Source organism: Pipra filicauda, unplaced genomic scaffold (assembly GCF_003945595.2).
Source record: "Pipra filicauda isolate LSUMZ 115617 unplaced genomic scaffold, ASM394559v2 scaffold561_size491250_pilon, whole genome shotgun sequence".
In the NCBI taxonomy this organism is placed as follows: domain Eukaryota; kingdom Metazoa; phylum Chordata; class Aves; order Passeriformes; family Pipridae; genus Pipra; species Pipra filicauda.
The window spans coordinates 196,414-479,718 of NW_024104711.1; the positions used below are offsets into that span (position 1 = coordinate 196,414).

A 283,305-nucleotide genomic window follows, 5' to 3' on the forward strand; every position below is an offset into this window, starting at 1 on the left:
GATACCTTGGCCTGGAAACATTGATCATACTTAACTCATCTTACAGGGATCTGGTGTTCACAGCCTCACAATTCATGAAGGCTGTTTCTTCTTTTAGGCAATATGGTTTTTTTATTAGCAAAACAGCTAGGGCCCTCTGCTCTCCGAGACAGTGCAATATCTTTACCACACTCTCAGAGGCTGTTCAGTCACTTCATATTCACCTCCTGCTGGCCCTTTTGGTGTATTGATAACAGGCATTGTGACTGGTGGGCTTGATCTCCCATGTACATGTCACAGAGTGACCCACTTGTATTTGTGAAGGAGAACCTCCTTGTGCTATTGCACCAGGTACCAATAGCAGAAGTTTTCCTTGGCCCGTGACTGCTTGAACTGTGAAAGTCTCTGAAAAAGTCACCGCAAAGTTCCCACGAAAGAGGCTTTTCCCTTAGCTGCTTCATTGTTCCCCTTGGGGATTTCTCTCCCCCTCCCTGAGTGACTGGTGTTGACAGTGCCCATGTTCACTGGCACTCCCTGGCTCTTCTGAAGAGGTGGACTCCGGTCTGGCAGCTTCACTCCTGTGTGCAGTCTCAGAGCTGTCGTGCCTGGTAATTGAACCACCTTTCACCCAGCTTTCCTGTCCAGCAGTGGGGATCTCTGCTCCCAGGAGTGTCCTTGATGTCAGCAGGTGTGTGACCCTACTCCAATGGAGAGGTTCTGACTTCATGGTGGTTTCTTTGCTCTGCATTTTGATGCCCTGCTGCTGTGTGACTTCGTGCAGGTCAGGACAGAGCTGCCAGCCCATGAGTCGGACTGACCTGGGATGTCATCCCAGTGTGTCCTCTGCATCCTTGAGTGCCTCCATCTAACCTTCTTTGGCCTCAAGAGAGACGGAATCTCAGTGCAGAATAACATCCCAAGAGTTCGAGCTGCAGCAGCCAAGCGATGATGTTCAGGTTCTCCAGTGAGGCTGCCGAAGGTGTTGGTGGAAAACAGCCTACCTGTTATCATTAACCCCTGAAATATGCAAAATAAAATGGGAACATTGCAGAAAAAAAATACTACTTGTCTGGCCTCTCTTGCAGCCAACTTTACACTTATTGTGTCAGGTCTCTCACTTTGGGGATCCCCTGAAGCTGGGGCCCCTGCAATCTCCCATGTCCCCAGCTCTTATTTTCAGCCTGTCCAAAGTCTCTTTCTAGCACAGTGATGTCAATCAGGCTGTTAAAATTCTTATACACCAGGTCTGTAGCAGCAGGAGCCCTTGAACAGAGACTGTCAGGCTACTTATAAGCATTTTCCCAGTATCACTGTTTCCCTGAGGACAGGTATAGCCTGTATTGGCAAAGACGAGTAATCTCTGCACCTCCACAAGGAGAGCTGCCAATTTGACCACAGTAGAGCCAGACCAGCAAATTTTTGTTTCCAACGCAGACCTGGCTTAACTCACCCCTTCATTTCCTGCCAGCCTGTGCCTCAGTCCCTGAGCTTTGCAGCCTCCCCTGCCTGCTGTCCCGCAGCACCTCGGGCATGTCCAGCAGCTTCCCAGCCCCCGCTGGCCCCGCTCAGGGACCCCCCCCGTAAGCAAGTGCAGCTGTGAGACCAGCCCCGAGCGCAGCGGCCATGATCTCACTGTCTCTCTATTTGTTATTTAAAAGTGCAGTGGGACTTGCACGGGAATGTCTTCAGATTAAGTTACCCTCAAGTTTTCAGAAGTGCCAAAATGCCATGTGCAAACGAGTGCAGTGTTGCTCTGTGTGGAACCCCGGCCATCGGCTTGCCCAGGGTCATTAATAAGCTGAACAGACTCATTTCTGACTGTAGCAGACATTTGCTGCATGGTGTGAAATGGGCCAAAAATCACTCTGTTAGTGGCAAAATCCACCAAATATCTGTCAAGTCTTGGCCCCTAGTTAGAGGGTCTAAGGCATCCGGGCAGCTCAAACCCCAGGATTTACCTCTGTATGGGTTTGTTCCTCTTCTAGAAGCATAGGAGCTTGGGAGCAGTGCCACATTGCAGCAGTTACTGAGATAGCAGGGGCTCTGCCATGCCACCGTGCCAAGTGACATTCTCCAAACCGGTGCCTGACAGAAGCTGATCTAGCAGGGCTGACCTTTAGTGCATAGCTTGTTCATTCAGACTCCTCACGCTGGCCGAGGAGCAGGGCTCTGCTTGTTCCTGAGGCCTCTGAACCTACACTATTTGTACCTTGCCAGTCCATCTGTGCATGTGCTGGGGACACACTTGGTGTTCCTGCACAGCTCTGGCCAGTCTACTGTGTGCTCAGGACACAGAGGAAGACAGAAAATCTACAATATCTGCCCAGACAAAATTGCTGGGGCAAAAAAGAGAACACTGGGCAAACCCAGAGCATGGCAACCCTACAACTCAGACTGAGCAAAGGTTTGGTACTCTCACACCTGAAAGCAGGGACAGCCCAGTAGGCAGCATAGGCAAAGACGCTTTCTTCTCTCGATGCTCCAGGCTGGTTCTGCCGCTTTCCATCCACGCTCTTGGAGGGTGCCGTGAGTAGCAGAGGGCAGAGCATGACCAGTGACGCCCCGTGTGCCTCGGGCGGGGGGAGGCAGCGCCGGGGGCCGCGGTTCCCCGATCCAGCAGCGAGCACAGGCTGTTCCTGGGGCCGCCCCAACACCGCTCCCCAAGGGTCCCCGAGGGGGGCAGCGTGTCAGCCCCTGACCGCGGGTCTCCTCACGCGACGGGTCACGACCGCCGACTGTCGCCATTGACCTGTAGCTCAAATAACACTCGAGCGGCTCCAAAACTGAGCCCCGGCTCCGCTCCCCGTCTCCTTGTTTCCATCCCCCGAGGCTCGGTCGGGCTCCGCCGCCGCCGCCAGGGGCTGCCCTCGAACCGCGGCCCCGCCGCTGCCGCCCGGCCCGCCCGGCCCCGCCCCGGCCCGGCGCGGCGGCCCCCGGCAGAGGGACCCGGGGAGCGGCCGGGGGTCCCGGGCCGGGCCGGGCCGCGCCGCCCCCGGGCGGGGCCGAGATCGGGTTTCACATCCTGCCCCGCTCGATGGCACAGCGGCCATGGCGGAGAGGTGAGTGCGGCCGCGCACCTGTTGAACGGCGGCAGCGGGCGGGAGGCCCCGCCGCTGCCCGGGCAGGGGCCGGGGGCACCCCCGGATCGGGGGCCGGGGCGGCGCGGGGCCGGGCGAGCCGCGGCCGCAGGTGAGAGCCGGCAGGGCCGAGCCGAGCCGGGCCGGGCCGGGCTGAGCCGAGCTGGGGCGAACCGAGCCGAGCCGGGCTGACCCGAGCCGAGCTGAGCCGAGCCGAGCTGAGCCGAGCCGGGCTGACCCGAGCCGAGCCGGGCCGGGCTGAGCCGAGCCGTGCCGGGCTGAGCCGACCGAGCCGAGCCGAGCCGAGCGGGCCTGGCTGAGCAGAGCAGAACCGGGCCGGGCTGAGCCGAGCCGCGGCCGCTGACCCCGAGCCGAGCCGGGCTGACCCGAGCCGAGCCGGGCCGAGCCGGGCCGGGCCGAACCGAGCCGAGCCGAGCCGCCAAACTCATGCGGGCGGTGGTCCCGGGCCGCCTCCCGCCGTCCCGGGCTGTCCGCGGGGGAAACTCCCTCCCGCACCGTCCCAGCTCCCGCCGGGACCGGGCTGTTTGCGGGCTCCGAGCTCGGCTGAACTGAGCTGGCCCGGCCCCGGGCCAGAGCCCCCCGTCCTGCCCGGCCCCCCGGTGGGTCGGAGCCCCGCCGGTGCCCCCGCACCGCCGGGCACGGGCGGCTCGTCGGGAGCTCACCCGGGTCCTGTGCCCGGCCCGGGCTCCTGGCGCTGCGCTGGGCGCACACGGGGGTTGTCCCCTTGCTTAAAAAGAAGCACTTTTACAGAATGACAGTGAGAACACTGTCGGGCGCAGGAGTGGCTGTTGCACTTGGTTTGCTGGAGAACTGTGACCAGGAGAGGGTTCTCTCGTCACCTGGCAGCGGGTGGGCAGCCAGGATCACCTGTTGGCAGTGAAAATGGAGGGCCAGGTAGCTAGGCCAGTTTCCCAGGCTGCATCCGGCTTCCGACAAACGCAGGCGGATTTTATGGCTCCTCTGAATAACCCCATTCAAGGAGAATTCCTCCTGGTCTCTGTGCCTCGGCTCGTCGGCCAGAAGTGGTTGAATTAAGTTTGGCTCTGCCGGGAGGAAGGTGCAGAGCCTGGCAGAGGCACCGTCCTTCCCATCGCCAATGCCAGTTGTTGTTGTGCTGTTTTGCCAGCATTTTTTTCGTCCTAGATTAAAAGCTCGGCCGATTTAACATTCCTGCAGCACGGCTCTCCCCAGAGGCACCAGATTTCAGCTGGCTTCTCACATTCTCGTTGTCTGGGGGAGAGGAGGGAGGGCTGTGCTGGCGTTTTGCCCAGTGCCTCGGTGACAGTGCAAGGTGTTTGGAATAATTTTTTATTTTTCTTGCATTTGAAGTTGGTTTATTTTCTTCCCCTTCTCTCTCTTGCATCTTCTCCAGCAGAACATGGTTTGAGTTAGTCTGTAAGGAGCATCTTGGGAAGGGATAGCAAATCCCCTTGAGGGTGGCTGAAGAGTACCAGAATTCATCCAGAGCAAAATGATGAGCACAGCAGCATGCTCTTGCTCTTCCAGCAGCAGCAACTCAGAATCTGCTTCTGCCTCCCTGCTTGTGACAGCCAGGGGTGCTGTCAAGGTGGGGATCAAGGTGGTGGGTTGCTCATTTCAGGGTGAACTGGGAAACCTGACAAACCACGTAGGTTGGAGGCTATCGCTGCACTAGCCAGTGCAGGGCTTCTCACACTGGATTTCAGCGTGTTATCCCAGCATATCCCAGCTGGCTGTCTCTGGTGCTTTTTGAGCTCGGTTTTTGCTGGGTTGATGAGACAGCTCTTTCCTATCAGTTGGATGGAGGCTATTTGGAGTGTTGCTGAGATCACAGTGGATTATAGGAATGCAGGTTTTGAAGCCAGGTTTTTGGTCAGATAGTTCACATGCCTTCTGTATTCACAACAGGTTTGCTTAGCTGAAACAGATGTCTTGGCCTTTGCTGGGTTCACATAAGCTACAGTGAGATCTCAGTACACTGGCCTGGTACATTTTGTAACAGAGAATTTTGTGGTCACCCTTGTGATGCAGGAGGCTGCCTTCAGCCTGACCCTCACTGGATCTGCAGTGGAAATCCTTGTGAGAGATGTGCACGTGTAACATGCGGAATGGGTCTCACTGAGGCTGCCCTGCTCTAGGGACACAAAAGGCAAATGCTTCCCATTCAACTGATTTACTTGATCTCTAGAAAAATGTAATGTGCTGTGGTGCAAAGATGAAAGGAGAGCCCTAGATTCCTGTAGTGAGCTGCCTAAGGGGTAAGAGTATTGCAGATTTCATTGTATTGGTGTCTGAGCTTTGAGGCTTTTTTTAAATCCATCTTGCCATTCTTTTGGGGCTGACTTTACAGGATTGGGGTAACTGCCTGCTTGCAACCGGGTAAAGTTTTGTAAACCAGGGAGCAGGGGTTCTTTTAGAGCCACAGAGGAAGAGTTATTAGCATTGCTGAGGTACTGTGGGAAAGACTGTTACATGCATAGAATAAGCTTTAATGGAATTACTTCTGTATTTAAAGATAACAAAGCATGAACTGCTGTAGGATTCTGGCCCATGAGGGTGGGTTGTTTTTTTCCCTTGGCAGTGCCATTTAATAAATATTCATCTTCATGAACCCTTTCTTTGAAGTAATAAAAGAACATGTCGTATCTATATTTCCTGACAGGTAAATGCTTCAGTAAGAATACTACTTGGTTGCTATTTACCTCTAGAGAAGAAAGCTTTTCAGTTTGGCCCTGCTGTTTTAGCAGCATGGTTTTGGCTGTTTGAATTAAACAGCGTTGGGATGTGCGTGGAGGGAGATCTTCCAGCCTGCACAGAAATACTGGGGTTGCTGAAGTCCTGTTAACTGGGTGGGAGGACTGGGAATGTTACTGAGTGTGCTTGTTCAGCAGGAAACCTGCTAGTCTGGCTGGCCATTTTAATTTGATTAATACAAAATGTAAAGGATTTGTGTGCTTTATTGTGATTACAATGAAGGCTCTTAATTTTGTTATTGAATCTTGCATTTTTTGAGTATAAGTTTGTTGTGTTTAGTTAATTCAGATTAATTCAGGCTTTAATTTGCCTTTGCATGAACACTAGTTTCTGTTTTTTAGAAGCTTTAAGTTAGGAATGAGTGAAAGCTTTGACACTTCATCAGCCTGCCCTGGAGTTGCTGATGGGCTCTTTGTGTCTGAGCTCAGCTGTGGCTTTGCAGCATAGGGTCTACTGGTTTTGGCAGGGCATCCAAACCTCCTGCTGTTGTGCAGTGCAGAGCCTTCCACGTCCTCTGAACTGGGTCTATGTGCCCTGTTCTGGTTTACCCTCTTCTTAACTGGCTTAAATAAGCCCATGAATAAGCACCCTCTCTGTAGGTGCCTGTGACCACAGGACAAGCCCCTATCCCCCAGCAGGTTGTCCTGCTCTTGTCTTTTCCTGGATGAGTGTTGTGGTAGTTCACTTGGTAGTAAATGAGCTGGTGTAGCAAACGCCCCTATTAGCTCTCTAAAATCAGTGGAGATAAGTGCAGGTGGGAGAGGTTGTCAGCAAGCCTGGTATCTGCCACGCACTCCTGTCATCCCTGCTCCTCTGAACATGCTGCTGGAGCTGTTGGTGAGCTTGCCAGGGCAGTTCCCTTGGGATGAAGTGGTTTAGGGGTGAAAGACTGACTGGCTTTAAGTGAAGCCAGGAGTCTGTTGTGCCTTCAGTACCAGTGTTTGACTCTATGTAGATAAAGCCTGGTCCATGGGAAACGCCTTCAGACACACCAGAGTCTTCTAATGGAAACTAATCAGAAGTTCAAAGGAAAGAAGGAGTGTTTCCTCCTTCCCTGTGGTCTCCTTTCCCAGTGTTTCCATTCCTGTTGTACTACCCAAAAGGCTTTCTCGGTGGATGATGCAATTAGGAGGAGATGCTTGCAAGCTTTCAGCAAATAAATACGTCAGAATTTGAAGTGCTCCATTTAGGCTCCCTCAGTCCTTCCCAGGTGGAGCGCAATTATTTGTGCCTTGTTGTGACACGTATATGCTCGTGTTTCTTTGAAAAGTCCTCTGGGCAGATTCAAATAGTTCATGCAGTGCCTCTTATTTGTAATAAAAATAAATTCCACATCTCAGGGCAGGCGCTGAGATGTGGTGATAGCTGGATTCACAGAGGGTTTCTGAGTTCTGCTGTCATTACTTACACTTTTGGTGTTAGTTCCTGCCTTTGCCAAGGTGCACAGGAAGGCCTTTCCCTTGTAGGAAAGACAGCTTTAATGAGCAAGCAATTTCTTGTGCTTTTTAATAGCTCAATCATGAGTGTCTACTGCAGCAAGCTGTCTGTTTGATGGGTTTTATACTTTTCATGAGGAAGAGTAGTCTTCTGCTTTGGATAGTTTCTTAAAGTAGTCAGTTTTTGGAGTAGCAGGAAAGTATTAACTAAAGCAGCAGCCATGAGGTCCATCTGGCTCATGCATCTGGAACAACACACTTTAGGTCAAGAGAAAATTTTTTTGCACTTCGTCTTGTCTCATGGGAGAACGGAAATACCATTATTTGGGATATATTCTCTCATCCTAATTACTGTTCTGAGGGTTTGAGGTTAGTGCTGTAAGGATTAAGTCCTTTATATTTCTAGTTGAGTGTTGCCCAGTGAATTCCAGTGTTGCTGGTGTCGACCATCTTCCAGCTACTCTCCCAAGCATTTTTCTTTGTGTGTTGTGAGCTGCCATTTTTTTGGTTATGTAATGCACACAGCCAAAAGAGATTTGGAAATGAGAGTGCTGAAGATCCAGATTGTTTGCTTGCAGTGAAGCATGGGAGAGGGAAAAGACTCCGTGTTCCCTAGGGGAGTGTTGGTATGGTTTATGTAGCAGCTCAAGGAGACATGGCCTCCCACTACTACATGCTTCAGGCAAAAAGAAGGGACTTGGGCTGGATAATATCAACTTTAGAAAAATTCCCCCTGAAAAAAACACCCTGGAAGGCAAAAGAACTGGAGATGCTGAGATAATGTTTTTCAGGCTCTTTTGTCTCTCTGGACTTAAGGTCTTGTATGAAATTCCACTGAAGGCTTTATGCTGCAGAGTGCTGGGGAACTTCTGAAATAGAGAGGTTTGAATAAAATGATTCGTTGGCACCTTCATCAACCACCAGAGGCAAATAGAAGGCTGGTTCTACACAGAGGGTGTATTTTCTTACCCCTCTTGTATTGTGCTTGTGCCCAGCTCCCTGATCCAAGCTCTTGCTGCACTTTGCCTTCCTCAGTGGTGACCACTCTGACACGGGATGAAGGTGATGGGGAGCACCCTGTGCTCCCTAGACTTGCTGTGTGTTCCTGTCTCAGCCTGAAGCAGAGCAGTCCTGGGCCCCTCTAAACCAACCTTTTTCTTAGCTGCAGGGTTTGTACCAAAAAACCAGGGTTTCTACCAAAAGCAAACAAGCCAAGCAGGAAGAGTCCCCCCCAGACCTGTGCTGGGCTCACTGGTGTGTGTGTGACTTTGCAACTGTGGGATGCTGCCATAAAGCACTTGGCTTTGACAGATGGGGCTGATTCCTACCTGGGCAAACAAGGTTGCTGCTTTTTGGCTGGAAACCTGTTACAGAGGCAGAAAAGACTTAATGTTGTGGGATTTTGTGTCATCGTGGACATCACGAACTGGTTGCCCAGGGCCAGGTGCTCTGTAGCAGGGATAACCTATTTGTTCTGTAGGTCTGGTTTTTCTGTTTGCTTTTGCTCGTGCTTCTGGGGAAAAAATAAACAAAGAGGCTTACTGTCTTCATCAACAGTGATACCAAGAAAAGCCCTGCACAATACTGCCTGATGAACTGAGACTGAGCTCAGCAAATCCCCTTCGACCACATGGAGTTCAGCTGTCTTGGGTTTTTGACTGTGAAGCAGTGCAATGTATTGTGCGTGAGTTTTCAAGTGTAGGAGTAGCCAGTGCTCAGGTTAGAAGGATGAATTGGTGTAAAATATTTTCAGTAACAAAGTCAAGTCAGATAAAGTTATCATAAGAGATTTTACAGCTGAATAATTACATACAGTCCCAGGGGATGCAGTGGGTGAGCTGTGCTGTGTAGTCTTGCCTGGAAAGAAAGGTGCTGAGTCTTCCTTGTAAGTGCTTAAACAGTAACTCAAGGTCCGCTTTGTTGTAAAACTGCAAATGCCATATTTGGTCCTCTTCTGGTCCGGCACCTGTTTCCTCCTTGTGTCCATTGTAGTTCTTTGATAGTCCTTTGATAGCTACAAGTATCCAGCTGTGTATCAGCCACACCGTTTAGCTTTTCTTTGCTCCCCAGCTCCAGTAGTTACGTTTGGGAGGTTTTTTATTAGACTTTCCAAGATAAGAGGAGAAGCTCCAAGTGTTTTCTGAATTCTTGATCATTACCAGTCAACATCAAGTGAAGCAAAGAGGGATGAAAGGGCTGTGGCTGAGGTGCAGAGCCTGGAGTGCAGCCGGCATGAGGAGTGTTTAATGTAGGCCTGAGGACAGATGCTAAGCATGTTGTAATTTGGAGATACATTTTTGTAGCAGTTTATACCCTTGTAATACCATGAATAGCCTGGCTGGGATATGGCTGAGTTGTATTTAATCAGCACAGTAAAATGAGTGTGAAGAAAGTAGGGTTGTGGCAGTTGGGTTGGTGCTGCCCTTGGGCTCTCATCTGCAGTCCTGAGTAAGTGCACAAATGGTAGAAGAGTTGCAGTTTTGGTTTGGAAACTCCTTAGAGAGCTTGCCCTGAAACAAACTACTTTAATTTTCATTAAATTAGTTTTAAAATCACTGAAAATGAGGGTGAAAAGCAATCGCCATGCTCCTTTCTGTACAGTGGGTTTAGAAGCTGCTTAGGAAATGCCTGGTGAGTAGACTGACAATCCAGTCTACATTCACTATGGCTATAATGTGAAATTAGTCTAAACCAGAGGTTTGAGGTTCTGGAGACTGAAGACTCTTCCAGAGCAGAAGTCTGTTTTGGGATGGCAACAAGCACAAAAGATAAGAAAGGCAGTGATGATCTGGAGGTGAAGCTATGCACTGCCATTCTTTTTTTCTTCTGGCCTTGGGTCCCATGACCGGAATGGTCGAGTTCACTCAAGCAAGAGAAAACCATCTGCTCTTACTTAGCAAGCTGAATTAGCTCAGTGCGGGATTTGGGGAGCTCCACTGTCCTTGTGTGACGAGTGCTGGGGATGGGAAAGAGTGAGACAGGGCCATGGAGGGGATCCCCTCCTTCCAGCAGCAGCACATCATCGAATCCTACACTCTGATTTTAGTGTGGCATGATCTTATCATCCCATTCCCTCTCCCATTCTCCATCAGGCCAGCTTTGGGTACTGTGCTGCAGGGGGGACTTTGGCCTTGAATTCCAAACCACGCTGCAAGAGGGAGGCTGGCAGAGAGGTGCTGTGGGCAGAGCTTCCTTTAGTAGGGATGCTTCTTTGGGTTGATCTTGTTCTTGAAACAGGGAGGGCTAGATGAGTCAGGCAGAGAGGGCCATGTCAGTGATTTCAGCCTCTCTGACTCCCCATAACTCTTCCCCAGCGAGGCAGCCTCCCGGGGTGCGATGGCAGCACAGCAGCAGCCACCCAGCGCTGCCTCTGAACGGCTGAGCACTTGTGTGCTTAAACCTCATTTGGCCATGGAGGGATGAAATCACTCACTTTTGTCTCTGTTTGGATAAGGAAAGCTGCTGCTGAGCTGTGAGAGCTGTTTGTGAGGGGAAAGCCCTTTGGTAGCCCAGAGTGTGGTGCAAGGTGTGCTCGCTGTGAAGTGCTTGCTTCACCTTGGGCTGCTTTGTCCACCCCGCTGTCTCTGGAGCAGGAAGCACAGACTGCAGGTGGAAAAGGGTGAACAGCGTGGTGATCACCAAATGGCTCAGTGAAACAACCCAGACATCAGCTCAAAATGTGAAAATGAGCATCTTCCAGTGTTTTGACGTGCTTGTCCCTGCCTGGCCTGGGTGCTTAGGGAGGTGAGCTGAGCTTGGAACATGTTGATTTTGGGCTGCAGCGGAGGCTCTTTGGGGAAGAGCACAGTTTCCTATTCCAGAGCGTCTCCTGATACAACGTACATCTTGTACTCTGGGTGTGAAATAAAATAGCCACTGCAGCTGCTATGAGGGCTCTGTTACCCTGGTCCTGGCAGCGCATGTGGCGCCTGCCCAAAGCGGAGCTGGGCCCCCAGGAATGGCACGGGCAGGCCCTTGGCTCAGGCGGAGGAGGGCACGCAGTTCATTCTTATTGTCCTGCTCAAGCCACTGCTATTCACAGCAGTAGCCATTTCTTCAAGCAAATGTGTGGGGGTGGTCAGAGAACAAACAGATTTGTCATGGAGCTGCCAGCGGTGCTGCTGTCTTGCCCTTCATGTCCCAGCTGGACCTGGGTTAAACCCAGAGGTTTCATGGACTGCAGAGATTTGAGGGACTTTACATGAATTGAGAGTATTCCCCTGAAATTACCATTTGGGGTCTGTTTCCTGGCATTTGCCCATAGTCCTGTAGCTGTAAAGCCTCCTAATGGTGTGGCTTTTTGCCCTGGGCAAGGCAAATGCCGTCTGTGAGCATAAACAGTTTGAACAGCGAGATGTGTCCGTGCTGGAGCTTGGACTGCTCCATGTGTCCTCTGGGAAGCACAGCCTGTCGTCAGGGCAGGCAGTTTGTGGGCCCATGGGCAGAGAGCAATGTTTAACTGAGAACTGGGTGCTCTTGGGGGGTGTTCAGCCAGCCCCTCCTTGTCACAGCAGAGCTGTCTGTGCTGCTCGAGGTGCGGGAGAGTATCGGGCTTCATCTTTCAACTTCACACCTGCTAAGCTGTGACAGCAGATGAGAAGGGGAATGAACAGCTGGGAGATGCAATCCTCATTTTTACTGTGCTTCAGGCAAGAATTGATCCATGAATTTTTTTATTTTTTTAGGTTCAAACCTGTTGGTGACTAAACCTTTTTGGCAGTTTGGTGGCCGCTGGGCCCAGCCTCTTGTCCCTTGCACAGCTTCTGCCAAGGTCCTGCTGGTCCTGACCTTGGCTGCAGCTCTATGCACTCAGCAGTGCCAAAAATAAACAAGGGAGAAGGTCCAAGCTGTGGCAGTCCCCTGGAAGGGAGATGTTGCTACAGGGCGCTGCTCTCTTGGAATCTTGCCTGCCCTTCGATGTGGTCCTGTATTCCCCCTGGGAAGGTGGAGCCTTGACCCCTCTGCCTTTCATCTGGTGGGTGCCTCAGGAGGTGCTTTGGTTGTGTAACATGTTTCCAGCTGGAAACACATCTTAGTTTGGACATCTGGAAACTGAGAATATGCAGTTACCTGTGAAACTCAGTACATAGGTGCCCAGGAACAGTCATGGTAACTCTGAGCGTGGGGTTATGATGGGTTCTTTATGGCTGGCAGCATAAAAATAAAGTTAAGGAGACTTGTCTGCCCTGCCACAGAGCTGGTGTTTACTCCTGAGTCTGCTAAAAGAGGGCTGTCTGTTGTCATGTTAGAGCCTTGAGATCTGTCTCTCTGCTAAAGAGTAGCTGATAGGAACAGAGGTGGCATGGAAGTTATTTGGTCATGACAGTAGCAACTCAGAAGGAATGCATACCTCCACCAAGAACAGATCAGACTTTTTTTCTCCTCCTTTTAAACAAAGACAAAAATCAAAAGGAAATGTGCAGGGAAAGGAAGGATGATGGAATGAGAGAGAGGTTGACCAAAAAGGGGAAGCTGTATCCAAACAAGAAGACCAAAAAACCTATATATTTCAATAGATTAAAATCAAAATAGGGCAGGCCAGAGTAAGACTTTTGAAGAGTGAATTTGCCAGCTATGATTAACTTTCAAATGCATCAGAAGTCTTTTGGAAACTGGCAGCAGAAGAGATCGAGGTGTGAAAGGCACAGAAGATAAAGCCATCGCAAAAAAATCTAAACCATGTTTTGGCCAACTTGACTCCTGTGGAGGAGCTTTGTAAACTACAATCTTGCTACAGAAGAGCTGCCTGAGAAGTTCTTGCATTGATCCTCAGTAGAAATAACTTTAGAGCAAACAGAGGAACTGATAAGAAACTGAAAGGACCAGATAGCGCTTAGTCAAGAGTGCCATAGGATCTTAAAACTGAAATTGCTGAAATACTTTCATGTGTATCCTGCTGCTAAAGTGCCCTTGGTATCACAGAAAGTGGTGGTGCCAAATGCAGTGGCATTTTTAAAAGTGGGGAATCTTGAGGAAATCGGGGAAGTGACAACAGGTGACTCAGTGTCTGTCCCGGGTGCACTGCTAGGGAAGGGCTGTGGGGGGGATTCAGGGCTCCATGGACTGTTGGGTCTGACCCCTGTGTCCAGGCCTCTGCAATGAAGAACAAGGTCACTAAAGGCATCGCCAGGCACAGCTGCTTGTTAGCAGTAATGTAAAGGCAAGCCCTGCCTCACAGACCTGCTGGAGGTTGGTGAGCAGGGCCAGTAGGCTTCATGTATCTTTGTTTTCAAACAAAGGTTCTCTGCCAAAGGCTTTTAAGAGACAAAGTTGCCGTGAGCATGGAGGCAAAGTCTTGTTCTGGACTGAGAGCTGGTGAAAGCATAGACTGCAAAGGGTAGGGCTGCCTGGATAAGAATCAGCAGTGAGGCCCAAGAGACTGGTGCTGGGACTGGTTTGCATCCTGTGGGTGCCCTCAGGCATCCAGGGGTGCAGTGAACTTCCCAGGTTTGCAGAGGATCCTCAGCTTCTGCATGTGGCTGGATACCTCACTGAAGGTGAGGAAATCCAGAAGGGCCTCACAGAACCAAGCAAGTGGACCAATATGTGACAGGTAAGCTTCAGTGTCGGAAAATGTGTTGAAGCCACAGAGGAAAAATGATCTGTACTGGGCCTGTTTGATGCTCAACCTGGAACTAGTGGTTACAGCTCAGCAAGGAGCTCAGAGTCGTCATTGATGGTTGTCTGAAATCATCAGTTCTGTCTCCGGTGTTGGTCAAAGAAGCCAGTCAATTTTGGGAGTTAATAACAAAGCAGAGAGTCAAAGCATTTTGACCCTCTCTAACACCTTGTTCATGTCTTGGAGGCTGAGTGCAGTTCTGATTTCTGCATCATGAGAAGGACAGTGGGGTTGGAGAGACTGCAGTGAAGACAATTAAAATTACTAAGGGACAGAGCAGCTACCTTATGAGGAGAGAGCATAAAAGTTGTGACTCCTTGGTTTGCAAAAGTCTGACATAGCATATGATCAAGGTATGCAAAGTCATGAAGGTGATAGAATCTTAGAATGGTTTAGGTTGGAAGGGACCTTAAAGATCATCTTGTTCCAAACCCTTGCCATGAGCAGGGACACCTTCCACTAGACTAGGTTGCTCAGAGCTCTATCCAGCTTGGCCTTAAACACTTCCAAGACAGGGGCAGCCACAGCTTCTCTGGGCAACTTGTGCCAGGGCCTCACCACCCTCACAGGCAAAGAACTTCCTCCTAAAATCTAATCTAAACCTACTCTCTTTCAGTTTGAATCCATTCCTCCTTGTCCTGTCACTACATCTCTTGTAAAACGTCCCTCTCCATCTTTCTTGTAAATCTCCTTCAGGTACAGGAAGGCCACAATTATGTCACCCCAAAGCCTTCTCCTCTCCAGGCTGAACAAACCCAACTCTCTCAGCCTTTCCTCACAGCTGCTCTATCCCTCTGATCATCCTGGTGGCCTCCTCTGGAGTCGCTCCAACAGCTCCATGTCCTTCCTGTGGTGGAAGCAGCACTGCAGGGGGAGGTCTCACCAGAGCAGAGTAGAGGTGCAGAATCCCCCTCTCTCCCTGCTGCCCACACTGCTGGAGATGAGCCCAGTGCCCATGGCCAGGGCATGTCCAGCCTCTCACCCACCAGCACCCCCAAGTCCTCCCCAGGGCTGCTCTCAGTCAGTTCATCCCCCAGCCTGGATTGGTACCAGGGCTGACCCAGGTGCAGCCCCAGCACTTTGTTATACCTCATGAGATTCCCATGGGCAACTTGTTGAGCTTGTCCATGTCCCTCTGGGTGGCCCTGTCCTTCAGGTGTGTGACCTACACCCTCAGCTTGGTGTCATCTGCAAATTTGCTGAGGGTGCACTTGATCCCTTCATCTGTGTCATTAATGAAGATATTAAACAACACTGGTCCCAATACAGACCCCTGAGGGACACCACTGGTCGATGATGCCCACTGGGACTCTGAGCCGTTGACCACAACCCTCTGGATGTGACCGTCCAACCACTTTCTTCTCCAACAGTCTACTCATCAAATCCATCACTCTCCAGTTTGGAGAGAAAAGGATGTTGTGGGGGTCTGTGTCCAAGGCTTTACGGAAGTCCAGATAAATGACATCCATAATTTAGTGACAGTGACCCTTCCCTTGCCCACTGCTGGAGTTACCCCCTCATAGAAAGCCACTGGGTTGATCAGGCAGGACTCACCCTTGGTGAAGCTGTGCTGGCTGTCCCAAATCACCTCCCTGTCCTCCATGCCTCAGCAGAGCTTCTGGGAGGCTCTGTTCATGATGTTCTGAGGTGCAAAGGTGAGGCTGACAGGGCAGTTCCCAGGGCCCTCCTTTCCACCCTTTTTAAAGATGGGTACAATGTTTTCCCTTTTTATGATTAAGTTGAATTTTTTTCTACCAGGTCTTGTGGCCCTAGAATGGCATCGATGAAACCTAAAGGAGATTGGTTTAGAGCAGGTAGGGGGAAGGCCGTTTATTTTACACAATGTGTGATGAACTTCTGAATTCGTTGTTCTTGGGGGTTTTGAATGCAAAAGGCATCAGCAGGTTGAAAAAGTGTTTGGGTAAACTTATGGGCAGCCAGTCTGAAACAGTTATTAGGATAACAGCCAGTGGTGTGCCTTTAGCATCTGTAATACATGCGTGGATTCTGGAGGAATGAGGGAGAATATGGAGAAAGGGCATGACTGGGCTCACATGCTCTGCCTAGCAAACTTCTCCTCGTGTCTCCCCTGTAGACAGAATGGAGGGACAGTTGGTTTCACCAAAGATATGTGTCTTACATTTTTGAAAGTTTCCAGAAACCAACATTAAGTGGGAATGTATATAGGTGTGAAATGCTGGAGAAGAGCCAGTATGGCTTTTGTAGACCAAAACTGAGCCACGTGACTCCAGTGGTGTTTGGAAGATGTTTGCAAGCACATGGCAGGGGTGATCAAGTGGAGTGGTCTAGTGAACCTCTCTGAAAGGTTTCAGCATGGGGTATCAAGGAAAAGTGCATCCTGGGATGTGTGGGTGAATAAATAGTTAATGAAGATAAGGAGTAGATTGTCAGACTTCGCAGTGGAGGGAAGTTCTGGGGGAGCCAGGCTGGGATCTCTGCTACTTGCAGGGTTTGTACCTGACCTAGAAATGGGGATGAAAGCAATGGCTGGGGAAGAGTGTGCGGTGTCGATGAGTGCAGTGATGTGCTCTGAGCAAACGAGGGAAGAAATTCTGAGCACTGAAATTCAGGAATGAATTGAGGGTAGCAGGTGTTTCTGGAAAGTATCAGCTGGTGCTCGGCAGCGCTGCAGGAAGGGAAGAGGAGGCTGGGAACAGCCAAGAGGGGAGCAAAGGACAGAATGAGAGTGTCACGACACCATTGTGGTCTGCTGCCACATGGGATATTGAATGTCAGGTCTTCCCATCTTGGAAGAGTCCTTACTTTAAGTGCCTGTGCAGATTTTTGCTCTTTTTTTTTTTTTTTTTATCTGTGGCAAATACTGTGTACTGGAGGCAGACAAAGACTGTCTAGGTGGACATCAGATAAAAAGTGAAGTTGAATGTGGTCCAGATCTCTGCCCCAATCCATCAGCCCTGCCATTGCTGAAGGACAGGGAGAGCGCTGCCTGCTTTGCTGTCTTCCTGAATCTGCCCTTTTCTTGCTGTCTTCCTTGCCACTGCTGAAAGTGAAAAGCTCAGTTTTGGACTGAATGCAAGCTAATAAACGCTTGGGGTTTTGGTGAAAGAAAACAAAAGCAACTTGTTATGGGCACCAAATCAAAAAGTGAATTGTTCTCACCCCAGTGTTCACTGTTACCATGTATAGCAATTACTGCCATGGCAACAGATATTTTCATGATCCAGCCAAGATCTTCCAGGGCTGCAACATAACTTCTGATACTTGCTCATTGTGATGCTATTAATAACTGTGTTTCCCCCCATCGTAGCCAGGAAGTTTCTTCTTCCTCGTGTACCAAGTGCAAGGATAAGCTCATTTAAAATCAATTGTGGGGAGAAGTGACACTGCGGATTTCCTGGATTTTTTTTTGTTCAGGAGATCCTGTCTAGTGCTGCCAGCTCTGCAGCCACCTCCTGAGCTGAGCTGTCTCCCATGTGCTATTTATAAGAAAACCCAGTCTGAATTTTTTTTTTATCCCTTTTCTTTTTTTTACTCCCCCCTTCCCTTAAACCAGGACAAACGGATGACACATATTCAGTGTTCCAGCTACTCACAGAAGCTTAAGTGTTGATTTCAGGCTGACTTGGTCAAGGGGAGAACTTGGTGCAAACTTAACATTATCTGGGCCAGGCTCTGATCTGCAGTTGTCCGCTTTCATCCCTCCAGAGGAAGGAGTTGTTTTGCCAGGCCAGTCTTCTCTCCTTCAGGGAGTTCGCTTTTCTTCTATAGAAGTGTAGCTATTAACTGTAAAACCCTCCCTCCCTCCCTTTCCTCACCAATTTGAAAGTCTTCTTGGCACTCTCAAAACTCGCAGCTGCTGATGTCACTGTCTTTGACATCACACTTCCCCAGATCTCCCTGACCTGCTGGATTGATAGCCTACTGTCATTAACTGAGAGAAAAAGAACATGGAATTCTTTATGCTACCAAACTCCTTGGAGAGGCTGAAGAAATGAGCATATGCCCTGCAAAAGCTTGGTCCAAGGCAAGAAGTAATTGTGATGCCCCCAAGGAGTGACTGCATCCTTCTTTCATTGCTGCTCTCCCCATTTCTCAGGAGGGTCTGTTGGCAGTGATACCTCTGGAGGTGCTACCAAGGGCCGTGTCTGCCTCAGGAGGCAGCAGATGCCATGTGGGACAGTACCAGCTCCTGCAGCCCAGCTGGTTTTTCTCCTGAACATCCCCAAGAAACAACTGAGACCCCTTTTTAAGAGCCTTTGGTGACTGAGACAGTTATTGAACACTAACTGGCTTCTTGGTGATTCTTGAGAATCATAGAATCATAGAATATGCTGAGTTGGAAGGGACCCATCAGGATCATTGAGTCCAACTCCTGGCCCTGTGCAGACACCCCCCTAATCACACCATGTGCCTGAGAGCATTGTCCAAACGCTTCTTGACCTCAGACAAGTTTGGTGCCATGGCCACTTCCCTGGGGAGCCTGTTCCAGTGCTCAGCCACCCTGCGGGTGAAAAACTTCTTCCTGATTTCCAACCTGAACCTCCCCAACTCAGCTTCGTTTGTTTCCTTGAGTCCTGTCACTGGTCATGAGAAGGAAGAGTTCAGTACTTGCCCCTCTGCCTCCGCTCGTGAGCGTGTTGAAGACTGCGATGGTCTCCCCTGGTTAATCCCAGCTTTATTTACACTGCAAAGGCTCTCCCCTGTCATATAAATAAAGCTGGGATTAACCACGGGAGACCATTTTTGGCTTTAACTTTGCTCAATGCAAGAATGCAGAGATGTTCAGTTTTAAAAAGGCTGTGAGTGAGTTTTAAGACAAGGTTAAGCGCCTCAGTCTTTGTTTCTCATTAAATCAAGCCAGATCTTGTTAATGACAAAGCACTGGAACTGTACATAACTAGTGCTTTTGTTTACTTGGAGTTCGAAGGTGTTACTATAGTCACTGCTAATCTTGCAGACACAATCGTGTAGCAGACAAAGCAGAGGTTGAAATATAGCTCACGGGATGTGATTCCTACCCACACCGTGACGTTTTGGAGACAGTCAGGAAAAAGAATGTCAGTTTGGGGCAACACTTACACACGCCTTTCCTTTAGGAGGAAGGTTTTTTCGCGGTTTATTACATCAGAATAAAAAACAATGGAAAAAATCAAACATGGGCTGTGTTTTTCATCCCAAACTGCAAATTCATTCCTGGGTAGGTGAGCTTTCCAGAGCTGGAGCTGTGCAGGGAGCAGGGGCCCATGAGCTGCCCTGGGGAGGCTCCAGGCTGCAGGAGGGACCAATGCTGTGGGTCCAGTGCCTTGGCTTTGCAAAACCCTGACAGTTGTGTCCAATGTGCTTGTTGTTCAGCAATTCCTGCAGGCAAAACAAATGTAAGAATCTCTTTTCCATGAGAAATTAATTTTTCTTGCTTATTGTTTTATAAAAGGTTTATGAACTCTGTGGCTGAGGTTTTCGGCTATTTACTTACCGCCTGTGTTTCTTTGCCAGAGGAAATTGGTGTGCTTTGGGCTGGAGAAAATGAAGACACTGAGGCAGCTCCTCTGCAGAGTCCTGTCAGGATGAGCTTCCTGATCACAGCTTGCAGCACAAGGGAGAGTTGTTTGTTTGCCGACTCTGTTATTCCTGTTGCTTTTGACTTGCTGCCAAATTCCTCTGCCATCCTGGCATTGTAGTGGTTAACTTGAGTCACGCTTAACAAGCTTGGACAGCTAATACTTTCAAGAGCTTCACTGCATTTGTTCTTAGTTTTTCCAGCAGAGACAGCTGCAGCCGGGCTGATTTGCTGAAGAACGAAACAGCCTAAAAAAGTTGTGATGAAACACTGTTATATTTGTTTTGTGCTTTCAGTCCACAGTGTTTTGTGGACTCTGCTAGACGAGAAATAACCTGGTCCCTTGCTGTCCATGGCTGTGTTGTGCACGAATTTTCAAGGGACTCTGTGTTTTAGCTTATAAATGACTGGCAGCCCTTTAAATGAAGAGAGACAGAGGGCCATTATTTTGTTAATGTCAGACGTTTAGGAATGTAGCTGCTTCAGATATGTAGCTTTGCAGAGTGGTGCTTGAAAGCACTAGGCTCTGTGCTCTGGCTGTTTGTAGGGCACCCACAGCTGGCACCTGGGGTGACACGGGCCGGCTGTGTGTGGCCTGGCTGGGCAGGTGCTCCACCCTGTAATTACAGCCTCAGTCTCCTCCTGTTCCCTGCCACTGCTGGCTCCTGTGCCGCCTTTGGAAAAGCTAAAGCTGTGATGTTTTTTTTATTGTCCGGTGGAATTAGTTTAGACCAGAGGTGGGTGTCTTGAGAGGTCCTTCAAGTCCCCATCCCTGCATGCTCTCACTGTGCTGGCTGTTCTGTCCTGAGGTCCTGACTGATGGGTTTCCCTTTGCTGGTTTTGGAAGTTCCTTTTCTGTTCCTGTCTTCCCAGCCTTCACTCCTTGACGCTGTTCAGAAACCTCTGTAAATGTTTTTTCCTGGTTGCTCAGTGTTCCCTTGTGCAGCAAACAAACATCCCTGTGCCTGGTGTCAATGAGCCTCTGGGACCCGGCTGTTCAATTTGCTCTGTCCTGGCTGCTATAGGCTGTCTCTTCCCTTCAGTGAAGATGGGACAAAAATGGTTATTCTTTTCCCCTAATGTATGGGGAAACTCCTCTGCACTGCAAGTGTGGTTGTGGCTGTGCGATGCCTGGCACCCCGTCACTGTGCCCAGGAGGATCCGTGCACAGAAATGATGAACATCACTTTCTGCAGTCATGTTCCTTGCGCAGTGTGAGTGATGTGGGCTGCTGCCGGGGTACTGGAGCAGTTGCTGGTTTTACGTGGTGCTGCAGCTTTTCTAGAACAGCTTCTGATTGTGGAGCCTGCTGTTCTCAGGCTGCTCTCCTTGGCATCAGCCATCTGAGGCAGCAGCTGCAGGGCCCCTGACTGCAAGGGCTTCGTGGCAATGCTGGGAGGAATCCCTGAAAACATCAGCGGTGATACAGCAGGCCAGGGAGAGTAAAGCTCAGTCCTGAAGCAGCTGGGCAGCAAGCTAGATAAGACCTTTGTCAGTAATTCCTAGAATGACAGAGAGGGCAGCGGGTGCTGCTGTGTCCTTGAAATAGCAGGGATATCATCTGTGTGACATTACTTGCTTTGGCACAGGGACAGCACTTGATGTATGCTGCTTCTCCAGGGCTCTGGGCTTTTGCCCTTTATGCTTTGGGCGGGTGTATCTTCCCCACCTCGTTCCTGCAGCTCTATCAGCATGATGCTCTTGGCCCCGCATGCAGCCTTGTCGGTGTTGGGAAATGTCACCCTGCCTAGGTCTGATTTACTTCTGTTCAGCAGCTGGCAAGAGGTGTGGGGGTCTTAGAGCTCTGTGGAGCCGTGTTCAGCTCTCCGGTCACTGACTGGGGTTTCAATCAGCGGGTAGTGCTAGTGGGTGCTGGGGCTCATCGAGACTCATGCAGGGTTCCATCTCCATCCCTTCCTCTTGTTTGTATCCACCCCCCTGATAAAAACAGGAACTGCCCAGGGCATTCATGCTAGAAGGCTCTTAGGTGCTTTGATTGCCATCGTGGGCAGGTCCTGTGTGACTCGGTGCCTGCGCACACTTTGAGATGGATGAAGCCCAGGTTGGTTCCAACTGGAATCATTTGTCTTAGCTTGGTGTGTCCCAAGAAGTCATGAAGAGAAAGCAGATCTATGACTTTGGGTACCTCCCTGCAGAGATGTGCACTCCTGGAAGGGTCTGGCGATGACCTGACATGAGTCCTGCTGCCCCCTTGGGTGAGACCCCATGGAGGGGGATGACTGCGGTGATGCCCATCGAGCTGTGCTTACAGTGTCTCTGCTAATCCTCCCTGAAACCAGGGCCATTGCCTTGGAGGTGATGGGAAGGCATCAGGCTGCTGCCCTGGGGCTGAGCCCAGCATGCCTGGGGCAGCACCAGGGATGGAAGGGAGGCAGGATGCATCCCAACCGTGGTTGTCAGTTGTTGCTGTACTGGCAGGTTGTCCCTTAATGCCTTCATGTAAGCGACTCTGAAGTATTTCCTCTCTAGGTTATTGCTAAAATTGAAATTTTCCCATGGAAATCCTGTCTGTTGGGGACAAATCTGGTTATGAGCATGCTGAGGTGGGATGCAGTCACTGTCAAAGTGCGGTGGTGCTGGTATCGGTCCCAATCCCACGTGTGCTGGGATTGATGCTGTGGTGGGATTGATGCAGCCCGAGGCTGTGCAGGCGGGAGGGCCAGCAACGAGCTGTGCCAGGCTCAGCTCCCCCCAGAGCACCCCCTGTCCCCTGAGCAGGGACCATCCAGCTGGCACCAAGCCTCCCCCACAGCTGCCTCCCCTCCAGCAGCTGGGATTTGGATGTGGCTGTGGATCCGTGCAGATCGTTTTTGAAGGAGAGAGAGGGGATGAAAACTGCCAGTTTTTTTTTTCTTTTGCAACTCATTCTCAAATGCTCAGCCCTTAAAAGGAAAAACGACTCAGCTGAAGCCTCCACTGAGCTTAGGAGGTGCCACTGCGTCTGGGGCAAAGCAGAGCTTTGGGGAGGCTGTTTAAGGATTGGGGGTTTGGGCTTGTGCTCTCACGTGCAAAATGAAATCTCCAGCCATGGTGGCAGGAATGACCCAGGGTGTGCTGTGGCAGCAGCTCGCGGGCCGGGTTATCCAGGCAGGCCTCGCAGCCCAGGGAAGCTGGCTCACTTCTCTGCTGTGGTCTGGGGCTCCAGCTCTGCGAGCAATTGTGCTCCCCAGTCCTGTAAGACCCCTGGGCTGGCTGGGACAGAGAGGCTGGAGAGGCCACCTGCCAGAGCTGTGTCCTGGGCCAGCCTGGGGACCCTGGCAAAGAACAGCAGGAAGCACCTGTAACCTTTTTGACACTGAATGCTTTTTGACATGTCTTTTGCCTTCTGCCCAGGCTGCAGTGGCCACAGCTGATCTGTATTCATAACAGAGTCCAAGGTGCTCACCCTCAACCACAGTTTGGGGACAGAGAGAAGCGAGAGGCCTGTGGCCTCCACGGGAGCAGCAGGTCCTTTCCCCAGACGCAGCAGCCAGCCCTGTGCGCCTCTGACAGAGGAGCTGCTGTAGGAGCCTGCACTTCTCTGGCTGTCAGGTGCAGTCAGAGCTGAGACCCATCTGCGTGGCTGAGATTTTTTTAATGGGAGTGGATTTTACTGTTCCTTCTGCCCTCAGGTGCAGTTTCCTTTAGCGTTGGTTTGAGTGGTGCCTGTGACTGTGTCTCCAGTACCAGGACTCCTCCTGCTCAGAGTGCCCATCCAGCAGGTGCTTTATGCTCTGTCCCAAAGCCGTGAAAACAGGGGTGTTTCCTGCCCCTTGCTCTTCCCTCTGTTGCAGAACCCCCAGTCCTATGGTGGGGGGAATGAGGGATGGGATGGGATGGGATGGGATGGGATGGGATGGGATGGGGGCAAGCAGCGCTTCAAGTCCCTCTGTCTTCCCCTGCCCAGGAAGTCCTCTCTGTGTGACTCCGGGGCTGGGCTGGGAGTGATTTCAGGACCAGGTCAGTCCAACCCTGGTGGGCAGCACTCAGCATGGAGTGGATGATGGAGAAACGTGAAGGTTGGCGTGGTGGGAGTTTCTGTGCTTCCCTCCCTTCTCCCTGCTGACATATGGGATCTAAGATACCTGTGCATCCATCTCACCCAAGGTTCAGGTACGGGTCTTGGGCTGTAGGTGTCTGTCTTCCCTTAGAGAGGTTTTCCCCTCTGTTCCCCCTCTCTCCTCTTATAGAGACACCAGGAAATCTCATCTGTGTCCTGGAAGTCCTTGTTTCTTACTTCTTTCTCTCCAAGACAGGATTTCGGAGGAATCTGCTGTTAATTTTGGTGCTGCCCCAACCTGCTGCCATGGAATGAGCTGCCCCTTTGCTGTCTGTTCTGCTCTGAAGCCAGGGTGAATCAAGGGGCTAACAGCAGCAGCATGGGAGCCAGCAGTGCTGGCACCTGGGCTGGGGGAAAGTTTGGGAATGGCCAGGAAAGAGGCGAGAGCCAACAGAGTCCAAGCAACCAAAAGACTACCAAGTTTCTCATCTGACATCTCTGTCTTTGAAAATATCACCTAGCAGAAGGCTTGGGGCTCTGCTGGTGTTTGTCTTTCATTTTGGTTTTGTTTTTTTTTTTTAATTAAAAACACCAAAGCAATGAGATGCTTTATGTGATAGGACCTTTTCCAGGTTCTCTCATACCCCTAACCCACCCAAGCCGTGGTGCTGTTCTCTCTCCTCTCTGCAATGTGTTGCCAGGCTGGGCTCTGCTTTCAGAGGCCTGCCCCTGTTCTGCTCTTGCTGGAGCTAAGCATATGTGCTCAGGCTTTGAGCAATCACAGCCATTTGTTCTGTATTTTCACAGTCTGGTCTGTCTCCTGCAAAGCAGAGGCTGGTTTGTTTGCATAGCACTTATTTTCAGAAGCCAGGAGAGTTTTAGGAACAGGCTGACATTATTTTAGTTCCTCTGTAATTTTTGTTAGAAGGAGGCGTGTGTATTAAAAGAAGTTCATATATATATATATGTATGTATGTATGGGGGAGAGGGTTGTTTTGGATACTTTTTTTGTCCTAAGATGTAAATTACAGCTTTTCTGGACTTGGCTGAGAGAAGGCAGTGAATAAAGCCTGGATTGACTGAGTCAGCTGGTGGTGGAGGGTCACCGTAAGGAGCTGGTCCTAGAGACCTTCTTGGGGGCTCTGCAGCTTCAGGATACAGATGAGTTTTACGGCTTTGATATGCAAATGGCAGTGACTCAAGCCACCTGGAGGTTGCACTTTGGTACTCAGTGTCTGCACTGAGAAGTTTTTCTAAGAGGTGGCTTTGCCTGTTGTGCAGAAGGTGAAGGGGCAAGCATGATCCTCTTAAAAAAAATCTGTAGTGATGTTGGAGGGTTTGAACACAGCCCAGGCTGCTCTTCAGCCAGCCAGGAGCCTGGACTTGCAGAGGATCAGCAATGTCAGCAGCTGCGGTGCCTCTGGGATGGTACCCACTCCCCATTCCTGAACTGGTTTGCCTTGTTCTGCTGCTGGGGCCTCCCTTTAGAGCACCCGGGATTGTGAACGTGGCTCCGTTCTCCACGAGGCTCCTTCTGCTCTTTTCATGGGCCCCTTGTCCTGCTCTGTTAGCCACACACGAAGCAGGCTCCGAACTCCTCATCTCTGTAGGGCAGATCATTCCAGATGCTCATCCCCATCACTCTGCCTGTTCTCTGCAGGGAGTAGCCCTGGACCCTACACATCCCCCCTGCCTTCAGCCACTGTCACACCATGGCTGGGAGTTGTACTTCACTCTCCATGTATGATGGCCTAACTCCATTCCTCCTCCTCCTCAAGGAGGACCTGTTAACAAGGCACTTAATCTCTGCAGTGGCACATCCTCACTTGGATGGCCTCTGATGATGGGAACAATGGACATCTTTGTCTTGGGGCCAGCTTTGAGTATGCTGCAGGCCTCCTTTGAGGGCATAAGTCTTCAGAAATCCTGCTTGTTACGGAGCCATGTTTGGCCAAGAAGGGCTTAGTATTGCTCCAGCTCTCTGCAGGGCTCATCCCAAAGAAGGGAGGTGGGGAAACGAGGTGGGATCTTGGCACGGAAGATAAATCCAGAAATTAGAAAGCATGGAAGATAAATGGGGGATCAAGTTCTAGGAGCTCTCCTTGTAGCCATGCACAGGGGTTTGCTGGCAGCCTGGTGTGAAGCTCCCTTAGGCAGAAGTTTCCCAGAGCTTTCCTTGATGCTCTATTGCCTTTGGTGTCCTTTGTCTCCTTGAGTTGGTGCTGAGCAGCATCCGCAGGTAATGAGTGGGGAGAAGGCTTCATGCAGAGGGTTGGAGGTCTCTTAGCTGACAGTTCCAGCTAAGAAAATATTTCTCTCCTATTCTTACCTTTGCGTGGCCTTGCAAGCAGCTTGCGGTGTCCATGGACTGGCTACCTGGGCTGTGTTGTCACTTGGGGCATGGTGGCAGGAAAATCAGCTCTTCCATGGAGGAGTTGCTGTTTAACTTCTTGGGGTTTCTCAGCTCTTCCTGCAAGTGACTCTTCCCCTGTACCTGGACCCTTCCATTTCTGGTCCTGCTACATTTTCTCTAGTTAAAAAAAAAAAATTATTCTTTCCTGGACCTCATACTAAACATTTACAGTCTTTGTGAGAAGATCTAATCAGGAGATGCTCACAGGAAGCCCTTTGAGGCTGAAATACCCATTTTAAAAATTATCATTATTATTTTTTATTCCTAGGCTTTGCCAAGCAGGAATGGCAGCCAGGAGGGACTCAAGCTGTTTTTGAAGGAGCAAAGCTTGCACATGTCCATCCTCCGTGTCCTTGAGGCTGCAGGACAGAGCGCAGCAGCCTGGCTCTTCCCTGCACTGTAGTGCAACCCTTCATAAAAAACCAGCTGCTGCTCTGTGAAGGCGAAGCCTTCGAATGGGACCAAACCTGTCTGCCCACGTGAGATGTGGCAGAGCACAAAGGGCCCTACTCTTCCTCCTGCTTTTTGCATGCCTGGTGCACCATCCCGCTCACAGCACCTCACTGCTTGGGGGCCAACACCTCCCATGGCCTTGCCACCCTCCAGAACATCAGTGTGCCCGAGGCACCTCCCTTCACAGCCAGGGGGCTCAGGCTGCTGGGGCGAGCAGCTGGAGCTGTGTCCTGGTTCCCAGCTACGAGGTGTGGAGAGTATTTATGCGTTTGCTCAGGACACAGAGGAAGCTCCTGGAATCTGGGACAATAGAGGAGGATGCACGTTGGGAATGTGGGTTTGTTTTTGGAAGCAAGTGGGGATTTTGTTGAAATCCCTGTGCGTTGCAGCTCTGGTGGCTGTGACAGTTCCCCGGAGCCAATGCCAGCAGGCTGCCTGTCCCCACACTTGGGCCACAGAGGGAGTTTGGGCTGGGACTGCAAATGGGACCTGAAGGGAAGTCCTGTCCTGGGGACACCGAGTCCCAGGAGCTGAGACAGACCCAAGCTCCTGCTGGTGGGAGCAGCGCTGTGGTGCCTGCAGGAGTGGGCACACACTCTGCGGCTGCTGCATCCCTCAGCACTTGGAGCTGAAAGGACAGGGAAAAGCATTATTTAAACCGTTCCCAGGAAACTTCTTTAACCCCATGAAGTGGAATGGGAATTAATATTTTTTTTATGTCCAAGTTATGGCCTTATCTCTCTGCAATCCGGAGTTTATCACATCTTTCCAGAGTTCCTGATGTTATGTTTGAGGCTTGTATGGCAGCCTGGGGCTGGCCCTGCTCCAAGAATGTGCTCCTTGCTTTTCCTTTTCTTTCTTTGCATGAGTGTGATTGTACCAAACTCTTTAGTATTTCAATGTGTTCTGTGCAGATTTTTTTCCTGGTTAAACTCTACCTCAGTCATCCTCAGCCCCTCAATTAAGGGGAGCAAAGAGGTCACCCGCCCAAGTCACCCACTTACGTGTCTTTGCACACAAAGATAAATGTAAGCTTGTTAAAACGGAAGACTATAGTTAGCAACACACACTCGGTCGTGGCCAAGTGCCATGAGAAGAATTCGTTATTTTCAATAGCTTGCAGTTAACAGAAAATAGCTGACCTCTCCTCTCTGCTGAGGAGCAGCAGTGCGGGTGCAGCCATCAGTGTTCCAAAGCTTTGCTAACCCAGCTGCTGGATAAACAGATCAAACACAGTGTGCTCTTCAACATTGAAAAGATTGGTGGCTCAACTGCCTCTCAGTCGCTCAGCTGGGTCTGAGTTTTGCATTTTTTCTTCCTTGCCAAACAAATCCTCTAGAACTGCCTCCTGTCTTACTCCCAGGCTCATCCCCATGTGCGTTTCGCTGCTGCTTCGGCGGGGATCCTGCTGCGCCTGCTTTCCTCTTCCAGCCCTTCCAACACCACCTCTCCTCCTCCCAGCCCCTCCCCAGTGTGGCAGGCCGTGCCCCCCACCTTTGGGTGAAGCCCCCCCTACATTCCAGCACTGACAGCAGCCTCTCCCCGAAGCTGCCACTGGGCCACCTGGGTCTGAGTCCCCTTCTCAGTCCTCTGTGCCCCTTTTCCTGTTGTCTACCTGTCCTCATGAACAGTTACGGTGCTTTTCAAGGTTACTGCTCCTCTTGTGTCGCCTCTGAGCTGTCCCTTGGACCCTCCTTGCCAGTCCCTTGTCCTACCTGCACTTCTTAGTTGCTCTCTCCATGGACATGCTCATCTTGCTCTGCTCCCGGTGCTGCTGGGCTCTGCTGCTGCTCTCAGTTCTCCCTTTTATGCCCTGTTTATGGATGACACCTCTCTGCAGTTGCTGATGCCCTTGGTGATGACAGTGACTTGCGATTTTATCCCTGTGCTTATGGTTTGACATTGCAACTGCTTGGGAAGAACAGGGCTGCTTCTGTGGTTCCCAACCTGAGCCAGGGCGTGGGATCCTGATATGGCTGTTCGTGTTGCGCCTTAAATCAAATAGAGAAACTGATGTTGTTTTGATCAGAAAATACCAAACAACAAACCATATGTTTTCTGAACACAGGGTTTTCTAAGGATCCATTTGCAGGCACGCTCTTGGCAGTGGCCTGCCATGCTCTGGTGATGGTGGGAGAGCAGCAGGAACGGGTGCCATGGGCAAAGGTGGTGTGCTCTGCTCCCAGCTGCTTCTTGGGTCAGTGTGAACTGCTGTATGGTGATAGTCTGGGCTGGATGAGCAGATCTGCCTGAAAACTGACCTATGCCACAAAAAAAGTGGCTTTCACCCAGATCAGCTTCCCCAGCCAGCCTGTCTGGGGACAGCCAGCCTGAGACTGCATGGAGGTTGGCATCACATGGTAGATGTGGCAGGGGAATTGCACCTTTTCAGAGGCAGTTCACATTTATTTTGGGTTGAATTGACATTGTCCCTAGCAATTTTGAATCCTCAGAGAGTTTGAGGAGCAGTCTGCTTTTTAGGGCTGCATGCCAGACTGCTCAGCACTGAATACACCCACGGTTTTCCTAGCAAGGAGGTGCAGTGTGCAATTAAACACACCCCCGGACTTGCCTGGTGATAGGAGACGTTCTGACCTTCCTCAGAAAGCCGGGGCAGAGCCAAAGGCTGGTCTGCCCTGCCAGGAGCCGCCTCCTGTCCCATGACCATGCTAGCAGGGCTGGGCACTGGAGGCCATGCTGCCATTTTGGGCGCTGCAGTGCTGCCACCATCACCTCTGATCCTTCCAAGGACCCCAGAGGGAGGCAGTGGGATCTCCCTTCTCCTGCTTCTCCTGTGGTAATGGCTTCTGCTGTCATGCCCTTGCTGGGAAGCAGCTGGAGGTTGTGCCAGAGTGAGCTCCTGGAGGCCTTGGACCTGTCCTCTTCGTATGGCTTTTATTAATAACAAAAGTACCTTGGGCCTCCTTCCTGCGGCCTCCACAGACACAGGGTGGGGGGCCGTGATCTGGGGGGTGTGAGCAGAGTTGGGAGGCGTGTGTAGTTTTTATCTTGGTTTTCGGTTTCATGCTGAACATACTGGGGACAGGGTCACTTTGGTGGCAGCATCTCTCCTTTGCAGAAGGAGACCTTGTTGGGGTTTGAACCCCCTTCTGTTTATCTGGACGATCCAAAATGGTTTTGGCTTTGCTGAGCTCCTTTGCTTTCACTGGGGCCAGCTCTTTGGGGTTGGTGTGTCAGTGATAGAGGTCAACGTGCAGCCCAACACCTCTGCATCAAAGCCATCACACTGATCTGCCTGAAAAGCAGTCCTACAGCACTGGAAAACCAGTCCTACAGCACTGCCTGCCTTGCTCTCACTGAGCCCTGGGCTGGGCCGGTATGGGTGCTGCTGAAGGGATCCTGAGGCTCAAGGGGCTCTTTGGGGCTGCAGAAGGATTGTGGATCAACAGCGGGGCCTGTCCATTGGGTCACCTTACACCCTACTGCGGGCTCTGTCCTGTCAGCCGGGGGAGAGGGGGAAGAGCCTGCAGTGGAGATGGTCTCATCCACCAGTCACTCCTCACATTTATCTTTTGGACAGGTAATTGTGGGCTTTGAGCAGGGTCTGTGAGACCCAGAGGTCTGCAGGCAGGCACTCACATGGGGCAGGCTGCCCACACTGTTGGGAAACAGGGCTTTGGTCTCCTGAGGTGGAGCGTGCAGCTCCCAAAAGGAGCAGATCCTGCTCTGCAGATCCTCGCTCCTCTTGAAAGCAAGTTCTTGTGCTAATCTCCCAGGCAGCAGCACTCTTGTGACTGTGCCAGCTCTTGATGTGAGTTATCCCAGCATCAGCAGACGTGCTTGCCTGCCCTTGGGCTTGTTGGGTCCAGGCTGGTGGAGGTGACCTCCCGTTCCCTGTGCCAAAGAGCTGCTCTTTTGTCTCAGCCCCATCTCAAACCCTTCCCCTGGCTTCTCCTGAACTCATTGGATTGCTGAACGGCCCCGAGCAATGCTTTGATCTGCAGTCGGGCTGCCTGGCCCAGTGGCAGCAGCTCTGTAGGACTCCCAGACAACCCGTTTGCCTTGAGCCTCTGGCCCAGACTAACGCGGCTCTTGTGTTCCTGCAGCTCGGACTGGGTGGAGATCATCGAGCCCCGCTCCCAGGAGCGGATGTATGTCAACCTGACCACCGGGGAGTGCGGCTGGGAGCCCCCCCCCAACCTGAAGGTGCGCCAGTCGGACCAGAAGCAGTGGTGGGAGCTCTTCGACCAGAACAACAACCGCTTCTACTACTACAATGCCATCACGCAGCAGACCGTGTGGCACCGGCCCCAGGGCTGCGACATCGTGCCCCTGGCACAGCTCCAGGCCATGAAGCGCAGCTCCCAGCCCGGCCGGCAGCACCGCGGCAGCACCGGCAGCGACGGCCGGAGCACCCCCGTCCACGTGGCCCTCCTGCAGGAGATGGAGAAGGGCAAGTGGGACTGTGCGGGGGAGAAGAGGAAAGACCCTTCTGGCAGGTAAGGAGAGCGTCAGCCTTCTCTGTTTATATCTGAAGAGTGGCTTGAGCTGCCAGGCAGGCCCTGTCAGGCAGGGTGGCAGGCTGTGCTGCCCCAGGAGGCTGCAGCGCTGGGGCAAAGTGCTGCCAGGCCCCCGATCACTGCTGCGTGCCCTCCTCCTCCCAGGATACAGCTGTCTGCTTTCACCACTGTGGGACTGCTTGAATATCCCTGGCTTGGGCTGGGCCCTGTTTGTGTGAGACACCATAAAAACACACATCAAAAGATAATCATCACTCTTTGTGCTAAACAGAAAGAGAGGGGACAGGCAGGAGCATTGTGCAGTGACAAGAGCTCTGTCAAAATCTCGTGACAGGGTTTGTTGGGACGGTTCAGCTGCTGTGTGAGGGGTCAGGCTGCTGTGGGGTGTGAGTGAGCCTGGCTGCTCTGGCTCCTTCCTTCCCCACTCGCTGGCTGCTGGCATGCTCTTGCAGCTTCAGCCAGAGCAGGAGGTGGGATTGCAAGGACAGAGCTTCTGGACGCAGTTATTTGGTCACACCAAGCCTGAAATGAAAGAACAATAACGTGGTGCTATTTTGTTTAGCTAAGAGATTTTTTTACACTCAAATTAGTCTGACAGCAATCGGGGCTTTTTTATTGTATTGAAACCATGCCAGCTTCAGGTGCACAAAAGCATCGGCTCCCCAGTCTCTGTCAGGGTAGTCCCTCCACCTGGGACACTGTCTGGGGCTGCCCTGCCTCCCTCCTGCCCTGGGCACCATCCTGCCCTGAAGAATGTGGTACTGACAGCTGGGGAGGCCGTGCAGCAAGCAGAGTTGGGTCATGCTCAAAAGTGACTCATCCAAGGGTGAGAGCAGTGCCAGGGTGAGCCTGACTGTCCTGCCATCTGTGCCATGGTGCCTTGTCCTGGTTCTGGGCGGTGCAGCAGGTGAGGCTGCTTTAGCAGCTTGGTTTTGGGGTCGAAGCTGCCTCTCTGTGTGCCTGGTGCAGGCAAGGAGAGAAGAAAAAAGCCAAGATGATGAAAACCACTTAGGATGGCAGTTCTGGAAAGTTTATGCACCCTGAAGTGAGGTTTATCACTTGTCTTCTGCTCCTTGCAAAACACTCCTGTATTCAGTGCTGATCTTAGTGGCTGGGAGACACTGGTGATGCACATACAGTGCACCAGAAAGAGCCCAGAGCTTTACTGGTGCCTCTAATGCTCCCAATGCCTCCTGCCTCTCTGAGCTTGAGAGTCATCCAGAGAATGATTCCTGCCCTACCAGGAGAAGTCCAGTAAAAAATGCCTTAAGCTGAACCTGAGTAGCTCCCAGGTCCCTCAGGTCACTCCCAGTGTCCACAGGTGAGTCACAGGCACATGGGATTTGCCATGAGGCAACTGGCTTCCCTTCCTTGTCCCTCTGCAGCCTGGCACTCTGGGGCAGCCAGGACAGGCACTGCCAAAACTACATATTTCCAGGGGAGTCAGTGCAAGAGCCCTGATAGAGGGTGTAAGATATCCTGAGCTCCACAGAGTCCAAAGTATTCCTGACTCATTCTCTCAGGAGGGAATGTGGCCGCCTCTGCCTTAGTACGGGGAGTTGCTTTGCCTCAAGGGAGAAGAGATGCCAGCTGTGACCCACCTCTCAGCTCTCCAGCCCTCTCAGCAAGGAAGACCCCACACATGTCCCCTCATATAGGACGACAGGGGTGATGCAATATGAGCAGGGGTTTGTTTTACCTTTCCTTGCCAGCCAGGCAGTGTCACCGTCACCACTGGTTCTCCTGCAAGGAAGGGGAGTGGGAAGGAGTCCTCCCTTACTCCATCCTTAGCTCAGGTTTCTGCAGCAACCCTGGGGCACTTTGAGCCTGAAACGAACTCTAAAGGCAAGTACTGGGAAAGGCACGAGTGGCAGCTCGCTTGGGAGCTGACAGGCTGCTTGGACATGCAAGGCTCTTCCAGATTCCCACACCAGTGAGTGTTTGTGGAAGCTACTTTCTTGGAAGCAGGAGGCTGTGCTTGTTTCCGTGCACATCTATCCAGTGTCATCTCTGCTGTGTGAGCAGGGGCTGCATATCTGGTTACCCAAGTCTGACACTCGAGGAGAGATTTCTTGCCTTTTGCAAGCTCATTAAAGGGGGAGCAAAAGCTGAGCCACAAGCAAGTACTCCCAGGGGATCTAATGCCCTTGCTGAGATATCTGGTGTACTGACAGCATAAGCACACTGAGCCTCTTAGTTCTGTTGTCTGTGTTGCTCTCCAAAGACAAACTCAAGCACGTCCTCTTCCTCCCCTCGGAGGGATGCAGCTGCATAAACACAGGGTGAGCACGTTGAGTGCTGTTGGTAGCATTTGACATCTTTATAGGTACCTGCACCCCAGACGGTTTCGCTTTTGTCTCTTAATGCCAGCACAAAAGATGCTGTTTTTCTTTCCTTCGTGTTTGTCATCTTGTGATAGATGGAGAGGGAAGAGACCAGTGTAGTCCCCAAGAGGGGCCCCCTGCAAGCACATGCCACAGAGGTCTGGGGGAAGGGATTTTGTCCTTTTTTTAGTAATACTTTTTGGTTGAGGTTTTTCATTTTAGTAGACTGTTCTTTACCACCTTTCCTCTCTTGAGCCTTCTATCAGTACTGCTGAATTTGCTGTGCCTGCTGCCACATCTCAGTGCTACCAAGCCCTCTGTGTGCTCTCAGCAGCTCAAGCAGAACAGAGATGCTCCCCAGACAGGTGGACTCTGTGCTCACACCTTGCTGCCCATTCCCTCTGTCTCCATGCCCATCCCACCCCTCACTCACTGCCCCACCACTTGCTGCTGCTCTTCCAGCTCTCTAAAGCTCAAAGCTGCCTTCTCTAGACATTGGCCTTTGACTCCCCAAGGTGACACAGGGGGTCAGTCCCACCCCCACAGGGAAATGGCAGCTGCTGCCGTGGGGGAGTCACTGCTGCCTTTGGCCATCCCTGAAGCCTCCTGGGGAAGCTCCTCTGCCTGTGCTCTTGTTCCCATGTTGGTTTTCAGCTGCCCAGCCCAGCACTGTCTCTCCTTTCTCCCTTGCCCGACAAGGATAGCAGGCAGCACTTGCCTCACAGCTCCAGACCCTTCCTGAGCTCTTGGAATCCTAGCAGGAAGGAAGATGGGCTCTCTTTGGGGAAGGTGATAGCCAAATTATCCTTTCACACACTGGAGAGCTCTGCAAAGGATGGACATGTTCCCTTGCGGACCGTGAGACCAGCCTGGAAGTGTCCTCTGAGCCACTGCAGCTGTGCTGAGGTTTGCTGGAACTCCTCAAGGCAGCAGGACAGAAAGGGCTGAGCATGGCAGAGGGCCAAGTCCTGAAGAAGACAGTCTGGCTGGGAGTGGAGCCTGTGTGCTGGTCTGCAGCATTTTGGCACACTGCTGGTCAGGGCTGTGAGTGGGCTCTGCCGTCCCATCCCCGCTGTCCAAGTGGACCAGCTCCTTTCCTCCTCTTCCTCTGGTTCTCCCAGCATCAGGACATGTTTGAGAGTGCTGTTTCCGAGGTTCTCCTTGTGATAACAGTGCAACTTAAAATCCTCCATATAAAAATCCACCTTCCCTAGGAACATCCTATCCCCCAGAAGAGGAAGGTGAGGGTCTCTTCTGTGTGGGCAGCAGGTTGTGCTGCTCATCCCTTCCTGGCCCACCTTTCCAACAGCTCAATATCCTGGGCTGGGAGGGAGCGAGGGCTTGGTCTTACAGTGCCAGGAAGATGTGTTGCAAAAGGGTGTGACGAGAAGGCGGCTGTGACAGTACCTCTGCCTCTTAGTCTGGTTTGCCTTTTCATGGGCTCATGTTTCTCAGGGCATAGCATAAGTAGTGCCAGTATTAAGTTCTTTATAACCAGACAAGAAACACTATCAGAATCCTTAATACAGGTTTGTTTCCTTCTTGTGCCACCAGCCTTGGGGGGGTAGGGTGTGCAAACACACTGTGCTCTGCACATGTCTGCAGCACTGTCCTCAGAAGGGTGCAGGCCTGGGTTTGGGTGGGTCACACCCCTGCCCCCCCATGGGCGCTGGAGACGGGGCAGCGGCGCCGCCGAAATCCCAACATCCCTGTCCACTCACCTCTGGCACAGCACCAGGAAAACCACTGCTAGAAAGGGCAGAGCTGAGGTGTGGGGTCTTTTCTCCAGGCTTCTGGGAGGGAAAAAGCAAACAATGGAGCTCTGGAGCCTGAGAAGAGCTGCCGGATACGCTGGGCCTGCTGGAGCTGGGTGCGGGCTGGGAAAACCAGCGCCAGGTTGGGGTGTTTATGTTGGAGCTACTTGAAAGCATTCCTCACAGGGAACAGTCTCAGGGGACTCTCAGGGTCTGCTGCTGGTGGCTGAAGAGCACAGCTGAGAGACTGTGTTGGGATACTTCTCCTCCACTGGCTTTGCTTTCTGTCAGGACTTTCACTGTTCAGAAGGACAAGGCTGAACCTTTCTCCATGCTGGGAAGAGAGGAAGTCCCTGTTCTCTGCTTTGTCTTTTCAGCAGCCTGGGGATGGGGTTGAAGGAAGCTGTATCCAGACATGGCCCCAAGAGATTGTTCATGGCTGTGGAAATGATTCTATCAAAAAAGTCTTGTCCTCTCTATGATGGTGCCTCTTTCCTCTCATCTCTGGCGGCCAAAGAGGCTGGAAATGGCACAGTGTGTCCGAGATGAGACTGACAGGCAAGGTGGGGTACAGCGCATGTGTAGAAGTTTCCCTATTCCGTCACATTTATTTACAAACCTCCTGGTCAGTGTGGTGGCCCTCGGTGACACACGAGTGGCACAGCTTCCCTGTCTCCTCTGACTCCACTCCGACGCTCCTCCACTGGATATCTCAGCAGAACCCTGCAAGGACACTACTGTGGCACAAGTGGTCTGAGTCCTGAATGCAAAGCTCCTGGGTGCAGTACCCTCTCCTTGAAGTCAAAATGGGCAGACAATGGGCATTGAGGTGCCCTGGGGAGGTACCAATACCCACTGGGTGCCTGGATTGGTCTTCACATCTTGAATCGCAGCCAGGGAGGAGCGGTGGCACAGTGGACTTGCTTGCTTTCTGTTCCTTGCCTCTGGCTGCACCTTTGCCCCTCGTCCTGCATGAGCTGCAACAGGTCCCAGGGCTGTTGTCCTACAGCCCTCTGGAGCCAAGCCCCCTTGATGTCTGGCCCCTGGCCCCAGCACGGGGCACGTGGGTGCTTTGCTTCTTGCCAGTGCCCATGACAGAAGAGCTGTCACAGTCCCAGGTGTTTGTGCTGTTCCTTGAGAAGGGCAGTGTCAGAGGGTGCCCTGGGTGCTGAGCTCTGCTGGCTCCAGGGCTCTGCAGTGCTCCAGGGCAGGCTTGGTCCCAGTGTGCAGTTTGCCCTTGGCCTGAAGGAGGGAACATGTTGGGGCGTGGACTGAAGTGCCAAAATCCTGCTGCTTGTGGCAGAACTGCTTACTCACCACCTGCTGTGGCTGACTGTCCAGCTCATCTTGCTGTCCTGCCAGCTGGGCTCGGGGCAGCTGCAGGGACAGCCCTGTGCCAGCGCGGAGTTCCTGCCGCTCTCCACCACCTTCCACCCATGTGGCCAAGTCTGTGCTGAGGCCACGTCCTACCATCTTGGGCCCAAGGCAAGGGACAACTTCCTCTCAGCCTGATGAAGCGACTCTGGGCAGTGAGGAGCTGTCATGCTTCGGTGTGCCTGTTGCCCTTCGGCTGGCACAGGGTCACAGGTAGACAGCTTGCCTCTGTGGGAGGCCATGAGCACAGCATCCCCTTTTCTTTTTCAGATCAAATCCCTCATCGCTCATCTGAGGGCTAAAATCTGGGCTTTGCTCTATTTTAGAGAGCAGGGGCAGAGGTTGTTGCCAGTTGGGATCCCACGGGACCCTAAAGTCATAATGCCATGCTGGAGCAGGAGCCTGTCTCTTGTGGCCAGGCTGGTGTGCTGTGCAGATGCCCAGCCCCACACCTGAGCGAGGACGGTTGGGATGTGCCAGGGCTGCTGTGTGGGTGTGAACTGGGACAGGAGATGGTGCCAGTGCCTGCTGTGCGGGCAGGGAGAGGCTCCTCCCTGTGGCTCAGAGCTGATCGAGGAGGTGGCACAGCTTCGGGCAGAGGTGCTGCTGCTCCGGGTCACCTGGGGTTGGTGGGCACTGGAGCAGCCACTGCCAGTGCCAGGCAGTACCAGCACATGATGAGCCTGCACAGGGTGACAGGTCTGGCCATACCAGGGGTGGGTCTGCCAAGCCTTGGCCAAGTGGATGTCTCAGCTGCTCAGAGCTGGTTGGACGTGCAGTGCTGCAAGTCAGGGAGAGGAAAAACCTCAGGAAGTGGGATGTGGGGTCCAGAGCCTTCCCACAGAGTGCAGGTTTGTTTTCCAGCCCTGCCGTAGCTGGAGTCTTGCAAGGCAGGGGGACACACCTGCAGCTCAGGGCTACGGCCCTGCTATCCTGTGACCCAACAACTGCACAGTGCTGTTCCAGGCACAGTGCTGCTCTGGCTGTAGGGTTGAGCTACAATCCCTCCCAGTCTCTCACTCTTGGCCTGCCTGCTGAGTCAGGAGCCCGTGGGTGGCTCTGTCCTGCTTCCTCTTTGACAGTCTGTCTTCTGTGCTGCTGGTTCAGCCGTGGGGGTGTCAAAAATACTCACTTGAAAGCCTACCAAGTGTGGCTGCTCTGGTTCTTCCTGTTAGTCCAGGAGCTCTTCGAGGAACGGCCAGGTCTTCAGCAGTGCTTGTGTTTGGGGTTGGGGCTTGGCAGGACAGACGCACTGGTGTGAGCAGCAGGCCCTGTGTCCCGCGGGGAGGGATGCCTGGTGGGTTTTGGGGCTGCATGTCCTCACAAATGCCACCCCATCCTGCCGTCAGCACCTTTAGAATAAAACCCTTTGTGCCTTAGTGGGAGATGCTCAGGAGGTCCCAGAGCAAGGGGGACCCCAGGGTGCGAAGCAGAGAGTGGCAGCCCTTTCTCAGCCTTCTCTGCTTACCCTGGGTAGTTGCACAAGAGAGCTGTAAGGGCTCTGCTGTGGGAAGGGAGCCAGCCCTTCAAAGGGGAGGTGCAGCCAGAGGGTGGTGAGGCCTTTGGACCCTGGCCAGGGGTCAGCACTGCGCCCGTGGCAGGGCAGTGCCAGCCGCACCCACACCTCTCCCGGTGCCGCTGTGCCAGGGCGGGATTTGCAGTGACACAGTGCCATCGGAGAGCATGGATTGCCAAAAACACAGTAAGCAGTGGATGGGGAAGGGGCACATCACCCCCTTAAGAGGGCAATGACTGGGAGCAGATGTGGGACATTGGGTGTGGGGTAGACAATGTGGAGCAAGTAACTGGGGCGGAGCAGGTGAAATAGGACACCCACACAGACGCACTGGTGGGATGGCCACGGAGGGAAGAAAAGGAACAGCATCTGAGGGAAGCTGTGCTGGGACCCAGCCAGGTGAAAGGGCTATGGAGAGCAGGAGAAAGGGGCAAGAGGGTTGGGGTGTCTGGGTACCTTGGGGCTTGGCAGGGCAGGCACAGGAGGGGCTCACATTGGCGGGAAGCAGCTCTGGATGTGCAGCAGAGGTGGGTCTGTCTGCCAGCACAGGGCCCACAGAGGACAGTGTGGAGAGAGGACCAAGCTCAAGGTTCAAACAGAGCAAAATGGCTGTGAAGGTGTGAGGGGAACATCTCCTGCCACAGACAGGACACGTGCAGTGTGCCCTCAGGCCTTACCCGGTGATGGCTGGTTGCAGATATGTGGAGGTAGGGAACGAAATGGGGCCAGGTTCAAGGAGACCTTCCTGGGGACCGTGGTACCTTGGAAAACCTGGAAGCTCGGGCTGGTTTAGCAGCTTTTCCCTTCTCCTCAGAGCTCACAAACACAGACTGGCTGTGGCTGTGCCCTGACAGCACGTTGTTGTTCTGCTGCAGAAAGTGCCCTTGGAACTGGGGTGTTGCAGTGGGCACGTTGGGTTGTGATCCTGAGTACCACCACGGGTCAGAGGAGGGTTTCACAGCCATGAGAGCTGAGCAGGGCCAGTTGGTTTGGCCAAGGGAACCAGATCTAGTGCATCAGGATTGGGAGGAGGCTTGGCATGTTGTGTGGGGCTGTAACACGTCCTATGAGCTGAGGATGGCTGCCCCCATTCACTTCCCATAGACCTCATAGGTTTTTCTGCAAAATAAACATGCATTTGGAAACTTAAATCAACAAAATAGCGTGGTCTGGAAGGACTGTCATCATAATTGGCTAATCCAAAGACAGATACTTGGGATTACTTTCCAATTTAATGCTTGAGTGGTCCAGAAGAAGTTGCTAATCTCCAGCTGGTTGTTCTGGGTGCCATGCTGGTGGCTGAGTTTTAAAGTGTAGGTTGTGTCCTATCTCAGTGCTGCTGATACCAGACAGGTTATAATATCATGAACTCATTTCATCTCGTTCTGCTGTTCACGACTCAGAAATTTATCACGTGTGTAACAACAATGATGTTCTGTTTCAGGAAGGGGGATCTCCAGGAAAAAATAACATGCTGATGTAACTGGTTGGGGAATCTTCAGGCACTTTGAGAGGAACTATGTGGTATTTGTGTAGATGTAGAGGGTACTCCAGTTAATACCATCCTTCAGTAATCGCTTGTATTTGTATCTTTCTTCTTTTAGGGAGACTCCTACCCAGTGGCAGCCTCTGCCAGGCACAAAAGCAGCCATGTTGGTCAAAGTGAACAGTTTGAGGCAGATACAGAGCTTTTCAAACAGTTCGCTTCAGCTGCAGAGCGCTCCAGAGCCCAACAGCCCAAAATCTCTTCCAAAACCAGCTATATATGCTCAGCCTCAATCCAGGTCCCAGAGCCCTGGAGCGACGAAGCAAACAGGAGACACAAAGCAGTCTATGCAGATCAAAAAGACGGAGAACGGTGGGTTTTGCCTGGTGCTGATGAATGGCCCAACTTCTCAAACACCTCCCAGGAGCCGGACAGGAACCCCCCAGCCTGCATCCCCCAAGTATGCCTCCCCTGCACCCATATACGATGAGCCATCGCTAGAGTCACCAATTTACGATGAGCCACCAGTCGATATGGACACAGAAAGCGTTGCTGTGAGTGGCATGTCTCCACCGAGGTCACCAAGCAATAGCTTAAAAAAGCAGCTGCAACCGACCAAATTATTGCAGCATCCCAGTATGCAACAGCAACAAGCTGCAAAGAAGCATGCAAGAAATCCCTCTTCCACTGAATACAGCCCAGCTGGCAGGGAATACATAAAACATATGGTCAATGTTGACCAATCTGCCAAACTCTCCCACTCTTCTCCTGCAACAGCTGATGCTTCCACTAAACTGCCTGGTCAGCTTGCTTCGAAGGACAGTTTCAAGCAGTCTTGGAGGATCTTGGAAGCCAACGTCCTCAAGAACATGGAACTCCACCACAGTCGTCAGAACAGCCTGCAGACTCAGGAGTACCCAGCTGGTATAAGCCACCAGGATTCTGGTTATTCGACCGGCCCTTCTCCAAGCTTGAGAAAAAGGAAAGGAAGGAGGCAAGGAACAGGTCAAGTAAGACCTGGCTCTGTGGGCAGCAGCAGTGAGCTCACAGCTCTGAACGATAAAGTGATCGCTGAGATGCGCGCAGTGGTGGGCAGGTCAGCAGCTTGCAGGGGAAGCAAAGCCAGCCTGGATGCTGAGAGCCTGGAGAGTGGTGTCCCAGCAGAGAGCAGCAAGGTCAGGTTTCAGTCTGACCACTTGAAAAAATGCATCAGCCGGAGCTCCAGGGACGACGTCTCGGCCAGCAACAGGTCTCTGTACAGGCAGGGCCTGGACATGAGGGAGGGCTTTCCCAGCGATGCAGCTGCTCTGCAGGACACAATGAGGCAGAAGAGGACTTTTGAGAAAATAGATTCTTTAGAAAAGAACGTGACCAGCCAGACAAGCTTAGCTTCATCAGATGCCACACGCCTCTCCTCACAGGTACCGCGCGGCGGGGAATCAGGGGCCTTGGCTGGACTGTCGTGGTGCAGAACTGCTCCCGAGGGGGGGTTGGTTCAAAACACGTCTGGGCCTGCAAAATAGGAAACTGGTCACAAAGCTTCACAGCTTTGCGGGTGGAGACCTCATTTCAGGCCAGTGGTGTGAGAGGAGGAGGAGTTGCAGGGACTAAGGGCTCATGCCCAGCATGACCTCAGCACTGCTCTGTTGTTTGGGTAAATCTGCTGCCCCATCAATTTACTGTCACTCGTGTCTTTGTTGGGATCCCTTACCCCTCATATGTCCTTCCTTTGCTGGGATGATCTGAGTCAGTGGGGTGCGGGACACGGGCGTCAGGATTTACGTGGCCATGAGACAGCAGTTCCTCTTTCTCTCTTCTTTTTCTGATGGTTCCTCATATGCTCTTCTCCCTCCCAATTCCCGAGCATCAAATGGAAACATTTAGAAAACCAGTGTTAATTATTTTAAAGCCCATTAGTGTGCCTGCACAAGGCGAGTAGTTTTTCTCTATTACACAGCACTTCTGCAGAATTTAGTTTGCCAAGTACCTTGCTGTCACCTGAAATCTCTTGGAAAACTGATGTCATGTTCCTGCATTTCCCATTTTTCAGGCACAGAGCCAGATCAAGTTTATACAATCTACTGTTAATAGTTCAGGAATTTCATTTCACAGCCTCTTTAGACTTGGTGGAAAACTGCTCTCTGGTCTTCCAGCTGTGTTACACCTCATTGCATTGACAGGGAGAGCTGAGACTTGATGTCTTGATTATCCACAAGAGATGATGGTTTGGGAATAGGCTGTTGGCCCTGAAAATGAAGAATAGTTCATGTGTCATAATATGGGGAAGGAGAATACAGTGGAAGATGTAAGGAGATGAATGTTGTGGTAAAGGCAAAGAGTCAGTAAATAAAGAAATATTCACAGAAGTACTCAGAAATGTAAGAGTCCAAGTAAGGAGAGGAGGAAGTTGCAGAGAACATGGCAGCAAAATCGCTGCCTTAGCTGAAAATGGCAGTGAGTGGCTTGAGTCATCAGCGATGTCCTGTGCTGCGCCTGTGAGATGGAGAGGAGAACGAGGAGACAAGGACTCTCATTATCTGAGGAATGTGGGCAGAGGTTCTGAGACAGGCTGAGCACAGGTGGCTGTGTGCTGTCAGTACAAAGATAACAACTGGGGAGCTGTGTGAATGAGATGTGAGAGATAAACTTCAGAGAGAGCAGAGAACCCAGAGCCTGCTGAACCTTGAGAGAGTACGAGGAGGTGGCTTCTCAGAAGAAAGATGCTGAAGGAGCAGGTAAGGTGATAGGAGGAAAACCAACCCTGGGCAGGGAAGGTGAATTGAAGGAGACTGAGGATGTGGAGATGGCAGAGAACTGCAGGCAGGGATTTTTAGTCAGTGTGTTGAGTGAATTCAGAGAGGGTGAGGAAGTAGAGGAGTAACTCAAAGGATACAAAGCACAATGTAGAAAAAGGGGAGAATTGATTGTGCCCCCGGCTGGCAATAAGAGGTGGAATGTGATGTGTGCTAATCCCATCATCCACGTGTAGGGACATGTTGGGTGTAAGATAGGGAAAGGTTGGACTGCATGAGCCTCTTTCATGAGTTCAGCAGTTCCTCTATACGAAGAAGAAAATACTGACTTGCCCTAAACTTCTAAGAACTGCTGTGCGGTTTGGGGTTGACTGTAGACCGTGACCAGAGCAGAGTGTGGCATGCAAGTTAAAGGTGGTCTGCAAAGAAGGAAAATACATGTTTGATTTCACTATTTCCACTTCAAAACCAAAATTTACTGCATGTGTTTTTTGTCTTCCTTTAAAAAGCAAAAAGCTCTAGATTATCTTGTTTGGCTTTTTCCGCTTGCTAGCGATCTCCTTGGAGAACACAGGGTGAAATGTGGGCTCTTTAGCTCTTGGCTGCTCCATGTGGGAATTTCAAGTCTAACAAAAAAGTCCATTTCCTAAAACAATTTTTTGGGTGCTTGGGTTCAATATGTGTCCCAGGCTGCCACTTTCATTCAATACTAAGAATTCTGGATGGGCAAAAGAAGTATCTTTTCTCTCAAATAATCATTGCTCATGTTTTCTTGGGACCAGTACTACCAAAGCTCTAATGATGTAGTTATCTGTAGTGATTGCTGGGAAACAAGGATGGCCTACACGTAAAAAGTACAGACAGAGTCTGGGAGGAAGGAAGGTCTCTGTCTGTGCTGCTGATCTCTGTGAACCTCTGATCAGTGGACTTGTCCCTGGAGCAGATGAGTTTGATCACTGCAGGCTGTGGGTGGGAGCAGCTGTCCCCACTTCTCTGAGCAGAGAACTTCTCTGAGAACTCAGTACTGTGAGCAATTCTGATTTAATTTGGGGAAGGTTGTGCCAATGGGGAGCGTGTTGCAGAGGTGTCCCTGAGTCCTTTGCAGCAGGACTTGCAGAAGCCCCGGTCTGTAGCCACAGCTGGTGCCTTCCCTGTAGCTGCTGAGGAGCTGGGCCGGTTTGGCAGGAGGCCGTGGTGGGTCTGTGGGATCTGGCAGCACTGGAGATGGCAGCTGACTCACACAGGTACCTGATCTCCTCACTTCACCAACTCAAACATGATCTATCCTACCTGGGTGACAGCCTTGCCATCAAAATACCCGTGCCCGTTCTCCTGTGTGCCTCTCAGCTGTTCCTGTCCTGTTTGTGTGTCTCATTAGTCTTTCCAGTAGGAAGGTCATGGTGTAATTGAGATACGTGATTTCAACACCTCTAGTGCAGAGACTGTCCAGGCACAGGCAGCTCCGGAGGGTTGCTGGCTGTGTTGATTTGGTTTTGTTTGGTTGGGGTTTTTTTGCTAGAACTTGGAAAAACAGTGAAGGTAGGAACCAGGTATGGGATTGTAGGGGCCACAATGGGTAAGGCTGAGAAGGAAACTGCTCATATTGCTGTGGCTGGTCTATAGTCTCTGCTACCTCCTGGTGTCCCCGCCTGCCTCCTGGAGCTCCACAGGAACTGAGAGGTGCAGAGTGGGGAGGTGCTCGGCTCCCCAGTGCTTGGTTGCTGTGGGAGTTGGCCCAGCTCCTGCCTGGGCTGTCCCCATGAGCTCTGGGACAACTTGGACACTCAGCCCTGTTGCTCCATGTCCCAGCGCTTCCCTTTGGGACTGCAGCAGTGTGTGGCTGTGCCAGCCAGGCTCTTGCAGAACTATAGGTGTCAGCCACAGATTCTGCACCAAGTCATGTTTGCACAGACTCAGCACTATGCAGTTCCTGGTAGCTTCATGACTCACCATGGGTAATTTTCCTAGCAGGGTAAGGAGTCACCTAAGCTGCTTTTGACACTTCTGTTCTTCACAGCCTGGGACCATAGAGCTGGACCCCAAGCAGGAGGGCAGTGGCCAGCGCGGGGGCTGCGTGGGATGCCACTTCCCCTACAACACCCTACGGAAGCCCATCTCCCAGAGCAGCATGGCAGACTGGGCCTCCAAAAACCTGAACATGCACACGCAGGGCATCTTCCGCCGCAGGATCTCCATCTCCAACATGCTGTCCTGGAACGGCGGCTCCATCAAAAAGCCCATGCTCATCACCAGCAACCGCACCATCAAAAAAGAGGCGTGTGAGATGTTCAAGCTGGTGCAGAGCTACATGGGAGACCGCCAGACTCGCCTGGACCGCAACCACGTGGCCTTGGTGACGGTCACCAAGTGCTGGAGCATGCAGGGGCTGCGGGACGAGCTCTACATACAGCTGATCCGGCAGACCACAGACAACATGTGCTACCGGAGCCTGGCGTGGGGCTGGGAACTGATGGCCATCAGTCTGGCCTTTTTCTCCCCGTCACCCAAATTTCAGTCTTACCTGGAAGGTTACATTTATCGCCACCTTGACAGTGATGAAAACAGTAAGTGCCTCATGCACCTCCTCTGTACCCAGCAGCATCCTGGTAGGTTGTTCCACTCCGGGTTTTAAAAGTACAGGTAGTCCCCAGCCAGTGCTGTGGGCTCTGTCAGTGAAAGCACAATGTATTGGGCGAGTTCTTCCTTCCTTAGTGGGATGAAGCTGCCACCAGCTCATCCCCTTCTAGTTCTCACTTGTGTCTGACAAAGAAAAGCCAGGCCCAGAGCGTGCTCACCTCATCCATCAGCATTGAAATGAGCTGATTTTGACCCACCAATGGCAGAGTTTCTTTGGGTTCTCTGAAGACATTTATTTTTAAGTCAGTAAATGAGTAGTAAAAAAGTACAGTCTGAAGACTTTACTTCTAAGTTCCTTAAAGCTGAAAAAAAAAAAAAAGGATGATTGTTAATACCTAACTTTTGAAGGGAGACATTGCCAACACTGGGAACAGGCCTTGGCTTGGCACAGTCAAGGGACCCTGAAGAATGCAGGCTTTCAGTGCAATTTCTCTGTCTTTCAAAAGTCTGGGGACCAGCCCAGCAGGTATTCCCCAATTTTAATGTGGAGGAAAAACAACAACAGCGCTCACCATGTCCTGTCCAGTCTCAGGTCAGAAACCAGAGCACATATTTCCCCTTGGTCTGTGAGGGCTTCTCCCTGTGTTTGAAGCCCCCCAGGTGTGTGGGGTGGGTGCAGCTCTGCCCCAGCACCGCAGCAGAGGTGGGACCGGGGCAGCAGTGCTGAAACGTCAACCCTTGCCTCCTGGTTTTGTGCTTGTAGCCTTAATGTGGGATTCCTTCACTGAACTGTCAGGTGTGCAGCACTAGTTTGGGTTTTATGAGGATCCTCTGCCCTTGTCACTTCTCCCCAAACCATTCCCTCCAGCTGTGCTTGGCCCGGAGTGCAGGCAGCAAGGAGGAGCACTCTGAGCTGTCTGAGCAGATTGTTCTTTCTGCTGGTATTTAGGCAGCAAGTTTATTTAGGCTTCTCAACTGTTTGGCCATTTGGAGAAGCTGAGTGATGTTCTGGGCCCCTCACTCGGGTGCACTGGGAGCTGGCTGTGCTGCAGGACCTTTCCCCAGACTCCTCTCATTCTGGAGTCAGGCTGGCTGCCACAGCCAGGGGCACTTCCAGGCTTTGGTATTTTAATATATCACATTATTAATCCAGATCCTCTTTTGATTCTTCAGTTGCCCAGCGCATCAAGGAGCTTGTGGATCTGAAAAACAAGAAGAACTCGAAATCCAGGAAAAAGAGGAAACAAAACACAGAGGATGAAGGTAAGGGGAGGCACAGGGAGCCAAGAGGGGGGTCTGCACTGATCTCAGGCAGGCAGGGATTCTGAGCTCTGCTGAAAATCAGACTATTTTTTTAAGTGCACAGACTTGGGAAAAATTCCCTGGTGGGCGGCTGGTCCGTGAGCTTTGACCAGAGCATGGATCAGCAGTGTGGGTGGCAGCTGGGCTGCATGTGGGACACGTGGGGGGCCTTTCAGTCAAACTAGTGTGAGAAAAGGGATTTTAATTTGGATGCAGACCTGGGTCTGTAGTTCAGCTGGTTTGTGAATGCCATGGAGTTTCTATAGCATGTTCCAGTGCTAAAAGCCACATGAACCAGTGCATTGAGAAGATCCTGTCTTAGTCATGTAAATGGATTTTGTAAACCACTGCCTGAGGTCCTTCGGGGAGGATGGTGTACCTGGGGAAGGACACGACCTTCTCTCCAGTATTGGCTTCCCTTTCTGAGCTCTGACAGCCCAGGGCCTGCACTGGAGTCTCTGCTGAGAGAACAAGAGCTCACACATTCCTCCAGACTCAGTTCAACTGCTGGTTGCAGGAAAACACTTTATCTGGCTAAAGTCTTACTGAACAAAAAGTCCATTCAGTATTTTTCTGTATTGCTTTCAGGAAACTTGAGTCAGCCCTGTGAATTCCTATCAGGCAGCAGTTTCTATCAAGTGGCATTGGTGTTTGTAATCTGTGAGAGCTGGAGTCCAGCTCCTGCATTCCTGAGCCCTACCTGACACCAGCAGGCAGCTGTGCTCCCTTTGGTGGCTTCCCTGTGTCACTGCTGTGTCACCCTGTGTCACGAGGCAGCTGCAAGGGAGGTGGCTGGGGAGGGCCCTGGGTTGGAGCCCCTGCACTTCAGAGGGTTCATTGTTTCTCTGTCTCTGCTGGGATTTGGAGCAGAGACCTGAAATTGCACAGAAGTATTATATTTCTGGTAGGAATATGTGTTTTTCCTTTCCTGTTCATGCCCAGGAGAGTTCAGCCCATTCTGAGCCTTTGAAAATTCATTTTTCTTGTGCTCAGAGGGACTTAGGCATCTTTATGGGAGAACTCCATGGGAGAACCCTGTGCAGGGTGTGCTGCCTGTGGGCTGAGCAGGCTGTTCTGTGCAATTGTATGTCTATATTGCATGTGCTGGAGGTGTGCTTAGGAAGATAGGGGTAGTTTTTACCTAAGAACAAACAATAAATTTAAAATAAAAAAATAGAACACCAGCATTTGAACTCAATGATCTTTGTGGGTCTCTTCCAACTCAGGATATTCTGTTTTGCTTCTATCATATATATTTATAAATATATATAAGTATATGAAACGTTATGCAAAAGGCATGCTAGGATAACTTCATAAAGTTTCCAGAATGAAGCACTTGAGAGTCAGCCGTGCGTGTGTGGGCTCAGCTGGGCTCTGGTGACAGGTCACACACACTGTTCCCTTTCATGGAATCACAGATTCATTAAGGTTGGAAAAGCCCTCTAAGGTCATCGAGTCCAACTGTTCCCCCAGCACTGCCAAGGCCACCACTAACCATGTCCCCAAGTGCCACATCCACGTGGTTTTTTAACACTTCCAGGGGTGGAGATTGTACCCCTGCCCTGGGCAGCCTGTTCCAGTGCCTCATTACCCTTGCAGTGAAGAAGTTTTCCCTTATATCCAGTCTAAATCTCCCCCGGCACAGCTTGAGGCTGTTCCCTCCTGCCCTTCCCTGGGCCCTGTGTGCTCTCTGGCCCAGGAGGCTGCTCTGGCAGTGGCTGGGATGGATGAGCTGCTCTGCAGGGGCTCAGCAGAGGAGGCAGCAGGGCTGGCAGCTCACTCAAACCAGCTTTTTCACAGGTGACTGAGAACTCTGAGGACTTTTTCTGGGGCCTGACCTCAGAGTTGCACCTGAAGTAAGGGGGAATCCTGCAGGACCACGCCAGGTTCTATCTGCTGCTGACTGGAAAGGTCAGGCTGTTCCCTGGAACACCTGGTTCTGTTCCACCAGCCCCATTTGCCAGACGTGTGAGGGGTGGTGGGATCCCTGAAGCTGCAAGGCTGTTGTGAGAAGCTCATTAGTGGCTCTGAAATGTGAAGATGCTTATGGATGATGTAGCAGCAATTTAGCAGAGAAATCCATAAGGAAATGAAATGTACTGTCTTCAGTCAGAACTGAGTAGGAGATAAGCAGGCATCTATGTAAATCTTTCAGTGAAAAATGGAGTTGAAGCAGTGATTTCACACACACACACTCCCTTCAGTGCAGAGGCTTATAAACACTTAGGTGAGTAAACATTTACCATCTGACATACACCCAAAGAAAGAATTTTGAAGTTTCCCACACTTACCACTGCAGTCTTCATCTTCTAGTGTAATTTTCTGCTAGTAAATGAAATATGAAGGTGGTGTGAGATCTTTTCATGCATCAATAACCCATTGAAAGGCAGAAGAATAACAGGTAGAAATAAATGCTGTGTTTTCAGAAGGAGGATTGTCTGCTGATCCTGCAGGAATGTAAGCTGGGCTTTGGGTTTATACAAGGAGACAAATCATGAGCTGGCAACTCAGTGTTGATACAAAATTATTCAGGACTGTAGAAGTGAAAGGTGCAGAGGGATCTGGTGAGGGTGAGTAACAGAGCCATCAAGCAGCAGAGAAAATTGTGTCACCAGAAACAGGGTTTTACGTGGGGCAGAGGTCCCTGAGTGCACGTGCAGCAGCAGCAGGCCCCGCTGGAGCCCTTCAGAGGAGGGAAGGACATTTTGCAGCTCATATATGAATTTCCAGAAACACATGCACAGTGCTGGGAAGAGGTCAGAGACCAAACAGAGGATCTTGTAGGAAAGGGACAGAGAACAAAGCAGCCCTCAACTGTGTTGTGCTGTGCCCACCCTGCATGTGCTGCCCAGGGTCCCTCTGAGGCTCATGAGTGTGGCAGGAAGTGACACAGGAGGTGTCACCTGGAGGAGGGAAGAGGGGAGAAGGTCGATGGGCTGAAAGAAACTTTAGGTCACCTGGGGAAAGCAAGAAGAAAATTTCTCACTGTTTTTGGAAGCAGCAGAGCTGGAGGCTGCCTGGTTTTGGTGTTGGGCAGCAGGGTCCAGAGCACACTGTCCTGAAGCACAGAATGAAATCGTGAAGGGTCAGCAAAGCAGGGGGTGGTGCAGTTTGGGAGCATAAAGAGGCTTAGGAAGAAATGGGACAAATTCTAAGAAGGGAAGTCTGTCTGCTGCTGGTTAATGGTCCAGATGCAGCATTGCCTCAGGGTATTGCCCACCTGCTGTTAGCCAGGAGACTTTGGAAGGGGAAGACTCATTTTTCAGACATCCTGTATCTGTTTTTTATCCTGGTGACAGGTGCAGGCTGCTGGCTCATCCGGCCCTTTGGGCTGCTGAATATGGCATTTCCCACATAAGGAATGGTGATGGAGGAGCATTGCTGGGATGCAGAAGGAGGCACTGGTGGTGTGAGGAAAAGCAGCTAAAACAGTGCTGTAAAAGGGGGGTGCCTGGGCAGATCTCAGCCAGGAGAGCAGCACTGCTGGTGCCAAGCCCAGCTGAGCTGCTTGGGGGCACCTCCCCCTGTGCTAAAGAGCACAGTAAGACAGGATCCTGGTCTCAGACCCTGCCTCTGGCTGAGGTCCAGAAGGCCGTGATAGATCAGAAAAATATCCAGACAACAGCTTCTTCCTGTGCTAAAATACATGTCCCATAGGCAGGTCCTGTTTGATGCATTTTTAAGACATTTTTTGGCAGGAAAGCATTCCAGTCTGTTCCAGAAGGTATGTTCCTGCATGTGTTGGGATTTTAACTTGTTGTAAAAGGAGAGATTCTTTAAGATGCTCTTCACATGTGTTTTTAGGCTGGCACGTGGAAAAATATTTTCCCTTGAAAACTGTTTTTCACTGTGTGGGCCGTTAGTAGTTTTCTGTTCCTGAGCTCCTGAGGCTACTGTGGTACCACACGAAATAACAGATCATCTTTGATTTCTCAGATTCATGATGTGCTCACAGAAGTGGAACTGCCTTCAGGATTAGCCCCTTCCAGGTGGTGCAGACAAAGCTGCCTGGCCCTGCACCATGGGGCATGAGCTGGGGCGTTGGGGGGTACCTGACCCATGTGTTGGGACACCGGGCTGTGTGTGAAGAGCTCAGTGCCAGGAGCTGGGCACTGGCTGCGCATTCCAAAAGCACCAGATGGTTGGGGCAGGTTGCTGGTTTGGAAAAGCTGAGGCTAAGTTCTGCTCCTCTCCCACATGTTCCTGTCAGCGGCTCACTGTATGCCTCCTGGCCTCTCCACGTCTCCGCTGTCCATCCCACCCTGCACGTTCCCCGGAGCCGGGAACGCTGCGCCGGGGCAGGTGGCTCCTGCCCTGGGGCAGGGAGGCCTCATGGCCTCTGTGCTCACCAGGGCCAGTGCTGCTCACCCTGTTCCTCAGGGCTCTGCTGCTTTCTTGGCCATTCAGCTCTGTGGGCAGTGTCTCCTCCGGCCTCTTGCGCACACAGCAAGTCTGTTTTTCAGTTGCCTCACACTTGGTTGGCCTCACGTGTGGCCTCAACAGGCCCCTTTGGGTCAGAGGCTGCAGCTCGGTCGTCACGTTGAGCAGGAGGCCTCGCTGCAGAAAGTGCTGGATGTTTTAGGCTGTTCCCAGGACCAGGGAGCTTCCTGGGAAAGTATGAAACAGGCTTCAAGCAAACATGTCTGCTGCCCACGCATCAGGCTCTGCAAGACACCAGTTCCTCTGCAAACCTTGTTAAGCTTTTGGGGTGATTATGGGTTTCATGGTCTAATTACAGTGTGAGAAAACATTTCCTATTATTAGTTTTGAATGTGCTGCCTCCTGCATAATTGCTGGGATGCAGAGACAGAGTCCAGCCTTTTTCCCATCCCCTCTGTAAAGGGTGACACCTCGCTTCAGGGTGTGTCTCACATCCGACAGCAGCAGCTGTAACCTGGGATGGTGAAGCACCACAGAGCAGCTCATTGGGATTGTTTGCTTTAGTCCTTAGACATTCCCAGTGTAAATCATGCCTGGGATTAGTAAGATTTTTGCTTACAGTGAATATTTTGCTTTAGATATTCCTGAGAGAGAAATTCTTAAAGCTGGCTTTCCTTCCCATTGCCTGTGGGAGATGGGAGTGCTGTTGTACCTCCTCTGGCATGGCTCCAGCAGTGGGGAGAGGCTGCTCCAGCTGTGAGGCAGATTGGTGGAGGCAGGGGGTGCTTGTTTCATCATGAGGAGCCAAGGACTGTGGCTTGTCTGATGGCTGAGAGGAGAATGAGGGACAACATATCTCTCACCTTTGGGAATTGTTGCTCTGCTTGGGAAGAGCTTGTCCTCCTTCTGCATTGAGGGGTTTTGAGGACCTCCAAGTTCCCAACCAGCTTACCTAAGCCTTAGGGTGTGTGAAAGGCTGATCTGAAACACGCAGCATCTGACCAGAATGTAGATTTTCAAAGCCACAAGTATTTTGAACTCTGCTGCAAGCTTTGGGCCTGGCAGGGGATCAAATAGGGCAGATCTATTCACTGCTTTCAGCAGAGCAGTTTGGGTTTTACTTGAACAAGAACAAAAGGCCAATGGTTTTGGAAAAACTCTCCCAGCAATCAGTGCTCTGTCATTGCAAACATTTCTCTTGGTGTCACGGGGGGATTAGCTCTGTGAATCCTGCCTGCGCTCGCCCTCAGAGTTCACTGAATCAAGCACAGCCAGAGCAGGCACTCTTGTGGAGGACAGCAGTTTGGAGGTGCAGTTCTCAGGCTCTGGTGGGTCCCATTTTCCCCATCTCGCAGAGCACCCCTGAGCCCCACAGGACAAGGGTTCGAGGAGGCTGCAGGCAGGAGCATGAGGAAGCCTTCTGAATGTCCTGGGTATGCTGACACCCTGCCATCTCCCCACACCTCTCCCTGTGTCCTGAGGTCACTCTAGGTAGTGGTGCTGCCTCTCTGGCCGCACACAGCTTTCTCTGCTGCTCCTCTCCCACTAGCCAAGGAACTGAACTTCTTGGATCATAAGCAATTGGTTTAAAACACTTTATAACCTCCCCTGGCAGAAGGCTGACTGTGTGCTCTGTGGCTTTGGTCTGGGAGGAGGTAATTACCTGGCCCTGTGTCTGTGAGGCACTTGCCCTGGCTGTGCCAGTGGGCAGGACTCAGGCGTGTGTGTGCCCAGGCTGTGGACGCTGAGGGGCAGCCGTGCCCTGAGTCAGGACTGGCTCCTGTGAGGGAGGTGGAGATCTGCAGGAGTGGGGCTGGGAGGGGCAGAGCTACGAGCCTTGACCAAGGAGGCCCAAACCCCGGCTGGCACTGACCCTGCCTGCCATGGGGCTGGGAGGCTTCGGGGCGCTCAGTGCGAGGTTCCAGCAGCCCTGCCCTGCCACACATGGAGAGGGCTGCTTGTGCCAGTCTGAGCTGCTGTGCTGGAGCTCTCTGGAGGGCTCTGGGGTGGTGGGTACATGGTGCTGTGGGCTGACCACTCGTTCCTCTTTCCCTCCAGGTCTGCCCATTAGCACCTATGCCAAGTACTGCTACCGGAAACTCCAGAAAGTGGCCGTCACTGGAGGCAAAAAGGTGAGCAGGGCCCGGGGGCTGCCCGGGGCACTCTGCTGCCCGGGTCCCTGAGCACTCACTCCAGGACTCAGGAGGTCACCACTGACCCGGTGCTGGGAGATGCAGACAGAGCGAGTGGGGGAGGTTTGCTCAGGGTGCATCTCCCCATGCACGTCTGGGAGAAGGCTGTGCCCAGGTCCCATCATCCTCCTGGCAGGCAGTGCCTGCCATGCTGGCAGCTGCATGGCTGGGTGCTCCCTGGCCTTGGGGACAGAGACAAACCCAACATGTACTTGTCTCCAGGGTAAGAGGAACTGTCTGTGCAAAGGACGCCCATCACTTGGTTTCTTCAGGTGAGGGAAGATTCTCCCTTTGCCACTGAGAGCTTGCACAGGCTGGGTCTTCCAGCTGGTTTACTGCAGAGTTATTCATTCCCAGTTCAAACAGTCACACAGCAGAGATGTCTGATGTGAATGGGAGCCTCTGTGCTCTGTGTTATCTGAAAATCCTCCTCCCTTCCCTCTGCACGATTCTCTGTGTGGCTGTGAAAGCTGGCAGGTGGCCTCAGCCTGCCCGTTCTAGGTCCCTGAGCCAGATCTGGTCATCTTTTATTTCTGCAAATCCCTCTGGGGCCTCCCTGCCATCTGGACTTCGTGTACAGCGAGCAAATAGCTGAAATATCTGGGGAGGGGTGAAGGCTCCTGGTGTCCTGGCAGGGGCAGGACAGGAAGCCTCCAGACACACAGGGCACACAACTGCAGCCCTGGCCACTGCTTCCCCCGAGGGCTTGGTGGGAACTTCCCCCTGTTGTGCCTCCCTCTTGGCTGCAGGGTCACTGCCAAAGGCCATCGTGCTGGGCAGCCTGCCCCCTGTGCCAGCTCTGTCCCCCTGTGCCAGCTCTGTCCCCCTGTGCCAGCTCTGTCCCCCTGTGCCAGCTCTGCCCCCTGTGCCAGCTCTGCCCCCTGTGCCAGCTCTGTCCCCCTGTGCCAGCTCTGCACTCCTCCGAACTGCTGCCACCGGAGATTCAAAGCCCCTCTCAAGTGTTGGTGTCTGCCAGAAGGGACAGGTACCACTGCCTGCTTTTCAAAAAGTTTTAGCACTCTGAGAGCAAAGCTTTTGCTGGAGTTGGAAATACCTGGAATTCCCTTCTCCCAAGGGCTGTTTTTCAGCTGTCCCTTGGCCAGGCACTCGTCAGATCACAGATGCCCTCTCCTACCTCCCTGCGGCCAGAGGTAGGCCAGGCTCCATCCTGCCTCCCACAGCAGGTGGAGCAGTCCCCTCACTCTGTGAAACACAGCAACAGAATCCCTGCAGAACCACCCAGAACTCTCCAAAGTGGTCTCCTCTGCTCCTCTTGGGCCTGATGAGTAGAGCAACTCTTGATGTTAGGAAGTGGAGGCTGTAGAACGAGAACCGTGCTGCCAGGAGGCTGGCAAGGTGACCACGTGTGGGCATTCTTCTCTGTCCTGGTCGCTCCCCCTCTCTAGGTCCCTGATTCCCTGTGTCTGGCTGTGCCACAGCTGCTCTGAGCTCTTCTCTGTCCTCAGGGCCTCCGCAAACCCACGGTGGAGGAGATCACGCACGCCAGGAACGCCATCCTGACCCCGTCGCTCTTCGGCAGCTCCCTGGAGGAGATCATGCTGCGCCAGCAGGACATGTACCCAGGGAACAAGCTGCCCTGGGTGCAGACACAGCTGTCACAGCAGGTCCTGGCCCTGGGAGGGGAACAGACGGAGGGGATCTTCAGGTGAGCTTCTGGGGCACTGTGTTACTTTTGAGCCACCCACATGTCAGTCCTCAAAACCAAGGAATCAAGATTGACCTCCACGTGCTTCCTCTTCCCTGAGAACAGCACTTTGCTGTGGATTGGACAAAATCCAACCTTCCCCAGGTTCAGGAATCACCTCTTGAAGTAGCATTAGCCTGTTTGCATGTGTTAACAGAGGGAACACCTCACCCAAAGGCAGGGCAGTGAGTTCTCATCAGATGCAGCAGTGGTGGTTGGCCGGCTCAGGGGAGGGAGGAGCTCTGGGGTCCCGACAGAACACCTCATCCAGTGCAGCACATCAGCCCTGGTGTTGCACAAGACAGGAGGAGTCGAGAGAGACACAGAATCTGTGTGGTGAACACGGGGCATTCTGCTTGGAGTTTGGTATTTGTTTGGGGTTTTTTGTGTGTGGTTTTGATTTGTGTCTAAGATTTGTATTAGTTTTTCAGTAGCTAAACATGGTTTAAGGTAGGCAGCAAAAGGCTCAACTTTGCCTTATAAGGATTTCTAATGTCTTGGTATATTTAGCCAGAGATGCTGCTCATCTTTGGTCTGAACATGCTGCAGAGAGGCCTGGTAACAGACAGCAATCCCTCATGAGGACAACGAGAGTTGATTCTGACCTAGTGGGAAGGAGACAAGTGTTGCTTCTACCCCGACTTTAAGACTGTGTGTAAAAGCAGGCACCCCCTTCTCTCTGAGGAACTGCTGCTGTAGCTGCTGCTGGTGCCTGGTCCCTTCTCCCCAAGGCCCCAGGAGCAGCCTGGGAGCCACACCTGGGCAGCTGCCACACCGAGCACATTGCCCGGCTCGCTCTCAAAAGCACCTTTGCTGTGTCTCTGTTTGCAGGATACCTGGTGACATAGATGAAGTGAATGCATTGAAATTGCAGGTGGATCAGTGGAGGATCCCGAGCAGTCTGAGTGACCCCAACATCCCAGGTACAGCAGTGTGGCAGGAGTGTTCTGTCATGGCCGTGGCTGTGGAGGGGCAGGGGCAGGAGCAGGGGGTGTGCTGCTGCTTGGGGCTGTGTACACAGGCTGGCTGTACTGACTGGGATTTCATGTTGGGCCCTTTCACTGCCTTTCCAAACACTGCCCATAGAGGAAACAGTGGGAATGGGGAAGAACCTCTGGCTCTGGTGCAGTCAGGCTGTGCAAGCTGGGCAGAGCAGTGGGAGTCCTTCAGGTCTCATTGTCCTCTCCTTTAGGCAGCCCCAGAGCTGCTTCCTGGAGGAGCAGGCAGGTAGAAGCCAGTGTTTCCCAATAACTGGCTAGTTTGGCTGTCTGAATGTTTCAAAGCCAAGACTGAAATAAGGTGAAGCATCACAAGCACAAAATCCCATCTCTGCTCTCTGTCTCACTGCCAAGTTTGCCCCCAAAGGGGGCGAGGAAGTGACCAGAGCTGTTCTAATGCACCTTCTTTCTGCCCAGCCTCTCTCCTCAAGCTCTGGTATCGGGAGCTGGAGGAGCCTGTGATTCCCCAGCAGTTCTACAAAGAGTGTATCAGCAACTACGAGAACCCCGACGCTGCCGTGGCCGTGGTGCAGCTTTTGCCAGAGCTCAACAGGCTGGTGCTGTGTTACCTCATTCACTTCCTGCAGGTAGGCAGCCCCCACAGCCCTGCTGGCCAGGGATCTGGGGCAGCTGTGCTGGGCCATTGTCAGGGTTTTAGGACCTCCTATCTGTATTTAAGGTGGGCTTCAGGGGAGGAGCCCTGCTGGCCTTGTCCCTTATGGGAGCAATAAACCCTGCTCCTGATGCTGTAGAGCCCGGGGCCCGTTCCCTGCCTGCCAAGGCTGTCAGCTGTGTCAGAGCACAGTGCTCTCCCCCGGGCATGCGTGGCTGTTGGGGCACTGTCCTTAAGGCAGGCCCCATCTCTGCTCTCCTTGCTCCTTCGCGTGCCTGTTTGGACTTTGTTGCCCTTTTCTCTTGTTCCAGCTGAATGTCTTCTTGCTCTCTGCAGATCTTTGCTCAGCCATCAAACGTGGGCAGAACAAAAATGGATGTGAATAACCTGGCCATGGTGATGGCCCCCAACTGCCTGCGCTGCCAGTCCGACGACCCCCGCGTCATCTTCGAGAACACGCGCAAGGAAATGTCCTTCCTCCGCATGCTCATCGTGCACTTGGACACGAGCTTCATCAAAGGGCTGGTCTGAGCCGCTGGCCCCTGGTCCACACATTGCTCTGGGGAGTTGCTGGGTACCCTAAATCTTCTCCCCTCCACGTAGTTTTCTTCCATTGTCCTTGCTGTTGTCACGCCCTGGGTTAGCCCTTGAGCATCTCCCGGCATACGACCACAAGGACTGGACATTCCTGGAAGGCTCGGTTCTGTCAGCACCAGGAAGTCCTTGGACATGCCAGGTCAGGGTCAGCGGTTCCTGGCCTTCCAGTGTGTGTCAGAGAGGGGCAACCCTCCTCCTGGGAGCCACAAGACTGGTTGCTCAGTGAAAAGGCTGTGACATCTGTGAGGGACTGCTACACGGGGCAATGAGACTCTCCATTTCCCTTCTGGAGGCACAGTTGGCTTCAGGTAGGAGGGCATCACTCCTGTGCTGTGGCATGAGCTGGTCCTGGGGGAGATGCTGCCTCACTGGGGATAATCCTCCTGCTATGGGGGCAGCCTGGTTCACCTCTGCAGACTGTCGGCTGGAGGGCTGTGGAGGTGCAGGGGATTTGCTGAGGCAGAAAAGTCCCTCGGGCTGTCGTGGTCAGTGGAAGCACACTGCAGCCCAGGGAGAGGAGGTCTTTGAGCTGCTGCTGCTGGGGGCTGGATGGTCAGACATTCTCTACTTGGGAGCTCTGGCAGGCCAGATCCACAGCATCCCCCTCACCTTCAGAGAGCTGCAGAGGTGTGCAGCAGCACGTGGGACCAGCGCTGTGCTGAGCACCCACCCACACCACAGGGCTGGGCACAAAGAGAAGGCCATGCACCGCTGTGGCATCCTCCTCACAAGGGCCATATCCCCTGCAGGGGTGACCCCAGCAGCCTTGCAGCTCCTTTTTGCTAAGGACAGCATGAGCTGACACCAGCTTTACTGAGAGCATCAGAGCCCACGCTAGAGCAGCGTCTGTGGCTCCAGCACCCCCTTCCTGATAGCACATCCTTCCCAGACTGCTCTGCTGGGGACTGAATACCAGTTTGGTCCCCCTCCTGGTTCAGCCCAGGTCTGAAGAAAGCTGGGAAGACTCCAAAAGTCAGAAGTGCTCCTGTTCTCTGAGAGCAGCAGCAATGCTGTGTGCTTGTGAAATGCTGGTACTGCCTGTAGTCAGCTGTGGCACTTGTGCTCTTCCCACTGAATTCCCACAGGCATTGCAGAGGGGTTGGGAAGGGAAGGGGAAGGAAAGAGGCAGGTTGAGCAGCTGAGATGTGGTGGAGCCTGAGTGGAGGTAGCATCAGGCAGCAGCTCAGCGTTCTCACAGCTGCTGTTGAACCCATGTGGCTTTCTGTGTGCCACCAGAGGTGAGGCACAGCAAAGACACTGTCCTCTGGAGGCAGCACATGGATCTCTCCGCAGCCTCCAGATGCTATTATATGTTCCTTACCAAACAGCAGATCCTAATTCTGTGGCATCCCAGTGTTACTCTTCCTTTGAGGTGTTTTTCTTGCTGGAGGCTGGTCTGCCACAAAAAGCCGAGTTTTGGGATTACTGGTGCAGTGCTAAGGCTGCCAGGAGTATCCAAGGTTGCATTTGTGTTTCTGCATCCCTCTCCCTTTCCAGTGGGGACCTGGGATCATCCTCTCCAGACTGCAGTGGGGAGCCGAGCCCTGCCAACAGTGAGGTTTAGGGCTGATGCCTGAATGGGTACCCAGTGTGGGCAAGAGGTGCCACATGCAGAGTGCCCCAAGCCTGCTGGCTTGCCTGGGGCTCTGTGTGAGAGGGTTCCCAGAGCCTGTATTCAGATGAGTTTGGATGAACTCCACAGCAGGAATTCAGTTTGTGCCCAGCTGAACAAAGGTCATGGTTCCTCTCCATCTACCAGATGCCTCTGTGGTCCTGTGGGCCAGGAAATCCTGCTGCCTTGTCAGGATTAGCTCTTTCAAACATGCCCCCGAAATGTGCCGGCGTGTTTCCCACCCCGGTCCCACGCTCCGACACCGCGGGGCTTGTCTGGCCCTCCTGCAGTGCTGGACAGTGTGTTCCCCAGGGCTGGAGCTTCTGCCCCAGAGGTGCAGACATGAGCAGAGGTTACCAGCTGTGCCACTGTCCCGAGGTCTGTCCTGCCCTGGCCGTGTGGCCTTGCCCTTCTCATGGGGCTGCAGAGCCTGTCCCTGGGCCGGGCCCTGTGGGTGACCCCCGTTGTTCCTTGCACTTCGCTGTAGCAGTCAATCAAACCATAGGCATTTGCTGCTATTACAAATGAATGCTTCTTGCCAGGGCTGTAAAATAGGCTAATAAAGGACACTGGATATTATTTTCTTTGCCAACAGATTTGTAAATACCAATCAGTAAAGTAGCCTCTTCTCTGTTCTAATAGTAATAAATAAAATCTCCATGGTTGTTCTTTTTGTGCACTGGATTTTTTTGTGAATTTCTGAAGCATGATTACATCTGCCTGGAGCTGCATATTTCAGCCTGGATGTCAGTGTCCATGAATAAGATTTTGGAATCAGCATGAAGCAAACACTTGGAAACCATGCCGTGGGCTGGTTCTGTTGTTCTTAACTCTCAGACAGCTACTAAGGGACACTCAATGAAGCTTGGAAGAGACTGGGTTTAAACAGATGAAAGAAAATACTGCTTTACATAGGATCTTCAGGAGCCTTACAGGGTCATAAAGGTATGAGAGAAGTTTTTGGGCAGTTGGAGCTAAGATGTTCTGCTCATGTCCCTCCTCCAGCAGCTGGGAGTGCTGCAGGTGGGCTGTGGGATGTGACCACACAGGCATCCTCCCCTGCATGGTCTCTGCTGCTGGAGATGGGGTTAGTTGGACTCTTGGGCTGACCTGATGGGGACATTTTTATGTCTGAACTGGAGGATTCTCTCGTTCCTCCATCCGTGCTCCAGGGAGCCGCAGGGAGCAGTCTGTTGGTGCTCCAGACTGGTGCTGGTTCCCACTGCAGTGGGGCTGCGGCACAGGCCTGGCCGTGCTGCTGCAGCCACATGGGGATGAGTTCCTGCCCTGGATCCAGCTGGTGCTCTGGAGGTGGTCACTGTCCTGTCAGACTGGGAAAAGCTGGTGCACTTCAGGCAAAACCAGCAAGGGCTGCTCTGTCACAGCAGTAGTTTAAGATCACCTGTGCTGGCCAAATCACTGGGTCTTCCCGAGGTCTGGCTGGCAGAGGGTGGTGGGCGGCCTGTAGGACAAATGAGAGCAGAAGGAAGACCAGGAGCATCACAACCTCACACAGCCCTTCCCTATGTACATCTGCTGCCCAATTTCTGAGTGTTCCCCAAAGCTTTGCTTTGAAATGAACTGATTTTGGCCAAATCAGAAAAGCCCACAAACCAAGTGCTTCAGCTCATGCTCTGAGACTCAGGCTTACTCGTGCAGTCCCCTTGGCCTGATACCTGGATCACTTAAAAAAGCGATGGCCAGAGCAGCAGCTGGGCTTGGAACATGCCTGTGATTTGTTCTGGGCTTCCACCAGCAGTGCAGTTGGACCCTGTGCCAGAGGGTGGCTGGGACACAGCTCACTTGTCTGGCTGTGAGAGGAGGCAACTGCGGCTTGTCCATGACCTGCTGCCAGTGCTGGAAGGGTGATGTGTCCCAAAGGGGCACCACGCCTGCAGCACTGGCTTTCTGTGGCCAGGTTTTGGTAGCATGGGGGGCTACAGGGGTGGCTTCTGTTAGAAGCTGCCAGAAACTTCCCCCATGTCGCCAATGCCAGCTGGCTCCAGGACAGACCCACCGCTGGCCAAGGCCAAGCCCATCAGGAATGACAGTAATGCCTCTGGGGTAACATATTTAAGAAGAGAAAGAAGGTTACTGTGCAGAGGAAAAATTGCAACACGAGAACAACGGAGTGAGAATGTGAACAACTCTGCAGACGCTGAGGTCATTGCAGAAGGAGGGGCAGGAGGTGCTCCAGGCACCGGAGCTGAGGTTCCCTGCAGCCTGTGCTGCTGCCCACGGTGAGGCAAGCTGTGCCCCTGCAGCCCTAGAGGAGCATCGGCGTGCTGAGACCCCCCTGCAGCCCTGGAGGAGCGCTCACTGGAGCAGGTGGATGCCCAAAGGAGGCTGTGACCCCGTGGGAGGCCCGTGCTGGAGCAGGGTCCTGGCAGGGGCCAGGCAGAGACAGGAGGGTCCTTGTCCCGCCGCTGCCCCAGCGCTGGTTCGATGATCTGTGGGTGCAGCAGGTTCGGCACAAGCAGCTCGTGGAGGCAGCACCGAGCGGGGTCTGCGCCGGGCAGGGCTCTGGCTCTGGCACACCCGGGGACTGTCTGCAGGACACTCACCAGCAGGAAGATGGGGAAAGCTGATTTAGCTGCTCAGCGTTGCTGCTTTTAGAGCTCCTGTTTTCCCACAGCATTTGTCAGCCATGGTTAACAGGGGAGAGAACTGGGTGTGGATGCAACTGGGGAAACGAGCTCAGGCAGGATGAGGGGATGGGGAAAAGCATGGGCATTCAGAGTGAGGTGGACCACAGAGGGACCCTGCCAGCATTGACTGCTTACAGGTGGCCATGCAGAAAAGCTTTTGGGACACATGGAGTCACTTTTCATTTCTACTGTGCCTTCCAAAGGAGGGGGGACACCAGCTGAGGACTCTGCCCAGGCCACGAAGGTTTGAACCTGCATATCCTGCCCAGGCCTCTGCCTGGACCTTCCGCTGTGTCACCGAGTAAGTGATCCCATGTTGTCTGAAGTGTTTAGTGTTTACTCCCATAAAGGGAGCTTGTGTCTGAGGGCTGGAGGACTGCGTGACCTCAGCTGCAGGGGATGGGGGCTGGCAGGAATTGGGGCCCAAGGCCACGGTGTTCAGAAGCTCAGCACTGGTCTGCAAAGCTATGACTTCTCCCAAAGGAGAACTAGTGGGTTATGTCATCTCATCTCCACTTGCAGCCCCATTTCCTCCATCCCTTCTGTGCCATGTCTGGTCCTTTGTTCAGATCACAGGGAAGCGGGGAGACTGGGTAGGTGGTGAGGAAAGTGGAGGGCATGGAGTGGAGGGGGAGCAGGACCCTCTCCTTTGAGGGCAGTGAGCTACTGGATTGCCTCAGCTGTGAGGTTCAGCTTCCCTGAAATGACCTTCCTGCTGGGGAAGACAAGGACACTGCAATTGCAAATGGGAAACACTGGGCTGGGTGTCCCCCAGTGGGTGCTATCTCCCCGCTCTCAGGGCAGTTTAGCCAGACTCTAAAGCCCCAGGGACCACAGGAAGGCCTGTAGAGCAGGATCTCAGTCATCTGCAAGTAGACAGCCCCATAAAGGACGGGGATGTGAAGGCTCTACAGCCTGCCCCCTTCTCCCAGCTGAATCAGCAGGGATGTCTGGGTGCACTGATGTAGAAGGCCCTGCCTGTTTGTGTGTCTCTCCCAGCCACTCCATGGATGGGGCTGTGCCTGCTCTGGCCAAGGGCACAGACTGAGGGTGGACACTCTTCCCTGGAAACCTGCAGCTGGTTCCCAGCCTCTGGTCTGGGGTGCTCTGGTTGGCAGAGAAGGGGGTGAGAAACTGTCTCAAGGTAGAAAGTCGCCAGATGTGGAGTGCTGCTGTGATGCTGGCATGCTGGCAAGGTGAGTCACTCACCTCCCACCCTGGGAGCAGCCTGGAGGTCAGGCAGACCTGTGGGACCCCCAGCAGCCTCTGACAAGAACAGGTACAAGCAGGATGAAGCACGATGGAGAGCGCTGGACACAGAAAACTCATGCCTGGCCTGCTGCACGTCGGTGTGGAGGGCAGGGACTCTGCCCAGAGGAATGTGTAACCCCCGTGCGCGGTGCCGGCCCGCATCTCCTCCCCCAGGGCTGTTCTCAGCAGAGCAGGCTGCACAGGCTGCAGTGACCCCGCGTGGGCTGCGCGGAGGCAGCCGAGGGCTCCCGCCTCTGGCAGAGGCCCTTGGGCAGGGAAGACAAACCCTGCGGGCACAGAGCCCCCTCCTGTCCCCTGCCACGAGGGCCCAGGGTGGCCGGGCAGGGAGGAGCGGGGGGGGGCTCGGGCAGAAATTGCTCCCCCGGGTGCTCGCCGGGGCTGCTCCTCGGGGCATTGCCCCTCACGGGAGTGACTGTCTGTGCTGGGCCGTGGGCCAGGGCAGCACGGGCAGTGCCAGCAGAGCTGCTGAGCTCGGGGCCAGCTCTCCCACAGCACTGCTGCACTGAGGCCCTTGAAGGGAGGGAGCTGTAGGACACCCCAGTGGGAACTTCCTCCCTCTTCCTCAGGAATGTCACCTGATCACAGAGCCTGCCCTTGGGCCTCTGCCTGAGCTGGGTCAGCTGTTTCTGTGATGATGGGGACCCTGATCCCAGCCTGTGCACTGACCTCCTCCCCTGACCTGCCTCATCCCTGTGGGATTTTCCAGTGCTCATCTGATCACTGTCACCGTCCCTGCTCTGCTCCCATTTACCGCTGGTCTGGCCTGTGCTGGTCAGGGCAGTGCCCTGCCTGTCCCACTGCCAGCTGTCCTGGCACAGCTCCTGCTGACAGCAAATCCTGTGGGGTGCACAACACTGCCTGTGCTGAGCATAAATGAAAACTTTACAGATGAGGCCTGAACAGATTCCCAGAGAAGGCAGAGAAGGCCCCAACCCATTCCTCAACTTGCCTGACAGCAAAGCTTGCCAAGCAAGCCAAAAATGCTGGCTACTCCTTGCCTCCCTACCTCTGATTTCCTGTGAAGTTGTGTCTCAGTGAGACCAAGGCTGCAGAAGAAGATGGGACAGGTTTCAACATGAAAAACCCCCATACACAGTTTGGCCTGGCTCGAAGGAAGCACAAGCAAGCCCTTGGCAGCAAACTCTTTATTGACAAAACAAGGATGTGGGTCTGTGTTTGCTGTTCGGGGGCTCTTCACCTCTCCTGCCACACACCTCGCTCTCCTCAGATGGGCTGTGGGTGCACAGCTCTGTGCCGTGCTCCAGCCCGGGCAGGGGGCTTCGGCCCCGCCGGAGGGACGGGCTGGCGGGAAATCCGGGGGTTTGCCACAGGCCCTTTGCAATCCTGTTGGGTGGTCAGTGCAGCCTCAGGCTCATTCATCCGCTCTAACACCGAGTCAACAATCCGATCTGCCATGGACCTTATATCCAAAGAGTCAGCTAAGGCGGTTGACTCCAGATTCATTTTTTTCTCCAAGTTCTCCTCCACTGTTGCAAGATCCTCAGGCTCCACAGTTTTGGCACGGCCGGTCCCTTTTACACGCTGCTGTGGTTCTAAGGCAGGCAACTTCACTCCTGTGCTTGCTTCCAGGTTCTGCTGTTCAGATGCTCCTGGCTGCAGCTCTCTGTTGGAGTCGTTTCCCCCGGGAAGCTCCAGAATTTCAGTGTGCTCACAAGTAGAGTCTTGTTCAAACTGAGAAGCTACAAAGGATTGCAAGGTGCAGTGAACACTCTCAACAACTTCTCTGGTGAGTTTGTCAAGGGAAGACTGTGCAGATGCTATGTCCAAAGTGGCTATTTCATTTTCCTTGGATTCGCCTGCTTGGGTGGCTCCTCCATCAACAGGCTGCTCCTTCTGCCTGGCTGCTGCCCCTGGCTCAGGAGCTTTGGACGTGCTGGATGCCAGACGCTCCCCCAAGATCTCCAGCACAGTTGCTACAAGCTCTTTGGCCACCGCTTCCATTTCCTCACGGTGATCTACAGAAGAATCCGAAAGCTCTACTCTCATGCAGCTGCCAAAAAATCTTCCTCTGATCGCCTGCGCAATCCTCCTTAGACAGCTGACACGCTTATCCCCGGTAACCTTCAACCTCTCCAACACTTTTTGCACCACAGTCTCAGCCAGCTCTTCAAGCTTCTGGGCTTCTGTTGATTGCTCAAACAGGCCACTGGCAGCAGCGTCTGGCTTCCTCTGGGATTGAGCACGAGTGCTCTTCTTGGCACCTTCCTGGCCCAGCCCAGCTCTGGAGTAGATTTGGCCCGATTTGAGGGGAGTCGTCCTGTTCTTGGGCTGAGGTGGGCAAGATGGCTTTTGAGCCTTCAGCCGCTGCTCCGCCTGGAGGGAAGTGTTGGTGGTTCTGGGCCCTTTGGGGCCATGCTTTGATTTGGCCGGGGGTGGCCGAGTCCTTCCCTGAAAGGTGACACCAGGTTGTGGCCGCTGTTGCCTGGACAAGCGCTGAGGCTCCCCACAGGTCCAGGACAGCACTCTGCTTCAGCCAGGCAACGAGGGCAGGAGAGAAGGGCTTCCCTCAGGACTCCATGTGCTTGCACATGGCCCTCGTGCCCGTGCCCACCCCAGCACCCCGCGCTGCCTCAGCCCCGAGCTGCACAGTCCTTTCCTCGCCACAAGGCCCGGCCCTCAGCACAGCCCTCACCTCTTGTGCACTGAGCACCTCCCCTGCAAGGAAAGCCCCAGCCCTCGGCACCACCCTGTGCCCATGAACACAATGCTTTGCCCACCTCTTTCCGCATCAACATCTGCTCTGACCGGTCCCTGTGCCTGGTCAGATACTGCCTGTACTCATTGAACTCCTTCAGAGTGCAAACCACCTATGGAGGGATGAGGGCAGAACCCCCCAGGCACTGTCAAGCCATGCAGAACTGCCCTCCCCAGTGGGAGGGGAGCTGCTCCTCTGCTCACCATTGCCCCCACTGCCCCTGGTGTCAGAGCCCCCGATTCCCCCCGGCCAGGGCTCCTCGCCCCGGCTCCAGGCCTCGCCCCGGCTGCCTCCTCAGCACACGGGCAGCGCGGGGCAGCCTGAGAGGAGCAGGGCTGGGACTTCCCAGGGGGATGTTGGCACCATTTCTGCTCCCAGGGAAACCAGCCCACAGCCCTGCCCTCTGCCCACAGCAGGCGGCTGCAGCGAGTGCTCTGGGAACCCGCTTGGAGAGGGCTGTTCTTGATCAGCCTGACACCCAAACCTACATTATTGTCACGGGTGACAAAGCCCTGTCTCCTCAGCAACTTCAGGACATCCTTGCGATGGTGGTAGTCCCGCAGGAGGGGGTCATGCAGGCAGTTGTATTGTATAGTGAGGTGGTGGTTGTAGGGATCATCCAGGGTGAAATAAGGAAATGGCCGATGAAGCTGTAAGAGAGATTTTCCAGAGTATGAAGGAGTCAGGAGAGAGCAGCAAAGATGTGACACATGGTACTTGTGAAAAGGTAAAGGTTGAAGACCAAGTCTTCTCCATCTTTCTGAAGGCACAGAGACCCACAGAGCCAAACTGCGGGGCCAGGCTGGGCTGTGATAGGCTGGGGGAGAGAAGACAAACCCCACCAGCAACCCAGCAGCAAATAGGCAGGTGGAAGAGCTGCAGACCCATCCACAAATGAGCCTTCAAAGGTCAAGCCCAGCATTCAAATACAGCCAATGGAGAATGCAGGAAAGAGTCTCCTGGGCTTAGGCAGGCCCAAGGGCTGTCCCGACTGACGCCGCCACCGGGAAGTCTCTGCCCTGGGAATGAGCAGCACAGGCTGCAGGAGGAGGACAGTGTGTGCATTCCCCAAGAAGGGAAGGCAAAGCTGCTCCAAATACACCAACGGGGCAAGCAGGAGAAGGCTGGAGTCCCCCTCAGAGGTGCCCCAGAGCCCAGCTCGACACTGCTGGGTGAGCGGAAGGGCGCATTGCCCCGGAACCCCGACACAAAGTCACCTGCTGCAGGTGTGGGCCCTGCCACACACGTGCACCGAGCCAGAAACCAGTGCAGAGAACTGACAAGTCCTTTTTCTCTGCGTTCCAGGGAGCTTGAGCTTCCCTCCACTGCCCAGCCCTGTCCGACTGAAGGGCTGCAGCTCCTGCAGAGCAGGTGGGCACAGGAACTCCTCTACCTGATGGGGACCCCACCAAAGAGGAGAGCTGATCTACTCCTTTCTACTTGCTTTACCTTTTCCCCCAGTTTTGCCCTGCACAAGACAGGCTTGGATCCAGGAAACACAGGGATCTTGACTGCGAGTGGGAGATCCAGCAGTTTAGGGTCCATTTCACAGGTTCTCCCAGGTGTGGTGTTCTGGGGCCAAGCTGGGAACACACAGACACTTGCACAGCACTTGCAAGAGAGGACAGGTCCTGAGGCCCTAGAGCAGCCCCTGTGTCCCAGCTCCCCAACTGAGCCCTGTCTGTCGCCCAGGGCTCCCCTCCCCCCCCTATATCCCAATACACTCAGCAGTGCCTCTGCCTTTCAGCAGGACACCAGCAATGAGATGGTGCTCCACGGGTTCTTCCAAGAGCTTTCATGGTGTTACGATCCTGCACTAACTCCAGATGGGTCTTGCTCCAGAGGCACAACAGCTGGTCTCAATATACCCATGGGGCATTGTGAGATCATAGTGATGTCACATCACTGCATTGTCACACCACTGTGATGACATCCTGTCACACAGAAAGTGTCCACCAAACCCGTGGGTGGGGACCCCCTGGAGGCCCCTGTGGGCCTCCCATTATGTGTGACCCAGCTGAGAGAGCTCATGTCCCCAGGCCCCTGCTCTGTTCTGTCAGTCTGGGAGGCAAAGCAGGTGTCCTCGCCAAAAGAAGAAATGCGAGGAACTGCCACGCCAAAGATGCCTGGTTTGGGCTTCACTTTGCCTTTTCTCCCTTTTTAGACCTTCTTCCCTGCCACGGCCAAGCAGCTGCAACTCAGGCAATTGCACCAAACTGGATATTTGGCCCATCCCTGTCAACATCTAATTCCTGATTCACATCTTGAGAAACAGAAGAGAAACACAGGCCGAGGAAAATCCCTGCCTTCCCCTTTACTCAGGCTCCCCCTCAGCCCAGACACCTCTCTGCTGCCTTCCCAGTCTCCTCTGCCCTCGTTTCTGCTGCTCTCACTTCCTACCCCTTTTTGGCTGGATTTGGTGATTTGCTCATCAAACAAAGGCAAGAGACAGGCACAGCAATCTGTTGGCTGTGCAACAATCACCACAGGTGCCTTGAGAAACAGCGAGAGGCACAGCCCAGGGATGGTGTTCCTCTCCTTCCAAAGCAGTTTCTGGCACATGCTCCAGCTGCAGCTCTTCTCCTGTTCAGCAAGTGGAGGAGCAGCACCAGCCACAAGGGCCACAAGCCCCACACTGCATTCAGTTGGCATAGCCTGTCACGGGTTGAGCATGGTGATGTCCCTGCAAGGAAATCCACTGAAGTTTACAGCACAGAACCGCGGGAGCTCGGCAAGAGCAGGAGAAAGGAGGGCTCTGCCCAAAGTCTTGGCAGGGGCTGAGGAAAGCAGTGCTCCTCCAACCAGTTTGGGCCCCTTCCTGGGCTGCAAAACTTAGTTTGTCCACGTTTACTGCTTTCCTTGATGTGTTGGACAACACTGGATCCAAACGGATCCCGCTGATCCAAGCAGGATCTGCCTGTGACCTGGCTCGGAACAGGCAAAGCCAGGCCAGGTGTCTGTGTCAGAGCACTGACACCTGGGAAGGGCTGCTGCTCCATGGCCAGGCAGAACCGGCAGGTATGGCTGATGTCTGAGTGCTCCCGGTCATTTTGACCAGGGATGCTTGCACTGGATAGAGACAGTGCACAAGGAGAAATGCCACCAACTGGCACAGGCACATCCGTGAACTGCCAAAAGCCATGTGCTCTCAGTGGGAACAGCAGAAAAAGCGATTCCAGTGCGATCTAGGAAGACCCATTTCTGAGGAGAAGGAAGTGGTTTCTGACATGTCATCTCAGGGCAGGTGTGTAAGAGTCTGTGGGCTTTTTTAAGTGGTGAAACTCCATAATGAAATACAGTGCTGTCAAAAAAGGCATTACACAGACACTATGGTGATGCTTTGGTAAAATAAAATAAATATCTATTTCCCTCAAAATGTTGGAATTATTCTTTAGCTACTTTTATTTTAATTTGTTCTCCAATTTTTTTTCTCTTCTGGAAACCTGCAACGTTAAAACCCTATGTGAGATTTCAAGGTTCAAACATAAATCCAAACTGATAACTATATTTTCAATCCCTTTTTTTTCCCTGTCGCAGTATTTTTAGCAAGCCACTCTGCTCCCACAGATTCCCGGCACACAGCTCACAGGCTCTGTCAAACCACTCGCACCCGCTGCCGTGCAGCAGTGGGGACACTGGGCTGAGGTTGATGTCACAGGAACAGCCACGTTTGTGCAGCGCCAGCAGTTCCTGCGGCTGCAGGAGGAGGACGGGAGGGAAAAGCTCTTGGATCGGCCGGGCAGCCCCGGCCACGCCGGCACGGCAGTGACTCTGCCACTCACGAACCTGACAGGCAGCAAAGCTCTGCTGGTCTGTGGGCCCTGAGCACGAATTCATTAATTATTCCAGGAAACCTACGTGATTTTATCCACCCACAGTGACAAACACTGCAATATTTGCCATTAGGAACTCCAGCCTGCAAAGAGTTTTGCTCTTCTGTATCAGTGCGGTTTTGGCTTTAAACTAGCGTAAAACTAAAAAGAAAGAAAAAGGAAAAAAAAAAAAAAAAGAACAGCTCCGTTATCTACAGAAGGACCCGCAGTTCTCTGGCTGTACCGGAGGGTGAACAGGGCTGAGGGGCAGTGACGGCCTCCTCGGGTGGGCACTGTTCAGGGACACGGGACGGTACCTGAGGGTACCGAGCCAGCCGGCGGCTGCGGCATCCGGGGCCGGGTGTGCGGAGGAGCCTCATGGCTGTCCCCAGGGGCCAGGCCGCCTGTTTTCCCCGGTGTTCGGCCCGTGCCGGCCCCGCTCCCGGCCCCGCTCCCGGCCCCGCTCCCGGCCCCGCTCCCGGCCCCGCTCCCGGCCCCGCTCCCGGCCCCGCTCCCGCGGGGTGCCCGCGCGCACCGCCCTCACACGGGCCCGGCCCCGCCCCCGAACCTCGCGCCTGCCGTCCGGAGTGGGCGTGGCTGCTCCGGCCCCGCCCCCCGGCGCCGCATCGCGGCGGCCATTTTGTGCGGCTGCGGTGGGTGCGCGGGGCTCGGGTGCCGCGGGCCCGGGCGGGGCGGCTCCGTTCTAACCCTTTTTCCCGTACAGATCCCTCGGTAAGAGCGCGGCGGCGCCCGGGCGAGCCGGGCCGGGCCGCCTGCCCTGCCCCGCGCTGCGGGCCCGCAGTGCGGCGGGGAGGCGCGGGGAGGGAGACCGGGCGGGCGCGTCCCCGCGCACAAAGGGCCGGGTCGGGTCGGGCCGGGCCGGGAGGCGCCTCCTCCCGCCCGTGGGCCCGGGGCGCCGAGCGGGGCCTCTCCCGCCTGGCCGCGGCCCGGCCGAGGCCCCACGGCTCGGCTGAGGCCCCGCGGCCCGGGCCGGCCCCCGCCCGCCGCCCCCTGGCCGTGTCCGGCCCGGCCGGCGGAGCTGCGCGGGCAGGTGAGTCCGTGCGGGCCGAGCGCGGGCCCGGGCGGCGGGGGCGGCCGAGTGACCTTGCGGCGGGGCCGGGGCCGGGGCCGGCCGGTGGGGGCTGTGTCGGGGCCCGAGGCGGGATCGGAGGGGCCCCGAACGGCGGGAGCGGGAGGGGCGCGGGGCCCCGGCGGGGCCGGTCCCGGGGGCGCCTCGCCCGGTCCCGGGGGACGGGAACCCGCGTGGAGCAGGTACCGGCCCCGCCAGGGGTTCGCCACGGCCGGGGGAGGCTTCCGTGGGCGGTACCGCCGGCTGGAGGCTTCGCGCCCTTCTGTGTCCTGCGAAGTCAGGAGCACTTCTCCATCCCGCTGGGTTTTGTCCCTTTAAAATGTTTTAAAGAAACAGAAATGGTTGTGGATCCCTGCGCTGGCGCCTCATGGTGTACAGTTGTGAGGCCCCGTGGCGTTCTTCCTGGCAGGCCTGGCTTTAGATACGGCTTATTGCCGCCGAAGTGGGGTTTTGTGTCAGTGGGCTTGGTGTGGATGCTCAGTCTGTAGCCATACCAGGACTTGGTTAATCGAAACAGGTTGTCAGTACAATTTTAGAAAACAGTTGTATCTCCTTGACTTATTGAAAATCTTTTGGGTACCAGAGATGTTTCTGTGATCCCATGCTATTGTTTGTAGCCTAAATGCTTGAAAATATGTCAAGAGGGATATCTGAATATTGATAAGCCCAAGTTGGATAAAAGAAATACCATCTTTCTGAGTACAGAAATTGGTGTTGTATGCAGTAGGAGAATTAAACCAAGTGTTAAAAACAATGACGACTTGAATTAACCTTTTGTCAGTATATGTACAGCAGCTTGTAATTGAGCATTTCTGTAGCAGAGATGCTTTTGAACCTGGGTTCATTTAATTTTCTGTAATGAGTAAAGATCCTTTCACGGGACCAGTTTCCAAAAAAAAAGCCAAATGAGAAGACTTCAGCAAAGATCAGTCATAATATAGTTCTCTCTTTAATTTTTGTGTGACTTTTAATAGCTTCTTGATGGAAGGTGGCTTCGGTGAATGCACTTCGTTTGACCTGAGTTAGCCTGTGGAAGAGTTCAGTTTAGATTCTTGCAGATAAATCTGTGGATGTCTCCTCTATGGAAATAAAATCTTACTTGAGCGGGCTGAGAGTAAAATCTCTTTGCCTGTAATCCAGAGGAATTAATTAAGGTCAAGTTGGGAATGTGGCTAGAGTGGTAATTGCTCATAACAGTGCTGCCTTGACTGAAATGTAAGAAGCATGTAATTAATTCTTACCTTTAATTGGCTAAGTTCTCTGTAGCACTTTCTTTTGCTCTTGTAGTTCCTGGATGACCTAGGCAAGATATTGACCTAAATTCTCCCCCTTGGCCAGGAAAGGAAAGTGCCATCCCTAATTTAATTGTAGGTGGTGATCAATTCTCTGTAACTGCACATTTTATTTGTAAAATACCTGTAGAAGCCAGGTATTGTGTGTAGCTGTAATTTGTCAGACTTTGGCAGGAGCTGACACTGGCTGTCCCAGCATTTGTCCCCTCTGTCCTGCCTGTGTGGCACTGTCCTGCACACATGTGGGCAACTGCCTTGTGAACTGAGCTAAAGAATGTACACAGGGCAGGGGGAGGATTTGTTGCTCAGCCCTACCTGTGGTTGTTGTCAGTATTTATACTGCAGTCTTGATGGTTGTCTGGCCCTACTGGTGCATCATATGAAGAAGTCTTGTGAAGTGCTTATGAGAGTTCATTGAACTGCTGAGCAAGTATACCCCTTCATACTTCTGTTCCTTGCTTGCCTACAGGTTTGCTTTGACTCCTTGTGCTTCCTCTGCAAGAAAATACTTTTTTTCAGGTAAGAAATGGTGACTTAGAGCTTTTGGTTTGTCTTTGCTGTCAGAATGCCAGTAGCTACATGGGCTGTATATTTCTGAAAACCTTTTTGGAACCAGTGGCTTTTCAGGTTTTTTGTGACTGCAAGCACCAGGCTAAGTGATGATGTGTGACCATGTGAGTGTATACTGTGTCCATGCTGACTGACTGCAGGTAATAATGCTTACTGGAATATAAACACTCCTTTATGAGGCATGTTAGTTTGTTGACATGCCTTTGTGTTTTACAGGGCTTAAGAACTTCCAGCCAGCCTTGTTTAAGTGTAGCCAGCTGCAGTCTGCCTCATTTTTTTATAAACCTATCTGAAATGGAATCATTAAAATTGCTTAAAAAGGAAAACTCTCCATCTGTTCTGCCTTTAGCTTGGTAGCCTGTCTGAATGGAAAGAGAGGAAGCACTAGTGCTTAGTGTGGGGTGGTGGGGGGTGTTTTTTTGCTATGAATTTAACACCAAAGAGCTTTCCTGATTCCCAAGGAAATGGAGAATATCCTCTTATTGCACAGAGTCCTTGAGTCAGGAAACTCTCTGGAACATCTGTAGTGCTCTAGATGTGGAGCTGAGCATCCTTAGGCTAGACCTGTATGTCAGTGGTGCAAAGACAGTGCTATTGGTCGGGTCTGAGTTAGGGTTTTAGTTAGGCTTAAAAGCATGTGTTGGCATAGCAGAGGTTGTGAGTACACCAGGCCTGCATCGCTTCCTCCCTGTCCTGTAGTTTGCTAATGGCTTTTGTATTCCATGATCCCCTGTATTTGTATCAGTCCAGTGCCTGTGCTGCAGCTGTCTTCTCTGTATTACTGTTATCAGTCTTACAAAAAAATGCACTGATTTTTTTGTTTGTTAGTTTTTCCTGCTGTACTTTCATCTCAGAGCTGGGAGACAAGTCTATAAGCAGCCATGAAGTGCACCCCTTTCTTTCCTTCTTATAATAAAATGGGGGAGTCACATCCTTTTTGCACTGTGGCACATGCACAGATGATGTATCTGCTTAATGAGTTATCTTCAGTAAAGGCAGGTTTTCATCAAAGCTCATGGCAGTGTAACTTGGAACATTTCCTTTTATTTGACTATCATGAAAATATCCTTTATCGACAAGTAGGGTAGATTTAGTCCTGTCCAGGCAGGAAGCAGTGGAATAAAACTGAGAATGCCATGTCTAGGTGTCAGAACACTGTATACTGACTGGGTGGACACAGTGCCTTTCAGTGGCCAATATTGCAGGTGGTATAAATTATCTCTGAAAAAATGTTTCTCAGACTTTTTTTTATGGATGTTTTTACAGGTAGACTTCTTCCAGGAGTTTTAAGTCCAAGCCCAGTTGCTGCTGCAGGTATTGTAACCAGATAATTTTTGTACTTTCTGACTTGCTCCCTCCATTTTCAGTCATAACATTTTCATCTGATAGCTTCATGTTGATTCTTGTTGATGCTTGCTGATAAGAAAAATCTTAGGTTTAGCATCCTGCTGTAAGTGTGTACTGTGCTACTGGAACACCCAGAGCAACCTCAGAGCCAGTGGCAGGACATCAAAGCTGAAGAACTAATTGGTCAGATTACTGACCACACATAGTCTGAAGTGTTAAATTTCTGTCTGAAGTGTGGGTTTCTGTACAATACTGAGGTATTGTTTTCAGAAGGGATATAGGTGGTAGTGCTTCAGTACTTTGGCGTTGTAGTCAAGCAGACTGTATGTAAGCAAATGGAAGTTGTATTCTTGGACTCGGTTCATTTCTTAAAGCTGTCTTCCTTTAAGAAGATACCTGCTGTCTTGGTAAAATAGTGACATTGAGCCCACATGTGGTTCTTGTCCTGATTTGTCATGCAAGGCTGCCCTGACGGCACTTGGTCTGGGGTTCCGTAGGTTCAACCTTAGGCTGCTGCAGCACCACCCTAGACCAAATATTTAAATATAGTCCCACTTGAAGTCAGTTTGTCCAAGGAGTTTTGTAGGGTTGTTGTTGGTTTTGCTTCTGAGGGAGTGTAGAAAGGCAATGAGAAGCAGTCCACTTTTTTTCCTTTTCCACATTTAATTTTTATTTGTCAAAGGCACTTTGAGCCCACAGGTACCCATTAGGCAGGGCAATAAGGTCTTTTTTGGGGATGGTTAGACTCAGTGCATTCAGCATCCTGAAGTGGTTTGCCAGGACAGGGTTAATTTTTGCAGTAGCCAGGAGGAGGCAGGGGCTGGGCCCAGCTGGTCTCTGCTGTTGGGCTCTGCCCGTAGTGGTGAATCACACCTGAATCCATCGCTCACCTCTCCTGTACACTTCTGTTATGAATGTTGTTACCTTGGGTGCTACCTTTGGGAGTCTGTTAATAATCACATCCAGTCTGTGGGGGCAAGAGGGAAGGATGATTTTCCCCAGCTTTTCAACCCCTTTTTCTGCTTCAGGCATGTTACAACACCTTTTGTGAATTTTGAATTCCCTTTGGATGTTAAGGAGAGCGTGTTCTTGTCGCTAAGTCTGTCAGGTCTCCTCAGTGTGGTCCACGCCACAGTTAGAATTAAGAAAGATATTTCTAGGGAGGTCTTGCAGAGATATGCACTGAGGGTGGATAGTCATGAGTGGCACAGATTGTGGGAGAGCACGGGCCAGTATTTGGAGGACTTCTCTCTTTTGACAGTTTGGAAGTTCACCTCTGAACATCTACAGAACCCTGATAAAGTGATAAAATATGTGGAAGAAAAATGCTGTGGCAGTTGCAGAGAGGTACAAAGTTTATGCAACCTGCTAGGTGGCAAAATGCCAGGGAAAAAGGTGTCCAGTGCCTGAGAGAATTAGCTGTGTTGCAGGTAATCCATAGGGATTCAAATGAAAAGCAGTCCCCTGGCCATCCAGAGGAGGTAGAGTGCACACAGTCCACGTGGCAGAAGTTTGTACAGAGCGTGCTGTCGTCGTACACCAACTCATTGGCATTGATGTCAATGAAAGGAGGAGGACAAACAGGGCTTCAGGGGACAACCTGACTCTGGCAACAGGAAGATCATCTTTTTTCCTCCCTACTGACCTGCACCTCTGCTGTGGACAGACTGTCCAAGACTGTGGACAGACTTGAAAGGCTCGAACAAATCAGAGAGGAAATGTCCCATACCCTGCTGGTACAGACCAGAGTCCCTGCTGTTGGGATAAGTGCCACCCAGCTCGAGAGAGAGGGGACACACCATGAGGTAACCTGTGGGTTTGCATGACCATGCATGACCATGGAGAGGATATGATGAAGTGGGATGGAAAACCCACCTCTGCCCCAGCAGCACAGGTATTGTGTGAGTTGAGAGGGAGAACAGCCACCACAGGAAATTCTTCAAGGGTAAATGCTGCTCTAGTTTCCTGACAGAACAGGAGGGCTGATGTTACTTCCCATCCTCCTGAAGGGACCTGCAGTTCCTATTTACAACAAGTGAGCAATGAGTGCTATGACCAGAATTAGAGGTGCCCTGTCTCCAGCCAGGTGAACAACTGGATCTACTGGACCGTGTGGATGCACATCAGACCCACAGGAGCGTAAGGCTTTAGTTGACACTGGTGCACAGTGTGCCCCAATGCTATCAAGATACGTAGGGGCAGAATCCATCTCTATTTCTAGGGTCACAGGGGGATCCCAACAGCTGACTGTACTGGAAGTTGGAGTGAGTCTGACTGGGAATGTGTTGTAAAAACACCCCCTTGTGACTGCCCCCGAGGCCCCATCTGTCCCCAAAAGGGCATTGCTGGGCTTTTGGGATAGCTGCTGTGGAGACAGAGGAAATTAGGCAGTTGTATACCTTGCCTGGTCTTTGAGAGGACCCCTCTGCTGTGGGACTGCTGAGGGTTGAAGAACAACAGTTACCAATTGCTACCACAGCAGTGCAACGTCGGCAGCACCGGGACTCTGTGACCCCCCAGCCAGGACATGATCCGTGAACTGGAGAGCCAGGGAGTGGTCAGGAAGACTTTCTCCCCCTTTAACAGTCCTGTATGGCCAGTGTGTAAGTCCAGTGGAGACTGACAGTGGACTGTCACGGCCTGAATGAAGTCACACCACCACTGAGCACCGCTGTGCAGACATACTGGAACTTCAGTACGAGCTGGAGTCCGAGGCAGTCCAGTGGTGCCACTATCGACATTGCTAATGGGTTCTTCTTCATTCCTTTGGCAGCAGAGTGCAGGCCACAGTTTGCTTTTACTCGGAGGGGTGTGCAGTACACCTGGAACCAACTGCCCCGGGGCTGGAAACACGGTCCCACTGTTTGCCATGGACTGATCCAGACTGCACTGGAAAAGGGTGAGGCTCCAGAAACTTAGAGTACATTGATGACATCATCACGTGGGGCAACATGGCAGAGGCAGTTTTGGAGAAAGGGGAGAAGATAATCCAAATCCTTCTGAAGGCCAGTTTTACCATAAAGTAAAGTCAAGGAACCATAAAGTAAAGTCAATTCATAAAGAATTTCCTGCCCAGGAAGTTCAGTTTTTAGGAGTAAAATGGCAAGATGGACTTTGTCAGATGACAGTGGATGTGGTCATCAAAATAGCAGTTGTGTCCCTACCAACCAGCAAGGAGGAAACACAGGCTTTCCTGGGCTCTGTGGGTTTTTGGAGGATGCATATTCCAGATTACAGTCAGATTGTCAGCCCTCTCTATCTAGTGACCTAGAAGAAGAAGGATTTTAGATGGGGTCCCGAACAACAGCAAGCTTTTGAACAAATTAAACAGGAGGTTGCTCATGCAGTAGCCCTTGGGTCAGTCAGGACAGGGCAAGATATGAAAAATGTGCTCTACACTGCAACTGGGAAGGATGGTCTTTCCTGGAGTGTCTGACAAAAAGTACCTGAGGACACTCAAGGATGACCCTCGGGGTTCTGGAGTCAGAGATACAAGTGATCTGAGGCCTGCTACACCCCAACTGAAAAAGAGATCCTGGCAGCTTCTGAAGGGGATTTTGCTGTTTCCCAAGTGATTGGCACTGAAGCACAGCTCCTTCTGGCATCCTGAGGGCCAGTGCTGGGCTGGGTGTTCAGAGGGAAAGTCCCCTTGGTTGCTGAATGGCACTGCCACTGTGTGCCATAACTCCCATGGACAATGAGGATGGACTGCTCCAGGTACATCAGCTGTGAGCTCCTACTGCAGCCTGACCCAGCCAACAGCACCCCAGCCCTCCTGCCCTGGAAGACATCTAGGAGGTGTAGACCTCACCATTGTGGGCTGAACGAACTCAACAGACATCTTGGAGGGACTGCCATTGACTGTGGAAATGCTGCCCATGCTTGTATGTGTATGTATATATATATATTTAGAAGGTGTAGGATTTGTGCATGATGTAGATGGTATAGAATAAGGGATGGATAATGTCCTGGTTCTGGCCAGGACAGGGTTAATTTCTGCAGTAGCCAGGAAGTGGCATGGCCAGGACCTGGAGGTGTATCTGTACCACCTGCTGTTATTTTTCTGGGTTGGCATGGCTGGGAAGGGAACATTCACATGTGAATTGCTCACCTCTCGTGTACACTTGTGTTATGAATATTGTTGCTGTTACTGTTTGTTTTCTTATTTCATTGCTGTTTCCAGTAAATTGTTCTTACCTCAACCTGTGGTCTTAACCTTTTGTGCCTCTGACTCTGTCCAGCCGCTGCAGGGGATGGGGAGCAGGAGGGGTGAATGAGTGAGTGCCACATGGTTTGGAGTGGTTTCAGTGGGAACACTAACTTGGACAATATCATTCCTAAACCATGACAGGTTCTCTACAACTTCAGTTAGGTAGAAACCAGGAGAAATGGCATTGGAGTGCCCAATCTGCAGCCTAAATTGGGCTTCTGGGAACAATTCAGGTGGCTGTTTGTGCCACTCCTGCGGTGTGAGGAAGCCTGTGTGTATTGACAGGAATTGGATTTATGGATGAAGAAACTGTTCTGGAGAAACTTTTGGTTTGTTTCTTGTATGAGCAAAACACGGCTCCTTCTGCCACAGGATGAATGTAGTTTATCCAGCTGAGGTTGTCTTTGTTACCAGGAGAGGACTGCTTAGTTAATGGGTAGTTAGTTACTACTGCAGTACCTGGTGCACCAGAGTAGGAGTAATGGTAAAGTTACTGATGACTTTTATTTGAAAAAGGGTAAATAAATGATGGAGAAATTTGATGTGGGTGTGCACAGGGAGTATCTGTGTGTCTGTAAGGGTCTCTTGAGTTTCTCTCTAATCTGGATCACAGCAGCCTCCTGACCTGTAATGAAATACTTCCACATTAAATTCATGTTTTAGAGGTGTTATTCTGTTATTGGGATATTGTTGACTATAGAGAAAATATTTTTCTTAACTATGAACTACTTTTAGTCTCAGAAATCACATGACTTATTTTTCCTTCCCTTTAGTTGTACATCAGTGTTTGGAATGTTTGTGGCCACATAAACAAGTTTCTTCTAGGTGAGTATAAGCATAGATCCTTGGTTTTGTTAATTGTAGCTTTTCTTTAAGCCTTTGAAGTTTTGCTTTAACACTGAGGTCTTTCGTAATTCTTGCAGAGGTGCTGTGGGTAATATTTATCTACATTAAATTCTTACAGTCTTAAAGACTGCGCATATTCGGTTGGAGGAAAAATGGGAGTCTCTTTAAAGTAGGTTTCCATTAGTGTTGCTTTATTTAAGGAAAAACTTGCTTTATTTCATGTGACTCAAACCTTTTTCCAAAATGTTTTTGCTTGTTTGGTGTTTAGGAATGTTTGTCTTTTACCTTTAGTGTGTTACAGGGAAAAAAAGGGGAAACCAGGACAACTAAATAGGACATGATCAAATGACTGAAAAGAATTGTTTTCAGTAATTAGTATTTATTTCTTTAATTGCACTTGGTAATTCAAATCGATTTTATTATAGGAAATATTTTTTTTCTGTTCTGCTAAATTGCTCATATTCATAATTTCTGCTTCCATTTTGGTCTGTTGCAGTTTTCACAACCAATTTGAACTGAGCACAGTTACATGAAATGTTGCTGAGGGCATGAAAATTACATTCTCTGTAGGGAGAGTGTGAGATCTTGCTCTGGGGAGGGTCAGTCATGTAACACCTTTTCAGTTTTGTCACTGAACACTTTGAGACAGTCTTGGTTTCTGCCTGAGGAGGAGAGCAAATGTAGATTTTTACTGGTGTCAGTTCTGTTAACCTGCATGTATAAACTAGAGGAAAAGTAGGACTCTGAAATCCAGTCTGTTTTACGCTTTCAGGGAATGTTTCAGTGTTGTACAGCATTCTTATTGTGGAAATACTAAGTGTCAGTTCAGGAGCCAGTGTCAGTGTTGAGTGGCTCAGAGTTTGCCTGTGTAGTTGTAAATTGAATCTGGGAATCTTTTAAAGCAAGAAATGAGTGCTGGTGAAGATCTAGTTGAGGATCTTACATTGTGCAAATAAGAACTGCATATACTCCAGCGTCGTGTTTGAAATGTGTCTTTTGAATAGGAAAAGGGAAGTGATTCCTTGGAATTTGTTCCAGTGTCAGAAGGTCTTCCTGCCCAGTTTGAATCTTTCTTATTTCTTCTCCCCTTGCATTAAAAAACAAACAAACAAACAAAAAAAACCCAACAAAAAACCAACCCCAAAACCAAAAACTTGACTAGAGATCTGAGGCATTGTGGTTTGAAACAGTGTGAAGGACATCATCTGACGTCCTGAAACAGTCACCTGGCTGTGAAATGGTACCCAAACAGAATGGGCAGGAACAGAGACATCCTTGAATGGATAGCTACCCCAAGCTGTTCTTGGGGTAATGCTTTTAACAGGTTTAATACCTGTTTTTGTGTGTAGGGTCAAATACAGTGAGGCATACTTCATGGTAGCAGTGCTGCAGTAGTCGAAACCTGGTAAGCAGAGGTTGTTTTGTCTGCAGGCAATAAAGGCTGTTGCAATCAGCTTCCCAAGTCAGTGCCAATACCATTTGTGGTGTTTAAGTGTTTGTGAGACTTGCACTTAGTCTTCCTAAGATGCCATGAGGATTGTATAATATAAATGGTGTCTGTAGATCCTGTTTTGCAGTCTGACATCATGGCTTTTCTCCTGTAGGTGTGTGGGTTCAGCACAGCACGGCTGTGGCCATCCACCTGCAGGGTGTTCTGACTGCAGTGCAGACCATGCACTGCTCTGGAGTCCATTCCCCCGGGGGGTGGGCATATTGTAGGGGTAAGGCTTTGTTTTACCACTGATGGAGGTGTGAGACTGGTGTCATGTGTGCAGATGATATGAGTAAAAGGTCAAAACTGACTATTGCAGAGCAAAAAAAGCTCTGATGTGCAAAATGTGAATGGACTTAGTCCTAGGCAGTTTCATACGGGGCATGTGGGTATGCCAGCAGATTTGGAACACTGGGTAATGGATGGCAGAGTCAACTTAGGCTTTGTGGGAATCAACTGCGAATGTGTTTTGTCCTAGAAGGAATCAAAACAAGCTTGTGTTGCTTGTGTAGGAAGGGCAGTGCTGCCTGCAGTACCCAGGGCAGTTCCACGTGTGCTGCATCTCCAGGGAACACAGGACAATCTCTGGCTAGTTGCTTTTACTCCCTGGTTTTGCTACTGCTTTTCATTACTGTCCTACCAGGTAGTCCTGCTGAATCACCACTGAGGTGCTGAGTGCCTCATAGGAACTGGAGCTTACCATCCAGAATAAGACTGAAAATTTCGATGCAAAGTAGTTCTATATTTATGCAAACTGTCAAAGTTTACTGTTCTCCTTTATCAAGTTTGAGAACTATGTTTGTTTTTTCATGGAGTTCCTCTTTTTTTCTCTCTATTGTATCCTTATGACAGAGGGAGGGAAATCCCTGGGTTTGATGTGGATGCACAAAAGAATGAAGGCGATAAGAGGCTGAACTGGGGGAGGGAACTGCATTTCTTCTGAGCTGCTTATGAAGCGTTGGATTGAGACCATACAAAATTTGAAAGTGGGACTGATTTCAAGGCAGGGCTTTTGGTGTGATACTACGTAAGGAATGTTTTAATCACTCAGCAGGCATTTGGAAAACAGTCTTTGCCAAGGTAGGTGTGGTTTGGAAAAGGCTGCAGTGATTCTGCAGTTTCCAGAGAGAAAACAGTAAAGGCTGTTATTAGTGAGAGTTTGCCATAACTGCCTGGGTTTGCTCTATATGATAATACGAAACATTTCTTCAGTTTCCAGAGGAACCCTCTTCTATTGGAATTTGGTGATTTGTCAGGTTTGGGGCTTGGCACTGACAGCCTGAAGCTGGAGAGAGTAAGAACAGCTACAGGTGTGCGGGACCTGCACTGTTAGCAGAGCAGAAAGCTTGTTTTAGAAGTCAAAAATTGTGACCCCCGAAGGGATCAATATTAATGTAAGCGTATTCTCTTCTGCATTGCCCTGAGATAAACATGCTGTCTGACTGGTACCTCGAAGTATCTGAATACTTGACTAGCCTTCAGAAGTTAAATTCCCTCATGGTGACTTTTTGATGGGGAAGAAAAGACTTACCCTTGTAGATTTAGAAACATTTGTGTTGGATGTAGTGACTTGTCTAAACCCTCAAGTGTTTTTTCCTGAAACAGATCTAATCTTTATAGTGAAATAAGTTTTGGAGAAAAGCCATACAGTTCTCAGGGTAGGCTGAGTGACTACCCCTTGTTTTAATCATGGTCTTGAGTACACAAGAAAAATGTATTCTCAGAGTTACCAGAGCGGAGAGCCTGCTTGTGTCCCATTTTAGGTACCAAGTCAGTACAAATTGATTTTCTGATGAAGAAAATTTTAGAAGAGATGTTTTGGTGAAGTGTTCTTATTTCCAAGTTGTAGCTATGGCTGTGTCTGATCTGTGTGGGGTTGTTGTTAACCTCTTTTAACATGGTTTCAGGTTTTTAAGTAGGCCTTGCAGGAGAGGACAGAGGCTGAAACATAACATCTCCAAGTAGAGGCAAGTCCCTGTGTTCAGTGCTGGCTCCCTGAGCAGTGAGGTTCTGCACGTGGTCGGGGTCGTGCTGCTGAGGTGCCGGTTGGTGTTGCCTCTTGCTCTGGTTTGTGCAGAGCCATGGGATGGCTCCCAGGGAAGGTCGGATCTCCTGCTTTCAGTCTTGCCCTAAGGCCATGTGTTTCAGGGTGAAATGGTTCACATCCTCCAATGAGTAATTTCTCTCATGTGATGTTCTACCAAGTATGTGTCTGGTTGAGGAAGCTGTTCCTGACACGGGCTGCCAGTGGAAAAGCCAGCCTGCTTTCATGGCACGCTCGTCACGAGGACTGCTGGGTCGTAGTGCACACCAGTGGTAGGATGTGAGAGAGAACCCAAAGCAGCCCAAGTTTCCTAACTTGGGAGGGGAGAGGAAAGAAGACTTTGGAGGAGGGGGTAGTCATATGAGATTTTTGACCGTAGAGGTTTTTCCTCTCTTTCAGCTTTGTGGTCAGCTGCCATGTAACAAGCTTGTCCAGGTTGGTGAAGTGCAGTATGTGTGTGCTGTGGCTAATGCTGGTCAATGTTAGCTGACTCCTAGCTGTGTTAAGATTTTTTTCATGGAATCTGTAGCTTCTGTAAATATGATTAAATGGCATTGGCTGTTTTATCAGATTTTCTTTTAATTGTGATACTTGTATTTTTTAAAATATTTGACTGAAACTATAGTAAGACCTTCCTCACCAAACTTGATGTGTTTATATAGGCCCTATTGTGTAAGATCCTGTTTCTGAAGTCAGGAGAGGTGTGTGCTCCTCTCCAGCTCCATGTAGGTGAGCTGAGCTGAGTCCCCTGTGTCCAGGTGGCAGCTCTTACCAAAGGGGACCACTGCCATTGCTTCTGGGAGTACGTTGGCTTGCCATGTCCCTCCTTAGTTAAAAGAAAAGTATAGGAAAGAATCATCTTGCAGATGTCACTTCTTCCACAAGTGTTAAGCAAAATGTGTCTGCTCCACGTTTGGAGGCACAAAGTTCCATCGCTAGCCTAAGAAAGGGGTATTTTTATGATGTAAATCTGCAGAAAAAATAGTGGATGTTTGAGTTGTGGGTGGATAAAACACTTAAAAATAAAATGTAGCTTTGCACATGCTGCTTAGATTTCCTTTTTGTTTTAATTATTACATTCTAATGCAAAATAAACTGTAAAATCCCAACCATCCTAACTTTTTCTTGATTACCTTTCCCAAATAAAAGTTACGGACTCCCACTCCAACCTATAGAAGACTGGGCTGATTCAGATCCATGCTGTGTGAACTCAGTCTGTTATCAGATGCTCCAGAAAAGTAACTTTCAGTTCCTAGGTGGCTAGAACGTTTTGTCTTTTGGTGTGAATTAAGCTTACAGGCAATAGCATTTTTTTCCCATCCCCTTGCAGGCTGCTTTAACAGAGGTGAGGATCAGTCTAAAAGCAGTGCTTTAGAGGAAGGCAACAGAGGAGCTTTTGGTGGAGAGGTTTCTTTGCAGGGTGGTGGTTGTATGGAGGTGGTTGGGCTGCCTCTGTGGCCAGGCCTTGGCAAATGGCCTGGCTTACAAAGTGTGGTGAAGGAGTAGCTTTTCCCTACCATAGAAACTTTATGACCTTCCTAAATATCTTTGGTTTCTGAACCACACTTGAACTTAGAGTAGTTCTTCACAATGTCAGTCCTTTCATAGATGCAGCTCAGTTGAGACCATTGCTGTTTATGCCCTGTGTGAGCCAGAATGCTGCTGCTTATTTGTGTGCATGTTCCTTGTTCTTGTAGTGTAAGACCGGATGGTTTCTTATTTTAACTTGCATCCGTTTTGTCCATCTTTAATGGAATCTTGAAGATACAGCCTTACTGTAAGGATGATGCTACTGAATAAAACTTACTTGTGATTTTTTGAATCTTGTGAGCTTGAAGACTGCAGGAATGGATGATGATTTGTATCTTATAATTGTGGGGAATGACTGACAAAAATTCAGGAAAAATAACACCTGAGGAGGCTTTCCACTAAATGTACTTTGAAAGAAATTACTTTGGCAAGATTTCTTAAACTTTTATATTAACTGTTGGAAACATCTTAATGAAGACTATTTATATTTTCTGGTTAAAATGGTGGAGGAGTCGGATGAAAGCAATGCAAATATGGAAGCAGCATAGACAGTCTTCTAAAATTGGTTAAAGAAATGACGTATTTCTGATGTCTTTGAACTCTATTGCACTTGTAGTGATGAAGTGACCCAGTGTTCTGGAGTGTTTCACTGTTGTGGTAGCTGTTGAAAGATTGTCATTGTGTTTGTTTTTGCCCACTTCCTGTTTACTGGATTCCTTGTTTTCATCAAAACCGGGAGGGGGGAGAGAATATTGCAAAACTTCTCAGTTATGAATAAACATTGGGTTGCATGGTTCTTAATTGACCTGGAACTTGGACTGATGGACAGAGGTTGAGCTCCACTCTTTCATGGTCCAGTAGCTGCCATTTTGAACACATTTTTGGAATGATTCTGCACACTGTCACTTGGAAACCCTTGTTTAAGAGATAATTGCCCCCATTACTTTCTGCAAACCAAAATTACAGCAGTCCCTTAACATCTAGCTTCTGGGGATTATAGTGCATAAGCTTATTTTGTATATGTCTTGATTAGTGATTGATATTTAATTGCATTTTTCAGGGGAATAAAATCAGCAGTGTTGATATTACAAAATGACAAAACATCCTCCGAATAGAAGAGGGATCAACTTTGAGGTGGGAGCCCAGTTGGAAGCCCGTGACAGATTAAAAAACTGGTATTTTTTTAAAACCATTCATATTATATTAACTTTAAGTCTTTAATATCTTAAACATTTTGTATTGGTAAAATATTAGAGTCCTAGTCATTGGTTTGTAGGAAAGTAGTTAATTTATAAAAGTTTGTATACCAGTGGTTGAAATGGGCGATAGATGTTGCTGTGTTGTGCTGGCCCTTGAGAAGTGTCTGGTGCTGTGTCTGGGAGTAGGGCTGCTCCAAAATCTAGTTGGACTTCACACTCTCCTTCTCCTGAATTCACCCTTCAAGTTCTGTGCTGTACACAGACTGCAGAGCAGATGTTATAGAAGAATAAGTTCTTTGCAGTAAAAAATACCCAAGGCAGTTCCTCACTGCTTCCTTTCCCAGTGCTGTTGTGAATTCATAGGCTTTAAAGTCTGATTGAATGTAGTGACCTGTGCTCCTGTGAGGGTGGGTGGTGGGGAAACATATTCTACTCTAACAAAGTCTGCTCTGGAGCCTGTCTTGCAACCCTCATCTGTGAGAAAAACCTTGACTAACCACCACAGTTAGGAAGATGGAAAAGGGCCTAAAAGCTACTTGGGCTGACTTTGAACTTTGTAACTGTCCATTTCTGGTAGTCAGCTCAAAACTTGTCATTTAATAATTCTCAGTGAATGAGGCATGCAATGAAAATTGTTAGAGTCAAAAGACCTCCTACAAGAAATAATTTGGCTTTAGCTCCTGTAGATAACTTGTCTTCCCAGAAATCAGTTATAGTTGACCTTTATTGAGGAGTCTGTGTGAGACATGACTGTACTTAAGGCTCTGGGACCTGCCAATAGGCTAAGTGTGCAAAGCCAGTGTTGAAAACCATGTGGACATCTCAGAAGGATGGAGCACTGCCTTAGACATAGGGAATTTGTTCCAAAATATTCTGGTTGCATGCAGAGTATTTCTCTATTTTACAGGTACAGGGGGATTGGCGTTGTGAAAATGAGTAAACGTAGCTCCTTCCATAAAGAACATGAGTATGAACACTAAATCATATTTACATGTTAATTTGGCTTACCTGTGTAACCCAGAGTTGCATAGGTAAGCACTGATCTGAATTTGCCTGCATCTTTGGTATTCTTGAATTTTGTTTATACAGCAAAAAACAAGCAGTCAGGCCTACAAAAATGAGATCTCTTAGCCTGTCTCTGCTGTAGGCTTATTAAAGATGCAGTTTGGTATAGCTGGTGTTTGAGGAAGGCTAATAACTCGTGTCCGTGACTGTTATCCTTCTGACATGTTTGCACAGCCACTGTCTGAGTATGGGTGTACACAGCTCTTGCATGGGAAAACTTTTGGGGGGAATTCAACAACTTGCTGTACTTTCCACATAACCCTTGGCCTAAATTTGAATTTTGGATATGCTGAATGTCCAAAACCAAACCATGTTCTTTGGGGTTTGGAAACATTTGATTTTAAATGGCTTGTCTTACACACAGTGCTTTGCAGCTCTGATGTTACAGCTTAGCTGTGAACTCTCCAGTTGTGAAAGCTTTCATTTGCTTGCTAAGCTTTGAAACCTGGGTTGTGTGTATTTCTGTTTCCAGGGTTTCTGAACTAATTTGTAAGAGCTGGGGGCTTATTTTCTCTGAGCAAAAATATCAGTGGTGTCAGGCTGACACAACTCCTTGGTGTGGATTTGTAGAGGACAGCAGACTGCTCTTTCCCCTGCCGTGTTCACCTGCCCCTGTGTGACCACAACCACCCCATGGTGTGGTTACAGAACTTACAGAACTTTGTTTGCTGACACTTACTTTTCCCAGTACTAGACCTTTGGAGGTTTAATTCTCCTGTTTGGTCAGAGGGCTTTGATTTCTGTGCTCAGTACCAAACACATCCATCAGTTCATGGGCCACCACTGCTGCTCAAATGGCAGTGGTGCTTTGGGAAGTACTTCATTTCAGAGCCCGATGTACCTCCCTTTCGTGGCAGTGACTTGTGCCCTGAATTGCTAGGACTTGGAGGTGTTTGGATGTGATGCCAACCCTACTGAAGAAGAGCAGATTGCGTGTGTGCCAGCAGAGTAGTCAGTGCGGGGTCTGCTCCTTGCCAGAGTGCAAAGTGAGTGTTGCGGCTGTAGAGCTCATATTGGAGGTTGCTGTGCTGTATTTGGAATTATAGCATATTGGAAGTGCACTTCACTCCCTGGTGCAGTTGCCTGTCACCTCCTATACTCAAACTCCAGGGAGTACAGTGAGTACTTTTGATGCTTGGCTTAGTTCTTAGGGCTTGGGTTGATGCATCAAAGTTGTCATGAAAGACTCGTGACAGTGTCTGTTGACCTCGAGGTGCTAAAGGAGGAGAGCTCTGGCCATATGGAGGTGCCCCTGTGCATGCTGAAAGGTCTCCTAGTACACAGTGCTGGAGTTAAGAGGGTGGAGGAGTGGGACTGCTCCAGTAGGACAGTCCTGCATGGACAGATCCCAGAGGGGGTTGCTGTAGTGATGGACATGGACACGCTGTCCTGGCTGAATTGATTTCCTGAGACCTTTTACATGGGATCATTTAAACTCTTCAGTGCTGGCTGGCTGCATCCTCTCTTACTAAGAAGACAACTGCACTGGTTACCTGTACCAGGCAAATAATGGCATCTCTTGTGTTACCTTATTCTAATGACACCTCCCAAGTTTTTGTCTGTTGTCTGAGTAAAATGGATGTGAAGAGACTTTTGATTCTGGTTAGGGCTCTTGAGTGTTGAAACCAGATTAGTATTGTGAGAGTGTGATGTACCCTGTTAAGATTTAGATTGTCAGTCCCATGAGTTTAATTGTTCATGCTGTCAGGAATTGGTCTCGGTACTTGAAATGATGAACCCCCATGGCTGTTGTCCTTCTCAGTACTGGTTCTTCCTTTCCTCTCTGTGTTGCTTTGGCTGCACTAAACTTGTCACTTCCCAGCTCCAAGGGAGTGGGAGTTAATAGCAATCCTGTTTTGGTGTGTAGGAAAGAAGGATGGAGATAAACTGGTCCAGGGAATTTCCAGATATTTACCTCTTCCCAGAAGGGGGTTGTTTTACATTTGTGTCTGCCATAAACGCATTTTCATACTGTTTGCTGTGCTTTGACAGCCGTGGTCTGAAGTGGCCAGTCATTGTTGACTGTGATCTCTTGAGAGTTACGCTCTTTGATTGTCACTTGGGTTCTTACAAAGCTAATGCCAGCAATTTGGGCATCTTAAAGGTTTTCCCTTATTGTTTAGCCAGTTCCTAAGGCCTTGAAAGGTAGAGCTCACCAATCCTTTCAAATTGAACTGGAAAACTGCTGGTTTTGCCCTCCAGTAAATTGCAAGAAGTTGTCTCTGATTTCAGCTTGTTTTTCACAGTGTTTTAGATAAATATTCAAATCAGTACCAGTTGGGGATTTCTTACCCAGGATCAGTTAGCTGCCTTGAATACCCATTGAGTCAACTGAATGCTTCCTTTGTGATTTGGGGGAGGATGTATTGGGCCGCCCTGGACACATGGCTTGTACTCTCTTTTAGGCCTTAGCCAGGCTTCAGCTATTGGCCTTTCACTCTGTGTGTCCTCCCAGAGTACGTTGTTTTTGATAAACAGGCCTGAATTTAAGTTACCTCTACCCCTTGACATGTTCACAGGCCTTTTGGAGGATGTGTATGGATGTGCTCTGTTACTCTTCTGTAGAGATGAGGGAACACTTGTGCCTCCTGACACGGTGTGCTTGCTCAGTGCTGTGAAGGGGTGCAGGTGTGGGAAGAAGGAAACTTGCACTGTCAGTGTGTGGTGCTCAGGGCTGTTGGGAACCTGTGAACCTTTCTGCTTTGTTTTGAAGCTGCCAGTGCTGTCATCTGAAAGGAAGGTGGTATTGGGGAGGGGGCTGTCAGAGTTCATGGACAGATCTAGCACAGGTTCTAGCAGGTTACTATTCCAATCGAGAGCACTGAACAGACATTAGTTGATGTTCATTGCTTCAGAAAGAGAAGATTTGTTGAGGCTTTGCAGCTCTAGTTCAACCACACTAACTCAGCCAAGCTGAAGTTTGGTCTCACTGTCAGGTATGTTTTTCTTGATGGTCTGGACTCCCATCAGGGAGTCTTTAGAAGGTGAGGTGGGATAAGTGCAGATGGCACTGGTGTGTGGTTCTGGGATGATGGTTCTGGAGGAGAAGGTTCTCCTTTTTACCGCAGTCTTGCACCATGGACTTAGTTGGCTCTTGTCACTTGGGCTTGTCTCTCCTCAGTGGGAGACAGTGAATTGTGTTTACCAGAGATAGTTATTTGCATGAAAGGGGTTATCTTGATACTGAGTCAGTACTCTGTCACTTCTATCAGCTTCCCTCTTCATCTTTGAGAACTAGACAAGTCCCAGGCCCACTGCAGTCCCGATGGCTACTCTCTTATTGAGAGGACCTGAGATTTCCTACCTGGTTTTGCTGCACTCAGATTGTAGGGAATGGGATACTGATTTTTGTCATTACCTGTACTTAGTGATATTCAAAAACAACCTATGTTTAGTAGAACTACTTTGTGACTCTGACTATTGCCCCCTCGTGAACTTGTGCAGGGCAGTGCTTGAGGTCACCTAAATATGAAACACCTTGACTGTCACCTGAAGGAAGTTGCTTCTTTTCTAGGAACCCGGTAGTGAGTTAGAGATGTCTCTGCCATGAGTATCTTCCATTGGACTTCCTCTCCTCCACAGCCTTTGCTGCATGTGTTTTGGCAATACACTGGGATGAACTAATGGCATGGTTTGAGGCATGTGGCACTGAGTGTTAAGCGGGGCCTTAGTCTGTGGTTGCGGTGTAAGTGTCTAGTGTGGCTTATTTGTATCTCTTTCTAAACAAATCATGACTGGATGTGTCTCACATCTGCTGGAGGATTTCAGTTGTAGATAGCTTTGCTTTTCCTGTGTGTAGGTAGGGTTGTAAAATGGTAACCTGGGTTGCATTTAAGTCTTAATTCTGAAGTGTCTGGGCTTTATTGTGTAGTATCAGTCTCCTTTTGAGATGCCACTTCTTTCTACCACTTGTTTTAAGTGTGGTTTACCAGGTAAAGAATACTTGTGGATTTGGGTTTTGTCTTCAGCCCTTTGTTCACAGTTCACTGAGGCCTTGCCTTTCTTTCAAAATAGTGAAAACACCAACAAGTGGAAATTTCCTCCTGGTGTTATTGTGGAGAGGAAAACATTGGTACTTGGGATGTTACCTTCAGCTGGGGTAGTGAAATATGCTGTGATTCCGAAATACTTGTTGAAGTTACAAATTACCAATGCAATTCAAAGAAATACAGAGTTTACAAAGTCTTCCTGATCAGAAACATTTGAATTTGACTCGTCTCAGTTTTCTCTACTTCTGAGAGATTTATATTTAAAATCCCAGGACTTTGCAGATGAAATTTAACTTTGAGAATTTAAAACTTAGATTAGGTTTAGCGTGCCTGCTGGGCTTTTGCTGTTGCACTGGGAAGATGATTCATGATGCCTGTTCATGGATATCTGGGAGAAGTGAGTGCATTGACCCCCAGGTGTTATTCTTGATAAGAATGAGCTAAAGCTATTGGTTTTGTAAAATGTGAAATATCTAGGTGTAGGGAATGTTTTTCTGACTTTTGGATCTCTAGTTACATTTCTTTTTCCACCCCAGACTAAGAACTCCTTAGTTGTCTCCTTTTGCTGCAGCCAACGTTTGCCTTTGCTGTTCAGTTTTGGGGTTTGTTCTGTGCTTTGTTCAGTCATTCTGTAGCATCTTTATTGCTTATACAATTGACACATCAAATTAATAATAAGACTGGAGAAGCTAAACCAAGCTCTATTTGTATGAAGTGTCTGACACAGCTTACCTTACTCTTAATTAAAGTATTTTAATCTACCTTTGACCAGGTATCCAGCTCACATTGAAGAAATTGATTATGAGGAGGGAAAAGTACTTATCCATTTCAAACGCTGGAACCATAGATATGATGAATGGTTTTGCTGGGACAGTCCTTATTTGCGTCCCTTAGAGAAAATACAGTTAAGAAAAGAAGGATTGCATGAGGAAGAAGGTTGTGCAGTAAGTAGAACTTCCAGGACATTTGAGTATGTAGCAGTTTAATGTGCGGTTTCTTTTAAATATTGGAAGGCTGATAATTGTAATGTTTTAATGAAGTTATATGTTTCAGTAACTCTCAGATGAAGACACTTTTGACTCCTGTCTTGCAGGGGTTTCACATCAATGACCAGGTGTTGGCGTGCTGGTCTGACTGTCGCTTCTATCCGGCCAAAGTTACTTCTGTAAACAAAGATGGTAAGGACTTGTTTCTGGTTTTGTGATGGTTGTTAGTAATGTATTTCTAATTGTGTTGGGACCTCTTTGCTTAGGTGGAAAGGTAGTACAGCAGACAGAAGACAACTGTGGGAAATTGTATTTTCAGTTGTGTATTCGTCTGCCATCAACTTTTTCAGCCTCTTATCCTGTCCGTGAGATAAAACCTTTCTGCTGGGATATCCAGGCAGTAATTTTTTTAAGTATATATTTGAGAAAAATTATTCCTTAAGTTTGTTGTCAAGAGATGCATGTAACTGCAATAAAACTAGTGTCAGAGCTGCAAAAGCCCTTTAAAAACCAGAGGCGATGTGGAAGGGAACCATGAAGGACTTTTTCTAGTGCTGGGCTTACTTTAGGTTGACTGTGTTGTAAGATCAAGGAGAAAAAGGCTGTGTAATTATGTATCAGAATATTCCACCAAGAAAATTTTGGAATTTTTTGAGTAAAGTGCATCTAAGGAGCAACTCTCTAAAGATTAGACATTCACCTTTATTCTGACCAGAGTTACTTTGGGTGACTTTGCTGAGTCTCCCTTACTTGGCCTGTGATGGGAGCTCTGCTGTTGAGGGTTCTAATGACATAGATAAAGCACCTTTTGTCTAGAGCTAAGTATTCATCTGGAGTATTGGAGCTGGTAGGAAATGCTCTGTTAACTTCTGATCTTTGAACTCATGCTTTATTTTCAAATTTTAGGTACTTACACTGTGAAGTTTTATGATGGTGTAGTTCAGACAGTCAAGAACATTCATGTCAAAGCTTTTTCCAAAGATCAGGTAGGTATTGTGCTTGTGCTGCTAGTGTATTCGAAGATGAACAGTTCAGGTGGCTGGATTTGATGAATTATAAAACATGAAATGAATGAAACACCCTTATTGCTAAAACACCGTATGTCTGAAATGAAGTGTCTTAAAACGAAGAGGTTATGTGAATCTTTGTGGTGTGATTTCCAAAGCTCTTGGGTTCAGGTTCTTTAAGTGCACCTCTTGAACTAAAGAAGTCATTGAGATTAGTTTATGTATGCCTTAAAAATAAAGGGATGAAAACTGTGGAGGGGGCAGAAACTGTTCTTTCCCAAAGTAACTACTCAATTGTCCTGAGGCTTTTAAGGAACATGGCTATTAATCTTTCACCTCACAACTTTGACAAAATAAGCTTTTTTAACTATTCCTTGTTCTACTTCTGTGGTTTGACTGTTCTACCAACCTTCACCTGCTCGGTGGTGGGTTCAGCCTTCAGCTCATGATGGAAAGTAGTAGTAAATCATTATATCAAAAAAAAAAAAATGTGTCCTGCTTGTGAGAAGGAAGAAATACTGCTTTGTACATTGATTTTCATGTGTGAGCACTCTGTAGGAAAGGCTGACAAGTTCTAGTCTTGAGTAACTTGGTCAAAGCTTCCTAAGTACCCGTTTCAGAATAATTTTCATTACAGGGAGGGTTTAAAAGTTTTAGATCTTTCATCAGCTGTAACCTGTGGTTTTTTGTCATGCCCTCTGCTTTTAGTTTTCTGAAACTTGTTTGAGCAAAGGAATCGACTCTGTCTCCCCAGCACAAGTGTTAAATACAGATTCCAGGAGTGAATTATCAGCAATACAATTTGAATCTGTCACTGTTGTGAGGAAGTGTGCCATTCCTTGGAGGTCTCCAGATTTCTGTATCTGCTAGGCTGAGAGGGAAAACTATTTCAGATTTGCCACAAAGTGCCCTTAGTAGCTTTTAAATGGTTATTTTGGTGCCTAGTTGAAGGTTGACTAATACTCACAAGGGAACTACCTGCACAATCTTCATTGCCATGAGAAATGTTTCCACCATATTTAGCATTGAATAGATGAAGTTGAACAATCTGAAGAAAGATTCTGCATAAGAAAGCCAAAATATTTTGTGTCTCCTTCGGGGAGTTTCATGTTTCTGCATAGCTCTGGAAAGTTTTTGAAAGGAGCTGAAGGGTTGGGTTTTTTTCTCCTTTTAACCATTGACCCGATTTCTCAGTCTAAGAGAATCTCTTTAAGTTATGCTAGAACATTTTTTCTGTCCTTTAGCATAAAGCAGTATAAAGTGAGAGTTTCCTAGTGAGCTCTGTTTACACAACCAGGAGTAAAGTTTAAAAAAAAATCCTTGAGCTGCTGGAGAGCTCAGGATTTGGATCCAAGTGTGAGTTAGGTGAGTGTAGATTCAGGTACAGCAGCGTGTTGGACATGGAGGGGAAGGTGTCTCGCTCTGTTCTTCAGGAGGAGAGGCTGGAGCCACGAAGGCACACATGGCTCATATCTTAGTAGTTGTTAAGGGAGAAAAGAGGCTCCAAACCCACCTGATTCCTGAAGGGAGCAACGTAAGCTGATCAGAATTTCTTTAATGAGAGTGTAGAGGGTGTAACAGGCTATACTGAGCAGCGATAGTAAAATGCTAATGACCTGAAACAGTGGGAATGTGCCTTTGCAAAGACATGCAGCTTTTGAGAGATCAGTGACATCAGGAGGTGATTCAGACATACTGTATTCATGATTCAGTTTCCTGAGAATATTTTGACTAAGATGGCTTATGAGAGTTCCAGTAGCACAGACTTGATTCAAATCAGCTGGTTCTGTGAGCAGCACAAGTGCTGAAACATAGTGCCTGAGGGTTGTTTTTTGAGTTGGTTTTGGTTGGTTGTTTTTTTTTAATAATGAAGCTTCTCCCATAGCTGTGGCACTTAAAGAGTTTACAGAAGACAGATTATTGTGATGTCTGGTAAAGGGGATGCTCAGACATCTAAAAAAGGTGAAAGGCTTTCTTCCCATTTGCCTAGTTGTTTTCATGAAATACATGGCAGTTTGATTTCACACTTTTGAACAGTAATTTATTTTTGTTTTTAATCAAGTCTGTCCCAAGTATGGTTGAAATAATATAGAGGGTGAAGCAGATTGCATGTTCACCATTTTATTGCATCAATGTTATTTCTTAGGGCTGTGGTCTGAAAATACCTCTAAAGGTATAACTTCATGTAAGCCACGTATAGACAGGAAGATTGGGGTGGGAAGAAGCAAGATGTAGTTGCAGTACAAGGAGATCGTGAGTTTTAAGTGTATTCTCTGAATTTTTTATAGCTCAAATCAGCTGTCTCGCTTTCTTTCCCCAAAGAAGTGTTGAGGTATTTAGCCTTTACTATCCCCTGATCTCGGTTCCAAGCTGAAGCTTCTTGTGCCCTGCAGAACTGTGTCTGGAAAGGAGCATGGTTGCTCCTTAATGCTTCAAGTTATTAGGCAACAGGAAGAGAGAAGGTGGTTGAACTAAAGGCAGTGTTGGCACATGACCAAATAGAAATTATTAATCCAGGTGCAAAGCTAGAAGGTTTATGTTCATCTGAGACAGCCGGAAGGAAGGGGAAAAAAACAAAATCAGTGTATATCATCCTCCCCCATTCCCAGTGATGTTAATAGGAAGCCTCATCACAAAAGGGAAGGACATGAAGGAGGTGTTGGTACAGGGTGTTCTTCCTGGTCCAGTGTTATCTGATAAGAGCTCTGAGGAAATGAGGTGGCAGTTGAATGTTGCATCAGTAGCGTGGCTGGCCAGGGACTCTTAAGGATTTTCATGTCCTCTCATGATGAACACAGATCACAAAAAAATTCCAAATTTTGGGTTTAAGTTTAAATGTGTGAATTCTAACATCACATGGTTCCTGATGACTTTGGTGATTGCAGTTGCTTTACATGACTCTGCCTAGCAATTTTAGCAACAGTTTTTTAGCAAGCTAACTGCAGGTCTGTTTTGAGTGAGACTCTTCTGTGAAAGGAAAGCAGTTTGGACATCCAAGTGATTGAGCTGTTTGCCCTTTTCTGTGCTCCAGACTCCCCACTCCTTCTGCAGTGTCCCAAGTAGACTTCAAACAGTACTGCACAAGCTGGTAGGGACTCAACCTGCACCTGAGAACAAAGGAACAGCAAGTCTCTTCTGCCCCTGAATTGTGCAGAAGGGATGTGTTGCACTGTGCTCTTGCTTTGTCCTGTTGGCATTTCACCAGCTCACGTGGCTGAGTTGTAACTGGGGATTGCAGTAGAACATGTACTTTTATCCTTTGAAAAACGGGACAGGGATGCAGGATTGCTCAATACAAAGGCGAGGGGTGACTTCAGACTGCAATAAGTTGATTTTCTTATGTCATTCTCTTTGTCTAGAATATTGTGGGTGATGCTAAGCCTAAGGAAAGAGGTAATGAAATTCCGTCATCTCCTGAAAACCGGGAGAAATTTAAAGAGCAGAGGAAAGCAGCAGGTAACGCAAAGAAAGACGAAGATGAAAAGACATTAAAGACTGAGAAACGAGTTAAGCAACCTGATAAAGAGGGAAAATTTATAGTCATCTCGGAAAAAGGCAAGGTCTCAGAAAAGAATATATCTAAGAATGGAAAAGAAGATAAAGAGAATATATCAGAGAATGATATGGAATATTCAGTAGATACACAAATTGAGAAGAAGCCTGAGAATGACAATGTAAAGAGTCCACAGGAGAACACAAAAGAAACTAAACGAAAGCGTGGCAGACCACCAATAACACCTCCAACAGGTATGTAGCCAAGGTTAAATGTTTAGGCCATATGTCAGAACATTTCTAAACTTACCTACAGGAATAAGAAGTGTCTTGCTCTTTCACAGCCTATATCTCTAGAAACTTTTAAAAAAATTTAAGCTTCTCTTTGTTCAGGATAGCTGAGAGCATACTTGTCAGGTTTGGAGCCTCAGTGGCTTCATCAGAGATTACATTTAGGCAGGTAACTTTCATGTATTATAAAGCCTGTATTATGTATTATATACCTGCAGTAGGACTAAATGCTATTGTGTGGGCAGAAAACGAGGTGAAGCTGTATTTGTGGAGGTCCAGTATTTTAGGTTGTAAGGCTTTGGAATTTGTGTTAATGTTTTGAAGCTTCATATCAATTCATATCAAAGCTTCAGTCAATTTTTCTTCTCTATCTAAACAGAGCCAAGTTCCCAGACACTGCAGCCCATAACTTTGGAGTTAAGACGTCGGAAAATACCTAAAGGAGGTGATGTTCCAGCAAAGCGTCCCAGGATTGAAAAAAACCTGTGTGAGTGTTTTCTGGTACTCAATTCTCACACTATTTATGTATATAAAGGTCTTCAAGCTTAAGGGATGGGGGAGGGGGAAAAGTGTGTAATATTAACCTTGAACTCTGATAGATGCATTGACTGAAATTCAACACCTGTTTTTCTTATATTGGCCATTCATATGTGGCATCATCATTCTGGAATTCCCTCCTAAATCTTGGAAGTTGGGTTTGGATAAAGGAGGCATCGGCTGTGAGCCTTGATAAAGAAGTTCACAGATGTAGGGGAGGCAGTGATTATATTGCCTCCGATATATAGAAGGTTATAAAAACCTTAAAAGTTGTAGAAACTCCTTGGTTAATAGATGCAGGATTTACCACGTTGTTTAGCAAAGGCACTTTGCTACACAGATATTCATGTCACTGCAACCAAATAGCTTTCTGCTTTGTCTTTGTGTGTTGTGTGTTGAGGTTGAAGAGCTTGAGCATGGTGATGAGGAAAGAAAATTATATTCTCTGTAGTAGTCTCAGGACCAAGGAGGTGAAGATCTGAAGAAAGCTCTTTCCCTTCCTTAGGACCACAGAGTCTTAAAATTTCAGTGTGTGTACATTATTCAGCTTAGGGTCACAGTTGTTTGTGTATCTGAATTCTCATCTAACTCCTGCTATTACTTATGTCTGTGGTACAGCTGCTGTTTAGAACAGTGTTGTACCAGATACTGGTTGTATTTGTACTTCAGTTCTATTACTAGAAGAAAAAAGTTGAGAGCTCATTGTGATAGGCTTTTGCTGTATTTTTATTCTTATTTATAACTGTTACAATTGTAGCTTTTACAGAGACTTAATCATCCAGGCTTTTTAGCTTTTGCTGTTAACCTCAGTCCTTAAACACACTTTGAAACTGTCACAGAGAGGGGAGAACTTAAGTTTGCTTGTGGGCTATTTAGTAATCCTGTAACTGCATGGTACCGTTAAATATGTCTGTTCCAGCTCAGGAAAAATTCAAGAACTCTTCAGATAATGCTGAGAGAGACCAGATCAGGAGACGATCTTCAAGACTCTCGTCCAGTATTAGCCATGAGATTTTAAATACGGATCTTGTCACAACTTCTGCAGAAATTCAGCCTTGGAAAGATGCAGTATGTAACCAAAACGAGTCTGAGAAGGGTAAGTGGCTTCCTGGTGTACTCTGGATTTGTGTGGTGAGGTAGTAATCTACTTGTTATAAGCTCTGTATTTTCGCTCGCTTAACCTGCAGGCTCTGTATCTGCAATTAAAACCTGATTGCATCAGCAGTGCAGGGAAAACTCATGGAAAGTTTCTCTCTCTCTGCTGTCCTGGTTGCATTTTGCTTTTGATTCCCTCTCCATCAGTAACCCTGGCATTTCCCTTGGGTGGCGGGAGCTTTTCCAGTGGAGGATAAGTGATAACTGACCTTGCAGAAGAATATTTTTCAACCTGTGGAACTCTCCAAAGAAATAGTTTGGTTTGATTTTGGGGGTGTGGTTTTTTTTGGTTTTTTTTGTGGTTTTTTTGTTTGTTTTTTTTGTTTTGTTTTGTTTTGTTTTGTGGTTTTTTTTTGGTTTTTTTTGGGGGTTTTTTTTTTTTGTTTGTTTGTTTTTTGGTGTTTGGTTTTTTTTTGGGGTTTTTTTGTTTGGCTTGGTTTTCTGTGTGTGTGTTGTCTGTTTTTGTTTGGGGGGTGTTTTGGTTTGGGTTTTTGTTTGTTGGTTTGGGTTTGGATTTTTTGTAGTTGGGTTTTTTTGGTTTTGTTTTGTTTTGGTTTTTTTTTTTTAGGAAATGCAGGTTACACTTGTGAAAATGAGGTAATTACAAAGTTTCAACACTTTCAGATTGAAGAAGTAACAGCCCAAATGCTGAACTTACAGTTCTTACAGTTGAATTCTGTTGAACAAAAAAAGCATCAAATGGGATGTTTTATTCTTAGACTTAGGGGAGAGAGCACTCCCTTTTGTGCCCTTTTGGGGGAGCTCTGATAGTGGTTTGAGGAGACCTGTCCTATTTTGGGCTATAAACAATTACTTAGCCTGTGTGTTTCTGAGAGCTGTAAATGTAGAGAGTTGCTCCAAGGAGCTGTGCTGTGTGTGACTGCAAGAGCAGTCAGAGCGTGGATGGGTATCGTTCTCCATGTGATGTGATGAACACCCCCCCAGTGTTCTGCAGTATGATTTTGTGTGCATTTTACTCAGTGGAAATCCTTTTCTTATTCCAGCCCAGTTAGAAATTCCTGTTGAACCTGACCAAAGTTTCAGTGAACAAGGATCACCTGGAAACACATCGCAAAGTGCAGCACTCGGTACAGATGCCAGTTTACAGGAAGGAAAAGCAGAAGATACTGAGTGTTCCTCTGTTACTGTCAGAACTCAAGAACCTTCTGCTGCTACAGGTTCAGATTTTTCATATTTAATATTGGTGCATTTCTTAAGGCAACTGATGCCAGGTGTTTTGTGCTTGTACAAGTGTTACTAACAAAAACTGTGCATTCTTGCATTGGTAGAAAATGTGTATTTTTATTCCTTATGGACTTGGTTTTAATCTTGTGCTTTGGCGATAGACAGTGATCTTCTTAAAAGTGGAAATCATAATTTCTAAATGACTGGGTGTAATATTTCAGCATGAGTGATGAAGTTAACAAATGCTTGTTCTCAGTGTTTGGAATTCTGGATTAAGTTGGACTAACATCCTAAAAGATCAGGTTCTTTTATCCTTTCTGTGCTGCAGGTATGTGATAACATTGCTGTTACTGTCTGGGAATCCTGATTGTTCATTTTTATATCCTTATGTTTAGACTATTTAGAGGCTTTAGTGCAAATTTATGAAACAGTTCAAACATTTCAGTGTCTGTCTTAATAATATATATATATTCTCTTTTCTCTTACCTGGGAATGTTCCTACCTTGCTTTTTCATCTTAAAATTTCCTATGCAGATAGTACACTGTGTCAAAATGTGATGCTGTCCTGTGATTATTTCTCATAACTTTAATCCTTGGATCTACAGCTAAGTGGGAAAACTTGAACTACAGATTTCCTAGTTTCTGCTTTATCAAAAAAGCTGAATTTTAAATGGAACAGAGCATTTGGAGAGATTTACAGTTGCTCAGCATTGCTGGAGTAATGTCTGTGTGCTAACTTCCCTCCTGTTTGGTTATTTCAAATTCCCTGCTGCTTGCACATACCCTTTTCCACTGTCTCTGGGGGAACTGCACAAGTGGGATGTCCTCTCCCTTTGCACCCTCAGTGCAGGAAGGAACTCACCTCTTTCCTTTTGCTCAGGTTGGGTGTGTAAATGGTCTTTTACTGTTTAGAACTCTTCTGATGTTGGTCTCCTTCAGCTGTTGCTGAGCATTTGTAATTTGGGCTTAGACTTGGGAGAATTCCAGCTGAATGTGTAACCCCTGTGTGTGTGGTGTCAGTCCCACTCATGGGGGTGTGGGATGTGGCCTTCTCCTGAGCCTGCTTCATGAGGTACAGGCAGGAAGGCTGTGGGAGCAGAGCTGGGCTCACACCTACCCAAAGACTCTGATAGAGCTTGTGCACTCTTGTTCCTGGCACTTCTGTCAGGACTTGAGCAAGCTGGATTAATTTAGGAATATGCACTCACATTGAATTCTGACCTGAAGTTCAACATGGTGGTGATACGTACAACTCCACACTTCTTAGCATGGATTTTGTTTTATTTAATTAAAGCCATCTCGTGTACAGTTAGAAATGCCAAACATGCACCTGGGTGGACATCCAGATGTGACAAGCAGTTGTTTTTGTTGGAGAGAACTTGTAAGGATGGGGAATAAAAACTGTACTGGGTCTTCTTGAGTAAATACTGTCACCTGAAATCAAAGTACAAAAATCTACATTTCCATATTAATCAACATTAAAAATGTTATGAACAAGCAGTTTATTGAGACGAGTTTTAAAATACGTCGATTCTATCATGGATAAATGCTTTGCAGTTAAATGTGGATCTGTGTTTCCCTCCTCGTGCTCTGCCTTGCTCATGGGATCATACCAGTCCCTGCAGTGCTGAGGAGCTGCCTGATGGGGACAGCAGGGATCAGAGCAGTCCCTGCAGTGCTGATGGGGCACAGCAGGCCTTGCTCTTGCACAAGCTACTGGGGAAGGGGTGTGGAGAGGCCTCTGGGCAGGATCTGAAAATACCTCCGAAAATCTCCTGTGGCTTCCCACCCTTGTGGAAGGGGTGGTTGTGTTACAGAGCCTGGGCATGTTGTCCTAAAAATAGCTGGTGTTGGAGGCTGAGAGCTGGGTTAACTCCTGTTGTGGGTGATTATGAAGGGAGCGGGTATGCGTGGCTCCAGATAGAATAACTGTATGTCAGACAGTTATGCTTGTTATGCACTCAGTCTGCCCTGTGTATTAAACTGATTTGGGGGCTTGGGAAGGGAAGAAGTGCAGTCAGAGTAGATGGTGCAGGTGGAAAATGGGGTGTTTATTGCATGCAAGATTCCCACAAAATACAGCATGGAAGTTCAGGTCAGCAGTAACTTCTGATACGTAGAACAAGTGCGATATTGTAACCCAATACTAACATTTTTATTCGTAGGCTTTAATTCTAGTCACTTGATGAGAATTCATTCTCTTCCTAGGAAAGTACTGCAAAACACAATAAGGTTAATAACCTTTATTTTCTTCAGTGTGATATGTTAGGGTTGTTAGTGAGTAATGCACCCTGGTAGTACTAATTTTACCCTGCATGATTTATAGGAAGAGTGTAATTTTTATAGCATTTGAATAGCAGGAATTTTTAAGGACAAAAGTGTTCTTTTTAAAGGGTGTTTTTCAGTGACTGGTTGATAGATGATTCAAGATTCATAGTAGTTGCAGACATAACAGCACACACAGTCTGGAATCCTTTTATGATTGTATGTTTGTTATGAATGTATGTTGGTAATGTGTTCTGAAAGGGCAGTACAGCATTTCTTGTCAAAACTTAAACTCCTTTTAAAATTTTTTCAACAAAATTCTGATTAATGTGCTAGAAGATAAAAATCCTGTTCTCCTGGCTTTTGGCGCCTCTAAGGACAAGGGACCGGAAAGGGTGATCAGAATTTAGCTAAATCAAGTTGTCTTCCAAAAAGCTGGTGACAGTCTGGTGGCAAATCTTTGCAGCCAGTTAAAGCTCTGTTTCATATATCTGAAAACAGGCTTACAAGCACTGTTCAGTAGGTGTGAGTTTACTCTTACAAACTGATTGGACTTTAAAGGTGAGCTGCCTTTGCTTTGCACAGATCTGCTATTGTGTTTGCAGTTGTATTTCCCAGCACTCTTAAAATTACTTCTTTATTTGCATAGACGTGCATAGACGTGCATTGGGGATTTGCCTTATGCTTACACCTGTTTTTCTAATTTTGTTGCTCTTAGCTTTGGTTTCATTTAAGGAGAAGCATCCATTTGAGAGAGCTGCTGTTTTCCTGCAGCTCACCTGGGTAGGCTTTGATCCCTTCAAGGGAGGGTAGAAGTTGTCACTTTGAGCTTGCCAATGTGGTAGGTAAATAAATCCTTCCTGCCTTGCTCACTTAAAGCTCCTTACAATGAGGCACCACAATCTGGTCCCAGTGTTTCAGTTACACCTCAAACTGCAGGTAGAGCCTTTACCTCCTCCCACCTGGCCCCTGTAAAGGTACATGGAGGGGCACATGGTGCACTGCACACTCACACCCTCACTGTGCAGCACAGGCTTCCCTGCTTTTATTGATACCAATTTAGTTCCAGCACAGGGAGGAAATAGTGAGTGGAGGGTCGTAGGAAATACTGCCTTGAGTAGTTCTTGCATCACCAAGTAGTGTTACAAGCTCAAAAAATCATGCCTTTATAAATGTGTAATGACCTGTGACCATTGATGCTGTATGTATTTCTTACACCAGGCATCTCCTTGTATGGATTCTGGATGCACTGGAAATGCTTGGAAGCTGTCCTTACATAAAATAGTTTGAGAAGACCAATTAAGCAAGATGTTTTTTGTTTCACAACTGAGAACTTGAAAGAAAGAGGTTTTTGAAAATGAAGGAAGAAATATAGTTCAAGAGCTTAAATGATGATCAGGAACACTTGGTGAGCTCAGGAAAAACAAGATTTCAGAAGAAATAAGTTGAAAGAAATAAGTAATTAGTGAGGTGAGAAGTGATCCAAAGCACAGAGTGAAAACTGTCAGAAAGGTCGTGGTAACAATCAGTTGTGAAGATAATGTACCAGAGAATATGTGTCCTGGAGAGACTCTATGTGTTTATTTTAACAGCAAGTGAAGAAATAATTTGATCTTCACATAGTATGTCTTTGGAGACCAGAAAATAGAGACTGGAAGTCTCCTCAGTTTAACAGGCAATTGTGTGTGGAGATCTGGTGGCTTGAAACTGCAGCCAGGCCAGCTTTAACTGGGGGGAAATGGGAAGAGTTCTGTGCACTCCTGGCTCTCTGGAATCACTTACCAGGGCGCCGCAGGAGATGCTGCAGGATGGCAGACCTTCAATCAAGGTACTGTGTTGCTGCCAAATATTCCTGTCCCAACAGGAGTCAGGTCAAACAAAGAATGGGGGGGGGGGGAAGAACATCTCTGGTGGACTTGGAAGCTCCACACTGTGTATTTTACTGTGGACTTAGTGCTCAGTGTGACCCTTGGATCATTCAGCCCTGTGAAAACTGAGGGGTTCCCTCACTGGAACACTGAGGGGATATTTTTGAAAGTTAAAGCAGACGCTGATGCTTGACCTTGAGTGTCTATGCTCAATGTTGTAATGGCTAATGGAAGGCCAGATGAGGAGTTTTAATTTTGGTTATAAACATGGAAAAGAAATAGCAGGTGTGAACTTACCATTCACTTTCCTCTGCTCAGGGAAAACATCTACCAAGCTCCTCTGAAAAGGCAAGTGCCTGAAAATCTGAAGATAATACAGCAAAACTTTCTCTCTATAGAAACCAGTTTTAGTAGCATGTGTTGTGAGCAAAAATTCCATTTGTAAGGATGGCAGCTACCCCTTTGGGTGTTGGTGTAGGAAGTGATTTCCACGGCACTCAACTGGGAGCGTAGGCTCTCCAGAGGCTTCCCTGGGTGGGGAAGTTGGGTATCAGCTGCCTGCTGTGCCCAGGTGACAGGGAGTTCTATTGTGTTACTTGTAGAGAAGGAAAATGCCCCCAAATGTGGTGGTGATGGGAATAAATTAAGCAATTTCAAATTGTGTGGGATTTTCTACATTTTTATTACTCTGAAGATATTCCTTTGGCATGTTGCAGTAATCTTTTTGTCTGTTTTCTTTCCCCTTGCTCCATACCTTTATCTCTTATTTCTAAGCTTCAGCTGACATGATCCTGTCCTCTCTTCTAACCTGTAGCTGATCAGTTAAAAGTCATTCCCTGTGGCTTTCTCCAGAGTTTGTCCAGCTCAGTGAAGGTGAAGTGCTCTGAGCTGGGATGGAGGGCCTCATCCTGACAGTGGTACAACAGTTTCCCTTGTCATCCCTGTAATTTTTTTTGCTAAGTCTTTGGACCCCATTACTCCCTTCTGCTACAGTTACGTTTTCCTATCTTCGTGTTAGTTATTAAATAATAACAAGTTCTCAGCATTCATAGTCCTGAATGCTGGTTTTTAGCTTTACAGTCAAGAGAACCTTTCTGTGTTTGCTTTCACTAAACCCGCAACCATTGCACTGAGCCTCCCTGAAATACTTTTTCCTTCTTTCTGAATGCAGCTTTTGATGGTCTGCAGCATATTTTGATTTTGGTTTGGCAAACTTTGTCATTCTGCAAGTGCGATTCAGTAGTCTGGCTTTGCTGCAGTCCTGCTGATGTCTCTGTCAGCACATTCTTAACATGACTGTGCCATGAGCCTCCTGCTCATTAACTGCTGTGAAACCCCCAAAAGCAGTGCCTTCGTTTGTACTGTTTCCTTATGTAGAATCACTAAGTGTTCTTTCATCCAGCCTGGCGTGCATACAAGTACATCAGCCTCCGTGGTGTCAGTGCTTGTGTTTTCTCTGCGTTCCAGTTTTGTTTCTTTGTCAAGACACAGTCCTTCAGGGCTGAGTGTGCCTCAGGCACAGCTGTCTCGGGTGCCTCTCTGCACTGGGACATAACCTTTGTCTGCAGCTCAGTGACACCGTTTTTGTTGCTGCATGCCAAAAACCTGTAAACAAACTGTCCTGTGTTTTTATCCCAGGACTGTATTGACACTACCTTTAACACTCCCATTCGATGCCTTCCTGCATATGTGCACTTGTAGAAAATCTTATTCTTGTTCATAATGTTTCTGGGTCCTTTTGTCCCTTGTTTTCAACTACTTCTAGTGTAACATCTTGGTTTTCATTCGTGCTCAGTCACTGTTGCTACGTCTGGGTCTTGCTTTTGAACACTTCTTGCTTAATCCTGCAAGTTGAAAATACTTATAAATATGGAAATAATATTTTAGTACTGGCAAAACAAATTCAAAAATTGTATTTGGAAGCTGTTTTTTTAGAAATTACACCTTTTTGAAATTGTCTCCTAGCTGGAGAGGGATTTTGTGACAGTGTGTGTATTAGTGATGGATAATTGCACAGAGCTCTTTATATCTGAATGTTTCCCAATTTTTACCTCTCCTGTGTTGTATTGCATACAGATAGCGGTGACAGTAATCTGATTTAGTTAAAAATGTTTCTTTTGTATGTTTCTTAGCAAAAACATGAATTAAAAGTTTCTGAAATGGTAAAACAGGAACTAGGAGTTTACCAGGTCAGTTTAGATACACCCCCAAGTCGCACGGCAGTGCTCTGTAGAATAGGTGCCTTAAAATGTTCTTCTGTTTGAGCCTGAAAACTTTCCTTGCTGTTTTTGAGAAACTAGGTAACTATAGCTCATAGGGAACGTTTTGTAACAGATGCAGGCAGTTTTCCTTTTGCTTGGTTTCATACTTTTATTGCTGCTTCAAAATTGAAATAAATTTCAATTTTACTTGAAAAAATGTTTTTCTGACATATTGCTTCCATTGTCCTTGGAAATAGCCAGGCTTCAGTGGTGGGAGCCAGAAAGCAGTAGCAAAGTAATGGTTAGCAGAGAAGCAAAACTGTTTTCCTTGGAAAGTGCTTTCACCAAAGGTGTGAATAGTTATAAACAATTAAATAAATACTTTATAGAACATTACTTAGAGACATAATCTCTGTGTGATTCAGTCTTTTATCTGAAGGAGCACTTATACACTGGTATCAGCTGTTGGGCAAGGGACTCAGGAAAGCAAAATGTTGTTTTCTAACAGTAACTTACTCATAAAAACACTGACTCCATGACAACCAGTTTTTAAGAACAGTGTAGGCCGGAGTTTTCCCTTCAGAGCTATTGACCTTAAAGGCAGATAAAGCATTAACATTTTATTTTTAGCATTTCATGGCTAATATGTTTGAATGCATGCTTACTTAACTTTTTTTGATGTTTTCAGTTTAGGAAACCATTTGATAAATATAGCAAATGCATGGGGGAATTTATCTGTTTTGTTCTTACAGTAACAAAACCTTGTAGGAGAACAGACTTTCTTGCATCAAAAAAAGCTGCAACTGTTGACCAGGATCACAAGTTTAGATGCAAGTTCTTGGACTGTTCAAAATCCTTCCGCAAAGCCAAGTTATTGCATTATCACATGAAATACTTTCATGGAGTGGAGAAGGCTGCAGAATCACAGCAGAACCCTGTAAAAAGAAATATTCAAACCAGAGCTTCTTTGGCTTCTGAAAAAGCTAATCAAGAAAGGTCAAAAAGAGGACGGAGCACAGCTGGTTCACTGTGTAAGTATGGTGTTGATCTCTTCCTTTTTTTTAAACAGCAGCAGGCAGGACAGGTGGAACAGAACAGAAACGGATTTTCTTTTGGGCTGAAGGAGTCTTTCTAGGGCTCAGTCTTAGCATTTTTCTGTGTGGAGAAGAAATATAATATGTGTGCCCATGGTGTTTTAGAGAAGATAATACTGAAGAAATTCCCTTCTCTAGAAATACGGATCATGTTCTGGTAAAGAACTCACTATGCATCTTCTCTTACTTTTTTGTAGCAACTCACTTGCACCTTAAACCTCTGTTCCTTTTTAAAAAATACAATTCCCTGAGTTTCTGACTTGATTTCTGTTTCTCTCCTGGCTTGACAAATAGTATTGGTTGAAGACTTCTGTCCTTTTCTGTATTAGGGAAAAAGTCTGGGTAACTCCAGTTCTGTCCTATTTCTTCCTTGGTCTTTACATTTCATGGGCTGCCTTCAAGCATGTGCCTGGCTAGAAATCCGGTTTCAGTTCCTGAAGTATTTACTGTTTTGTGGGCTGAAAAGTCCTAGTATTTAACAAATGCAGTTGTTTCAAATGGGCTTGAAAAAGATCCTCACACAACATATGGGTAATGGAAAGGAATAAAAACTTAATAGTTAGCAAAAAAACCCCAAACACATTCTTTTTTTTTTTTTGTAAGTTATAACCTTTTCAGTTTGCAAAATCACATTCGCTTCTGCTTCCCCCTTATTCTCTGAAGCACTTTCTGCCCAGTGCCTGGCATGACACTGGCGTGGCAGTGTAGGTCTAGTGTGGGCTGCAGTGGGATTGCTGATAACCTGGGCAGACTTTGCTCTTGTGGGCTGATGTCTCTTTGTACTGCGGGCCCATAAAACTTCTGTCTTTTCGTTCAGCCTCTCTTATGAAATCCAGCTTTCTCCTTGCTGAATTCCTCAGTGTCTTTGTCTTTCCATTTGATCTTTCATTAATATTCTGTTTAAGAATTTTAATCTTGCAAGTTGCTTACAGAGCTCCAGCTCACCACAGCAGAAGATACTTTGCTTCATGGCTGCTTTTCTTATGAGTCCAGAAAACAATTTTTCGCTTGAGGTGCTACTGCTTGTTCCTAAAAAGATCAGTGAGACTTTACATACTGTTATTACATGTATCCCCCAAATACTTCTTTAAGTTTAAATCCTACAAAGGTGTAAGATTGGATTAGGTAGAGATAGTTTTCTTTAGATATATTAGGATGTGATGGCTTGCATGTGTTGTACTGTGCATGCAGCTTAACTGAGCCCAAATACTGCCTTGAGGAACACACCTGAGACCAGCAGTGTGAACACTGACTGCTGACAAGTGCACAGGGATCAAAACAGGCTTTGTGCATCTCATGTGCTTCTCCATTACCAGACTTCTGTTAGGGTCTTTCTAACTCCATAATTATTTTGATTTGTGAAGTAGTTTTCCTGTGATTGTCTTGGATGTACTGACTAGTGACTCAAGATCTTGACCCTTCCGTTTATCCTTTCCAAGTGCACACTGTTGCTTTCATGTCATCATCTCATCATCATTCCTTGTGTGTTGAGATGTAACTGTATTTGCTTATTTTAAGCCCCCACCCCTCTCATTGCCCATTTGCAGATAGATACTTTTCACCTGGATCATTTCCATTATGTGCTTCATAGGATCTCCCTGCTCACAGCCCCTGGGGTGTGCTGACAGCTGGTGAACAGCACATCAAGGTGGAAGGTGGGCTGTAAAGTTCTCCAGTCACCTTCACAGTCAGAGCCTGCTGGTGTGAAACTACAGTAAGGTTTTTCTTGATGAGGAAAAGTAATGTCATTATATATTAGTTACAGCATATGTCTGATACTAAGTGCCATTGGTTTGTAACTCAGCGTGTGTTCTTAATTTCTCTAGTTTTTGTTGTGGTACCACACAGTCCAAACTAGAGTTAATGGGGTTATGAGCTCACACCGTTGTATTTGAAGTTCTGTTCTTCTGTCTTAATGGCACATGTAGGAAGCCAAGTCTGCTAAGCAAGACTTTCTGTGTACTGATGCTTTTATGTCACCTTTTCAAAGGGCTTTTCAGGATGTACTGCTTAGAGTGAAGGCTTTTGAATCCATAATTCAGTCCAGGATGTGCTGGGTCTAGTTTTCATCCTTACAATCCTTCTGTGAGCAAAAATTCTCCTGTTCAAAGAGAATATACTTAAATTATTTTACCTTTGGTACAAATGTCCTTTTCTTGTACTTCACTATATTAGGTTGATTTTTAGTGCTTAAGAAAAGGTGGGCATTTCTAACAGATAAAGCTTTAGAAATTATGAATCTTGTTATTCCATAAGCTTGAAGATGCTCTTGCTTTAGAAGCTTTGTCACACTTAGGTCCTTATTTGACAAGTTTTATTTTAGAGTTCTGAGACTCCTTACTGTTTCTGCTACACATAAAATAAATAAATGGTGGGGGTAGTCTGTTACTAGATATAAAGTGAAAATACTTATTGCCCCTAAAGTTCTAGAAAAATCTGCAATATTCAGAACAGTAGCAAAACTTTTTCCATACAGTGCTTAAAATTAGAATTTCAACACATAAAGAAGATGGATGTAAGAGGTCTTCAGTGACCATGTTGTGGCATGTGAGAAAGAACAACTTAAATATAATTGCTTTGCACTAAAGTGGAGACTGAAATTTTGACATTTGAAATGTGAATTGTGCCACTTGGTGTTGGCATCAAAGTTTGAGTGAGCTGGAAAGGTTAGTGTGGGACTGATTTGTCCTGTCACTCCCTTTTTCCAAAGAAGGATCTTGCCTTTGCAGTGGCAAATTTGACAATAGCTCTCTAAGTTCTGTAGTGGCTCTGAACAGAGGGGAAGGAACTACCATTGCCTGCTGCTTGTATTTTATATATGCCTTACAGAATATGCCTGAATAGAGTGACTAGGACTTTAAGGCCACTGGATGTGTTCAGGCAATACCTCTTTAATTAATCAGGAAGTACTATGAAATCATGATGAGGAAGCAGCTCCTCCCCCATGCCCATGTTACAACACTTACCTCCACAAGTTGCTGCTATTTGGTCTCCAGGAAAGAATTGTTCTCCCAGAGAAGGCTGTTGATTTTGTCCCCCTGGACCACAGGAGATGGAGGTATTCCTGGCCTCAGCTCTCAGGTTGCATCACACCTCTGCAGAGCCACCTCTGGTAAAGAGGAGGGTGAGACCTGCACTGATGCCTGTGGGTGCAGGAGCTTCCAAGAAGTGTTTGGAGCCTGGGCCGCAGACACTTCTCACTTCTCTTTTGTCTTAGACAAGAGAGTTGTTTCAGGTTTTGACAGTTCAGATTGAGATTTCTATCAGACTTCTCTCTTGGGAATTGAATGTGGTGGAGTATCTCTGGCAGTTTTTGTCAGTTTGTTACTTGTTGATTGCTGTAATAACAAAATGGAGTAGAACTGGATTTCATGCCTGTATGCATTAGTCTTAAGACAGGCTTTTTTCTTTGTGGTCCCTTCTCTTTTGCTGCAGAACCCCTTTGTTGACTGTTGAAGTATGTCATCACATACTGTAACTTGTGCCCTACAGACACTTATTGTAAACAACATTCTCTGAAGGTACCAGTTTTCTCCTTCAGATATGTCTTAGCTGTCCATGTAAAGTACCTGCAAAGGGTTATTCTTAATAAAGATTGCTGTGTCTCTTCCTAGACCACTCCAAGGGCACGAGGCGTGGAATAGCTTCCTTTCATTCTTTCTACCTGCAACTCAGAATTTGAACATCTCAACTTTGAGTTTTTCTGAATTGGTGGCTTTCATTTTTTAGTAAAATATCTTCATTTTGAGGTTCAGCAAAATGTAGTTCATGCCTTTCATGTTTTCCAAAATCTGAAAGTCAAAACCTGAGTGCCTGCACAACTCTTGTACCCCACGTCACACCTTGGTGAGGCTCTCTACTTGATAGGGACTGGAGACTTCTCAGGAGACTGTAACCTCATTAGATGGGAACAAGTAGGGGAGTTGATAACATGTGTACAAGGAAGTGCTATCATAGATGATTTATGTGTTCTTAAAGCTCTTCGTAACCACTTAGTAGTGCTGACAGACCTTACAGTGCCCCTCAGCACAATTGCTGTAGTAACAGGGACCTCAGCAATTGATACCCGTTTGCTCCTAGGACATTGTTCAGCTCCCCTGAGGAGTTTTGCTCCTAATGGAAGGTAAAATAAGTTTGTGGACTTCAAAAATGCTGTTCAGTATTAGGCCCTGGTTTGGTGTGTGGATATGTAACAGTAACCTCGGTCTAGGAAGATACTGCCAGTCTTGGCTCTGCTGTGTTCCTTGCCATGAGAAAGAAAAGAAGGGAACAGATCTGCAGTTTGTAATTTGGAGACTGTAGAGAATCTGTCCCTACTGTGGAGTCCATAAAAGGCACTTAGAGAAAGAAAAAGTGTTTTGTCAGTAGGTTTAAATTTTTTTACATAACTTCATTGTTAGAAAATTCTGCCTGCTCAAAGTTAATTACAGTATGTCCTGTTAGTGAATAAATGACTTAATGCATGCATTCTTTACATGAATGCATGTAAAGAGAAAAAGGGCTTTGTCCTTACTCGTATTACTGATGAGATCTGAATTGTGCATGCATAGGGTTGGCAAACTTGCTTTGGCAGCTTAAACATCTCAGACATCTGGTTGTTACTGGTAGCTGTTCACAGGTGAACCTCTGGCCTGTGCTGTAGTGATTGATTGTCAGGTTGATCCTTTGGGGGATTTTTCTGTGTCCTCTGAATTCTGGCTGCCTTTTTGCTAGGCAGTGGGATGTGCATGGTGATCTACAAACACAGGGCTTCTCCTGGCAGCGGGTGAAGATGTGCATTAACACCCTCCTTGTTCTGCAGAATTGCTGATAGTCATTGGCTTATCCTGACAACACTGTGTTTGGTGTGTGGGGATGGCTGTGAGTCAAGATGATATGTGGTCTTTCAGATCTTGAATGATATCCAAAATATCGTTTGCTGGATATTCTCAGCAAATGATCTCACAGCTGTGGATGGTGAATACTGTCTGATTCACAACACAAGACTGGGAATGCAGTCTCTTTGCTTCCTGGGAATGCTGAGTTACCTTCTGACCTGGGGTCTGACATCAGTGTTCCAGGGGACATAAAGCTCTTGCCTTGCCTGTCACCAAGCCTTGGTGTGCTCAGGAGTAAGTTCTCCAAAGCTCTATCTTTGTGGTTTCTGCATGGCTGAGGTGGTTTCACATCTCAGCTCTGTATTTGTTGATTTCTAAGATCCTTCACTGCTTGTGGGTCATCTCATCCTATGGAAGAGGATAATTCTTCCAGGTTTAGGAGGGAGGCCTGAAACAACTCCATGGGAGAAGGCTGGGGGCAGTTAATCAGGAAGCCTCCTTGTCTCCAGTATCTTGTGAACATATCTGCTGTTCCTTTTAATGGTATTTAGTGTCATCTGAGCTAGAAATTAATCTACTCTGATGTTTAATCACCGTGTCACTGTTCAAGAACAGGGAAGGTGTCACTGCCCAGGATGTCAGGAGGCTTTTTGTGCCTTTTCTGATTTCCCTGAGGTGGGACACAGGTGCAGGTGTCTTCACAGGGCCTGCACAGACAGCTTTAGGAAACACATGGGGTCTCCTATGCAGTCCTAATGGGAGTCTCCAAGAGTGCGGTCCTGCTGTCACTACAGCCTCACAGTACAGTTGGCTTGGGACTGGGTGGAGGCAGAGGAGTAAGAAACCTTCTGGAGAGTGAAGGTTGGCTTGGGGAGTCCAGAAGATGGAAGCAGGTGGCACACTCTGCAGGTGGTATTAATGCAGGATGGGGGAAATGTGCAAGTTTTAAAGTCACATGCCGAAATACAAGGTCTTGGTTGTGGTTGTTATGAATAATTGCACTTTGTTCTTTAGGGGATAATTTTATAAATTGACCTGAGTTATACTTGCAAGGGGAGAGGAAAAAGGAGACACTTAAGTGTGGAAGGTTTGCAAGTTTGCATTTCCATGGCATCAGTTTTGATGTTTGCTGTCCCAAAAGTTTAGGATATATTTCCAGGGTTTTTTCAATCTCATCGTCTCAAATTTAATCACAACTCATAAAATACATTTCACAGTGCTCAGAGGTCTTGTAGACCCTCTAAACTTTTCTGTCAGTGGAACAAAGGTGTTTCAAAACTTACTGTGTTTGTGTCAGTTATTGAAGAAAAATACATCCAGTGTATGATAGAGTACCTTGAGCTCCCCCAGGACTGTGTTACAGGGGGCTGAAATATCTTAGATTATTATTAACCTGTGTGTCATAAAAGATAAGACATATTCTTGGCAAAAAAATCTCCTTAAAATTTAGTCTCACAGAGCTAAAGAGACCCCAATGGACACGAAATACCGTTCTGTTGACCCAGAGCCTGCGTGCCCTGATCTCAGCCCACAAGAAACCCAGATGCCTCGTGCTCTTTCCAAGACTGGTGGGATCAAGGTGGCCATGGGGTTCTTAAATGTTAATTCATTAAATTGAGTTGAGCTGTTGGGAGCAGGGAAGGCTAGGAGGGAAACCTGATGAAGGTTGTCTGATTTGTATGGATTTTTTTGTATTGTAATTTTGGGTTTCTCTGGGATGGCATTCTGTAAATATTTTTTACAGACATTTTTGTTGCAGCGTGGTAGACAATCAGGAAAGCTGGAAAATGGCTTGTTTATGTGACTTCTCACCCTGTGCTGCAACAAACTGCATTTCAGAAAGTTTGTTAGGGCACTGGTGTTCCCAAAGAGATTATGAAGTACTCTGATCTTATTTCTCAGCGACTGTGTAACCATGGGAAAAAGTTTTCTGTCTGAACTGATGGTGTCTTGTTCAACCCCTGGTCATGGAAGTCCTCAGAAGAGCAAATTCTGTTAGTAGGAAGTCTTACAAAAGTAGACCCAGCTTAAAAACAAACAAGCAAACAAAAACAGCACCAAGAAAATGAACAAAAAAACACACCAAAACCTCTTTATACTTATTCCTGCAAGGGAAGTTAGTCCTGTTGCAAATGGAAGGTCATGCATGTACTGTGGTGCTAATCAAGGAGTATCTTCTGGTTTTGGTAATTCTTTCTGGACAAAACCTGCTCCTTTCTACAGTCTTGCAGCTCTTGAGGTAAATAAGCGCCCAGAGAAAAGCACCAGTGCCTGGCTGGACAAAAGGCACCTTTTAGAGTCTTGTGTGGAAGTCAGAGTTTTGTTTAATTTGTCTTTTGGGGCTGCTGTAAAGCAGTAGGGCAGGTGACTAGAAGATACCAGTTTGATTACAGAAATAGGTATGGGTGGCTCCTGTTCTTTTTTTCTTTAAAGTTCTAATGCATCTTCAGAGTGAGAGGACCAGGGAAGATGTCATCTGATGGCCTTCAGGTTTCTGCATCTTGGACTTCCTTTTGCCTGAAGAGATCCACTTGATCCTGAAAGCTCTGCAATGTGCCTTGTTACTGCTTCAGCTTGAAATGTTGAGCAGGGCAGGGGGCTTGATACCATTTCTTCTCCTAAGTATGTTCTCTAGGACTCTTTTCCTTCTCTTTTTAGTCACTTCTGGGTTCTACTCAGAATTATTTAATTAGAGGTGTCCAAGAGGCACGTTAATCTTCAGACAAGAAGGGAGTTACCTTAAGTATCCACTGAACTTTTGAGGTGCTTGTGATGATAGAATGGGACATTTTGATGCAAGTCAGCAAGCTGTCACCTTGGCCACTGGGTCTCCCTGACTTATTAATACTGAATATTGTACTCCAAAATGTCAGTGTACTGGTCTGGTTTACTCTGCTGTACTACTTGCCTTGCAGCCTTAGCTTTTACCATCTTCCTCACTCTTTTTCCATGTCCAGGAGTTGTTCAGGAGGAGTTGCTGCCTGGAGTTAGGAGAAGGAAACTGACTTGACTTAAATAATAAAAAATGGAATCTCAGGTGAAGCCATTTCTGTATCTCATGATTTTTATGAATTTTAGGTAGTGATTCTGAATTCTTACATCTCGCTCTTGCTTGAAACACTGTTGTTTCAGTGGTATGTATTTTAAAACTGCTCTTCCTTATATATGCAGAGCTGCTTTATGCCATTTCTATGTGCCTCCTTACAAAGCTCACTTTGAGGACAGGCTGTGGTTCCTCTCACTAAAATAACAAGGCTCCTTTTCTCTTGGAGAAACTAATAAAAATGACCTGACCCATATCTCTGCCAAACTGAACTGTTTCTCTTTCCCCTTTTCTTTGAAGTCGCAGTATTTCTGAAAGAATAGAGCTTTGGGGAATGCATATGCATCCACTGTTTCTTTTTGAAGGGAAAAAACCCTCAACAAACCAAACGAGAGCACTGGAGGTTTGAGCCTTTCAGTCAGGGCTAGGACTGAGCTGAGCAGTGTCTGATCAGAAACACTCCACATGGACTCCCAGAGCTGCTGCTGCTGAACTAGACTGACTTTTGAAAGTATTTAAAGCTTGGACTTGGTCTTTGTTCTCTTTGTAGATGCTCCTCTACACATAGCCCTAAGGAGTACCCCATATAGAGATGAAAAAATAGAAAAGAGAAGAACTTCAACTCCTGTAAGTGCATTAAATAGTCACCGCCATTCTCTTAGAGACCAAACCAGGAACCACATAGCGAGAGCACTGCGGAGGCCTCGGGACAGAGACAGAGTTGGACATGGTACGGCTTTGGGTTTAACGTGCACAGTTAAACTTGGAAAGTCTTGGAAAACTTGTAAGCATTGTAAGGAACTGATAATGTTGATAGCACATGTTCTGTATACCTGCTTTTAGAGAGAGTAATTTTGTGTAAATGTACGGTATGAAATGTAAACAGTGCTGTTTCACTGTCATTTGGTAACTTTTCTTGCTGTCTTCATTGGGGTTTATTCTTCCCAGTCAGTGGGTAATATCTTTAAGATGTAAAAAGTACTTGAAGTATTAAAGGGCATGAAAAGGTTATTGCTTATTTTTATTGTTTGATATGTGGGTCTTAATGCTGTTAAACTCTTGACTGTCCAAAGCATTAAATGTTTTAAGTAATCCTGTACTTATTGAGATACCTAAACTTAAAAGGGGGGGATGTGGTGGGCATGAGGCGCAGTGACCTGGGGTGTTTTATTTTTTTTTAATAGCATTTGTTATAGCATGTTTATACTGAAACCTGCTCTAGTATAGGTGGGTGACAACCATGCAGTGGATGGGGGGGATGTGTGCACACACATGCACAGAAACAATACATATGTTAAAATACTTTATATGTATATAAATAATATATAAATAATTTCCAGCGTACTTCTGGATTTACTTCATCGCCACTTTCAGATATGTAGTGAGAATCTGAGTCACGGTGATGAGGAAAACACAAACTCTGAGCTTAGACTATTCTGTCTGTAAGAGATGATCTGTGTCCTGGAGATCTTCACCTTCGCTGCCTGTCTGTGTGTTGTTCTGTTGATCATAGCAGCGAGGCAGTGCCTGGCACCTCTCTTTGTGCTTGGACATCCTTTGCTGCCCACCCTTGTAGGAAGACCTGACTGAGATCCATCAGTCTCCTCGCTGTTCTGACTCAGTGGGACACGTCTTCCTAGGGAGTGTGGTATTTAAAGATTAGAATGAACTTTCACATGGTGGAGGATGATGAGTACTCATCCTGGTCCTCATGAACCTCTGCCATTCAAGGAAGCTGAAGTCTTATGTTTTTGCAAAAAAACCCCAAAGCTTTTAAAAATGTAGTTATTGAAAATGTAGCTTCATTTTTAGGATTATACAAGGCAGTTTATCATTCTGTTTGATCACACAAACCTGTGAGGATGCTCCTAACCTAGACAGTCTCCCTATCTGGTCTTGGATCAGTAAGAATTCATTACACTTTGGAGTGCTTGTGAGAAACAGTTTGAGACAACAAGATTCTTCAGTACACAGTTTTTGGAAGGCTCTGGTATAACACTTGAATATTTGTTCTTTGCAGATTTTTTTTTTTCAGGGAGCATGCATTAACTATGGTGTGCAGTCAGAAGATAGCTGTACATAGAAATTTGCAAATACTTAGATTTTTTTCAGATTTTAAGACATACAGGTTAGCTCAAGGGGGAAAAGTGTGGAACAAAGTGACAATTTCTGTCATATTTATGATGGATATATTCACAGTGACTGAGGCAGCTTACTCTGTGCTCTTGGATATCTTAAAACGAATCCAGCGATCTGACCATGTGAATGTCAGTTCCCAAACAAAAGGAAGCAAAATTTTCCTGCTTCTGTTAAGCTCAGTTATTCTCTCTTTGCCCTTCTGGAAGAATAAAATGGCAGAACTTCCTTGCATCCCTGTGAGCAGGGAGAAGGGAATGGTACCCGGAGGATCTTGAGCGTTGGAAGAACAGGAGATACGAGGACAGAGGAAAGTAAGAAGGAAGTTGTGCTGACACTTGAATAACCCCCTCAACAGCCACGGAGGGGGGAGGAAGATGGCTTTTGTGCTGCCAGTCCTACTGCCCTTGGAGGACAGGTGACTGAGGTGGCCAGCTGCCATCAGGGCAGCAGCTGATGTGGCACTGAGACCATCACTGCCCACGTGCCGGGAGAGGCACAGCAGGGGCAGAGGAGCAGGAAATGATCAAGGACTAAGAGGATGGGGAGGTGCGGGGCTAAAGACTCTCCTGAGCATGTCTCCTGCGTCACAGTTGATAAACATGACTGAGATTTGCAGCTTCTCAGCTGTTTGTGCCATAAACACGCAGCCAGTGAATTGGGCAGTTTGCTATTGGCATGTATGAAAGAGGGTACTGCTGGTTTGCTTCATAAGTGGTTACAGACCAGCTTAAATGGTTTGTGCAGGAGGTTTCTTACAGTATAAAGTGTCTTTAGGTGCTTATTCTGCCATCCATCACCAGAAATTGAAATAAGTTTGTGAATAGAAGGGTGAGTGGCTCAATCAGCCAAACTCTCTGAGAGCAGAGCCGTTCTGAGGTGCAAGGCATCCCTCCATAGCAGGTGTTGATTGCACCAGAGCTGAGTGAGGATAATTTACTTAAGGAGCTGTGTAAGCATCTGGAAATTCTGCTGCAGAGGCCTAAATCTGAAGGACAGAAGTTGTAGACAAAGACTGGGACCTGGAATGCAAGGATTTGTGCCCACGACCTCGCAGCACGGTGCTCTGGTACCGCGCCTTGAGGAGGGACGGGATTGACACTCAGACACATCCCACAGAATAGGATGGAGAACAGATGTTGAGAGAATAGTAATTAAAGCCACTTGAACTAGTTGTTACTCAATTTGCAATGAAAACAAAATATTTGACTGAGGAACTGAACTGAAGTTGGGGGGGTTGGGGTTTTGTTCTTGTCAGGCTTCTGTTACAATGCTACTAAAATGTTCATCCATAATAATTTAGAAAGTGGATATAACAAATCCTTCAGTCTCTTCTTTTTTTATAATTTCTGAAGCGTGTAAATAATAAATGGGCACTGCTGTACAGTTGATTTCTCCCAAATGATATTCTAATTTTTTTTATGGGACAATCAAATTAGAACTTTAAAATACACTATTCCAGTTGAGAGCTGGAAATCCTTACAAATAAATTTTCTTGGTTTTTTTGCAGTGAAATGGCCTTGATTGTCCAAAGAAATCGTGGAGGTCTTTATAAGTAGAATAAATGTATATATTTAAAAATTAATTTGCAATATTGTCTAATTTTAGGTGTTAAAGAACATGAGAAGAACAAAGAAAGAAAATCCAAAGACTATGGAAGATCCAAGTCAAAGAAAAAGAAAAAAAAGAAAAAGAGATCTAAGCCTGGTAATGCTCATTTTTCTTCTGTAGATGAAAATGGCTCTATTATTTTGTTTTATTACCCAGTCTAGCTCACTCAAGAGCAGGCATTGCAGTTCAGACTGCTTTCTTCACTAATCTGTTAGCTCTGATTTTATTAACTGGTTAATTTTAAATTGTGGTTGGCAAGATCTGTCTACTTTGAAGTCTGTGGGATTAGGGAATGTGTGTAGCCTGTGTGAGTAGCAGTGGGATGTGAGGGGCAGGTCTCCAGCCAGCAGTGCTTGTGTGGAAGTGCCTGTAAAGCAAAAGCATTTGTACACCTGCTCACCCTGAGGACTAGTTGGGCTGGAAAGGGTGGTCACTTAAAACCTTTCTTGCTTCTGTCAGCAGTGAACAGTGACTGAACAGCTTAAAACTTTCTGTTTCAGACAAGAACTTTCTTGGCTGTGGAAAGCTTGCCCAGGTTCCTGCAGCACTGTGTAGTCCTGGAGCCCCAGCACATCGAGTGGGGACGGGCTCAGTGAATGGATGTGCCTGCTGTGGGCGTGCATGGGGCTCTTCCTTCTGTCAGCTTTTCCTGACCGCAGATTTCTGCTGTTAACACTTCTTACAATTTTACAGGGTATTCCGGCGTTGGGGAAAACACAGGTGTCTCACAGGAGCTTTCTCCTGAGAAATCAGTTGTCACAAAATCTATTTCTTCAAATAAATCATCTGCCCACCCGAGCACACCTCTGCACTGTGCTGATTCTGGACAGCACAAGGGAAAATCAAAAGCAAATGGTGAGATGACTCTCCTGTGTGTCTTGCTGGTTCTGCCTTTTGTTGCTAGTAATATGTGAGCTGCACTAACATACTTGAAAACTAGTTCTTATGGTGTGAATTTGGCTGTTCTTACGCAGCACTGTGTGTGTTTCCTCGTCCCTGCCTGACGAAGCTGGACCCACTATTTTGACAGATGATGTTGCTACTTTTTGCTTTGACTTTACCTTCATATACATGTTGACTGTTGCCCTTATTTTAGTAATCAGATTAATTTTGCATTTTTTGCATCACCTTATTAACTCTAAAATAACCATGTTCAAACTTCATAATTACATTTTTCATATTTCGAAAGGTTTCTACAAAGTGAGAGCTCCTTGAAAGTTAAAAATGGTGCTTTGCAAGTTTGCTACAGAATGTGCTGTGTTTGAGAGACCACTGGGTGTGGTGGTGTGTAGTTGTGTAGATACATTGTGATACCCGGTCATAATGACTCTGAGCTTCCTAATGAGGAGCTCTTGGGTAGCTGTTTATTGAGTAGGTGTTTATTGGTGTCTTCAGAGTACTTTGTACACAGAACTCATAAAAATGTGACTGCTGTGTTCCAGCTTTCATAATCCTAATATCTTGGTCCAAATTACTATTTACTGTCACAAGATGGTACACTAAAAAAGACAGCAAACATTTTGTTCTCTCTCTTGTTCTTAAAACTCACAAATTAGAGGAAATAGGAAATGTATGACAGCTTGATGATGTACAAGAATCTTGAATTCCTTATTGTGCAGCTGCACTGTGGAGGACTATTTGATTATTTTTTTGGACACAACTCTCATTGTTTGGCATTAGGCAAAACTAAAAATTAACTTCAGTTAATTCCACTACATAGGCAAACCAGGAAACATTAAAGACTACTGAAGTGCATTTGGTGGTAATGTCTTGAAACACGTTCTGCAAGTCTGAGCAGTTGTGTTTTCAGAGTATATCAACCATAGAACATACAGTAACTTGGCCATCAGTTGCTCAGACTTCTTTTGATCAATTCATAGACACTGAAAGTGGTGGAAAATGTTGGAAATGGTTTTTATTTCATCCTTATCACAATTGCTTTGCTGCTTTTTGCATCTGCAGAAGTTGTACCACCAATAAAAGCTGTACCTAGATAAACAAAGTGTGGTGTAAGTAGAAGTGAAAGTCCTGTGCAGTGTGGCAGTGCAGTGTGCCTGACCTGTCACTTCAGAGCACCTCGGGAGTGTCCCAGCTCAGAGCTGGAATGGAACTTTGCAGCTACTGCATTGGGTTCTCAGCCCCTTTAATTTGAGAACAGATGTTTCTCCAAAAGATGTGGTTTATAGCACAGACTGGTGGTTCTGGTTTTGCATTCTGTGAGCTAAGTGATGAAAATAGTTTTACCCACTATAGGTGAGACCCCACAACCTTACTTAAGAGTGACTAAAGTTTTCATCTTCCACTCCCCTCCAACTCATTAGATTATTTCCAAATAATTAAAATCCTTGTCTTCTTCCTCCAACCCTCCCATTCTATCCCCAAGGAAGATGCAGACATTGATTAATATTATTGAGGTAAGAATCTCAATTTAACCTGCTCTTTCAGTAAAGATTTTCTTGGCAGTTTTATTCAATCCAGAGATGCATTAATGCTTTGGCTAAGTAGTGTGAATGCCTTCTGGAAGAACACCTTGGGCTATGCACTGCCCGTGAGTTGATCAATGAATCCTAAACAGGAGACTAAATGAAAATAATAATTTCTGAAGCAGGATTAAATTCTGTGTTGGACTCAATGTTTCTGTCATGAAGACATCACTTTGTGAGATTGAATGGTTCATAAAACAGAACCCTCTTACTGCTTTTTGGGAGCTCTACACTAAAAGTGCCAAGTCACAATTCTGCACAAATTGTAGCAACTAGTATGAATCCTGTTTGAATGTACAAGTCTGGTTTTGTTTATTATACTTACCTGTCTAAAGAGAGTTTGTGCCTTTGGTTTGAGACACTGTATGCTGAACTTACCATTTTAATGACAGAAGCTGTTAAGTTGAAATATTTTTAAGGAGCTATTAATGAAAATATGAAACTTCATGATGTAGTAACCTTCAATAAAGAGTTAAATTTTGATGTTCCTTAAATGACACTGAACTCATACTTTTAGGAATGTATATCTGCATACTTGGGATGAGATCTTGAGGGTCGTTTGACCTTTTTTGTAATCACTTAGGATTTTATATAAATACTTCTTGTGCAGAGGATGACACCCTGAGTGAGTCATCTATGGATAGCTTGCTTTGGAGTGACGACGACTGCAGTCAGGATGTTGATGTAACCACCAACCCTGATGAAGAAGTTGAAGAAAGTGATTTTGAGATTGTTCGGTGTGTTTGTGAAGTAAAAGAAGAAAATGACTTCATGATTCAGGTATGAATTGGAGGGTGAATGCTCATGTCAGTGGAAGGTGTCAGTGGAAAAGCATTTGTTGGTTTGTTGTTTTTTTTTCTTCCTGTCGAGAAGCTTGACTGGAATGTACAACTCTCCAGATAGGCTGAAGAAAAAAAAAAGTAATTACTGGAGTGTTTTGCTTTGAAGCAGAGCTGCACTTGTCCATTCTGCAGTAGTTAGCAAATTCTTAGTTCCTAATCTTTGTAAGACCATCTGTCCATTCCACATATAGGTGCTATTTTTAAACCAGCTTCCCAGAAAACTCAGAGCAGCTTCTATTATCTCTTCTGCTTAAGACTGTTGGTAAAAACCTCTTTGGAAGTGCCCTGCCTATTTACTTTTACTCTTTGAGATGTTTGTAAATCGTCAGGAAATAATTCCCTACAGAGCTGCTTTGAATCTTCTCACCCAGTTCCTCTCAGTTTCAAATAGTGAAGTCAAACAGATCAGTTATACTTCATTTTTTTTTGTCTCTAATTTTGCCATTGCTCCTTGCATGAGCTGGTCCACATTGCTAATTCCCCATGAGTTTCAGAAGCAGCATATGCAGGAGCTTAAGTGTGTGATGCTCTTGAACAAAGATGACAAGCTTTTTGTAGTTGCCCTTCTGAAGAAATGAGTTTCCTGAAGAAGTTAGTTGGTTTTGGGTGTTTAGGGGTTTTTTGTTTTGCTTTGTTTCTTTTCAAGAGGCTTCCACCCTCCCTATCTAGATCATCTTTTTCTTGTGTGGGCCTCCAATTCAAAGTGTCAGTAGTGTAGCCTTTGAGGTAATTACTGCATTCTTTTGAGGTTTATTTGTGAAAGGATATGGCATAACACTAACACTAACTTCAGAAATATTTTTTTGGCACATGAACCTCACTCCTCATCTGCAGCTTTTGAAGTCACTTTCTCAGGCATTGTTGCTAACTTTTGCAAGGCTTGAAATCCACTTTACAGAACCCCTTACTGGTACAGTTCCTGGCCTGTTCTGTGAACTGCCTTTCTCTTTGGCAGTTTGGAACTAGGAGGGAAGACAGAAGCTAAGCTAAACTGGCTTCACAGCCGCTGCTGATGTTTTGGTAGACTTTGCTTGAATGGAGGTAGAAAGTGTTAAGATGAAGAGGGGAGCACTGTTCAAGTTGCAGTGTGAAGAATTCTTGACTTCTGCGACAGAACAGTAGAAACACCTTTTTTGCCCCGAACATCAACGGCCTAATTTTAAAAATTTTTAATAGTGCTGGCTAATGCAGCTCAGTTTGATGTGTGTCCTTAACAGTGGAGTGGAACAGCTGCCTTGACTGGGGTGTTTTCTCTGGCTTTGCGTGCGATTTCGTGGAGGTTTGCTGGGGAAGGTGTGATACTTTGTCTCTTAGTGGTGAATTCACTTTGCACACCTTTGTGTTAGTGTTGGATGCTGACATGCAGGGCAAAAGGTTCCCTGTGCATGGGGTGGGGAGGGTGCAGTGATGGGCAGATTGAAGTAAATCTGAGTGTACAGGAGGAGTCTGACAGTGGGAAATAAAGGGGGTGGATGTTTTCTGAAATGACTTTATACTCCAGACTACCTCTTTGTGTTTTAATTTTCTGGGAAAACTTAGTTCAACACTAGGTCAGGGTTGCAGAATGTAGGGAACTGTGAGCTGGCTCAGGACACAGCCTATGGAAAGCTTTCCTGGAACGTTCTGTGGGCTGCTTCTAAGATCGGCTTTCTAGGTTGAACTAGTTTGGGGGTTTTTTGAGCATCTTGCAAAGTTTTAAACATTTCAGCTGTTTTATGAAAGAATTGGCTGGGAGAGCAGGTTGTTCTCTCTGGAAAAGAGATGCAGATGGACAGTGTGGTGAGTACCTGCATTCATTGTGGGGATTGAGGCAATAGGAATTGGGAAGCAAGGAGGTGGTCACAAGATTTTGTGGGGCTGAGATGGGGGTGCAGGTTAGGTGGTTTGCTTAAGGAAGCAAATTCTGTGCTCCCCACAGCTTTCTGTCAGCCTGTATTTTTGGGAAAGTGTTTTGAACAGTCTGGTTGTCTGTTGATGTAGAAATGCTTGAGTTTACTCTTCTTAAGAACAGAGCAGTAATACAAAGCAAAGCTGCTATGTTATACAACTGTGGAATTATCACAAGGGGAATCTATTTTCAGCTTTTCAGAGGTGGAGTGCCAAGATTGACACTTCCCTTTGGCTTTATAGAGCGAGAATCTGGTGTAGTTGTCATAACTTTATAATTAGGAAAGATTTCTTCCCTCTTTTCCACTCACACTTCAATCTGACACTTGGAAAACAAATTCAGAGCTGTCTGCCCTAAGGAACTTGGATTTAGATTGGTCCTTTCTTTCTGAAGATAGGTCATTTTGCTCAGGTATGGGGTTTCAGAAGAATACTGTCCTTCTTTGCACTTTTCTCCCTTGGGATATTTATTTTTCCCCTGCTTTATTATTCTGACTGAAATGTGCTGGCACCTGGGGTACCTGCTTGAGCAGGCTGTGTACCCCTCTGCCTGGACTTGGGATCAGAGTTGGGAACCAGGGCAGCTTCTTCATGCATGTGGCTGGAGGTTCATTTCTCCCAGGATACATGGATCCCCTCCTCTCTTACAAGAGGGAGAATGGAAAGTCATTTTCTCTTTGAGCTGTGCTCATTTCCATGAATGTGCCAAATTTAGAAATAATGGGGGAAAATGTTAATTTTAAACACAAGCACCTTATTTTCTCTGAAAGATTAGGGACAATTAAGGCTTAATGAAACTCATACACATTTAAAATGGGAGTTGGTTCCATTTAGGTATTTAAACTAATAACCCCCCCCGTTCCACTTAAAGATTTTACATAAACTTTCTTTATCCTGAACTTGCCCTAATTAATTGTCTTGAGCAATTTGTGCATTAAGAACGTCATGTATTGCACCACGGTGCAGAACTCCGGGTTTGCATTTATGGAAGTACCTGCTTCAGGCAGTAGAAGTTAAATCAAGAAAAAGTATAAACCCCCCAATCTATTGTTGGTCAATGCTCTTTTCCCCCAGTCTCTGTAACTCTGGAAGGAGGTTACTAGCTTCCATTTCTGGAGCCTGTGTAAAGCAGCTGAGTAGCATTGCCCTGTGTTCCCTCTGGAGGCACAGTACTCCCTTTTCATGGTGAGGCCCAAACCAGTCCAGACAGACTGTCATTGTCCCTTCTTTTTGGTCTTTATACCTGAACATGGGTATGTTTGTGTATGATGTGTATGATGCAGAGAATTCTGGGGCTGGGTTTGGTGGCCTCGAGTGATGGAAGTAAATGGACTTGGGATGTTTTTGTTCAGGAATGTGAAAAGCTGCTTTAAATACATGTCCTTTGTGTTCAGTTATTTCTGTTGTTACTTGAATTTTGATTGAAATATTTTTGCACAGCACTGCATGTTTTTCTCTTCCAAATTTCCTACTTGGTGTGCTTTGAATCTCCCTGCTACTGCCTGGGCAGGGGTAGCTTCCCTTCAGCATGTGTGCCAGCAGGAGCCTGGAGCCTGGCCAGCCATGCTGTGCAGTAGAACCTGCAGGTGAATGGAGGACCTGTGCCCTGGTGGGGTACATACTTAAATACCAGTTGAGTAAAGTAAAAAAAAGTTGGGATGCTTCACTGGAGTTCTGGGCAAAATTGCCTGGAAAATCACTGAGTGCAGTCCTGTGCAATATGGCATGATTTATTGGATGCAGGTGTAACTAGAACCAGGAGCTCACTTCTTGTTTTTAGCACAGTCTGTTTTTCTCAATCCATTTTCTTTGTTTTAGAACACCTTTTTCTGGCTCTAATAATCACCTTCGTGAAAGTAGGATGGTGTCTCTGCCTTTTTTGAAGACAACTCCTTATTGCTTTAGGACTGTTCACCCATTTTGTAAGGCAAAACGTTGTTGGTCCCATCCTTCAGATACCTGTTTCTCTACGACCTTTTGCGTTCTCTCTTCCCAGGGCTTTTATTTCCTCCACCCCTGGGCCACTCATTTAATGCAGTGAAGTATTCAGAACCTGGCTGTCCCTTTCTGTCCCTCCTACCTTGAGGAATGGCAGCAGATAAGAAGAGCATTAATAAAAGTGGTGTTGAACACAGATGAGATGTTTAGCAAGTTGGCATCTTTGTAGGTCAGTGAGGAGCAGCAGCTGAGGTTGCTTGCAGTTGCTGATGGGGTGTGTTTTAGCTCATATTGGAATCCTCCAACATTAACGAGACCCCTGCATTAGGCTTTTGGCTCATGCTCTAAGAAATAAATCTCACTGCATGGGAAAACAGTGATTTTGAACTGACATCACAGTGTCAAATCAAAATTGACTTAATATGTGGGGTTTTGTTCCGTGTTTCAGTGGTCTGCAGTTTCAGTAGGCTGCAGTCGAATTTTGTCTCCTGTCTCCTGAAGATATGGGAGGGGGGAGAAAATAACAGAAACAGAACATGTGAATATAGGGTTTTTTCCTGCTCTAGAACTGCTTAAGAACAGTGGCTCTAAGAACAGTGATTGTATTTTCAGTAGTGTAACTGTGCTAAATAGATCCAAACTGTGTTCAGTCTTTGCCAATATGATGCCCCCCCTTGGCAGGATGTTGGAAGCTTTTGAAGCTGGTACAGCTGTATCTGCACTGCAGGTTTGTGCTGGTAGAGCTGCCTTTGAAATGGATAAAATGTTAGTGCTACAAGAATCAGTAAAGCATAATATTGGCTAGTCCTGTGTGACATAAGTGTCTCTGGGATTTTGTAATTGAATGTGATTTACTGTTTGAGGGGGAAGCTTTTTAAATCAGAAAAATAGATCTGTTTCACTGGAAAAAGCTTGATTGCATACTGAGTGCTGTCCTGGTTATGTGCACATGCATCCTGTGAAAGATCTTCATCTCCAAAGGGGATGTTTTTGTACCTTTCAAAATATCTGCTTTCAGTTTTTAATTGTCATTCTCCAGAAAAACACATGAAAAATGTCTGGGAAAGGCTCAGATTTTATTGTAGTCTGATTCTTTAATGTGTTTACTTGTCCCTGGAAGGTGGGGGGTGGGTCTTTTTGTCTTAAAATATGTAGATGCTGTGTCTCTTAATTGATGTATTGAGCTCGTGGCCTTAGTTTCTGTTAATGTGCACTTCTTGCCTTTGAACAGTGTGAAGAGTGTCTGTGCTGGCAGCATGGAGTCTGCATGGGTTTGCTGGAAGATAATGTACCTGAGAAATATACCTGCTATATTTGCCAAGATCCTCCAGGTACAGAAATTTAAGATTACAGATCCTTCTTACAGATGTAGTACATTTGCTAGTTTATATATATATATATATATATATATAGCTCAAAGATTAAAGTACTTTTTTGCCCGTAGCTGTGTCTGTCACTATAGGTAATTTTCAGTTACAGAAAGTTTAATTTCTGTGAATGTCCATGAGTCAATATTGTGGAATTACAGCTGGACAGGAACGGAGTGAATGTTTTCACTGTGATGACCATCTGTCACATTTTGTTGTAAGAAGGACTGCACTGTCTGGCTGTGGAAAATGAGTATAGAAGCACTCAGGAAGCTGAAGCAAAGACTCCCCACGGGCACATCTCAGGGGATGTGGCTGCAGCTCTTCCCCAACAAGGCTGGGCTTCCATGTTCTTTATAATCAGTCAGCACAGGGCTCTGCAGCTCTGGCTCTTGTCGTTGGCTGCATCCCCTGAGACAGCCTGTGTATTGGCATTTATCTGGGGGAGCACAGTCAGAGGGGATTAAGCAACACTTTCCCTGCTCCTAACAATGTATTTTTAAATGTCTTGGTCCACAGCAGGTGAAATTACACTTAGGTGAATATTTTCTGACTTCCTACTCCATGGATTACAAAGCCTCGATGAAAATGGAAACAGATGAGGTTCTTGCTTGAGTCCATGTTTAAAAATGGCAAGAAAATGGATCTCTGGCCTAGTGAAAAGACCTTTTTGGTTTATATACATAATTGGATTGTGATCTCGGATTTTTTTGGCTGTTGAAAGATACCAGCTCTTTTGTACCTTAACTCATGGATTTGTGTAGTCGGTTTACTGATGTTTGTACTCACAGCAAGAAAGACATGCCACACTTAAATTTTAAACTGTTTCACTACACAGATAACAGTATATTTAAGGGGATTTTTTTACAGTATCTTGCTTCTAGGATTTTAACCCTTTGTTTTCAAGATATTTTACTTTGTGTCAACTGAAGTTAGTTTTAAATGTAACTAAAATGCACATGCAAACTGTCATCACACTTGAACATCAGAATGCTTTTGTGCAAAAACTGATTACAGCTTAATTTGTTTATTTAATCATTAACTTCCTTTGAAGGTTCTAAAATTTACATTGGGGGAGCCTAATTTTTACCTCTGTTTTCAACAAGGAAAATGTCCAACTTTTTAACTGCATTGATGGCTTCTTAATTTCAGTGACTCTGCTTTTGGCTTGAAATAAGCTAATAGGCTCTGTGGATCTACAAAGAAGTGGCTTTTAAAACTGGGCATGGCAATTCAGCAAAATCTTTTTTAGGAGCTTTCCCCAGTCTAAACTGCTGAGATGTGTTACAGCACCACTTACACTTCTGGAAATAAAAGCAAATTTGGTGTAATTTTGTCTCAAAACTGTACGAACTGCTATTTTACTCAATTCTCTTTGAGTCAAGTGGGATTTTTAAGACATTTGTTAACATTTACCCCTGCTTAATCATGATCAAGATGCTTATGATGTGACTGATTCATTCAAACTACACCTCAAAAGGGAGCACTTTTTACCTCAGGGTACACATCATCTCAGTTGTTCAGCTGACCACGAAGTTCTAAAAGTCTCCATTTTATTCTTCTGGACTGAACTTTATTTTCTGTTACAGATGGCAGCTTCTCTAATGCAGAGATAAATGAGGGAGGGCTAATGTAGGTGTGTCAGGAACATCTCCAACGTGGTCCTGACCATACCTAGGAGAGTTCCTTCCTTCTTTGTACAGTGTGGGCTGAGCTGTTACAGCCTTGAAAATTCCTTCTTCCCTGGGATGATTTCTGATGCCACTTAACACCCCTGTAGTGCCATCCCTCGTCCTTACTCTTTTCTTTTTTTTTAGTTTCTCCTTAACTGCTGAAACCTCCAGTCAGTATTGGCCTGTGTGTATTGGAGAGCTTTTTGGGGCTGTTCTCAGTCTGTGCTCCAGCATTATCCCTGGGTTTGGGGGCTTGCTGCCTGGGCTCTATGTAGGGCAGTGACTGTTTCTCAGGGTGCTGAGCTGTCTGCTGAGAACATCTGTTGTAACAGTACATTTTACAGGGTGTGGGGGAGCTTTTGTTGCATATTTGTTTGTGTGTTTGCAATTTAGCAAGCATCTACAGTTCTGCTCTTTCCTGCTAATACCATTTTTTGGCAGCTTAAGTTACTTTTACTGATGCATTTATCACATTTAACGTTTCATTTCAGTTGTTGTTGATACTCCAACCTCTTAAGCTAGAATTACCATCATTAATAGCCTAACTTAGGAGATTTTCCATCAGAACCTCATCATTGGTTCCTTTAAAATGTAGTTTTGAATACCTGTACTAATACATGTGTGATGTTTAAAAATAAGACCACTGGGAAAGGAAGTTCATTGCCTTTTTCTGTGTTTTGCTGTCTACAGAGACCCGCATTCAGACCGTGGTTTGTCATAACCATGGTTAGACTAGACAGTGTGATGTCCTGCTAAAATATGCCTTTCTCTGCCTCAGCTGCAGCTGCTTGTCGCTGGATGTCCTTTGATGGAATTTGGGGTCTGATTGGTTTTACAGTTGGGCAGAGGTTTTTGAGTTCCCACTTTACAAGGTCTTCATTTCTTCAGAGTTTTGTCTGCTTTTATAGGACCTTTAGTGGTGCTGTTGGTAAAAACAAATAAGCTTTTGCAATGCTTGGAGATAATCAGAATTACTACCAGTCATGTTAACATACCACAGTTAATGCTTCATTTTAACTCACTTGTTGCTCTCACTTTAGGTCAGAGGTCCAGCTTAAAGTATTGGTATGAGAAGGAGTGGTTAAGCAATGGTCATATGCATGGCTTAGCGTTTTTGGAAGAAAATTATTCCCACCAGAATGCCAAGAAGATCGTGGCCACTCACCAGCTGCTGGGGGACGTGCAGAGAGTGATCGAGGTGCTGCACGGGCTGCAGCTGAAGATGAGCATATTGCAGTAAGCACATTTCAGTGCCTGCTGGCACCTTCTCAGGGGGAGTTACATTGCAAGTAGAAAAATAGTCACAAATTCAGACTTAGGTTTGTGCTGCTTTGTGGATTTATAACGTAGTTTGAATTGCTGATGTGATCTTGGAAAAGGGCTTGGCTGCTTAAAAGCTATTGGAGTGTGTTGAGTGTCAATTGACCACGTGTATAAAAGGGTTGGGAAAGTAGAAAGAGGGAAAAAACTAATAACAGCAGCTTCTCCTGAAGCACCTAAATAGATTGAAGTAAGAAGAGGAGGATAGGTATATAACCTGTGGCAACATTCTTACAGCACTTACCTTCTCCATTCCAGTAAATTTAATCGGAGCTTCTCCATCAGGAATCAGATGTTTTTACTGGGTGTGGTGTGTTGCTCTGCTGCAGTGGGAGAGCAGATGCACCTTCAGCAACCTGCAGGGGTTCATTTCTGTGCAAAGGTCATTACAGCTATATCTGAAGAAAATAATATAATAATTTATATAAGTCTTGATTTTCTTTGTATAAAATCAAGTTTTCTGCATCTTTTCCTGTTCAAAGTCTTCCTTAGGTTGTGACGACTGAAAAAAATTTTTCCTAACTCAAATCCAGCAGTTTTAAATTGATTGAATTCCATTGTTATAATTTATTAGTTGATAAATTGCACAGCAGCAGCTATTTGGAAAGCAAAGCTTTTAGTGCTTTCAGGGTTCTTTAGACCTTTTCCTCTTATCTGTGGTGATGCAGGAGGTCCACTGGCAGGACTGGAAATGCTCAAACAGTGGAATAATGCTTGAAGCAAGAGAGTAGCAATTTTAACATAAGGTTTTGCTTTTCCATTACGAGATCCTGTAGTCAGATCTGCAAGTAATCCCTTCCCTCTTTGGAGACTGGAACATAAATATAAGGCCACTCCTTGGACCTTTTGTTAAAGAATGAGACTTCAAATTCTGATTTTCTGATTGTAAATTTAGATTTATGTAGTGCTGAGGTATGGAGCACAGGACAAGTACGTGATGCTTGTTACAGGTTTTGTTCCTTTTCTCTCCCATGCTGAAGTCAGTGTAATGGCCTGGGTTAGTTAAAGGTGGGCTGCAATCCTGTTTGGATCATCTGGTTAAAAGCTTCAGCCCCTGTTTTCTTTGTCATCACATAAATCAGAGACAATTTGAAAAATTACTGAATTAAAAGAATTATTATATTGTTGATGCAGATCTACCATCTAGAGAAGAGGAGATGATTTCACAGCTGCCTGAAATTATTAGGAGAGCATTGCTCAGTGTTTCAAGGAGTTGGCAGAGGATCCAAGGTGACAGTGGCAGTGCTATGGGAGGGAGAACCTTCAGCAGGCAGGAGTTAAAAGGTTACTCAAGTATTAGTGTTTGAGTTTTCATCCTTACGTAACCGGTGCATCATTTTTCAATTCTCTGTCTTCCGTAAAGTTATCCCTTGCTCTTTGCTGAGCAAAATAGTGTCTTAGGTGTAGCAGATGAGTGGAGCTAGAGCAGGTGAGTGATCCCCTGGCTCTCAGTTTTGCAGGCATGCCTGAGAGTGGCCAGGGAGATCATCCCTGCCGTGCCGGCGCTGGAGGCAGAGGTGCTGCTGGGAGGTGTCTGAGCAGGTCCTTGGCAGCTGTGCTGTGCTTCCCTGTGAGAGACATGGAAGAACCTGAGCTGCTGTAGGATGGGCGAGAGAGCAGTTACTTCACAAGTGAACTGCTCATGTGTTGTTGAGTGCTTTGGTGAGCAGCTGGAAAAGCGGGATCAGCTGAATGGAATAAGTCCATCCACCTTTGCAAGGAAGCAGAGAGGAGGCTTTGGGGCAGCCCCCCCCCTCTGTGCAGCCCAGTGCAGGTGCTGTAGGGTCAGGGTTTGCTCTGCTTTGCTCTCCTTGTACTGCTGGTTTGATGCCTGACACACATGTGGAAGAACATCAGTTACAATGCTCAGTCTAAATTTTTTGTTAGTTGTATCTGTGTAACCTGATATGTATAGTTGTCCCTTCTGCTGGAATAAATAACAGATTAGTCAATTTGAAAACAACTAAGATAAAACTTTTTATCAGAATAGGTGGAGGGGACAGTGGTATGTTGTTGTACCATACCTTGCTAAAAATATCCCAGTTAAAATTAATTTCTGCTGTTCGTAAAAAGCAAAATGTTCATCAAGGGCAACATTGGTGAGAAATTGTATGTGTCTATTTGCAACTTACTTTTCAAATTTTTTCTTAATGCCAACATTTGGTCTATGTACCACATTATAGAAATGAAAATAGTGAACCCAACAGAACATTGTAGGAACATAAACAGTTGAGGTCAGTGAAACTTATTTCAGAGTACTTGGGCATTTTTTAGTGATTATGATGACTTAGCATGTAGTGGTTCAAATATTCTTATTTGATTGCCTTGTGTAATAGGATAGTTTGCTCAGTCACTTTAAATGGGTGGTGTACTTTTTTTTGTTTGAACAGAAATAAAGAACATCCTGACCTAAAGCTTTGGTGTCATCCGTGGAAGCACATCACAGTGGATGAAAAAATCCATACAAAACACATCATTCACTTTGAGGAAAACTGTTGCAAAGAGGAGACAGCAAGTTATAGAACTTGGAATGGGACAGTTGAGAAGCCCTCAACCATTCCTTCTGTGGAGGAATCTTACATTACAAGTGAACACTGTTACCAGAAGCCTCGGGCCTACTACCCTGCCATAGAGCAGAGGCTGGTTGTGGAAACAAGAGGTTCAACCATGGATGATGGAGTAAATAGAATAAGGGAAAATGGAGATGATGCCCTGTCAGAGAGATTTGGCTGGAATCTGGACCAAGAAATATGCAAGATGGAAAATGAATCCAAACACAATTACTCTAAGGTATTTGTATTAAAATAGACCTCTCTGCAAAGAGCATGTGTTTGCCTGGCAAAGAGCAAACCTCTACCTTTTTTAATAGTATTTGGTTTGTATTAAGTTTTTTCTTGTGCTGTTAAAGTTAAGTTGCCAGTAAGAGTTAAAATGATAGATGTGATCAATTCCTTCATTTCATATTATAATTAAAAAAACTAGGTTGACTTCTGGACCTCAAGTCACTCGAAAGGTATGGACCATGCATTGTGGTCCACTGGCAGTTCATTGCTGCTTACTTTTGTGTGTTAAATATAGAAATAAACACTAGGGTGCTTCTGCTAGTGGCAATTCATGTGAAGTGTGGGCTGAGGAATGTTAGAAACGCTCTGGGAAATGGATGGACCCCCCTCTGCTCTGGAGCCAGGCTGGGAGAGCTGGAGAAGGCTCCAGGGAGACCTGAGAGCCCCTTCCAGTGCCTAAAGGGGCTCCAGGAGAGCTGGAGAGGGACTTGGGACAAGGGATGGAGGGACAGGGCAAGGGGGAATGGCTTCCCACTGACAGAGGGCAGGGTGAGATGGGATATTGGGACGGAATCCTTCCCTATGGGGATGGGGAGGCCCTGGCACAGTTTGCCCAGAGAATCTGTGGCTGCCCCATCCCTGGAAGTGTCCAAGGCCAGGTTGGACGGGGCTTGGAGCAACCTGGGACAGTGGAAGGTGTCCCTGCAGAGGGGTTGGACTGGATGACCTTTAAAGACCTCTTCCAACCCAAACTATTGTACAATTTTATGATTCTGTGAAATACTGAGCTCCCTTTTTTAGGTTAAAGGTGTGGTGAACTTTTATTTCATGCATATGTAAGCTGAAACTTGTTATTTTTGAATTCTCTGCCAATCAAGATTGTGTTATGTTTCCCAGAAAAGAAAATATTTTATTTCTTCAGTCTAAAAGAACCATTTTCTACATCTTGTCCTATTTCAGCAGAAGGATGAAAAAAGTAGACAGGTAGAATCAACACTGTTGATGGTGTGGTCACGTTTTGTAAAGGGTGGTAATGCTTGAGATGCTTCAGTGAAAGTTTTGGTAGAATTGAGATTAGATTCCTTAAGGAAAAGTCTCTTCTCGCTGCAGAATTGTTTGCTCTTTAGCTGATCACTGGCAGGTGAAAAACGACCTCAGCATTCCCTGGGATGCACAGATTCAGTGCAGAATCTTCCAGAAGGAAGGTGACAGGGACATAACTACCCATGTGTGTTACCTCCAGCACATCAGATGCTTGTGAAGTGCAGAGAATAGTTCTTAGCAGAATACCTATAAAAGTATGTCTGTATTTAGATCCTCTTGCCCAGACCAGTTTAACAGTAGTGTCTGGTCTGTGTCTCCCCGCTGGCCTGAGATGAGCTGAGCGCTCAGCGCGGGGGCCTGGGAAGCCCAGGCAGTTTGGCTCCCCAGTTCTCTTCACTGTAGCAGATCCTCATGTGTGCATCTCTGCCAGGTGAGAGAGGCCGTGTCGAAGAAAGTCTCTCCAGAGGAAGCGATTGAAATGAAACTCATGGAGAAAGGCAAGGAAGGAGTTGTGAACTCGCAGCTGCAGTGGCAACTCAATCTTCTAGCCCACGTGGAATCTCTGCAAGATGAAGTCATACACAGAATGGATTTCATTGAGAAGGAGCTAGATGGTAAGTAGTATTTAAAAGAATATTTAGCTGAGCTACCTGTTCAAAACATGTTAACCAGAATTTTACTTCTGCAGACCTACAAAGAGATAGGTGTTTCTTTATCACATTTCCTATAGAAAATAGATAAACTGCTGATGTGGGGGGTGGATTTTCAAACAAAGAGCAGAATTTCACAGAACAAGTTCTGGTTAGGTCATCTCTAAATAGCTGCATCAGATGTCTTTTTGCTTTCAGGTTTTTGTCATTTTCCAAAACTCTTCTGTGTATCTGCACTTCCCTGTTCCTCGGGGCCTTGCTGGCTGTGTCAACCCATTCCGCATGGCTTCTTCAGGCCACAAGGCTCTTATCCTTTCCTGTCTCTTCCAAATTCTTCACTTAAAGGTCTTTTGAGATTTGTTTTCCTAGTAGTGGAAGACTTGCAAACCCTTTGTGTTGGACTAAATGATCCAGGATAGTTCTTTCTCTTTACATTGTTGAGTCTCATGGTTGGTTGTGTAGTGGTTACAACAGCAGCTTTTCTTTCAGGGGTGTTGGGAACACAATCTTTGCCCAAGTAAGAGCCCTCCCTTTATAAGTAAGGTACTGAAAAGCTGAACAGCTGAAGGGATATTTCAGGTAGTGAAGATCAGTCAGGCCTGTAATCAATGCCTGTTTCATAAATGAAGCAGCTCTGGGTCCCAAAAGTTGGACTCTTTTATGTGCTGCTGAGCAGGGGGCTGTGCAAGGGATTTCTGCTCTGAGCAGGCATCTCACTGCCAGGCTGGGCAATGCCCACCAGTTCTGCAGCAGGTCCTGCCCCTGGGCTGAACTCACCTGTTGATCTGGGCAGTGGTGGTGGCTGCTCTTGGCAGAGCTTTTTTTTCTGTCTTCGGGGTTTCAGTCTCCATCTGGTGTCAACATCCCATGAACTCATCACAGTTCAATCTGACCACCTTCCTTGTTGGCCTGTTACATTGTCACCTGAGTTGTCTTCTGCTCAGTGGGATTTCTGGTTCTTGTTTCCCACTGAGAAGCTTTAGAGCAGGAGTTCATTTTCCTTTTACCCCCATTTGTGTTACCCAGTTCTATGTGTCTTGGCCAGTTGTGTTCTGTACTGATAACAGATTTCTTTCATTACCATAGTCCCATCCTTTCAGGATCTTCAGTGGTATCTAATGGTGATCCTAAAGGTACTCTGATGGTATAAACTGCCTGTACCTCAGTGTCCTTGCTCTGGAACTGACACAGATCAGAGGATGTTTAGCACCAGATTTCACAATATCTGATCCTGAGTTTTCCTTTCCTGCTTTTTCCTAGGAGCATCAGCTTCCCTCCCACCCCCATGTGAATTATTTTGTCATGTATCAAAAGTTAATTGGTGTGAGGGGCCTGTTTTTCTGATTTCTCAAATAACCAAATGTGAAAAACATTGCCCACTGCTTTCTTGAGATTCACAAAAGATTAAAGAACTCCTGTTTTGTGACTTCAGATGAGCTGTTTGCTGAGAACTGCAGTAGTGACAGTTGTGGTTTTCTTTGCAGTTTTGGAGAGCTGGCTGGATTACACAGGAGAGCTGGAACCCCCCGAACCACTGGCTCGACTGCCCCAGCTCAAACACTGTATAAAGCAGCTGATAACGGACCTGGGCAAAGTGCAGCAGATCGCCCTGTGCTGCTCCACGTGAGGCTGGGCAGGGGCACTGCCACTGGGCACGAAGCTGGAGCAGCTCTGGATCTGTACATCACGTTGGCATGCTGGTTGCATGGGATGCAGATTGACTTCGGGGACTTGTGCAGAAGTGTTGTTCAAAGAACAGCTAAAAGGTTATTTTGGGTTTATTAGGCAATTACAACGCTGTGGAAGAGGCCATACCCTTGTCTCCAGAGGTTGGATGTCGGTTGATAAATTATACTTAAATTTTCACTCCTTAAAAGTTGCTCACTGAAACGGTAGACATGTTCATCATTAAATTGACTAAAAATTGTGCCACTGAAGAACAGAGTTCCAAGAGCCAAAAATGTTTGGTTGACAGAGGTTGTAAATAACTTTGCATAGTTTAAGTGACTCGTGTCATGTTTTATTCCTTCTGGTTTATGCATACTAGCACTCAGTATTTAATCATTAGGAAATGTTATAACAGTTTCAGACTTAGTAAGTATGAATGTCCAGCTCTTAACTATAAAGTGTTATGTGGAGGTTTGCAAGTAACGGTGGTCTGACCCCCACTTCTGTTACAGTAAATAATGTAGCAGGAGGTCACAGGTGGATTGCACTTATTTTCAGAATAAATGATTGTTTTCCATATTTATCCTGTCACTGTCACATGACTTGGTACTGGGGAAGCCCATGAACGTGGTGTTTATGTGCATTCTTGAGCTCTTTGATCCGGCCTTCCTGTGCCTCCTGCAGCAGGACGGAATGTGCCGGGAACGGCCCGGAGCTGCGCTCCCAGCTCACTGCAGCATGGTCTGTCATGGATGTGATGTATTTTCTACCCATTTGTTAATAATTGCCATTCCAGTTATATTTGGAAATGTAGACTTTTTGCAATACTCTGGACGTGTTTGTTGTAAAGACTCGCTATGAATGTGTGGTTTGGGGAATCAGTTTATTTTATATTGGTGTAAATAAAGCCTCAAGATCTATGCATGAGGTGCTGTCCTCGCAGACAGCGAGTGGGTTATTATCTTAGATGGTCTGTGTTCACAAAATCCCTTTTTATACCTTAAGTTTTAATTTTCTGATTTGTACTTTGTGAGAGCAAGGTGACAATGCTGCTGATGTTCAGTCATGTTATACAGAGTCTTTGGAAAGTCGTGAGTATTTGAGAAGTTCAAAATCTTTCAGCTGCAAATCACCGCTCCTGAAATAATGGCTGTGACTTTAGTTTTCCTTCCCAAACGTTGCTGAGTTCAGTTTCCTGTGGAACGTAGTAAACTGGTTTTGCAGTGAGAAGGTGTCCTTAAAAAGCTGGATTTGTTACCTTGATTTTATTGTGTGCAATGGTACTACCAAAGGGTAACATTCAGGCACAGTTTTCATGGAAAGGCCCATACCTGTACAAATCATTAATTTGGAATATAGATCTGTAATATGTGTATTCTGCAAAGAATAATGTAAACTTGAAATATCCAATATTGTTGTAGGAGTTACAGTATCTACACAGTCAATATTTTATTTCCTTCAGAAGACAAAATAATTAGGCTGCTCTAGGTAGTAACTAAGGCTTTTGTGCCAAGATTCAGTTCAGGGAATAATTTGTCTCAGTTTTATAGTACTAGTTGGTATATAGTGAATACAACGTATGTACAGCAGAAAAATAAACTTACTTTTCTGTAGCACAGTTGGAATAAAGCTTACATGGTATTTAAGGATCACTTGGCTCTCTGAGGATGAGACCATTGCTTACACCGTGGCTCATTCCTGTCAGACCCCCTGAGTTCACGTGTAGCTCTAGAGCAGGTCACAGTGACCAGACCAGCAGAGCAGCATCCGAGCAGCCCCCCAGCCAGGAGGGAATGTTTGGGGTGGGTTGGAGCAGACAGGAGCTCCCTGGGTGCTGGCTGTGATCAGCACTCCTGCCACCCTTGCAGGACACGGCTCAGCTGTGCTCCCAGGCCCTGGCAGGCTTCTTGCTCCAGGGGGAACAACTTCTCAAGCAATGGCTTCTGTGTGCTCACTGTATGTTTTTACTTGTCAGTTAATTTTTGCTCAGGGCAGTACTGGAGGTTTGGAGAAAAAGGTGGTTCCCGTGGGTAGATCACATGGCAGATCCTGGAGACTTGTTTCCCTTCAGTAGTGCTGGGGAAGCCCTTACAGATAAAGACTGAACATATTTATTTAAAATAGAGTAGCACTTCTCCTGATCAGGAAAGATTCTTCATTTGTGCTCTACCTGGATTCGTTTCTGTCCCTGTTTTTGCAAGTTTCCACATTGTTGTTATTAACCTGAACCAACTGTTCAGGCTGACAGGTCACTTTTTTGTTTCTTTAAATCACTGGTAAGTGAATGCAACGTGGAGCCTTGATGAACTGAGCAAACATTGCACTGTGGGTACATATGCGTGTTTGTCTTTGTTGATGCACTATTAGAACCGAGGGGCTGTACATAGAATTTTGCTTTGGAGCAATATTTGCAAAACTTGAAAACTTCTGTATCTTGGTGTTTGGAATAAATAAATAGGTTTTTGTTGGATAAGTCTTAGTAAAGTCTTTGTTTCAATTAATGATTGCTCAATAAAATAACTTTGGACTTTTTTGCTTGACATCACATTGAAATGCAGGTATTGTAGTTTGTCAGGTATATAGAACTTAACTGTTCCTGAAGTCTGGAAATTATTATTTTCCAGATTTCTGTCATATAAATCTGGAAATAGGCAGACTTTTATGTACTGGGTTTTGTTCAGTATTGTTTAATGAGGAGCTTGTACATTTTATTCCCAAATCCTAATATATGTAATGGATTAGTACCCGATACGTGTGATCTGACCCTCGTCTTTGTTCCATTTGGATGAGCAGCCTGGCGGGGCAGAGGCAGTGCAGGACTAGGGATGGGCTGAAGGAAGGAGCTCGATGCATTTGAACAATCCATACAGAGAAAACACGTGGGCATGGGAAGGGGAGGAAGCTGGTGAGTGCTGGAGGAGCAGCGTACCTGGCACAGGCTGCCTGAAGGCAGGGCAGGCATTGGTGTGCCTTCAGGTGCATTTCTGGTTCAGTCTCTTCCCCTGTTTCCCCAGCAGGAGAGCAAGTGTATTCCCTGCTCCTAACAGGGAATTTCTTTCTCAAAAAAAGCCACTATTGTAAAACTGGATTTTAAGGCTGGAGGGCACATCGCTGCTGGAGCCTGGTTTGTGAGCCACTGGTGGCAGATCCCGGCATGTCTCATGGCTCGTGCAGGTCTTTGCTGATCACTTACATGTCAAAATTGGGCTTTGAAGTTGCGGTCTGAATTTGACATAATTCAGTGGTATGTGTGCCATGGCTTGCCATGTTTTCAGGAAAGTGTGCCCTGGGATTTATTTCCTTGCTTGGTCTGAAGGCTCCTGCAGATGCTGACTCTGGCAGCAGAGGCTCAGTCAGCTGTCAGCCTGCCTGTGGTAGAGTCACCTTGAAGCTGCTCAACTGAAGAGATCAGACACAGCCACGTTACTGTTCTCACTGTTAATTGCCCAGAAGAGGATCTGTGATTGCAGGATCTGGTGTTGATCAGGGTGCAGCCCATGGCTGGTGTTGGTGCTCGTGCTGGCAGTGCAGCAGCCCTGCTGGCCCTGGTGCCGCATCCGACTGCAGGAGTGCTCGTGCCCGGGGCTGCCTCTGCTTCCTCGGCAGAGTTCTTGAGCACTGCAGGCCACTGCAGTGGTTCAGCAGACTGTTTCATATCTGTGTGCTTAATCCTTCAGGGTGCACAGCAGTTCTTGTGAAGTGAAGGAACTAGGTACAGCTCTTGTTCTGGGTAAAACCTGCCACAGGTACCCAGAACAACGTCCTGTTTGAACAGACAAGGTAACAGTAAATACCACATTTTCTTTCCTGGTAGAGCAGAGATGCAGATAGAAAAACTGAGAGCAAACCAGCGAAACTGGGATTCATCCTGTCCTGCAGCATGTTGCTGCTGGTGGTATTTGTGTGCCGTCAGGTTTTTGGACAGGAGGGGCTGGATGGGGCCATGGATCCTTGGAATGCTCCACACTTGGGCCTGAGGCCCTGCATGGCCCCGTTTCCTATCGAGGGGGGGGAAATGTGAGCTGCATTGGGCTCAGGAATAGGAGCTGTGTGTACCTTCTGGGCTTTCAGACTGGTGGCTTTAAGTCCTAGAGCTTGAGTAAGGACATGGCAAAGGACACTAGGGAAGGACCTGCTCCTAAAGGGATGGTTTCTGTGCCCTCTTGTGTCTGTTGGGGTGAGGGTTGGCTGGATGCTGCCCTGAGCCTGGGCTCCAGGCACAGCTGTGTCCTTTGCACAGAGGCTCAGAGCTGATGGAGACACTGCCTGCTTTGCAACTCCTCTTAATCCCTTCAGAAGTCCCTTTGATCCCAGCAAATGCTGGGCAGGTGCTCCAGGGAAAGATGCTCAGTTTGGTTTGAGGGGGATGAAGGGCAGTGCATAGTCTTGTCTGGCTGGGTCGCATATCTGGGTGTCAGTAGGTACTTGTCACTTCAGAAGGGGGTGGTGACAGGGCTCTGGGGAAGGTCGTGCTGCCCACAGTGTGGCTCACGTGGCCGCAGCTCACAATCCCCTCAGGAGAGAAGCTGGGAAGCTCCTCTCCCTGTGAGGGTCCTGGGCAGTCAGAACACCACCAGGGAGGACCTGCTGGCTCTCCAGGGCTCCAGCTGTGGCTCCTCCCCTGCCCTGGCCCTGGTGGGTCTTGTCAGGGCTTGTTGAGTCCCTTCAGAGCCCTCGGTGTCCCTGTCCTGCACTGCCTGGGACAGGAGCCCCGTGGCCCCCCTCCCTGGCTGAGTGAGCACTGCTGCTCCTGGGAGCTGTTGGACCCACTCTCTGCTTCTGTCACCTGCTAAAACCTGCCTTGTACCCACAGGGTTCAGAGGCTGGGGTGTTCAGCCCTGGGAGGCAGGGAATGGGGCTGGGCCATTTCCCAGCATGAGTGGCACGTGCCCAGAACAAGGAGCTCTCAGGACAGGGAAGGTGGTCTCAGAGGCTGCTGGTGATGCGGCAGGATTTGAACAGCCTTTCCAGCCACATCTGTCCTATATTACCTGGCTCCAGGTTAAAAATAACAGGAGCAGCAGCCTCTTGATTGTGGCAGTAGAACCACCCATGTGTGTAAATGCATCCAACAACCTGGGTGCATGGTGGAGGAAGGAGACCAAGACCCTCCTCGCTTCACACAACGTGGGTCAATGGCAAAAGTAAAGGATGCAGAAACCCTCCTGAGTTGCCTCAGGAGCCCCAAGGGTGACAGCAGGAGCAAGGCCAAGGCTGAGGGGCAAACCCCAGCTTCTGTCCTGTGCTGAAGCCACCTGGGCTGAAGGTTGGGGCTGAGCAGGTCTGTAAAGCTCTAGGCAGAGCAGGAAATGAGAAAGTGATGGTGGGTTGCAAGAGTGAGCTCATCAGACAGGAACAGGAGGAGGGGATTGGAGCATGTCCAAGCCTGGAGGAAGGGGGGTCCTGCTGCGCTGGCCTTGGGCTGCAGAGGGGGGAGGAAGAGAGAGGGGATAGTGCCGAGCAGTGAACCCCGTGGCCACAGAGGAACTCCTGCTTTGCTGATAAGGGCCTGTTGAAAGTGGAGGCTCATGAGTGTGGCTGCTCTGAGGTGTTTCTGCTGCTGCCCAGGCCCCTCAGCCCCGTGGGGTAGCTGAGATCACGGTTGCACGTGAGGGTGGTTTGCATTCTGCTTTTCTGAATCTACTCCTGGCACAGACCTGTTTCTTCCCCCATCATTCCTAGAACAGCAGTTGTGACATTAAATTACACTTTTAAACCTCTTAGGTTCATAAATTTGCCCGAAGAGAGGGCCAGCCCTGACCTGTGGCTGCTCACCCCAGCTGGGGGCAGGAGCAAAGCCCCCAGGCTGTGGTGGTGAAACAACCCCAGGGGCAGGTCACAAAGTGTTCACCAAACTCTCAGCTGTGAAGGAGATGCCTTTTAATTGAGACACTACAGATGATTATTGCTGCATTTCCAGCAGGATCCTGTTTTATGGAACTTACAATCCATCTGTTAAAAGGTTTAAAAATCATCTGCTTTGAGCACAGTCAGAGGCTTGTTTCCCCCGGCTTCTGGTCCCAGCAAGCAGATCAGTGAGTTGGGGGGGTGAGAGCATGAGGGTCTGTGGCTGCTGCTCACAGGCCCTTCCTGCCCAGGCACCCACACCCAAAAATGTTTGAACATGAACTTGGGGGGTCTGACGGGGTTGGGCTTTTTTTCCACGTGGGCCAGGATTTAGCCTGTTGGGCGTTTACATCCTCTCTCTGCTGCTGTGGCAGCGCAGATGCCAGGAGCGTCCTGTTGCAGCCTGTGGGGCAGGCAGGGCTCCTTCTCTGTGCAGCCTCTGCCGCCTCCTCCTCCTCCCAGGGGCTCTGGGTGCTCAAACATCCCATCCCAGAGTGTCCAGCTCGGGGGAGGACAGGCCCTCGGGCAGCCCCTTCCTCCTGCACTGGTGCCTGGCCCCACCTTGGTGTGGGGTGTCCCGGGCCCAGTTTCCCCAGCACCGAGGAGCTGGGGATTGTGGCTGAAAGCAGGTGAAGGCTGATCTGGGGGATGGGTGTCCAGCACAGGCTGTGGCCAGCTGGGGCCTGTCCTCAGCTGTTCTTTGCCCCTTTCCCTGCGGGGTCTGGCTCAGAGTTGTCGGTCTCCGAGAGGAGCAGGTAGGAGCTGATGGCTTCCCGCAGGCCCAGGCTGAAGGGGGAGTCCTCCGGAGGGGATGCGTTCTCCGAGAGCAGGAGGGAGCTGCTCGGGGCAGATGGGGCAGTCAGCAGGCGGCCCCCAGAGCTCGTGGGTCTGGCAGGGCTGTGGGAGCCCCAGCTCCTGCCCTGGATGTCCTCACCTGTCGATCTTGTCCCAGTGCAGCGACGGTTTCTTGACGAGAGGCGGTGTTGGAGCCGGGGCCGCCCTCATGCCGTCTGTGGAGCAGGGCTGGCTGAGGGGGCAGCACAGCCCCGCGCTGAACTCTGGGCACGGGGCCAACAGCATCAGCATCGGCAGCCCCCGGGCACCTGGGCAGGTGGGGCTGCCACCTTCTCCCCCTCCCTCCCTCCGGGGCACGGGGCATCTCCCCACACGCACGGCTCAGGGTGCTGGGGCGGGTGGGGCATTACCAGAGTAGTGGTCCACCAGGCTGTGCAGGCTGGGGAAGGTGAGCCCGGGGGAGATGTAGATCCAGCCGTTCTCCAGCCGGTGGATGCGGTAGTGAGTCACCGAGGCCCAGGCAGCGCGTTCCCCGCGGCGCAGCGACAGTGAATAGCAGCCTGGAGGGCGCGGGGCCGAGGGCTCGTGGCTGGGCTGCCCTGGGCACCCACCCCGCCCCACCGCCCTGCCTGGGTTCTCTTACACCCTGCGGGGCTCTGCCGTCACACAAGTGGTGTCACCCTTCTCCTCATGGAGCTCTGCATCCCTGTGCCAGCCCCGTGCCGTGAGGACCTCCAAACCAACCCGGGGATGGGGGAGGGCTGGGACATCAGATGTCCTTGGTGCCTCAGCCATCTGCACCACGGCACCCGGCACAGTCTCCCTCACAGGGTCCCCTTGGTGTGGCGGGGCCCTGTTTCATTTTGTGGGCTGAGCTTTATCACTTCCCTTCGTAACCCAAAGCTGTAGGAAGCCGATGGTGGTTTGTTCTTTTGAGGCCCCGTGGCAGGGGCTCAGCACAAAGGGAGAGAGCAGCAACACCGAGGAGCAGCCCGTGGGGAGGGCCATTGCCAGGAGGTGTGAGCGAGGGTTCCCTCCCCCTGCTCCTTGGCAGCCCACGGGGGAGGACTGGGAGGGGAACAGGAGCCGGCCCGAGGGCTCTCACCTCGCCTGGTCTGGCTCTCCCGTATCAGGAAGGACCCGCTGTGGTTGCCTGGACGGAGCAGCAGCTCCCCCGCCTTCTGCCGACTGACGCCCTCGTACAGCCACCTGTGCGGGCAGGGGCGCTGGCAGGGACCCCAGGGCACAGCTCGGGGTGCAGCAGCACATGTCCTGGGGACACTCCAGCACGCCGGGCCACCTCCCCCAGCCCCAGCACTGCTCCACGGCCCGGGGGGAGACGCAGGGCAGGAGGTCCTGGTGCAGTGGCCAGGGTTTGGCCTTGGGATTGGCCACATTCTGGCGGTGGGGCCGTGTCCCCGGGACCCTCCCTGGGACAGACCCCACCCAGCATTTACCCGTGCCTGATCTTGGCCACACAGCTGCTGGGGACGTGGCATTCCTTGCCAGACACCTCGGACACCACCAGCCACCACTCGCCGTCCCTGCAGGGAAGAGGGATGACCTGGCCTGAGGGACTGGGGCTGCAGGGTGCGGGAGGAGACCCGCAGGGTGGATGCCACGAGTGTGGCCCCACGGGCTGGACGCTGGTCAGCTCTCACTTGGTGCGGAGACTTACTCGGAGAGGATGCGGAGCTGCTCCCCCATCCTCAGCACAGCGGCCACCCCCGCGCCGGAGGGGAAGTCACAGAGGGCCAGGGCCTGGAAACTGCTGGGGGCTGCAGGGAAGGTGAGAGGGCTCAGAGTTTCCCCCGCAGTGCCAGCCCCAGCTGGGGCGGGAGGACCCGGCACGAGGTGGGGGTTGGCCCAGCACTTACCTGCCTGGGCCGGCAGCGGGGGCTGTGTGGTGTCAGCAGATGCTGATGGGATGCTGAGCGGCTTCTCCCGGCCAGGCAGATTCCCCATCCCTGGGGTTCAGCCCCTGGGCTGCTCTGTCTGGGAGGGATGGAGGGCCTCAGACTCATGGGTCACATCCCCCGCCCTGTGTCCTGGGCAGGGCATTTCCATGGGATGATGCCAACACGGTCCAGGGCAGGGCTTTGGGCTGGGGCTGAACCTGGCCGGCAGCTCCCGGGGGAGCCCTTCAAGGAAACCACCCTCCCACCACCACAGAGGGTGGGATGTCTGGGGACTGCCCAGGATGGGGCATCTGCAGCCTCATGGGGGACAGCCCCTGGCCAGGCTCACTCTCTGCATGCTGCCATCCCACCCCAGCCCCCTGTCCCCCAGGGCCTGGGGCACCTATCCCAATGCCCCAAGCTGCTGGTCCCCAGGGGGATTCAGGGACTGTGGAAAACACCTGTTCCAGTTCCTTGACTGTGGAGAGGTGCAGTTGGAGCTGTGTGTGACCCGGACCCATCCCGGGCTCAGCTCCCCTCCTTCCCTGCCCTGACTCTGTTCCTGCTCTAGCGAGAGGTGAACGCCACTTACCTGCCTTCCACTGCTGTTACCATTATTTGGGTGCTGTCAGGCCCGAGCAGCCATCGGCCAGCTCAGCCCTCCAATCATGGTGGAGCCTTGGGACACCAGGGTGCACGGGGACCCTCTGGCACAGTGGGTGGCAATTGCTGCCCTTGCCAGACCCTTTGGTCCACCCTCAGCCCGCTCCAGGGCTGGGTGTCGGGTCCCAGCGCTGGGGCTGCTCCCAGCGGTGCTGCCGTGAGGGCTCTGAGGTGCTGCAGCTGCGGTTGCTGCTTCCTGTGACGTGCACACACTAGACCGGGTTTCTCCTTTTCACTCAGTCCCAGGTCGCTCAGCTGAGCTCCCTGGGGCCCTTGGTGTGGGCACCAGGCCCAGGTAAATCCCTGTGGGCACTCAAGGTACTGGGCATTGCATGGGATTTGTGGGTGGGCAAGTGGGAGGGATGGGTAGCACATGAGAGCGGGAGCAGAGCTGACACCAGGAATTGTAGGCTGAGCTGGACATGCACCATCCCCAGGGTGGTCTTAGTGAAGGGGGGGATGTCCCAGGGTGTCTCCTCACCTGCAGCAGCACCAGGGCCAGATACTGCCCTCAGTGGGTGAGTGGTGCTAGATGTGCTGGGCAGAGGGCGGTGGTTGGGATGCTCATGGGCATGCACAGGTACCTTGCTAGACAGCACTGCCCCAGAGCCAGCACTGCCCACTGTGCCCACCCCAGGCTGGGTTACGGGTGGGAGCAGCCCCAGCTCTGTCCCATCCCCACCCTCAGCCCATCCAGGCCCAGCAGCTGCTGCTGGTGTGGGACCATTCGTTGCCCAGACTGTGTGTGTGGACCATCCACCTTTCAAAGCACACACTGCTTGGCTCAGCCAGCACCACCTCCGCTGCCCCCATGCCCCCCGCCCGTTCCCCTCCTGCTTCACCCCCCGAGGTCAGGACCCTTTGATGCACACAAACATCCACCCCCCCAATCCTGCCCTGAGGAAGGTCCTTGGGATTTGCTGCATAGCTCATGGCCCAGCTATGCAGTGTGGACTGTGTGTCCCCCCCCCCGCCATTTCCTGCCGTGTCCCCGCTGTGGGAGCAGACACTCGGCAGCCTCCTGCCACAGCTGCACGTCCTGCTACTGTTTGTGCTGAAACTTGAAAGTTTCTGGTCAGCTGTAACTGCCTTGACAGTGTAAAATGCACTTGAGTTCAACAGGGCTTCTGGGCCTTGTGCTGCTCTTGGGGCTCAGGACCCTCCCCCAAGCCTGCCCTGAGCTCAGGCAGTGCTGTTTTGCAAGAGGTTGATTATGTTTGGGAGAAGATTCAATCGCTCTTGGAACTGGTGGTGCAGCACCATTGGGGTCCTTTTGGATGCAGGGGACAACCCTTGGTGTGCCATGACCTGCCCTACCCACCTCCAAGCCCTGCTCTGGGCTCAGGGTTAGAAAATAAAATAGGGCCCCAAGTTCCCCTCCCCAGCCTGAAGTGGGTAAAGTGGCTTTCTGGCAGCACGTGGATTTCTGGGTCAGCACAGCCTCCCCAGCAGCTGAGGCCCTGCAGCCCCCACGCAGAAACCTCAACCCATGGCTGCAAGTCACACTCTTCTATCAGTGACCCCGAGCTCTGCTCAGCCAGACTCACCCTGTGCTGCTGAAGGAGACACTTAACAACACAGAAATTTGGCATCTTGGGCTGGACGTGCCACTGAATGAACCTGCCCCAAGGTTTTAAGCAATTGGGAATTCAGTGCTAAGGGAACGGGAGCATGGGAAAGTGCTGGCTCCCTCTGCCTGTCCTTCCCTGGCTGAGCCCCCTCCACTGGGGCACCCCAGCTCCCAACAGCAGAAAGAGATCAGGGAAACACTCCACCATTTTATAGGGACTTACTCCAAACTCCCTGCTGTTCCTCAAGGGGTGGGAATGCCCATCCATGCCCTGCAGCCAGTGGCATCCAGCTCACACCCTAGCAGCTGGGTGGGTTCAGGACCCCAGCCCAGGAGAGGCCGTCTTGAGCTCAAGCTCCTTGCCTGGATTTAGTTGGTGTTGTTCATGCTGCCCAAAGAAACACTGTCCTTTACTAAACTAATTTCTCACCTTGTATTTTGCTTTGATTTTTTTACCTTTTTAACAGGAAAAGCACTTGCTTATGTAAAACCAAGTTTACTGTTCCTAGTTATTCTTGGGTAATAAAATCTATGGCAACCATCACTACAGATCTTGCCTTGCTTCTGCCTGTGAGCCACCATGGCAACAGCACTCCCTGCTAAATCACTCCTCTTCCAAATTGCTAAAATCTCATCTCTGTATTAAGCTGGGCTCCTAGTCCAGGAGCAGCCTGGAGCTTGGTGCTCCACATCATCAGGAACAGCACTTGCCAAGCTTGCACCTTCCCCTGCTGCAGGATCATTTCCTCTGACTCATTCCCCTGTCATTTAAATATTGTGTTTCCTTTTTTTTGGGCTGGAGACAGGACAGTTCCTGGGTGCAGCCCGCTGGCATTAGATCCCAGTGCTGCACTGGCTCCTCTCCTGGTGCTTTTCATCCAGCACCTGCATCCAGAGGCGCTGAACTTCCTGCTGTGCCTGGGGCCAGGTCTCCTCGATGGTCTCCTGTCTCCTTTAGATTCAAATGCCTTTTTGTGCTCATCCCTTTGTACTGCTACTACTCATTCATTGACACAACTGGCCAGGGTTTCCCATTTCTCAGCTGTCATTCAGTGTGCACTTCAGAAGAACACTTTGTCTCACTCCTGCAATGACCTCCCCCAAAGGTCTCATAGACAGTCCAGGCAGGATCCCATCCCACAGTACGACAGTGAGACTGGGACTAACTTGTGCCCAGCACCGTAACCCTGCTCCAGCCCCAGTGGGCTCTCCATGGATTATGGTGACACCTGACAGCAGGGCAGATGTGCCAACAGACATCCTGCTGCCACCCAAACTGCCCTCTGCCCTCTCGTGTCATGGCAGTGGCCTTGTCACAGGTTTGCAGGTTAACTCTGCTCCAGGGAGGGCAGGGGGCTCTGAGCACTGCCTGTCAGGAGGTGGTTCTTGCCTGTGTTGCAGCAAACCTGTTGTTTTGTCTCCGTTCCGGATGTTTCTAGTTGCATTTTGGTAGAGGCCAGCTCTCTCCAGCGCCCTTGGACAGCCTCTGCCAGGGGCCACTGAGCCACCAAACACATTGTCCCAGTGCAGAGGTGCCCAGTCCTCTCCCTGCCATGAGGAAGAGTTTGCCTCTTGCTGCAGGAGACACCCAGACTGGCAAACTCAGAGGGGTGCAGGTTGCCAAGAGAAACACCAGGAGCACACGGGGTAACAATGAAACTCAGTTAGTTATAGCTTTATTCAATAACTGGTACAAAGTTCCCCTCAGGCAGAGCCTCCCGGTCCCATTCCCTACCTGAAATGGAGCAGAATGTGAGCGTGACCCTGGGAGGAGTTGGCTCCCAGAGGGTCAGGGCTGGTTAGCAGTGAGGAAAGGATGTTTTGCTCATCCATCAAGACCTGCAGCAGCCTGACCACTCATCCCTTTTCTCCCATTAACACCAGACCCTGGCATGCAGCAGGTATCTGCTGTTGACCCTTGGTGACCCGGCCAGGTGTAAAAAGGCAGCAAAATTGTGAATCCCACAAAGACAGTAAGTAGTACCTGCATAGAGTGTTCACTGCTCACCCTTCTGACCTGACTCACAGGAATGTGTCATTGCTGGTTGTCACTTACATTCCTGCCCTCAGGTAACTGCACCCTGTGCAGACCCTGCCTGGGCAGCAGCAGTGGGAGGCAGAGCTGGCAGTGCAGGAGATTCTGGGATCTTCACCTGGCAAGGGGCACTGCTTCCCATTTCACAACCTGCTCAAGGTTAAAGATTCACCTGTGCCAGGGTAGAACAGTGACGACGTGTCACTGCGTCCTGCCCTTCTGCCGAGTCAGCAGAGGGTTGTGGAGGTGGTCTGGGAGCCAGGGCTGCTGGAGTTTAATCCCTTGTACTTGGTTAATAGTGCACCTTGTTAGTGGAAGTTTACTGGTAAATTATTTGCTCTTTCAGGAGGCTCAGGTAAGAAATCACTCTGCTCCTTCTTAACACACACACAGATGAGATCAAGACAGTATTCCTGACCATTTGTTTTTCTCATGGCTGCCTGGCATGTGGGAACACACAGACCTTCCAGTGGGCTCTGTGCCCCAGGCACAGCTCCATACAGAGCACTGCCTGCTCCAACACCTGGAGTGCCACATCCTTGTGGTCTTGCTTTCCCACGTCCCACCGATGCCATACCAACTGCACCACAAGGGCCCTTTAGCAGAAGCACAACTAGAAAGCAATTCTAAACCTCACAAAGCCACAGAAATTATATTTAAATGAAGAGGGGAGACAACGGCTGTCATCTGGATTGATACACAGCACAGACAGGAGGTGGCATCAGCATGTACAGTAACGGGACTTACTAAGACCGCGGAATGTCAACGAGTTTTAAAGAGGCTCTGATGCCAAGGGAATACAGAAAGGATCAAAGTAATGCCAAGTACAGACTACCAAGGAGGTGGCTGCTCGGATGGGCATGCACAGGTTAGAGAGAACAGTTAATGCCATGTTGGACAAAATGCTAGATTCTGAGTGGGTTCAGTGGGGCAAGTGGAGCTGTCTAAATCCAGAAGAGGGGCTCCTGCCTAACAGGATACTTCCATGGTTTGAGGTGCAACCTGGAGGTCAATTCCTTCTGGGGTTCCAACACTTCCTTCGCCGTGGGTGCTGGCATGGGAGCGGCTGCGGCTGCTCTCTCCGGAGCCCACGCTGGACGAGGAGTGGCTGCGGGAGCGCATCAGCCGGGTCATGCTGGCGGCCGGCACTGCAAGAGAGAGCACAGGCACTCAGACCAGGAGCAGCTCCTGGAGCCAGACCACAGTCACTGGGGCATGTCACTGGGTAAGCACAGAAAGAGCTGTACCCTTCGTGAGGAAGAAAACTCACTCTTCACCGCCAAAATTAAGTCTTTGCACGTCTAAAGCAAGATGTTTAAGGCCCAATTTCAAAAGGTCCAAGGTGAGCCAATGCCAGCAGTGTAACTGATCATTTGCAAGTGCAGTCACGGCCAGTGTCTGTGCAAACCAAGGCAGCTGTGGCATGGGTGACCTTTTGAAAGTCAGTCTCGTCACTCCAGAAAACCATGGAGCTGAAGTCATGCAACAATCAACAAAATACAAATGAAAGGTGGAAACCCATGGCACACACACGGTACAACGACCAGCCCACCCACAGCAGGACATGCTGAGACAGAGCAAAGCACCCGGAGAACAGTTCCACCCAGCACACAGAGCGGGGCCGAGGTGGACGCACGGTTGGAGGTACCTGACTCAGTGCTTAGGTGGCTGAGCTGCACATAAGGGACTGGAAACAACATGAGACAAGGAGAGGGATGAATACAGGAAAGAGCCAATTAGTTGCGGCGTGTGAGTAGTGACTGCACTGTTCCTGGGACCCCCAGACACCTTTCCTTCCGCTCCCCACTCACACCTGTGCTGAAAGCTCCCAGGATTTGTGAGAACAGCTGCTAATGAGCCCCTCAGGGAGACACCAAGCTCACCCAAAAACTCATCAGGGCAGATGTCTGCAAAGCCTTTAGCTGAAAATCACAATGCACCTGATGACATTAACTCCCCACTGCACACTGCACACCCCACACCTGCTCAACAGAGATGTTGTCTCCCTGTGTAACTCGACACAGGACAGATATCTGTGTCTTTGGGATGACAGAATCAGATTCCTGCTAAAAGCCTCCTGCAGGGCGTTACCTTCCACCTGCAGTGTCAGCACAGGAAGGTCCAGCTGCTTCAGCCAACGTACAGCAGGCACAGCTGTTGGAGAACTGGCATCTGCATTTCGAGCAGTGCCTAGCTGTGATTTGCTTCTCCCTTGTTCTCCCCAAGAGAGCCGGCCTTGCTGACCATGCTCTCCAGTTGGGAAAACTATTTTGGGACAAGCCACTACTTCTGGAAGGAGGAAATTGCCCCCGTCCTTCCTCATAGCTGCATATCCTCTTGACAAGAGAGCTGACCTCCAAAGTGATGCTGAAGTCCTTCTGATGACAGCACTTGAGACTTTGCTAACACCAGGAACACAAGAGGCATGAATGTTGGAATGCTCTCAGGTTGTGAGGCTGAGGGATCCTTCTCACACAGCATTTTGCTCTGCAGGATCAGGCGCCTCTGGCCAGCCTTGGAGAACATCAGTGTCCTGCACTGTTCCTGACTCTGAGGAAAAGCACAGAACCTCCCGCTGAGCCCTGACCATGATGTGGCAAAGAACTGCTGGCTGTGTGGAGACCATTGCAGGTGGCACAGCTGCCACGGTGGCCATGCTGAGCGGTCAGCCAGTCACACAAACCAACTCCTTCCCTAACTCCAGCTTTTGAAGCTTCATCATCCACAGAAGGGAGCTCCTGGCCCCAGCAGGTGAGATAGGGCTGCTGCAGTGCACGGAGAAGCCCTTCTCCTGACATCCCCCAGTAGCAAAGCCCTTCTCAGAGGTAAAGGAGCCCTTCTCCTCCAGTCTCCCAGAAGCACCAAGGGAGAGAGCTGAGCAGCTGTTAACCTGACACACTCAGGTGACAGTGACTTCTGCCTCTAAGCACAGGGAGGAAGCCAGAGGGCAGGGCATGCACTGGCTCAAAGCACAGCTCTCTTTGGGCTCCCTGGGTGTCTCAGAAGTCACCCAGCTCCCTGTTCAGCCATTAGAGGGATTCGTTCCGGGCTATTGCTTATCCCTAGTGAGAGTCTGAGAGAAACAGGAACATCTGAGGAGAAAGGGAAGAGCCCTCATGTCCCCGTCCCAGCTGTGGGGCTGCACCCTCCTTCCCCTTAGAGGAGGTTTGCACAGAAGAGTTGCTGTTCTTGGGAACACAATTTTCTAGAGTGGCACAAAGACGGACTGACAAGGTTTTACCAACACCAGCAACCAAAAAGGAGTCACCAACACATGTCAGGGAACAACACTGGTTTGCTAAGGCTTGTCTGCACACTAGTTGATTTTCCAGCATGGATGGATCTCCTGGCAACCACACTAGATCAGGGGTAGGGACACAGATGCCAGTGGGCTTGGATGGACCAGAAAGGCTGAGTTCCCTTCATGACAACCCTGCTCCAAACCACAAAACTATGTTTGTCACTTACTGTAGCCCATTCCCTGCACAAAGTACTTGAAGGCTTCAGTCAGCTTGCCGGGCTGTGGAAACAGAGAGGGTGGCTTTAGTGCAAGCAGAACAAAGGGCTCTGTACCATCCAAGTGCCCTGGGAGAGCCAGGTGTGTCTCACCTGAACCACCTGGGGCAAGCCCCCGCAGTCGGCCATCTGCAAGAGGAAACAAAAGGCAGGTTGAGCTGTCCTTCCCACCCCAGGAGGACAATCCCACACCACACCAGCCCTGCCCACCCGCCAGCGCTGAGAGCACCATCCTGGTGCTTCTGTCACCTCACCTCTACTGTGGCTTCTGTCACTTCACCTCTACAGCTGGAGCAAGGCTGGGTGCCAGACCTTTTGGGACCTGCTGCTGAGGGAACCCCACACCTTGGAGGCCACGCTACCAAGCGATCTCAGGCCACTCTGTAGAAGGCCAGCAGTGACCCTCCACCACCTCTGCTTCCCCAGCCACTCTGCCCAAATCTGCCACTTTGCACTGCCATGTAGCAGCTGTCTGCACACTGCAGGGCCGTAGGGGAGGGGGCAAGGACTGGAAAAGGGAATTTGTTGCTGCAGAGCACAGGGTGGAGGCAGGGCACCTCTGTTAACTCTCAGCAGGTCTTCCCTGCCGGTTAAGCTGGCTGTAAAGCAGGGATTCAGGAACCCCCTGACAAACTCTTCCCTCCCAGCTCTGGCTGCACGGAGGAGAGAACACACTCTAAATGACTGTCTACAAACTTCTTAAAGCCAAATGCACGGAAGGCAAAAACCTAAGTGGAGCTGGGCTCAGCACAACCCGTGTCTTTGTGCAGGCCAGAATGATTCTGGAGTGGCACTCGCCTTCAGAAGGGTTGTTTTGGTTGGATCAAGACGTGAATTGCATTCCACCTAGAATAAAAGGAGAGAGGGACATGGTATCACACAGAAAACTTGAAGAGTCAGATGTAAAATGCAGGGCAGCTGCCCCAGAGGCAGTGGCTGTCTTCAGCGATGGGAGTCTCTCTGGGGCCAGGAAGGACTGAGCAAGAAAGCGGAGAGCCTGTAGGAAGAGAACAATGAATAAAAGATCCAGGGAGGAATGCCAGGTGTTCCATCCAAGGGATCTTGTGATGACAGTTGTGACTTCAAGTGAAATCACTCCCTGCTTTTGCAATGCACCATGAAACCCTGGAGCACCTTCTGGGCTCTGACAGCAAGGGAGGGAAGGAGACTTCTGCACAGTGCAGCATGAGGGACATCACTTAGTCCCCTGGCCAGAGAAGGAGGCCATGGCCTCTGTAAGGCTGTTGCAAAGAGGGAATAGGTGGGGGGCATATAGGGAAAGCAACCTCAGCAGGGGAGGTTATCATGGGCTGGGAACCTGGGCAGCCAGACAGTCACACCAAGATGCAGAAGACCTTACCCTGTACCCATGCTGTGGTCAGGAAGCAATGGGAATCCTCAGGGATAGTATCCTAGCAAAGCCAAAACTTGCAGACTTTGTTTCAGGCTTCCAGATCAAACAGACTGACGAAAAGGCAATAGGCCATAGCCAGAAAATGCCCTCCATGCACGTTTCCTAGGTCCAAGCTACTGCTTTAATAGATTCCTACACTCTTCCATGGTTTTAGACAACTGCTTTTGTTCATGACCTCCTGGTCTCCCCACGATCACTGGCTGGCAGGGAGGAGCAACATCCACCACAACCCCACTGCACTGTGCCATGCCCCATTTACAGCTGTGCTGGGAGGGAAGTGGGTTATGGGTGTCTGCAGAGGACAACAGGAAGGAGATGCTCCTAAGTGCTGCCTTCCCGATGATGCAGTGCTTTAACAGAGCTCTATGGGACTCCACACCACAGGAATTGGAGTCACACTGGATATTTTTAATCTCCTGGTAGCCTCAGTGTAACAGCAAGAGAACAGCAATTCACAACTCAAACCAAACTGCAGGCAAAGGACACGTGGTCCAGAACAGGGTCCTTTGCATCACATGTCGAGTACGGCGCTCATTCTGATCCTGCCATTCTCACCTCGGAGCTGCTCCGAGGGCCACTGAGTAGCTGAGGGACTAGAAAAGAGCCTGGGACAAAGAGCCACTGTCTGTGACTGATTCTGGGCAAGGTGAAAGCACCGCAGGGTTGCTCAGTGAGTCGTGGGGTTAATGTCACGAGAGGAAAGCGTCCATGGGTACGTACCACTGCTTCCACGGCAGGAGAGTTGTCACCAACGACGAGCAAGGCAGGGCACCTGGTCAAAAACCAAAACAGATGTGTTGCAGTGCATCGAAGGGATTCCTGAGAAGGTTGAGCTCTGTGAACCAACAGCCTCATGAAAAGTTAACAAAAAAAGCATATATCTCAGCATTTTGTTGCACCAAAACATTCTCCAGGGCTTGCACACACACCCGTACTGTCTCCTCTGCATACACCACCTGCCACTGCTGCTGCTCACATGTGCTCTGACCCTGCCTTCTGGAGAATCTCAGGGTGTTCTTAATGAGAGGGCTTCCAGACACCTCTGTGCCCCACTGCAGATGACAGTCCTGCACTGCAGCCCAAGACTGTCCCAGACTGTCCCAGACAGTCTTTCCAGTGCTTGGGCTTGGTGGGGTTCTTGCTGAGAAAGCAACAGCATCTTTTCTGCTGTCAGTAACTGAGACAGGCTGATCCAGAGCAACTTACTTGAGTGTTTTTGCAGTTGTTTCATTGACACCAACAACCGGTCTCTCAATTTCCAGGTCTTTACGACTGAAAGATAAAACATAACAATTCTCCATCAAATCTGCAGAGGAAACTGGTTATCATGGGAGCACACAAAATCCAACCATGAGTGCAGCAGGTTATCACTCCCTGTGTTATGCCATGAGCAAGAGCCCCAGCAGTCATCCCCAGGAAATAGGATCCACACTCTCATGGCATTGCTGTGTGCCCAGAGATGAACTACTGAGGTGTCACAGGGTCTGTGGGCAGACATGAGGGCTGGGTTTGGCTCAGGATAACAGCTGAAGACTAGGCTTAGGACAAAGGTTCCCCTGACATGATATCCAGTAGGATAATACATATGGCAGCACATCTACTGAGCAGGGAAGCTATGGGAGCAGTCTCAGGCAAAAAGCTATCCTGTACCTGTTGTATGAGGTGAGGAACAGCTGAAGGTTATCCTGGTTAATGTCCTGTGCGATATGAAGCCTGTATGTTTGGATCAAATCTAGATTTGCCTGCAGTTCCTCCTGTACAAAAGCAGAAGGATTGAAAGACAGGAAAAAATATTTTTCACAAGTAAAGAAACAATAGTCATAAAAATACTGAAGCATTAAAGTGCCTCATTCCCTGTGAGTAGTGAGACAGAGGGCAGCGACTCCAGAGTGCATCAGTACCCAGGAGACAGGAGGGGTATGTGACATGCCTGGCACCTGCCATGCTTTGGTAATGTGACTATGGTTTTACAACTGGCAGCACTCATCTGCTGCAAGAGTAGAGGTATCCTGAGATGGGGTAAGTTAACTCCCAAGCCTTGGTAATGTTTACACAGACACAAATCACTCTGGGTTAGGAAGGTCTTCCGCTGATGCTTAACGTTCAAGAAGCAAAGCTTTATAGGTAGGCAACAAGACTGGGACCAAAGGAAAGTTCAATTCCAACACCCAGTTCTAAGAAGAAACTGCATTCCTAGAGAGACAGAGACAGAGAGCAGGGAATGCAAGGAATTCACATAGAGTGAAGGGGCCCAAGAGCAGGAAGAGAACAGCATGTGCCCTGAGCAGGAGGAAGGTGTGCCAGAGAAGGAAGCACTCCTTCCAGGGTTGATGTACTGCAGGAGGGCTCCAGATCAGGAACTGATTTGCTGTGTGTCATATACAGTGTGTACAAGGCATAGGCCCTGCCATTGCCCAGAGGGAGGGAGACAGCTCATTGCTGTATCCAAAGTTTTCCGGAGGGGCTGGTTTGCCTCTCCTGAAACTGAAAGGGAAGATGAAGAGCAGAATGCAGCAGGTCAACATCTGGACGCATACAAGATACCACTGTCAGATCCAGCTGATCTGTGGTATCTTGAACTCAAACTCCAAAGGCTTCCATGCTGGCTACAGAGAACTGGCTGCCACTTGTTTCTGCAGGCAGTGGCCAGGGAACCGCAAGGAGTTCTGCCACTAGTGTGTGGGACACTATTTCCATAGCATGCCCAGAGACAGTCAGGGCAGGGGTGAGGATGTGGTGCTCCCTGCAGCATGTAAACCCCAGTGTGAGCCTGACACACAGAGAAGATGGTACTACCTGTGGCAACCCTTAGCTGATGGACCTGAGCTATTTGGGAGCAGCTACATACAGAAGTTAGAGCTCCGTGTACAGTTGCATGGGCAACATTAACACCTGCTGGGTACTTACATGGCCAAAATGATGCGCCAAGACAATATCCACTATGTTGGTTGTCCAGCCTGAAAACTGAAGAGTGACTGTGAATGAGGAGGAGGAAGAGTAACTGGGAAATACAGTTTCATTACACATTCCAAAGCAACTCCTCAGAGTAAAGAAAATAACAAGTGATAGAAGATACAAACGCCTGAAGTTTTGGATGGGCATGCAAAGCTTCAAAGAAACATGTGCACACACAACATAGCTCTCCAGAAACCTGGAACCTTAAATAACTGCAAGAGGCCACAATAATTAAGAGATCCATTCAATCTCAGTCAAATGAAGCTGCAAGCAAGAGTACTAAATCCGAGGAAAGCTGAGTGCTTTAGAGCCACTCACCTCCAAGCAGTTTATCTGCATCTCTTGTTCACATATGATCACACCCACCCCTGCTCCTATGGCTGAGGCCACACTACACCCAGACTGAGAATGCAGCAGGGACAGAAACCAGATTTTACAGTTCTTGCCAGAAATGGACAAATTCCTGTATTCTGTCCTTTTTTCTTACTTTACACACTGCTCAGTAAGTGCTGCGGAGAGCAGATGTGCGGGGAAGCAGAATCTCACCTTGGATGCTGCCCAGTCAATCCATCCCTTTGCACATGGATCAACATTAATAAGAACGAGTCCCTCCACCAGGTCGGGGTGGCTGAGCTGTGAGGAGAGAGCACAGGCACACTCAGAAGGATCATTCAGCCCACATGAGGAAAAATGGCTGGTGCAGCAGCTGGAAAGCTTCTTGCAAAAGGTGTAGGACAGTGAAATGCAGACAAAGTGGGGAGCTCCTCTGTGCAGGGCAGCCATCGGCTCCCAGCCAGACTGGACTCGATTCGGCCATGGCACAGAGGGGCCAAGTGCTCCACAGCCCTGCAGTCCCAGCAGGCCTTGGCAGTGCCTCCTGGGGACCTCGGGCAGCTGCAGGTCCTGCTGAGGCCCTGTGTGTCTCAGGGCTGGGAGCACTGACGCTCTCTGCTCCAATCCAGCACAACTGTGAAGAACCTGGACAAGCTCCTGTGCCCGGAGAGCAACTCCTTCCACTCCTCAAGAAAGAGGCAGTCTCCCAGTGGAGATGGGGCAAATGGCAAAGAAGTTGGTGCTGAGGCTCCCAAGTCCCTGCAGCCTGGGCAAAGGCCTGGCAAGCGTGAGCTGCAGGGGCACCTGCTCCATAGACAGCACCTCTGCTGCCCCCCAGCCTGCAAACACCCCTTCCCCTGCTCCATCCTGGCCCCCCCAAAACCCTGCAGTGTAACTCAGGCTGTGTGTGGGGGAAACATGGGTACACAGCACTTATGACAACTGCTTGCAAACACAAACGCAGCAATCTAATGCAACCAGCCACCTCTGAGCTCTGGGCTCACTCCAAGGCTGAGATTCTATGGCAGTTCTCCTGCTCCATTGTACAGATTGGTGAAGCAGAAGGAAACACCCCTGTGCTCAGCAGGAAACTGCCTACAGCCCAGGAAACATGGCAAGGGCTTTGTGGCACTTCACTGTGCTGAGCACAAAGGCTGATTTGCACGAGCTCTTCTTTTGCAGGGCTGAAAACCACACAAGATACAGAAAGCAAAGAACAGCCAAATACCAGTGCCTCACACTGCCCCAGGCTCAACCCTGACTGGAGGGAATGGGAAGCAGAGAACTTTGTGTAGGAGGGGCAGCTGCCCAGCACAGGGGCTTTAAGAAACAATAATGGCCTAAATAATTGACAACTCTCTGCAATCAATAACCTAAAGAAAATTTTACTGAAAATGTCAGATTTCTGGTTTTTTTTAACACTATCTCTGAAAGACTCAGGCAAATTCCTGGGCTGTTAAACGATGCCCACTGATTTCACATAAACACTGCACTAGAGAGAAATGTGTAAGCAGGTACTAAGATAAAGACAGCACACTTTTATCTAAGGGTGGAGTACAAAATCCTCTTCCTTCCAGTGACAAAGCACATTCCTCATCAGCACTGGTTTGCAGTACATCACATCAATTCTTTGGTGTCACAAACACTGGACACAACACATAGTAATGCAGGCAGTCTCTGTGAACACTCAAGGCTGGCTATTCCTAGCAGTCAGAATGGGCTCTGATGACTCAAAAGCATCACGCTGCAGTCTTTCCACACCTGGCATAGTTTCAGAGTAACTTTGACTGCTCCAACATAACCATCTGGCCGGAGGTAGCTCTCCCAGGGCTCCCTGCAGCCCTGCTGTAATTACTAACTGCTACTTTGCCCCTGCCCCACACACTGCCTGTTTGATCAGTGAGGACCACAGCTCACAGGAGTCACAAGCAATGAAGAGATACTTACTGCACACCTGCTGAGGACATAAGCACCAGCTCCCAGGCCAATCCCAATGAAGCTTTTCAGGCTGAAATACAGGCATTTCACAGTCAACAACACTAACTTAGCTCAGCTGAAGCATCCCTAGTGGCAAAGCCTTTCCCCTCTCTGCATCCAGCTGTGCACTTATGGCTCGTTTTCAAAACGACCCAGCAATGATGCAGCAGCCTTAAATTGCCTCAGGTAGCAGACAGTGTTCCCAGCACAGAACTAGACAGGGGCACACTGCTTGGGAGATGCTCAGGCCTCTTGGGACACCTCAGTGAGCACTTCAGATGTGGCAAGCAGAGGCACAGGTACGTGCTAGAATGGCTGTCTCCAGCTGGCTCATCCCTTTTCCTTTCAGACTTACTTCAGGTGCGTCAGAACAGCAGGTAACATTTCAGCCAGTTCATCCATACTGGGATACTGGTACCTGAAAACCAAGAGAGCATCTCCAAATACAGCTCAATAAAGATTACCTTCCAGTTCTACCCGAGGTAGGAACATCTGACAGGCATGTGCACAGGTTATTAATTTGCAATGATACTGTGTGTTCCAGCCAACTGCGTGGATCCCATCCCTCAGAACAAGACTAACAGAGCTGTGGTCTTTTGGGCAGTCAGATTTCTGTGGCAGGATGGACAGACGAAATGCCAGCTTGACTGCAGTGTGCTGGGCTCATGCTCAAGTCAGACAGCTGGTACCAGACTCACCACTAGTGAGGGCTTTACCCATGTCTCAGTAATTAGAAAGTTCCCTGACTGCCCCTTGGGAAGCCTCCTCATCTTGCCATTTCCTCTGCTCCTGAGAGCTGCCTCCCACTACACTCAACCTGGCAGTCCCAGCTGGCACAAAGGGGGTGCCACTTCAGTACAGACTGAACAACACAGGTCTCTGCAGAGCTCTTACCCAGACGGGAATGGGGGGGCTCCTTCCTGCTGGCCTGGTGCATCCACATGGCACACAGCAAAATGCTGGGTAATCTCTTGCATGTCTTCGAAGTTAAAGAATGCGTTAAAACAGGATTTGTCTGCAACAACAACAAAACAAAATGAGACATTTCCTGAAGTTCTATTGCAATCCACCCTCCAAACACATGGCATACACCTGCAGGAGCTCAAGCCCCCCCAGGCCCACGGGGCAGAGGGTGCTGGATGGCGTGTGCTGCTGTGCCTCAAAACTGCAACATAGCAGCAAGTCCCAGCAAAGGAACTGCCACGACTGGAGGGCAGACAAACAGCCCAGCCTGCGTGCTCCAGAAAGTAGGGCCCTGTTCCTGGTACTCACAGTACCAGGAGGTACTCACAGTACCAGGACGAGCACCTGTGTGAACGTAACAGCACGTGTTGGGTGGGAAGACATGTTGAAAGAGAACTGAGCCTGCTAGAACATTACACTACTTCTGCAGCCTTGTAGAAGGGACTTGCTCACCTGCCCAGCACCCAGGGAAAGGAGACACTATCACACAGTGCAACAGGTCAGACAGAGCATTATAGTGTGTTGGGTGGACCTATTTCCACCTTTCCACCTTGGCCCTACCTTTCAAGGGCTGTTGGAATGGACAGGGCATGCCACATGTTCTCTCTCCCTCTCTCTCCTGCAGACCTTTATCTTTTCACCCTGGAATGACCTCAGCTCCAGGTCAGGCCTGCTGCTCCCCACACTTAAAAGCAAATACCACAAACAATCACTTTTTCAGGGTCCTGGGAATGCAAGGGCTTACGGTTGAGGCCAATGTCATGGTATGTGAGGATGACAGGTCTGTTCCCCTTGGGTGTGCCCCGCATGGTGACATGAACCACTCCAAAAGCTGTCTCAATGTCATGTTCCTGCAGAGAGAGAAGAAGGAGCCTCAGTGTTATGTGTGCTGCCTGCACCACAGGAAACCTAACTGAAGGCCAACAGCAAGGGCCTCATCCCCACTTCAGCACTGCTCTCCTACCGACAGTACAGCTTTTGCAATCACAGAACGGTTTGGGTTGGAAGGGATCTTAAACACCATCTCATTCCACCTCCTGGCCACATGCAGGGACACCTTCCACTAGATCAGGCTGCTCCAAGACCTGTCCAACCTGGCCAATCCACAGCCCTGCCAAATCTCTCTGTCCAATTCCTCTGTACAACCGCTGCCCAAAGCAGGTTGCTTTTGTTGAGATGTGTGAAGGGTCCGGGCCTGCATCTTCCCATGACCAAGATCTCATTTCCGTGGCTTTCAGTGATGTTGCTGCACTGTAGCAGAGCTGGGTGTCACATGTGCAGCTGTGTCTAGGGACTCATAGCATCACGAATGCAGCTCCACTTCCACAGCCAAGCCTTTGTTCCCCAGCTGGTGACCTCTCTCCAACACACCAGCTTACAAGTCTCTTGCCAGTGCACCCCCCAATGCACCCCCTTGGCATCATCCTGTCCATGGCTGGTGGGAGGGGACATAGCAATGCCCAAGAGGCTGGCAGCCTCTGGGGACCATGTACCAGAGTGTTTGGGAAACAGCACAACACAGAGCAGGCAAATGGGACAGCAAAGGGACCCAGGCTCTGCAGATCCCATCACTGCCCGCCTGTGAGGTTGCTCCCATCCACACAGGAGCAAGTGGCAGCTTTTCCTTTCAACAGCAGTAAAAATGAAAGATCCAGACACACACATATGTGTTCTCCCAGGCTGCCTGTCTACTGCAGCCCCACTTTGGCCATTTGGCCAAGACCCCTCAGCTCTTGCCCATGCTGCTGCATTAGTGTCTGCTGACCTGTACCCCAGGGAAGGCTGAGAACTGTACCTCAGCCAAACACTTTTTTCCATTATACCAGGTTTGGTAATGTGACACTGAATCACCCCCAGTGCCTCTGGCAGCTGGCACCAGTATGGAAGGTTATGCTGGTTTCCAGCTGGGCATCAGTGGAGCAGTTTCACGACCTGTTTCATGATTAATTGCCAGCCAAACCATGTGTCTTTTCCCAAATATCAAGAGCTTTTTGCACTGTGCCTTATGTCAGACAGCAAGAGGAGCACGAGGTCTCCTGGTACCTCTTCAGTTTCTGTCCGGTGCAGAAATAAGCCACAGCCTCATAACGACACGTGCAGAAGTGCCCACAACATTGTCCAAGTTGAACTAAAATAGCTGCAAACACAGTGAGACAAACACTGATCTGGGATAACTATGGACTTTGGAAAAGCTGTGGAGATGGCAGGGAGGCTGGGTACACAACATCATCTTTAAGTCCCTTCTCTCATCTACGGAAATCAAAGGAGAGACTTACAGACACTATAAAAAGCACCAATTACTTTCTTCATATTAAAACGGCATCTGCTGAGGAAAAAGCCTCATGGTTCACCCTGAAGTAAGGACATTACACCTCAAAAACATGTTTTACTAGTTTACATGAAGCATGTGAAGTATGTTTTTGAAACAGTAATTTCCAATACCCTGAAAGTCATTAAACCAAATACAGGACTGGTGAGAGTACCTGGCTTGCAGCACACCAGAAATTCACTTCACCTCCCTTTTCTGGGCACTCTGAAGGCCAGTTATGGGCCAGACTGATTTAGTTCTTGCAGCGGAAGACCTTCCTTCCCCCAGCTGTGCTTCTTTTCAAGGGCTCCAAAGCCTATCCCCTTCCCCCAAAAGTGTGGCAACAGGAGAGCTGCCACAGTTAAATCACCTGAGGTAGTCTGAAGCCTTCTGGAGCTTGGCTTTGAAGGATTTGTGAAGACACCTCTGACTGGGGCTGGGGTTTACCTGCATGCAGCTGTTGCACTGTGCACATGCAGAAGCTGGAGTACCTACTTACACAGCAGCAGAGACCTCTCTGCAGGCGAGGTTACCCAGCCTGATGCTCACATGGAGGGGGCAGGACAGGACTAGTCTGTGTGGGTAAAGTGAGCATGTGTCCATGTGGCAGGAGTGCCCGCCCTCATGGCAAGGCTGCACAAGGCAGCCCAGGGCACAGCCTCTGCTTCCTGAGCTTCCAGAAAACCCCCAGCTCTGCCCCTTGGCCATGTCTCGGCTCTCGGGGCTGCTCTGCTGAGCTGGGCAAAGCCCTGTCCTGCACAGCCACAGCACTGGCCCCCAGTTTAGTGCTCTCCAAGCCTGCAGGTGTTAACAAGCCCTTTAACAATAAAGTGGCAACTTTTGGAGGCCAGGAGTGGTGACTGGCAGTGCTGGTGGCTGGAATGGTGAAACACAGGGAACTCATGGAAGAGCCCAGCCAGTGCCAAAGCAACCGGAGCTGGCAACCCCCGTCTGCACTTCCCTATGCCCCTGAGCTCACCAAGGCCTGGACTGCCATTAAAAGCAGGTCTGCCTGCCAGCTCTGGCACTTGCTGGGCTCTTCCATAAGCAGCTTTAACTCACTGAGCTGGTAGGGAACTATCCAGTTGCCCTTTTCTTTTTTTTTTTTTTTTTTTTTTAATCTTACTTTGTTAGACTTCTGCCAGGTCAGTGAGTTAAGAAGCTCACAGAGAGGTCTGGCAAATGCTGTTGTGGCTCAGAGCCCAAGGGGAGTGCAGAAGGAATAACAAGCCCTGAGCACGAGGCCGGTTAAACTGACTCATGGCTTGTGTGGGGGGACTAGGGAGGGTCTAAGGCAGCAGCAAAAGGTCAACTATCAAACAGAAGCACAAAACCTAAACTGAGGGAACAGTGAGAAAGGCACAGAAAGCAACAAAAGAGCTGGTGACATTTTAAAAAGTCTGCACTACAGTCTTTTCTGGAATTACACTGAAACTCACTGCTCAGGTCACACCTGCCTTCACTAGGTGAGCTACAGGACAAGGTACTAGAAACAGAAACACCCACTTCCCTTCAGAGCCTCTGCCACACTGCAGCACCCTGCACTTCTGTTTTCTGAAGCTGAGCTTGGGTCTCAGCTCTCTAGTAGGAAAGGAGAAGAGTTTCCTTGAGCTAATAATTAATCCTTGCTCTCCTGCTTACTTTGACATTGCTAACTGTGTAAACTGTGATTTGGGGAAATGAGACAGTTTGTTGAGAAGAGGTTTTCCATGTCCCCACTGGGCACCAGCCCAATCTGAAGGGGACTTCCCTGGCTACTCCTTCAGTCACATTAGTGATTCCAATACAGGGAATGTCCACTGAAGATGGAAGCAACATGAGAAATCCCATCTTTGAGAAATCCCATCTTAAAAAATCCTAGGAAGCAGAACTTTAAAAAGTTTAAGATGCTAAATCTGCAAACTTCTTACTCTGCCCTATACAGTGACAATGCCTAAGACTGGTAGTGCTTAAGATTATTTCTTATTTCTCTTGCTAGTTTCCAGGCAGGGTGGAAATCCTCCTCCTGAGAAGCAGCTTCCCTCCTCTAGTTAAAGCATTTTACTTATTGAAGGGTTTTTCCAAGCTCTACAAAGGAAGCAGCAGTCACTAAAATTGAGATAAGGGTTTCTACCTTCACTTTTTTAGCTACAAATCAGCTATCACGCTGCTATCTTTTTCAAGATTATCTGGAGAGACAAGACCGAGTTTCACCGCCAACTTCCCTATGGGCAATCAGTAGGAAATGTCAGGTTTTCCAGTGAACTCCATTTTCTCTGAAACTTTGCCCTTTTGTCTCAACCTCTGATTGCAAAGGACAAAATAATTTTCAGATGTCACACAATTAGAGCACACATGACTCCCCTGTCACTGTTTGTCTCCACAACAGCTCTACCACATATCAAAGCCACAGGACAGCACGAGACAGAGGCTTAAAAAAGAGCCTAGGTATCACACTTTGGATATCTACACTTATAAGATACAACTGCTACCTTGAACTGCCCCCCCAAAAGTTATTATTTTGTTACATTATTACTGGCTTACTACTCTCCCAAACATGGAGCAGAATAACCCAGTTACAGCAGGCACCAGAGCACTCAGTGAGAGAACAGCAGCTTGTCTGGCTGCACCCAGAGTCCTTGCCAAACGCGATTCCTTCACATCTTTTTTGTAGACACCCTTCCCAGCCCCCCAGCGAGGTGGCCTGCCTGTGTCACCCCGTGTCACTGCCTCCATAACCACTGCCCAATTCCAAACACCAACTCGGCATGTTTTCTCCTGGTATTTGCCTATTGCTCATGTAGAAGTGTTGAGTTGGAAAGTATCAGACACCTAGACTCTGGCATGCTTGGTTTCTTCCTAGCCTCTGCTCAGGGCAGCTTTGACACATTGCGTCAGTGTAGCCTGAGCAGAGACTCAAGGGGTGTTACCTTGCAGCTGTGTAACTCCAGCTACTGTCTGAACACTGATCTGGTCTAGTGCAGGGAAGCAGTGATAGAAGAAAGCATGTGGAAAACATGGCCAGGAGACAGCCAAATTTTTACAAACCTGTGGTCTCCAAAATTAGGGAGATGAATGCGAGACAAGATCATGACCTGCCAGTTGTGTTTTGAAGAGCTTGATAAAGTTTAATTTTCACTTAGGGACTGGAAACTTTCGGAGGTTTTTCTGAAGAGATTTTATCTCCTGCCTTTATTTGTAGAGTAGGTAAAGAATAAGCAGCAGCTGCAGCCACCCTGCTGCAAGGGGAGGCAGAGCCGCGGCGGGGTGGCTGTCACAGCCGCAGGCAAAGGGCTGTGCCCACACAGCCCGATGGCCCGTGTTCTGCCAGCAGGGCAGGGGCACGGGGCCTGGGCTGGCAGCTGCCATCGATCTGCTCAGAGCAGCTGGGAGCCACAGCTTCAAAAACTGGCACTGCCTGCGGGTCGTGAATGAGAAGAGCGACGATGGAGGAGGAGCAGGAGGCACGGAGACCAGCTGTAGCTGCAGCCTGCTGGGCTGACTTCAGGAGAGTGTGCTTGTGCAAAAGCATGTAGTGATATTTTCTCAAACATATGCATCTTGTAACAGCTTCCCTTAATTATTCCAGCCTCCAACAATCTGAAGGTCAAATGAGACTTCCTGAACTAGAGCTGTGGTCTTCCACTTTAAGAGAACGGGGTTGCCACCTCCTGCTACTTGAGCCTGGTTCCTCCCCCTGTGACCAGAAAAGCTTAACAATGTGCAGGGAAAAGAACCACTAATTTCCCCACCTTGTATCTGCTGATTTTACACGAGACCTCCTAGCCCTTGGTTTGGAAGCTGGAGAGCAACTGACTCCATTTCCACAATCCCCAGAAGTGATGCTCCAACAGCTCACTGCAACTCCCTCACATGTTCCTTTCTGGGCTGACGTGCTTGGGACTATCTGGGTGGCCCTGGCACAGCAGCTTTCTCCTGACCATCCTGCAGTTCTCTCCTGACCATCCTGCTACTGTGCAGCTCTGTCCTTGCTGAGCCCAGGGCTCTTGCAGGACGTCACCCGCGCTGTGGGTGCACGCGGCAGCACAATGAGGTTGCTTTGTTCTCTGTTCCTGGCGAACAAGGATTGATTTGCTTTGCTGAAAGCCACGAGCCCCTCATTGACATTGTCACTCATCCCTTGCAATATTAGGGTTTTATGCCCCCGAGCTATCGTCAGCCCGGAGCCCACGCTTTCATATTCCACTGCAGGAAGCTTTGACTCAACATGCAGCACACTTTGTTTACCCAAAGGCAGATAAATTTTGCCACTGCACCTTCCATCACTTTTTCCAGATCATTGAAGAGTATATTTTAGCAGTGCAGGTCCCAGCACAGGTCTCCAGGGTGCTTCTCAAGTGATCTCAAACAACTGTGAAAACAAATGCTGGGGTTTTTAACCAATATTTCATCCATGAATGGACTTCTCCTCTGACCGCATGGCCTCCTAAGCCCCTTAAGACATATGTCTTATGACTCCTTTTGGTAAGGGGCCTTGTCTTTTGGAAATCCAAGTTGGCTGCATCCACTGAATTCTCTTTTTTTATATCACTACTGACTCTTTCAAAAAATTTCAGCAGCTCTGTAGAGCAGAACTTCCCTTTACAAAACTTACATTGACCCTTTCCCAGTATTGATCAGAGTAATTCATCCACTACACTTTGCTGTTTTTATCAGTCTGTCTGGTATAGCTCATCAGTGAATTCCCAGAATTCCTGTGGGATGTGTCTTACAAACTGCCTGTCAGGTGAAGCACTGGGCACCATGGCAGCTTCAACAGAGGAGCATAACACCTCAACTATTTCATCCTTAAATTCATTTAAAACTCCTCCGTTGAAGTTCCAGTTCATAAATATTATGAAATATTAAAAACTGCTAAAAAAGGCATAAATATTATCTTTTGTACAGCCTCTGCAGCAGGCACTGTGTTTAAGACAGGCTCTATGCTGACTCCCCACAAAGAGTGTTCCAGCACAGTAACCTCTGTGAGCTGCTCTGTGCTAAGCTTGCATGCAGAAGAAATTAAATTTAGATTTAATTCAATACAACATTATTACTAACTTAACTCTATTTCAAGGACTTATATTATAAATATAGCTCTATTTTCTATAATGGTTTAGTTTGTTGTGTCTGAAAACTTTCCACATGAGGTGAAAAAGATATCAAGTCCATACCATCACTAAACCCTCTCACAGGGGCAAACTGTGGGAGGGGGGCTTGAACTTAAAAATTAGATTCTTGGGAGTTTCAAACCACCACATTGCTATGGCTAGATCTTCCTTGAGTCCTCCTTCCAGAGCCTGAGAAGTCAGTAGCACTCTGCAACCCCCCCCATGTGGTTCCATTTTGATAGGTGGAAACAGGAGGGTTATTTTCTTCACCTTGCAAATAATCTCTCACAATCCCCTTCTGCCTTTGTTCTGTTCATATATTTAATCTGCTAGAGTTTATAACCTTTTCCATTTTCTCTAGCCTTTTTTAAAATTGTTTTTTTGTTTTCAATAGCCTCCTTGCCCTTCTGTTGGCCATGTTGGCTTTCTGGCACCATTCCTCGTCTCTGCTGTGATGGATGGTGGGCACTTGCTCTCTGCTCAGTTTATGTTCAGTAATCTTCTCCATTTCTGTGCAGTTCTTGTTTTGAACTCTGAGTGCAAAACCAGTGAAGTCTTCTATAGTTTGGTGGTTTGGGTTTTTTTTTTCCTTTTCCCCAGGGATGTTGATCTGGAACACATTATGGCTTCTGTCACAGAGCAGCTCTTGGAAGGAACATTTCTCTGCCCTTGTCAGATCACATCAACAATGACTTCTCCCATCTTGGCACTCCCTAACCTGTTGCTCCATAGAAGTTTGTGGCTAAAATGCAGTGCTGGTGCCATATAATGGGTGCAACTTAGATTAGCTGACTTGATGAGGAAGTGCCATTGAAAAGAGTCCTTCTCCTGTCCCTCTGCCCTGCCCCATGTCCAGTGAGCTGCTGGTCTCATGGAAGTCTGTAAGCAGGAGTGCAGGGTTGAGGTCACTGCCCCACTACACTGGGAAACCAAAGCAACTGAGCCTGTGGCCACAGGATCTCTCCTTCAGGTGGAGGGTGAGCAGTGCAGGTGCACACATGGTGGCAGAGGCACTGACCTGCCTTAGCTATACTGTTAAGATACACTTCCAGATAGGGCTTGGGCAGAAGAACATGTAGTGGCCACCAAAGGAAGGCCACCAATGCTACTGACCATCTCTGAAAGCCCTGTGGTTTTTGCTGTGATCTTTATGGTGCCAGCTTCTGAGAATCTCTGCTCTTGGTCAAAGAGCCCTGCGCTTGAGAAAATGAAATGTGTGTGAACCATAGAAGCTCAGATACTGGAAGGTGATAAAACACAACCCAACAGCAACTTCAAAATATCTGAGATCAAACCCAAGCAGGAACTGCTGGGAAGCATTTCTTGCTGGGGATTTGCAAAGGTCAGACAAGGCTGGGACATTATCCTATTTGTCCTTAACATCTCTGAATGCTTCTTAAACCGAGGAGGAAAACCCACACTCAACTATGACTGCCAAAGGTTAAATCTACTGTGGCACTGATTATGGCAAGAAGTGGGCACACAGAGGGCAAACAGTTCAAATGCAGGAACCACCTCTGATTGCCACCTTTGGCCAGAGAGGGAAGCAATGACAGTGCCACTGGCACTAAAGAATCCCTTCAGTGCAGGGAGCTCAGGGTACAGTGGGAACTGCAGGTTGAGCTCTGGGGGGCAGCCCCTTTGCATAACAAAGGGCACGGGGACCTGTGGCCCAGCGAGGGGGGATGCGACACTCGGGGGATCGGACACTCAGGGACACACCCAGAGACTGAAGACCCCCAGACTTTCCTGCCCTTCGACTGTGAGGGTATAAAAGCCCAGAGGTTCCTTTGTTTGGGGTCCCTCCTCAGAGGCACCAGCTCCAGCTGGTATTTTGTTATTCAGTTATTGCACCATGATTAAATTATTTTAAGGATCTGGAGGTCTGAGACTCTGCAGTGGGAAACCTGGGCTGGAGCCGGTAAGGAAACCTGGTCTGTGAGGGGAAGGAGCAGTTGCAAAGGGGCCTCAGTCCCAGCTCAGGTGGTGCCAGAGTGGCTTCCAGGGTGGCTCCTGGGTGGTCAGACAGAGGAGTTTCCTTAACATCCCTGAAAACTTTCCATACTGAGAAAAAACATTCTGAGTGAAAGAGTGAGGCATCCAACAGCAGCTCCAAAGGCGCTAATGCCTCGAGCTCCAGAAACTGCCAGGCAGCAGAGAGAGGTACCTGGGTGCCAGACCACAGTGGTCCAAATTCCAGCCACACTTCCTCAGCCCCAGGTCAGAGTGTGATCCAGTGCTTAAGTTTTTAAAAGTTTAATAACTTTAAAAGTTATTGAAGACTTAAGTAAACCATTTGTTTCACAGTGGGAATGATTAATGATGAGAATTCATATTACCAGTACTTTTCAAGACTAATTTATTAAGCTTCTCTTTTGGCATTACCAGATGACCTCCCAGTGCGAAGCTGCTCTGAGTTCAAAATTAATTCCTTGGAAAAACTGAGAACTAATTTAATGTGCAGACTAACAATGAAGAACACATCTGTGAAATCCCTTCAATTTTTTTTTTAAACATTAAAACCTGGCAGAACACAGAGCAGTAAGGTGTCTATTGCTTGCATTTTACTCAAGCTTGTTGAATGTCTGTACTAGCAGAGGGCTAGAAATATCCCAAAAAAACCTTTCAACTTAAGCACATTCAGCTGCTGGTTCACCTAAGCAAAGGAAACTGCCTTTGCTGCTTTGCTGTAAGGTGGAGGAGATGCAGATTACTCAGGGCAGGCTTTCCCCTTTTCCAGTGACTCTGGCTACAGCTATTATTTACTTTACGTCATCTTTGCCAATCTTGGCAAAGGTGAAAAACTGCACCATGCTCCTGGGGCAACCTATCCCAGCTACTAACTATGGAGAGATTGAAGCAGAGATTCCATTGTCTTGCTCTCAGCAGCAGCTGCCCTCAAATTTCTACACATTACTAAAACAACACCACAAACTGTGCCTGCAAGATAAGAAAAAAATATTGTCAGACTGTAAAACATCCCCACCCGTTAACTCTTACCATTATAGTATTGCCAACCTCAAGGCAGTTGGCAGGTAAGTGCTTCCCACCCCCTCTCTGTGCAAAATTATTTTGGAAATAGTAGAGCTGAAGGAGATGGCTGCATGGGAGGCAAGACTAAATCAGACCTAAAGCAACATCGTGAAGTAAATTATTCATTTCCATACACAGCAGAAATTTATTAATAGAAAACACAATATGATTTATCCAAGCATGCAAACGGTTTCTGGTACTCTGTGTAATTGCATTAAGTCTTAAATTAGAGAAATTCTGGGTGAGAATTGAGAGCAGCAGTAGAACGAGGTACTCAATCTGATTACACAGACTCAAGAGCATCAGGAGACAAAGGTGCTGCTGTTGCTGTAATACAAACAAGCAGTTGTGTGTGCCTGTTCCAAAGGCAGGTGACAGTGAAGGACAGACCCAGTGCCTCTCTGCGACCCTTGCTCATGCTCTGTGTCAGACAGCAAGAAAGAGCAAGTCACCTCCAAACACAGATTCTGCCAGAGAACAGACACTGGCTCTGCACTCAAAGAAACTCAAGTGAGATACAACAGGAGCATGGCAGGCAGGCTGGGTTTGTGCTCCCACAGCAGAGAACACAAACCCCTACAACCACACAGTGCTGAGACCGATAAGCAACTCGTGACAACAGCGACAGGTCTGAGCTGGAGCAAGATGCTCTCTCTGCTGCCCTGCCCATGTGTTCCAAGTAGCAGTTAAAGTTATAACTTTCTTGCACTCCAGTCAAGTATCCAGTGTCATGAGAAAGACACCCAGCACAGACGGAGGAGTACATGGGTTAGGGTTAGATCCCCTCTGTCCCAGCTCAGGCAGGAAATTGGACCTCGTAGATCTGCACTGCTATTTTGAGTCAGCAGAGTATGAGACTGCAGCCTTCCCCATGGGCTGCAAACAGAACAGGCTGATGGCTCTGGCACTCCCCCATCTCTGGGCAGTGGGCTCAAGGTGCCACCACCTGCAGACACACAGCCTTTGTAAACCTGAGGCCTCAAGGGAGATCTGAATGGGCCACCTTTCCGGCCAAGGACAGTCCTCCTGCTGACACGATGTGCCAAACTGCATTTCAGCATCTTGCTGAAGACCATGAACATCTTCAAACCTCCTGAAGAAGAGAAAGCAGGGCCATGTTCTGTGTCTCCAAACCTTCCACATCCCCAGCAACTAGAAGTGAGCCTCACTGTGTTGAGTTAAACCCAATACTGCAGTTACTCGTTAGTTGCTGTGAAATACCATTAATGAGTGTTGCATAAGGGATGGAAACAGCTCAACCACTGCCGCTGGAAAGGCACCATTCAAACCCCTTTCTCAACCTAAAGCATATACATCTGCTTTGCTCTAAGGACTCACTGACAAGAACATTAAAAGCACAGGAACTTCAAATATCACAGCTGCATAATCAGCCTCTTTGGCACACTGTTGCCACAGAATACAGAAAGCAAACACAATGCTTAAGTAAACCCCAAGGAAGGGTTGTGCATACATAGTTAAAAATAAGAACCATGTTTTAGTCCAAGTCCAGCTAGCTAAAACTTTCCAGAACTGAACACTGCAGTTTTACAGAAAACAGAGCTTTTAGATGGAAAATCAGTGATGGGAGGAATCAGAAGAAAAGCTTCCCAAGAAACAAAAATTAAAAAAATGTCCAAAATAAAAATCCATTTAAATAATTTTAGCTTTACAATATTTGTTGTTGTGATGTCAGGTGTCATGGTTTGAGATAGTCCCAAAATCCAATTCCCTAGCTCCATTCCCCCTCCCACATCTCAACTTAATGTGAGATGGGTTTTTCCAGACAAAAACACACCAGACTCCAAATGGGGAAAAGGGAATATATTACAATGACTATACAAATAAATACCATATCACATTATACACATGATCATAACTATCTCTACCATGACATATGTATTTACAATGGATCAGATCTCTTCTCTCCTCCAAATAAAAGTCCAGGAGGGAAAGAAGGACAGATCGCTTCCAGTCCTTAAACAGCAGCATCTTCTAAGGCAGCAGGTTTCTTCTTCTCATGCATGCAGCAGCTGATAGCTGGCTTTCTGCCAGCACTCACGAGGGAGGTATCCAAGCCCCTCTCTCGGCCCCATCGCCTCACAACCGAGGGGTCTTCCGTGGGCTTCGTAACCCCAGACAAGGTCGTTTCACCACGTCATATCACGAAGACACAGGGGGGTCTTCGTGACGGTTTGGTATCTCTTGCAGGGCCTCTGTGCCCTGTCTCTCAGGCTGCCACCGTGGCAGCAGTGCAAGGGGGGGAGCCAAGGTCAACTCCCCCCGCATTCCATCTGGCCGTCCGGTCCAGCTCCAGGACGCTCTGAGCTTCTCAGCTCCTCTCTCTCTCCGGTGCTGCATGTCCAAAACTGCTCTCCAAAATAGGAGTCCATGTCCCTCTTCTCCAAGAGGGGTCTCAAGGGAGTTTTGGGGGAGTGTGGTACAGTCTTACCCCCAAGAACTCTGTAGCTCTCAGCTGCTGGCTCTCCTTTCCTCGGCTCTCCTTCCAGGAGTCTCCTCTGCGTGCTGCATGTTGTTTCTGCTACTCCTTCAGTTCAGGTCTTATCTCTGGCTCTCTGCCACCGTTTCTCTGGTCAGTGTCGGCTGCTGCTCTGTGCCCATGGAGAAAACATCTCCCGGCATAACTACAGGCACCTAGCCCAGCTTTATGCTGTTCCAGGTCCCTGCAGCCCCCCAGCCAGGGGCTGGGAGGGGGCCAGAGGCCCCAAGGGGCTCAGAGCCCCTACCTCGTGGCTCTACAACATGGCCACCTCTCCTACAACAACCAAAACTACCACTCTTCTTTTCCGGTCTGGTTGTGGTATGTTTACATTTCTGCAGGGGCGCCCATTGGGCAGAACTTCAAAACTTCCAGGGGTTTCCACCCCTTGGGGTCTACCACTTCTGTTAGCTTCTGGGGAAAACAAGGTTCAAACCACTACATCAGGAGAAGTCAAAACCAGTACTTTAGTGGTGATGCTAGTTTTAATAAGATTAGGAGCAGCATTAATTTAGCAGGCATTAAATAAACTTGCTTTCTAGATCAAAACATCTTCTGTGTTGTAATTAATTTTACTCTAGCGCTTTGAACAAAAGAACTCGTTGTACAAATCAGAGGAACAACGGTCCTCAATATCCCAGCCAAAATGTTTCACTGCTGCTGAGAACAGCCCCAGTTATTCACACAGAGAAAGCAAACCCTTCCTCAAAGAGCTAACGTTCTATGTTATTTCATCACAATAAAGAGAAGATGCCTTAAAACATCTTGTATTCAACACCAGTGGGTAGCACTCACAAGCTGGCTTTAATTAAACAATGAACACAGTTTCAACTCAACCTCTCCCACATCAGCAAATGCACACGATGGGATATTTCAATAACCTCTCAACAGCAGACACTATCTCTGACTGCACAGCAAGCAAAAATAAAGCAAAGAGACTGGGCAAGAATAAGCAAACATTTAAAAATGCAGATTAAAAAGCTTCAAACAAATGTATTTCTGAAAGAACTCCTCCAAAACTGAATAATTAAAATGTGGTCTTATTGAACAGTGATACTTTAACTAAAAAAAAGTGCAAAAAATTCCTCATCGAGGCCTGTCATTAACTCTGCAAACACTGTGCTGTGTTTTACTCTGGACTGCATTTTCCATGAATGCCAGCAAGGCATCCAGCAAGCTTTTGTATTGGGAAGCTTTATTCCTTTCCTCCAAGGGTTTATGCATGCCTTGTCTTTTCTGTTTCTGATGAACCCTGTATGTCCTGCACTTACTTAGTCCCACCTCCTCCACCCATTTTTTGTTTTCTGCAAATATTCAGCCAAATCCCAAACCATCTCCACACCCAAGGCCCCTTCTCCTGAAAGCCAAACATTTCTCTGCCATCCTGCTGGTGGGAGGCAGCAGAGGGGAAGTGTCAGCTACACATGAGATCAAATGGCAGCTTATGTCAGACTGAAACATAATACAGGCTTATTTGGATAGTTTCACAAATATATCTGCATATTCCTTCATTTCTATTTAAAGCAAATCATCTGGAAAGAGGAGAGAGATTTAGGCTGAGACAGAACACCTACTTCTGAAGGCTGAAGAGGGTCTGGACAATAGTAAAAGCCCAGGCACAGCTCTGTTAATGGCACAGGTCACCACACTATCTGTCCATCTGCAGCACAGACCGTTTATTCCACCATCTGCCCATGGACAGTGGAAAAAGCCAAGCCTAGATTTCATTAGGGTTCATATAGCTTTCAAGTAAAATGTAGGTCTCAGATTTAGGTTAATACCTTTTAGTTCTGAGAATAACCTACATTCCTATTGATAAAGACCCCTAAGCCCCCACACTATCTCTCCATTTCATCTCCATTGCAGTTACCAGATTACGTGGCATTGTTTAACTGATGCCAGGCAATCTGTTATATGTCAGGGTTAGCTGGGGTTGCTTTGCAGATGTACAGCTTAGGAAAACCAGGGCAGCTCTATCTGGAAGTCAGTTGTACCAGAAAAGCCAAAAGCTTCCTCACACACAGTCACCTAGAGTAACAAATTTCAGAAGCAGGAGGATGCTTGTGCTGTTGACTTTGCCCAGATCTGATCCTGGCAAGTTATTTAAACATAAAACCAAACATGTGAAGAAATGAATAGAAATTCCCAATGGCATCGCCCCTTTTCCCCAAAGGAAAGAAAGATCTTACAACCTTAAATATACAAGTTACCTTGAAAAGTAACACATGCCAAAGGTGTACAGAAAACAGCGTGGGGAACCTGTGTGCCTGGCACTACACACCTCCTGGAGTCAGTGACAGTGCTAATGACATGCTCCTGAGCTGGGATTAAACTAAACACTTCTCCCATTCATAAGTATGGCCCAGCTGCAGAGAACATTTTGAAACCTCAGCTTCCAGCCAGAAGGCCGTCTAGAGGCACCACAAAACAAACAAACACTGAAGCTGGATGTTACTCCAGCTGTATCCAAGGCTAAACTCTGGCAGGGCATCAGTGAGTCCTGGGAGGAGCTGGGACACTGAGATTAGCTCAGCTGGTTAGAGCACGGTGCTAATAACACCAGAGGTGGTGGGTTCGGTACGGGCCATTCACTTCAGAGTTGGACTCAATGATCCTTGTGGGTCCTTCCAATTCAGAATATTCTATGAAATTCTAGGATGGACTTACAGCAAATGACCTCATAACTGAGGGCACAGAATAACATAGACGGAAATAAAACAGCACTCCCTCCAATATGTCAAGATCTTATACTGGGGAGCTCAAACTGGACCTGCACTGCCAACAGGGTTATCAACAGTGCTGACAGTCTCACCTTTTCCTCACCACCCCCTTACCTCGCCCCACTGCCTGCAGCCCTGCAAGCACAGCCCAGGATGTGGTCAGCCCCAGTCCAAGCTACAACTTTGTCTCCATCTAAAACAGCTTCTTTTGAACTATTAGAAAAATAAAAAGGTCTGAAATGCAGGTCTCACATCACTGATGCTGTGCTCTCATACTGCAAACACTGCATTGTATAAGATAATCCATCCCACAAACCCTTTAATTTTTGCTTTAAAACCCACCAGGTCCCTTGCAGATGTTGTTGCTATTGGAAGTTGATTGGGAACTTCACTGCACTGTAACTGGAAACCATCTTCCAGTTATCAGCCTTCATCAGTCAGTTTGTGCCTGTTCTTGTCAAACTGAGATCCTCCCCAAGGCTCTTTCTCCCTGTGAAACTCAGGACAAATTAAACCTGTGCCTCAGTCTAGGTGCTTTTAAGTCTTTCTCTACACAACAGGATCTTCCTTCCTCTGAAATCCCTGGCAAACTTCTTTACTTCAAATTGCCCTGACACTGACTCAGTGTCACAGAGGCCTGGATATGCAGCCACATGTGCTTTGCCAGATCAAAAAGCAGCAGTAATTTTTCACAGGACAAAACAACAGCTCGATCTCCCAGTGTAAGAACTGTTCCTGGTACTAGCAACTGAGACAGATAACCCAAGGACCCAACATGCCATCTATCCTTGCTGGCAGATTTCAAACAGAGATTTAATCTAGTCCTTGGGGTATTTTCCAGGTAGGAGCAGAAGGGGGGTTGTCAAGCCAGGTGTGCTCTGAAAGTGCACCTTGTAGGGAGAGATGCTGGAGAAAGGTGAGGTTAGGACAACATTTACAGTCACAAGAGACACTGTATTAACATCTTGCTGAAAAAAACCTGTATTCTAAATGAATTACCAAGAGGGTTCCCGGAAGGAACATCTCGCCTCCTGCCCAACTGTTGCCATGGCCACCAGCTCACTGCTGATCTACAGCAAAGCAGAGAAGCAACTAGCATGTCCTTCCAGGCCCAGCACTCCCCAGAGCCCCTCTCCCTGGCTGTAGCCCACTCAGCTCTTCCCAAAGCTCAGCCCTGGGGAGGACAGGGAGCTGAGACAACAGCAGCACTGAGTTCTGTGGGGCTTGCCCAGCTTCACATCTGGGGCTCTGTTCAAAGAAGGGCACAAAGAGGTTTTGCTTATTGAGGGAAAGCGTAGAACCAAAAGGCAGCAGCCATTCACAGCTCTGTGACAGGGACTCCATCCCACCTTCCCACTCTGCTCCAGCTCCCGAGACCACGCTGCTCTCAGCCAGGCAGGGCAGGGGCACACCCAGAGCTTTGGTGGGTCAGTAGAGGATTGGCAGTGGAGGCCAATAAGCCCTGGCATCACATTCACATTCTTCCCAATCCTGGTAGACAGGCCACTGCAGGAAGTGCCTCTGCTATCTAACAGTTACTCAAAGGCATTGCACCTATTTTTACCCCTTACCCATCTGACATGGGAGCACACTTCACCTCTAGAGGTGAGAGAGAAGATACAGATAGATGGAGACATGATGGTACAGGAAAGTGTTTTGAAACCATTATCCTTTATTTCACAGAAAAATCATTGCTTAACACTGCTGCTGCTTCTCAGACAAGAAACTACATTTACAATGTGCTAAAATTAGTGATTTTTATACTTCGAGGCTTTAAGATAATAACAAAACTCACGATGAATGGAGCTAAAGCAGTATAGTGGCATGTGTCTGCCCAAATGGGGGCTACTGTCAGTGATATCAAGAGAAGAAAAAACATAAACTACCTTCATAGGACTATATTTATTACGTTCCTGTTCTGCAGAGGCTTGCAAGTGGTTTTCTGGAACAATCCCATGAAGCGCTACAGGCTGGGGACAGAGTGGCTGGAGAGCAGCCAGGCAGGAAGGGAGCTGGGGGTGGGGATGGACAGGAAGCTGAACAGGAGCCAGAGTGTGCCCAGGTGGCCAAGAGGGCCAATGGATCCTGGCCTGGCTCAGGAACAGTTTGGCAGCAGGAGCAGGGCAGGGATTCTGCCCCTGGACTCAGCACTGGTGAGGCCACCCCTGGAGTGCTGTGTCCAGCTCTGGGCCCTCAGCTCAGGAAGGACATGGAGGGGCTGGAGCAGGGCCAGAGAAGAGCAGCGAGGCTGGGGAAGGGACTGGAGCACAAGTGCTGTGAGGAGAGGCTGAGGGAGCTGGGGGGGCTCAGCCTGGAGAGGAGGAGGCTCAGGGGAGACCTCCTCACTCTCTGCAACTCCCTGCCAGGAGGGGGGAGCCAGGGGGGGATGGGGCTCCCAGGCAGCAATCAGTAGGACAAGAGGGCTGGGTTTTAAGCTGTGCCAGGGGAGGTTTAGGTTGGATATCAGGAAGAAATTCTTTACAGAGAGGGTAATCAGCCATTGGAATGGGCTGCCCAGGGAGGGGGTGGATTCTCCGTCCTTGGAGGTGTTTAAGGTGAGACTGGATGTGGCATCAGTGCCATGGGCTGGGAACCACAGCGGGGTTGGATCAAGGGTCGGACTTGATGATCTCGGAGGCCCCTTCCAACCCAGCTGGTTCTATGATTCTATGATCTACATCAACAGACTTTTATTAAATCTATCACATGGTATTGCAGCCCTACCCCTGCTGGTGTGCTCCAGCAGCACTGTGTGACCTGTCCTGCGCTGAGCAGAGCACTGCAGACACAGCAGCCTCCCATGACTGGAGAGAAGGAACAGCTGCTGGCTGCATATCCACACACTCAGTGAGAAGGCAGCAGGATAATCTGGCATGGAAAAAGAGCCTGTGCTCCACAAAATGCCCCATGAAATCTCAGAGCTGTGCTCCCCCTATCACAGAGTGTGTCCTCTGTCTTCAATGCTGGTGGAGCAGCCACTCCTCTGAAAGGATTATCCTTATGGCAACCAGAGCCACCGGGCTCATCTCTGCACCATCGATAAACTCCCGAAAATGACCACGGTTGTGTCAAGAGCCAGGCCCAGCAGAGCAGGGTGTTGTATCTTGGGCAGCTTGGTGACTTCCATCTCCTCTCAAGATAAATAGATAGAGCATGCAACCTCCTCCTTTCCCAGCCAGTGAACCAGATGGGATGTGACAGAGCTGAAGTTCCTCAGCATATTGACTTTTTCCAAGAAACTGTTTTTCAGGAGACCAGCCATCCTGCAAGATGTTGTGCAGCCTTGGCAGAGCAGTCCAGCTCTGCACCTTAGAAGAAACTGCTTGGCGTGAAAGGGTGAAGGGCAATTTCTGCCACTGGACGTATTCCAGTTCTTATTGATTAAACCTTAATAGGAGCTAAAATTAAGATACAGATTTTTTTTTATCTCTCTCTCTCTCAACATTACTGCTGAGCGATGGGGAGTCTATCAACCAATCCTTGTCTCCTACACGTGTCTTACCTGACAGTCGAAGTCCTGGAAGTTGCGAGCTGCATTCTGTTAATGAAAAACAGGAAAAAGAAAAAAAGAGTTCAGCACTGTGCCCCACAACACCCCCAACAACATCATGAAAGTTCCCCTCAGAGACCTCTGTTTTAGTACAGTCGAGCATGGCTGCAGTCAGGTCAGCAGCAAAATATGAGACTTGTACGAGTAAACCTCATGCAACTTCTGCCCATTTCTACACAAATGGGGCTGTCCAGAGGCTGCCACCTAAGGGGAGCATCTGTGGGCACAGCTGAGAGCATTCGAGCAGGGACAGTGCACATAGAAAGGACCATGGCCAAAGCTGGCTAGGTATGGGTTGGGTTTTGTCTGGTCCTGCTGTTCATTAAGAATTTGGATGCAAAACTCTTGAAGGACTAACCCTGGGATCTCATGTAATAAGCACAGGAAAACAGGCCATGCAGTCACTGCCATGAGCATGGGATTGTTCCATGGCACACACAGGGACCCTGCAAGCTACTGAAACCCCAGCACATGGGAACTGGGCTCAGCAGCTCACAACTGACTGCTCCCAGAGGGTGACCCACACATGCAGCTGAACACAGTCAGGACAGCACACATTTGGCACCCTGCAGGTTTGAGGGGCTGCAGGAACCTGTCTGTGTGCCCACACGCTTTGTTAACACTGTCTCTGACCACAGAGTAGGTTACACCACTGAGAGCTGTCAGCTGCTGAAAAGGCTGAGCAAATCACTTGAGACAGCATTACAGCTCATGTGTTTAAGGCATAGCTCCTTAGTAGTAAAATTACAACTAGGATCACATATGCACAATAGAAACACTCCAAACATTTCTTCTGGCTGAGCACCCTCACTCGCTCCATGTGTAAACACATGGCCCTGTTTTCCTCCCTGCAGGGCCTTGCCACATTAGCAAGAACAGAGGTTGCTACCTACATTCTGCAGTTTGAGACATTTGAGATATCTGCAAATCTGTTTTAAAGATCCATTCCCCCCTTTCCTCGTCTGTGGTAAGTATTGAACCCCGTCAGTGTTTTGAGCAAAACATGGCAAAACCCACCAAATCCTCAGGATGTGGGAAAAGAAACTAAAAAGCAGCCCCTTCTTATTTCAATTTGAGACACTGAAATTAATTGAAATTTCTGACGCCACCACTAGGTCGTGAAGAAGGTCAATTCAGTCACCCAGTGCCACAGAGATTAAGGACTTTAAAAAACCTATGGAGAAATGAGAAATTTCTCTATCCAGCACTGGATTTGGATGGTGCATGCTAAGTAAAGAAAAGGCTGATCTGAATTTGTACTGGGAAAAGCCTGAGATCCCCTGAGCGAGTGGAGAGGAAATGACACAGAGCAAGGAATGAAGGTCTGAACTGGGCTGCTTGTTGTCAGGGTGTACCATGAGGCACAAGCAGCATTAGGGCTGAAATGCCCTGACTCCTGCATACTTGATTTTAACACACCAAAAATCTGACTTTAAACCATTTATTCATTGTCTTGAGAAAGTTTAAGGCAAGTTTTCCAGGCTGTACCTCAAATCACAGAGCTAGCTGGGTCAACACAACCCAGCCTAAGGGCTGCCCATTCCACCACCTGAATCTGGCTCTGGCATTTCAGTAACTTTTCACTGGGGCAGTCCTCTCTTTTTCTCTCTCCTTCTACTAAATGGGAACATTTGAAGTTCCTTTACTTCTCCAATATAAAGTCACTGCATTTTAGTGAGGCTGAATGAGGTGAACCAATATAGTGTATTTTACTTCCCTGCACTTGCTATCAGGCTTAAACTACTCACAAACAAAAATGTGTCTGTATTCTTTAAAAGTCAAGCTTGTAGTTTTTTGCTGATTTGAGACAGAACATATCCAGGACTCAGTGGTCCCCAGTGTCATTACCTAGAGTCAGACAAGTGAACAAGATATGACCTGTTTCCATTTCCCAGGCAATTCCACTGTTTTGAGTATTAAGACACCAGAGCTCCTTCTCTGTGTACAGCAGCCTTTGTACCTGAAGAATTCATTCATTAATTAACACCTTAAGAGTTTTACTGTACTATTTCTGGCCATTAATCCATGCTGGCTCGAATTCCTACATCTAAAGTGGGTTGGTCAGTAAAAATCTTAGTGAACTGCCAGCTCAATAGATTTTGGACTCTGATACGCTGCACAGAACAGCACGTTCTGGCACCACACCCACATGCTCCATAAACTATGTCTAAAAAGCACACATGTATTATTTTAAGCTTGAAAACCTTACTAAGGGCTGGACCTTGGAGTTGGCCACTCCCTGAGGCCCTCCCTTTGTTAAAACAAAGTGTAAAAAGGAGAGCCTCAGCACACTTCTCTTCCCGGGCAGTACTGAGGATGGTTATGGAGCCACTCACTGTATTTTTCCCTACTGAGGTACTGTATACTTTCTGTAAGTTCAAAACAGAGTCAAGGAAAGCAAGTATCACTCTATATGTGCCCTTCTGTGTGCTGGTTACCACCACTGGGTGCTCTGTTCTGATGAGCACACTGCATTTGAACCAGAACTCACACCACAGCCAGGACTGGATGGCACTGACCAGGCCAGACTTGACAGAGAGACTGAAACTTATAAAGTGAAACCCACTGTTTCGGCATGCTGTGATACCTCCTACTTAGGTCAGCTGACTGAAGCAAGGGCAATCTACCCTCTTAAATTCAAACATGGAAAATCCCAGGAGAATCATGAGCAAGATCTGGGGCACTGCATTTAGGAAGCTTGTCTTCTGTAAATGTTTAATTCTTGTTTTGAAACCACAAACTGTTCTCAAGGCCTGTATTTTAGCTGCTGGTCTACATTGATTTTGTACTTCCCAGACTCACCTTCCAGGAAACATTTTAAAAAACTGAGTTGAGGAAGCCCAGCAGTCAGCACTACTCTGTCAGAATAGGCAGCTGGACTGCAGAGTTCAGCTGAATTTTTAGATTTCACAGGTACTAAACAGATATGCTAGAACACTAGAGAAATGAGGAAAAACTAATCAGTACAGACTAAAACACAGCAGAATTTCAGAGATTTCACCCATTTTGTGGCAGACAGCCCAGTCTCCTACAGGCACACAGTGAGTGGACAGAGCACCACAGCCCTTTGGCAGCACAAGTCAGTTCTTGATGATGCCATTAAACAGCAAAGCCTTGGGAACTGCTTCCCATACCACTGGGCTTGGCTGTGAGCTATGGAAAGTGACCCAACTGCATTGCTCATAATCACAGTTTGCAGGTGCAAGATGCTAGATCTTGTTGGGATGCCTGTAATGACTTAGGCACTCGGAACGACAGTTTGTGGCAGAATCCAGGGAGACCAGGGATCTCCTAAAGCCTAGATGGCTCTTCTCCAGCCCACAAAAGAGAAAGACTTAAACAGCTGCTGCAATACGATGATTTTCAGAAGTCTCAGTATTAGATGAATCTGGACTGCTCTAGCTGAGCTCTGGAGACATTAAAAGGAAACAGCTCTAAATCCAGGGAGATGGGGCTTGTTTGGGTGTCAAAACACTAAAGGATAATTTAAGACAAAATATTTTAAACAAAAAAAGAAAAAAGAAAATAGGATACAATAATCCAAAGTTCCTCTAACAAGGAGAAACTTATTAGAGGTTCTACACCTACATTAGGTCAGGAATGGGATCACCTTCCCATTTTCTGCCCAGCCTCTGTAAATCCTCACTACAGGCATGACATACTGTTTGGCCAGGACTCCAAACTTACCTGAACTGTGGTGGTCTGTCATTCCCTGAGACTTTGGAAGAGTGTGTGGCGGTAAATTACCAGAGTGGGGTTTTTCAGTACTTCAGATACTTTAAGCTGTAAACAGCTTCTGGCAATCAGGGCTCCTTCCCAGACACAAAGTCAGCCTGAGTACACTGTGAGAACAAAGCAGCAGCTGCATTACCTTGTCATTCAGGAGCGGTTTGATCTCTGTCAGCTGAACATCCTGCAGTTCATCCATGGTGCTGGAACTGAAGCCAATTAATCCTCAGAGCAGCAAATGGATGATTCTGAAACAAAGACATACTGTTAGAAACAGCATTAGAAGTGAGGCTAGTCAAGGAAAGTTTTCAGATTTTTTCATTAGACTTGTCTGTGCTCCAAATGAAGCCTCCAAGAAGCTGGTTCTTGGTGCAACAAAAGGCACCTGTAAGTGCAGAAGGTAAACCCAATCGTGCTCACACTGTCAGTCTCCTTATGCCTTGTCCTGCCCACAGAAAGTTGTTCCTGAAAGCTCAGGCCTTTCTACTGAGAAAGTCTGAATCCATTTCCACGCTGGTACTTCAGCCATAGTGTGTCTGGAAGTGAACTGGACATTACTTGATCAGCTGAGTGAAAAACTATGTTCAGTGACATCCTCCTGCCACGACCAACAGACCTGAACCCCAGTGTCCTGCCTCCAAAAGCAAGGCTCTGCTGTATCCACAAGACACGCAGCCAAAACTAAATCCACACATGGGAGACAGAGGTGTGGAGATCCAAGCTCGCTGGCAGAACAGCCCAGAGTCCAGGGCAGCCCCTGCAGCAGGTGGGATATTGTTACACCCTGAGCCCGCCTGGTGGGTTTTCAAAGGGCTTAGGTACTTAGATTCCCTCTGGCAGCACACAGGAGAAAACAACAAAGTTCTCATGAGGCTGAATAACAAATTCTACTTGCAAACTTTAGAATGTTAAGGTAGAATAAGGTACTTGGCAAATTTTAAAGCAACATCCAATTAAAGAAAGGCACTTCACAAAGCATTGACTTAGCAAGCTCCAACTCAACCAACTTTAAGTTATCCAGATTTCAATAAGAGGAAGTTAGGAGAAGAGAGAGGGAGAGAGAGAGAAAGGAAAATGAGAGCGAAAGATGACCAGTCACCGCCTTGGACTCAGCGAGGTCTCAGGTGCTGTCAGGTCCAAAGCAGTGGGACATGCCAGCACCACACCTGTGCCACTGCTTTTATCTGCTCTGGTCTCCCAGGGCCCTCCCCAGGTGCGGCTTTTGGGGTGCCAGTGGCTTGGTAACCATTTTGGGATTAGACCAGAGGCTCCAGTGGGTGGGATGTGGAGCACAGACCACCCCACCTACACAGAACTTGTCCTACTCCCCCCACCTTAGTTGCTGTTTTGAGCCAGTAATCATTTCTCCAATCTCCTACAGATATAAAAATGGTCCCCAGATATGGCTGGTCCAGTGGAATATGTGCAGGTAACACTGTTAACTGGGCAGCCCAAACAATCAGATGGTGCAAAGTCAGTAAAGGGAAGAAAAAAGTATAATCAACAGTACGTGAGGCTGCCATATGTCTGTGAGAAATCGCTGCTGCCACGGAGCCAGAGGAGAAATCTTCCAGTATAAATACAGCAGTAAGGATGTAGGAAAATATGGCTGAGTTTACCAGGGATTTAATTACTCCTCTGGAGGCTCTAGCTGTGTTTCTACACAGAAGAATTTCTAGAGCAAGCAGTTGCAGCAATATGAAGACGGCTCTGGCAGGAGATGGTCATGACGGATGGTGCAGGTTATCTAGCTGTTCAGGGAAATTGCACCTATTACTGCAGACGGCATAAGAGAAGTCACAAACAGAATGAAGTATGTGGTGGACTTCCTGGGCACCAGCTGAGTGTGCTAGGAAAAGTCTCTTGAGTACTGTCAGGAACAAAATTCTTTGTCCAAGATATTATAGGCTACTAATCACAGAAGAAAAAAAGTGGAAAAAGAACACGTGTGTTCCCCAGCCACCTTAATTCCACACAAACATGTCTTGCCCTGGGAAGAAGCAGTCCCCACCACCCCAAATACTGTGCGAAGCTGCACCCTTTGTGCCAGGACTAACTAACACTGGTGTGGCTGAAGCCAGTCTGGCACAAAACAAATGGGAAAAAAATGCCTTTTCCCTCTGAAAATCAGCCATAGCAATTTCCCTCTCTTTTATGTCCTTTGCTTTGGGAAACTTTAAATTACTCTTCCTTTTCAGCTTTTTTGCCATAAAAGATACCGGTTGGGAGAGTTTCAAGAAACCAGTTAATCTAGAGGTAACAACTCCTTACCCCACAATGAATCTTTACTCAGAAGAGGAGTAAGAGTCATTTCCTCTGTAAGCCCCAGAGGAACACTGGTTACTGTCTTTCTGATAAGATATCATGGAATAAAAAAAATACTTCTGCTAAGGAATTACAGCTTCCATATACACTGGGGCTGATTAAGAGCTCAGCATCTACCAGGTTCTCTCAAAAACAGCATCCCATGAGGTTACAGACACAAAAGGAGTTTCACACAAGCATCACAAAGCTTATCTGCAGATAAGCTGCAGACAGTACCAGAATGACCACCTTCACCCTATCTGGAGAGTGTATCCCTTCTCTTAGGCTCCTCTGAAAAGACACCTGCTGGGCCCCATGGCAGGCAGGAATGTGATGCTTATTCTTGGGGTCACCCAAGAGACCAAGAAGTTGTCCATCTCTCCAAAGGGATAAAAAAGCTGTGCACACACAAGCCACCTTTCTCTGTGGGTTTTTATACACAAGGGATTGGTAAGTTCCCGAGTCTTAGGCTCACACCTTGCCTTTTTGCCTAAACCAGAGTCTACAGGGAAGCAGGGCATCTAAGAACCCCTCTCTGCCGAGCTCTGACTGACCAAAGAACACGTCAGAGCACCAATTGTTCTGCATTAGATTGCTCAAAGATACTTTTGCTAAAGACTTGAAAGATATTTCTCCTAGTTTTCCCCTGGCTATACAAAGAGCAACAAGTCCCAGAGAGCCCTGGGATGCATCCTGCATAAACCTGCCCAGGGACACCATTTGCTGTCAGTGTGAGGAGGTCCATGAAGTGTGCAAAGCCTAAAGAGGCAGAGACACACATTCTGTAAATCCCATGCACTACTATGTTCATCATTTATAATATGAGAAGAATAAAAACTTAAGTAGGGCTTCAAAGCAAGGACTGTCAAATGCTTATATATCATCAGCTCTGATTTCATACTTGGTCTCTAGATTCAATTACAGTGCACACAGTAAACAGCATCACTCTGAAATTAATCTGGTGTTTATCTTCCTGGTTCACTATTGCTCCAAATAGTGCCTCAGGGGAAGGGGGGTCTCCCGGGCAAACTCCTATGGCACTGCCCATAATGGGCACTGCTTGTTGCCCCTTCTTTAAAGCAAGCTGGGCAGCAGGAAAAAAGGCTGCTGGTTTGGGTGCTGAGCTGAGAATTACTTGACACTTCCTTGAGAGAGAAGAGACAACCATCCTTACCACCAGCTGGGCTCAAACAGCTGGGAAAACTTCTGTAGGGGAGTTCACAGAGGAGTGAGAGACCTGCTAAGCAATGAGCCTGCAGCACAGTCAGCCTGGGAGCTCCTCTGCTCTCTCACCCAGGAGCAAGGCCTCCGAAGGGAGCGGAGAGAGCCCAATGCTGAGGGGAGCCAGGAAGCCACTGAACATTGCTGAACTGAGATTAAATCACACAGAAAGATCAAACCTACACAGCCTCAAAGGGCCAGACGGTGAATTTTTTTCCTAAACATTTTGAATCTAAATCTATTCCTCTAGCAAATTTGGTTTTTTTTCTCCTTTCCTGGAAACTTAAAGCTTTTTGATGGTTTTTTGAAGGAAAAGGTACAGGTGGTCCCCATCACTGCTTGCAAGCAGCTTTTTTTAGCTTGCTGAACCAGCTCTTCCCAATCCACTCGTTTGGGAGCTCTCCACAAAAACGGCTGTCACAGCCTCAGGATGTCATTTCAATCCGTTCAGAGGATATTCTGTAGGTAGATGCATGCACTTTTTTCTTCCCAAGGTCTTAGCAAGCTCAGTGTGATTGCCCTGGACTGAATCTGGGTAACTTATGATCACAGCACAAGATCTGACTCGCTCTACAGGACTCTTTGCCATGACTTCAGGCAAGCACCCTGCTATGCCAACAGCAACACACCTTTTGGTTTGAGACATGGCAAAAGGGCACGTTTGAGCAAAAGAGAATGCTATGTAGCAGAGAGACCTTGTAAAGCACATCTCCAAGTGCAGAGGCAAAGGGAAGGGTGGGATGTTGTTGATCTGGGGCTATTCTCTGCTCCAACTGTGTATAAGACTCCTTGTAAAAGCTCTGCAGACATGTCTGCCCAGGAAACAATCAAATTCCTCCCTCCACTCCTCCTGTTATTTAAAGAGACATACATGTCATTTCATAAGCTGACACAACAAAGCAGCATAAATATTCATAGCACTCAAAAGAGCTCTGTAGAAGACAGACTACAGGCAAAGCAAAAGGTTTGCCTGGAACGATCCCTGTATAAATCATACATTTTTTCTATAAACGTCCCTGTACCACCTGTTTTGTAAGTATTCCTCTTGCCTCTATTTATATATTACTATAAATACACTCAAATCCCCCAGCTGAAACCATCCATCCCTTTCCAAAGGTTTCCTGAAGGCTGGAGTAGACTCTATCCTCTTTGAAAATCAGTAAGACAAGAATCCAGGTGAGATGTGGTGAATCATTAAGCATGGAGGTTAGAATCAGGGTAGAAGACAGAAGGCTACAAAAAACCAAGGCTGGTGAGCCTCAGAAAGGAAGCAGCTACCTATAAATAAGACCTGAAATCCATGTTTGTGTGCTTACTCCAAGATAAGGCTGCTCTCAATTTACACAGTTTCAGTATACAAAGGAAGAAGTTGCAGTAAAGTGAGTTCAGTAAGTCAAGAGCACGAGTCCTACAGACCTGAGCATGAAACCACATCATCTGCAGGGACCAAGGCTCCAGGTCCTGGTCACTGAGGCTCTGGCACAACTGCTTCCCACAGGGTTGGGAACTGCAAGAGCTGCATCTTGACTTCAGCTGTTTTCTTATGGGGCTGCAATCTCTCCACACTGCTAAGGAACTCAGTGCAACAAAACCTTGCATTCAGAGGCTAAAAATTCTTGTTTGTTCATCTCAACTTGACTACAGCTTCTAATTTGTTACCTCCATAGCCTGTTATACTCCTGCTTTGTATGTTAACCACACTGGGGCAAAATCACACCGATCAGTGATCAAGCTATGCTACCGAAAACATGCACTCCCTCGGTGGGCAGCCCAGCACAGGCCATCTGAAGCAGGTCCTCTCTAGGGACTGATGGCACTTACAGCCATGACAATCCAAGTTATGTTCCTGAGAACCACCCTCCGACACAGCTGCCCACTTCTAAGGAGATGGAAAGCAGAAATGCTGCTCCTGGTATGCAAAGGAAGATGTGAACAAACCCAGGATTTGCAGCCCATGCCAGAACTCAAATACTCTACCCACAGCCTGCACGTTTGCTGCTCAGGCATTTCTCCAGCCGTGTGTGCTGTACAGCTCTCTACAGCAACTTTCTCTTTCTTCATAGGGGGATTCCCACTTTCTGTGCCTTCCAAGCTTTGCTCTCACACACAGGAAGACCAGCTGCTTGCCAGGGCTCCTGAGCCTGGTTGGGCAGACTGCAGCCTTGGCACACAGATCTCAGCTAAGTTTCATTTATGGGCCTTGAGACTCTTGGGCATTCCTGTTGTGTTGCTCCTCAGCCCTCTGCAAGCCTTTGGGCAGCAGTGTGCTTCCCAAAACCTGCACAGGTTACTCTGTTTTCTACACTAAAATGCTAGCTGACATTGTAAACTTCCAGCAAAACAGGCAAAAGATCCAAATTCCCTTTAAAAATATTTTCCTAGGTTACTCACTTTGCGTTCCAGCTCATATATTTCTGAGAATGCATCACATGGCATTCCATCTCCAAGACAAACCGCGTGCCTGCAGAGGAACTCTGTTCTGCTTCACTAGTGCAGTGCCAGCTCCTGCACTTGAGCAACAGCAGCTTCCTAACCCACCATGCTTTTACCTCCCTGAAATCTGGGCTACACCTAGGACAGAAATGCCAGCTGGTAATATAATTTCTAAGGAGCTTAAACAAGACCTACATCTAACAATGGCTTTGTAAAGAAAAGGTCCGTGCCCAGCTTAATTCTGGAGGAGTCCAATTCTAACTAAAATCAGCATCACATCGCCACAGCGAGCAGGACACCATCCCTGCTGACCATCTGAATTAACAGGCAACAACTACAGGGCTGATTAGGCAAGAATACTGCAAAAGTCTTCAAATTGTTTTGCATTACCTTGACCAGTACCCATGAGAACACTGACCCACGTACTGCCCTGTACAGGACAGTCCCAGAAGTTTTAGAGATGGGACACCCAGGATATAAACCGGCACGAGAAATTTCTCCGATGAAAATGATGCAAACTACTGTCTTTGAAAGAGCCTTTTCTGGTCATGGCTCTTTCAAACAGCCTTCCAGCATTTCCCTGAATAAGCTGTTCCACCAAAAGCAAATGAAATAAGCAGTGGCTGCTACCATCAGTCATGTGATTCACATGATGTCCCATGTTCCCTTCATGTCCACTGGCATCACCCTAAAGCAGCACCCACATTACCCAGCGTCAGAGTTTGCACAGCTCAAACTAAAACCACAGACCATTTTTACCAGTTTCATGGCAAAGGACATGTTCAAATGAATCTGTTCAAGGACTCTTTCATCTCTACTGAGCCACCTGCTTCCACTACCCCTGCAGTTCAGGAGGTCCCAGCAGGCACGGCTGAGGGCTTTCGAAGGTTTTGGTTGGATGTTTGTCCAAACCAAAACATCTGTAGCTCTTCATCAGCTCTGTAACCATCACAGCATCCACTGCAGCTTCTCCCCATGCCATCTCCTCTCCGTCCCTCTCTCCCCACCTTCGAGCTCTCACCTGCAGAGGCACTCATCCCTCTTTGTACCTGACCTCACTTGCTCCCCAGCACTCACTCTCCGGGAAATGCTCTCTTCAGCAGCAACCTACTCTTAAGCAGCTTATGCTGAAATTTGACTGCTTTCCACCAGACCCTTCACTTTCCTCTGCAGTTTGACTTTCAAGCTTGTTTCTGCTTCATTTCAGCCATGCTTCCTACTGACAGTGCGTTTTTACATTTTAAGTGAAAAAAATTAACCAAATGTGAATACATACTGCACTGAGCAAAGCAAAGTGTTCCAGGGCAAAGTGGGTTGGAAATCCGTTTAAATGAGATTTTAACAATAATTTTTATCATGAAACAGCACATTTCAATTTACTGAAATTTAATGTTGATTTTGCATTTTATTTATCTTATTGAAAAAGTTGCATTTTCACTGGTTACCAAACGTTAAACTGCAGTGATCCAAGACCAGGTTGGACGGGGCTTGGGGTAACCTGATCTAGTGGAAGGTGTCGCTGCCAATGGCAGGGGGTCAGAACTGGATGATTTTTAAGGTCCCTTCCAACCCAAACCATTCCATAATATAACCATTACACTCAACTGAGCCTTCTTGCTGCGTGGGAGGAACCACCACTTAAGTTATTGTATAGCTAAACAAGCAATTAGTCAGACCTCGGTTTTTGTATTTTGTAATGCAATTTTGATTGACATTTTTAGTTCATTTGTGTGAGGTGCTACTGGGATGGAAGAAGAATACTGAGATCAAATGCATAAGAAAAAAAATCTGTACAGCAACTTTCATTTAATTTTTTTGTGCTCACTCATATATATAAATTGTACAACCTAAATCCAATGTCATAACATATATTCACCAGTGAAGAAATAGCATCCAGTAGTTTTGGTCACATCTCTTGGCATGTGCAGTGTAATGTAGTGCAGTCTGGATAAACCAAACTTAAAAATCATCACAGACATGTGAAAAGCTCAAGAAGAACAAACAGTTCTGCTCCTCAGCAGCTAAGAAGACACAAATGCTTCTGGGTTCAGCTCGTTCAGGTAATGAACAGCCTTTCACTGTGCTCTGTATGTTATACATCTAAACCACTTCTAGCTTCACAGAGCAAACCCAAACTGTTCTTCTTACTTCATTCAAACTTGAATAAATGGATTTTGGCCATCAGAAAGTAGCATACTTGCAGGCAAAAGCTGATCAAACATTTCAGCATCTCCAATTCCAAGTTATACACCCTGGTGGACATGGGAGAGACCTTAAGTTTTATCACAGCAAATATATATTGTTTAGTATTAAATAATGATGGGTATTGAATATAAGAATATCAATGTACACAGAAGACAGACGTAAGTCTCAGGATGCAGTTTCATCTGCTCTAGCTACAAACTGCTTGCAAAAGGGGCATTCAAGGGACTGATATAAATTTTAAGAGCACATATACATTGTTTGAAAAACAAATTGCTAAAATAAGATTTTTATTATATGGGTTTTGCTCCTTCCTCCTCAATAATGAAATTTTCCCCTTATGCATGCAGCGCTGCTCCTTGAGCTTCAGTGAACAAGCTCTTTCAGTTTGGCCCACCCTGTGCCATCTGAAGGACAGTCTGAAGTATCAGTACCATTACTTCAAACCCACTGCAACTGCTGTACAGCTGTCCCATCATTTCCAGTCTGTGAATTCACTTCCAAGCAGAAACATCCTTGTGTCAGGCTGAATTATATGCCCGTCCTGAGGCAGCTGGCCAGAAGAAACAACTCTGGTTAGCACAGTTAAAACCGGTAACAGATACAAGACAACTCAGAATCAATTCGTGAGGAAATTTCATTATTCGTTTAATACAATTGTGGGTTGCTGCCAAAAGGGATGCTCCTGTTCTCCTCCCCTGTGCCAGCCAGAACTTCCTTCCTCTCCTTCCCTTGCACCAGGCCAATGATTATGCAATAATCTGGCAAATCAGATCTGCTTACTCCCTCCCTCAAGTATTTTTGCAAGACTAGCTTTCACTTGGATCAGTGAACTGACTGATGAAAGGGCTCCTTCAGTTCCTTGTGTGCCACCTTTTTTCTAAATCTGCCAACTACAAAGACCTTGATTTGAGGTTTGATTGTAAGAAACCAGGTGTTTGGGCAGCTTTAGCTCTTCAGCTGAATCAGAGAGCAGATGCTGTACATGCTCACTATGCTGCCAGAGGATATGCGGGGTCTGCACTTAGCCTCTAATCCATTTAGATAAGAGTGGATACAGAACAGAACTATGAGTTGCCTTGTTGTAAGGTATTATTTCAGGACATAGAGGAACTAAAGTTTCACCTGACAGCCTCTGAAAAGGAACATCAGACCCTTCAGCTCTCTACTCTGCTCTGTCCCCTTGCAGGCAGAACCCAATCCCTGCCTCAGGCAATGTCTGGAATGCTTGACTGTAACATGAGCAGACTTAATGCAGACTGTTTGCCAGGCTACCTTTCTGCTGCTTTAGTGAGCTGAAGGAGCTTATCAGACAGTCACATGAACATCAGAACAAGCTCATGTCATGAGGACCAGACATGTAACGAGCTCTGGAGTCATCTCCAACTCCTGCAGTCTAAGCTGAGGATCATGTACATCAGAGTAGGCAAATATACAAATAAAGCAGTTAACTCACTACAGTCTTCATGGTGCTCCCTGGATACAGGTAAGCAGGGCTGGAGCTTAAATGAACACCTAAGTATGCATCAGCATGGGCATTCATGTTATAAGTTCCTGAAATGGATAGAAGCCTTTTGATAAAACAGGTCATAATGTCTTATTTCAGAGAGGGTAGAAACATCCCTGGAAGTGTCCAAGGCCAGGATGGACAGGGCTTGGAGCAACCTGGTGCAGTGGAAGGTGTCCCTGTCTGTGGCAGGGGGGTTGGAATGAGATATTTGAGGTCCCTTCCAACTGAAACCAGTCTGTGATTCTGTGATGCAGCAATGAACCACATTTTCTTTCAGCCACTGTGAGCACCCCCCCTTAGGAGTTACGGGAACAGTTTGCAAACACCTGCACAAATACAGGAGAGAGACAGGATGGAAAACACCAGCTGCTTAAGCACTACATCATTCATAAGAATGACTTCTGTCTAATGTCAGTTATAAAACTATATATAAGGTAGATATGTAAAATACCATTGGAAGGCAGTTGATGTTTTCCATAGAATTAGGAATGCCCTTCTGTAACTAGCTGGAGGCCAAAGGAGGATGGCACTCTGTACCAAATATGCTTCCCCAGATTTTAAGTTTGTCAGATAAGGTCCCAGGAGGAATCTCTGATGTACTTACCAGGTTCCATGTGCACCCAAACCCAGTTTGCTCTCCACAGATTCCAGTGGTTATTCTTGGTTGCTTGTGAGTTCAGATCTTCCTGCAAAAGCTCTGGCCATTACTGCCTGAGATCTGCCAACGTCCAAAAGACACATCCTCTTAAAGGTGCCTCGTTCCCTGGTGAGATTCTGTCCCTCCAAACCCAAACCCTGTTGGCATTTTAGGCAGGAAAGAACATCTGCTTTCCTTTTGCTCCATCCTTCTTTCCTTCCCTTTCCTCATTCATGCCCACATTGATTCACGTTTGAGTGGTCAAAATCAGAAGCCAAAGCTATCTAATGTGTGAACTGGACTGGGTAAACAACTTATATCAGGAAAAGAACAGTTTTTAGAAAGGTAGGTTGAATCTGCATAGCTTTTGCTTATTATCGGTTAGAAGTAATAATTTCTTTTTTCCTCACCCAAACTTCCTTACTACAAACCAAGGTCCCTGGTTTAGATCAACTCAGAGCTTCATTGTCATTAAGAAATCATAGTGTATGTTAAGGTGGTTCCTATTAAGTGAAATTCAGTTTCATATACCTGGGATGTTGCAAAAACATTCACAAGCTTAAGACAGCTTCACATCACATATCTCACAATGGTATCCCATGATCCCACAGACACTCCAGCCAGGACATGCAGTTATTGTAAACAGACCCCCGAGGATGTCAAAACACAAAGGTATTACTTCTTTTAAAACTAACTGAAGATCTCAATACAAGTGATTTAGTTCTAATACTCTAGTTCTGAATGAAGTTAAACCACCACATGGGTTTCATGTTTAACCCCTCCTTGTTTAGAAAGACTGGGTTACAGCAAATTAATTCCTGATTTCATTCCACAGAAACCAGCACGAGACAAGGACACACCACATCAAAGCAACAGTGAGGGAACAAGCTGATTACACCAAAGTCTAAAACTAATTTCTCGAGTAAGAATTACTAAGAGGAAGTTTCTCAAAGCCTGTTGAGAGCCTCTTCCGTGGGTGGGGATGGCACGGCAGGAACACGGCAGGGTTCCTGTGTAGGGACCCGAACACAACTGCAGAGCCACATAGGCTAGAAGGGATTTCTGGAGGAGAGATTACTCCTTTGCAAGCAGGAGTAATTTCAAAGCTGGATCCAGTTGCTCAGGGCCTTACGGATTTTCAAATCTCTGTGGATGTAGATTCTAGCATTACACACCACTCTCATTGCTAAAATAGTTTCCTTTAATCCAATGCGAATTTCCCTTGCTGCAAGTGGAAGGTAGATGAATAAACAATGAGACTTTTAACCTTAAAGTATCACAGACCAGAGTAAAAAGAAAAATTAATATCCTTAAGTAGGTGTGGCTGCTACAGCCACACATCAGAATTATTTAAAAATTCCCTTTCTGAAACTGTTTAATAATGAATAAGGAGTCAAGTCAGACTTCACAGTAAACCATAGATGAAGCAGAAATTCATCTGGTAGATTTTTCAGGGCAGATGTTAATATGTCAAAATAACAGGCTTAATATTAAATTGATTGCCAACTCTGAAAAATGTTCACTACTTTCCAGAAAAAGAACACATGAAGAACCGCTCAGGATCTGAGCAGTGCAAGATCCAGCCTCAGAGAGTTCAAGAGCAAATGCCTAGGATGTGTATACCTGATAATTGCCTGTACATCCACATGTACCTCAGACAGGGTCTATCTCTCTCAGGTCCTGTAGAAGCTTCTTGCCCAGTGCACTGAAACACTGCTGTTCCTTGTGAACAGAGGGTATTTACTCTCAGGCTTTGTGCTGCAGAAAAAACAGTAAGGCAGCCTCACCCATGAAATCGAGCTTAGTGCCTCCCTTCTTCCCTGACAGTCACAAAAACAATCAAGAGCTTGACCTATTACACCCAGAGTACTTTCATCCCAATGTCACAAAACAAAAATACACAATATAAAGTAACACTCTGCAGGCTATATTGAAGACTGACTCCTTCTGACAGCCCATTTGCACAGCTCTGAGCAGCCACAACTTCCCAGAAGTTCGCATGTGCTGTCCAGAGAAGGACCTTCCCAACACAAGGCTCTTGGCAAATGGGAAGGGTTAGAACACCAGCCTCGACCCTACAAAAAGCCTCTTGAAAATACCTTCTCCAAAGACAGGCTAGCTTGCCAACACTCACCCCAAGAGAAATTATCAAATATTTTTACTTGGTTTAGTATTTCCTTTTTGTAACATTACCTGCACACTTCTCCTATATTAACCTTTAGGCAAAATTAAGTTTAAAGACACTGTTGATGCAAGCATCTTGGAAATAAAATGAGAGCCCTGGTTACTTCTGGATTGATTTTATTCCTCCAACTTTACTCTTTTTCCCCTCCCTCTCCAAGCCTCATTGCCATATCCTTTTGGAAAATGGCAGATACACGGCCTACCTCATGTCCAGCACTGCAACGTTATAGCTATGATATCTAAAAAAACCCTCAGAATATATTTAAAATGTTCTGAAGAAGGATAGTCGTACCATAAGATGTAATCAAGACAGTATCAGTCAGGTGAATTGTGGTACTATCAGGTGCCAAACCCAATTGAAAAGACTATCATATTAGTTTAAGCCACCATCAGGGAACCAAAGCGTGGATTCTCTTTCGAGCCTCTCCCACAGCAATGTCAGCTAATGAGTTTTAGGTGACTTGTGCTCTGCTCTGTGAGTGCTCTCAGACCTCTCCACACCCAGTGATCTGTGAACTCAGTAATCCAATTACCCTGGATCAGAATAACACTTTAAAAGTAAAATGATAATAACCCACCTTACCCAGAACATTTCCTCACCACCTCCAGAGCCCGGTCCAGTCTCGGGCACAGCCATGCCCTGCTCAGGAGCAAGGCCCTCGAGGCCACACGCTCACACTGCAGCAGTGGCCGGGGGGTTGGCTCAGCAACACCAGCAGAACCCACCACTCCTCTCTTTCAAACTCCGAGCATCTCAAAGATTTGCAGGTTGAGGTCACAGCTTTTATTTAATGAGCTGGAAATAATGACACGCTTCTGTGGCCAGCGGCCATTCTGCAGGTCAGAAGCAGATGTTAAACACAACCCCAAAGCGCAATTCTTCTGAGCAGTCTGAGTCTAAGTTAGCGATGTCTCTCTTTACAATTCAGTAAATAAATGTTTAGCAAGGTGCTCTGAACTGGCCTAAAACGGCAAGAAATTAATTCTGTCAGTAAATATACAAACACAACAAAGCACAGGTAATAAACCACAAATAAATAGTACTCATACACTAGAACCATGTCTGGTTTCCATGAAGGCAAAACCTGCTGCTGTTTTGGAGCAATCCCAAATTGGTTTTTTATTGTTTTATTCCTGTAGTAGATGAAGCTGAATGTCCTACCACAGCATAAGAAAATGCCACCATCCCAACTCACGGTCACAGAGTGTACATTAGCTCTTGCTGCCACGAAATTTTAATACTCCAATCACAACCTCAGAACAGCAGACACAAGGCCAGGCTGTTTGTTCTGAGCTGCAGGAACCGTACTTGACTTTACCAGGTATTTCCACTAAAACCCTCTGTTGAGAAGTTGCACTGATTTTCCCAATGAAAAGTGATCAGAGGGGTTGTTTTAGACAGCCAGGCTGCATATCCCTACTCCACCATTTGAAAGGATTTCTCTTGTGAGCAGAGCTCTAGAGCTAAGCTTTCAAAGCCCTACGAACAGCGTTCTGATGAAGTGTTAACTGCAGAATAAATCAGCTTAAATCCAGGGAATTGTTCCAACAGATTAAAAACTCTGCGCCAAAGAGAAAGGAGGAGGTCGTGCTCCCACTTTAGAAATATCTTACTTTATTTTGAGCCTGCCACCCACTATTTCCATTTGGTGGTCTTAGTCCTTTTCTCAAAAGAGAGAGTGAAAAATGGGTTCACATATGCTCCATGCTGCTAAGGCTCCGTGCTTCCCTCACACCCTCTTCAAAGACCTCTTTTTGAAACTGAAGAGTTTTGATCAATTTATCATTCTCTACAAGGAAGCCATTCCACACCTCTGATCATTCGCATCGACCTTGTCAGGATGTCTCCCAGTTTCACTGGGCTTTGAGAGCGATGGGACCACTGCTCCTGCAGCATTCACACCATGGCTGCACTGGGACTTTACACACCAGCAGGTTGCCTAGTTTGATCACTATTATTTTTCCACAAGTATCTAATCTTCAACTTGCTTTTCCAAACACTGAGAAAATATTTTGGTAGAACTGCCTGTTATAACCCCCAGTTCCCACTCTGTCTGGAAAAGCTAATTCAGAGCTCACTGCTGTACACATACAGTGGAGGCTGTTCTCCAGCTGCATTACTTCACTATGCTGAATTTAAAATGCTACTTTATCACTCAGTGTCATAGGATTTTTCCATGTTTCCTCAAAGGTAACTCTTCCCTTTACTATAACAATGTATGCTTGCTGATAAAAATAAATTTGTCACCTCTCTTCCATTTATTTTTATAACTCTGACTTCTCTGTGCTTTTGGCTTCCACATCATTCTCTGGCAATGGCTAATATTGTGAAAACACTGTATAAAATAAACCTTCCATCTTGTCTGATTTATAGCTAAATTGTTATTGGACGTCCCAATAGTCCTCATGGTCTCAGAAATGCCAGATATTCTTCACTCACCTCCTGTGCCAGTCCTCCTTTCATAAAGCTTTATTACTTCCTTTTGTCCTCCCAGTGGCTCCTTTCTGAGGTGCAAAATCCTAAACTGTTTAATGTCTCCTCCTCTCTCCTCATTCCACACCTTTGCTCTCTCTTGTCACCTCTCTCTAGTTCTCTTATACTCAAAGAACTTGCCAGATTACACTGATAATGAGCTCCAGTGTAGATTATTCCTATGATTTTACTGCTCTGTAGGACTATTTTTCATGCTTCCTCAGGGAGATATATCAGAGTTTCTCTTTAGAAATGTGCCTTAATGCTGCCACATATCTTCATAAATGTGCAGGCAACCTTCTACACAACACCCTGTTTCCCCCACCACTCCCAGAGTTGGGAACTTCATTAAAAAAATTATTACATAACTTTAAATCTAAGATGCTCATATGTTCCCCCTAGACCTCAAGTTGACCCCAACTTTTAATTTATCTTTTTTTAATTAGTCCTTTTATGTACATTTGCTCCATTTATGTAAGAGCTACACAAGGTTTATGCCAGGGAGCTTCAAAGAGAAAAGTGTCCATCCTCTGCAGCAGGGATGGACACTCCTCTCCTTGCTCAAGGGCTTCTACCAAAGGAAGGGCTCAGAGGGAATCATCACAGGCTCAGGTGTTCATTTCTTTTCAAAACAATGTGTTGATCTGATTACGTTGCATAAGTTCATCCCGATACCTTTTTAGGCTGTTCTCTCGGCTTCTTATGTCGACATTATTCAGCACAGTGAAGTCAGAGGAGATCAATTTCTGTGATCTGTCTGAACCTCCTCTCTAGCACAGGATAACAAATTTTTCTCCGTAATTCCTTCACCAAACCACACATGCTGGGAGTCCTGTTTCTTTTGGGATCTTTGAGTCAGCATGGAATAACTTTGCATTTTGTGAAGGGACCGGCACTTTCCCTTGCAGCCCGATACACTGGCACCAGATACACTCCGTTAAATATTCACCTCAGGTAGAATATGAACGTTTTGGTTGTCCTTCAAATGAAACTGTAATCAGGGGAGAAACCAAAAAGAGGTAAGAGCTCCAAGGCTACTTCCCCTGCAATGCCTCTGCAGCCTGTTTGGAGTAAAATAGAGCCCTCCCTTCACCACCACTGCCCTGTGGGCAGGTTGAAAGCTGTTTTCTATTATTTATTATGCAATCGCCAGTAATAAAAGTCATTGCTCTTCATCTAGCCACTGCATGAGAGAGAAAGACAGCACAGCACTGGCTCAATCAAGCTCCTTAACAGGTCAGTGGTGATGGCCATCACCACATTGTGCTAATGCAGGTGCTCAGAGGAAGAGTTGTCCACTTGGAGATGTGACTGCTCATCCCTTAAAAATGAGAAGTATACAGGCATGCCAGTAAAATAAGGATGGAACTTTCTAATAGTGGCCCAGAAATCACTGCAGTCCTTGTCTGTTTGGCCAGACAAGAGAAAGAGATCCCCCTCCTGCTGCAACTGCACTCAGGAGCTCAGAAGAGCAGAGTCCCAGGGCAGCACCCTGTCTCTCCCTGTACCTTTGATGCACACAGATGCTTGAACCCACAGAGAAGCAGTGCCAAGGGCATGGAACAAGTCCCTTGATTTATGGAAAGGTGAGTGCCACTCTTGAAAGCTGAGGCCCCAGACTATGGAAAGCAACCTGGAATCACTGCTGCTCGGAAGACCTGGGGTTTTCTTTAAAACACAAAAGAAAATCTGAGTCTAGTGATTTATGATAGGATAAAAATACTTCAGACTTCACTAAAGGAAATGTTTCAAGATCAGGATTTAAACTCTCTGAGCCTTTCCTTATTGAAAGTTTTGACAATACAAAGATTGTATTTCCTCAAGTCATTTTTAGGCCAACAAGGTGACTGATGATGGTGTCTACAAAAGCAGATCATTTTAATGTGGAGACATGATAAAAATAGCAGCAGAAGTGCTGTATTTGCAATCAATCCATAGCCCAGAATGACATTTGAAGGCTAGAGATCTGAGAAAACATTAATATATCACATCAAAGGAATCAAAACTACAGAAAAGCAAGCTATCTGCATTGCAACACTTCTTAGTTTAGGCAATTAATGCTCAAGTAGAGAATTAGGCCTTCTGGTGCAATGTGTTTCAGGCCATTTCAATCTTTTTCCCCAACAACTACTTCCTACCAATGAGAGAAAGTACAGAGATTGATACTCTGGAGACCTCCCTAAAGGGCTGAATAATACCTGCCTAAACATTTCTTATTTTATGAAAATTAAGTACTGACAGTATTTCTCCTGTCTTTATATATAAAGTCCTAAATTCATATTCCTATTCTACTATGAATTTCTTCAAAGGTTACTATGCCACACAATAGACTTTATCTTATTTCTTATTTCTTCCTTTCTTCTGTTTTTAAAGACATCACAGGCTTCTCTGCTTGCTTTATTGCTTTCATTGTTAAGAAACTCCTGTCTTTAATAAAGAAGAATGAAACAATTAAAGTCAAGAGAGGAAAAGCAGTTATCTTTTGTAAGGCCCAAGGAAAAACCTCTATTATTTTTCTACTACTGACAACAAAAGATAATACAATGCTCAGTGAATGCCTCCTCCATCTGTCTGAGAAATCCTGTGCAACACCATTTCCAAAGCTGGCTTTTGAGGGCTGCCTTGTGCTTGTTTTGCAACCCCAACAAAACATTTTTTAAACAAGGAAAAAAGAAGCTGAAGGCCGTTTTCGCAGCCCAGAGCAGGTCCTGAGGACAGGGGAGCAGAGCAGCTCGGTGCCCACGCCCGGCACTGCCGTGTGTGCCGAGGTCTGTCAGTGCCACACGAGCACCCAGCTCACTGTCCCTTCCCAAAGGATCTGCTGCTCCGCCTCACAGCGCTACACACACCCATCTGCTCTCCACTGCGAGAATTCCTACAGGAATGCTGCTCCCTTCGGGATCACAGTTAAAAAAAAAAAAAAAAAAGATGACAGACTTATTAGAAGTCTTTAGGGGTCACTGCACTGCCAAGAAAAACAATGTTCAGTGAGGAAATATCATTTTCTAACACTTAAAGCCACCACCAAAAATGGAATGCATTCATGTGGAACAGGCACAGGACCCCCCTCCTGAGAAACCAACTGGTAAGCTCTGCAAATCGTTTTAAAGACATTTTTATACTGGTGTGAGTGGCAGCTTACGTATAATTTTAGTGGCCTAGAATTACCCTTGAAAACACTTTATTTAGGCAATTACTAGCAAGCATAACAATAAAAGCCATTTCTCATAGTGTAAGCTCAATCACTCTCCAAAGGGCCCGAGGGGTTCATTATACCAGTGAAGCTTCTGGAGTACACACATGACCAGGCAGCCCTGGCACTGACATGGTTGCTTCCCAGAATTCCAAGAATTGCTCAAATAGCCAAATACAGGACTGTCAGGCTACCTAAAATGGGGAAATCATTGCCAACATTCATATGCATTTACAAAGAATTCATGAAGACAACTTGGAAGTACGTATCACACAAAATGTATCAATTAATATTCAACACGAAACAAAACAAACAAACAAAAAAATCCAAACCAAACCCAAACCAGCAAAAACCCCACAATATTTGGTAAGAAGAGTGCAAGGAGTGTCCATCAGTGCCCTGGAATGACCATCTCTGGTCAGAGAGGGACCAAAAAGGTGGTATGACATTAAGGTTTGAAAAAACCTCTAAGATCATTGAGTCCAACAATTAAAAAACTAAATTGTAAAAAAAAATCTTCCATTTACCACCCAAAGTATAGATATATCAGAAGTAAGAATCTTTTTTTTGGAGGGAGACAGTTTTTTTTTTATCCCTGCACCTCCACCTCCATGCTCTCCAGCATGCCACCACAGAAGTTCAGAAAAACCAGGATAGTCCCTAAGAAAATCACATCAGCAAGGGTCTCTAACTTGCCTGCAGGTCTGGGGTGGGAACTGGAACACTGGCTGAGTGACAGGGAGTGCTGCAGTACAATCACTTTTAAGGCAAGGAACACCTCTGAGTAACCATCACACCTCTGAGATGGCTCCCTCTGTTAGAGCACAGCCTCAGCAAAATCAGGCAGCAGTTACTGTCATAAAGCACTCTGGTCACAGATCCTTTGGCCACCTGCAATACGTCCAGACAAGCACATATTCAAATACCATGAATAACCTCAGCTAAAGAACAACAAAATCAACCTGGTTTTAAGCCTTTTTTTAAAGAGTGTTCTCCAACTGCAAGCATCACACTTTGCAATTGCACATGAATAACCCTTTTGCATGTAGGAAACAGGAAAAATGCTGATGGTTTCTATGACTGACTACAGGAGCTGGACAGCCATGAACTCCAAGTCTACTTAAAATCAGTTAAAAACACAGAAATTCAGTGCCCCAAAGGTACTGCACACTGCACTGCCCAGCCAGTGCAATGGTTCTGCTCAGTGTGGCCGAAAGAATATTTTAAATCTTCCCTCTCTTATGGTAAGACCCCTGTAAGGGAGCGTTCCCAGGCCGAGACACCCCTGGTCACTGCAGCACACAGCCCCTGTGGCTGCTCCTCCTGGGGGTGGAGGCCTTGGGTGGAGGTTCTTAGTGACACTGGGAAAAAACCCATTAAAACGACACTTAGGCAGAGACGACCTGAACTTCTTCATTGGCTCTTTTGTACGGACAAAGCTACGGGCCCCTCTGTGCTTTTGTACTCACACTGCTGGAAAAGTCCAGCCCTTTTGCAATTTAGACATTTGTGCGGAAATCTCGATGGTGACAAGGCGGTAACGGAGAAAGGCAGTTGGGAGCCCTGCAGGACTCCATGCCGACTTCTGGCTGCAATAACTCAATCCTGTGGGCCAGCAGCGTGCAGGAGTGCAGTTCCCAACACCACCAGGCCATGGTATGGCCAGGGAGACACTGCTACGACCTGGCACTGCAGGTCAGCACAGCTGAGGTCTCACCAAACAGACCTCCTGATTTTATAAACACCACCACAGCAGCAGCAGCTACAGCATTTGCATTATACAGGTGTTGCACTGTGTAAAATGCTGAAGAATAATATCCCTCCTCTTAAAGCAATGTCCTTGCTGGGAGCCAGCAGCCCTGTGGTCCCACAGTTCTGTTCCCAACTCCAGAGCACTCCCAGAGTCTGCCATGCCCCATGACCACCCTGTGCAGGGATGGAACCGAGGGGCCACTCACTGCCAGGTGACCTGGCAAACTACTTATTAGCCAAGTATGAACTGGCTGGAACGTTTGCTGGGTGTTCCATCCACCTACTCCTAGAAATAACAAAAAAAAAAATCTCTTATTGATTTGGGGTTTTTTAATAATGAATGTTTCTAATTAACTACTTATCAGGAAAGAATAGTTTTGTTCTGTGGCTGAGCTAATCCATGTGAAAATTTTCACCAAGTCCTGTGCCTTTCTCTCCTTCAGCCCATGGATAAAGCCCAGTTGTTGTAATATGAGAAAAAACCTTCCCTAACTTCTCTAAGACCATATGATATGTATTTGACAACCTTTTCACCCAAGCTAAAGGAAAAAAGAAGTTTAATTTCTAATGAGGGCCATTTCTTTGATGAAAACCACGTTAGAATGAACTACATAAGCAAAACAGCAAATGTAGAGTTCTCATACAATGGCTAAAAATGCCTCTTTGCCAACTGAGTAGCATGTACTTGCTCAATACTCCCAACACTGTTATGTTAGTCCTCCACCAAGCCATGCAGCACCTGAACTGGCAGCACAGAAAAGCAGATTTAAACCACTCCTCAAGTCACATCTTCCTACCACCTTGAAAATAAAGCACAAATCCACATATAAGCCCTCATTTTCTGAAAGAAAATACACCAATCCAAGCCACAAAACTATACCTTTACACCAATCAAGTTTTTCTTTCAGCCTATGCAAAGGTAGAAACACCTACACAAACCAAAAAAAAAACCCCAGACCTTGCTGGCTAAGTAATAAATTTCAAAACTATCACAGCCAAAAGAACCTAGCAAAAACACAAGCACCTAACTTCAGTTCTCCACACAAAGACAACCCAAAAAACCCTCAGCAGAAAACTATTATGCGTGACAACAAAACCAGAGAATTCAGATACAAATTTTCAAGAATAGTCGATTTAGCAAACAGAAATTTCATTAAAGATCTTTATCCTCTGTATTTAGGAAGCTTAAATGTACACAGACCCCAAATAATTCTAGCATTTACAAAACACTGCAAGGGTATCAATCACAAAATTTGTGAATTTCCAGTTGCATATTTTTAAAATATTAATTTATTAGGAACAATTGCATGATAGAAGTCCACATATAGGATAAAAAATATTACTAGATCCCTATTAATTTACATAAATGCACTAAACCCCTCTCCTTATTCACTGTCTTTGTTTAAGGAATTCCAGATGTTAACCCAGGGTCACATGTCTTTCTGCCTCAGTCCAGGGAAAGTGTCCAAGAAGCAGTCACAAACCCCACTGAATTAGTACCTGGGTGTAATTCATACACCAAGTCATGCTAATCTAACTACAGCACCAAAATCATGCCAACTTGAAATGAAAAGTGTGTGCACAGACACTTAGACTGTCTCAGTCTAGACTACAGTTCAGCCTGTAAGGTCACAGTTTCAATCAGCAGCAGCAAGCACAGAAATACGCACTTATCTGACTGAATTGATTCTAATTAAATCCCCACATTTGTATACTGCCAGTACAGCAACACTAACTCAGCGTTAATTTGTAATTTGCTGGGTTCATTTCCAGTCAGATCTGTTTGCACCCTGGGCTCTCACTGTGTGGAGTGCCAGAGGGACCCGGACAGGCAGAGCCTCTCCGTGAGCAGCGCTGGAACTGCCGCACAGACACACCCAGACAGGTGCTGAACCTCGGGAAACCCCAGGGGGCAAGCCCAGGTCTGGACTAACAACCAGCTGAAAACAGAGCACAGAGGACAGGCATAAGTGGTCAGTTTTCCCAGGGAGGGAGTCAGCCAGGAGCCTTTTGCAGTGCTCTGCTGCACACTGTATTCATAAACAGGCTGCAAAAAGGGGCAAGGAGTGGAGTGAAAGTCTCCTGAGGATATGAGCTGTTCTGGGAGCAAAGAGAAGGGCTGGCTGAAGATCTGCAAAAAAACCCTCTGAGAGTGAACCACAGGGAAATAAAATAACAGATGAAATTCAGTGCAAATAAAATAGCGGTCTGAAGATAAGTGGTCCTTATTTCACATATAGAGTGGTGTGCTCCAAACTGATCATTAATACTCAGAAAATCTTGCTAGAGTCACAACAGGCTGATTAAAGTATCAGCTCAAAGCCATTCAACATATGAAAAAATAAAGCTAATGTTAGGAAATTATTAGTAATAAAATCACCACATAAAGCTATAGAATGTCTGCAGCTTGAATGCTGGATGCAGTGCCTGCTCCTTCCTTTCCAAAGGACATAATGGAAGGGAAAATATTTTTTACAAGGAAACAAGGTTTGAAAACGTGAATGAGGAATAATCAATCAGGCTAGGGCTCTTCTGCCTGGAAACAGAGATTGCTGCAGTGACATAAGACAGAAACCTGTAAAATCATCAGCTGAACAGAGAAGGTAAATCAAGATCAGTTGTTCACTGTGTCTAAACAATACAACAGCTAAGAGATAGGAAATGAAGTCAGCAGCTGTCAAGTTCAAAAGAAAACAAGCAGAGGTAGTCAGCACCTACAAGATGATTCTGTGCTCTGGAAGGTCTCCCCTGGGACGTGGCAGTGCCACACATTTAAACAGATGTGAGACACATTCTAGTTCACAGAAAAATGCATTAAGCGTGAACAAAATAAAAGCAAACAACATCTAACTCTTGACATCCTACAGCTGAGGAGAGACAAGAGGGCCATCAGGCAAAGGTTTATATAACATATCCTGACCTTATGCTCTTCTCTTTTTGATCACTCTTAGGAAAGAACAGCAGACTAGATGGTCTCACCAGACTCTACGGCTGTTCTTACTCTGCAAAAATCAATTAGGTCTCTGGTACTCCTCAGCCCTTCTTTGAACTTATTCAGCTTGCTTACCTGGCAAAAGCTGATCTTCTGGGGACATGAGGACACAGAGGGGCTGGATTAGTGCTCTGATTATTTAGCAAACTAAAATGGATCAGGAAAACCTCCAGTAAATGCTGAAGGTGGTACAAGACAGAGCAAGAATAGGACCAGCCCTTTAGCATGCCAGCCAGTTTAAGATGTAACACACAGCTCCATGACTAAAATACAGAAGAAAAGGAAGCTGCAGATTGCCTATCTCCTCTGTTCAAACACACAGGTAAAAGTCACAATTCCAGCTCTTGGGGGGGGGGGTGGAAAGTGTCAGTTTCACATTTTTAATCCATCTGGTAGTTAAAAGGAGAATCTGATTTATACACGACTGAACAGTAAAGGTTACTTCAAAATTAAACATTGCATTCAAAACCTCTACTGTTTTTACACTATGTAAAATAAGGAACACCTCTTTGGGGAACTATGCCCACCGTAAACAGAGAAACACATCCAAGCCTGGGAAGGACAATAACCAAATGAAAACAGAGCCGTTCCTTCCATGCTTCCCACAGCACCAACTGGTTTACTATAACAAAGTGTGCTATATCAGTCACAGAAGACAAGAGGATATGACCACATAGAAAACAGTGAGTGATCAATAAGATCATTAAAAATCCAGTAAGTCCCATTTACAATTCAGAATTTACAAGCACAGAACTGAAGCCCAAGTGAGGTTATAGAAATCTCTCATCAACTCTGGTTTGCACAGTCACCCAGCCCTTTTCATGGCAGGACCAAATCAGAACTGCTCTGCTTAATAACTAACCTGACTGGACAGAACACTGAGAATTCCCAGGGAAAAGCAAATGCAGCATTTTATTTTTCCTCCCAAACCACATTCACGTGAAAATGAGACCACTGAGAAGCACTGAAACACCTATCAGGAACATTGTCTTCAACATTACACAGGGAAACAGCAGCAAACCCCTCCTCTGCTCTCATGGAACCGCTGTGGGTTAAACCAGGCCTTAATAATCCCAGCCACAAATAGCCTGAGCCAGCCCTGCGCAGTGCCCAGCACGGGCTTAGGCAGCACACACAGATTTACTTGTATCCAAGGTACAGCTGACATGATGAGCACAAGATAAACCCTGCTCAGGGGGGGTTATGGTGTTAGCACTGCCTACGGAAACAAAACTGAGGGTTTGGCTTCACCATTTTCCAGGAAGCAATAGTGCTGGCAATCCAGTACAGTTATTGTTTGTGAGAATGACAATTAAGTAATTAAAAATTAAAATCCTTAGTCTCTTACATGTGAAAACCAACCCCCAAAAAATTAAAGATGAATTGCTTTCTCCTTTTTTATTTTTGTACTTAAACTATACTATGACTGTAATTTTTTGTGCTTATTGAAATAGCTATATATTACTACTTTGCTCTAATGTTTACCTTGAGCATACAACAGAGGAATGTTTAAGCAAAAATGTCCCAGTACTATCTTCAAGAAAATTTTCTAGTATATCTTTAAGGAACCAAAATACATGTCGTACGTAATAAGGCCTCTGAAATCTAAATGTACCACCACACTTACCAATGAAAAACACTGATGACTGTGTCATACATGAACAATGTGAAATATGAGCTGCAAACAGGAGCACTGGAGGGTTTCTGAAGGTGATCAGAGACCAGGGAAATGCAAATCAAACACGTTTGGTCATTTCAATTAATTTTTAACCTCAGATACAAAATGAGTAGCTAGGAATGTAATTACAGCCTCCAATAATGCTGCTTCCAGAAGTTGTGCAATTTTAATTGTATAGCATTGTTTAATTTTCACTGTGTAACATTTCCGCTTCTACACCTGCAAACATCTCAATACGAGCCAAATATAGCCCACATCAAGCTGCTGCCCTCAAGACAAGTTTCCATGCCTTGTGTGCCACACACAAGCTAAGTTTCAAAATTCCAAACAAATAAATGAAATTGGAACAATCACTGCCAGTCCTGAGCTCCCTCCACAATCCCCAGTCCAGTGGCCAACAATCCAGATGAATCCTAGCAATCTTCTTGCTCTTTCAGGGATCTACCCCCAACTCACTAAGAGAGGCATCTAGTAAGCTCTGCTCCCCCAGCCCAAGTAAATTATTACACTAGAAAATATCCACACTAATTTTAAACCCAGCTCTTCGACTTTACATCACCTTTTCGCTTTTCACCACAGACTGATCCACTGGTGCCAAACATGGTTTGACAGGCTCCAGAACTTGGAAGACTGTTGTTTCTACAGGTAAGGCAAGGCACAAGCTAAAGCAATAAGCCCCCACGTCCTCCTGAATACAGGAGACTCATGAGCACGCCTGGCACAGATAGCAGAAGGAGATTCTTCATAGAACCCAGGAATGGGTTGGGAGGAACCTTAAAGCTCAACCACTTCCAACTCCCTGCAGAGACACCCTCCACTAGACCAGGTTGCTCCAAGCCCTGCCCAGCCTGGCCTAGAACGCTTCCAGGAATGGGGCATTCTTCTCCACTTGTAACCCCCATCTTCTCATCACCTCAGCATTCAAGCACAAAAGCTCTTCTGGGTTTCCCAGATGCAATTTCCGCTGATCCTTACCAGATCTTTCCTATTCTCTGGAGCAAACACGAGTGTGACAAAGTCACCCAAGTCCTGCTCCAAGCTGACAGCGATTCACATGCTGTGATCACACACGGGTTCCAGCCTCCTTTCAGGAGCACCCCAAGCACGGGGCAGACACCAGGCTCTCAGTCTCCGCGGGACCCCCTCGGCTCCAGCCCCTGCCGGGAGCCAGGACAGGCCTCGCCTGCTCCGCAACACCCCCTGTTCCGCGCAGCACCTCATAATCAGGGGCTGTGAGACAGCAGAACCATCTGATTTTGCTATAATGTTTTAAATTGTAGCTTAATTGTAGCTCCTTGTGACTCACATTAAATACAAAATAGAAAAAAAAGAGACATTAACCTAATGTGATGACTCTAGTCAACAAATCTTTTACAAGCTATTCCTTTCCCATTCGTGTTCCGACAAGGCAGGGACGAAATAAAGAAAAACACCCCGTTTTCGCTGTCCAAACTAAATAATACGAGCGAGAATTTCGAGACGTGAATACCAGGAAGGAAAGCTACAGATGAGAGCAAGCAGATGATGCAAGCAGAGCGCTATTTACATGAAGGGACCGCAATAAACCCGTGCACTCCCGAGGCGTCCCTCCCGCTCCCCGGCGGAGCGACGAGAGGTCATTTCCCAGCGCGGGGTCAGCGGGTCTCTCCGCCGCCGCCTCCCTCAGCGGGGCCCCGCCGCGACCCCCCGGCGGCCGCGGAGCCGGGCGCGCCGGGACACACGGTGCCCGCGGGCGCGGCTGCCGCTCAGCCCGGCCCGCCCGCCGCCGCCGCGCGGCACCTGCTGCCCGGGGGCGGCGGCGCGTCCCGGGGCCGGGGCGGGGCCGGAGACGCGGGGCCCGCGGGGCCGGGCCGGGCAGGAGCGCGGGGCCGGGGCAGACCCGCGGGGCCGGGCCGGGGCTCACCTGCACCGCGGGACCGCCGCTCTCCGCCCGCCGCGACACCGCCCGCGCTGCGCCTGCGCGGGGCCGCCCTGCGCGGGGGGCGGTGCGGCAGAGAGCATGGCCCCGCCCCCCGCGGGACGGGGCGGCGCGGCGGGAGCGCCCCCCCCCCAGCCGTGAGGGACGCGGGTGGGGAGGGGACGCGGGTGGGGAGGGCACCACCGGCCGTGGGGGAACGCGGGCGGGGAGGCAGCGCAGGCACTCCGCTAGTGCAGGTCCGGTTCGGCTCGCTGACCCCCCCGGTGCTGTCCCTCTGTCCCCGCTCGGGGATCGCACCCCCGAGGCACAGCAAGCTCGGCCTGCCCGGCACCTGGGGCTGCGCCCCGCGGAAGGCGTGTGCCGTCCTCCGCCTCCTGCTGCCTTTTCCCGCTCTCCAGGAAGCCTCCAAGTGGAAACGCTCACTTCGCGGGGTAGTGTAGCACACCCGGCGCCTCTCGCCTCGCCCCCGGTGGGGACCTGACCCAAACATTTAAAGACAAGGTACTACCCAAACTTACCCCGCGCCCTGGTTTCTGATGCCACCCTGTGGTCCCGCGAAACGCTTCTACCTCAGCAGCTGAAGGCTGGTGCTGAACAGCGAGGGAGGAGGCGACGCTGAGCTGAGGAGTGTGTAGGTAAATCATTCCCGAGCACGTCCCGGGAAGGGTCGGGCTCTTCTTCCCGGGAACAAGTGACGGGACGAGAGGAAAGGGCCTCAAGTTGTGCCACGAGACGTTTAAATTGGATATTAAGGAAAATTTCCTCACTAAAAGGATGGTCAGGCATTGAAACAGCCTGCCCAGGGCAATGCTGGAGTCACCATCCCTGGAAGTGTTCAGAAAATGTGTGGATGTGGCACTTGGGCGTTGAGGAAACTTCCCGGTGTGACCATTCCCGGGACTCCCTGGCAGTCGCACTCCCACCACCAGGGATTTACCCGCAGCACTGAAGCCCCTTTGCAGCGGCGGCTCCCGTGCCTGGCAGGTCCCGCTCGGCTCCCCGCACACCCCACTCACAGTCACGCCAGGGCTCCCATGGAGAGTCTCAGGTGTCTCGTTCCACAGAGCAATTTATTCACGGCACAGTAACGCGGGAGCAGCTGGAGCTGGTACCTCCAAGGAGGGACGCCCAACAAAAGACCCCTGGGCTTTTCTCCCCTCCCAGTCCAAGTGTGTGCAAGTCTCAGCTCTTCCTCCCCAGTCCTCAGCTCGTGCTGTGTCTCTGAGTGCCCAGGCACCCGGCTGGGCCCCTGCCCTCTGTTATGCCCAGGGGTGGCAGTTCCTCTTGCCTCAGGCTCCCTGCAGGCAGAGCTGAGTCTGCAGCTGGCACTGCGGCTGCACCCGAGCCCCCTGCACCGAATGGACTCCTCAAACATGAGGACATGGTTCAGTGGTGGCCTTGGCAGTGCTGGGTTACTGATTGGACTTGATGATCTCGGAGGACTTTTCTAGCCTCAGTGATTCTGTGTTATTTCATCTGGGAATGTGCTGCAGAACATCAGTCCAGGACCCTGCGAAAGGCAACAGCATTTGCCCTAACTAACACCACCTCCTCCCACTGTGCTTTTGACTGACATGTGTCCTTTTTTTCTGCAATTCTCCCAGAGAGTGTGAGTTTCTATTTTTCTCAGAGCAGACACTGAAGAAAATCAGTGCTGCTGGCAATGACATACAAAACCTTACACTGTGGTGTTGAGCATCCAGTGCAGCAATAACCATGATGTGATGGCTCTCTGGCTGTAAAGGCAGTCAGGACTGGGGCTCCTCAATGCTTTTTGCAGTCACTCAGACATGTCCACCTGGCCATGTGAGTCAGTCTAGGAGATCAGTGGCAATGAAACAACCACTCCCTCGATCCAGGTCTGTAGTTCAAAATACTAAGACAATCTTGAAACAGCATTGTATTTTAATTCAACTAATTATTTTTCAAGCTTTATAGAAAAATGAATTGTTCACTACAAATTGATAAAACTGTCTTAAGCCAACTTAAACCTCACCATCACTTGCTCAAATGTGCACATTTAGTACAGATAAAAGGAGTGTTTGCATTCAGAGGAAAGCTGTATTTGGAAAAAAACAGCTAGAATTCAGTCTGTCTCTGCCAGCCTCTCTTCTGCCTAATCCACGTCATATTTTCCAAAGTACTGTTGGTTTTTGCTGCAATCAGAGATGCTCCAACATCTTCTCTGCATATTTGCATTCAGCACTCTCTGAAGGAGAGTGTTTGCCAGAAGTATCAGCTTTGACAAAACAGAGTCTCTATCAAAGCATCTAACCTGGCTGGAAGGCTGCTGGGACGGGTCTCAGTCTGCAAGAAGTTCAAAATCTAACATTTCTCCCTCTGACAGCTTTTGTGACAGCACAGAAAGAAGCATGCAGCATATATGCTGCTGCACTGCAAGGTGAGGGGAGCCTATTCTCTTGATTTTCCCACAGGAGACTCATTTGATTGTTGAGGGCTGTCCAGGTTGATGGATGGCTTGTTTCCAGGAGGGACAGCAGGGATCAGGTGACAGCCAGGGCTGGTCCCGAGCAGGCACCTCTGTCTTCTGTGGCAGTAGTCAGGGGAACAGTGGGACACAAGCTTAACTCTGCCATCCCTACATCCACAGGCCTCACCAGGTTTGTTCAAATCTCCTGGACCAGTGGGATTGATTTCCCAGGCCTTTGCAGTTTCATGCAGAGAGCAAAGCTGCCCCAGCAGCTCCCGGCTGGAGCCTGGTCTCCTGCAGCTCTGCCTCGCCAGGATGGGGCTCTCCTACTGTCCAGCACCTTCCCAGGCTACACAGGTGGTGACTGTCCCCTTCAGTCCCAGCCAGGATATGGAGCAGCTGCTCCCCAGGGGTGCATGGGGAATGGCAGGCCCGTAAGGTGAGCTGTGCAAGAGGGCCTCGTGCAAGGGCTTGTGTTTCCAAAGCAGTGAGCTGCTCACGTCCAGAAAGCTCCCCTCACGGTGTGCCTTGGTTCAAAGAGCTCCCACAAAAGGCTGCTCCTCCCCATAAGATGGAGCATGGTAACACTGAGGGCAGGGGGGCAAAGCTGCTCTCCACAAACCTCACTGCTTTGTATCATGGCCCATGGGTCATTTGTGTCTTTCTGGGGCTTTCATGGAAGAATTGAAAGGAGCACTCTGCTTGTTTCCTTGGCAAGTCGAAAACACCTTCTACACTGTCACTGCACATTCTTCATGTTGACCATTTACTGGGGAGTCTGGGGCAGTGCAGCTCATGGTGCAAAAAGGGCCAGGCTGAGCTTGGCCGCTCAGTGTTCTCAAGGCAGAGAACTCCTTGTGTAGGCTGGTTTGTGGCTGAGGGGCACAGACCAGGTGTGGAGGGCCCATACACCCACCCAGCAGCCAAACACAAAAGGCTCTTCTGCTCCTTTTCAGCAAAACCCCCTTTCTGCCCAAGCTTGGCCCTGCTCCAGGCACAGTGGCCAGGAGCACTGGCTCTGTCTGTGCAGGTAGGGGTGGCTCCTGTCCTCCTACCCAGAAAACAAACTGCATCAGGTTCCTTCTGCCTCTACAAACCTTTGCCTTTCCATCAGTAAGTGTTTACTTGTTTAGTAGTTGCTATATCTGTGTTCACTTCCTAGTAAGTATAAATAGAAACTAAAGCAATGAAAGCTCAGCATGCCTGAAAATACAGCTACACATTAGAGGTGTGTAGTGGAAGTGATGGAAAATGTGGGAATGTGACTGATGGAATGCATTTTTTCACATCTCATTTTCTGAAAAAGCTCTAAATGGGACAATGCCATCAGGGTTACAGTAAAAGGGAAGAAAATCTTTGAAAGACACCTGTGGTATTGGTGCAGAAGAGCAGGCTGAGGAAGTAGCCAAAATATCCAAATTAAAGCTATACGTATAAATGTACATAAATGAATGGTTAAGATTATAGATATGTTATCTATGATATATGTTAATGATATATGACATATACATTATATGTAAGATATATAGCAAATTGATGTCAATTTAACTGAAGGCATGGTTCTGGAGACTGAGTAGTTTGGGATGGAGCTTTGGACTGGAAATATGCTCAATGTTTGTAAAATAATTAGTGAATTAAAACATGAATGATAGAAGACATCCTCTAAGAAAACGCATGGTACAGTGTGATAAGAAACTGATGAAATGCTTATAAAACAGGGCTCTACCTTAGATACCATCTCCTGAAGCTCAGTCACAGCACAATCACAGCACAACACTTGCTTCTCTACAGGAGACCTGTGTGACAAATCTTGTGCCTGGTCCAGAAAAAGTCCCATTCCTCACAGGGCTCGCAGAGCTCTAAAGCAGCAGCTGTGGGCAGTGGTGTCTTTCTGGACAGGCAGGGTGGCATGAAGCTCCTGGGCTCTCTGCCCAGCTGGGTGCCAGCAGTGGGCAGGGGGAGAGGCAGACCCCAGGAGGAGCAGGATGGGATGGACAAGGGTGTGATGAAAAACTTCTCTATGAGGCCCAAAGTCAAGATAACTCCCATGTCTGTCTGCTTACTATCCAAAAGCAGGGAGGTTCAAGCCTAGAAAAAATCCAAAAGGTTTTTGAGAAGGCAGCTGAAGCCTTGCTCCCATTACTGTTTACTCCAAAACAGCTTCAGGCTGTTCCCTGGCTGAGATTTTTTTTTATGGGGAATGAATCAGCCAGAAAATCTGTTTCAAACTGAGGTAAGTAGAAGAAATCCTGAGACAAATTGCTCATAAGAAGAAATTACTTGCACTAGATCATACTCGCTCCGTGCGTTGTAGACTAAACAAACATTAGTCATCTACCTGCTTATGTAACCACAGAATGAAATGCCCTTGATATGAGAGGAATGGGACATGGCAAATGCCATTCTGCTTTTTAAAAGGGATTTGGGGAACTACAGACCACTCAGTTTACTGACTGTATCAGGCAAATGTATAGAAGCTATTCCAGAGAATGTGATTGATAGAAATATGGAAAAAAATCTGGTAAAAATAGTGATGAGTCATTTTATAGAGGAGAAAGTGCTTCAGTGGCAAAGCAAAGAGGCTGCATGTCCCCAACAACTGAGGGCAAGGGTCCATCTGGGGACAGAACACCTGGCTGGGGAGGCCAGGGCCAAACCCCAGGTTGCTGCTCCCTGGCAGCTGTGCCCACTGCCCACTCCACAAAAGCGATGGGTGGTGGCACCCCGGTGTGCCCCCACTGTGCTGCTGGGGAGCAGTGTGAGGGGGCTGAGGTGAGGTGCAGGGGGTGATGCCCCCGTGCCTGCAGCTCTCAGTGCTGAGTCACTGGATGGGGAGAAACCAGTGACTCCTGACCAAACTGTCTCAGATGAGATTTGAAAATGAGCCATGAATTTTGAAAGGAGCTTTTCAGAGAAAGAGTTGAAAACTGCATTTTTACTTCCCCAGTCTCAGTCGAGTTTATGTAAGATCTCATCCCAGATGCTGCTGCCTGCAGTGTAAACCACAACAGGGCTTCTCGGAGATTGTGACTAGTAAGACCAGCATTAATAGCCCCATTAGTGGATGGATGACCATGTCTAGCATGTAAAAAGGCCTTACAACAAAACAAACCTTTTCTTTTTGTTCTTTGAATGCCAATGGTCTTCCTCTGACATTGCTCTTTTTTTGAGAGCTGTGGTTCCAATCCTGGAGGAAGAGTGCTGGCTGAGTGCTGCTGACTTGTACCTGATCAGCCAGGCTTGTGTTTGACAGCACACCATCACCACCACATCCTTTTGGGTCACAGGGTAAGAAAACACAGCACACACAGGCTGCTACTGCAAAGTGGTGACCACAAGCAGTTTTAAGCTCGAGTGACAGCTGTGGGCAAAGGGAACCCCCCACCCAATACTGACTCCAGTTTTCTGTTTCTAATCCCCCAGCCTTTTTTCTCCCAACACCCGAGGTCTTTTCCTGTAATCCCTTTGGGGTTATTGCCCCCGCACACATGCTCCTGGAAATTTGGTGTTCAGTTTTGGCTTTCCGTTTCTGTGGGCTGCATGCCAGTGTTTTGCACAGCACAAACACCAAAGGCTGCCCTAGTACCTGTGGTTGGTCACCAGCTGGCTTGGAGCCGTGTGTGGACACCTCCTGGTCAGCCACGGGCCTGTCCCTGAGTCCCAGCCAGGTGCAGCCCATGGGGTCAGGGCTAACCCTGATCTTGCCTTTTCCTCTTGTTTCATTTTCTGTTTGCAGTTAAATTTTAATAATTAAGTTAATGTCTTATTACACAATCTTTTCTAGAATCGTTATATTATCATAAAAACCAATCACAGAATAATCACAGGGTTGGAAAGGACCTTAAAGCTCATCTCATTCCATCCCCCTGCCGTGCTCAGGGACACCTTCCACTAGCCCAGGTTGCTCCAAACCCCGTCCAACCTGGCCTTGGACACTTCCAGGGATGGGGCAGGCACAGATTCCCTGGGCACCTGATACACCCAATATGTTCTGCAAATAAATAAAAAAACCCATATGGAAGTGCACCTGTATTTGTATAATATATTTGTACACATTTGTACAGCTTCCCATATGTAGAGATAGATGTGTATAAATATCTCTCTGTCTAGCAGGTCATGTCAGTGCCACCCTGGAGCTGCACAGCTGGTGGCCTCTGCCACCCACCCTGGGCTTGTGCTCACTGCTGTGCTTGGTACAGCCCCCAGGAGAAAGGTGCTCTGACTCTGGGAGGAGACAAATAAAATACACGTTACTGGAGGGACTGTGAGAAGGAAATGGGGAATAGCAGGAACAGCCTTATGCCCCTGCTGTTGTGATCTTTAGGGTCTTCCTAAGGATACTGTAATTTGCAGTTTACATCAGTAAGCTTTTCAGTTAGTAGAAAGATCCTTATATACACAGTCATTACAACAATCAGCAATACAAGAGTAGCAATAAGTAAAAAACCTGTTGGGTGTGGGAGTAGTTGTATAACAGCAGCTGTTGGAGCTAAATCCACAAAGGTGTCCCACCATCAGGCAGCAGCAGGAGCCGCTTGCCTTGTGGCACAGATGAGGTGCTGATTCTGAGGTAACACTTGTACTTCTACAGCATCACATGGCACACGTCTACACCAACAACAGAATGTTGCTGTTCTCCATCACACTGCTGTTCAGTTTCTATCAATGACTCTATGTTATCTTCTAAATTTCTTGTGAACCACAGAGTGCTGTTATGGAAACCACCTGCTCTTGGTCCGAGGAGGGCCCGCGTTCAGGCCGCACACAAGGAGTGCTTGGCAGACGCTGAGTCAGGTGTGATGTATGGGATTACCCAATGCTCTCTGTCATTGAGGATGTATTCAAATGAGATTTATTTTATAAACCAGATAAACCAATGAAAGCTCCAACAACATTAGAATACAGATTTGTGCTCTCAAGTGGAATTGGAACTACCCAACTGTAAGAATTCCCACGATTTCAGAAGGGTAACCCAGAATGCACAATCCCTCACGCAATGAGGGCTCTCAGCCTTGAGGGGTTTCCTCGGGGGAGCCCCTGTCTGCTGACCCTCAGCTCCGAGGAGGAGCAGCTCCACTGATCCCCGTTGGGGCTCAGTCTGTAGCCCCATTGAATGTGATCTGTGGTCAGATACAGTCACGTTACCCCTCACTGAGCGGGGTCTGACCTCCTGCCCCACCACAGCCACCACGCGGGTGTGACGGGGCTGGTCGTGCCGGCCAGCCGGGACATGGACGGCTCACCGGCCGGAGGGGCTGGTCCTTGCTGGGATGGGTGCACTGCCACACCCTCACACAAACATTATCATGACACTCGTGAACTGGAGGAGTACTACAAACCCCAGTGTGGCCTATGGGAATGACACAAAGTCAACCATCGCAGCTGGTGACAATTGTGACCTTATCTGATAAAGCTGTTGAGGTACATGTGATGGGAGGGTTAACTGCTGGATTACAGCCGTGAGAAGGGACATGAGAGGGTATCCTGAGGACAAGGTGGACCCAAAGTTCCAAAGATGTTGGGATACTAAAGTCAGCTGATCCAGTGCAGATAGAAACAGACGGAGGCCAATCCCTCTCCTTAAAACAATACCCAGTATCTCAGGAAGCAAGGAAAGGTATAAGACCAGTAACTGAAGATTTTCTGAAAAAAGTGATGTCAATTCTTCATGAGTATCCTGTAATACTCCTGCCTTGCCCGTTAAAAAAACTAAACTAGGCCTGGATGGAAAAATAGTTCATAGATTTATCCAAGACTTACAAGAAATTAATGAATGGGTAACTGTACTGCAGCTAGTAGTTCCTGATCCTTCGACAATGATAACCATGATGCCTTGGCTAATGCCAGTTGATTTGTGTGCGGCCTTTGTCCTGTTCTAGTGCATCTGGAATCTCTGTATAGTTTTGCTTTCACCTGGGAAAGGAAACAATCAACATGGACTAGATTCCAACATACCTGGTGGTCGTGTTATGTGTGGTCCACACAAAAGAAATGTAGAGCTATCATTTCAGAGGTTCAGCTGTGCCTAATTGTGCCTGATTATCCCCCTACATCAAAGGTCTTTCCTATGCACAACACAACCACCTTTCCCGCTCGGTGCAGCCTGATGTTACGGCCCCGTGAGCCATCGGCTCCACTCCGAGTTCCGTGCCCCACGACTCAGTGATGTGCAAACCCCACCATGCAGTTCTCTGTGCCACAGAGGAGCTTTGGAGTGGCCAGAGGGCAGGAGTATCCAGCACTTCACATGGGCTGATACACAACACCCAGCAAATGAAAGTTTTGGTGAATCCTGGGTGGGGCTCCACAGGTTCTGCATGAGGCAAAGAGAAATCATTTCATACTCCACAAATCCTGGGAGACGTGGTACGGGGTGTCTGCTTGTCCTTCCAAGATGATATTTGTGGTCCATGTGCCACAATTTCTGCAGGGATGGATCTTCCCTACTGAGAGCCAGAAGACTGCAGGTGGGCAGGCAGCTGGGAGGGGACACAGCCAGGACAGCTGACCCCGGCTGACCAAAGGGGTACTCCAGACCATGTGCTGTCATGGTCAGCAAGAAAAGCTGAAGGAAATGAGCTGGTGAAGCCCAACAGTTGTTGGGCTGAAGTGAACTTAACAAGGGACAAGTGGCAAAAGCCGCCTTTAGCGACCAGCCCAGAGGCCCATGTATCCTTGGCATAGACTGTTTCAGGGGAGGGTAATTCAAGGACCCAAAAGGGCACTGCTGGGCCTTTGCTGTAGCTGTTGTGGGCACAGAGAAAATTAAGCAGTCGTCTCCCTTGCCCGGCCTCTTGGAGGACGCCTCTCTTGCGGGGTTGCTGCAAAGTTGAAGAACAGCGGGTGCCAATGGCTCCTCCAGTGGTGCACTGGGGGCGATATCCCACTGAGTGACACTTCCCAGTTCCCATCCATGAGCTGATTCGTGGCCGTGATCAGCAGGACCCACTCACAATTTAACTGCCCTGCATGGGCACCATGAAAGTGTGACAGAGGGGGGAGCTCACAGTGGGCCATCACGACCTGAACAAGTGTCGCTGTACCAGATGTGCTGGAGCTCCAGTACAAACCGGAGTCCAAGCAGCCCAGTGGTGCCACAACTGACATTGCCCATGTGTTTTTCTCAGTCCCTGTGGCAGCAGCGTGCAAGCCACTGTTCGCTGTTATGTGGAGGGGTGTCCAATACACCTGGAATCGACTGTCCCGGGGGGGAAAGCACCACCTTCCCATTTGCCATGGACTGACTAAGGCTTCACTGGAAGAGGGTGATGCCCTGAATGTCTGCAGCACATCGGTGACATCATGGTTACAGATGCAGAATACGGGCTGAGACCACCTCTCCTCAAGACTTTGGTGAGGGGACTTCTAGTCTGAAACCACAGGAATCCAACAGTGACCAGGAGCAGAGAGTCCCTGACCCTGGCTGGGAGGGTGAAAGGGACAGCCAGATTTACTGTGCTATGTGGATTCAATGGCCTGGCACGTGTGGTCCATGGAGCACGGGGCTGGAGGGGGACAGATACAGGGTGTGCCCTAATGCCATCAGGGTGCAAGGCCTGCACCCCTCGGGTCAGCGCCTGCCTCGGTCGCTGCCCGCGTGCTCGAGCTGGACGGGCCCAGCTCTGCCTCTGGGCGGCAGCGGCTCCTCGGCCCGAGGCTCCAGGGGCGGCCGTGCCCGGGGCGGGGAAGCCGCAGGCGGGGCGGGCGCGGCCCCTTTAAGAGGGAGCGCAGAGCGGCGGCGCCAGGCGCGGCTGCTCGACGCATGCGCACATCCTGACCCCGCGACTTATTCGGTGCCGCCGGCGCGGGGCTCGCGCGCCGGGGCGGGGAGTGGCGCTGCAGCACGGCCGCGCATGCGCAGGGCGCGGCCCCGCCGTGCGCTTTGTGGCGCTGCCGGAAGCGGGCGCGGGCCGAGCGCAGCGAGCGGCGCTCCTGGTCCCGCTGCCGGAGCCGAGCGGCCGCGGCCCCGGCGGCCTGAGGGAGCGGCCCGGCCCGACATGCCTGCCGGGCCCTCGGCGCAGGTAAGGCGGCCGGGCCTCTCGCCGCGGCGCCGCCGAGCGCGGGGCCTGTGGCGCGGGCGCCGCCCGGAGCCTCCGCTGCGCTGACCTCTGCGCTGCCGCCGCGGGGCCCGCGCGGGCCGGGCGGGGCCGCGCCTTCCCCGGGGCTCCCCCCGCGCCGAGCCGGGGCCACGGGGCGAGCGGAAGCGACCCCCGGGGACTCCCGCGGCCCAGGGCCCCCCTCGGCCGTGCCCCCGCCCCGGGAGCGGCGGGAGGTGTCACCGCGCCTTCCTCCCGTGCGGGCCCTGCGAGCGGGGCCTGGCCTGGGGCAGCGCAAAGTTTGTGTCGCTGCTCCCCCGCAGACTCCGACCGCGGCCCGGGGGTGCCGAGCGTGCCCGGCCCGGGCCGGGCCTCCAGGGCTCTGCCGGGGTTCTGCTCCCCCCGCCTCGCTCGGTCTCCGGGGCCTGCGGGCATTTATTGCTATTTATTTGGCGAGCAGTAGATGCAGCGAGGCTTCTCCCCAGGCCAAGGGTGCTGTGGCTGCGGGAGAGTCCTTCTTGGGCAGTTTGTAGAGTCCCACGAGAAACTGGACTGAGAAAGAAGTGAAATTGTAAAATAAACTGTTGAGTAAAAATTATTCTCAGTCTGAGTCAGGCAAATGCATTGTTCGTGGTTGAGTTTGTTACATGGTTTTTGGCAGAAATGAGGGGTGTGAAAACTTATTAAATTCTCAGATGACCTGCCTGGAAGATAATTTTCTCGACCCTACTGTTAAAAATGAGTGATGGCGAGAAGCAAAGTAGTAGACTGAGTAACAAAGTTTGAAAACAGAGTAACAGCCAAAACATACAAAACTGATGTTTTTGCTTTCCTATTCTGCTAATCTTCAGCTATTACAGTGGGCAGCTTCTGGGCAGTGGCCTCCCCCTGCTCCCTGCCTTGGCTGGTGCCCAGCAGTGTTCCCGGGAACCAGGAGGGGGTGATGGGGACAGCGAGACCCCAGCCCTGTGGCTTAAATGGCACCTTGCATTTGAGACCCAACCTTCCCTGTGGCACAGTCGTATTAATTTCTGCTACAGTAAGGCAATAAAATCTGACAAATTCATCTTCCCTGAGCAAGGGTAGTTGGGATTCTCTTCTCTTACACTCTGTAGCTCTGTGGCTGAATGGCCTGGGAAAGGATCACAGGAGTTCTTGTTTTTTCTGTGCCTGATCTCTTCCTTCCTGACCTTTTTTCATTTAATAGTAATCCTGACATGCATATTCATTTATTTTTTAACAAAATACTCACTTAAAATGCCAACTTTCTGCTAGTCTTTCTCTCAGATAGGTCTTCTGTTTGGCTCTTGCTATTTTTATTTTTTGCCTGCTCCCTGCCTGTTATCCTTTACACACAGTGTGTGCCTTGAGGAGAGCTGACCTGTTGGATGGCTCTAACAAAGAGCTGTGCTTTGTCTGTCCTGGTGGCTTAATACCAGAGGTGCTGAGTTAGGCTGAGCTACATGGAGGTTGCTTTCTCCAACATGAACTTGCAAGAGTGCTGAGACAAGTGGGCACATGGCAGCTGTCTGTTCTCAGGATGTCACAGGCCTGAGGAAAATTGCTCATAAACCTCCCTGCTGTGTGCTTTGGGGAAGGCAGGTTGTGGTAGGATGGCTTTTTGGCAAAAATTGTTTACTCTAGAGAGCAGATGTTGGTACTGTTGGATAGGAGAGGTCGTGTTAATCGCAGGGATTTCTCGCTTTCTGGGAAATGCTTACAGAGCGTATCTAATATTGCAGAACTTTGATGTAGACCATTTATGTGGATGCTTCTCTGGTTTAGGTTCAATTAGGCCTTCAACCTTCCTTGAGTATCTCTGCTGATGGTCTTTGCATCTACTGTACTACTGACCACTGCCTCTGCTCTGATTTTTTGGTTCTACTAAAACCCAGTATGGATCCACCTTTGGGACAGCTCGTCCTTGTGCTTGAAATTCTTTTGCATTGTGGGCAAGCACTTCATTGTACATGTGAAGCTGCTGAGTGTGAAGGACTAAATGTTCCCGTTTGCCCCCAGCACTGCCCTCCCTCAGCACACGATTTCTGAGGAGCTGCTCCATACGCAGGGATTGAGTCTCTGACCTCTCCCCTGCGCACACTCCAAACACCCCACCTGAACTTAGGCTCTGACCTACTGCCCCTTCCTTCAAAGTAACTGCAGAATGTGGCTGTGTTTACTTAGGTAATTCTCACTGTCTAACTTCAGTCATCCAGGAGTTTAAATATTTTGGCTGCAGATGTTCATATTAAGTTTTTGGGAACTGGAAATAGAACTTTTTTTTTTTTATGGACTCATTACTATAAGTTCTTTCATGCTCACCAGCTTGAGAACCAAGGATCTTTGGTCTTAAATGCTGAAACATCCAATTTCAGTGGTTTATATGGTGATAGCTACTGAAGCTCTTAAGCTGAAACAGATCTGGAGGAAATACATTGAAACCAGATTATTTACCACACTAAGGAATATTGGAATTGTGCTCGGTTTCTTAGTAGGTGATAAATATTTTAACTTCACATGTCTGCTTTGTTTTGCCAGTGTTAATGCTGACAATTTTTTTCCAGGTCTGTCTGTGGGAATCTGGAGATGTTTTATTTAGTGCAGCCTTCAGGAACATACAGTGAACATATAGTATACAAGAGTGTGTAAAACTGCTTGATAAACTTCAGGGGTTTATTTACTCTTCTTTCACCCCTCCTCTTAATTAGCCTTCTGAGAATCCTTAATGATTTGAACTCTAATAAGACGTGTATGTGAAGTATGATTATTCAGCTTCATGAAACTTGGGAGATATTAGTTGGGCCAGTGAGGGTCCTTTATGGAAGCTGAAGTACAGGAGTCAAAATCAGGGTATGCTATTGATGTGGTATGACAGTTGCTTTTTTTGTCTTCAATTTGCTGTTGCTGTTTCAGTAATGAGTGATAAATGCAGGCTCTCTGAAGGGAGAGGGTCCTGCTGCTGCACAGCATTAGGTGCCTTTGGTCTAAGGCAAACTACAGAGCTCTCAGTGTGTGGAATCTGTCAGAGCAGTGGCTCGGATACCATCGTGTGGGGAGACTTTCCAGCCTTTTTTAACTCATGTCGGGTTATGAGAAGCTGCACACTAGATGAGTTTAGCTGTACACCAATCCTAATAGATGGCAGCAATTTCCAATTCAAGTGGCAGTTGAAGTGGAGTCTTAAATGAAACTTCTAATCCTCACAAATAAAAACTTCTAACTGCTAAACGTAAGGGGCAAATAGATTGATATCCTGAGAAGTCCCCCTCATAAGGATTTTGCATCTGAAACAATTACTTGTTTCAGTATTCCTTGTGTATGGATAAGACTAACAGAAGATTTTTTTTTTCTTATGGCAAGACCAAAGGAAGCCTCAAATATTAATACGATACAGATTCAATCATTAAATTTGTGTATGATGGTCAGGCAGCAGGCTGTGCCTGTGTGGTACCAGAGGTTTTGGCTACTCTGTCCTGCTGCTAAACCTCTTAAACACGACATATTGTACAGATATTCTATACAGATATCCTGTATCTGTTACAAGTGCTGCTCCTTGGAAGTGTGGAAGGGTCACCCAGAAAGACTTTGCATCTTTGCTTTATCATGGCAGGGAGCTGCATGAAGGTGGGTGGTTGTGTCCTAGTGCAATGAGAGTTTTCCAAAATGCAGTAGGATTTGGGAATCCTTGTCCTTTCTGAGTTTTGTGTTCTAGATGAGAAAGCTTCTACACAGGCATTGCGTGCAGTTTGCTTGGGCTGTGCTGCGTTTCCACACATCTGGGCACCCTGCTCTGGGCCAAGGGAGAACAGCCACAGAGGGAGAGCAGCCACAGGCCTGTGCTGTGCTTATCACATCTGATAAGCTCCTACCATGAGCCGTTCACTTCAGCCCTGCAGCCAGAGGGTGGCTATGGAAAGGACATGCTGCTTTATCAGTTCCAATCAGTTTATTTAAATCAACCTCCTCAAATGGTGTTACCTGCTTCTAATGAACTTGAGTCACAGGAGAGGGATGGAGAGTGCTTCCCCTCTTCCCTCGTAGGGAGCAGCAAAGCTGGAGGGCAGGGAGAAGGGACACTCTGCTCTGGGGGTAGAGGCACAGGGCTGTGGGACTGAGAGGAGAAGGGGAGGTCCTGGAAAGTGGATGATATCTCACTTCTGTCCCTTCTACTTCAACTTCAGAGAAGCTGGAGACTAAGATGGCATTCAGGTGGGACAGAAGGGGTAAGATACAGAGACTGGCTATAGGATATGAAAGGAGAAGTATGGAAACTTAGATAATGAAGCTAAGCAGAGACTGAAGCCATCACTGATGATTGTAGGATTTCGGGGCTTTTGTTTGTTTCGGGGCTTTTGTTTGTTTCGGGGCTTTTGTTTGTTTCGGGGCTTTTGTTTGTTTCGGGGCTTTTGTTTGTTTCGGGGGGCTTTTGTTTGTTTCGGGGGCTTTTGCGGGGGGCTTTTTGTTTGTTTCGTTTTGTTGCGGGGTTTTGTTTGTTTCGGGGGCTTTTGTTTGTTCGGGGGGAGTTTCGGGGGGCTTTTTGTTTGTTTCGGGGGCTTTTGTTTGTTTCGGGGGGCTTTTGTTTGTTTCGGGGGCTTTTGTTTGTTTCGGAGGGTTTTTTTGTAGTGGATATTTGGGTTTTTTTATCCTGTTTTTTGGTTGGTTTTCTTTTGTTGTTTTGGGTTTTTTTTCTGTGTGTGTGATGGTTTGGTTTTGGGTTTTTTTGTGTGTGACTTCTCTGTCATGGAATTGTTGTTTTTCTCTAAGCCTAAGAGTTTTGCCTGCAGTGACAGGAGCATTCCCCCTGCCCCAGCCTGCAGAGGAGGGAAGGGTGAAGGATGTAGGGGATGTGCTTCCTGCAGGCTGCTGCTGCTCTGGTTAATTCACTTTCAGTTGAGCACATGTGATTGCTACCTCAAACCAGAAAGGATGTAGTTTGGAAGACCAAGATCTTGCTGCCTCACTTTCCCTCCTCTCTTGAAGGGAATCGTCAGGATTTTTACATGGGTTTTGAGTGTAAATAAACACTTGGGGAGTCAGCTAAATATGCAGACCTGTTTAAATGGCGGCTTGTCCCTAGGAAGGTGTATTTCTAGGCCTGGCTTCTTGTTTGGTTTTGGGCCAAGGAATGCCTAAGAGTTGTTCAAAACATTCCCTGTATAACTAACTGGCTTCCAAATTGTGCCAGGCAAGTGTAGTTGGCAAACAGACCTTGGAGTGCCATTCGTGACAGCTTGAGCTGATCTAAGCTGTGGCTGTTGGACACTCCTAGCTTTTCTCCTGTGCCAACCCTGTGGTCAGCTGACTCAGATAAGGGATAAAAGACTGCTGGTGCTGGTGGAGAGGAGGAAAGGAGATGATGCAGTTGCAGTTGTGGTGGCTCGGGCTGCTGCGGTGCCACCTGCTCGAACAGCAGTACAAAACCTGCTGCTGTCAGAGGGTGCTCCTGCCACCCCTCTGGCCCTGGGTCCTCACTGCTCCATTGTGTTGGCACAGATGTTTGTCTCATCTGAGTTAGATCAGATCTTGATTCACCTAAAAGCTGTCTCAGCAGACAAAACTGGGTGCTGGCTTAGCTCTCTGGATGTTTTGATGTGTGGATCAAACCTGGCTGCATGTGGCAGATCTCCCTGAGCTGAGGCTGGAGGGCATTCCCGTGCCAGGCTGCTGCCCTGCCCCAGGGGGCTCTGCCCGGGCTCCAGCCCTGTCCCTGCACAGCAGCGGGTGCTGTGGGTACTGCTGGGGACACAAGGGTGCTGCTTCCTGAGAGGGACTGTGGAAGCACAGCTTAACTTTTGCTGCTTCTAATCGCCTCCCTTGGTTGTGGTTTCTCAGCAATGCCAAAAAACCCACCCTAAACCTCCACCACTGCAAAAACCTGGTTAGTTCATGGTCACTTGGCTTCCTGATCTCAGACTGCAGTGAGGGGAAAAGCACAACTGCAGTTGTGCTGGGATTGTTGCTGATTGGAGAACTGTGTCTCCTCTCTAGTTCTGAGAGTGCTCCCTGAGAAATTTCCTAGTGGCTTTTCTGTCTGGACTCTGTGGGACAAATGTAGATTTTTAGAGGGTGACTGTGTGTGTTGACTTTACAAAGATTTGAAATGCATTAGCGCATACCCCAATGCCTAAGGTTTGGTACATGTATATGATGAAACTGTAAAGTGATGCTGGGTTTAAGTTAGTGATGCACTAGGACTCAGTCAGTCCTGAACTCACTGCAGATAAAGGGCACTCTTCACTATCACTCAATCACATTTTTCAACTACCAGTTTTGAGTAGTGCATGTTGTAGGAGAAATACCTTATGAATGTAAAAGAGGCTGAATTTTTGTCTTCTGAGATGACTCAGGTTTTCCTGAAAGTTCCCTGGTGTCTATTTTTAACTACTATTGAGGTAAAAAAGGGAAAAAGGGATGAATTGCAGCCATTGCTTCTATGAGCAATATACTTGTAGAACTATTTTCTACTTAGCTGAAGATGCCATGTAAGTGAGAGCATCTTTCCTACAAAGATGAGGCAAGCAGAAGTGTGAGGTGAAGTTGCTTCTCAAGTTTAAGTGTCTCAAATGGGCTGATAGTCCCAAGCTGAAACTTTCTGTAATCTCTAATAAAGCTCTTGGCTATATTAAAACATATTAAGGTTGAAGAACAGCTGTTGGAATCTCTTCCTGGTCTTCAAATGTATGACGTGGACATGTGCATCTTGAATTTACAAGGGTCTGGATTGTGACACACAGCCTCAGTTTGGTAACTCATGTCACAGACACTTCTACTAATCGTCTTTTTTCCTTCCTTGCCCCCCCAGGTGTTGTTTGGATTGTAGCATAGAGGCACTATGTACTCAGAGTGGAGATCCTTGCATCTTGTCATTCAAAATGATCAGGGGAATACCAGTGTACTTCACAGCTATCCTGAGAACGTGGGGAGAGAAGTGGCAAATGCGGTGGTGCGTCCGCTTGGACAAGCTTTAATTACATCATCTGTTGGAAGTGAGAGTTTACTAAAAACAGACAAAGAAGTAAGTGCATTTCTTGGAAATCATAGCTTTCAGAGTGGCAACTTAATGGTTTTCTATAGCCTCTTTTATTTTTCTCTTTTTAATAGTCCAAGTTTTATGAAATGTGTTACATTTTTAGGTTACTAATCTACATAAGGCTTCTATTAACAGCTAGTTCATCATCAGTTCCGAAGAACTCTCTCTACAGGTAAGACTAAAGAGATTCAGGATTTCAGAGTGATTTGTAGTTTATTCATATTCTTCATAATATCATGATATACAAGTTAGTGGTTTAGCGTTTTCTTGCAGGATGTGTTAAATAGAATTGCCCATACCACATAACTACTTTTGTTGAGTTAGAACCAATGTGCTCTGACCATTATTTACTTGCTAATATTTCTTTTTAATAACTTTTGCTTTGTGTTTGGTAGGTAAAATGGACTATGGAGGTGGTTTGTTATGGACTGACTCTCCCTCTGGACGGCGATACTGTGAAATACTGTGTGGATGTATATACAGATTGGATTATGGCTCTTGTGTTACCTAAGGACTCCATTCCTTTACCTGTTATTAAGGAACCAAACCTTTATGTTCAAAGCATTCTCAAACATCTCCAAAATCTCTTTGTACCGAGGTGAGTGTTAGCGCTGGGGTGCTCAGGAGGCTGAGAGAGTCCAAGCTGTCGTCAGGATAACCTGTCAGAGACCTTGTGAGGCACAGAGGTTCATGACTAAAATAAGACTGGTTTTGCTGCAAGATTAGGAGGAACGTGTTTCTCCACACCTGTTCTGTAATTTTCAGTAGCAAATTGAATTGTTGCTGCTAGGTTTAGGTGGTCAGAATCACAGATCATTCATAGACTTTAATGTTTACTGTCCTAAGAAGATCTGTCTCTGTTGGATGACTGGAGGGTGGGGGAAAGGCTGAAGAGCATCACTGTGCAACCGTGTGCTTTTTATTGTGTAAAACTGAGATAACCAAGAGCACCTCATGGCAGTCCCAGCCTTTGGTGATGCGAGATTTGACCCCCTTTCTGATGTGCTGGAGGATCTTGCAGTAAGTGACTGCTTTGTGACTGCATCTTGCTGCCTCTTAAACGGGCATGGTTATGCTGACTGTGCTTCACTGGTAGTTTTGAAAGAATCCCATGGAAGTGTGCTTGCTGCCTGACATCCTTGGATGTTGATGTTAAATAGACATGTTTCTACATCTTGGATCCAAGGTATGATCCAACATCATACCTTGTTTATAATTTATGGCAAGTTTACCTGCTACTGTTGAACATGTGTATCAGATATGTAAGAGGAGATTCACTTGACTTCAGATCGATGTTTAGTATATGTCCATAAGTATCAGATCATCTGCTTTTATCAGTATTAATAATATATCACTGCAAGTGGACTTCAAAGTGCTCTGCTGCACTTGGGTCACTCCACTTTACCTGCAGGCTTTGTTAATAAAGGACTTTGAATAATAACTTATGCAAATTCAGACACGGAGTTCATTGCTATTTACTGATTGCTTCAAAAATCTGCCACCTACCCTTAGTGGTTGTTGCTTTTAACTTGTAGTGAAAATGCATTTTAATTCCCATTAAAGGATGGTCAGGGCAATGGCACAAGTCTGCAGAAAGCAAGCTTGTGTGTTAGACTGCTGCAGGAGGTTGTCTCAGCTTTAATACTTGCAGAATACAGTCTGCTGTCTGGGATCCTTTATTCCCTTGGCACAATAGAGAAGTTCTTCGCTAGTCCATTAAATAGTTGTTTGTGTCATCCCTTGCCTGCTCTCACACCAGGGGCCCTGGTAGCAGGCAGCTCAATAGTCCAGCTTCTTGCATGCTCTTGGCACAAGCTGCCATTTCACCCTTCTCTCCCAAATTCATGGTTGGAGCTTGATGCAGGGTGGTAGACTACACGTGATGACTGTTGAATGCAGTAATTAACATTTAGAGACAGGGGGGACTGAAAAATCATTATTTTAAACACTGCCCACCCCTCCAGTATAACTAGTCTATGGTTTTTCTTTCAAGAGTCTCTGAGATTTATCTGAAACACTGATTTTTTTCATGGCTGCTGCTGTCAACGCTTGGTGTTCAAGTCCCTACTCTGTTTTCAGAAAAAAGAACTCCAAGTTTTGCCCTCCAGGGAGCTGTGTTCAGAATTCACTCCAGCAACAGGAGGAATTTCTATTCTGGAAATGAAATGCAGAACTGAGTTGTACACACCTGGCTTGAGTAAAAGCAAAGGCTCAGTCTAACATGCCTGTGGTGGGGCAGAGGAGAGTAATTTCTGGGCTTACCTTACTGATGCAGGTTGCTGGTGCTGATGGACTCCTGTAGAATACTTACCCTGGAGCTCTACTAGCAACCTGTGTTGAACTATCTCCTGGAAAAATCTCCTGTTCTTCTGTTGAAAATACTAAGCCTTTATTATAAGCCTCTGTCCTATGGAGGGTTGTGATTAAAATAGCTTCCTTCCTCATCCTAGTTCCCTGGAAATGATGTAGCTGTTGGCTTGGCTGCCTTAAAAGTGGTGGCCCAGAGTTGTGGGGAGGTTTCAGACCCTGAGGAGGATGCACAGCTGAGGTGTGAAATGCAGCAGCCTGAAGTGGGCACTTCAATGTAAATGGCATCTCAGGAGCTTGTGTACACTGGTACAGAGTAGGTGTGCATAGACCATTCTAGTCTGAGTGCTCAGCTGAATCAAATGTTTACATGCACGGTCCTTGAAACAGTATGGTGCTGAAAAATGAAACTCTGAAAGCTGGGTGAATCAAGTTGCCTTTCCTCTCTCTGCTGGAGTGACTGGAGGGAGTGTGCTTCTGTCCTTCCTTCCAGCACTGACCCTTGGTCCACCCCGAAGAAACACTTTGTTGACATATTTGAGCAGTCCCCAAGTGACCCCCAAACTTTTCATCTCTGGAAACCCTACAGTATTCAGGAAGTCTTGAAGATTACTTAAGCAATAGTGCTTGTTGCTACTGTCACGTAAAGTTTCAGTGCCATAAACACTGTTGGAAGCGCAGAAAGGAAATATGAGAACTCTCTCCTGTGTCTTGCCTCCCCAGGAGATTGGGGTGCAGTTACCAGGGTCCTCTGTGCAACAAAAATGTCTGGAATTGCTTAAGAGACCATGGAACAGGTGACTGTCCAAGTGCTTTTTTGTAATAACTTCATATGCTTCTCACAGGATCTCATGAGAACAGTGCTTGTTGCAAGGGAGTGTGGCCAAAAGCAAAGTTCTATAGAAATCCAGATATCTAGAAATGGTGCAACCAAAACTTACCATTGGGTTGACTTTGTGAACAAGAGGAACTTATAGATGGACAGGGACCTTTGAGTTGCCTTTGTGAGATTAGCTCAGAAGTATCCTCAGAAGCATGTGGAGCTCCTATATATTTTTTACAGATTCTCTAAATTATTAGGGAAACAAGTCTCGAAACAGGCTTGGAAGCTTTAAGCCTATGTAGATTAAGGATATCTTTTGGTTTGAAGTATCTGCTCTGTTGTTGCTCAGACAAAAAATAGTGCTATAAGCAAGGCAGGGCTTGTCCCCAGGTTTGTTATTCTACAGAAATTCTGTGTTACAATCTAGCACTGCCGTCCAGCACTGAGGTCCTGAACTGTGGCTGGTGGTCTGCAATTTTGCATTAGATATTGTCTTGTCTCTTTGTAATCTTGTTTCCAGTACTGTAACACAGCATTTATGCTATAAAGATAAGAGCTGATAGTATTTAGTGGGATCAGCACGTTCTTGGGGTTCTTGCCATGCAACATGACTTGTGGGTTATATCACACTGAAAGTGTTTGGTAGGAATACTCCTTAGTGGTCCAGTGGAAGGTAATACTTCTACGATTTTTTTGGTCATCCCTTCAGTAAGTGGTAGAAGGGATGAGGAAATGGTGCACAGGTTGAAATATGCCTTACATATATTGCACACTCTAATTTGTAGGCTCTTTCACCCTTTAAACTTTTAGGCTTCCTCAGCTCTGTTTACCAGTGTCCTCAGATACTGTCCAGAACGTGTCATGTTACTGTTTTGTACATGTTCTGCCTTGTCCAGACTAACAGGTGGAAAGAGGTGATGCTGCTTTGTGCTGCTTCTGCAACACTTCATGTTGAGTGACTCAGCAGTGCCACTGTGGATCTGATCATTATTACAGAGAAAACTGATAATATGAAATAATTTCCTTTCTTCCTTACTTGCTCCCAGTTGCTTGGATTTACAGAAAAAGATGTAGAAAGCGGTCATTAAAAGGAAAATCAGACTCAAGGAAGAAGGGATAAGAGTTGACTTGGAAGCAGGAGGAGAACTAGGAAGAATTTAAATTAGTTTGCTAACAATATTTCTCCTAGTTTTGCCACTTCTGGATTATGTATGTAACAATTCATGGTGTCTCAACTACATTCTCATTATTTGGCCCAGGCTAAATTCCTTTGAGATGATGGGTTGTGCTTGCTCCAGTGAGTGTTCACTCTATGGCAGTGAGTCTCTGTCTGACGGTACATCTTGTGCTCATTGAGGCAGGGTCGGAATGCCTAGAGACAGAGTTAGGGTGCACAGTTTCCTCTTGTAGCTCCTGAAAATTGACAACAGTTGTCAACTGAAGTTCTGTTCCTCAAGCATTGTTTTTTTTCTCTTGCAGGCCAGACCCAGGATCCAGTCAGATCAGACTGTGCTTGCAGGTTTTGAAAGCTGTCCAGAAACTGGCTCATGAATCGACAATTATGGCAAGAGAAACCTGGGAGGTTTTGTTGTTATTTCTTCTTCAGATCAATGACACTCTTCTAGCAGCTCCAACTGTGCAAGGTTCATGTTCATCTTCCATTTGGTTCAATTACTGGAAAATCTTTTGGCTCTGCTTGATGTTGGGCTGCCAGTGGGATGGCGGAACCTGTTAAAATCTCTTAGTAGCCAGCAAAGTATAAGAGCTCACTCCTAATTTTGCTACATTGCTCCAAAATAAAACATTGCCAGAGAATGATTTGGAGCTGAGTTTTCCTAAGAGTAGTTTTGCAGGACAGTGATTCTGTACGGAAGCAGTTCATGGTGAACCGTTTCAGATGATGTTGTTCCTTTTTTGTTTCACTGAAACCCCCTGTGTCTTACTGTTTGGCCTGCCTACTGAAAAATAATAGTGTCAGTTTTACCTATTTCAAAACAACACTTCACTAGATAAAGTGCAATAGAAGACTGCCTGAGATTGGTGAATTCCCAGTGTCCCTCATTGACACACAAGTGGCTGGGTTTTATCTATTGCATTTAGTCTTTCAAAAAGGCTAATTGACTGTAGGAAGCAATCAAGAATCACTCTTAAAAATTAGGAAAAAATGAGCTTGATCTTTATGCACTTAAAGTGAAACCTCTTTGGGGAGATACTTGATGTTTAGATGGAATACTAGCTGAAGGTGTGCTTCGCTTCTGTTACAAGGTGGCATTGCTGAGAACCTGGCTGAGAAGTTAATTGGCGTGCTGTTTGAGGTGTGGTTACTCGCCTGTACGCGGTGCTTTCCAACACCCCCGTACTGGAAAACTGCCAAAGAGATGGTGGCCAACTGGCGACATCACCCTGCAGTAGTTGAGCAGTGGAGCAAGGTCATCTGTGCCCTTACGTCCAGGTAGGAGCAATCCTGTGGAAGTAAACACGGGTGTGGGGATGATCGCGGTTAGACATTTTCTCTTTGTTGTTGCTTATTTGTGGAATGCGCAGCAATCCAAAAGTGTGGAGCAATACAATGAGCAATACAAAGTGACATCTTGCTGGTCTCCTGGGACTCTGTGTGTATGCCTTTGTTCTGCAAGGGAAGATCTGAGTTGGGTTGTCTCTGCTGTTGTGTAAGCTCAGCACCTCTCTGATATTTAGCACTTTGCAGTCTGTGTGTATTAGTCTCCATCACTGTGACTCTACATCATGTGCCCTGAAGAATGACTCATGAATATTAGTGGAACGTTATGGTGTGTGTGTTTAATGGCAATCACCATCAAAATTGTTAGGTGCTTGTTACTGCTGCATGCTGCTGGGTTTGAGGTGACTCTGGGACTCTGCTTCTCCTGCCCTGTGGAGCTGAAGCCATGTTACAGCTGCCTGGTGCTTGTGCCCCAGCAGGTGGGATATGATGGGCCAGAGGCAGGCCACAGGCTCTCCTCTGCTCTAGAAAGTATGGGAGAACTGTACTGAGCCTTGCTGAATATGGGAACAATGAGGATCATGAAAACGTAGAATTGTTTAGGTTGGAAAAGACCTCTAAGATCATTCCTTCAGTGCTGCCAAGCCCACCACTAAACCATATCCCCAAGCGCTACATCCACACACCTTTTAAATACCTTCTGGTGACTCCACCACTGCTCTGGGTAGCCTGTGCCAGTGCCTGACAGCCTTTTCCATGGAGAAACTTTCCCTAATGCACAATCTAAATGTCCCCTGCCACAACTTGAGGCCATTTCCCTTTGTCCTGTCCCTTGTTCCCTGTGAGCAGAGCCTGACCCCCCCAACCCCCCCCGGCTTTCCCCTCCTGTCAGGGAGTTGCAGAGCCAGAAGGTCCCCCCTGAGCCTCCTTTGCTCCAGGCTGAGCCCCCCAGCTGCCTCAGCTGCTCCTGGTGCTCCAGCCCCTTCCCAGCTCTGTTCCCTTCCCTGGACACGCTCCAGCCCAGAACTGACCTCAGGATTTGAGGTACCTCAGCAGTGCCAGCACAGGGGACAATCACTGCCCTGATCCTGCTGACCACACTGTTGCTGGTATAAACCAGGTACCCTTGGGGTACTTGCCCACCTGGGCACACCTGGCTCATGTTCAGCTGCTGTTGATCAGCATCCCAGGTCCTTTCCTGCTGGGCTGCTTTCCAGCTGCTCTACCCCAAACCTGTAGTTCTGTGTGGGGTTGCTGTGGCTGAAGGGCAGGACGTGGCACTTCACCTTGTTTAACCTCATACCATGGCCTTGACCCCTTGATCCAACCTGTCCAAATCCCTCTAGAGATCCTTCCTGCCCTCCAGCAGGTCACCTCGGTGTCACTTGCAAACTGACTGAGGGAATACTCAGATCTGTGGGCTGCAGGAGAGTTTAGGCTCTAGTAGAAGGCTCTGAACAGTGAGGAGAGTTTCAGTGTCCTTAATACTGAGGTCTTTGTGATATGATGTCTTTGTGGGACAGATCTCAGCCTCTTGGAGGAAAGAACTGAATTAATTGCTGATAAGAGGAGAGCTCCCAGCTCTCCTGAAATGTCAGTAACTTATTTATGTGAAAGTTCAAAGATGCATTAAAATGGCTGCACTGTGAAATATTCAGTAGTATATTTTTCTACAAGGGTTTATTTTAACTCTGAAAACTTTGCTTTGAATTGCCTGTCAAAATTTGAAGTGTGGATAGATTTTTCTAGGTTATGCAGCTACTTGTTAAACCTGTGGGAAATAAAGCTGCAATACGAGTTCGGCATATTTCCCACGCTATTTCTTTAGCTATTTTTAGCTCATTAGATGGAGCGTTGCATAATGGAAAATACTTTATGATTCACTGATCTGAAAAGAACAGCCCTGTCTCAAAACATGTGTTGGTGTTCTGCACCATGCACTGTGCCTACACTTTATTTCCTACTGTTGAGTAACAGTCTTGTTGATGCACAGTAATCTGCAGGGTTTCTCCAATGTTTTAGTCTGTGTTCACTGATGTTGGTTTACACCTGATACATGGAAAGTTGAGCTCCTCTGAGACCGACTCTTAAAAGTTCAGTGGTATTTTAAGCTGCATTTTTAATACTTCAATGAAGTTCCAGCTTCAAAGAGTTAAAGTGTTTTAGTAAACAGTTCTCTGAATTAGCAATAAGTTGAGAGTAAATGTTTCAACTTAAAACCATATGGAAAATTATATTTGGACATCTGTACACATATACAGTGTTAATTTGTGTCCCTGGCTGTGATTTCGTAGCAGGATGAAACTGGAATCTTAGTTGTGTTGCCATGCCAATTGATACTACTTGTACCCCATCTAGGTTGCTTTAATTATATTTTAACTGACTTGAATGTGTGGCTTACACTTTATTTCTGTTTCCAGTCATTCTTGAAAATGGCCCATATTTCAGTCAAGATTTGGTCATACTCTATGAAAAACTGATTTCTTGCAAGCTCATAAGGAGAACTAAGCAGTGCAGTGTGCTGCCAGACAGTGGTGCGGGGCATGATGGTGCATGGGATTGGGCCAGGCTCTTTTGGGTTTTTCAGAGCCAAGTAATTCCTCAGCAAAAACCTACCATAGGATGAAGCCTCTGGGCACTAAATATAGATGGACACAGTGCAGGAGAGCAGTTACTGCCTAGTACAGATGTGTGTATTTCTGGTGTTGAGGAAACTTCCCGGTGTGACCATTCCCGGGACTCCCTGGCAGTCGCACTCCCACCACCAGGGATTTACCCGCAGCACTGAAGCCCCTTTGCAGCGGCGGCTCCCGTGCCTGGCAGGTCCCGCTCGGCTCCCCGCACACCCCACTCACAGTCACACCAGGGCTCCCATGGAGAGTCTCAGGTGTCTCGTTCCACAGAGCAATTTATTCACGGCACAGTAACGCGGGAGCAGCTGGAGCTGGTACCTCCAAGGAGGGACGCCCAACAAAAGACCCCTGGGCTTTTCTCCCCTCCCAGTCCAAGTGTGTGCAAGTCTCAGCTCTTCCTCCCCAGTCCTCAGCTCGTGCTGTGTCTCTGAGTGCCCAGGCACCCGGCTGGGCCCCTGCCCTCTGTTATGCCCAGGGGTGGCAGTTCCTCTTGCCTCAGGCTCCCTGCAGGCAGAGCTGAGTCTGCAGCTGGCACTGCGGCTGCACCCGAGCCCCCTGCACCGAATGGTTGGGTAACCCAACATCGGGGTTGGACCTGGAGAAGGCCTTGTGTCCTAAAGCTCTTCTGCTTCTCTTTCCAGGCTAGGCACTGTTATAGGCTGTGATTTCAGACACTTGAGTTAATTGGCTGCAGGTTACTGTAGTGCCCAGTTCTGGGAGAAGTGGAAGGTGGGAATTCAGCCCATTAGACCCTTGGTTTAGGGGTCAGCCATAGACTACTTCTGTCCTCCTCTTCTCCTGCTTGTAATGACTTTATCTCTGTAAAAACTTTATGGCTTTATAAGTGACCAGTGTGATGAATGGGACATTTCTTGACCCTTACAAGCAAGTTAGCTTAGGGAAGGACACAAACTGATTTCTAGGGATGCTGGGATATTCAGAAGGTTCAAGGCAAGTCTCCTCCATCCCTTTAGAGAACATCAGGATTATGTTGATCAGGGAACTGTAATTTGGTGAAGTTGGTATGAAGCAGGGGTCAGATTAGACAGCAGGAGCTGAGGGAAGGTCATTGGTGACTGTTCAGGTAGTTGCAGTGCTTCTAGAGAAAGATCTCCATTTACCCAAGCAGTGTCCTCATGGCTCTGCATCGCTGTGAACTCTCTGTGGGTTTGCTCTTGTCTGGTCTGTAGGTCCCAGCCTCTGGCAGTCGTGGTGCATGTGTTCTGAAGAACTCCCTGATCTGTGGGTTGCAAGTCCTGTGCTGCTTGTAGGACCACACTGGGTGCTGTTCAGTGTGCTGGTGTGCAGTGTAGGTCATCAGACGGGCTGGAATTTAGACCCGTAACCTAATATGACTTGCTGGTGTCATTGAACACTTGTGCTAAAGAGCTGTGAGGATAAGGGCTTAAATTCCTTCCTTTTTTAATATTTATTTATTTATTTTTAACTTTTTCCGCTCTTCTTTTTTTATGTAGCATTCTGTCAGCTATGCATGTGGCTGGTAGTTGGTGACCCCTTTGGCCAAGCAATGGGAGAGCTGCCGAGGGCTGTTGTGCCTTAACAGCTCTTGGATTTGGCTGGAGCTTTAGGCAGGCTCCAAGGTATGCACCATTCAAAGCTGTAAGAGGGCTGAATGACTGTATGAAATGGGGATCTCTAGGAAAACTTGGGATATTGTGCTGTTGCCTGTGGGCTCACCTGTGGGCTGCTGGTACCTGTGGGGTTCAAATGCACTGTTAAGTTTTTGAGGAGTGTGAACTGAAGGACAGGTCTGTCTGACTTGCTTTCTAGGTTGCTGCGTTTTACATACGGACCTTCATTTCCTCCGTTCAAAATCCCCGATGAAGACGCTGGTCTGATTCCTCTTGAAATGGATAATGAGTGCGTTGCACAAACTTGGTTTCGCTTTTTACATATGCTGAGGTAGTGTAATTACAGCCATCCATTGTTCTTGTTCTTGCATCAGCTTTATACATTTGAATGACAAATGAAACATTTCTCTGGAGATTACCAAGATTAACCACCTAAACAGAATAAAATGAGAGACTTGTGCCAGTGCCCTTCAGCAGCTCAGGGTGAGGCCCTGAGTGGGTTGTTCAACTTTGAACTCTCTGACTCTTCCAGAATGTAAACTGGTTCAGTTAATTAAAAGCTCTTTTAGCTATTTGGCAGTTTGGAGGAGCTGAAAAATGAATTCAATAGAATTTTGTTTCTCTGAGATAGCAAACAGGAAAAGCAGAACAATAGCTCTGAGAGATGTATACAACTTCTGTTTGCTCTCCAGGGTGTTAAACTTAACCTACAAAAGATTATTTTTAATATGGGTGTTTCTCTTTAGTTTTTCTGAAGAAATCTACACAGTTAATCTTAACATGTTACTCTTTCTTAAATGCACGACTGAACCAACCATTTTATTTTGTTTTAAAGATTCTTGGGAATGACATTACATTAATGCTTTCAAACACTGGCATATTAAACTTTTCATATAAAACATTATTTAATAGTTAAGACTAGAAAAATGTTAGACTGTTTAAAATCTACTTCTTAACTAACTATAAAACCTCTTTTTTTTCATTTGTGGTACTAATGTCACAAGTACTATACTCTTCAAATTTGGAATTGCTGCTTCAGGATTTGTGTCAGTCAGGAAAAATTTTTACAGCCCACTCTCCTTCTTGTCACTGTTTGGCAGTATTTAATTCACTGCTTACCTTTCCAGAATAGATTTAAAAATGTAAGGAACTCTTAACTGGGTTCAAAAAACCTCATAAGTAATTAATATTACTGCAATAGCGGGATTAGTCTATCAGGTGTATGCTCTGGTTTGTTTCATTTTGATAAAAGTATCCAGTGTGTTTGGGTAGAGTTTGAAATTAAGACAACTAAGTACTGCCAACCCAGGAAGTGATGGAGTAACTGCTAAAATGTATTGATACTGGATGCTGGTTTATGGTGTTATTTAAATGCCTTAAACTATTACATCTTCAAGTATTTTTAAAATCTTAACAGCTGTTCTTAAACTGACTAACATATATTTTTCTCTCTTTGTGTGCAGTAATCCTGTGGATTTGAGTAACCCAGCCATTATTAGCTCTACCCCCAAATTTCAGGAGCAGTTTCTGAATGTGAGTGGGATGACTCAAGAACTGAATCAGTACCCCTGCCTTAAACATCTGCCTCAAATATTCTTTCGTGCCATGCGTGGGATCAGCTGTTTAGTGGATGCATTCCTAGGTAATGCTTTTGTCTTACCCATGGATAGCTAGGAATATTAACTTAATCCTTATTTTATTCTCCTTAAATCTGTGTTCTCCATAAATACACCAATAACAATTTATCATTTGCAAGTATATTCTGGAATTGATAGGGAAGGGACCTCAGATCACTTTTATAAAGAAATCTGTATGCACAATAGTAGTATTTGAATGCATGAAGTTGGAGATGGCCTTAGTTTCAGATGCAAAACAAGTAAATTGGAAGTCTAAAATAAAACAGGGATCTCTTTCCCAAACAAGGCTTCTTTTCTCTTTTTTCCTAATCACTAGTGCAAGTGCTATGCTTTAGCATGTTGTGAGTGCTCATCACTGTATTTCTGCAGTTTCTTTTGGCAACTGCTGTGTGCAATGCCTGTTTTAGTAAAGTGTTGAATTTGGACTGTCATCTTCAGATCTTTGTGAGAGTTTCACTTAATTTACAATTAGTGGGTGACTAGTACTGCTGAGTAGAAAAGTTGTGTTTCTTTGCGTCTGCTGGTACATGAGAAGCTCAAATTGGACTGAAAGGTAAAGCAGATATAAGCACTGACTGGTCAGTTTTAAGTAACAGTATGGAATACCTGAAATTCAAAGCGTTATTCTTAGTATGCTTATTGAAAGTTCTTTGGTGGAAAGATGCCATTGTAAACTCTGAAGAGCTGCCTCTCTCCAACTGCTTTTTTGCTTAAATGTGTGCAAATGTCATCTGCCAGAAGCATGAGCTGCTGTGAGACTGCAGGAGACTTGAGCAGATGCATAAAATGGTTTTAGAAAACACCCTGACTGTGGAATGAGACTGTCAGCCTGGAGAAGAGAAGGCTCCAGGGAGACCTTAGAGGTGCTTCCAGCCTAAAGGGGCTCCGAGAGAGCTGGAGAGGGACTTTGGACAAGGGCCTGGAGTGACAGGACAAGGGGAAATGGCTTCTCACAGACAGAGGGCAGGGTTAAATGGGATATTGGGAAGCAATTCTTGGCTCTGAGGGTGGTGAGGCCCTGGTACAGGTTGCCTAGAGAAGCTGTGGCTGCCCTATCCATGGAAGTGTCCAGGGCCAGGTTGGACAGAGCTTGGAGCAACCTGGGATAGTGGAAACTGTCCATGGCAGGGAGTTGGACTTGATGGACTCTAAGGTCCCTTCCAACCCAAACCATTCTATGGTTTTGTGAGTTGGACACTTCAGACTTAAGAATATGCCATGTAGGAAGGTGAAGCATCCAGGGGAATAGCATCCCAGGGAATAGCCCACGTGGAGTACGGAGACTGGAGACTACCATGCATTCAGGCACAGGAGAGCTCTCAGTGAAATTAAATTCAGGCTGTAGGTTTGGATGGGAAGGTGTGCTCAGGCAGACTTTGAAGCTGCAGAAACCCCTTCAGCAAAGGCTGATGAGAGAGTTCATTGCCTTCTGTCACAGGTGCTAAAGCATGTGGTTTTTATCTTGCTCTCCCTGGTATGTACCTACACTGCTCTTCCTTACTTCATTCTTCAGACAGGGTGTGAGAGTGTTGGTACTCATTAAAATGGGCAGCAGTGGTGTTTGTCACTTCGTGTTTTGCAGAAGTTGAGTTCTGATTCTGACTGGGAGGAATAACTCTGTACACCATGAGTATTTCCTTGAAACTGGGTAAAAACTGGTCTAACGTCCGGCTGCTGCCAGAAATATTACAGCTTGCTTGGCTTTCTTACCCTATCTCGTGTACTGACTTAGTATTTAACTGTTCAGCAGCTGATTCAGCTGAAACCCAGCAGAAAGCTGTGTGGTGGATGGGTTTCATCTTAATTTAGTGAGCTGAGGTGGCTTTAAGGGCCAGACATCTCAGAGATGTCTTAGAAAGGGTGGGAAGGTATGATTGGGAAAGAAAGGCAAAGGTGAGATGCATCTGAACTTTGGCAGGAGAGAGCTGTGAAATTGGCTTTGGCAGGTGAACCTTGCTCCTGTCCCTGCTTCTAGACTGGTTCCTCCCATATGTCATTTCCCACAGCCTTAAGCGTGGGGTCCTTTGGTGTCTTGCTTATCTGATGTAATCACTGTTTTCATTTGCTTGTGCTTTTATTTCTGCTGACAGTAAAAAGAGAGAGGTGTTTTTCTTACTGCTGCCGTTCTGGGGGGCAGGGCCAGGCGTGGCTGTTGCCTGAGCTGTGCCGTGCCGGGTGTGAGCCCGTGGGCTGTTGCTGACAGGCTGCTGTGTTTGTGGCCCCCCAGGCATTTCCCGGCCGCGGTCGGACAGCGCGCCGCCCACGCCCGTGAACAGGCTGAGCATGCCCCAGAACACCGCCACCAACACCACCCCGCCGCACAACCGCCGGCACCGCGCCGTGACTGTGAACAAAGCCACCATGAAAACCAGCACTGTAAGAGTTCCTGCTCTCTGTTGGAGGAGCTGACCCTTTGGATAGCTTCCTCAGTTAGAGGAAGGAATTTCCTTGCTTCTAGGAGCTGATCTATTCTTCTGTTCAAATAGGTAACTACCGCACATACTTCAAAAGTGCAGCACCAACCCTCCTCTACTTCTCCACTCTCCAGCCCAAACCAGACAAGCTCTGAGCCACGGCCACTACCAGCTCCTCGCAGGCCAAAGGTTAACAGCATCTTGAACCTCTTTGGATCGTGGTTATTTGATGCAGCGTTTGTTCACTGTAAACTTCATAATGGAATAAACAGAGACAGCAGCATGACTGGTAAATATTACTGAAAAATATATGTACACTTTTTTCCTTGTTTTATTGACATTTCCTACCTGCAAGATTAACACATGCATAATAAAAAAAAAAAGTAAAATCTGAAGTGCTCTGTTGTGGTTAAAGCCTCCTGGCTGAGCCAGCACCTGCTATTAGCTGAGCAGGTTACTTTTTACTATTAAATACTCTCTTGCTCTAACAAGCATGGCACTCCTAATTATGGTAGTGGGGAAAATGTTATTAAGTGAAGGAGATCATGTGGTAGGATTCCACTTCTTAATTTGAAATCTTGAGTACCTACAAGTAATAGCAAGTTTCTGTAGTGACTCTTTCGTGTTTAAAAAATTGTCAAACATCCCTCCAGTTACTGCACAAAGTGCTACTTCTTGGTTTTGGAGAGCGTTGTGAAAACAGGAATCCTTAAAATAGCAAGTGAATTTGCTGCCTTTCAGTGATGATTGCTGTGTATTTCCCCAAATGACTTGATACCTTGTCTTCAGCCCTTAACTGCTAAACTTATTTTGTCTCCTGTGAGAACGGATGTTTTGAGATATCATAGCAGAATTAGTGCTCTGCTCAGAGAGACTTTTTAGCTCTCATCTTTTAGTGATAATATTCAGAAAAGAATAATCTTTCTCCTTGCATTTTCCCTGTTCCTTGGTATTTTGAATGTCTGCTAAACTCTTCCAAGAGATCTACTGATCAATCTATCAGGAGCTCACTGGCCTAAGAAAAATAGGGGATAGAGGTTTGTTGTAGCAAGTTGAATGTGTAGTGGGACTTGACAGCACCAGTTAAACTGGTGATCTTTCTTGTTTGTTGTGTCAAATCCCTGTGTGGAGGTTTAGGATTCGGAATCTTCTAAAAGTATTTTTAGATATGTAGCACATAGTTTTTGAAAGTCTTCGTTGTGGATTTCTGTGACAGGAGGTTGGAGTCTCTCTGTAGAAGGCCTGTGACACCTGACTAGGGAAATAGCTGAGCTTAGGAAGGAGTAAAGCATCTTTGAGGGTGTGTTCACTTGCATATGCATTTAGTGTATTTCTGCATTTAGTTCTTTTCAGATTGATGGGATCATTTCAGTTTTGACACAACCTGTTTCTTGAGCAGTTTTAATGAAGTACTTAAACTCGATGTCAGCTGAGATGCTGCTTATGCAACAATGCCAGCTGTAAACAGAGGTGTTGTGATGCTGGCAGAAGTACAGAGACATCCAAAATCAAAAGGATTGACTTCCTTGAAGGGGTTCCAGGGTCTTCTATTTATATTGCAGTGTCTTAAGTCACCTAACAGCAGTCAGAAAATTGTCATGTTGCCAGCCTTAGAGGGATTTAGTGGCTTTCTGGAAACTATAGACAGCTGTTTGGAATCGATTCTGTTCCTTCTCTGTGCTCTTCTGAGCTGTCCATAGTGAGACCAGTCTTTGCATGTCATGTGATCTGCTGTGTATTAGCAGTGGAGTCCCACGAAACTGTGTCATGTCCTGGCTTTTCTAGCGATTTGGAAGACAGAATTAACTTACAGAAATTAGTCAAGTGCCTGCTGCCTTTCCAGGGTGTTGTTACTGCTGTGGAAGGTACTGGTCACTGGTCGCAGCAGTGCTGTAGTGGGCTGGCTGAAGGAGAGAGAACCCATACTGGCTGAAGATGGACCCATACTGCTGACACTCTGTAGGGAGGCCCCAAACTCTGATTGCCTAGTTTATCCTTTTGCTCAGCCTTTGCTTGAGATGGGAAAATGCACCAAGACATATAAAAGGCCAGGCCCCTGCAGTTTCTGCTGACTTGAGGCATCAGTGTCTTTTTAATGAGGTTTAAGTCCAAATTGAGAAGTTTCTGTTCTGGGAGTCTGCTCTGTGAATCCTGATACATCCAAGTGAGGTGTTTTCCTCCTCGAAGAGCGTAAGGCAGGAGATGCTGTGCTGGGTGATGAGATGGGCCAGGAGGGTTCTGTACTGGAACCCCCCATTACAGAAGTGATCAAATCTGCACATTGTGCCCATCCACCTGCCTTTGCTCATACTGCCCAGTGTAAATGTGGCTTGAAGGAGGAGGGGGACAGGGAAGGGACATTTAGGTACCACAGTCCCTACCCTTAGGAAAGAGGTCAAACATAAATCTGATGCTTTATGGCTGTAGTTGGGCTATTCCTGTATGTCATGGTCCATCTGTTCCCCTTTGTAGCCATGATGCTTTAGCCACTAGCTGGAATATTCTTACTGTATTTGACACTGCTGTTGATAATCTTGGCATTAGCTTCAGGAAGCACTATTATTTTTGAGTGCTTCAAATATTTTATGCTTGGGAAATGCCTGCACTTACAATCAGCTTTGTCGTGTAGTGTTGTCTCCCACTGGCCCACAAGCATTATTTTTCTTTTAGTTCTGGAACTGCAGCTGTATAAGATCTCAGCAGCTTTAAAAAACCCTGCTAATGTTCTCTTTGTTTCAATGCCATGCAGTTAAGAATTCCTTCTCTGTTGGCTCTCTGATGTGGTTTCTGTGTTTCACTGCTATCTGGAGGACTGAGAACCACTTTTCAAAAGGAGGTGAACTGTTGTGTTACAGCTTGCTCCTTGGTCCTGCAGAGACCCAGTGCCCTGGGACACCTCTCGGGAATGCTGCATTTTCTAGTGTTTCTTGCTCCTCTTCTGTCGCCCTGCACATTCTCAGTGAGGATCCCTATGACCTGATTGCCATGAGCTCAGTGCAGGGCCTGGCAGGTAACCCTGTGGTCTCAAGCTCTAGTTCAGAATTTGGTTTGGTACTTTTAAACAAACCTTGATGACTCACATGGCCAAGCACATCATCCTTCTCCCATCTTGCAGCGCACATCTTTTTGATGAGCTTTAGGTAGTAAAGAGCAGTTGATCAAGGCTCATGTGAGTGAGTACTCCTCCACCCTGGCTTTTTTTTTTTTGTCCCAGGGCCTCATGTCTTACCTCTGGAACTCTTTAACCTCCAGAAAGGAAGTCACAAAAAATGATCGGTAGAAAGATGTCCAGCTTTTTGTAGGTCTTGAGAAGGAAAACTATCTGAATGGGTGGAAGGGTGACTGAACTTGCTCTACTTGGCCTTGCTTTGCTGAGGAGGGCTGACTATATAATCTCCAGAGGCCCCTCCAGTCTCAACTCTCCTGGTTCTGTCAGGTTAACTGCTGCCCCACTCTTGTTCAATTTTCTGTCATGTTCATAGTGAACTTCTTGTACCAACCCTGACTTGATTCAGGAGAGACATAAGTGTTCCACATTTGTGGTTTAGTCTGTCTCTCTTTGGGAAGAGAGAATTGTTCTCTCTCGCAAGATTAGCTGGAGGTCATCTGTATATGGCTGAGTGCTTGTGGAGGTTATCACCTGGAAAGCAGTTGTCCTGTTTGCTCTTTCAAGATCCTTCAAGGTAGTCCTGTGTCATTGTTTGGATTCTGAAGCAGGGTGATGATTTTGCCATCATTGGCGTGATGCTTTTGGGCTTTGACTGACCTTACCAGGTTTTGGTTTCTGCACCCAGACCTTTATGGCTTTATGGTGGGCAGCTGATAAACATCACTGTGTTGTTGTGAGAGAGTAAAAATGACCTGTTGAAAAATGTGTAGGTGGTTTGAAAGCAGCTGAATCCTGATTGCATAGTCTTTAGAATAAGATGGGTGGATGGTATTTATGTAGTTGATACTGTGGGTTGAATGATCCCTGTGATAGAAAACACCTTCATAAGAAATTTGCTGGGGAGCTTGTATGAGGTTGACCCTGAGAATGATCTCTGGGGTGTGTGTACCTGCGCCAAGTGCAGCTCCAGTGGCAGGATGTGTTTCAGACCATCTTGGCCATACGGTGTGTGCTGTTGCTGTCCTCAGCCTTTGAGAATTGGGACACACTCACGAGTACCTTGTGCCAGCATTTCAGCAACTGAATCTTCCAGTCTGATGGGCTCGTTCTTAGTCCTTGTCCCTAAAGCGGTTGGTCACAGCCTGCCAGCTCTGTGGTTTATGGCAGCTGAAGGAGACACCTTGCTGGGTTGCTGGTGTCACCCAAGTGCTGTTGGCAGTGGGGGAGTCTTGGGGTGTACTCTCATCTCCTCTGGCCCTCCTGTCATTAATGTCCCAGAGAATGTTTCTGGGGTTCCAGGAGCAAATTCCAAGCAGCCCTGACTGGAGACATCTTGAGTGCTGCTGAAGGGCTTGGTGGTGGGTGTTGGTCTGACCACTCTTACCAGGTGGTGCCTGGTACCTGGCAGCTGGAGTCCTTCCTCTCTTCTTTCTCTGGACATTGATTAAGATGTTGGTGTTTCTGGGAGCGTTCTACCTTTTGTTTCTGCTTTGGAAGGTTGTTGGTGGAGCTGGGGGTCAGGAGAGGCATGCTCGGGTATTTTGGTTGTTAGCTTGGCTTAGGGCAGTGGGAGCTGTAACACTGTCACGATCTCGTGGTTTGGAAGCAGCAGTACTGCTGTGAGGAGACTGCAGGTAAGTACTGTCCCCCTGCAAGACATACCCCAAGTCACAGGAGCCCTAGGATAGCCTTGTGTATGCTCCATGTGCAGTGTGACACGGGGACAGGTCTGTGAGCTGGGAAGGGTTAATACAGCCTTTTAAAGAATGGATGTACATAGATATGAACAGCTCTAAATCTTAGTAGTATTTTGTAACTTTTTGTTCATTGTTTTGCATGGTACTTTCGAAACCATAATTTTGGACCTGAATGCCAATTTCCTATGTGTTTAACGAGCTTGCTGTATCATAAAGCTTTTAATCTATTTTTTAAAAAAGCTAAAAGCTTCTTAACTTATATTACAATTTCACCATCTTAAAAGTATTTTATAACTACTGCTGTCCTTTGATTTGTTTCCATTTTATTTCTATTATCTTGCAGCATCTTTTATCCAAATTCTTCTTTCTTATAAATCTTGTAAGTAGGAACCAGTAGCTTTTCCTTAATTGCTGTCATGCTTTTCTTTTTCCATAATCCCATATTTTATTTGTAAATTCATGCTCATCGTCTCTTGTAGCTTTTGCACTTTTACTTGAAAAAGACAAGTAATTTTTTTTTGTGTGTGTTTTTCAATGGGGAGGATTGTTGGCAAAAGCAAATTAATCTGCCTGAATCAGTCCCATCTTTTCTGTACTTTAGTCTGTGATCATGTCATGAATTTCAGGACTTTGCACTAACCATGTTTTTTTTACTTAAAGCTTATTTTACAGACCTAGTGTTTGATTTGTATGCATTGTGCATGTAGTGTTTTTTTCCAACTACAGTATATTGCTGGATAGCTTATTTAGGACAAAAAAATGGCTCATGGGAAGATGCATAAAGATTTGTGATTATTTGCTACTTACGTCATGAAAATTTGCAAGGTAACCATAGGTTAAATGCCGAATTTGAGGACAAAAATTCAGAGTAGACACTTGTCATTAAGACATTTCCTTTAAAAAATAAAACAAAAAAACCACTATCTGTAAATTATCAGGTATTCCAACTGCCAAAGTGTTAACACGCCTTTGTTTGCAAGGCTGACCGTGAACCTGCTGTTCCCCCAGTGTCCCAGAGTTGAGACAGAGGAAGTTCTCTTATGCCAGTGGAAATACATTGGTGTGATTCTGTCAGGAGCACACATTGTCTGCTCTTTGCTTTTGTAGTTATAGAAATTTTGGAAATCCGTAGAGTCTTAGCTAAAAATAAGGAGGCACTCTTTCTGACATTAGTAATCCTAGAGTGAAGTCGTCCAAGGAAAAGACAAAAAAAATTAAAAAAAAAATCCCATTGAGTGCAATATATGTTTTGTTTTGGCTGCCATCCTGGAAGAAAGGATGGAGCCTGCAGAGCGAGTGGTCTCGTATCCACATGACACTGTATGAAAGGGGGACCCGAAATCTCTGTAGGAAGACCTGGTTTGGGGTGGATTGGCAGAACTGGCCTGCGGGAGTGAGCACAGAGCTGGCAGAGCCGTGTCCCCGTTAGGTCACAGGGGCTCCCGAGGGGCTGCTGTGGGACAGGGGCAGGAGTGGGCCAGCCCCTGTAGCTGCTGTCTGGGGGCTCTCGTAACCTCATACTTACTTGGCACTTTCAGTGGTCATGTGAGGAGGGGGACACCGAATTAGGAGAGTGGGTTCTACAACCTTCCTTTTCTCTTATGGGTCCTTAGAATTTTTGGGTTGATGTTCAGAGCAGCATGAGATGAGTTGGCCAGCTGGAAATTAAGCACTTCCTTGGAGGTCATAGTAATGGCACCATCTAAATTTTGGGGATTTTTTTTCAAGGCAGGAAGGCAAGGTGGCACTTCACTGTTGTGGGGATGAGAACTAGGTGAGGGAGATCCTTGTCCTCCAGAGAGGGTAGGAAGCTAATACTGGATATAATCTTACTCTTCCCAGCAGAAAGGAAGGGGCAGTCTCCAGCATATGAAGGTCAGTTGTTGTCATCCTTACAGAGCAAAAAAGTTAGTTACACCCAAAAATGCTTCCTGAACAGAGGCGCTGGCTCAAATACAGTGAACTAACAGCTTCATGTTAACTACTAAATTGGACGTGATCTTTGTGTCCCGGATCCCATGAGCCTGTTCTGTACATTGGCACACACAGTGAAATGCTGTTTTTTCTCTTCCCAGCTATAGCGACCCAGGCTAGTGTGGAGTTCCGCCGGAAAGGATCCCAAATGTCCACAGACACTATGGCTTCCAACCCCATGTTTGATGCGAGTGAATTCCCAGACAACTATGAAGCAGGAAGGGCAGAGGCGTGCGGGACACTGTGTAGGATATTTTGTAGCAAGAAGACTGGGGAGGAAATATTACCAGCTTACCTATCCCGGTACTAACCTACCTTCCAGTTGCTTTATTGGTGTGACTTCGTGGTGCAGATTAATTCCCAGTAAACAGCATTCTGCTGCTGTCCAAATCCCGTGGTGCCAGTTCAAAACCACCAGGTTGGCCTTCAGAGGCTGGAGGTGCTATCCCTGGCTAACCCCAGTGCTGGTCTCCTCTTGCATTCTCATGATGCCGATTTTCATTGGGTTTTCTTCAAGTTCCAGTTGAAGGGGAGTCTCTTAAAGTGTGCCTCCAGCTGGAAGGAACATTTTCTTTGGCACTTTCTTGCCTCTTGTATTTTTATTTTTGTTTAATCTGTCACTGAATATTGTTCAGATGGAAAAAGCATGCAGACATGAGACTTTGTACACTTTATTAGACCACAGAGGGTCTTGTGTTGTCAAATACCACAACACTGGGTTTGGTTTTTGGTGGTTGCTTATTTATCACCCTTCGAATATTGAAGTGCGGGAATTATTTGAAACAGTTGTGTTTGAACTGCCTCTGTGTTCAGTTTTGTTTTTAATAAAATAAGGCAGTCTTGCCTATCGTAGTATACCTTCTTCCCAAATTTTTAGTAAGTAAAATAGCAAAGGCTAAGGCAGAGAGTCAATTTTAAATCATGATTCTCTCAAACTGTTCGTGTATATTTTTCCCAGATGGCATCAAAACTTCCCAGAAGACTGAACAATTTTATATCTTGAATGTTGTGGTATTTTGCTTATAGAGAGTTCATGTTTCTCTTGCCTGGTCAGTGGGACTCCTCTGGGTCTGAAAGCCTTCTGAAAAAACTAAGGAGGTATAAGTATTCTGTAGCCAGAAGCTGCAAAAGAAGCTGCCTCGGAATGGTGGGCAGAGAGTTCCTGCTGCTGCTTTTTCATTTGAACCAGTTATGCTGGTTATGTTTGGTCTCATTTTGCAGATTGCTGTCCTGGCATCCTGTCCCTTGTCCTGTCCACCACTTCCCCTGAGATTTCTCAGTATTTTTCTCATGTTAAAATCAAGGTTCCACTCCCACCCTTACATGGGGAGGGAGTAGCGGGGAGCAGGTGATCCAGCACTGTTAGTAATCAGCTGGGTGTATTAGCACAGCTCCCAGGCTGGCTGTTGCAACAAGTTAGTGATTTCAGTAAAACTGTGCTGCCTGGCTTTTCGCATGAAATACCTGTGATCTGGGAAGGTCTTGTTAAGCTGGTCAGGTGTGTTTGCCCATGCCAAAGTAATGTGGGGGGATGCTCATATCAATATTTCTTAGCTCTGGTTCTGAAACTTACTATATTTTATGTAGACGAGATCAAATAGTGGCTGCACATTCTTGTTCATGTGGGATTCTGATGGTTTTTATATGCAAATAATTTAATTTTATCTTTCTTTGTCAGATTTTACATGCTTTTAATTCAGGGTTTGCAGATAGCAGATTTCGTTTGCCACCCCGTTCTTGCCAGTGTTATTCTAAACTCCCCTCCTCTGTTCTGCTGTGACCTGAAAGGAATCGATGTCGTGGTTCCCTACTTCATTTCGGCTCTTGAAACTATTTTACCTGACAGGTAAATTGCTGTTTCCATATAAACATCATCAGGTGTTGGGAGGTGTTTGTCTTCTGTCATTCCTGAGTAGTTTCACCGAAGGAATTCTGCCACGTGGGGCTCACAGTGCGTGTGTATTTGATGGTGATAATAGCAGCACTGTGTAAGCTCAAATTTTCAATTTTATTTGAGGCAGTTTTCTTTAAAGCAATAATAATGCTTTCTTTAAATGTAATATGTGAGTTGGTAGCTGCATATTCATGGATGGAAAGAAGTACCTTTAAGAATAGGGAAAAGGAGCGATTTAGCTCAAATATATTGAAAGCCTACTGATTTTAAACTTTCACAAGATATTCATTAGTGGCTGTTGCTACAGTGAATTCAATAAGTGAGTAATTGTACACAACATTAAATGGAAAAATTGATAATTTAAACTGATGAAATTGGAGTAGGTTCTTAAACCAGAAGATATAACCTCACTTGTCAGAGCTTTATATATTTCTGGATGTTTTGCTAAGTAAAGCACTTAGTAGTACTCTCTGAATGCCTTTTTCAATGCATGTGTTATGTCTTGGTACTGCATTTTGTTTTGAAGTTATGCATAAAATATTATTTATCTGCTGGGCTTAAATCTGAGCCAATGCTTCTTTTGGATAGGTCTTAGAAAGAAACAGCTGCATTGCATACTGCAAATTACTTAAGACCATTGGGTGGCTGTATATTTAATTTTAACTTAATTAAATTTGGCTCCAGATTCCTGTGAAAAGTTGATTAACTGTGTGATGCTTTGATTTGCAGAGAACTCTCAAAGTTTAAAATCTATGTAAACCCCACAGAGCTAAGAAGAGCTTCCATTAACATCTTGCTGTCTCTGTTGCCTCTTCCTCATCATTTTGGAACAATAAAGTCTGAGGTAGTAAACTTATCACTTTATTTGCATTTCCGTTTTATTTTCCCTGTTGTTTTGGAGTGGGATTTGATGGTTTGTGGGTTGTATTGGGTGTTCCTTTGGCACTGAAACACTTACAGCGACCGAGGGAACAGTCAGACCATATTACAGGTTGTCAGTAGCAATGGGTGCTGTGGATGTTGACTTGTGAAACAATACCCCGCTGACGTGATCTTTAATTGATACTGAAATAAGTGTGTTTTTCCTTCAGGTTGTCCTGGAAGGGAAATTCAGCAATGATGACAGCTCAACATATGATAAACCAGTAACATTCCTGTCCTTGAAGCTGAGGCTTGTGAATATACTTATAGGAGCTTTGCAAACAGAAACAGATCCCAACAACACTCAAATGATACTAGGTTATTTCAACTTTTTTATTTATTGACTGTGTTGTAGAAGTGTCTGTCTTAGTCTGTCCTGGGATAACATGGGTTATTAGTAATGTATTGCTTTGCAAGAAGAAGGTTTGAATTCCTGGCAGGTTGTCATATTGTAATCTCCCTCATACTATGAAAATGTCTTAAAAAGCCTCATGTTTTTGTTAATCTCTTTCTTTTTACAGATGTGGAGTAGTACTTGAAAAGTAGAGGGGAAAGTAAAACACATCCTAGCATAAAAAGTCAGTCATAACTAGGAATGGAAATAGGAAAAATTGTCATTTTAATTTTGGGAAGGATTCGCAACTAATGGATTACAAGGAAAACCTTAGTTTTTGGCATAGTTAAGCCTAGAAACAAATTGAAGTACCAGAGACTGATAGTCCAGCTCTGGCAAAATACAGATGACATTTGTTTAGCAGTGTGTAAATCCTCAGGCAAAAGCCAAAGTTTTGAATAGAGTCTGGAGATGCACTGTGCACAGTTTGGCAGCAAACTGTTCTTTGAGGTAAAGAGTGGATTAACATTATGCTGAATACTCAGAAAGGAAGTAGAAGATAAAAACATGGATAGTGCATAATCTATCAAACATTTTCAGACAAGTAAAAAGGTACTCGCCTATTATTCTCCCCCAGTTTTCTCTTTCAACATGATGTCCTTAGGACTTCCCTATTGTCTGTATAAAAAGGCAACAGTGTGCCTTGTTCTGGGAGGCAGAGACTCTAGCTGGTTAACAGGGGAGGGCAAGGAAATGAGGTGAGCAATTAAGGGAAAGGAAAGAAACACAGTCTGCAAAGACTTTTGGAAGGTTACCTTACAGGAGTTGAAACAGTTTCTTTTCTAGCAGAAGACTAGAGTGGAGTAATTTGAAAGAATGATTTGCAGCCAGTGCTGGTGAAGGGGTGAGGATACTCCTGGTTTGCAAGTGAGACCCTCAGAGCATCGGTGCTCGGAGGGTTGCCCCACCTCCAGCACCACGTCTGGCACCACAGGGCGATGCTCTGTTAGACCCAGCCATGCAGTCCTGTGCCCCTCACAACCAGTTGGTTTGCAACCAGCTGGGTAGGTGCTCTACCTTGAATGGGATTTTTGCTATTATTATTCCCATGCTAGTCCATCACAGTTCATCTCCCCTGTATTCCTCTTCTGAAACTCCTGTTTCCATATATGAAGTTATTTCCTGCTGGCTTTAGCTGGAGGGGATTCATGAACCTCCATTTTAGCCAGAAATTCTCACATGTTCACCAGCTTCTCAACAAAAACAGTTTCCAGCTGCCACTAAATGTTTGACAGCAAGTGGTGCATTTCATAGAATCACAGAATGGTTTGGGCTGGAAAGGACCTTAAAGACCATCTTGTTCCACCCCCTGCCATGGGCAGGGACACCTTCCACCAGCCCAGGTTGCTCCAAGCCCTGTCCAACCTGGCCTTGGACACTTCCGTGGATAGGGCAGCCACAGCTCCTCTGGGCAACCTGTGTCAGGGCCTCCCCACCCTCACAGGGAAGAATTCCTTCCAAGTATCCCATCTAACTCTGCCCTCTGGCAGTGGGAAGCCATTGCCCCTTGTCCTGGCATTTCCCTTCATAGAGCAAGTGGTGTCTTCCTAAATGTTCATTGCTGGGTGAGACAGGGAAGAGAGGCAGAAAACTAAAGCTGGTGCTACCAGATGTGTCAGTGTCAGCCTGTTTCAGGTCCATGTCCTTACTCCTTCTTTCCTCATCATCTGGAGGTGATGCTGCCAAACAAATACAGGCTGTTCACCCTATTTTACCTAAAACAGATCAGCAGTTTTAATTTAAATGTGTTACACTTATATCTTTCCCAAGGTTGAAGAGAAAACTCCCTCCTTGCTCGTTTAGATGCAGTGGGGTTGGTGACCCCTGCACTTAAGAGCTTCAGCTTTTTGAATACAGTATTTTGGTCACTGTTGGAAAACATAGCATGGAAAGTGAGAGGCTGGGGAAGACTTCCAGGTAGAGGAAATTTCAGTGTATGCCATCTCAGATTATGAACTGGCCTTCTGATACATATCCTTAAATTTCACCGGAGTTTTTAAATGAGCACAATCTGATGGGAGACAAGGAACCATTCCAGCCCTTCTGTGAAGCCAGAATCCTTCCAAACTGAGGAATTTGACAGACCTATCACAGAATACTTGGGGTCCAAGGGACCTTTGAAGATCATCCAGTGCAACCCTCCCACCAAGGCAGGGTCACCTAGAGCAGGTTACACAGGAACACATCCAGGTGGGTTTTGAATGTCCCTAAAGAGGGAGACTCTTTGTTCTCCCTTGGCACCTGTTCCAGGGCTCTGCCACCCTCTATGGAAAGTTCTTCCTCATGTTGAGCTGGAACTTCTTGTGGTTTACTTTATGGCCATTATTCCTTGTCCTGCCACTGAACAGAGTCTGGCACCATCCTCTTGACATATTTATTTTTATGTCTTGAGATATATGTATGTATTGATGAGATCCCCTCTCAGTCTTTTCTAGACTGTGTTCAAAGCATTTTTAAAATAGCTGAAAGCAGCTTCCATCTGCTTCAAATGGCTAAGCCTGAATCAAATCCTGTGTTTTAATAAGAGATTTTATAAAACAGGGTGGCTATCTTGTATGCTAGACCTTCTGTGCTTCTTTGTAAATTTTAGCAGTGAATGTTCTACTGCAGTCTGTAGTTACCTTCTGATATCTGGTTCTGCAGGTGCAATGTTAAATATTGTTCAGGATTCAGCACTGTTAGAAGCCATTGGCTGTCAGATGGAAACGGTGAGTTTTTCTTTGTTTATTAAGTTACCTCTTCAGAAAGAATGCATTCCTCACTTTACCTGCTACTGAAAGCAGCTCAGGTAGCATCTTGAGGTTTGATCATATTTTGTATCTAAGAACACCCACTGGCATAAGGAACTCTAATCAGAAAAAGCTCCTGTAAACTGCCTTTCTCTTTGCAGAACGGTGGTGAAAACAACCTGTTCAAAAGCCACAGTCGCACCAACAGTGGCATCAGCACCGCGAGTGGTGGCAGCACAGAGCCCACGACGCCCGACAGCGAGCGGCCAGCACAAGCCCTGCTGAGGGACTATGGTAAGGACAGCTCTTTGGAGAACCCTGTCACTGTATGCCAGGATGATGCTGCCTGGGTTTTTCTGTTCCGGTTCTGGCTAATCCATTAATGTGCCCGGGTGTGAACCCAGGTGGACAGTCCATCTGCGTGTTGCCGATTTGTGCTCTCGTGCCCTTCCGGTGGTTGTTTTAATCCTACTAAAGGACTCTTAACATTTTCAAAATAAGAATGTAAAAGCTTATGGAAAACGTGTTTGCAAACTGCTTTATTTTAACTTATGTTTTCAAGACACTTAGTTTTTGTCAACAATAATGGGATAAATGTACACCAAGTGTAAATTAATCTCTTCGTTCATTTTGGTGTCGTTCCAAATGCTCACCTGACCTCTGCAGCACCTTTTCTTAAACCACATTTAAAGGACTCTGGTTTTTGTAAAGCAAGTAAGCAGAATGCTTGTGATGTCTCATTTGTTATAACAAGAGAATTTAGTAATTAACTTCAGTTTGCTATGTCTTGTACTGTACATTTTTGATTCTTTGTAGAAAAATCTATGTTGTTCTAACTCTGTGTGTGGTAAGCTGGCTGAATGTCAAGATCCTGCAGTTTCGTTTGCACTTTTGTCTTCATCAGTTTAACTGATGTCAGCCAAGTAAAAGTGAGAACAAGTCACCTTTTTATTATACTGTAGCCTCGGTTGACAACTCTGTCCTCACCAACCAAAAATGTTTGGTGGTGGTTTTTTTTAATCTAGTTTTCTAAACAACAAGAGAAGGGAGATTAGCAGGAAAGGCTTCAGTATATTCTGGGGATTCATATAAACATGTTGGTGCTTTCCCTACGGGATTTGCTTGTTGGAAATTATCAAATTGCTAATTTTCAGCACACCATTTGAATTGTTCAGTGGGTGTTTTCACTGACAAGTGCTTGTAAAAAATATTAATTTGTGAGATTAAAAAAATCTTCTAAATATTTGACTTACTGAGTCTTCAAACCATGACATAACTTGAAATATATTTTGTAGCATATGCCTTTTATTGGATTTTTTAAATTTCCGGTGCACAGAAGGTAAGGTTGTGAGGAATTTATGAAAAGAATTTGTGTTTCCGCTGGATGCTTCAAACAAGAGAAAACTGAAGACAAGATGGTCTATTGTAACTGTTTAGCCATAGCAGACTCTTGAATCTGCTGCTGGTGTAACACTGGACATGGCTCTGGAGTGGTTAATATGCTAATTTAAGTTTTGGGAAGGATGTACCTTAGCTGTCATAGTTCTCACGTCTCTTTATAACTAGTCATTGAGCAATGTTTTGTTTCTGACACTAATTTACATACTTTGGTTTTAACAAATACATGTAGTATTTATGTTTCTAATATTTTGAAGTGAGAACAACTGATACTTAAAACATTTTCTATTTTTAATTTTGAGCTAAAGATTCAAGGGAGCGAAAGGTTACAAAAAAATTGTCTTTCTCCAGCACTGATTCTTTCATTATCCACATCTCTTGAACCTAGTGCAGCTTTTGATTAACACTAGGTAAGGAAGGAATGGTTAACTTCTGACACAGATATCTAAAATTACATGTGCTCTATTAGTTCATCAATACAATTACTAATGTTTAATATACATTACTAATGCCTAAATTTTTCTGAGACTACAAGACATGACAACAATTTAAGTACAATAGCAAAACCTGAAGCTGACTGTTCTGCTGCTGAAGTGCAGCAGAGCACTGGGATTATCCAAAATACCTTAAGAAAAAAATTAAATGGAGCTAGCTAGTCTGAATGGGTTTGTATAATGCCTGGAGTGTACAGGAGGGAGTTAGCCTATGCAAAAGTCGCCAAATGTTGAGTTTCTGGGTTGGGTATGATTTATTTTATGTCTGTATTGTGGCTGCTTTGCCTTGTGCCTGTGCTTTGCTTATTGTCACTAATGCTTAGTTATTTTCCCTCCCTGTGGTGTGGTTTTGGGGTTATATCCTAGCTCTTCATACAGATACAGCTGCTGGACTGCTGATACGCAGCATCCACCTGGTAACCCAAAGGCTCAACTCCCAGTGGAGGCAGGACATGAGTATCTCTCTGGCTGCCCTGGAGCTGCTCTCTGGACTGGCAAAGGTGAGAGGTGCAGTTTGGTGTGCTCTGGCCCCTTCTCACAGGGTAGTTTTAGTCCTGTTTGGGTGAAAGTCAAGGCATCAAACAGATTTCTGTGTCTGAGTTTGTCAGCAAATGTTCTGTTTGGGCACCAGAAAAAGCAGCATTGTAGGTCATTTTCTCCCAGTTGAAATGCACTGTGGCTCAAAGGACACGTACCCTGGGGGTGCCTCTTGGCTGAAACTGCTGCTCAGGGTGGCCTGTTCAGACACACTGCTCTGCTGCATGATTCTGGCAGGTTTTGTTGAGCTGGCTGGCTGGCTCCTAACCTTTCTCATGGATTCCCACTTGTGTCTGGCTTTGGTTTTTGTTTTGCTTTTTTATTCTACGCAATCTGCCATATTAGGTTGCATAGTCGAGGAAGAACTTGCCACTAAATTGGCAGTGTCAGTGCAGGGGCCTGGGCCATCAGTTTTCAACCTTCCTGTAAGCCATTTGATGTAGCTTTGCTTGGATGGGGGTGTGGTATGTCCGTTCCCTCTGTAACCCCACTGGGAAACGAGGTTTTGGTGATGTTAGTTGGCAGATGGCAAATATGCCAGGGAATTAAACAACTTTACTGCCCTTTTTGTATTGTACCTGCTTTTCCCTTTCCTCCTCATTTTGGAAATAGTTTTTAGAGCTTGAAGAAAGATGTCATATTTCTAATATGGAGGTGCCATCTTCTTCAGAGCTTTGTCTGCACACAGTTGCTTAATTCAACACAAATAACAACTAAAGCTACTAGATGGGGACAGGAGGAGAACTGTTGAGAAGCAAAATGCCCTTTTCTGCCTGAGGGCTCTTGTCCCCAAGCTGGACTTCATGACCTTTGGTAAGCGAAAGTCTAGTGTACTTACAGCAGCCATGATAACCTGGCATGACAATTCAGCTTTTCCTGTCATATTTCCACAGGAACTCAACAGATCTCCTTGAAATATGTGTCTCAGGCAGTTTTTATTGTGTGAAGTCAGCACTGAGCTGTGTTGGACTGAGTGCCTTTTTATTATTGCAGCAGCATGAGCTGAAGAATGTATTTGAAAGTGTTTGCGATGAATTAATGTATATTATGGGGTCTTAAAGAGTGTCATACAGAACCAGGGGTTTCTTGGTGGTTTAGCCAAGTTTTTTTTTCCTTCTTGCAATGGTATGGGAATGTGGAAATATATTATCTTTTCAAATGCCTCCCTGGTTAATATTAAATATTATATTTAATAATTCTGACGCAACTGAAATAATTCTTCCCTGGGATCTTTTTCCCCTTCATAACAAAGTGGGTAGAAAGAAGTCACCTCTTCGTGCAGAACTGCAGCAAGGAACCTGTTCTGTTTGTGCCTTTGGAGGTGACAAGTCCCAAAGCCCTTCTCAGGGAGGGGCTGCCCTGGCTTATATCTGTTCAGCACCGGGTTATCAGTGGGACTTGGGAAAGTCAAAAATGCTACTTCCTGCAAGGTTCATGAACCTGCCTTTGATAAGCTCATCTTGAGGACACTGCCATAGATCTTGGGCTTCTGAAGGACACACTGCCTTAATCCCGGGGCTCTGAATTGTCACTCCCATTTGTGGAGTACGTCTGCCTGGCTCCAGTGCTGTCACCAGCAAGCCCATCCACCTTCCTGCCTGGATAAAAGTGCACCTGAATGAGTAAAGCTCTGCAAGGCATAGTCAGGTGCTACAGAGTAGGAAAAATCCAGCTGTTCCTGTGCTGAGTCACAGTTCTTTAGCTGTATAATGCACACCCTCATGACTGTGCCTGGCTGTTTCCTGACCCTCTGGTCTGGAGCCTTCCTCCCTGCAGCCCTGAGCTGGGAGAGAAGCAGAGGGGTGTTGGCAGTGAGTTTTGGGGAATGGGTTATGGGTTTTTTGTCAGCCTGCTTCTCTGAGAGTGGCTTTCCTGTCCCTTTTTCTACTGGTGAAAGTTACTCTGCTGAGAGTATGTCTAGGGGAAAGTTATCTGAGCAGAATGAAGCCCTTTGGGAAGGGAGACTCCCACTCAAGAGAGACTTGAGTGGGTTCTTAGAGATACCGAATGGGTTGCCAGAGCTGAAGAAGTGGCATTTGCTGAAAGTAAATTTCCAATACTGCAAATTCAGCTTGCATTTGATTTCTTATCAAACCATGTTGGTACCACTCTTGCTCTTGAAAACCAAGCCACGCAATGTGGTGGCACCTCAGTGCAGCATTTCTTTCCACTTAAATAATTTTACCCACAATTTTAAGCTGTAATCATAAAAGACCTCAACTGCTTATTCCCGTTTCTTAAAACTGCATTTCAAAATGCACTTCTTTCTTCTCTGGAAGATTTCTGTGGAGGAATTCTCACGCTGTCCCCCTTGCTTGGCCAGGTGAAGGTGGTGGTGGACCCCTGTGATCGGAAGCGGGCGATCAGCTCCGTGTGCAGCTACATCGTGTACCAGTGCAGCCGCCCGGCCCCGCTGCACTCCCGGGACCTGCACTCCATGATCGTGGCAGCGTTCCAGTGCCTCTGCGTGTGGCTCACGGAGCACCCCGACATGCTGGATGAGAAGGTCAGTCTCTGCTGCACAGATTTTGAGCACTGCAGTTGTGATCCTTTCGTGCCCAAGCTGTTGGTTTACTTTAAAATATATATTTTTTAAAAATATACTTAAAAATATATATATTTTTAAAATGTACTAAAAATAGATATATTTTTAAAATATACTAAAAAATAGTTATATTTTAAAAATATACTAAAAATAGATATATTTATAAAATATACTAAAAAATAGTTATATTTTTAAAATATACTAAAAAATAGTTATATTTTAAAAATATACTAAAAATAGATATATTTTTAAAATATACTAAAAAATAGTTATATTTTAAAAATATACTAAAAATAGATATATTTTTAAAATATACTAAAAATAGATATATTTTTAAATATACTAAAAAAAAGTTATATTTTAAAAATATACTAAAAATAGATATATTTTTAAATATACTAAAAAATAGTTATATTTTAAAAATAGTTATATTTTTAAATATACTAAAAAATAGTTATATTTTAAAAATATACTAAAAATAGATATTTTAAAAATATACTAAAAAGATATATGTTTTAAAAATATACTTTAAAAAAGATATATGTTTTAAAAATATACTAAAAAGATATATGTTCTAAAAATATACTTTAAAAAAGAGATATGTTTTAAAAATATACTTTAAAAAAGAGATATGTTTTAAAAATATACTTTAAAAATATACTTTAAAATAGTGGGGTTTTTTTTAGGAATTTCAAAACTGGTTTTTGTGCAAAATACTTCTGAACTTCAACTCCCGCTCTTTATTCTCCAATAATGTTTTTGGCTTCAAAATTACCTTTATAGTTCTAAAAATATGTCTGTCTTTCTTCTTGCCTTGTGAAACTGGAAGAAGAGAGAAGAAACCTGGAAAAAAACAGAAAACAAAAAGAGAAATGTGGAATTGAATGGGGTACATATAGCTACCTGCTGCAGGTAGCCATGACTCTTCTCATTTCTCAACTCTTACATGACTAAAACATCTTCTAGACTTAACAGAATTCCTCTGGTATTTTGATAATCAGAGTTTGTTTCACCAAGAAATCAGTTTTCTAGAAACTGAGCAAAGCATAGCTCAATCTAAGATGGAATTTGCTTGGGAAGCTGGAGAAGAGCATGATGATGAGAGCGTGATGTTTCTAATTGCCTTCTGCCCTGCTGCTTAAAAAAATAAAAATTTATGTGCATATTTTTATTGTTGGTCTCCTTTCAGAGCCAACTCAATGATCTTTCTGTATTTTTATAGATTATGGATTTTTATGTATAATGTAATATTTTGATGTAGTTTTAGATAGAACATTATTTCTTTTTTTTTTTCTCCTTGCAGTGATATGGGAATCATATTTTGTTTATATATTCTATAACATATAAAAATATATGTATTTTTAAAAAATGAGAACTGAAAACCCACAAGCAGGACTTTATTTAAAGATGCTTTATACATATGCTTTGGAGTACTGGCATGGCAGTAGGTGACTGGGACAGGATGGGTTTAATTCCCTGGATGTGGCACAGCATGGGTTTATTCAGTTGCCTTATTCCATTTCATTAGGGTCTTTTTTTTATTTCAGTTGGCAGTATCAGGAGATAGTGTTATATACTGTGTGTGTTATGAACTGGACAGAGTAGCTCATTCCTGAGTCACGATAGTCAGGCAGGGACCTTTCCCTGCATTTGCACATATTAGAAATGCAGCTTTCCAGGTGCCTCCCCTTATATTTGCTTTGAATTTCACCTGCTGGATTGCCAGCCAAAACTGTAAACTCTGCTGCAACTCTTCACCGCCAGTCTTTGCAGCTCAGTGCTGGTTAATTTTGCTCTGTCAGAAAACTCTTATTTTTCATCTTCGCCTCTTATTCTATATCAGTGATGAATATAAGGAAGGACAGAGGCCAAGACAGAGAACCCTGTCTGGTCTGCGGTGGTACAAACTGACCACTTGTATTCAATTTTAGCCACTTATTTATTCAGTAGCGTGCTTGCCTTGTTATTCTGTAGCTCAGGCCATGAGATCTGAACCTTTGTTGTAGCAATCCAAATATTTTCAGCAGATGATTTTTTTATGTACGGCACTTGTAAGTCATACCTGTGGTTCTACTGAGTGCTGGCCTCTCCTGTGATAGGTTTGTTGAAGCTTTTACAGTGTACTTTTAGAATATTCTTATTCTTCTCTTGATGAATTAGATACCGTGATATATTTTACTAATGAAAGCTGTTGGCAATTGAAAGATTTAGAAAAGGATTTCTTGCAATTTGCCAGATGAGTTGATTCTTAATGTGCTTAGAACTTAAAAGTTCTGCAGAGAGTTCCAGAAATGCATTATTCTCTTTAAATATGTTTACATTTTTCAGTTGTATTCATAATAGTCCTCTTGGCAATTTGGTACATATGTAATGGAATATATTGTGTGTATTTATTCATCAAAGCACTTTTTACCATTAGCGTGCAAACGTAAGTAGTTATCTATAGATGGAGAAAATACCAGTTCTGTAGCAAATGTGATCTTTCTCTAACAGTGTTGGAATAATCTTCTGCCTTTATTTCTGACCTCATAGTACCAGCAGTGCTTTATTTTACTTAATGAAATATCACTGTTTCCCTGTGGTCTCGGAGTGCTTCTGCTTTAAGGTGGTTCTTCTTGTGTTCTAGGATTGTTTGAAAGAGGTACTGGAGATTGTGGAGCTGGGCATTTCAGGGAGTAAATCCAAAAACAGTGAACAGGAGGTCAAGTACAAAGGAGATAAGGAGCCAAACCCTGCATCCATGAGAGTAAAGGATGCTGCTGAAGCTACACTAACATGGTATGTAATTAATTTGCCAGAATACCTTTAATGTTCAGTGTTGCCTCGACTGAGGGTGTTTAATTAGGAGTTCCCAGCTGGTGATCTCTGATGTAACAAGAGCATTTGAGAGGTTAGGCAGAAGCTCCCTTGCTTTGCTCTTTGGGCAGGACACTGCCTTAAATCTGTCCCCCCTCCCACTCCAGGTATTAACAGAAAAGAGATCCCTGTGATCACTGTTTTCCCCTCCTGCCTGCTCTCTTCCTTGTACACCAAAACCTAGACCCTCCTGCAGAGGCCTCTCTGCAGACAGCAATTCCCTCTCTCTCCCACTTGACCTAGTGATCCTGTCTTTCCATTGCCTCTTCTTCTCAACCTGACAACACACGCTGTCCCCACCCTGACTGGGAACTGAGAGACACTGTGTGTGATAGCAGGGAATGGCACATGCAGCAGATGTAGCTGGAGCGGGATGGGATGGCTTCCTGCCCACAGCATTGGGCTTGCTTAATATATTTGAGAGGTTCTGCTGGAAATGCAGTAACAGATAATGTGTGGGCTGGGGAGGGGAAGCACAGAGAGGAAAATTGGGATTTGCTCCAGAGAAGTTGGAAAGCACTGTGTTATGGGCTGAACAGCACGATGGTAGACAGGACAGATTGAGGACGGGGAGGATAAATATGTTTTGCAAAAGGTGATAGCTGCTTTCCATTTTGCTTTGGTTTGCAATCCAACTGTTATAAATGTTGCTGTTAGTAAAAACAACTGTGTAGTTTCAAAGGAAAGGCTACTGCTCTTTGGAACTTGTAGACAAACCTTTATTGTTGCCTAAAAGTGTTTCTTTTCATTTAGGGAGAGGAAACTATCTATTTTCAGAGTAAAGTGGAAAAGCATGTGGGGAGGATTTTAATAAACTTACTTTTCGTCTTGGTGCTGGTGTTAAGAATAAAGTCCTGACTTAGATCATATGATCTTCAGTGTGACACTGGACAACTCTCATTAGTGGTTCCTGCCATAGAAATTTTCAGTTTAGGTACTGTTAGGTAGATCCTGTACAACTTCAGATGATTTAAACTGATGGTTCTAGAAGTCTCCCAAGGCTGTGCCTCCAAGGAGGTAGGCACACCTGGAGGCTTTCTTCCAGGGAAGGTTGCCATCTGTGGTTGTCATGCTTGTGTGATCCTGGATGTTTTAGGGTCTTAATCCCTAAAAGAGTTTTATGTTACTGTTATCTGTACTTGAAGAAAGCAAAGGCAATCATAACTAATGCACTGCCATATCTGATATGAGAGGGCTAAAGTATGGATGATTGGAGAAATAATCTTTTAAGAATGAACATAAACAAAGCTGTGGAAGGGTACAGATTTTCATGCATTAAATCAAGTCTTAATATATTTATAACCCAGGTTATAAAGAAACTCGTTCTGTAGGCAGAATATCCTTCTTTGTAGGTTTTCATGTATGTTTTTCTGAGGTTACTGATTACTTTAAAACAGGCTGATGGGTGAGGGCAGGTGTGCCCTGGTAGAGTAGCTGCTAGATTAAGATACAGATGAAGAATATGAGTGCAGGTTTTTTCTTGGGGGAACAGTTCATTGTCTTAATCTGTCATAACCCTCAACTTGTTTCCCACTTGCAGCATTATGCAGTTACTTGGAGCCTTTCCTTCTCCCAGTGGTCCTGCTTCTCCGTGCAGCTTGGTGAATGAAGCCACGTTAATTAAATATTCCCGTCTCCCTACCATAAACAAGCACAGCTTCCGTTACTTCGTTTTGGATAACAGTGTCATCCTGGCCATGTTGGAGCAGCCTCTAGGGAATGAACAGAGTAAGTTCAGACTCCCCATTTCCTTCTTCCTCTGGTTGAAACTCTTGTATAGAGCTGCAAAACAAAGGTACTTCTTCAAGTGTCCCTCCCATGTTTCAGGGACTTACGTGTTGTGGGTGTGCACACTGAGCAGAGGTGCTCTGGCATAAAGTGGTGGGAGTAACTGTAATGCCACTAATAGTCAAACATGCACAAGCCCACCCAAATGGTTCATGCAGTTGTCAAGGTGTTTCACCCAGTTAGATTGGATACTTGCTGCTGAATACCACTGAAATTATGGGTGATGGACAAAGGCAAGAGCATTATAGTTTGAAACATTCTTGTTCGTAAAACAATGAAAATGTAAAGAGTATAGGAGATTTGATGGGTGTAAGTGCTCAGCACATGGTGATGTGTCTCCTTTATGCTTGCACCATTGCTGTTGCTTGCTTTAGACCTCCTATTACTGCATATTTCTGTGGGTGCTTTCAACTCAGATGGTTTTTAAGTGCTTAGAAGCTGTTATAACTTTCCCATGTCCATCCTGTTCTGTCAGTGACACCTCCTGTAAAGGAGATTTGTCACAGAGTGTTGGCTTTCACAGTTGAATCTTAACTTTGTTTCAGCCTCATAGACTTTGATCACCGAGAATTTATATTACAAAAGTCTGGTATTAAATTAAATTAAATGACACTTTGAACTGAATAACTGATCCCTCTGCAAGTCTTCATGTGTCATGGCATTACCTAACAGAACAGATAAAAATTCTCTTACATGCCACCTCAGTTTAACCTATGTTAGATCTGCTATATTTTCCTCATCTATGGACACGATGGGGCCTGGATACTAGTCTTGAGAACAGAGATCTCACAGAACTGCATGAACTGGCTCAGAGAAGTTATTTTGAATTGTGGTCCAGAGTGCTCTGACCTCATTGAAAATCATTAAACAGATCTTGCAGGAGGCTCTACTGGGAGCTATTGCCACACATCCACCCCCAGTCTGTGTTGGAGCAAGTGTTGCTCCTGACTGGAATGGATTAGAGCATGCTAGAATGGCTAAGCAATTCTCATCCTCACTCTGCCTCTGCTAAGTGCATTACTCAGGAATCCTGTAAAGCTATCAGAATCACAAATTAGATTACCTTTTCTTGCTGTGCATAACTTGCTAACAAATCCCCTTTGAATTACAAGATTAATTGCAATAATGAATGAGTATGTCAGGTTACTTCTGAGGCAGATCACTGAAGTGAATGATTGTGGGGAGTTGGTTTTGGTGGTCTCTGTGTGTGCTTGTGTAGCTATGCTGCACTCTGTACTTCCCCTGAAATACTGGGGAAGGAACAAAAATCTGCTAGTTACCTGATGGTGCCAGTGTGTGGTTTATGTGCACAAAAGATAAATGCAAATACCTTTACAAAGAAAAGCTGTAGAACTATGATGATCCCTCATCTAAGGTGTCTATTATCAGTGGCCTTTTAGATCTCAAAGGAGGACTGAAGTCCCTGCAATATTAAAATCATCATTGTGCCAGCAGAAAGGCACAGAAAGGACTCTGCAGTCTGACCTCCTGCTCTAACTAAAGGCCAGCATTGAATTTGGACCAGGGCAATGCAACCTGATGTTGTCCAAGTAGGTCTTGCAAACCTGTGAGGACAACTTCTCTATGTCCCTATTTCTTGTGAAAACTTTTCAATGGTGTGGAGTCAGAATCTTCCCCAGTCTTTGACCGTTGTCTCTTGTCCTTCCCCTGTTCTTACTGCTGCTGTTTGTGAGGGACCTTTGCAGAAGGTCATGGAAGCATCCTGGAATCTGTGTCCATATGGTTGTTGTCTCACCTGAATAGGCAGTGACTGGACAATCTTCTTCAGTTTCCTGGAGATAATTTGGAGAGAAACTGTGATATGGGTGAATTTGGGTGAAAGTTACTTTTAATCGTGAAACTGAGCTGGCAACTCCTGAACAGACCACAAAATGGAATAGCAGTTGCTGCAGAGAGGGGGTTTGCTTGCTTCTCACTGGGAATTGTCTTCAGGGTCAGGGAGGAGTTAACCTTGAAAACAAAACCTCTACCATCATGCCTGCATTTCTCTCTTGTTAAATGATTACACAGTGAACTGTTTACAACATATGATGTATTATTCTCTTAACCCATGTGCTTTGCAGATGACTCTTTCCCCTCTGTCACGGTTTTGATCCGTGGGACATCTGGAAGATTTGCATGGGCCCAGCAACTCTGTCTTTTACCAAGAGGAGCTAAAGCAAATCAAAAGGTCTCTATCAAAGCCCGTAAAGAAATCTTTAACTTAGAGATGTTCAGCAGAAATTCCACTAATGTGAGACAGCCCCCCAGAGCTGGTGATTATACATTAAGACTGAGCTACGGGGCCTTTAGCTGTAGGTAATGTGCCACATCTCTGGTGACTCTTTACCACTCGTGATTAGTATTAACTGCAGGCTGTGAAAGTGCTGTTACCTTCTAGACTTGCTTAGGGGGAGGGGGCATTCTCTTTTTTTTATTTTTTTCTGAAAGCATCTTCTGAAGTGGTGGGTAAGGCACAGTGTATTTAATGTGTAGGCATGAGTGTTGGTGCTGGTTTTCAGGTGTCAGGCAAAGCCCTTGCAGCACAGGGAGCGAAGTCTGGAGGCATGGAATGTGGTGCTGCAGAGAGAACAGCTCTTTAAGCTACAGAGCCTGATGATGCAAAGATGGCTGTAAACCTGCTGTGAAAAAAATTATTCAGATGAACTCTGGAACAGGTCCAGAGAGGAACAGTGGAGGAGAAATACCCCAGTCTCATTTTACACTAAAGTTCCTTACTGCAGTTGTCTAGTGGAGCATGTACTCCTGTTATGAAAATTTCTGTCTGTGAATTTCTCCAAATCTTTAAATTCTTCACATGACCCTTGGTAAAATAAAGGCAATAATGATGTAGCTGAAAAGCGTGTTTGTCAGTCTCAGCTGGAATGTCCACATGAAGCAGCCTTTGGGAAGACCCTCTGGGATGTGTTTGGAGCTGTGCTGTCACTGGAGCTGAGCCCCGTGGCTAAATAGTGTCAGTCCAAGTGTGCTACCTCTTACACCAAAGGACAGGCCATGACTTCACTGCTGAGCTCCTCACTTTTCCAACTTGAAGGCATTCTATAACTTTAATATTAATAGTTTTGCCCTTTTGAAATGTAATTGGTAGTAAATAAATGTATGAAACAGCACTCAAGATGCAATGAAAGGTCTTGCTTGCTTGGACCTTATGCACCTGTAAACCTGCACCTAGATCTTTTGTTGCTCTCCTTGGTAACTTGAAGTTTGGAACTACATACTGGCAGTATAGAACATAATGTAGTAGCCATGTCAGAATTACACCATGATCCATGATGTAAGCCCTTCAGATATTCTGGCAGTGCATTTCCCTCCTGACCCCCACAGCATTGCTGCTCTCCTCGAGGCCTTGGCTTTTTGTGATCATCAGTCAGGAGGGTTGAAATGGAGCTTCTCAAACACTTGCCAGCTTTCACTCAGTACACTTAGAATGGGCTGAAAATAAGATTTGCCATGTAAGCTTGCCATTTTTATTGAGATTTGCAACTGCTTAGAGGTTAGACAGTAAGCAGGGTTCATAGGTTCCAAAATGGGCAGAATTGTCTCTTTTTAAAATTCAGTCACATTTTTAATACAGGTCTATTAGTTTAAAGTACTTAATGTTTTTTTTAATGATCGGTTCGCTAATGGATTAGTGTAGTTCTGGTGGGGAAGGGAGAGGGAATGTTTTTCATCTGCTATAATAAAGTATTGTCTAGTGATACAATACCTGGAATGTAAAAACAATCTTTTTTCGTCAGACATTTGTACCAGAACCTCGACCAGCTCCTAAAAATGATGTTGGATTGAAATACAGTGTGAAACACCGCCCTTTTCCTGAAGAAGTGGACAAGATTCCATTTGTGAAAGCTGACTTGAGTATTCCTGATTTACATGAAATTGTGAATGAGGAAGTAAGTAACTGTCTCTGACTTGATTTTCTTCTTGGGGTTTTTGACTGTTCATGAGTCATGGACTAATGTCTTACTGTAAGTAGTTTTACTCTTTAGCTTGTCTAATTTCATATTAATGGAATAATAACCTCTGCAAATTAATGAAATCTGTGCACTTCTCCAGGAAAATGACAATGCTTTGGATGTGTTTTTTGGGAGACACTGCTCAACATGTTTTAATGCTGATCCTAATACCTTGGTATTGTGGGAAGCAATGACTTGCGTTTTGTTGCTTCTTCTAGAGAAATGGAAAGGGGGAGCTTTTTTGGGACCTCCTGGCAGGAAAAAAGGGAGTGCATGTCTCAAATATTTTAAAGTTTCACAGAGTCTAATGTGTTTGAGTTTCTGTTCACCAGAACAGAGGCCATAGCCCATCATGGATATTTACAACAGCTCTCTTGTGCAAACATGATGTTCAGATGTTCACTTTGTAATGTTGCAAGGTGTTGCTGATAGTGTTTTAGTAACCGTCCTGGCGGTGCGTTGCAGTTGCTGCTGTACCTGTGACTTAGAGCTTTCCTAAGGGCTGGAACTGTTTTCTCTGTTGCTCTTGGTGGTTTTGGTGAAATCAGCAGTTCACGCAATGTTTTCTAGCTCGAAGAGCGACATGAAAAGCTGAGGAATGGCATGGCCCAGCAGATTGTCTTTGAGACTTCCATAGATCAGAAAAGCGAGGAGGAGTGGCGGAAGAAGAGCTTTCCCGATCCGATCACGGAGTGCAAGCCCCCGCCGCCGGCACAGGAGTTCCAGACCGCGCGCCTCTTCCTCTCTCACTTTGGGTTCCTCTCACTAGAGGCATTGAAGGTGATCTTTGTGTGCAGTGGGTGCATAAGCCATCACATTCACACTTGAAATCACTCCCACAGCTTGAGTTAGGTTTTGGAGTGATTTTTGAAGATTTTCTGAACGTGACTGCCGTGGAACTTCTGCTGCAGAGGTGGTTGTGCTGAAGTGGTTTAGTCCTACATAAACACTTGGGGGTACATAGTGGATGTAGAGGTTGCTTTTTAAAGCTGAAATAAGAATTTATAGAGATGATCCATATTCTTAGTTTGAAATTCTTTTAGTTTGAAATTCTATTTTAGTTTGAAATTTGCTTTTCCTTCCAGAAAGCTGTCAACAAAAGTAGATGATTGAGCATTTGCAAAAATGATGTCTGAAAGTGCTCAATATTTTCCATATTATTGGTATTTAGGTTAATATGAAATTGCACATGTGACTATGTGCGTAGCTGTGATGTTTTGAAAGTATCTGCTGCTTTTGTTGTGTGCTCTTCCAGAGCAAAATCTGATGGCTGTTTCACTGGCAAAATACGGTTTTTATTTAATGAGAGTAGAATGCAACAAATTGTCAACCTGTCATGCTTGCTGCTACTCATTTACAGTAACAGGATTATATTGCATCAGAAATTTGTGTATTATTTTGCTCTTAGAAAAGGGAAATGGTCTTTTTATATTTTAATGGATTGCTATTCCAGCCGCAAAGACCTTTCAGTTAAGAAAGATTTTTTTTTTTAAGCTGATGAACTCTTGTCTATTGGACAGGAACCTGCTAACAGTCGTCTACCTCCTCACCTGATTGCACTTGACTCTGCTCTTCCTGGGTTTTTTGATGACCTTGGCTACTTGGATTTACTACCTTGTCGTCCTTTTGATACTGTTTTCATTTTCTACATGAAGGCAGGCCAGAAAACGAGCCAGGAGGTAAGTGAAAGCGTGCCAGCTAGTCTATATTGTCTTGTTTCTAGTAATTTTCAAGTGAGTAAAGCATCACTGCTGGTGATTAGAGTGGAGTGCCAGAACCAGTGTGAGCTACAAGTCACTGCATACTCTCTTCATCTGTAGGTTGAAGTATGTTGCTCACATTTAGGATTATTGTAACACTTTTAATATTTAAAAAAAAATATATATGAAAATATTAATAGTATTTTTATTATCTGTTCTGTCCTTATTGTCCTTATTTGTAGAGTTCAAAGATTCAGATCAGAAAAGCATTTCAGCTTTGTTGGCTCAGCTTGCAGGAAAGGTTGCAGTTTGTTCCAGCAATGTGCAATGTCAAGGTAGTTGGTTTCATTCTAATGTTAAACACATGTTAAAGGAATGAAAAACTTTCTGCAAGTAGGGAAGTATTATTGCTTTGTAAGTCCTTACATTATACTATTTAGATTCAAAGGCAATTAGGTTAATCAGGTTAATTTGTGCAAATCTTAACTGTGATTTCTTTGTGACCTATAAACTTCCTAAGAGGGTTTATGGGCTCATTAGAGAAGTGTTTCTCTAGTACCTTCTCATTCCATTCATAATTCTCCTAGTAAAGAGTAGAAGCAAGATGTCAATTCCTTGTGTCGCTGTGGATGCACAGTGGACAGAACACTGAAGCACCTTCTGCTTCTGTGTGGGACACAATTCATTTCCTGAAACTAGGATCATGCTGTTTGTGATTGTTCAAACTGAAGTTCAGAGTAGCCACTGAACTGTAGTTCAGTGTTTTCACTGAAAATGAAGTGTTTTCATCTGCTAAGTCAGCTGTGAAGCAAGATACACTAGGTTTGCCTTTGAGCTGAGATATGCTCCTGCTGAGCTGGCAGAATGTTTGTTTATATGCTCTTGTGGAGCTCTTATGTCTTCTAAACCACACTTATCCTGTCTTGTTCTGATGCACAGCTATGACTTCAATGTGCTCAGTAATGAGGGTTAATAATGATATTTCAGTGCACTGTGTGTGGTCACTGCTGAACTCTGTACGAGGCACTGGGATGGGATGTCAGGACCATGTGGCTACCTGGAGCCTCCAGCCTGGAAGCTTTTCTTCCACTGCCCATCCCTGCAGTTTCTTCTTTGCTGGGGCCTGTATCCTGGTGTTCTGCCCCTGCACAAACCAAAATCATTGATGCTCCTGACCCAGCACAAATTCCTGCGTGGCCCGGAAAGGATGGATGCATTGTCTGTTCCACCAACCCCAGTGGTTCTGGTACCCAAATCAGAAATCACCCATGTCCCTGTGTGCTGTTTGGTGAAGGGCTCGACTCTCACTTGGTCATAATGAGATAAAAATTGCCATCAGATGTGGAAACATCCCAGATCTCTGTCAGAAGTAGGATTAAAGTGAACAGGACAGTGTGATGTTTGATTAAAGCACACACTCAGTCCTGCTGAAAATTATTTTGGAAAATGTTTCATAATTTAATGTGCTGTGACGCCTGCCCTCTAAATTGCTGTATGTCATGTACAGGTGAGTAGTGAGGAAAATACTTATCTCTGCTAATTTCACCTCAGTTTAATAGTGAAAATTGTCCAGAAAACCCTTGTGTTAACTTTGGTACTAAGGCAGATTCTGCACTGAATGCTCTGTATTTTGTTCCTAATGAGTGGCTGACTCTCAAAATTACCATTTCCAGCAGTTTGATTCACTGTTTTACAGGCTTTGAAAATGCTAGCAGAAAGTCAAGTTGCTTGAATAGGACATGGCCAAGCAGGATGGGAGGATGCTGGGCAGCAGGGAGTAGTGTCCATGTGGAAAGTCTGGGGTTCCGGGCTTGTTCTGTAGCTGTATTTGGGCAAAACCGTGTTGGTGACAAAAAATGTTAATTAAAAAACTATGGAGGAAGAGACTTGTTTCCTGCTCCTCTACCAACATGGTTGCTGCTGGTTGTTTCAGATCCTGAAGAACATGGAGTCTTCCAGAATTGTTCAGCCCCACTTCCTGGAGTTCTTATTGTCTCTTGGCTGGTCTGTTGACGTCGGGAAGCACCCTGGGTGGACTGGTCATGTCTCAACAAGCTGGTCAATCAACAGCTGCAACAGTGATGAAGAGGGACCTGAACAAGGTAAGATGTAGTAAATGCTATAATACTAAATTAAAATGTTTAGGCTCCTTTAGAAGACAATTTAAAATTTCTTTCTCCTGTATACCTGTCTGAGCACTGGCATTTTTTTTTTGGTTTTTTGATAAATGCTGATGTTTACTAGAAAGAAATGTGTAAATGTCTGTATGTTGTTGGGAGGGAGTAGTCTCAGCAAGAAATACCTCCAAGCTATATTTTTAGCAGAGTTGATGAGTCTTTATTATATTATCCCAAACCAGTATTCAGGTGAAATCGGTTGCACATTGTGCTGCATATAGGCTTGAAATATACTGGCATATAGGCTTGAAATACTGTGTGATTCAGTGTTCTGTAAGTAGATTAAAATGGGATATTGACTCATAAGTTAGCCCTGTAGTCATGCTTGGTAGGAAGGAATGAAAACAAGCTGCTGTTTGTAGGTCCCAGAAGTTGGAGCCCACATACAGCTCCTCTGTCCTGCTTCATTGGCTCTGCTGTTTTCCACTAGAGCAGCTCCTCCCCTGGGCTTGTCATGTACCACCCTCTCCCCATTCTGTCACCCAAAATGATCCTCAGGCCAGTGAGTTGCTGTCCCAGGGTGGGAAACTGTGAATTGGGTTAGTTTCTCCCTTGGACAACTTGATCAGATTCCTCAGGAATTGGTAGTGTCTGAGTTGGTTTCAGTGTCACTGCTCTGAGGACCAGGCCTGCTCTTGGTGACCTCCAAAGCTGCAGCCTCTGCTGTGGGCCACCCAAAAGCAGGGAACAGGCTGGTCCCAGCTCCTTCATTGTCCTTGACCTTATGTTTGCATTAGATGTGACACTGTTACAGCTGCAGGTGCGTAAGCAGCACTTGCTCTGCTGTCCTGTCACTGTACCTTAGGAATGCCCTTCACCAGCTGAAGGCTTGTCCCTTCAGTTATGGAATAAAATACAAACCATCAAAGGCCAGAAATGCTGGGGAGAGGTTAGAGAACAGGCATGGCTTTCTCTGAGCAAGTTAGAATGGGTTACAGAATTACCAGGTCTGGGTTTAATTTCGCAGTAAGGCCAGGGTCAGAATGTGCTTTCCTCAGAGGCGGAGCCCTCTCCGCTCCCTTGGCAGTGGATTTGTCAGTGTGACTGTGCAGAAGGCAGTGCCCTGAATTAGTGGGGGACCTGGTTTGATGTGGGCTTTTTAACTTGGATTTTTTTCAGCCATTTGAATGGGATCACAGACCACCAAATAGCTGAATTAATTCAACTAACGGGGGAAGAAGGAACCCAAAAGGCATTCAGAAATAGAAGAGAGAGACGGCAGGTTACTACTGATCTGGTTCTGCTGAGGAAGAGTGGGAGCACAAGTCTGATGAGGAATGGCTGAGGGAGCTGGGGGGGGCTCAGCTGGAGAAAAAGAGGCTCAGGGGGCACCTTCTGACTCTGCAACTCCGTGACAGGAGGAGGGAGCCAGGTCGGGTTCAGTATCTTCTCCCAGGTAACAAGTGACAGGACGAGAGGAAATGTCCTCAAGTTGTGAAGGGTTGTCCAGGTGCCCAGGACAGTAGTGGAATAACCATCCCTGCAGGGATGTGGCCCTTGGGGACATGGGTTAGAGGTGGGCTTGGCAGTGGTGAGTTGACAGTTGGACTTGATGATCTTGGAGATCTTCTCCAACCTACATGATTCTGTGATTCTAGAATAGCTTCCAGCGAGTTGTGATTAAAATAATTTCTTGGACATGTTTCCCTGCACACCTCCAAAAGCAAAGAAGTTCTTAAACAGTTGGGTTTGGGTTGTGGTGCTGTTCCCTGGGAGCTGTGTGCTGGAGATGTGGGAACATTTCCCTGATGGTGAAGCATGGCTTGGAGTCTTTGGTGTGGCTCTGGCCACTTCTCTGTCAGCGTGCTGAATTTCACTGCTCCACTGGCTTTGCTGAGGCAGCTATCCCAGGAACCCTTCTGTAAACTGGAACAGAGAAGTAATTCATTTCAAAGTCCTTGCTAGTCTTTCTGGAGGTGACATGGGGAAGGAAAAGAGGGGAGTGAGGTTCTTTCTGTATTTGAAGGCCTCTATTGGCCAGCTGTGACAAAGGAATCAGTAGGAGGTCAGAATGAGGAGCCTCCTTGCATGGATTGTAGCCAGATCTTAGTTTCTTGACAGAGAAAATACTGAGGAGAGTCTGTAGAAACTGGTTTGAATTCTAGAATAGTATCAGATTGGAGTTATAAATGTTGGAATCCTTTGGGAATGGAATGACTAACTGAATGATCCTGCTAGAGGGAATGCTCAGAAATAGATAGTAGGTATATTCTTGTAGTAGATGTGCTTACTAGAATACTAGGAAATAAGGAATCCAGTACATTGGAAATGTGTTCAACATAAAGCCATTCCCAACCCAAAATGCCTTTTCCTTCAAAAAAGCAAAAACATTTATCTGAGAAGAGTGGTTAGCCATGAGATGTGACTGTGAAATCCTTTAATTTTAAAATGAGATTTGCATGATTTTTTCTCATTGATTGCACCTTGTGCTTCCTTCTGGCCAAACTGTCCTTTTCTGTCCATTTTAGATGATCTAATTATCTCAGAAGATGTTGGGGCGAGTATCTTCAACGGGCAGAAGAAGGTGCTGTACTATGCAGATGCTCTGACAGAAATCGCCTTTGTTGTCCCGTCACCAGTGGAGTCCCTGAGTAAGATTTCTCTGTACATGCTCTTCACAAAAATGAAACCAACATTTTTTGTTAGAGAGCTTTTTCAGAAGCAAAACCTTAATAAGCTACCTAGTAGTGTGTTTAGCAAGACTCTTGTCAGAAAGCTATGGACATTTAAATTACAGCATCCTAGTCCTTAGACTCCTTCCTGAGGAGGCATCTGTTCTGAGCCCCTCTTTCTCAGTGTGAGATGATCAGTAGATGCCCAGGGGTGCACAGCAGTTTTGCTGTTATGTGAGTGTGTTACACTGGACCTGTGGTTCACCAGCAACTGGTGATGTGTGGTTTTTTTTTTCCCTTTTCCTGTCAGTGATGTGCTCCTGCAGCACATGGAGGAGCATGTGCACCACTGCTAGGTAGGGAAGCAACAGGTTTCATGGCATCCTTGAGACACTAAAACTGATGTGCAAAAGTTACCTGGAATAAAAGGGTTGTAGACATATGAAGGAGGAGACTGTATTCTGCAGAAAATTGCTGGGACACTGGTGAATCCATAGGGAATGCTTTAATTGCAGTCTGTTTCTGGAATAATTGGCAGTTGTTGTCTCCTGACTCCTCTTCCTGCTTATAGGTGCTATGGTGGCTTGGCCATACATCTATGTATATTTAGTTTCAAAAGCCTTACACATTTTTTAGTTTCAAAATTGTACACATGATGACAGTAAAGTTTTTTTGGCAGAAGAGTAGACAAAACCCACCTTCTTTCTTCTGACCTACAGCTGACTCACTGGAAAGCAGTGTCTCTGACCAAGAAAGTGACTCCAACATGGATCTGCTGCCAGGAATATTGAAGCAGCAGCCTCTGACACTTGAACTCTTCCCCAACCATACAGACAATCTTAATCCCTCCCAGCGGGTAAGGCAAAACTTGCATTGAAAAATGGCTATTTTTTTTCTTTTTCTCTCAAGAAGCACACTGGCAATGCTGCAGGATTTTTCATAGTATATGATTTGGTTTCCTGGGATGTAGAACTCCTTGTTCCTTGCCATTAATCTTTGTCCGCTTTGGTCCTGCCAGAATTTGCACCTACAGTAGGAGATTGTGAGACTACATTACAAATATAAAACTTAGGCATGCTAAGTAGCAATACTCTGCATCCTGAAATGCGTGCAGGAAAAAGTATATGCAGTAGTTACAGAGTAATTAAGATGCAAATCCATGCTTGGAAACTGAGGATGGATAGATGTGAACACTTTTCCTACCTGCCCAGTTTAAAACAGCGTGTCAGTTGTGTCTGAAGTACCAGATGTGAAGCTGCTTTTGTACAAAGCAGAAAAACATGAACTGCTGTATCTGTAAGCAAAGGATTCACAACTGTTGATTGCCTGTTTAGAATTCACTTCCAAATGTATATTTAGGTACTGATTTAAGGTCTTTGAGAACATTAAGAAAAAATTTAAATTGATGCAAGATTGAATGTATTAATTTGGGTTGAATATAAGTAGTGTGGAGACCCAGATTGCAGCGGGTAGTTCCAGCACAGCTGCCCTGACTCGAGAGCTGGTAGAGCTTGTACCTGGCTGAGATGTGCATGACTGGGGAGCAGCTGGGAAATACTCGTTGGCTGCATTACTGGACTCATGACGTTTGTAAATGTTACCCTTGTGTTCAAAACAGCTCAGTCCTACTTCCAGATCCAAGAGGATGCCTCAGGGCCGGACCATTCCACCGATGGGACCTGAAACCAAAGTGTATGTGGTCTGGGTGGAACGTTACGATGATATCGGTGCGTACAAGTTCTTACTGTTCACTGAAGTAACAACAGAGCAGGAACCAGAGAAAAAACTGTTCCCTTCTTTTATCGAATGCTAGATCATGAAACCACAGACTGGTTTGGGTTGGAAGGGACCTTTAAAGGTCATTTAGTACAAGCCCCCTGTCATGCTCAGGGACACCTTCCACTAGATGGGGTTGCTCCAAGCCCCATCCAACCTGACCTTGGACATTTCCAGGGTTGGGGCAGCCACAGTGTCTCTGGCCAGCCTTTACCAGGGCCTCACCACCCTCACAATAAAAATAAATCCTTATTAATGTCTGTAACATTACTTCTAAGATTCTGAATCATTTTTCTGATATTTGAATGGCAATCCATGGGGTGTAGATGAATCAGTAGCATATGTAGGTCTGAAGTTCCCTTTAGCTCTGGCAGTACCTGTGAAATGCTGTCATGAACCTTCTTAAGCTCAGCACACAATGCAGTGTGCCTCCCTTCTTTTGAGTTCCCCTCAGTTGCTGTCTCCTCAGGGTGAATGTGGTTTCCTTTAACAAAAATGGCTTCTGACACCTGCTGCTTCTGTGCTGAAGGGATCATCACCCTCCTTGGTTTGGTGGTACCTTTGAAACTCTCCGTGTTCTCTCTCAGGAGAGGGCTTGTTTGCTCTGCACTCAAGGTGCCTGTCCCATGCTGTGCATCCCAGTTCCCTTCCTGCCCTGTTGCTCAGGCAGGGTCCTGCTCCTGCTGCAACTTCATGTTTCTTAGTTTGGTGGTTCCTCTCTTACTCTGGGTAGTGGCTGGTCTGGCAGAGCCCCAGCTTTGCTCATCCTGTTACAGCCGTGGCGTGGCCATGGTGGGCAACTGGCTCTAGGTTTGAGGAGTCCTTCGTCCCCAAGAGCTTTTTGTGTGCTGGTTCCAAGCCACGGCCTGGCCTCAGCGCTGTGCGAGAGTCTCTCTGCACTGACCCAGCTTAGCAGTGCCTGCAACGCAGGCCAGTAACCGATGCTTTACAGTCCTTGATTTCTAATCCTGGTTCTCAGTCTGGCAGTAAGGGTGGACATTAATTAAGCCCTTAGCTCCTTCCAGAGTAAAGCCAACAAGAGAGTGGGAGCGATCAAGAGGAAGCTTCCTGTGAAGTGTAGATGTAAATTGTCAGGAAGACCACCTTGTCCACAGCACATCCCTCAGAGCCTTACTGGGATCAGGAGAGACAGCAGGTTCTGCAGCATCATTTCCTTATCCGGACGTGGGCCCAGAGGGTGTTCCTTTTATCTTCAGGAGTCCCTCGCCCACTTCAGTTTCCAAACTGGTGTCCCTGACCCACTTCCTTCTTGGATGGCAGCTAAAGCCAACTCACTGCAGAGGCAGCAACTGTGCCACACAGGCATGTTTCTGCTTGGCTGCTTCTTTCAGCAGCCGTAGGAATCTCCCAGAGTTCTGGGCCTGGAGCTGAAGAAATGAGTTTGTGAGCCTCAGTAAGCGTGGCAGTTGGATGGGGGGAGGGGGAGCTCTTGGAAGTGGCTCCTAGCCCAGGGGCTTTGCCATATGCTCCTTATGTTCTTGGCTTTTGCCTTATGCTTCTTGCATATCTTAGAGTCTGGACAGTGGAAAAGCTGTCACTTTTTAGTCAAGGGTATCACTCCAGTGCCAACTGCCTGCCCTCCCTCTTGCTCTGTCTCAGAGTGTTTCCATGGCTCCCCATGCTCTCCCTCTCTTGCTCCAGCTGTTGAGTACCCAGCTCTCATGGCAAAATCTGGGTTTGGACCTTAGACTCTTTCTGTCGAAGCACTGTCCTGCTGCCCAGACTGGACTTTTGTGAATGACCCTCAACATCTGTCAACCTAACAAGGAAGTGCCAAATCCCCTTCCAGGCATTCAGGTTCTTGCTTCCTCCTCCTGCACCTTCATTATCCAGTCCTTGTTACCAAGTGCATGGCAGCAGAGTTGTAGGTTATGGTAGGGATCTGGGGAGCTTGGATTTGAGGAAGGATAGTGTGTTTGTGGGAGCAGGGCTCAAGAGAACTGTAGGTGTGAGCAGTGGCATTGTTTGACATTCTTAGCGCTGTTCTTGAGGCTGATTGCTTGTGGATGGGTGGAGATACTGTGAATAATAATTTGAAAGCTCTTTTTGTAATTGAAGTAGTTCATCTCATTCCTGCTTTCAGAGTTCCTCTAGAGATTTTGACCTTTGAGAGAATGGAGGATCTGGGACCTCCTCTGTTGAGTGCAGGTGGCTGAGGTGTGTCTGTACACTCCAATGAATGCTTAAACTTAAAGACACTACCATGTAAGAGCATCCATGGTATAAATGCTTGAGGGCTGTGTGGATTTGACTGATGATAAATAATTTTTCCCTGCATGCACACAAAAAAAATCAAAAACCGAAGTAGATAAACTTTATTTGGTGCATGCTGTTCTTACAGAAAACTTCCCCCTCCCTGATCTGGTGTCTGAGACAAGCACTGGTGTGGAAACCACAGCCAATAGTAGCACTTCCCTGAGGTAAGACTGCTCTTATTTTCATTATTTTTCTTGATTCCTCAGTGGACCTTTTTTGGTAGAAAACATGAAAGAGCTTTTCATATCACTGTAGATAAAACATAAATTAGGGAACAGAAAATGTGTCGTTTTATCTGAGTCTGTGATGAGCCTCCCTCCTGATTCACTCCCTGGTGAGGTGGTTAGTGCTGTGTACGGATTGTGCCCAGGCTGCAGGGCTCTCCAGCCTATGGAGACAGGAGATCATAGGCACAGTACAACTGATGGAGCCCTCCTAAGGTCCAGAGCATACCCCAGGATCCTGCTGCCTTAGCCATGAGGCATTTTTTAACTTTAACACTTGAAGTGGACATTTTTCTTCTATAGATTAATTGCAACAGTGCTGTAAAACTGATTTAACAGTTCTGGTTTTTCTCTTAAGATCTACCACTCCTGAGAAGGAAGTTCCTGTGATCTTCATCCATCCTTTAAACACTGGCTTATTCAGGATAAAACTACAAGGAGCAACTGGGAAATTCAACATGGTTATCCCACTGGTGGATGGAATGATAGTCAGCAGGAGAGCTCTTGGTAAGCTAAAGGGTTTTAGGAAGGCTCATGTTTTTATTTTATTTCTTTTTAATCATAATATATCTGCAAAATACGTGGTCTGGAATCTTTCCTTGGAAAAAGTGTTGGGCATGGCAGAACAAACAAAAGCCATGGTTTTGCAGCAGCGGCAGGAGCAGGAACAGCAGAGGGAGCAGGAGGGCAGTGCTTGGCTGCCAGCACAGCAGGAGAGAGGAGCTGGGCTGGAGATTGGAGTGGGGCCTCTTCTTTACATAGGAGAGATCCCAAATGTGACCTAACGTTTGCATGGAGAACCAAGGTGTACCAGAGGGTACTGCTGAATTTTTGGCTGTGCTGGCATGCTGTGTGTTCCTTCTGGTTCAGAAGCCAGGTAGGGGTTAAAACCACAGCAGCTGAAGATTTTTTAACGTGTTCAGTAAAAATACCATGCAGGCATGTGTTAACAGGGTGTGTGTTCACTGCCTCTTCCTCTGTTCCTGGGTGGATTCATGGATCTATCTTGGTATTGGTGCTACTTAGCTTCAGCAACTGGAAGTCTCACCCAGTGAGAGCAGTTCATGGGACAGAGCAAAATGAACTAATGGGCATTAGAATACCTGTACCTGCCCATAAAACTTTGTAGGAGATGACTTTCAGGTTCTGGGGTTTGCATGCTTAATTCAGCACTGGGGAAATTAAAGCCAGACTGAGCCCTAAATAACATTTATAAATTCAGCTGATGACAGTGGCTTTTACTGAAAAAGAATCAGGTGTGTTTTCCTAGAGTTGGGTTTGTTTTTCAGCTGCATCAGGACTGTTAATATAGTGAAATTTGTTGTCTCTGAGTTCAGCAGCTGTGGTTTGTATGCAGTCAGGAATTAAGTCCTCTAAATAAGGAAGACTGTTTCTGCCTGTAAGGAAGAGCTTGTGAAACAGCAAAGGGGGTAAGGGACACTTACTTCCTTAGAGACATATGAATTTCATTTCAAAATAAAATAAGATAAAGTTCACTGCCAGTTTTGGCCAAATGCTACTGCTTCTGTTCCCCACCTCCTTCTTCCTCCACATCCAGCAGTGTGAGTTACAGAGAGGTGAAAGCAGTGGCAAGGCAGTGAGGGGAAGAGAAACCAGTGCCAGCCACAACCCAGCAGGTCTTTTCTCATCCCCTTTCCAAGTGGGAGACTGCAATTTCTACTGGAAAAAAGTACTGACAGGCACTTGTTTCACTCTCAGGGCTCCCCTGGCATTACCTGGTGTGACCTTGGGCCCCCCAAGCTCCGATGTCCCCCTGTGGTGTGGTCAGGGCTGTGGCACTGCGACTCTTATATTGGCTGCCCTGGATTCTTTGCCCTCTTGTCCCAAGGGTGCTGTTGCAGGCAGCTGCTTGCCTCTGGCAAAGCTGAGAAATCCTTCTCCTCCTCCAGCCAGTTTTGGGTACTACAGAGTGAGTCCCTTCCTTCCTTTTTCCCAGTGAATGTCCTTGCAGGCCTAGGGACCATGGCTGTCTGTTATCACTTGCTCATGGAGAAAAGTCCTTGACTTGGTGGTGCTGAACATCTCCCCTGGGTTTAGATGGGACAGACCCCAAAATTGTCTTTAGCTGGGAAGCCAGCAAAGGGGCACAGGCTTGAATTTAAACTTGATTCAAATGTTGTTTCTTTTTCAGGTTTCTTAGTGAGGCAGACAGTAATAAATATTTGTCGGAGAAAGAGGCTGGAAAGTGATTCCTACAACCCCCCCCATGTCCGCCGAAAACAGAAAATAGCAGATATTGTCAATAAATACCGGAACAGGCAGCTGGAGCCGGAGTTTTATACCTCACTTTTCCAGGAGGTTGGGCTCAAGAACTGCAACCCCTAGGTCACTATCCTTCCAGGACAATTAGATCAGAGCTTGGTGGCTACACTAATGAAAACAGTTAAATAACAACAACAAATTTCCTCAGCCCTCTGGAATTCAGGAAATCATGTTCTAGCACAAGTCAGCAGATACCATGTGGGAGGAATGAGAAATGAATCCAAAACATTGCAGTTGGGATATTGACTTAATTCACCTACCCTCAAAAGATTACTGAATTCCAGTCTTCCTGGATGCTAGCAACATAATCTCTTCACCTAGTCATCCATTCCAGACTAATTAGGAACTGTATGTGTCTCACTCTGAGGGGAAAACAATCAAAGTAAAGCCATCTCTGCATATGAGGATGGAAAACAGAATACAAACAAACCTGCCATCAAACACCTTGCTGCACCCACATGTCCAAGGGGAAGGGAGCAGGATCTCTCCTTGGGGGAGAAATCTGTTTCAGAGCATTAACTATCCCTGCAAGAACTTCGAAGACATGTTCAGTCCCCCTTCAGCGCTCAACAGAAGATCCTTCACTGCTTGTAATCCATTTGTGTACCAAAAGCAAGAAGAGGGAGATTGCTTGGAAACACCAGGCCCTGAAATCCAAAGCCCAGATGCTGTGTGTGGCCATTCCCTCCAGGGCTGGGAGTGAGTCCATCTGCATGAGATTTGTCCTGCTGACAACAACCACCACTTGAATTAACTGACTTTCCAACAGGATTTGTTACTGGATAGAAGCTTTTGGTTATATAAAAGCAAGGTTATGACTTTCAGGTCTGTTGCAAAATGTCACATTTAATTTCAGTAGCTTGATTTTTATTTTTTTAAATTTTTTTTTATGCAACTACTTAATTTATTTTGAAGTGTCTGTATCACCTACTCACCATTTCCATAAAAAGTATAAACATCACTTGCCTTCCTTCCATTAGATTGAAATCTGAGATTCCAGGGCTGCCTCCTCCTTGTTATTTATAGCATGAGCAGTTTTCGCAGCTTCTACAACACTTTTCAGAAGCTCCTGTTAAACAGACTAAAACAACTTGAAAAGAAAATTCAAGAGTTCTTCTTTTTCCCCATTAACTGCAATTCCATGAAAGCACCTTTGGAGTTATAACTTCAGATTGTTTTAAGTCTCCTGTACGGTCTCACACTTGGCAGCAGTGCTTCCCTTCCACCTAGGTCAGGAGTTTTTGTTTTCAGCCTGTGGATTTGACGTGTTCAGGACTCGAAGGATGTGCTGGGAAAAGGTGTTTACAGCTCTGGGTGTGACACTGGGGATCTCAGAGGTGCCGTGGGCGCTGGCAGCCTTGGGAGCACCCTCTATCTCCCCGCACATCCCAGCTGGTGTTGCAGCAATGGATCATGGCTGGCACTCCTGGGGAGGTGCAGCCTCTGGTCACTGGCAGCAGCAAAGGTCCTTACCCTTCCAGCACCAGGTAATGGAAGAGGATGACTGTGAGCAGAAATTTGGGGAGCTCCTCACGTTATTTCGAAAGTGGTTTTTATTAGCCATGCTGTGCATTGCTGTGCATTGCAGTGATACCTGTCAGGCGCTGAATTTTGATATTTCAGAGTTACTTTTTGCAACAGTTCTGACCTGAAGCAGTCTTAATTGTTTCATTAGCTGCCAAGGACAGACCTTGCTCTCAGCTTTCCATGTGGTTTTTCACAAAGAGATCATGGAAACACAGGCCCCTAAAAATACATGTGAAAGGACTTTCAGGTTATCAACCAAGCAGATTTTAGGCAACGTGTGCTTGTTGAAAGGGACAAGTGCACTGACTTCTTAACTCAGGAGCTCTGTAATTTGATCCAGATGAATCAATAGTGAAAAAATGAAGCCACCCGAAGAAAACTCCTGCAGCAGGAAGCACACTCCGTGCTGCCCACGTGGCACATGGCAGGAGGAGCCCTAAGGCAGCATTTGGGTGCATTGGCCAAGATGTGCAGGGAACCTTGGACAGCCTCATTCCTCTGCCAAACTCCTGCCAGCAGCAATTTAATGCACGGACACTAAATTTACCCACACTGTGTATGTACCTATTGGATCCAGTTAATGGCCAAACACACTTTAGTCCGCTGGTTTAAGAGGCATAAGCGATGCATGTGTAACCAATAAACATCCTGAGCAACCCCGTGTCTGCACATCAGTAGCATACCAGCAACCCCCATCCTGCAGCAGAGTGTTACACAGGCTGGGTGCAGCACTGAGCTGCACCACGAGCTGCTGTCAGGCTGCACCCAGGAACGCAGGGATGGGCATCTGGGGAAACCCTCCGTGGGTTCTGGCAAGGCCAAGAGTGTCAGCTGGATTGCCTGAAGATTTACTTTTTAAAAAAGGCCTGTGCTTGGCTGGAGGGTCGTCTTCAGTCTGTTTCCATGTTCATCTGAGGCATGGGGTTGGCACCCATGGGAGCAGGAACAGCCATGAGAGCAATGGGACTTGGCAGAGCTCTGGAAAAAAGGGAACTTGGGCACGTTTTGGCTGCTCCAGTGCTGGGGGACGGGCGTTTAGACCCTGTGTCAGATGAGCTGTAGAACCAGCTGGTGAGCAGGTCACGAGCTGGCAGGGGGCATGGCTGTAGGTGGTGGATTCACTCTCTGGAAAGGTGAGCCTTCAGGACAGGCCCAGTGCAGTATAAAAACATTGTGATGCAGAAATGCGCTGCCTTTCCCCAGGGTTTGGATGCTGGTGGCAGCAGTGGGCACCCTGGGTAGAGCTGTGCTACTGGAGGGTGCCTGCAGGGACTGTCCCTCCTTCTCCTGTGTGTGTGTAGCTCTCAGGCTTCATAACAAAATGCATACCACCAATTTGGGAATTATATCCAGCTCCTGTTGAAGTCTGGCCCAAACTAATGGCTTCAGGTAGTCCAGAGTACAGCCTTGAGAGTTTTTCCCTTAAAGTGTCAGAGCAAATGGTGTTTATTTCCATGGCATTTGCAAGAGTTAGACAAGAATCCAGAGGGGTTTTTTACATCACAAACTGCTGCTGGGGGGTTTTGATTTGATGCTTGAGTGGTCTGGGTCAGTGTCCCTGTCCAGCAGAGGTGACAAGCACTGACCCCCTCACTGACCTGCGTGTAGGTGGCACTGAGCTGCAAGTGTTCCACAAGAACTAAACTGAGACTCTCTCTTTTCATCCAACCTTTCAGTTTGGGGTCATAATTCTGTTTTAACAGAGCAGGAAGGGTGACCACCATCACCTTGTTACAGAGTGTTGGAATTATAGAAATTTTAGTACCTTAATAGAGATTCTTTTAAAGAAAAGCATTTCTTTTAAAGCTAATTTTAAAAAGGCATTAGAACCTTACAGCAGGCAGGAGAAGGGGAGGACAGTGCCTGTAGAAATTCGGATGTCTGTGGGTAGCAGTGTGTGCAAGGCCATAGGGAGGAGCAGCCCTGGCTGCCCCTGGGCTGTGTGTGCTGGGTTCTCCATAGGTCACAGTGTTTCCTTCCACGGGGTTCTGAATGCCCAGGAAGAGGAGAGAACTAAATTTCAGCCTCACAGACAAATTTTATGCTATTTCATGATTGTGTGATTGAGTGATGTCTCTGAAGGCAAACACAGCCCTTTTCCCCATGGGTTTAGCAGGAGCAATTAGAAGTGAGGATGCCAGATATCATGTGCTTCAATCATAGACAATTTATATGAATACCTGTATGTTGCCAAGACATGAACTTTTTGTTCTTATTGTATTTTTCTGTAAATATTCCTGGCGCTAAGTTGTAAAGTAAAGGCAAAATGTAAATATGAAGATGTGAACTATGTTCCCTTGTCTCTAGTACTTTATCTCTTATTTGTTTAGGGAAGGCACACAAAGGCTTGTTTGTATTTATGCCAATTCTTTGTCCAGGAGAAACACATCAAATATTGAATGTAACACAATTAGTCCAATAAATTTTAAAGATTCTTATCTAGTAACTTTGCACTAGTCAATTTTTAATATTTTCAAAGCTTTGGTTGAAATTCTCCAGAGTTGTTTCCCAGGGCAGTAGCAGACAGAGGCAGCAGAATTGCACACCCTCTCCACCACAGTCGCTCTGAGAACAGCACACTGGTTTCTAGAGAGGGAAATCACATGGCATCTCAACAGCATGGGGAATGACAATGTGGAAAAACAGCTGTTGAAGGGGGATGGGTGTTCCTGCAATGCCAGTGTTCTCTGGTCACTCCATGTCTGCTTCCCATCTCGGGTGTGGGCCCCCCATGGCACAGCTGCTCCAGGCACCTGCCAGCAGGACAGGGAGGCTGCTGGGATAAAGCCACGTGCTTCAGGTGTGGCATGGAGTTCTGTGAGTGTGAGGGATGGCTCTGCTGTCCAGGCAGATGGGGGAGAAGGGCTGTGACTTCCCAGGTTTGCATTTGGAGAGGAGCTGGGCAGCAGTGAGAGAGGGCGATGTGCCCAGCGAGCCCTGGGGAACTGGGATGGCTTCAGGAGGCCTGGGGTAGTGTCAGAGACTGAAACAGCTAATGATTTATGCATTCTGGGAGACTTCTACAGGCTTTTGACTTTCTGGTGGGCAACTGGGCCCATCCCCCCCCCTCCTTCAGTGCAGAAGATGTCAAGACCCGAAAAGGCGGGAAGAGCTGAGTTTGCCACGCCCTCCTCGTGGACTCCGCGCCAAAACAGGGGGCGCCAACCTATGGGGACGGCTCCCCGCCCTGGGGGAGGTGCTAAGTATATGGATTTTGACTGGTGACTTTGGGGTTTTGGCGGGGGTTTTTGCTTTTCCTTCTCCCC

At 47.1% G+C, this 283,305-nt stretch overlaps 6 protein-coding genes across 15 annotated transcripts; 3 read left to right on the forward strand and 3 right to left on the reverse strand.

Moving 5' to 3' along the window:
* The first annotated feature begins 2,913 nt into the window (after positions 1-2,913).
* On the forward strand, positions 2,914-58,607 carry LOC113998064 (rho GTPase-activating protein 39-like). The gene is made up of 10 exons (XM_027740417.2): positions 2,914-3,038; positions 30,338-30,730; positions 39,324-40,626; positions 43,976-44,522; positions 45,709-45,798; positions 52,276-52,349; positions 53,876-54,075; positions 54,946-55,037; positions 55,530-55,699; positions 56,062-58,607. Exons 1-10 carry the CDS (start codon positions 3,028-3,030, stop codon positions 56,254-56,256), a joined length of 3,075 nt encoding a protein of 1,024 aa, XP_027596218.2. The 5' UTR covers positions 2,914-3,027; the 3' UTR covers positions 56,257-58,607.
* Positions 58,608-62,983: 4,376 nt separating this feature from the next.
* On the reverse strand, positions 62,984-66,481 carry LOC113998095. 2 transcript variants are annotated; one of them, XM_039387442.1, is made up of 4 exons: positions 66,020-66,479; positions 65,059-65,220; positions 64,593-64,682; positions 62,984-64,263 (listed from the first exon to the last, which is right to left on the reverse strand). In XM_039387442.1, exons 1-4 carry the CDS (start codon positions 66,113-66,115, stop codon positions 63,079-63,081), a joined length of 1,533 nt encoding a protein of 510 aa, XP_039243376.1. In that variant the 5' UTR covers positions 66,116-66,479; the 3' UTR covers positions 62,984-63,078. The 2 variants fall into 2 exon arrangements, with proteins under 2 accessions (XP_039243376.1, XP_039243378.1); XM_039387444.1 differs by lacking the exon at positions 64,593-64,682 and having other exon boundaries at positions 66,020-66,481.
* Positions 66,482-69,012: 2,531 nt separating this feature from the next.
* PHF20 (PHD finger protein 20) lies at positions 69,013-136,878 on the forward strand. 4 transcript variants are annotated; one of them, XM_027740375.2, is made up of 22 exons: positions 69,013-69,114; positions 71,234-71,283; positions 72,601-72,648; positions 77,665-77,716; positions 83,864-83,978; positions 89,829-90,000; positions 90,150-90,234; positions 90,949-91,028; positions 94,409-94,796; positions 95,212-95,319; positions 96,289-96,465; positions 97,529-97,702; positions 104,796-105,074; positions 113,548-113,727; positions 116,742-116,840; positions 117,438-117,599; positions 119,811-120,007; positions 125,126-125,225; positions 127,975-128,170; positions 130,645-131,044; positions 132,512-132,695; positions 134,216-136,878. In XM_027740375.2, exons 5-22 carry the CDS (start codon positions 83,896-83,898, stop codon positions 134,356-134,358), a joined length of 3,207 nt encoding a protein of 1,068 aa, XP_027596176.1. In that variant the 5' UTR covers positions 69,013-69,114; positions 71,234-71,283; positions 72,601-72,648; positions 77,665-77,716; positions 83,864-83,895; the 3' UTR covers positions 134,359-136,878. The 4 variants fall into 4 exon arrangements, with proteins under 4 accessions (XP_027596176.1, XP_039243363.1, XP_039243364.1 ...); XM_027740376.2 differs by having other exon boundaries at positions 69,014-69,114; positions 119,838-120,007; XM_039387429.1 differs by lacking the exon at positions 104,796-105,074.
* Positions 136,879-140,767: 3,889 nt separating this feature from the next.
* SLA2 (Src like adaptor 2) lies at positions 140,768-143,006 on the reverse strand. The gene is made up of 7 exons (XM_039387441.1): positions 142,919-143,006; positions 142,720-142,819; positions 142,499-142,585; positions 142,147-142,250; positions 141,452-141,601; positions 141,181-141,304; positions 140,768-141,083 (listed from the first exon to the last, which is right to left on the reverse strand). The coding sequence occupies exons 1-7, from the start codon at positions 143,004-143,006 to the stop codon at positions 140,936-140,938; spliced, it is 801 nt and encodes a 266-aa protein (XP_039243375.1). The 3' UTR covers positions 140,768-140,935.
* A 3,814-nt stretch (positions 143,007-146,820) lies between these two features.
* NDRG3 (NDRG family member 3) lies at positions 146,821-207,811 on the reverse strand. 2 transcript variants are annotated; one of them, XM_027740413.2, is made up of 17 exons: positions 207,775-207,811; positions 181,435-181,540; positions 177,516-177,551; positions 159,111-159,216; positions 158,297-158,417; positions 157,758-157,820; positions 157,373-157,433; positions 155,639-155,725; positions 155,045-155,101; positions 153,788-153,891; positions 153,344-153,409; positions 152,858-152,909; positions 151,522-151,569; positions 150,817-150,852; positions 150,676-150,727; positions 148,856-148,894; positions 146,821-148,355 (listed from the first exon to the last, which is right to left on the reverse strand). In XM_027740413.2, the coding sequence occupies exons 2-17, from the start codon at positions 181,489-181,491 to the stop codon at positions 148,177-148,179; spliced, it is 1,164 nt and encodes a 387-aa protein (XP_027596214.1). In that variant the 5' UTR covers positions 181,492-181,540; positions 207,775-207,811; the 3' UTR covers positions 146,821-148,176. The 2 variants fall into 2 exon arrangements, with proteins under 2 accessions (XP_027596214.1, XP_027596215.1); XM_027740414.2 differs by lacking the exon at positions 148,856-148,894.
* A 10,323-nt stretch (positions 207,812-218,134) lies between these two features.
* Positions 218,135-282,485, forward strand: RALGAPB (Ral GTPase activating protein non-catalytic subunit beta). Of its 5 annotated transcripts, none has more exons than XM_027740408.2 (31): positions 218,135-218,241; positions 225,059-225,271; positions 225,682-225,884; positions 229,896-230,059; positions 230,682-230,868; positions 235,302-235,433; positions 236,566-236,744; positions 238,967-239,115; positions 239,226-239,442; positions 244,303-244,338; positions 246,035-246,236; positions 247,612-247,779; positions 248,557-248,671; positions 248,919-249,066; positions 251,786-251,850; positions 252,033-252,165; positions 254,130-254,263; positions 256,624-256,806; positions 259,472-259,623; positions 261,242-261,429; positions 263,574-263,680; positions 265,248-265,400; positions 266,034-266,243; positions 266,984-267,142; positions 269,097-269,265; positions 271,809-271,931; positions 272,672-272,808; positions 273,571-273,679; positions 276,091-276,169; positions 276,588-276,736; positions 278,382-282,485. In XM_027740408.2, the coding sequence occupies exons 2-31, from the start codon at positions 225,089-225,091 to the stop codon at positions 278,573-278,575; spliced, it is 4,527 nt and encodes a 1,508-aa protein (XP_027596209.1). In that variant the 5' UTR covers positions 218,135-218,241; positions 225,059-225,088; the 3' UTR covers positions 278,576-282,485. The 5 variants fall into 5 exon arrangements, with proteins under 5 accessions (XP_027596209.1, XP_027596210.1, XP_027596211.1 ...); XM_027740409.2 differs by having other exon boundaries at positions 254,142-254,263; XM_027740410.2 differs by lacking the exon at positions 244,303-244,338.
* Positions 282,486-283,305: the final 820 nt, after the last annotated feature.

Coding starts and splice junctions, on each gene's coding strand:
- SLA2 (XM_039387441.1), bottom strand. CDS start 143,006: ATGGGGAATCTGCCTGGCCGGGAGAAGCCGCTCAGCATCCCATCAGCA. Junction 142,251..142,498: donor GTGGCCAAGATCAGGCACGG/GTAAATGCTGGG, acceptor CTGCCCGCACAG/GTGGCTGTACGAGGGCGTCA. Junction 141,305..141,451: donor CCTGGTGGACCACTACTCTG/GTAATGCCCCAC, acceptor CCCCGTGCCCAG/AGTTCAGCGCGGGGCTGTGC.
- NDRG3 (XM_027740413.2), bottom strand. CDS start 181,491: ATGGATGAACTGCAGGATGTTCAGCTGACAGAGATCAAACCGCTCCTG. Junction 153,410..153,787: donor TTCCTCACCTCATACAACAG/GTACAGGATAGC, acceptor TTTATCTTTCAG/TCGTAAAGACCTGGAAATTG. Junction 148,356..148,855: donor CCACCTAAGCACTGAGTCAG/GTACCTCCAACC, acceptor TCTCTCTTGCAG/TGCCGGCCGCCAGCATGACC.
- PHF20 (XM_027740375.2), top strand. CDS start 83,896: ATGACAAAACATCCTCCGAATAGAAGAGGGATCAACTTTGAGGTGGGA. Junction 128,171..130,644: donor CTGAAGATGAGCATATTGCA/GTAAGCACATTT, acceptor TTGTTTGAACAG/AAATAAAGAACATCCTGACC. Junction 131,045..132,511: donor CCAAACACAATTACTCTAAG/GTATTTGTATTA, acceptor CATCTCTGCCAG/GTGAGAGAGGCCGTGTCGAA.
- RALGAPB (XM_027740408.2), top strand. CDS start 225,089: ATGTACTCAGAGTGGAGATCCTTGCATCTTGTCATTCAAAATGATCAG. Junction 239,443..244,302: donor CAGAGACAGCAGCATGACTG/GTAAATATTACT, acceptor ATTATCTTGCAG/CATCTTTTATCCAAATTCTT. Junction 266,244..266,983: donor TCTCACTAGAGGCATTGAAG/GTGATCTTTGTG, acceptor TCTATTGGACAG/GAACCTGCTAACAGTCGTCT.
- LOC113998095 (XM_039387442.1), bottom strand. CDS start 66,115: ATGGACCCTAAACTGCTGGATCTCCCACTCGCAGTCAAGATCCCTGTG. Junction 64,683..65,058: donor TTGTCACCCGTGACAATAAT/GTAGGTTTGGGT, acceptor ATCCCTCCATAG/GTGGTTTGCACTCTGAAGGA. Junction 64,264..64,592: donor AGATGTTGATGCGGAAAGAG/GTGGGCAAAGCA, acceptor GTCACCTTTCAG/GGAAGGACTCGGCCACCCCC.
- LOC113998064 (XM_027740417.2), top strand. Junction 30,731..39,323: donor AGGAAAGACCCTTCTGGCAG/GTAAGGAGAGCG, acceptor TTCTTCTTTTAG/GGAGACTCCTACCCAGTGGC. Junction 52,350..53,875: donor CCGTCACTGGAGGCAAAAAG/GTGAGCAGGGCC, acceptor CTCTGTCCTCAG/GGCCTCCGCAAACCCACGGT.